Genomic DNA, 288,358 nt, shown 5'->3' on the forward strand with positions numbered 1-288,358 from the left:
CGGTTTCTTTATCTATTAGACAATTGACTTTAATATGTGAAAGGAAAAAAGAATGCCAAAAGCGACCTTTCTGTGTTTGTAGTCTGACTAAAATTTAGCTTCACCGGTGCTTATGTGTTATATAATACACATTCGAGAAATTGTATCGCAAACATGAGACAATACCCAGTTTGTACAAGACAATTAGCTACGGCTTGATGGGAAACTAAATTATAGCTATATTTTATAAATTATATATTTTATGAACTATATTTTATAAATTATAGCTATAAATTATAGCTATATCTTTAAATAGTTGCTTTAATGTATTTTGTTTGAATGTACGTGGGATAAGAGATAAGTGGGATAGTCTGAAATCATATTTGTGGTCTGATAATTCTTGCCCTTTTGATGTAATTGGTTTAACAGAAACATGGTTATCTGATAGTAATAATTTAACAGCTTATGATATGCATGGTTATACTGCTATTCATGTCCCTGGAATGATAACAAAGTGCTCAGGGGGTATTTCTTTATTTATAAAATCTGATATTAAATTTAGTCGACGGTATGACCTTGAATCCTTGTTTACTTCAGTAGTGTCTAATAGTAGGACTGTTTATTCTCTTGTCATTGGTCTGAAAAGCCAGTTTGCATGTAACCACAGGATGTAAAACAGTAAAACACAGGATGATCTTTTGAAGTATAAACATTATAAAAATGTACTTACGACTTCAGCACGTGCAGCCAAAAAGCTCTATTTTTGCGTCGAATTGATGCGTGTAAGGGGAACTTGCGAAAGGTTTGGAATGTAGTTAATGAAGCTATTTCTCGCTAGAAACTCAAACATTCCCCCCCCAAGTCATTACAGGATTGCTGAGGGATCTATTGTGGATAAAAATTCTTCAGCAAACGCCTTCAATTCGTATTTCACCACTCTTCCTTCAGTTTCCATTCAACCCAAGAGTAGAGTAAGTAGTTTTCCCATAGCAGAAAAGTCATTTTTCCTTTCCCCGTGCAGTGATATTGAAATTTATAGTATTATTTCCCAGCTTCCAAGTAGCCGTTCAGTTGATGGTTTTGGTTTGAGTAATAATGTTCTTAAAAAAATTGGTCAGTTTGTTTCTAACCCCATCTTGCACATAACTAACCTCTCTCTTTCTTCTGGTGTTTTCCCTCATTTATTTAAAGTTGCTAATGTTTTACCTTTGCATAAGAAAGGTGATTCATCTCTGATTTGAAATTATAGACCCATTTCTCTTCTTCATGTCATCTCTAGGGTTGTTGAAAGAGTAGTGTATCGTAGACTCTCTTCATTTGTTTTTAGTACTAATACGACTGCAGGAAATTCTCTCATAACTAACCATCAGTATGGTTTTCATCCCACTTTCTCTACCTCGTATGCACTTTCAGATGCAACAGAGTTTTTTGCGTGTTAATCTGGACAAGGGCTTGTGTGTTTTGGGTCTATTTCTTGACTTTTCAAAGGCCTTTGATATGGTTGACCACTCTGTTCTTTTGTCTAAACTATCTTCATCTGGAGTACATGGAGTCCCACTACAATGGTTAAGGTCTTATCTGTTGGGAAGATCTCAGTATGTTTCAGTTAATGGTAATTCTTCCACTACTTTGCCTATATTGAAGGGTGTCCCACAGGGCTCTGTGCTTGGACCACTTTTGTTTTTAATTTACATTAATGATCTCGTTAATGGTCTTCATCCCCTTGTGCACCCTATTCTTTTTGCTGATGACAGTAACTTTTTCATTCCTGCAGTGAACTTGCCATCTGCCACTTCCCTAGCTCAAGGTCTTCTTGATAAAGTAAAAGATTGGTGCTGGTCAAATGGTATGACTCTCAACAGCCAAAAAATTGCCATTGTACACTTCAGGACCCCTTATCGTATGAGAGACGTAAGGGAGCCAATCATCCTGACTTATGGGAATGATGTTATACCGCAAGCTGCTATGATGAAATTTCTTGGTGTGTATCTTGACTGTTTTCTCTCTTTTAAGCCCCATATAACTCACACCCGTTCCCTCATCTTCCGCCAGTCTCCAATGTTGCACCGGGTTAACTCATTTCTTCCCCCAGATGTTATGCTTTCTCTTTATTATGCTTTTATTTTTCCTTACCTTTCTTATTGCTGCTCTGTCTGGGGTAATACTAATAAATCTCTTCTCTGTTCTCTTCAAAGAGCCCAAAATAGGGCAGTGAAGGCTACTTTTCTTCTCCCTCGGCATTATCCTTCCTCTGATCTTTATAATGATACTCGAATAGCTCCGCTGGATCGTATTATGGGTAAAAGTAATCTTTATTTAGCGCATTCTGCTTTTCTAGGTACACTTCCACCGCGTCTGCAGCAATTTTTTTCACGGACAGGCTCAGGTAGGTACTCTAGTTTTTTACGTAGTTCTTCTCGTAGGCTTATTTTGCCCAAACGTTCATCTACAGCAGCCCCGAGGTCTCCTGTTTATAAATCAATTTCGGTTATGGAATTCAATCCCACCAGATGTCCCGTTATTTCTGTCTGCAAAGGCAGTTGTTCGTCGTGTCTTTCCAGTTTAGTAATTTCTCTCTCCTTCGTTTATTTTCCCTGTTTTCTCTTTTCCTTGTGTTTCTCCTTTTTGTGTTTTTTCCCTTAAATATCGTTATTAGTATATTTTTTTTTCTTTCTTTACTGTAAGGTAGTGTTTATTTTCTTTAATCTTTATTTCATATATATTGTTTGATTTAGAGGAATATTTATGGTTATTTTAGTGCTTCATTTTGTTGTAAGGCCCACAACAAGCCAAGCTTCTTGGGCCGATTAATTTTTCTTTATGTTTGTAATAGAGTTTAGTATTAACAAAATGATTGATTGATTGATTGATTGATTTTAATTAAATATTTAGTTAGTATTTTGGTTAGGTTAGTTTAGCTTACGTATTTAATATAATACGCTCTGGGCGGCCGACTTCCATAATTCTTTGTTGTAGTTTTCATAATTTTGTTAGTAAAATATTGTATTTTCATGATATTTTGTTTTATTTCATTAGCATTCACCAAACTTCACTTCTCAAGTGTGTTTTATAAAACACATTAGTATTGCTTCACCTCTAATTTGTTGACGGTATGCCAATTTAAGCAATTTGATCAATTGATAAAGAACCCTCGCCGAGAAAGAAAGAACCTGAACATTTGAAATTTAGATTAAGCAGTGTTCAATGTATTTGATCCAATTTATTCTTATGTTCAGTCATGGAACAAAGTAAGAACCAACAAAAAAAAAGAGAAGTTAGAAATGTTGGCGGGGCTTTTTTAAGCCTCAACATCAAAATTCTAGTATAATTATAAAGTAAGTACCAGTGATACTTGTTAGCTAGGGTAGCTAACAAGCTAGCTATTTGTTAGGTGACTATTAACTTTAAGCATTGCACATTAATCAAGATTTTGGGGAGTGGTGTTCTCTTTACTAGGCTAACATACCAAAACTTGAGATGACACTTCTAGTGAATATGCAGTTTTCAACATAAAATAGCTAGAGTGAAACTGAATACATCACTTGATGCTGCCTTTTATGCTCTTTTTTAACTTCAAAAATCCTTACTACTACTACTACTAACAACTCACTGCAGCACCAAGCCTCCTGAGGCCAACACAGCTACGCACGCTCCTCCTCCATCCCAATCTATTCAGAGCCTCCCTTTTTTACACTCTCCCACGAAGTTTCCATTTCCTTTAAACTTTCTTTATGACATCTTCCCACCCCAGACGAGGACGAGCTGCTTTCCGTTTGGCCCTAGACGGTTCGCCGAAAAGGACAATCTTTAGCAGTCTGTCATCCTTCATCCGCACAACGTATCCTAGCCACCTCAACCTATCTTTCATTATAGCCCTAGAGAGCGGTATTGAACCATATTTTTCGTACAGCCAATTGTTTGAAATACGGTCAGTCAGTCAGGTACCCAGAACAACCCGTAACCAATGTTTCTGGAAAACATCTAGCAAATCTTCATCCGCTTTTCGGAGCGTCCATGCTTCAGAGAAATATTTGACCGCTGTCATCACTGTAGCTTTTAATATTCTAATCTTGGTTTACAGACTTATCTTCCTCTCCTTCCAAACTTTTTTTTTACTGTAAAAAAACAGCCTGAGCCTTGGCTATTCTACTTTTAACATCTTCTCTGCTGCCACCATCTTTACTAATAATACTACCAAGGTAAGTGAAGCTGTCCATATGATCAATCTTTTCATTACCCAACGTCACCTTTTCATCTTCACTTATTCCTAGCCTTAGTGACTTAGTCTTCTTAACATTAATTTTCAGACCTATTCTAGCACCCAGACCATTTTTGGAGGAAATTAAAGTTTGAGCCCTTAAAGGGATTAAGAGGGTTCAGGATAGCTCATGGTAACCAGAATTCTAAAAAACGTTTCTAAAAAAAACTGGCTAGGGAGAAGAAATTGCCATTTTGGTAAATTTGCACTTTCCAAGATAGTCTATCAAGACTGAAAATGAATGCATCACTTGAAACCTTTTTTATCAAACAGTTCGTGATAACCAACTGTAAGTAAGGAGCAGTGTGGGTCAATAGTAGCCAAAGCTCTAAAAAAAGTAGTATATCAAAAGAATTGGCTCACTCTGCTGATTCCAAATGTGGCATTTAGGGCTGCGCCATTTGTGCTAATAAAGGCTGACCGCACCAAATGTAATGTTAGGAGTATTAATATGTAGTGTTAAGGGGCTTAATCTGTATACCGACCGCGCTAACTGCGCTGTCAAAGCTGTGAACCTTGAACCTTATCAGTCCTACGATCGCGTCACTTGTAACGCTAAAGATTGTGCCATCGAGGACTGCACCACAGCAATGGGGAGTAAGGTAAATGGGTGACCGCGCCACTCGCTAAACGCGAGAAAATATAATGCGTAACTATAGTACGTTAGAAATTCTCCAACTATTTATCCAGGAGTGCAACCTCGATTCCTCGAGTTATCTCCTTGTCAATTACCTCTAATGTTATGTAGAAATCAGACTCCTAGGAGTATTACCACTGGAGTACAATTGAACCAGTTATTCACTATGCGATGGAATACAGGCATATAATAAGAACAAACACAAATAGAAAAGTAATAATTTTATTGAGACTTACATTTTAGATGTACAACAGTGCTTCACTTCAATTGACGACAATAGAAGCAGAGATGATAATAAAAAAATATCTACAATAACCGCATAATGATAATTCTGACAAATGAATGCCCAATAATAGTTCTGACAAACGAATGCCCAATAATAGTTCTGACAAATGAATGCCCAATAATAGTTCGGACAAACGAATGCCTCGAAAAACACTTTTCTTCACTATATCAAACTTGTCCTGATTCTGCGCCCTAAGAGCTATTTTACGATTGGCTCAAGTCTTGTGAAGGGCCCGCTACCTTGTAATTATGTTTGCAAACTCACTTTATTATGCTAACTGTCCATCCAATAATTTGTTTTAAATACATTTGATGATTAGACATTCACACTGCTCTTATAACTTAAACTTCCTGTGAACTTTGTATCTAGTGATTTTCTTTAGTACCAAATATCATCATAAAATCCAAAACCGTCTCCCGTGATTAGCGCCGAGGTTTGGCTGAAATTAAAATGCAGTTTTCCTTTTTGCTGATTAAGAATTTATACTCTTGGAAACGGGATTTAAGCTTAATTTGGGGAAGTTTAATTTATGTCGGAATTATCCTTAGAAGAAAAGAATTTTATTTTTTTGTATTTTAAATATATCACATATTACTCACAGCACACAAACATATAAGGTTCATTAAGCTTATTGTTACCCATCGAATGCTACGGGCCTGAGAAAACTCGCCTGATTTTTGAAAATTGAAGGAAATACCCCCTAAGAGTCAAAGGACCTTAATGAAAACCACCCCACCAGATTCAGCATATCAGAGAACCCTAATGCAGAGGTTTTAAGCTCCTATTTGCAAAAATGTGGAATTTAGTAATTTTCGCAAGAAGAAAGATTACAGATGTTTGTTTTTTGTTGTTTTTTTTTCAAGGGTGATCGTATCAAACCAATTGGCCTATAACAAAGGGAATGGGATCATTTGAACAGAAATTAAAAGTACCTTTTTTAAGTGTTCAAAAAGGTTGAAGGGTAGCTACCCCTCCTCCCGTGCCCCTTCCCCAAATTTGTCTGATCAAAATTTTTAGACAGCTATTTTGTTCAGCATAATTGAAAGATCCAGAAATTATGCCTTTGGAGATAACATGACCCCCCAAGATCTGGTGGAAGGTCCTAAAGGTATAAAGTTTGTTCATTGTTTACGTATAGCCTAGTATTTTTATTGAGAAGTTTGTATACATTTGTCGGGTGGAGGAGGGGTGGTGAACTCTTTACTGAGGTGATTTTCTAAGGGGACAAAAGTTTCTGGGGGATGAACTTTTCAGGGGATACTTTACACTGGGGGAATATGCCAGAAAACCTATACGAAATTCTTTTTATTTGCCTTGCTTTCTCTTTGCCGACTTAATTTTGAGCGAGGAGATGTTAAGGGTAATTGTCCGGGGTAGGTTTTAACCGGGATTGAATTGTCTATAGAATATTTTTGTGGAGATGGGAGAGGAACTTTTCCATGGAAGTGGAGCCGGATTTATCTGTATTATTTAAAAAACCATCAAAAATTAAATTGAAACAAAACAAGTTTTTTTCGACTGAAAGTAAGGTGAAACATTAAACCTTAAAAGAAAAGAAATTATTAGGTGTATGAAGGTGATTACTCCCTCCTCAACACCTCACTCTTTACGTTAATGCCTCAATTTTGTAATGATTCCTTATTAACGACTCCTGGAACACAAGAGTCGTTTAATTAGAACAATAAGAAGATTTTTTAAAGTACTAAAAAACTTCAGTCTGAAGAGCAAGGCGTTGAGGAGAGGATAACCCCCTTCACATACCGGACAGGGCTTTAAGTTTTGAAATTTACCATGTTGTTTACCCATAGTATTTGTTATTGAAATGTAGCGTACTGCAGATAGAGATATCACCGGTTCAAACATGGTTATCCCCTGATTTTAGTCATAGGTGAACTGAAGAGCAATGACTATGAAATTGAATTTTAACATAAAATAATTAAGATTTTTATCAAAAAGTTATAAAAACAATTTGTCAAACAGTTACATGTATTTCTGCATTATTTGAAAAACGATCAGAAATTAAATAAAAAAAAACTTTTTTACTGCAAGTAAGAAGCGACTTTAAAACTTAAAATGAACAGAACCATATATATGATAATGGCTATCTCCTCCACCACGCCTTGGTCTTTACGGGGCTAGTCACCCTCCTATTACTTTTGATCTTTAAAGAGGACACTAGGAGTTATGATTTGCAATTGAATGTACCGCATCCAAAGTTTATATGATTGATATACGACCATCTTCTCTAGAAAAACCTTAAATGTTAATAATGGACAACTACTATAGCTTATAGCCCTTGCCCTGAGGGCCGTGGGGGGTTGTCATCCCCGAAAACATGGTTATTGGACCTTTCTAATATACTTAGTAAAATGGCTATCTGAGAATTTTGATTGGATGTGTTTGGGAAAATAATGGGCGTAAAGGGGGGCCCCGTTGCCCTCAATTCACTTTTGATTAAGATAAGATATGAGATAAGATAGTATTTATTTTCCAAAGGCTATCACAAGCTCTAATAGAGCCGAATTCAATTCATATGTCAAAAAGAAATAGACAAAGCAAAACGAAGAAAAAAATAATACAACAAGAAAAGAAACACCAATCAAGTATAAAAATGGATAATAAGAATTTAACAAATGACTAGAATAGAAACCGTAGAATAGAAGAAGAAGGGAAGGGGGATAAAAGAAAATTACAGTCAAGAAGAAAATCATTGCTGAAATTGTACTCAAGGTCAAATACATAAAATTAAAAAAACACTTAAAATCAAGCCAAATTAGTTGTCAAAAGAAATATTTACAATTAAAGAAAGGAATACAATTAAAGAAAAAAAATTTAAAATTAAAGGTCAGAAATTTTTTTTTTTACATAAACAAGTATCAACAAAAGGGAAAATAAAAGGGACAAAAATAAAGAGAAAAATAATGACGCATGATTATTGTGAACATACACAACAACTAAAATAAGGGACGGAAAAGTTAATTCTGGTACAGAGCATAGTTCAGGGATTATTTAGGTGCGCCAAAAAAAAGGGGATAAAACTTTTCCAGAACCTCTCATTAACGGTATGGATAGGTGAATATGTTGGAATTGCTAAGGAAGCTAAGCGGGGGAGACGGGGTCTAATGGGGTCACGTAAATCAGGAAAGATGTCCTCAGTACGAGGATTAGATATTGCGGATTTAGCAGAACGCAAACAAATTTGTACTCTGCTTTCTTTTAACGTGGTAATACCTGTGGATTTAAGGAGGAAGGAGTATGGAATTTTGCTCTCTTTGTAGATGATCCTGAGCGAACGCTTTTGGACCGACTCAATTTTGTCACTAAGGTCGGTTGAAAGATGTGAATGCCAGATTGGAACTGCATATTCTAGTAGCGGCCATATAAATGATAAATAAACACAGAGGGACTGCATCTTAAAGCAATTAAATTTGTTTAAAATTTTTAACATAGATAATGAAACGTTTGCTTGTTTAACGATATTAGAAACATGCATGTCCCATTTAAGATTATTTGAAATTGTGACACCAAGGAGTTTAACATGTTTCACAAGCATTTCGGGTGGGATAGGGTCAAGGAAAGCGGGAGTGGATTTCAAAAAATTTATCGTCATTATATTTGATTTGGTGGAATTTACTTTCATATTTAGGTTCTTAGCTTCATCCGAAATGTGGGTTAGTATTTTGAGGGTGTCACTTTTAGCATTCCTGTGACATACTTCAAGGGTCGACAAGTCATCCACGTATTTCCACCTTTGGGGAAAATCCCAACCAATATCGTTAATCATGACTAGAAATAAAAGTGGTCCCAATAAGGTTCCTTTAGGAATTCCACAATATATAGGGAGGGGTTAGAGAAAATATTTTTGTATTTAACAACTTGAAATCTATTCGAAAGAAACGATATTATAACAATATTTACTAACAGAGGATCAAGTTCAAAGTTAACCAGTAGTGAACGAATTAAGACAAAATGGTCAACCAGGTCAAAAGATTTTTGGAAATCAACTAAGACAAGGTTCAGCCAAACATTTGGTTTATCAAGGCTACTTACGATGGTTTGCATTCAGTGCACAAGGTAATGGGTGGTGGAAGTTTTGCTTAAGTTACCAAACTGCCGGGTGTCAATACGCGGACAAACTATATTCCTAAGCCATAAAAAGGGCACTAGAACTTCTGATTTGCAATCCAATGAGGCACCTCCGAAATTTTTAGGACCACCATTCCCATAAAAAACCTTATATGTCCCCGGGGCATAGCTTATGGCCCTTTCCCTGAGGGCTGTGTGGGGGGGGGGGTGTCATTTTCAATGACAAAACTACCGAATCTTTCAACTAAGATGAACAAAATGGCTATCTCAAAATTTTGACAAGATATATTTGAGGAAATGATGAAAATTGGGTGGAGGGGGCTGGTTGCCCTCAAATCACTTTAAACTATAAAAAGTGAACTAGAACTTGCAAAATCCAATAGAATAAATATGTTTAGAAGTTAGAGCCCCCCCCCCCAAAAAAAAAAAAAATTAAATAAATTGTGTTCACATGGCTTTTTACATAGCCAGCTCTATTGCGCTCCTATGATCAAAAAAAGAACCTTTTCTGTAGCCAGGAATCAAAGATCTTATCAGAGAAGAAGAAAAGGTAATTTTCCCTTCGTTTTGTTTGAACTAATGATTTTACTAATCTGCTTAGTATATGATATGTTTAATATATGGAATAATATATGATGTGATTTTAATAACTGGTTTCCAAAAACTCTGGTCAAAGAAATCAGTGATCAGGCTCGCACTTCTGTTTGAAAAAAACCCGTTTTGTCACAGTTTTGGATAGAAAAAGCACTTTTTTGTCTCTATTTGTCGCATGTTGACAACTCTGTTGGCATCCCTGTTTGCACTCTCTCTTCATGTACTCAATTTGGCGCCTGGGGAAAATTTCCGCGGGAAATAGAGACCTTACAACCCTTGCCCTGAGGGCATTTGGGGGGGGGGGGGGTTGCCATCTTTAAAAACATAACCTTCAGAAATTTTAAATATGTTGAAAAAATGGCCATCTAAAAATTTTGGGTGTATGTGTTTGGGTAAATGGTGGGCGTGAGAGGAGGGTTAGTTGCCCTCCAATTACTTTCTACTATTAAAAAGGGCCCTAGTCATTTGAATTTCCAACCGAATGAGCCCTTTTTGAAGTTTCTTTTACAATGCTTTCAATAGAAACTTATAATATAAGTTATGCCAAAAGGACTTATTATGCCCCTAGGGCACAAATTACAACTCTTGCCCTGAGGGCTGTGGAGTGGGGGATTGTTATCCTTAAAGACCTAATTTCCAAAACTTTTCAACTACGTTGAACAAAATGGCAATCTAAAAATTTTGATTGGATATGTTTGGGGAAAAGGGAGGTGTGAGAGGGGGGGTTAGTTGCCCCCGAATCACTTTCGAATATTAAAAAGGGCACTAGCCATTTGGATTTCCGATCAAATGAGCCCTGTTCACATTAGATTATTAAAAAAGGCACTAAAATTTCTGATTTCCAAGCCAATGAGCCATCTCCGAAGTTCTTATGACCACCCTTCCCATAAAAAACCTTATTTGCCCCCCGGGGCATAACTTATAGCCCTTACACTGAGGGCTGTGGGGGGTTGTCAGTTTCAAGGACATAGCTACCGAATCGAATATTTCAACTAAGCTGAACAGAATGGCTATCTCAAAATTTTGATAAGATGTATTTGAGGGAATGATGAAAGTTGGGTGGGGGGCTGGTTGCCCTCCAATCACTTTCGACTATTAAAAGGGAACAATAACTTGCAATTTCCAGTCAAATGAGTCTCTTTCGAAGTTTCTACGACAGCTCTTTCTTCCCCGGTCTACCCCCCCCCCCCCCTTCCCAAAAAAAACAAAAACAAATAAATTGTGTTCACATCGCTCTTTACACAGGCAGCGCTATTGCGCTCCTATGATCGAAACAAGAAGCTGTTTTGAAACCAGGATTCAAAGATCTTATCAGAGAAGAAGAAAAGGTAATTTTTCCTTCGTTTTGTTTAAACTAATGATTTTACTAATCTGCTTTGTACATGATATGTTTAATATATGGTATAATATATAATGTGATTTTAATCACTGGTTTCCAATAACTCTGGTCACAGAAATCAGTGAAAAGGCTCGCACTCTTGTTTGACAAAAACCCGTTTTGTCACACTTTTTGGATAGAAAAAGCACTTTTTCGTCTCTATTTGTCGCATATTGACAACTCTGTTGGCATCCCTGTAATATAAGTTATGCCCTAAGGGCATATTGTACTTAATTTTTCGTCTTGGGATAATTTCCGCGGGCAATAGAGAATTTTCGTATTCGGTGTTGTAAATGTAAGGAAGCTACTTGTATCTCAGTCAGTCAGGAATACAGCATTTTTCTCTCTTCTAAAAGATTTCAGTTTCATTTAACATGGTAGTCATTCAAAATGAATTATGACTAAATCAAGCCAAACTAAAATTTTGATCTCTATCCAGCCCCTGTTTTAAGACATCTGGTCCAGTTTTTGATATCTGGTCCAATTGCTACCCCTTGAGACATTTTGAGATACCTATTTTGTACTTTCTCTTTGGTTGCTCAATTTGCATGCGGGAGAATTTTCCATTGAAGCAATTTTCCGCTGTTTTTTTTTCCATAGGGGTCAATTTTCTCCGGCGGGGGGGGAGTTCGGGGAGAAATTTTCGTGGGGTTAAATGCCCAAGCCCACGCTATAGACAGATAAAATGCAATTACATGATTTGACTCACATCAAAACATATGCATCAGTATTTTTATTCTTTTACATTGAAAAATATTAAAACAAAATAACATAAATACAAAGCTAAGTAGCCTGCGTTTAAACGGACCGTGAGCTTGTCAAGATGAAAGCTGTAATCCGAATAAAAAAGTTTTATTTGTAGCACCGAAAATCGGTGTGTAGCACACAAATTTAGGCGATTGTAGCACTCTACCAACTGACCTTGGTGGCAATCCTGTTTTTGGGTAGTATTTACAATTTCGGGTGTTTATCCCTTTTTGCAGGATTTAAAGGCATTAGGTGGTACTCTTTTTTCTAAAAGGGATTTCCCGGGGATAATTGACATATACCTGACTGAGAGGTTTGATATTTCTAAGATTCATTTTCTATTTTGTTCTCTTTTCCCCCTTTTTTCATCCACTGCTACCGGGACACTAGAACATCATACAGAGCTGTTTAAGGGCTGATTTGAAAGTAAGTTTCAATATCTAATGTATTTTGTAATTAGCTAAACATCATATTTAAATAGAATACAATTTCTCAAAAAACTCCATCTTTGTATGCAAGATTATGTTAAATTTGGTCTGATGTCATATTTCAGTAACTCTGCTGCCTGATTCTCTTGTGTCCATTCTTTACTATATCCAGCTAAGAAAAAGACGGAGCTTTTTCCTGTGTTTGATACATGAAGTAAATTGTTAAACTGGAGATAAGACACTGAATGCAGAAATTAAGCTGATGTTACTGGAAATTTAACATTCACTAAGAGGATTCCTCGGGGCTTATTGTGATAATATTTACAAATCCAACTGCTACTTTTCCTTCTAATCAAACACTCCCTTTGCCTCACTCTTTGAGAATGACAACTAACTATATTTCTTGAGCACCTTACCAATTCATTTTATAGTCAAGAATTTATGCCTTTGTATTGGCTCAAGCCCCCCTGCCCCTCACATAATTAATACAAGCAGTGAATACTTGTTTGTGATCTTTTTTTTGAAAACATGAATAAATCCTGCAATGAAAATACTCTTTTGAATATATAAATACTGAAATATACAAAAATCAAGTAATAACTAAGTATCAAACAGTTCGTGATAACAAAGTGTAAGAAAGGAATAACTTGGCTCAAAAGTAACCGAAACCATAAAAAAACCAAGATTTTCATAACAATACATACATAAAAAAATTGACTTTTTATACTGAGCACATTAAATTTAACGTTACAAATCAAAATAACGATCCTGAGAAAATTTGCTTGAGTTTCTAGAAAGGGAGGAAACACCCCCAAAAAGCCAAATAATCTTAATTAAAATTGTACCTTCTGATTCAACATATTAGAGGACGCTGAAGTTTCAAGCTCATATCTACATAAATGTGGAATTTCGCGTGTTTTTGGCCAGAAAAAAAATCACGGATGCGTGTTTTTTTGTTTGTTTCCCAGGGGTGATAGTATTGAGCAAATGATCGTAGAAGATTGGGAGAGGACTCATTTCATCTGAAATTCAAAGTTATACCGCCGTTTTCAAATGACCAAAATGATTAGAAGGCAGCCAACCCCCATTCCTTACTAATTTTGCCCCAAAGTCATCTGATAAAAATTTAGTGATAGTCTTTTGATTCAGTATAATTGAAAGGTCCAATATTTACCTCTTTGGGGATGACATAACCCCCGTACTGCCCTGGCAAAAGGATGAAAGTTCTGAAATATGTGCGTTGTTCATATATAAAACTTTTTACTTGAAAATATACGGATTCTTGGGGATGTATATTCGACGGGGGGGGGAAGGGTCCAAGGAGATAAAATTCCATAGGGAGGGAAGATTCCGAGGGAATTTTTCAGGCGAAATTTTACACGGGAGAGAGAATTTTCTGACATGTTCAGAAAAACCGTCAGAAATAAAATATATAAAAAATAAGTTTTTCAAAGAAAAGTAAGGAGAAACATTGAACTGAAAACGAACAGAGATTATTCCATTAATAAGGGGGCAGTCCCTTTCTCAATCTTCACTCTTTACGCTAAAGTTTGACTTTCTATTAATTTATTTCTAAGAAAGACTAAATTCAAATAAAAAGTACTTTTAAAGAACTTCAAAACTTTAGTGTAAAGACCAAGAAATGAGGAAGGGGCCCCTCTTAAGTATGAAATAATCTCTGTTCGCTTTAAGTGTCAATTTTACTCCTTGTCTTCAGTTGAAAAACTTGTTTCTTTTATTTAATGACTTTAATAAATGAAGATTAATTTACATGATTTGTAGTGGTTTGGAACTTAAAGCGACAGAAAAGAATCAAATAAAAGCAATACTTTGTAACATAACACTTTTCTAGAACAGTGGATTGATGCTCTGCTTGGCAACACGGGGCCCCAGGTTCAATCCCCACCGCAGCCAGTTTGGGCGACATACTTGCTACTTGTCCCTGTAAAAAAGGCCCAGCTACTGAAACGTTGATTCGAAACCGTGTGCGCCAGCAATGGCTCTTAAGAAAATTTATCCTATCCTTTGTAATATGATCTTGACGATGCGATACTAAAATATTTTAGATGGAAAAATACTAACTATTTCAATTATATGAAGATCTTTCAATATCTCTTGATTGAAGTCTTCACATTCCAAACAACAGACCACAGGACGATAGGGCATTTCCAGGGAGTGTTTATTTTGACAGATAACATCCCTGGATAAATTTACGTATTCTATTTGGTTATTTAATGGTTTTGTTACTTGATATATGACAATAGAAATCCGTGGGGTAAATCAAACTATATCTGTATTTTCTTTGTTTTAATGTAAATTAATTGACACAATGTTTATCAGGTATGCATTACTAGCACATTGTACATCTATCAGAAGGAAACACGAACAATTGGCAAAAATTTACAAAAAAAAATCCTAATGCTGTTCCAACTCTTATCTAGTCTCTAACTTAAAATTAGAAACAAAATTACAAGAAACTGAATGTTTTCGTAATGACAACCTTTGTCTTTTTCATATGTAATGTGGAAAATAAATATGAACGTCACTGTATTGTTATCAGGAGTCAAAGAGAATAGGAAACTGTAACAGGGTGGTGAATGTGGTCCACAGATATCATTATCATTTTAAAATAGGAACACATAAGAATAGCTAATTTAGAGCACAAGTAGCCGAGAAATGGTCCAAGATCCATCAAAACTGGACCAGAAGTGTCAAATTTGAGCCACACGGATCATGAAATTTCTATTTTCTTAGGAAAAACACGCAGTTTTCTTACTATTTTCATCAAGTTCCTTACATGTTTTTGTACTGTGAAGATGTCGGATAGAATGAGAGCGTGAATTTCCGTAGACATAATAATTTTGGCTATGGGTTTAGCCATTTCTGTCCTTTAAAGCTCTAAATAAGCAGGCAGAGGCATATGTTTCCAGAAGGTGGAACATCTACATAAAACTCTTCTATTAAATATGCTGTCAAATCTGTAGGCGTATATTGTCGATATCAAGGGTGCAATCCCAGGTTAATGTTGCTTATAGAACAGAAATCATATAGAAAATAGAAAAAAATAGATGACCACTATCCAAATATAATGCCCATTACCTTTGTAATTATGCCTCAGCCCCGTCATCTATTTCAGTTTATTTAGTTTTTTTTGCTTGTTTCTCACAAACACTTGGTTCAAAATAAAAAAATTAATTTCAAAACAAAACAATTACAAAATCAGTAATCTTTTGCTTATAGCTTAGGGTTATATCTGAAGTTGTTTTTTTCAGACAAAATTCACAAATTTGAAAACTCTTTTCTTATAGCTTGTTGTTATATTTTAACTCCATCAATGGCGGGGGGAAAATGACCAGGATACATTGAGAATGTAATCGGTATGTGGTATTTTTCTTTCTAAGTAAATTTTTTTCCTAGACTCTAGATTAAACAAATCTAGCTTATCCCCTCTTCTGAAGTAAATATAAGGAAGTAAATTATCTTTAATGGATTTTTCGTAGGATTAATTAAAAAAAACCTTTTTACATAAAAGTAGTTTTTCAAAGAAAAGTAAAGAACTCCATTAAACCAAAAATGATCAAAAATGAAATCAAGTAATCTACCAAGCGTAAAACCACCGCAAATCAGCATCGATAAATAAATGAAACCGAAAATGAACAGAATTACAATAAATAACCAAGTCAAACTCAAAACGAGCAGAAATTAACATGAGTAGGGCTCAAAACCCCCATGCCTTCCCAAAGCCAGAATATAATTTGCACTTTACTGAAAAAATATAAATGTTTTTACTTTTATATCTCTAATAAATAAAATAATATTAACATTTTGATTACTAAATATCAGTATATGTATATTAAACTAACAATGCGCATTCATTTGTATATTTTTAAGTAAAAAATACTGGTATGTTAAGTAGTCAGTTGATTGTAAGATGGTAGGCATGCTGGGGACATAATTATGCTTTCTTTGCCCTACTCTATATTTTAAAGTGCTTGAAAAGGCAAATGGGTAGCAGTTTTGGGTTAAATAAAGTCATCAAACGCCAGCTGGCTTTGATGATTTTTCTTTTTGACATTTAGCGACAGCTCAAACATTAAAAATATCCTAAGCTCTTTGGTCAGGTAAACATATTCACGTTCAGGGTTGCCATTCCGCAAGACTAAAACTTTTTTTCATTAGAGATAAGTGCTATAAATGGAGCTATTAATAAATATAATTTTTCTTATGTTCTGCCCAAACCGGGCCACAAAGATCAACACAGAACAACACGAACACAGACCACATGGCGATAGGGCATTTCCAGGGAGTGTTTATTTTGAAACATAACATCTCAGATTAATTTTACATCTTCTATTTGGTTGTCTAATGTGTTTGTTACTTCATATATGACAATAGAAATCCCTGGAGTTTGTCAAACATTATATTTAATGTTTATTTTTTGTTTTTATGTAAATGAATTGATTCATAAAGTTTACCCGGTACGCATGAATTGACACATCATATATCTATCACTCGACAATACAAAACCCAAGGAAGCTATTGCCAAAAACGTATTCTATTGCCAAAAACGTATTGCCAAAAACGTATTGCCAAAAACGTATCAAAGAACATATAAAACAAAGAACATATTCACAAAGGACATTAAACAAAGGACATCAAAGAACATATTCTTCTCATGCTATTAGACAACAAAAATTATGCAAGAACCAAGGATGTGCCTAAAATTTTTGCTCGCAAGGAGGTACACAAAAACTTAAAACGCATCAAAAATTGGTGATATGCATTTTTGTTACTTTTTTACTAGTCGGGAAAAAACTCTGGGAGGGGGGCGGGTTCAAAACTCACAACCCCACCTTCTGGATACGGCCTTGGGTGGAACCTTAAATATTTTGTTGTTTTTAGAGGCTAAAAACCAAAATAAAATGTATTGAGAGAAACTTCTTTTATCAGAGTAATTTCAGGCGCTTCAAAAACGTAAAAAATTAATGTGAATGTAATATAATGTTACACTGCAAGTAATGGAACGTAAAAAAAAATGGACTAAGCTTAAAACGTAGGTGTCAATTCATATGTTACAAACTTTTTTGTAATAACACTCAAAAGCTTAGAGGGGCATTTCAAGATACCAATTTACTTCTTTTTAGAGTAATTTCATTTGTATTAATTTGTGAAAAATCTCAAGGAACTAACTTTTTTCTTGCTAGTTTGTTTTGTTTATTTTACTATAGAATATATGTATTATAGTTACAATATTATTGTCAATATATGATGTGCAAACTTATTTATACTGCCATTCTAAGCCTGAATTATATGCCTCGAGAAACTAACTTTGATTATAAAATTTTAACTAAGTCGTAAATTATCAATTTTATTATTTCCTAAATCAAACGTAGGCTTTTAACAATTAGCTATAAAAATAACAAATATTATATCAAACTAGTTATTGCAGTTTTCCTCTCTACCAGCAGTTCAGGGAAAGTCAAAAATAGTGTGGTAATGTTTTGTCTAGCAATTATTTAATTGAGGCTGGCTCTTTGTCTAGGTGAGATCGTTCTTTCAGCAAGATGATAAAAATTCAAGTTGAGGGAAAAATTAAAGAGAAGGGAAGGGGGCTGTGGTCCTCATCGTAGTTTTATTCGGCTTAAGCTTTAACGTCACTCTTTACTGTGTTTAAAACATTTTGCTTCTGATAACTTTTTTTTATATTTTATTAGGGTTGTCTTAAATATCTTAGCACCTCCCATTAATCCCACACGCTTTACTCATTAAATTTAAAAGTTTAGATCTTATTAAAATAAGGTACGTAAACAGGACTGTTTTAGAAAACAGACTGCTTTGGTTAGTCAAATAAGAAGTGCAGAGAAACTCTGGAAAATTTAAGGTTTCGATGGGGGGTCGAATCCACCCCCCTCCCCCAAGCCCCAGGTTACAATACTTTGCAAGTGAAACACAGTTTCATCGTAATTTCTCTAAACTAATAATTAGGTTATTCTGAATATGAGGGAGGGTGCTACCCATGACAACACCCCACTCTCTATGAAAAACCCAGATTTTTTATCAAAATCCTGTTATTTAGAACAAAAACTATTTTTCTTTAAAAGATGCCCATAAAAATTAATACTTTATAAAAAAAAAACTTTTAAAAAACCATGTTTTACGAATGGACTAACAAGGGGAATTTTTTTTCGGTTCTAAAGAATACTTTTGATATACATACTTCAATTTGCTGAATATTTTGAATGTTGTGAACTCTTTTACTCAAATTTGTAAAAAAAAAAATATAAAATTTAACCTTGGTGCGCATTTTCAGTCAACTACCTATCGATATCTAAATGTTTATCATACAAGCATACTTTATGAAAGCAGTGAATGACAAATTTACAGTTCTTTATTTAAGTAAATCATCAGGAAATTTTAATAAATTATTATTAAATTATCAGTTGATATTACACAATTATCCCCTATCCCGCTGTAATTTTATTGTTTTTATGTTATTAACGTTAATTATCGTTTGTCTTTTCTCTTCATAACCAAAGACATAATTAAATTTATGTACTAAGTACTAAATTTAGCATTTAACACTTGTTATCAAATTAAAGTGTTAATGATAAAACACGGTTCTTATGACTTGTCGTTTGTGTTTAATTAGCAAGTCTGGTTTGTTTATTACTAACAATAATTCGATATGCCTTATGAATTGGTGATAGAAAAGTTCCAGCTGCTATTTTGTGTTTTTGCTCATTGAAAGCAGAAGAAATGTATTAATATACACACATTATAAAAAATGAAGTAACCCCGTTGTTTAATGTAGCATGACATATAAGATAATAACAAAGAATAATATGGAATATAATTAATTCGAAAGATTAGCTGCATAAAAATATAGTTTAGAAGCTATTAAATAATTTAAAAGCTTCGGATTCAACTAAAAACTGTTAAACTATTTTCAAATATAAAAATAAAACATCTTCCAATACGGTTGTCAAAGGGCGGCAAAGGGTTAAAGGGGGACAAAACAACTTAAAACATAAATGCTAAAAAAAAAAGAAAAAATACATTAATAAAACACAAAGGGTGTCATTCGTTTTTTTGTTCTTTTTATTGTCGGATCGCCTTAAAAAAAATAGGCGCAAAAAACATCCGTATACTGAGTTTTGATCAAGACAGTGGTGGATGTATTGACTCAAAAGGTGATGCGGCATTCTTCCCGGATATTGTGACACTCTCCTAAGAAAATTCTTTCTAAATAAAACGGATCGGTCTGATCTGCCTTAGTTCCAATTCACTGATTTTCAATTTGGTATAAATGAAAAAAACTGTGACAGTAGAATCACTAATGTGGAAAATGAGAAAGCTTATAGGAAACTCAAAGCAGAGAATCAATTTTAGATAGTTCCCAATTTATCTTTAAATAGGCTACTCAAAACGTTCTATAAGATGTCTTTTTCAAAGTAAGGATAACATCCCCCCTCCATCATTCGAACCCATCTGATGGATCTATTTTGTTCCAAATTTAATCCTTGGCTCTCCATTATCGCTATAAAAGGAAAACTGTGACAGTAGATTCACCTGTACTGGAAATTTAGAAAGCCTCGTAGAAACCTCAAAGGAGAGAATTGGTTTTGGATTTGATCCAGTTTTATCTTTCAGCACTAGTTGAAGAGACAGAAGAACGAGGGTATTGATTAACAGTAAAAAACAAAGAGGAAGGGGGAATAGGAGAATCTTTTTTTAATTGGATGCGACTATATACCTTGCAGAAAAAATCCGAAAAAGCTTCATCGACACTATTTGTTTTCTTTTCCTGTCAGAATGTTCTTGCATTTATTTTGTCAGTAGTATGTGTCGTCTGGATTTGATTGCACCCTAGGAATTTCTATATTATTCTATAGAAGCTCTACACCTTTTCAAAGATAGTCTGGTTTGGTGGGTATACTCTGGTTTTGTGGGTATAGTCTGGTTTGGTGTGTATAATCTGGTTTGGTGGGTATAGTCTGGTTTGGTGGGTATAGTCTGGTTTAGTTTTTCAAAGAGAGTGAGTATTTGACATTTTTGCAAAAAGGGATAAGGAATTCGCAAATTGGACACTATGAAGGATAGTAATTAATGTTTTGAATAATAGGAGTGTGAATGATTCTAATTAGTGATTGGATTGTATGAAGGTGGAGAAAAAAAGATTAAACTGATTAACAGTTAAGGTAACCCCGAAGGGGTTGTTAACTCAGGTAATTTGTTATAAATTTGAAACAACACCAGTCTATGAAAATGGCTAACGATGATAGAATGACATTGTGAGTTGACCTAGCTTTACCTCTCCGATGTGTCAATTTTGGAGGGAAAATCAAAAATACTCAGAATCGAAAATAAATGGGATCTGCCTCAAGGGGAAGGCTCAGAGCCCCTTCGTTCCCCGATTTCTCAGGGCAGTGGTGGGGGGAGGGTCAATTTTGGAGGTAAAACCAAAACTGCTCAGAATCGAAAATAAATGAGATCTGCCTCAAGGGGAAGGCTCAGAGGCCATTTGTTCCCCCATTTCTGCGGGCCGAGGAGGGGGGGGGTCAATTTTTTAGGGAAAAACGAAAATGCTCAGAAACGAAAATAAATGGGATCTGCCTCAAGGGCAAGGCTCAGAGGCCCCTCGTTCACCCATTTCTGAGGGCAGGGGAGGGGGGGGGGGGGTAAATTTTGGACTGAAAACCAAAAATACTCAGAATCGAAAATAAATGGGATCTGCCTCAAGGGGAAGGCTCAGAGGCCCATCCTTCCTCCATTTCTGATGGCAGGGGGGCGGGGGAGTCAATTTTGGAGGGAAAACCAAAAATACTCAGAATCGAAAATAAACGGGATCTGCCTCAAGGGGAAGGCTCAGAGGACCTTCGTTCACACATTTCTGAGGGCAGGGGAGGGGGGAGGGTCAATTTTGGAAGAGAAAACCAAAATTACTCAGAAAGTTCATTTTGAATTTACTTCATTGAAATGCAAGAGTTGGAATATTTCAGTAGTGTTTTGTTGTGCTTTACCTTGTCACAGTTACATTCTCTTAATTTTTCAAAGTTCATTTTGTATTTCTTTCGTTTAAATGAAAGAGTTGGAATATTTCAGTAGTGACTTGTTCTGATTTACCTTGTCACAGTTACATTCTCTTGATTTTTTGAAGTTCATTTTGAATTTCTGTCGTGAAATGCAAGAGTTGGATTATTTCAGTAGTGTTTTGTGGTGCTTTACCTTGTCACAGTTACATTCTGTTGATTTTCATAGTTCATTTTGAATTTCTTTCATTGAAATGCAAGAGTTGGAATATTTCAGTAGTGTTTTATTGTGCTTTACCTTGTCACAGTTACATTCTCTTAATTTTTCAAAGTTCATTTTGAATTTCGTTCGTGAAATGCAAGAATTGGAATATTTCAGTACTGTCTTGTCGTGGTTTACCTTGTCACAGCTACATTCTCATGATTTTTCAAAGTTCATTTTGAATTTCTGTCGTGAAATGCAAGAGTTGGAATATTTCGGTAGTGACTTGTTGTGCTTTACCTTGTCACAGTTACATTCTCTTGATTTTTCTAAGTTCATTTTTAATTTCTGTCGTAAAATGCAAGAGTTGAAATATTTCAGTAGTGACTTGTTGTGCTTTACCTTGTCACAGTTACATTCTCTTAATTTTTCGAAGTTCATTTTGAATTTCTGTCGTAAAATGCAAGAGTTGGAATATTTCAGTAGTGTTTTGTTGTGCTTTACCTTGTCACGGTTACATTCTTTTGATTTTCATATTTCATTTTGAATTTTTTTCATTGAAATGCAAGAGTTGGAATATTTCAGTAGTGTTTTGCTGAGCTTTACCTTGTCACGGTTACATTCTCTTAATTTTTCAAAGTTCATTTTGAATTTCTTTCGCGAAGTGCAAGAATTGGAATATTTCAGTAGTGTCTTGTCGTGGTTTACCTTGTCCCAGCTACATTCTCATGATTTTTCAAAGTTCATTTTGGATTTCTTTCGTTGAAATGCAAGAGTTGGAATATTTCAGTAGTGACTTGTTGTGCTTTACCTTGTCACAGTTACATTCTCTTGATTTTTCGAAGTTCATTTTGAATTTCTGTCGTGAAATGCAAGAGTTGGAATATTTCAGTAGTATTTTGTTGTGCTTTACCTTGTCAGAGTTACATTCTGTTGATTTTCATAGTTCATTTTGAATTTTTTCATTGAAATGCAAGAGTTGGAATATTTCAGTAGTGTTTTGTTGTGTTTTACCTTGTCACAGTTACATTCTCTTAATTTTTCAAAGTTCATTTTGAATTTCTTTCGTGAAATGCAAGAATCGGAATATTTCAGTAATGTCTTGTCGTGGTTTACCTTGTCACAGCTACATTCTCATGATTTTTCAAAGTTCATTTTGAATTTCTGTCGTGAAACGCAAGAGTTGGAATATTTCAGTAGTGACGTGTTGTGCTTTACCTCGTCACAGTTACATTCTCTTGATTTTTTGAAGTTCATTTTGAATTTCTGTAGCGAAATGCAAGAATTGGAATATTTCAGTAGTGTTTTGTTGTGTTCTACCTTGTCACAGTTACATTCTGTTGATTTTCATAGTTCATTTTGAATTTCTTTCATTGAAATGCAAGAGTTGGAATATTTCAGTAGTGTTTTGTTGTGCTTTACCTTGTCACAGTTTAATTCTCTTAATTTTTCAAAGTTCATTTTGAATTTCTTTCGTGAAATGCAAGAATTGGAATATTTCAGTAGTGCCTTGTCGTGGTTTACCTTGTCACAGCTACATTCTCATGATTTTTCAAAGTTCATTTTGAATTTCTGTAGTGAAATGCAAGAGTTGGAATATTTCAGTAGTGTTTTGTTGTGTTCTACCTTGTCACAGTTACATTCTGTTGATTTTCATAGTTCATTTTGAATTTCTTTCATTGAAATGCAAGAGTTGTTATATTTCAGTAGCGTTTTGTTGTGCTTTACCTTGTCCCAGTTAAATTCTCTTAATTTTTCAAAGTTCATTTTGAATTTCTTTCGTGAAATGCAAGAATTGGAATATTTCAGTAGTGTCTTGTCGTGGTTTACCTTGTCACAGCTACATTCTCATGATTTTTCAAAGTTCATTATGGATTTCTTTCGTAAAATGCAAGAGTTGGAATATTTCAGTAGTGACGTGTTGTGCGTTACCTTGTCACAGTTACATTCTCTTAATTTTTCAAAGTTCATTTTGAATTTCTTTCGAGAAGTGCAAGACTTGGAATATTTCAGTAGTGTATTGTCGTGGTTTACCTTGTCACAGCTACAGTCTCATGATTTTTCAAAGTTTATTTTGGATTTCTTTCGTTGAAATGCAAGAGTTGGAATATTTCAGTAGTGAATTGTTGTGCTTTACCTTGTTACAGTTACATTCTCTTGATTTTTCAAAGTTCATTTTGAATTTCTGTCGTGAAATGCAAGAGTTGGAATATTTCAGTAGTGTTTTGTTGTGCTTTACCTTGTCACAGTTACATTCTGTTGATTTTCATAGTTCATTTTGAATTTCTTTCATTGAAATGCAAGAGTTGGAATATTCCAGTAGTGTTTTGTTGTGCTTTACATTGTCACAGTTACATTCTCTTAATTTTTCAAAGTTCATTTTGAATTTCTTTCGTGAAATGCAAGAATTGGAATATTTCAGTAGTGTCTTGTCGTTGTTTACCTTGTCACAGCTACATTCTCATGATTTTTTAAAGTTCATCTTGAATTTCTGTCGTGAAATGCAAGAGTTGGAATATTTCAGTAGTGACTTGTTGTGCTTTACCTTGTCTCAGTTACATTCTCTTGATTTTTCGAAGTTCATTTTGAATTTCTGTCGTAAAATGTAAGAGTAGGAATATTTCAGTAGTGACTTGTTGTGCTTTACCATGTCACAGTTACATTCTCTTGATTTTTCGAAGTTCATTTTGAATTTCTCTCGTAAAATGCAAGAGTTGGAATATTTCAGTAGTGTTTTGTTGTGCTTTACCTTGTCACAGTTACATTCCGTTGATTTTCATAGTTCATTTTGAATTTCTTTCATTGAAATGCAAGAGTTGGAATTTTTCAGTAGTGTTTTGTTGTGCTTTACCTTGTCACAGTTACATTCTCTTAATTTTTCAAAGTTCATTATGAATTTCTTTCTCGAAATGCAAGAATTGGAATATTTCAGTAGTGTCTTGTCGTGGTTTACCTTGTCACAGCTACATTCTCATGATTTTTCAAAATTCATTTTGGATTTCTTTCGTTGAAATGCAAGAGTTGGAATATTTCAGTAGTGACTTGTTGTGCTTTACCTTGTCACAGTTACATTCTCTTGATTTTTCGAAGTTCATTTTGAATTTCTGTCGTAAAATGCAAGAGTTGGAATATTTCAGTAGTGTATTGTTGTGGTTTACCTTGTCACAGTTACATTCTATTGATTTTTATATTTCAATTTTTATTTAATTCATTGAAATGCAAGAGTTGGAATATTTCAGTAGTGTTTTGTTGTGCTTTACCTTGTCACAGTTACATTCTCTTAATTTTTCAAAGTTCATTTTGAATTTCTTTCGTGAAATGCAAGAATTGGAATATTTCAGTAGTGTCTTGTCGTGGTTTACCTTGTCACAGCTACATTCTCATGATTTTTTAATGTTCATTTGGGATTTCTTTCATTGAAATGCAAGAGTTGGAAAGAAAGTGATTGTTACTTACAATTTCTTCACAATTTAATGAAAAGAATAGACTTATTTTAAAGAATAAAGACGAGTTAAGATTAAATATATTTATTGATTAAACTTATAAACAGATTTTTTTTTGAGAAAAAAAACACAAGAAAACATGTTTACATAAAAAATAGTACTTAGAGTTCACTCTTAAACATCCACTGACGATGGTCCCATGATATAGAATAGTTTTTAACATATCTTATGGATTTATCACCATCAGGTATCTTCTTAGGTATCCACTGTGCGAAGAACCTAACCTCGTCTTCAGGACGGTGATAACCCCCCTTCAAATTTAGGACACTCAAACTCTTCTAGATTGAAAAATGGAATCCTAGGATCACACTTTTGAATTAAAACTTTATCTGTAGGTACATTGCCCTTTACGTAGAGTGCTTCAACCCCGAAAAAGCTACAAATTTCACTGACTTCCTCCTTAACATTTCTCAGTTCCTGACCAGCATTATTAAGTGGTGTAATCACTCTATCGTAGAATCCCAGTCTGTTTATATTACGTAATGTAGTACTCCACAAGCTTTTATCATACTCAAACATGTTATAGTTCACTATCCAATGATAACTGTCAATTTCTTCGAGTTCCATAGACAATAATAAAAATGCACATTCAAATATAACACCACAAGATGATTTTTTCAAACTGATAAATTCTGTGTCATACAATCCTATCATCTTGGAAGTTATTAATGTAGTTGTTAAGTAGAAAAATACGTCATCAAACTTTTATACCTTCGCTCAAGGTTGAATGGAGTTATGGCTAGGGGGATGAGTCCTAAAACCATCTGGATTCATTGTGGGGAGGAGTCATAAAACCCTTGGAAGTCATTGCGGGGAGGAGACATTGAACTCTCGGTATCTATTGCATGTACATGAAGTCTGGAAATTTTAATAACAGAACAATTCTTTTTTTTCTCTTTATCACTACTTTTTTTTTATCTTTATCTTTATCACTTTTTTTCTCTTTTTCTCTTTATAGCTACGTTTTGAAACTACATACTATTTGCTTGCCTTTCCTTGGTACCTTTCCAAACGAGCGGGGATTCCCCACTGGTTCCTACACATTGCAAAAAAGTGAGCAGTACGAAAACTCCACGTTTTCAACCAGACTGTTTTTTTTTCTCTTTATCACAAACAATTTTCACTTAGCTAAACGATGTAGAAATTTAATTCAAGAAATTGTGAAAAAATTATCAGTAAGTAACAATTTCTTTCTTGAAGTCAACTCTTGGAAACACAATACGGAAATTTCATTCAGGAAACTATAAAAATATTTGTCAGTAAGTAACAAGCTCTTTATTGATTTCACGTCTTGAATATACAGTACAGATACTTCATTCAAGAAACGTGATTAAACACGTTTTGAAACTACATACTATTTACATGCCTTTCCTTGGCACCTTTCCATACGAGCAGGGATTCCCCACTGGTTCCTACACATTGCGAAAAAGTGAGCAGTACGAAAACTCCACGTTTTCAACCAGACTGGTTTTTTAGACAACACCCATTTTTTTAGGGACCAATCAGAGACAGCGGAGGTTGCTCATTATACAATAACTTGATTGGTGATTGGTTACACACCGCGACGGCGCATAACTAGTGAGAGAGACATGCAAAGTCGACATAGCTTTATTTCATTTTTTTAAGGTTAATTTAGACGAGGTTACTGCTCACTTTTTTGCAATGTGTAGGAACCAGTGGGGAATCCCTGCTCGTTTGGAAAGGTGCCAAGAAAAGGCAAGCAAATAGCATATAGTTTCAAAACGTGTTTAATCACGTTTCTTGAATGAAGTATCTGTACTGTATATTCAAGAGGTGAAATCAATAAAGAGCTTGTTACTTACTTTCAAATATTTTCATAATTTCTTGAATGAAATTTCCGTATTGTGTATCCAAGAGTTGACTTCAAGAAAGAAATTGTTACTTACTGAGAATTTTTTCATAATTTCTTGAATTAAATTTCAACATCGTGTAGCCAAGTGAAAATTGTTTGTGATAAAGAGAAAAAACAGTCCGGTTGAAAACGTGGAGTTTTCGTACTGCTCACTTTTTTGCAATGTGTAGGAACTAGTAGGGAATCCCCGCTCGTTTGGAAAGGTGCCAAGGAAAGGCAAGCAAATAGTAGGTAGTTTCAAAATGTGTTTAATCACGTTTCTTGAATGAAGTATCTGTACTGTATATTCAAGAGGTGAAATCAATAAAGAGCTTGTTACTTACTTACAAATATTTTCATAATTTCTTGAATGAAATTTCCGTATTGTGTATCGAAGAGTTGGCTTCAAGAAAGAAATTGCTACTTGCTGAGAATTTTTTCATAATTTCTTGAACTAAACTTTCTACATCGTGTAGCTAAGTGAAAATTGTTTGTGATAAAGAGAAAAAAAGAATTGTTCTGTTATTAAAATTTCCAGACTTCATGTACATGCAATAGATACCGAGAGTTCAATGACTCCTCCCCGCAATGACTTCCAAGGGTTTTATGATTCCTCCCCACAATGAATTCAGATGGTTTTAGGACTCATCCCCCTAGCCATAACTCCATTCAACCTTGAGTGAAGGTATAAAAGTTTGATGAAGTATTTTTCTACTTAACAACTACATTAATAACTTCCAAGATGATAGGAGTGTATGACACAGAATTTATCAGTTTGAAAAAATCATGTTGTGGTGTTACATTTGAATGTGCATTTTTATTATTGTCTATGGAACTCGAAGAAATTGACTGTTATCATTGGATAGGGAACTATAACATGTTTGAGTATGATAAGAGCTTGTGGAGTACTACATTACGTCATATAAATAGACTGGGATTCTACGATAGAGTGACTACACCGCTTAATAATGCTGGTCAGGAACTGAGAAATGTTCAGGAGGAAGTCAGTGAAATTTGTAGCTTTTTCGGGGTTGAAGCACTCTACGTAAAGGGCAATGTACCTACAGATAAAGTTTTAATTCAAAAGTGTGATCCTAGGATTCCACTTTTCAATCTAGAAGAGTTTAAGTGTCCTAAATCTGAAGGGGAGTTATCACCGTCCTGAAGACGAGGTTAGGTTCTTCGCACAGTGGATACCTAAGAACATACCTGATCGTGATAAATCCATAAGACCTGGTAAAAACTATTCTATATCATGGGACCATCGTTTGTGGATGTTTAAGAGTGAACTGTAAGTACTATTTTTATGTAAACATTTATTGTTGTGTTTTTTTTTTCTCTAAAAAAAAATCTGTTAATATGTTTAATCAATAAGTAAATTTAAGCTTAACCCGTCTTTATTCTTTAGAATAGTTCTATTATTTTCATTAAATTGTGATGAAATTGTAAGTAACAATCGCTTTCTTTCAAACTCTTGCATTTCAATGAAAGAAATCCAAAATGAACATTGAAAAATCATGAGAATGTAGCTGTGACAAGGTAAACCACGACAAGACACTACTGAAATATTCCAACTCTTGCATTTCACGACAGAAATTCAAAATGAACTTAGAAAAATCAACAGAATGTAACTGTGACAAGGTAAAGCACAACAACACACTACTTAAATATTCCAACTCTTGCATTTCAATGAAAGAAATTCAAAATGAACTATGACAATCAATAGAATGTAACTGTGACAAGGTAAAGCACAACAAAACACTACTGAAATAATCCAACTCTTTCATTTCACGACAGAAATTCAAAATGAACTTCGAAAAATCAAGAGAATGTAACTGTGACAAGGTAAAGCACAACAAGTCACTACTGAGATATTCCAACTCTTGCATTTCAACGAAAGAAATTCAAAATGAACTTTGAAAAATTAAGAGAATGTAACTATGACAAGGTAAAGCACAAGAAAACACTACTGAAATATTCCAGCTCTTGCATTTCAATTAAGGAAATTCAAAATGAGCTTTCTGAGTATTTTTGGTTTTCCCTTCCAAAATTGACCCTCCCCCTCCCCTGCCCTCAGAAATGGGTGAACGAAGGGCCTCTGAGCCTTCTCCTTGAGCCAGATCCCGTTTATTTTCGATTCTGAGTATTTTTGGTTTTCCCTCCAAAATTGACTCCCCCGCTCTCCTGCCCTCAGAAATGGATGAAGGAGGTGCCTCTGAGCCTTTCCCTTGAGGCAGATCCCGTTTATTTTCAATTCTGAGTATTTTTGGTTTTCCCTCCAAAATTGACTCCCCCTCTCCCCTGCCCTCAGAAATGGAGGAAGGAGGGGCCTCTGAGCCTTACCCTTGAGGTATATACCATTTATTTTCGATTCTGAGCATTTTTGGTTTTCCCTCCAAAATTGACCCTCCCCCCCCGCTCCGCCCCTCAGAAATGGGGGAACGTAGGGCCTCTGAGCCTTGCCCTTGAGGCAGATCCCATTTATTTTCGATTCTGAGTATTTTTGTGTTTCCCTCCAAAATTGACCCTCCCCCTCCCCTGTCCTCAGAAATTGGGGAACGAAGGGCCTCTGAGCCTTGCCCTTGAGGCAGATCCCATTTATTTTTGATTCTGAGCATTTTTGGTTTTCCCTCCAAAATTGACGCTCCCCCCTCCCCGGCCCTCAGAAATTGGGGAAAGAAGGGGCTCTGAGCCTTCCCCGTGAGGCAGATCCCGTTTATTTTCGATTCTGAGTATTTTTGATTTTCCCTCCAAAATTGACACATCGGAGAGGTAAGGCTAGGTCAACTCACAATGTCATTCTATCATCGTTAGCCATTTTCATAGACTGATATTGTTTCAAATTTATAACCAGTTACCTGAGTTAACAACCCCTTCGGGGTTACCTTAACTGTTAATCAGTTTAAACCTTTTTTTCTCAACCTTCGTACAATCCAATCACCAATTAGAATCATTCATACTTCTATTATTCAATACATTAATTACTATTCTTCATAGCGTCCAATTTGTAAATTCCTTATCCCTTTTTGCAAAAATGTCAAATACTCACTCTTTGAAAAACTAAACCAGACTATGCCCACCAAACCAGAATATACCCACCAAACCAGATTATACCCACCAAACCAGACTATACCCACCAAACCAGAGTATACCCACCAAACCAGACTATCTTTGAAAAGGTGTAGAGCTTCTATAGAATAATATAGAAATTCCTAGGGGCGTAAGCAAATCCAGACGACACATACTACTTTTGTCGTTTGGATTCCATGCTCTTGGAATCAATGGTGGATCAAACATTATGAAAAGGAGGGTGCACCGTTGGCTAGAATCTTCAAGGCCAGTTTTTATTTTGGTAAAATCATAAAACTTTAAATAAAAGACAACAAATATGAAACTAACTATACCCGATCCGAATTCGTGTCAATTTTACTCTTAAAAATGGATATGTATTTATAAATATTAGTATGATCCAACAAATTTTTCTACAGTTGTGTTATCGTTTTTGGGGGAAACCTCTAGCCTGGGGAGCTAACGGTTAAACAAATTTCAATGTAACATAAATTTCAGATGCCACGTAAGGTGGAAAGCGCTTGGTTCGACCGCAAGATCAAGAGAGGTCAAGAAACGAGTAATCGGATTTTTTTTTTAACTTAAGCTGACAGAATCATATAACCATAAATAAAAGAAAATAAATATGAAATTAAACTATATCCGATCCAAATTGGTGTAAATTGTACTCTTGAAAATAGATATATTTGTCTAAGTATTAATATAATCCAACTCCATTTTCTGCAGTTGTGTTGTCATTTTTGAGGGAAACCTCTAGACTTAAGGAGCTAACCGTTAAAAAAATTCCAACGTAAAATCGGAATTTCAGATAGAATGTGAGGAGGAAAGGACCTGGTGCTGCTGCAAGATCAGAAGAGATCAAGAAATGTGTATTTTTTGTGTTTTTCCCCTTTTTTTTAACTTAAGCCAATGGGTCGCTCTTTATTAGGCTGTCACTACGGTAAAGAAGATGATCTGACTTTTATGTTAAACAGGCAATGGGAAAAAAATTAAATTTTTCTTTCCTTCCACCCTTTTTCTTTTTCAAAGTGACTAGTAATTTCTATTAGAACAATAACTTGGACTTTTACCATTCAGTCGTTACACGAACCAAACAAAATGTAATCAGGAGGGATCTGTTCCAGGTTTCTAAAACAAAAAGCTTTTTGGAAAGAATTTTAACATAAATCTAATAAAGATAGAATTAATTTGTAGATGGTAGTCGACTTTACTCTGTAATTAGGCTTAAAATCTGATTCTGTGTCATACTCTGATACTCACCTGATAGGGGTTGATGTCATTTTCTATTTAGATGCTGTAGTCTTTTGTAGATCCGGTGATTACTTTTTATGAAGGGGCAGATAAACAAATATCTATATTTTTAACCTTCGATATTCCAAAGTGTATGGTTGCAATTGATGATTGAAAGCAGCGCCCGAGTCTTACCTACAGCAAAACGCAATGTTCCTCCCATGTATTAATACATTTTTTCACCCGGTCACTTTACATGAAAGGGATGATCAAAGATAGCTGGGAGGGAGCTTGTTCAATTGAATACTGAAAGTTCTAATACTTTTTTTACGAGTTGAAAGTGATTTTGAGCTTAGAGGACCCTCTTCCATGCTATTTTTTGGTACATGCCTAAATATCCTCCCATTACTTCTAATAAAATATTTTAGACAGCTAGTTTGTTCTGAACAGTCAAAAATTCCAATAAGTATGGCTCTGGGCAGGCACGCACACAGGAATTTGTTTCGGGAGTGGGTCCCAAATCATTCCAATCTCTTATTCTGTGAGAAGTATCGGAAAATCATGGGGAAATAAAAAAAAATCGTGAATTTATGGGGGGTGGGTCCAGAGGCGTCCCTTTGTACGTGTCAGCCTCTGGGGATGACATGAGCCCAACAGCGAGCCCCCACTCATATGGTAAAGGTTGTATATTATGGTAATTTTTAGTAACTAAGATAGGATAAATAGGTGAAAAAGGGATACATTTGATTTTGGGTGTCCGACTGGCTCAAGACTTTCAGAGATCATTATCTTGGTCAGGGAGTGGTAATGTTGCATGTATAATAAATTCAGGTAAGGAGATCCTAATGCGCAGTGACAGACTGCAGGGGGAGAGACATTGGTTCACCTGAAAACGGGTCTCGAAAAAGGGCCAAGAGCTAAGTTTGTCTGAACGGGCTGAAAGTCCCTGGACCAACAGGACCCGGATATACAAAAACAATGTTAGTTTTGGGACAAAAGTCTCAGGGGAAACGAAACCCCAAATGGAGTCAAAATTTGTCCAGTTGACTTGAAACTTGTATGATCAAGCCCTGATGTACAAACGTGTGCCTTGGGGCCCTCCTCCTCCTCACCAAAATTCCAAATCTTCACAAACTTCTGGTCACTTTATTTTTTTTTCAAATTATTCCTTGCCTTTTCTCTTTTATTATTCCCCCCCCCCCCCCACCATCCAAGGGCGGATCCAGGATTGTTTTTAAGGGGAGGGGCAAAATAGGTTGATCCGATCAACTTGCGTTAGTTGCAAGTTTAATTAACACAAACTTCCGTTAATTAAGTAAATTATACTATTTAGGACTACACTAGGAGGGGGGCTCTGCCCCCTCATCCCCCCTCTGGATCCGCCACTGCCCCCATCAAAAAACACAATGCTGTGTAAGTACCTGTCCTCAAGTCATTGAACCACGGAGACTCCGATGCAAGAGAAAAACTGAAAAATATTGGTTATCCTGGAGATGGAGCCTGAAAATCACCCATTTTTTCAATTTTACTATTGCCCCCCCCCCCCCCCCCCAAAAAAAATTGGCCCACAAATAGCCCAAAAGATTTTTCCCAATTGGCTTGAAACTTCCACAGATTGTTGCCTGGGCTAAGACGGCCACACATTTTTGTTTGAAGGTGATACAATGTTAGGGGTTTTGATATTGGTCAGAATCATTCTTCTCCTTGAACGATTTTAAACTTGGAGCCTTAAGTCCTCGGGTTAAGGAGAACTTAATACCAATGAAGTAGTTTGAGGGCATAGTCCCCCAAAAGATGAGGTTAAAAAATAGTTACATATTTTTTTTTATAATCTGTCCGAAACTTATATTCTTAAATCCTTGGACCGCAAAGACCTAAACACGGAAGGAAGAGATAAAATATGTTGGTTCTGTGATGAAAGGGCCTAACTTTTTCACCGAACAGCTTTAAAGTTACATTCATAAGTTTCCTAACTTACCGGTTCATCCGTATGATGAAACCTAAAACGAACAGAAAATAAAACGAAGAAAAGAAATCAGAACTGAAGAGAAATTGACACAATTAAGAGTTTGGCTACCCCCTCCCAACTAGAACCACTAAGGGCCTGAACATGATTTTGCTTTACTGATAATAAGTACTTTCAGGAAATTATTAGCGTTATAAATATAAAAATAAACAATTGATCTAGCGTCATTAGTCTCGTATAAAATAAATTTTATCGACATTTTTTCCTTAAAATATACTCCTTTCAGATGTACTGAAAACCAGTTTTCATAAATTTTATTGGTTTGTCAAATCAAAATATTGTTTAAACAGAAATTGTTTTAAAAATTTCTCAGGTTAGTTTCAAAACTTTTACTTAAGCATCAACTTTCAAAATGTTTGAGCGGAATTGAATCCAAGCTAAAAGAAAATGAGTTTTAAAATATTCTTTTCTTTTGTGCAATCTTGATTATTTTTGATGTTAGAAAAATAAAACCCCCAATGTTTGAAGTATATATTGTTTTTAGTTAAGCATGTATGACCCTCATACCTATTAGAAGGCACGAGTGGGATATTTGCCCCATTCTTATTTACGGTAGCCAAGGCCGTATCCAGGGGGACTACGGGGTTTGAATACCCCTCCCCCCATTTGTGTCCGGCTGTCCATTTGTGTTCGGTATGTTTCAAACAGAGCTTTGTGCGAAGATTTTCTTGGGTTTGATCCCGTATCAAATTTAACCAGACAATGTCTCTCCACCACAATATTAGATAAATTGAAAAACCATGTTTGGGATTTGAGCAAGCTTGTGGGACAGGGATAAGACGGAGCAGTTGCTGTGAGTGGGTGCCTGAGAGGCACTCAAGCTTGGACTAGACAGCAGTATCCACGAGCAATTTATGCCAACTGTGGAGCATATACACTCAACTTGGTGATCACTTCAGCTTGCTCAATTCCAGTCATTAAAACGTGTTTTGGGACAATATCTCTGATCTGCAACTTTTTTGGCTTATCCCCTCCCGTACCCAGGTACTCAAAGACAGAATTCGACAATGTATGCCAGAATCTAGAAAAAACTACTCTCATTACCCTTTGTGAAACACGGTGGGTGGAGGGGCACGATGCCGTTAACCGCCCTGTGGAGCTCTATAATCCAATTTTAGAAGCACTGGAAGAGCTTCAAGATTTGAGCTTCAATTTGTACTTTACTGAAAAAAATCCAAATGAATTTACTGAAAAGAATGTGCATTGTCAGTTTAATATACATATGCTGATATTTATTCCTTAAATCTTAATTAACTTTTGTTTTCTCAAAGTTATAACCAAAAACATTTAAAAGAATTTTTTTTCAGTAAAGTACAATTTATATTCTGGCTTTTAGAAAGCATAGGGTTTAGAACCCTACTCAGATTTATTTCTGCTCGTTTTGAGTTTGACTTATTTTAATTTCTGTTTGTTTTGGTGTTTCATTTATCAATAAAGATACTGAATTGTGGTAGTTGTATGGTTGGTAGATTATTTGATTTCTATTTTTGTTCATTTTTGGTTTAATGGAGTTCTTTACTTTTTTTGAAAAACTTATTTTGTGCAAAAAGGTTTTTTTGATTAATTTCTGTTCGTTTTATATTGACATGGTCTTTTTCAGGGAGAAAGACTGAGCCTCTTCTGAGGTTAAACAGCCATCCCTTCCATAAATACCTTTAAAACCCCCTGGACATAACTTACAACCCTTGCCCTTAATCTCTGGGGTTTGTTTCAACCCCAAAAGCCTAGTTATATGATATTTAGACTATTTTGAACAGAATAGCTATCTCAAAATTTTATTACACGCATTTCGGGACAATCCGACGTGTGCTTAGGGGTGAGAGGGTAGCTGCCCTCAGATCATTTTGACTCTTAAAAACAGCACTAGAGCGTCTGATTACCAATCCAATGAGTCCCCTTTGAAGTTAAATAACCACACTTTCTATAAAAACTCTATACGTCCCCAGGGCAAAACTTACAACCCTTGCCCTGAGGGCTGGGAGGATTTGTTATACTCAAAGACATAATTTCCAGACCGTTGTGATAGGCTTTAAAATGGCTATATCAAAATTTTGATTGGAAGTATTTGGGGAAATGATAGGCGTAGAGGGAGATATTTGTCCTCTGATCATTTTTGACTAATAAAAAAAGGCACTGGTCTTCCAAATCTCCAATCGAATGAGCCCTTTTTAAAACTTTCATCGAATGAAAGTTTTACGACAAAGCTTTCTATAAAAACATTATATGCCCCAAGGGCATAACTTACGACCCTTGTCATGAGGGCTATGGGGGGAGGGTTGACATAATTTCCATAATTTCCTCAAAGACATAATTTCCAGACCTTTCAACTACGTTGAACAAAATGACCATATCAAAATGCTGATAAAATCTTTTTGGGGAAATGATGGGCATTTGGGGAAAGGGGGGGAGCGATTCTCCCTCTGATTACTTTCGACTATGAACTATGGAAATAGCCATCTCAATTTCATCAAAAGAGCCCTTTTTGAAGTTTTTACGACAACACTTTCTATATGACATTATATGCCCCCAGGGTATAACTTACAACCTTACCCCTGAGGGATGTTCGGAATTATCATACTCAAAAACATAATTCCCGGACCCCTCAACTACGTTCAACACAAATGCTATATCAAAATGTTGATCGTAAGTGTTCGAGGAAATTATGGGTATAGGGGGGGAGGGGCATTCGCCCTCCGATCACTTTTGACTATTAATAAGGGTACTAGCCCTCTCAATTCCCAATTGAATGAGTCCTTTTGAAGTTTCTACGACAACACTGGCAAAGACCTAATTTCCATAACTTTCGACTACGTTGAACAAAATGTCTATCACAAAATTTTGATTGGATGTATTTGGGAAATGATAGGCTTGAGAAGGACCTTAGTTACCTTCCAATCACCTTTGAATGTTAATAAGGGCAATAGCACTTTCAATTTTCAAATGAATAAGACCTTTCTGAAGTTTCTACAACACTACTTTGTATAAAACCTTAAATACCCCCAGAGGACAACTTACAGCCCTTGCACTGAGGACTGTAGGGGGGGGGGGAGTTTCCTCCTCAAATACATAATTGCCGGACTTTTCAACTACATTGAATAAAATGTTTATCTCAAAATTTTTATTGGATGTTTTTGAGGAAATAAAGGGCGTGGGAGGGTTGTTAGTTTTCCTCCAATCCCTTTTGACCATTAAAAAGGCCACTAGCCCTTTCAATTTTCAATCCAATCATCCCTTTCTGAAGTCTCTACGACAACGCTTTCTATAAAAGCCTTGTATGCCCCCAGGGCTTTACTGACAACCCTGAACCCTGAGGGGTTTGGGGGGATTTTCATGCTCAAAATCCTAATTTCCAGGACTTTTAACTACGTTGAACAAAATGGCTATCTCAAAATTTTAACTGAATGTGTTTGGGGAAATGGCGGGTGTGAGAAGGGGGTTAGTTGCTCTCAATTCACTTTCGACTATTAAAAAGCGCACTAGCCTTTTCAATTTCCAATTGAATGAGCCTCTTTTGAAGTTTCTACGACAACCCTTTCTATTAAAACCTTATATGCCCCCGGGTATAACCTACAACCCTTTCCCAGAGGGCTCTGAAGGGGCTGTCATCCTAAAAGACCTAATTTCCCAGGACTTTCAACTACGTGGAAAAAAAATGGTAATCTCAATATTTTGATTGGATGTGTTTGGATAAGTGGGGGAGTGGGAGGGGTGTTAGTTGCCTTTCAAAAAATGTCAACTATTAAAAAGGACACTAGCCATTTCAATTTTCAATCGAATGAGCCCCTTTTGAATTTTCTGCGAAAACGCTTTCTATGAAAACTTTATATACCCCCAGGGCATAACTTATAACCCTTGCCATAAGGACTGTTGGGGGGGGGGGAGGGGTTATCCTTAAAGACTGAATTTTCAGGACATTCAACTACTTTGAACAAAATCGCTATCTAAAAATTTTGATTGGATGTGTTTGGGGAAAAGGTGGGCGTGAGAGGGGGGTTAGTTGCCCTCCAATCACTTTCGAATATTAAAAAGGACACTAACCCTTTGAAATTCCAATCGAGTAAGCCTTTTTGTGAAGTTTCTACGACAACGCTTTCTATAAAAATTTAAATGTCCCCAGGGCATAACTTACATTCCTTGCTCTGAGGGCTGTGGGGGAGTGTCCTCCTCAAAACTATAATTTCTTTTTTGAAATCAACTACACTGAACAAAATAGTTATCTCAAAATTTTGATTGGATGTGTTTGGGTAAATGGTGGGCGTGAAAGGGGTTTTAGTTGCATTCCAATCGCTTTCGACTATTAAAAAAGGCACTAGCCATTCCGATTTCCAATCGAATGGGCCCTTTTCGAAATTTATACGACAACTCCTTCGATACGAATTGTCCTGGCCTGGAACCAAAAATAAATAGGACATTATACGCCAACATCGTTCTTTACTTAGGCAGCTCGATTGCGCTGCCTATGATAAGAAAAACCTAAGTATCGCATATTTTCGAAGATTATATTAAAAATTATACTTTTGTTTCATCCGCATTATACTTTTGTTTCATCCGCACTATACTTTTGTTTCATCCGCATTATACTTTTGTTTCATACTTTTGTTTTAATTTTATACCAGCTTAGCTGGTATAAATTAAAACCCTCCGGCAATGGATATGATACACACATTTAACGGATTTGAAGATGATACACACATTTTCAAATACGTTAGAAGATCTGTTTCGTGGATAAAAAACTAAGAAGTTGTTGTAAACAATGCTTAAGAAATTGTAACATTTTAATTATAAAAATATAAATAACATACAATTTCACAAGTAAAATTTGACTAGCCAATACATACATTATTATGTAACACATTAATGCAAATTATGTAAAATAAAAATCATAAATATTTGTCTATACGCTAATTGTAATTTCTACGTAGCAAATAATTATCACAACACTATCCTAAGTTATAGGCTGAGACAGCAAAAATACAAACAATTTCTTATATTACTAATTTGCACAGTAAAGGAAAGAAGTTGTTGCAGCACAAATGCCCAATGAAGAAGTAGTCCTTAATATAAAACCATAAAATTGCTTCTTTTAACTAATCAGTAAGATCCATTGGTAAAGCTTCAAAGTACCAAGGACATCAAAATAAAAACCTTTTTGCCCCCCCCCCTGGACCAATTTTAGGACCAATTCATACTAAAAAGCTATGATTTTCTAAAATTTTCTTTTGATTCTTCCGACATTTTTAGGGCAGTATCATATTTTCATCAGTGTTGCCATGTTTAACCGTTAAATTTAATAAGCATTATTTATTAGTTAGGTTTGACAACATCTTTCGTTGGTAATTCAAACGTTAGTAATTTGTTGATGCAAAAATAAAATACACCTTCAATAGAAAGCTATACCTTATTAGGCTGTTTGTTACCATTTGTTTTTGGTTATTTTTGCTAACGCTTCGCATACATTTGTTTTCTTTAAATTTGACAACAGTTAACACAAAAAACTGTGTTAACGAGAAAATTATACCTTCTTAAGCTGTTTGTTACCATTTGTTTTTGGTTATTTTTGCTAACGCTTCGCATACATTTGTTTTCTTTAAATTTGACAACCGTTAACACAAAAAACTATATAACTCAATACAGAGGTTTTTTAAAATAAACTAAATTCCTGATTTTTTAAAAGATAAATGGTTGAGTAAACTGCCACTTATCGAACCGAATCCAATCTGATAATTTTCACTGTCCTTGTTAGCCTAGTTTAAAGTATTGTTACTGCCACTTAACGAACCTAAATTGTCATTTAATGAGCCCAAAACAATCTGATCAATTTCACTGCCCTTGGTAGCCTAGTAAAAAGTATTTTTACTGCCACTTTACGAGCCCAAACTGCCACTTGACGAACCCAAAACATTCTGATGAATTTCACTGTTCTTGGTAACCTAGTATAAAGTATTGATACTGCCACTTAACGAACCAACAATTTCACTTAACTAACCCAAAACAAGCTGATTTGATTTTCACTGCCCTTGGTAGCCTAGCAACATTTCTGATAAATTATTAAATGCTAGTCAAACCTGGACATGTAAAAACCCATCACCATTTTTTCGATCAGCATGAGTTACTGATAAAACGTCAAGGCAAAGTGTAAAGTATTGGTATTGGTAAAATGTAAAGTATTGGTGGGGGCAAAGTGTAAAATATTGGTACTGCCACTTAACAAACCCGAACTGTCACTTCACGAACCCAAAACAAGCTGTTCCCATTTATACTGTTTTTGGTAGCCTAGTATAAAGTATAGATACTGCCACTTAACGAACCAACAATTTCACTTAACTAACCCATAACAAACACATTTAATTTTCACTGCCCTTGGTAGCCTAGCAACATTTTTCATAAATTATTAAGAGCTAGTGAAACGTGGACATATAAAAAATCCATCAAGTCCTTTTTTTCGATCAGCATGAGCTACTGATAAAACGTCAGGGCAAAGTGTAAAGTATTGGTATTGGCAAAGTGTGAAGTATTGGTGGGGGCAAAGTGCAAAGTATTGATACTGCCACTTCACAAACTCGAACTGTCACTTCACGAACCCAAAACAAGCTAATCCCATTTATACTGTATTTGGTGGCCTAGTATAAAATATTGGTACTGCCACTGAACGAACCCAAACTGCCACTTAAAAAACCCAAAATAAGCTGATTTAATTTACACTGTCCTTGGTAACACAGCAACAATTTTGATAAATCAATAAGAGCTAGTGAAAACTGGGCATATGAAAACCCATCAAGTCGTTTGTATTTTTGTTAATACAACGACTTGTAACAACGACCATTAAGAATCTGAACATGAAAAAAGTTAAAGGATACTGAAAATAGAGTAATATAAGCTTTAATATTTAATACATTTTATGATATATTAAATTAATACATTTTAGTATATAACGATAAGATTGTAAAAGATTATTATCAATAAATAATAGCCATTAGCAAAGTACACATTATTAATCAAAAAAAAACTATTTGAATAAGTTGATCCGTTAAGAGGTCAGGTCGACTAAGCCCTTAAAACAAACAGAGTGAGAATAAAAATAAAAAAAGTAAATAATAAAATAAAAAGTATATAAAAATATAAATATAAATAATATAAATAATAAATAATAAAAATATAAATAATAAATAAAAGTAAGATTTAGTTCTGGTTTTGATTTCAATACATAAATAGCATATTTAATTTAAATATGTGGTCTGATTGGTGTTTTCTTATGTAACTGACCAGAGAAAATGTTCTGAAGTGTTTTTTAAGGCTTGATTTGGTTAAATTAGTGTTTAAAAAACTATTTTGCTTTCTATAGCAAAATCAATTGTCACTATTAAACTTTAGATCCTTTTAGTGATTTGGCACTAAAGCTTTTGGAACGGATTTATATAAAAAAAAACCTGGACATTTTTAATATTAAAAAGTTTATCTGCAAAAAATTTATTAGAATAAACTGGACTAGAGGACATCTGGCTTCTCCTTTATTGACCATTAATTTTGATATTTATTACCGCGAAAAAATAAATAATATTCTTACAAAAATTATTTTCTCTGATTGGTTCAGGAACTTGGATTTCATACTTAAAATTACTGGCTGACTGATTTAATGAATGACTGATCATTTTTACCCTATCTTGCACTTTTACCAGCCAGAATTTTATAGATTCAACTTCTTTACAGCTTCCAGCCCTTAGCATCTTCTTCTTACATTTGAACCTCAGACTAGATTACTTTTTATGTCCATTTACTCTTTAAAGAAGACCTATTATATTATAATTTTTAAGAATTTCTAATGTTTCAATAACTAAAAACCAATGCATTAATTAGACATTAACCGAAATATTAAATATTTAAAAATATTTACTACAAATATTTAATAAAATTATATTTTAAAATACTAAAAAAATTTATAGAAATAATATTAAACAAAATTAAAAATAAATTGAACTAAATTAAATAGAAAAAAAGATATGAAATGAAAATGTTTAACCATAATACTTGAACGAAGGAATATAAAAATGCAAAAAAATCGTCTGCAGTTTTACTTATTTTATCGGTTCGCCCAGCAACAGCAGGAGACAGTCAAGGTTACAGGCACTGGGAATCAATTTCTCCAGAAGGGAGGCTCAAGCTCCAGAAAAAAAAAAACTGTGTTTTATCTAGCATTTAAATGCTAGAAAACGTGGGTAAACAAGGTGATTTATACCCTTCATATTTAACCAATGTGGTCTTACAAATTATTTGCTTTTGCTGAATATTCACTGTCTTTAATTCTATTAAGCTACTCTTTACTCTTTAATCTGTCAGTTTTGGACTTGTTTTCCTCCAAGGCTCAACCAAAGGCTAAATAAACTATAAGGTCGTTACAATTTAAACAAGGAAATCATCGAAATCTTAACGAGATATTGAATGTCGACATTCCAGGCTATCACATCCAGTGTCAACAGTAGTGATGATGGCATTTAATTTTTCAACGTTAAATCTATAAAGAGATTTAATCACTTCACTAATACAGCCTCTGAAACGCACAAAAGTCTCATTACTTTTGAAATAGGGAAATCATCAACGTTTAAAACTGTTTTAGGCCATCAATGAATCTGATACTTTAAAGGCTGAGTATTTTAGAGATTTTACTACTCTGCTACTTTTAGGATATAACCTGATGCATCAATGTGAGAGTGTTGGGGCTTATAGTATGTAAGATAGCAAAGTCATCAATACTTTAAGGACGTCAGGACACTGATAATGCTGACAGTTTTAAAGGCTTAATTATTAAGAATTCCGTTTTCCTGTGCCTTTGTTTACCACTGAAAGAGTGTTGTGGTTCATATTGTTTACAACAGGAAAGTCAACAATGCTTTGAACGATATCAAGACGCCGATGTTACTAACACTTTAAAGATGAAATCTTAAAGACTTTTGCTGTTCCATGCCCAGATATATCACTGAGACAGCCCTGGGACTTCTAAAATAGGTAAGTCATTAATGTTTCAAACAATATCAGGGCATCGACGATGCTGACACTTAATATATCCCGTAGAAGTAGAAGTATTCTGACTTAAGTGACCGAACGACTTATAACTATTTCCACCAGGTAGTATATAAGTTGGTGTATTCCTACCCCCATAATTGTCTCTAAGCAAAGGATAAGACCCAGTGTAAGGAACTTGAACGGGTTCAAGATACCCATTTTGATCACTTGCTGGGTATCTTGAGTCTCTGTAAGTCACTTGAGGATAAACTACCCTTTTTTCACGTTGATGAATACAACTGTCAATCGGTACTGCATAATGTCCCTCTGCTAGATTGGAGGAAGGTGTGGGTAGGCATGGGGTTGTCTGTTCGTTAGGCAGCTGAAATTGATGTATAGGTGTTTTTGGTTGGAATCTACTTCTGATGATGCAATATACACAAAAAGCAACTACTCCTATTAGTGCTATGCTTGCTATAGGCAGGACAATTATTGATGTTGAATCAAGACCTGAAGTCTGTCCTGGAATGAGTAGCCCTGGAAGAAAATAGCTGTTATTTAACAACAATTACATTTTGTTTATGTCTACTAGTAAGTTCGATTTTTGCTGTATTGTTCTTGTTTTAGTTATATTACTCCACTGGTGTTGTTATATAGTGGGCCAAAAATAAAATATTATTATTACATATAACATATATAAAAGACCATTTTAAGGAGGGGGCAGGAGGCTTAGACCCAACCCAAAATGTTTGTCCGACTCGTAAAAACGTAACAAATTTTTTAAAAATTTGAAAAGTTTTAAAAAAATTTATGTAAAAAAAAAAAAAAAAAAAAAAACAAATGACCGTGGATTGTCAGTTTAATTTACATATAGTGATATTTATTCCTTAAACTTTTGATAATTATTTATTTATTAAAGTTTAGGAAAAACGAAAACATTTAAAATGTATTTTGTTTTCAGTAAAGCGCAAATTGTGTTCTGGTCTTGAAAAAGCATGGGATAAGCCCTACTCATGTTAATTTTTGCTTGTTTTGAGTTTGACCTCGGCTATTTATTTTAATTTCTGCTCTTAATGAGTTTCTTTTATTCATTGATAGTGGTTTGTGGTAGTTTTACGCTTGGGAGTTTATTTGACTTTTTTTTTGCTCCTTCTTGGCCTAATGGAGCCCTTTACTTTTCTTTATCAAAATTGTTTGATGGAAAAAGTTTTTTAAATAAATTTCAGTTAGTTTTTTATTGACACAGTCTATTTCATAGAAAAAATCATACTTTATATCTCTTCAGTTTTCAAACATTTCGTGGTAAAGAACTGTGTAAGGAGCGACCCGGCTCAATATTAACCAAAACTCTAAATAACAAAATTTCGATATCAATAGATATATAAAAGAAATTGCCTTTATATGCTGATTTCAAATATGTAAATTTCGTTTAGTTTAGTCTTGCTCATCATAGTTTACGAGCCTGAGAAAATTTGCCTGAATTTTAAAAAAGGGAGAAAACACCACCTAAAAGTCAAGTGATCTTAATGAAAATCACACCACCAGATTCAACGTATCAAAGAACCCTACTGTATAGATTTCAAGCTCCTATCTCACAAAAATGTGTAATTTTGTATTTTTTGCCAGAAGAAAGATCACGGATGCATGTTAATTATTTTTTTTTTCCAGGAGTGATCGTATCGATCCAGCGGTCCTAGTACATCGGGAGAGGGCTCATTCGAATGGAAATTTAAAGCTCTAGTGCCCTCTGCAAATGATTGAAAAATTGGAATGCCACTAGGCCTCTTCCCCCGCCCCCTTTTGCCCCAAAATCGTCTGATCCAAATTTAGAGATAGCCATTTTGTTCATCATAGTTGAAAAGCCCAATAACTATGCTTCTGGGTATAATATGAACCCCTCCCACTGCCCCAAGAGAAAGGTCCTTAAGTTATAAAATTTGCCCATTATTCGTGCATAGTATTTGTTATTGGGATGTATGCCTACATTTCCGGGTGAGGGTGGGGTAAAATTCTCTGCTGGGGTTTTTTCCATGGGGGAAGTTTCCCAGGGAGTGAAATTGTCAGGGGAATTAAACACTGGGGGAATTTGCCAGAATTCTTACTCTTTTTATATGTCTTGCTTTCTCGTTTCCGTCGTAGCTTTACGCGCGGAGTGGTTAAGAGTAATTGTCCGGGGTAAATTTTCACCATAATTGAATTGTCTAGGGATATTTCCGTGGGGAGGGGGCTCTTCCGTGGAGATGGAGCCAGATTTCCTGGCATTGTTTAAAAAACAATCAGAAATCAAATTAAAAAATAATTTTTTTCAACTTAAAGTAAGAAGCAACATTAAAACTTAAAACGAACAGAACTTATTACGTATATAAGGAGGGTTGCCCCCCCTCCTCAGTATCTCACTCTTTACGCTAAAGTTTGAATTTCAAACTGAAGTTTAATAATTTCTGTTAGTTTTAAGTTATAATGTTGCTCCTTACTTTCAGTTGAAAAAACGTTTTTTATTATTTAATTTTCTATAAGCATCCTTAGTATGGGAGGCTATTTGTATGTTGGAGAAACTTTTTCAACAAGTTTTAATCCTGACAAAAACAGTATTTTTTAATTTAATTTTATAGCTTCTGAAGTTGACCTGAAAAATAAAACTTAATACCGTTCCCAAAAGATTCTATCTATGCTCTTTGATAACATTGATAAACATACACTCTTTTCATTTATTTAAATTGTAAAGAGCAGAAGCAGTAATTGTTGTATCCCCAAAAGTTTCAACTTAATACGCCCAGTTATTCTCGATATATTGCTGAGGTGTCTTATTGGCAATCATAAACACAGTGCCTTTTGATTTACTTTAAAAAAACATTTAGTTTTAAAGCATAAGGGACCAATTGCATAACTATGGGGGGGGGGGGGAAGTTGACACGCCTAATAGCCCTAAAGACATAGTTGCTGGACCATTGTACTATGCTGAATAAAATGGTTGCTCAAAACTTTGACTTGATTGCGTTTGGAAAATGACTGGGCCTCCAATCTCTTGTTACTCTTAAAAAGGGCACCAGAATTTTGAATTGAATTAGCTCCTTTAAAAGTTTCAATGACAATTCTAGCTATTAGAGATTGGTGCTGCCTATGATATTGCTTTTATGCCCTTTTGAAAACCTAAATGCATACATTCTTTTCCTTTAATTGAAACTCCTAAACGTCCCCTCAAAATTTCATCTTAATACCTTTAGCATCATTAGTTATATTAATTGTAGTGGTAGCATTAAAAGTATACGTATAGTGCCTTCTGGCTATTTCAAAATCCCCGACAACTCACCCTTAATGGTCTAAATTTGTAATATAAGCTGTTCTTCAGATTTTACTTTGTCACCTTTTTGAAAGTCCCCATACTCATACTTTTTTTTATGTACTTCAACATCCGCCTAAATATTCCTTAAAAACTTCACCTGAATACACTAAATACATAATTACAGAAACTTCTAAATCTGTTTGGCCACTAATCAAGTTTTTTGCCACGAATTATGTATTTAGTAAGGTTGTGCAATAAGTTCTCTTATATTTTTCAATTCAGAAGGGAATTTTTCAAACAAGTAAATGGTTTACCCATGGGGGCCCCTTTATCCCCATTATTCTCTAATATTTTTGTGGAGAATATTGAAACAATTGCGTTAGATTCATATTTTTTTAAACATATTTTTTTTGCGGCCGGTTTTATGGATTATATAATTTCAGCATAGGATTATGGGGAGGAGGAATTAAAATGATTTTTGGAGCCTCTTAATTGTTTGGAGGGGGCATTTAAAGTTTACTGTTGTATTAGAAGAGAATGGGAAACTTCATTTTCTTGATGTTCTTCTTTAAAAAAATGAAAATAGTCTGGATTTTAAAATTTACAGAAAACCGACAAATAAGAATAGATTTTTGTCTTATAGTTCCGGTCACGCTCGCCAAGTAAAAATTGGTTTGATTGTTTCTTTAACTGACTGGATCTTTAGTATTTGCTCTCCAAAAGTTTTTAAGGAGGAGTTGTCTTTTCTAAGAAAAATACCAATGAGTAACATGTATCCAGAGTGGTTAATTAACCCGACTTTTTCAAAAAGAAGGAAAAGGTTTCTAGAGATTTCTAAGGAAGTCTTGGAGACAACACGGGAGAAGAATACTATTTGTTCATTGTCATATGTACCCGGACTAAGTGAAAAACTGAAAAGAATTTTACAGAGTAATGGTCTAAAGGTAGCTTTAAAGAGTAATAATGCTTTGGGTATTTTTTTAAAGTCAGGGAAGGATCTAACTTCATTGGGGCAACAAAGTGGGGTCTATCAGATCCCATGTACTTGCGGAAGCTCATATGTGGGACGTACTAACCAGAATTTGGAAATTATATTATTACAGCGTAAGGATTCTATTTCATCGGCTTTAAAACAAGGCTCTAAGTCTTAAGATTTTACTTTAGCCCTCTTGGAACATATCTTCAATTTTCCAGACCATTTTATTTCGTTCGATAATGTCTCTTTGATTTCTAGGGATCGGGGTTTAAAGCAAAATTTTCGTGAAATGCTTGAAATAGAGAAAATCTTATTCAAGAATATTGCTTTGAATCGGGATACAGGTGAATATGGGCTGAACTCTATCCATGATAATTTATTAATATCTGACAGAGTAAAGTTCAATTCACCCAATGTAGTTAACCTCTGTCCAAATGTTATTTCATTGAATGCTAATGAGTCGGATCCAAGAAGGTCAAAGAGGCTAGCTTCCGCTTTTGCTTTGAAAACAATTGGAGTATTAAACACTATGTATTTTTATTGTATTTCGTATATAAACTTTTGTTTTTAATTGTTTTAGTTATGTTTAACTACTGATGACGGCCACTGCATGTGACCAAAATATCTGGTATTTTTTGTGAGTTTCAATTACTGTTTGTGAAACACTGTCTATTAAGAGGATTTCATCCCTATTTGAACATGTATTTATCGTCATGGAAAGGCAGTGTGGTCTCCAAAATTATCTACTTGGGAGGATCTTTCCATGGGGGAAGAGAATTTTCCATGAAGGATTTCCCAGCATTATTTAAAAAACGATCAGAAATTAAATAAAAAAACAAGTTTTTCAACTGAAAGTAAGGAGCAACATTAAGAATTAAAATGAAGAGAAATGATTATATATATGAGAGGGTTCACCCCCTCGTCAATACCTAGCTCTTTACGCTAAAGTTTTTTTTTTAGTACTTTCAAAAGGGCTATTTATTCTAATTAGACTGCCTTTGTGATTCAGGGGTCATTCTAAAAGAAATGGAACAAAATTTGAACTTTACCGTAATCAGCTAGGTATAAAGTAGGGGGCGAACCCCTTCATATACGTAATAGTGTCTGTTCGTTTTAAGTTTTAATACTGCTCCTTACTTTCAGTAGAAAAAACTTTTTTATTTCATTTTCAAAAAATCCTATTGAAAAAATGGTGATCAAGAATGCGTTATTTAAAGACAACGAGAATACTAGACGCAAAACAAATGTTCAAAGCAAAACAAATATTGGTTTGTTTCGTCCAGTATTTTAGTTCACCTTAAAAAACCACATTCTCACTCTTTATTTTATAAATTTTATTTTTCAGGCCAAAATTGGTTTCAGACTTATCTATGTTGATTTTCATGCTAAAACTCAAAAGCGGAATTTAAAACTAAACGAGCTCTTTATAGGAATGGCACCCTCCTTCATAAGAGCTCTTTTATTAAAAGAATTATTGTTATAATCCAGAAAATCCAGGACCAGATACTTTGAGAAAGGGAATCCTTCTTTTAGTCTCTGGTCATTTAGGGCAATCGTTATGGCAATCAAGCAGGTGCACGCCCAAGGTCCCTTAATCCAGTACCCTTTGCCAATATATAGTAAAAAGCAAAAATCCAAAGCACAAGTTCTCTGTGAGTGAAGTAGGCCTAATGTATGATATTGATCAATAGTAAAAACAAATTCTGAATTTTTACGAATGTTTTTTTTTTTTTTTTTAGAAAAACTGACTAAAAGACTTAAAGCTTGGAGCAAAATATGCAAATAAAGCTGGGACTTACATCAGGTTCCATTTTAGGACGAAGAAGGGCAATTAAAAATAGACAAAAATGAGTGAGCCATTTAGTTAATATAGAACATTATGGGATGAATCGTAAAAAATGTGACATTTTGGAGGGGCGATTGGGTTTGAAAGCCCTCTCCCCGATAGTCCATCCTAGAACAATGAATATAGTTATATTTTTAAAGTAGTATCATCAAAATTGGAAAGTACTACAAATTATCTTGAATCGTCCCAGAGAAAGAGCAGTTTTAGCTATTTTTAGCCCGAAAGTTTTAGCCCGAAAAACACTACCTGTGCCAGCCGGGCTAGAATATTATTCTACCAAACAAAAACAAGTATATTTAGAAAATATTATTCTCACAATACACAATTGAGCCACTTTCTAAGAAATTCTGGATTTCAGCATAATTCGAAGGTTAGCTAGGGAGTTCTATCAGAGGAAGGAGAGAAATAATTTTTTGTGTCAAAGCTTAGCTCAACTCTTGTTCTCAAGCAGTGTTTATAGGAGGGTTGTGTTTGCTATAAATTGGTTAACACCCAGCATTAGAGTTCCTACCTAACTCTAACCCCCACCCCGTGACTTGACATATATGAAATCTACCACGGACATTGCCATTTCAAGGTTTCGGATCAATGCAAAAGAGTGTGATCCTTTAGTAGAATATAGCATCTAACTTTATTAGCTATGAAAAGATTATGGTTTTTGTCAAAACACAATTCATTACTCATCGATAAAGACAAGATTGGGAAGTATATATATATACATCACTCCATGATAAAATCGTTAGCATTTCTACAGACTGCCGAAAGAATAAAAAGCAAGATTCTATATGCAAAGACAAACAGACGGAAATAAGTTTGTTTCTCCAAAATTTCGACAAATCATCGCCAAAAGAAGAGAAATTGTGAAAATACATGGCGAACAAAATTTCTGATGATACAACAAGTAACAACTACCATTTGATGGGTGCCTTCCTACAAGCCAACTGAAAACCCTAAAACTAACTTCTAACCGAGTTAGCATATGATGTATACCGAAAAGCGCTCCTACTATCGACGAGTTAATCTTTACTCAGAAGCCAAATACTTATCTAGGCTCTTTTGTCTTGATTAAATATAATCAGTTTTTCAAAAGAAAGTAAATAGCGACAGAGAGTGGATATTTTTACTTCAGAGAAACTTACAGTTCATGATATTTTAACAAAAATCATGTCCCTAAAAGTTACTACCGCTTCTGTTTTTATTAACATCTTTAGTGTTTTAATTCAATCAATAATCACATATTTTTCTAGTAGGTAGAGCCGATAGTTTGTTAGATATTTAGTTACTAGGGTAGATCCATCAACCAGAGCAGATATTTTATTTCATAGAAACATAAAGTTCATGACACTATAGCGAAAGTCATGTCCCTAAAAGTTACTATTGCTTCTGTTTTCTTAACATTCCTTAGTACTTAAATTAAGTAACAAAATTACTTTCCACGAGATCACGCTATCCTTGCTCGCGTCTAATATATTCGTGAATGCTTAGACAGAGGTGAAATTTCGGCAAAAATATATTTAAATTTTAAAAAAAGCATTCGATACAATATCACACTGTATTCTTTTTTGTAAATTGGATAATTGAGGAGTGCGTGGACCGGCGTTGGATCTAGTTAAATCTTATTTTGATAAGAGAAAGCAACAAATAGACGAAGAAAATTTCCTTTCTCTGCCTGTTCCTCAGTCTTCAAAGGTTGGGGTACCTCAAGGCTCTGTCCTAGGTCCTCTGTTTTTTCTAATTTATATAAATGACCTTCACCACCATCATATATTTCAGTAACGTTCCAGCAACAATATATTTAGATTTTTAAAAAGAATTTGATACAATATCCCATTGTATCATACGCTATCCTTGCTCTCCTTCAAAATATTCATGAATGCTTAGATAGAAGTAAAATTCCAGCAACGATATATTTAGATTAAAAAAAAAAAACAACATTCGATTCAATATCCCACTGTTTTCTTTTTTGTAAATTGGATAATTGTGGAGTGCGTGGACCGGCGTTGGATCTAGTTAAATATTAAATAAAAAAACAAGTTTTTTAAACTGAAAGTAAGGAGCGATATTAAAACTTAAAACGAACAGAAATTATTCCGTATATGAAAGGGACTGTCCCCTCCTCAACGCCTCCTTTATTGTTTTAAAAAATAAAGTTGTGAGGCAGAGTCAAACTTTAGCGTAAAGAGCGAGGCGTTGAGAAGGGGACAGTCCATTTAATATACGGAATAATTTCTGTTCGTTTTAAGTTTTAATGTCGCTCCTTACTTTCAGTTTAAAAAACTTGCTTTTTTTATTTAATTTTTGAACGTTTTTGAATAAATGCAGGTTTTGATCTTGGCTCACCGTACATGAATAATTAAAACAAAATTTTCATATTAATTTACTTTTATTTAGTTAAATGGCTTTCTCGAAACTTATTTAATTTTATTTACGAACGCTTTTATTAGTAATAAATATACGTAACTTACGAATTAACTTACGTAACGAACTTCTATATTCAAATATTTTTAATACGTTTATTATACCTTGCTCTTTAAGCGAAGGTTTGAATTGTGTTCCAATTCTTTAAAAATTAACGCTTAATAAAAAAGGCCGTTAATTATAATAAATAGGTCTTATTAAAGTACTAAAAAATCTTTGGCTTAAAGAGCGAGGTATTGACTAGACCCAATTATATATGTAATATTTTCTGTTCGTTTAAAGTTTCGATGTTGCTGCTATTGCAGTTGAAATACTTGTTTTTTTATATTAAATTTCTGATCTTTTTTTAAATAATGCTGGGAAGTCCGGTGTCCTCTTCATAGCAATGACCCTTCCCCCATGAAAACTTCCTTCATGGAAAGATCCTCCCACATAACCCACCCACACCCCTACTACCAGGAAAAATCTCCCCTGAAAACGTCTGTGTACTTACAAATAACCAATACTATATGTTAACATTGGGTAAAGTTAATAACTTTCAGCCCTCCCCCCGGGAGCTTCGGGGGATTAAGTCATCCTAAAAGACATACTTATAATATTTTCGAACATGCTGAACAAAATGGCTATCTCAAAATTTTGATCGGGTTACTTTGGGAAAAAATGAGCGTGGGAGGGGGCCTAGTTGCCCTCCATTTTTTTTGGTCACTTAAAAAGGGCACTAGAAATTTTTATTTTAGTTCCAATGAGCCCTCCCACGATATTCTAGGACAACTGGGTCGATACGATCACCCCTGAGGAAAAGAAAAAAACCCAAAAAAACAAACAAATAAACACGCACCCGTGATCTTTCTTCTGGCAAAAAATGCAAAATTCCACATTTTTGTAGATGGGATTTTGAACCCTCTACAGTACGGTTCTCTGATACGCGGAATATGATGGTGTGATTTTCATTAAGGTTCTATAACTTTTAGGGGGTCTTTCCTCCTTTTTTCGAAAATCAGCCAAATATTCTCAGGGGCCTAACTTTTGATTGGTAGGATTAAACTTGATGAAACTTATATATTTGAAATCAGCATTAAAATTTGATTCTTTTGATGTATCAATTTGTATCAAAATACCGTTTTCTAGAGTTTCGGTTACCATTGAGCCGGGTCGCTCCTTACTTACAGTTCGTTACCACGAACTGTTTGATAAAGCAGGGGCATTGGATCAATTTGCGGGTGGACAGGAAGATACCTGAATGAGTTATTTCTAATGCCAAAATATCCTAACTCTTATTGAGCCTCCAGATAAATATGGAATGAAATCTTGGGAGGGGGGAATTGGTATTTAATCCCTCTTGTTTCCTCGGAATATAACTGGCCTATGCCTCTATTATTTGTGCTAAGGACGGGTAAAAGCGTCCCTCCATCGTGACATTCTTTTTCTACGTAGCAAAAGATATTACATTCACATGCCTAGTGGCAAAGAGGTTGAAAAAATAGGAAAGATATCATGTGCCTCACATGGATATATCTTGCGAGGTAGAGGTCACGATGACTTAAGCTGCGTCGAAATTTGAAGATCGCAGAAGATCTGCTTCGAAGTCATGCAGAATTTCCATCCATACGAAGATTAATATCCCTTTCCATCCACCGAAATTCCGTATTAGAATTATTACTAATAACCTATTCAACGAAGCTACTGTTCATAGAACATTTAAAATAAATATTAAAATTTTGCTCAAAATGGTAATTAAAATCTAACATTTTCATTCCTAGGCAGAACAACCGTAAAAGCGGGACGCTACAAATAACTTTAAATTATTGATATATTTAATTTAATAGCAAGAAAGTGGTTTCATTGGAATCGGTAATCTACATCATGTCTTGGTTAGGCCTGGGCATGATTTGAAAAACTACCAGGCATTAAATAAAAAAAGTTTTTTCAACTGAAAGTAGGGAGAACATTAAAACTTAAAACGAAGAGAAATTAATTCCGTATTTCAGGGGGGCTACTCCCTTTTTAATCCCTTGCTCTTTACACAAATTTTGACTTTGTCTCAGTTCTTCAAGAAAGACTGCTCATTTACAAGAGCCGTTGGATCTAAATGAAAAGTATTTTTAAAGAACTTTAAGACTCTAGCGTAAAGATTTAGGGATTAAGAAGCACCCCCCCCCCTCATATTCAAAATACTAAATGTTTGTTTTAAGTTTTAATGTTGCTCTTTACCAAGGTTGTATCCAGGGGGAGGAGTAATGGGGTTTTTAACTGCTGAAAGACAAGGGCCTTTGAATTGAAATAAGAAGCTTTTTAGTGTACTAAAAACTTTAGCGCAACAAGTTAGGGATTAAGGATGGGGGCAACCCCATTTATATTCGGAATAGCTCCTGTTCGTTTTGAATTTTAATGTTTCTTCAAACTTTTAGTTTTAAAAAGCTTGTTTTTTTAATACCCTTGAGGAATAAAGTGATTGGACAACGAAAATACGTCACTGACTTAAACCAATGAAATTAAAGCGTTCTTTTACCATGGAATTACAGAAAAGTATCCTCTTTTGTTCTCTTTGATCATACTAACGAGATTGTACAAATCAGGAATAAAAAATTAAAAATGAAAATTACCACCGTCATAGCTCGGTTGTGGAAGGACTCGCACACTTGCTTCTCGAAAGCTATATCCCACGCTATTAGTTGCCACACATACATAAGTCCCACTGTCGTCTTTTGAAACGTGTTCGAAGACCAATCGATCTATGTATGCACCATCGTCGGTTCGTGCGGATACTCGGCCAGCTCGCACAACTCGGTATCTCCATTGTCCAAACTGAAAATAAAAAACATCTTGTGAGGTTCTCGATATGAAATAATTGTTTAATGATCTGACACTCACAAAGAATGTTACTAGCTCCTCATTCCTTTTTTATATGCAAATAAGTTCCCATAAATAAAATTTAATGTATCACTTAAATAAAATAACATAATATGGGAAATTTTTTTTTTTTTTTGTGGAAACCGAGTAACTTCAAAAAAATGTTTCTTAGAAACTAAATTTGGTATAAACACTCATGAATCAATTTGCCCGTTTTCTTTCGAAAGTAAATATTCTCTTCTTTATTAGAACAATAAACTTCACAAACTAACATTATTAATACGATGTCACATATGCTTACTTTTTTCTGCTTTCTTTTTTTTGTTAGAGCCTGCTTGTATTTTTTATTAAACATAGTTAACCAGTATTCTGTGATACATAATCGCTATAACGAAGCATAATATTATTTCGTTCGTTATTTTAACTTCTTTACGAAGACCTGACATTTGGTTCCGGTTATTCTAAGGGTCTTGTTTTTTTTTGTTTCTTTTTTTTTGCATTTTGTATGCTAAGCAGCCAGGGAAGGGTACAGCCTTAATATCGCATTCAATTACATTTTTTATAATATTAATAAAGGAAGCAATTATTCCCATTTTCGAATTCTCTTTGTGCAATTGAAATGTCACATTCTTCTAATAATATTTGTCATTTTCTAACGTAATCTTTCTTTTTGTCACATTTTAACACTTACCTGTTGCTGTTATTAAAATAAGACAGGTACATTTTCTCTTTCGAAGTACCTCTTTCGTATGGCCTCATATTCAATAAAGTAAGACATATTATGGGAATCTAGACAAGCATTATGCCACCCAAAAAAAGAAAACATATCAACTCGCTTCCATCAGTTTTACAGATGCCACACCCTTGAACGCTCTATATACGAGCAGAACTTCCATACAAAACTGCATACAAAACTTCCATACAAAAGATTTTCATCACTTCCCTGTAATTTTCTATTTTGATTCAATTAGTTTGTTTTTTCAATCCCCCCCCTTACCAAATAGAAGTCTTAAAACTAGTATAGAGCTATTTCAAATCTGTGTAGGGTTTTGAACCCTATAATTTGAACCCTATAAAAGCCAGAATATAATTTGTACTTTACCGAAAATACTCAAATGAATTTACCGAAAAAAATATGCATTGTCAGTTTAATATACATATGCTGATATTTATTCCTTAAAATGTTAATTAATTTTTTTTCTTAAAGTTATAAGTAAAAACATCAAAAAAAGAGATTTTTTCAGTAAAGTACCATTCTGGCTTTTAGAAACCATAGGGTTCAGAACCCTACTCAGATTAATTTCTGCTCGTTTTGAGTTGGACTTATTTTAATTTCTGTTTCTTATCTCAAAATTTCTATTAGTTTTACGACAACACTTTCTATATGACATTATATGCCCCCAGGGCATAACTTACAACCTTAGCCCTGAGGGCTGTTGGGGGTTGTCATGATCAAAAACATAATTTCCGGACCATTCAACTACGTTCAATAAAATTGCTATATCAAAATGTCGATCATAAGTGTCTGCGGAGATGATGGGTCTGGGGGGGGGGGAAATTTGCCCGCCGATCGCTTTTTAACTATTAATAAGGGCACTAGCAATCTCAATATCCAATTGAATAAGTCATTTTTGAAGTTTATACGACAACGCTGGCAAAGGCCTAATTCCCAGAACTTTCAACTACGTTGAGCAAAATGTCTATCTTGTCTGTCTTGATTGGATGTGTTTGGGGATATGGTAGGCTTGAGAGGGGTGTCAGTTGCCCTCCAATCATTTTCGAATATTAAATAGGGCATTAGCCCTTTGAATTTCCAATCGAATGAGTCCTTTTTGAAGTTTTTACGACAACGCTTTCTATAAAACCTTTTATGCCCCTAGGGAATAACTTACAACCCTTGTGCTGAGGATTGTGGGAGGAGTGTCATCCTCAAAGACATAATTTCCGGACTTTTCAACTACGTTGAACAAAATGGCTATCTAAAAATTTTAAATGGACGTCTTTGGGGAAAAGGTGGGCGTGAGAGGGGGGTTAGTTGCCCTCAAATCACTTTCGACTATTAAAAAGGGCAGTAGCACTTTTGAATTTCCAATCGAATGAGCACTTTTTCAAGTTTCTGTTACAAAGCTTTCAACAAAAACCTTATATGACCCCAGGGCATAACTTAAAACCCTTACCATGAGGGCTATGGGGGAGGAGAAATGGTAGGCGTGAGAGGAGGTTAGTTGCCCTCCAATCATTTTTTACTAGCCTATTAAAAAGGGCACTAGCCCTTTCAACTTCCATTTGAATGAGCCTTTTTTGAAATTTCTACGACAACACTTTCTATAAAAAACCTTAAATGGCCCCAGGGCATAAGTTACAAACTTAGCCCTAAGGGCTCTGGGGGGAGTGTCATTCTCAAAGACCTAATTTCCAGAACTTTCATCTACGTTGAACAAAATGGCTATCTCAAAATTTTGAGTTGATGTGTTTGGGGCAATCTTGGGCTTGAGAGGGGGGCTAGTTGCCCTCCCATTACTTTTGACTATTAAAAAGGTCACTAGCCCTTTCATTTCCAATCGAATGAGTCCTTTTTGCAGTCTCTACGAAAACGCTTTTTATAAGAACCTTATATGACCCCAGGCCATAACATACAACCTTTGCCCTGAGGGGTTTGTCATCGTTAAAATCATAATTTCCAGAACTTTCAACTACGTTGAACAAAATGGCTATCTCAAAATTTTAATTGAATTTATTTGGGGAAATGGAGAGCGTGAGAGGGGGGTTAGTCGCTCTCCATTCACTCTCGACTATTAAAAAGGGTACTAACCATTTCGATTTTCAATCAAATGAGCCCTTTTTGAAGTTTCTACGACATCACTTTCTATAAAAACATTATATACTCCCAGGGTATAACTTACAACCCTTGCCCTGAGGGCTCTGAGCGGGTTTCCATCCTAAAAGACCTAATTTCCAGAACTTTTAACTACGTTTAACAAAATGAATATTTAAAAATTTTGATTGGATGTCAATTATTTCAACTACTAAAAAGGGCACTAGTCCTTTAGATGTTCAATCGAATGAGCTCATTTTGAAGTTTTACGACAACGCTTGCTATAAAACGTCATATGCCCCCAGAGGATAACTTAAAACCCTTGCCCTGAGGGCTGTGGGGAATTTCCAGAACTTTCAACTACGTTGAAAAAAATGTCTATCTCAAAATTTTGATTGTATGTGTTTGGGAAAATGGTGGGCGTGAGAGGGGGGTTAGTTGCCCTCTAAACACTTTCGACTATAAAAAAAGACACTGGCCATTTCAATTTTCAATGGAATGAGCCCTTTTTGAAGTGTCTATGACGACGCTTTTTATAAAAACCTTATATGCCCCCAGGGAATAACTTGCACCCCTTGTCCGGCGGGCGGGGGGGGGGGGGGTTGTCATCCTTAAATACCTAATTTCCAAAACTTTCAACTACGTTGAAAAAAATGGCTATCTAAAAATTTTGATTGTATGTGTTTGGGGAAAAGGTGGATGTGAGAGGGGGTTAGTTGCCCTCCAAATACTTTCGACTATTGAAAAGGGCATCAGCCCTTTGAATTTCCAATCGAATGTGCCCTTTTTCGAGTTTCTAAGAAAAAACTTTCAATAAAAACCTTATATGCCCCCAGATTTTGTGGCCAGTACCCGTTCTTTCGAAGATTTCCTCCAAAAATTAAAGAACGAAGAAGCGTTCATCTGGTATTGGCCAAGTTAGTGCTTTTCATTTGAAATACGGGGGAAAACTTCTTACGGCTCATCTGTCTCTACTTATGCAGATGATTTTCACTCAGGTTATCGTTCCTTCTTCTTTTTGCATCGGAGATTTGACTCCTATCTCTAAAAAGGGAAAATCTGAAGTCCATTGTAAATCATTCTGCTTTATTACCGTAGCTATATCCCTTTGCAAGCTCTTTGAGCTACTATTTATTAGGGAAAAAATATTAGAAACTTGAAAGTTTGCTATACACCTCCACACCAGTTCAGATTCAAGCGAGGTACCGGGTGTGCCGACGGTTTAACCACTGTTGCAAATGCCCTGATTGATGCGGAGTCGTCTGGAAAAAAGCCTTGTTTTGGGAGGACATAATGCCACCCGTGCATTCGACTCTGCTATCCACGCAGAGATGCTTCTGAAAGCCGGTAGACGTGGATTGAATCTGGCCTTTATTCGTTCTCTTTGTGATTTATATTCAAGACTTTGTATCTGCCTGAAACTACCCCCAGATAAAGGGATGCCCCCGATTCCGCGTAGTCAACTTATCCCAGTCAAGAAAGGGGCCCGTCAAGGAGCCATCACCTCTCCCAACCTCTTTAATAACAATGCTCTGGAAGCACAAAGTTTGTGCTCTCCTTTACTGATTTTTTCTTCTGTAAACATTTCTTTGATATGCTATGCTAACGACATCCCAAACTTTAGTCGAACTCTTTAACATATCACCGAAATTTTTGAAATCCTTGAGGCGGAATATCAGAAAATTGGGCTTGAATTCAACTCCTTCAAATCTGATAGTTGTCGTGTTTAACTGGGAAACAAATTTGTGTGCCCCTTCCATCACGCTTGGATCTAGCTCTGTTCAACCTGTAGATCACCTTATGTATTTAGGTCTGCCCATTGCTTCTTCTATCAGATATACCCGAAAACTTTTTCTTGAAAAAATTAGACGTAGAATCTCAGTAGCTTACGCTTCCATTGTATCTTGTAAACTTCGATTCAACCGACATCTTCTAGCAAGTCTATATAATACTGTTGTCCTTCCCCATATCCTCTATACTGCACCCTTCTGGAAACTCCTAACTAAAACTGACAAGAGTAACATCCGATCCATGTTCTTTCGTTTCCCCAAGTATCTGTTTCATCTGCCTCCGTGGTATAAAAATTCGCTCACTATTGCGAAATTCAAGGTGGCTGACCCAGAAGTTGCCGTTGCTAGAAGGATAGCGAAACATAATCGAAAAATTGATGGGAATTTAAATGATTAGTCCCATATTCTTAAGCAGGTATTGTTTTTTTTTTCCTATGCTCCGTCGTGTTGTGTTTTTAATTGTGACAGATTTTTCAGTAATTTTTAATAATAATAACAATTTAATTCTTGTATGATTGTTTAATGTTACTGTTCTGCAGCATATATGGTAGGTCGTGCTCTGTGTAACATTTTTTTTTCACACTTATATTATAAAAATTAGATGGTGCTATTATCGTTTATGAAACTATCGCCTTCGGCTCCCACCCTGAACCTGAAAATAGTTTGCGTTTATTTGTTTTAGTATAATTGATTCATGTATTGCCGTTTTAACAAGTATTGTGAATTTTAACGATTTATTTGTCACACGACTGGAGCCATATCTTGCAGTGGTAAGATAATGGGGACATTAGAAAGTAAATGTTTGTGTTTATACTCATTCGCTTAGAAGTCTATTTCTTTTTTATTCTGGTTTCTTTCGTATATTTGCTTGTGTTGTATTTTGCGAAGTGCCTAATTGCTATCTTTATTGTTTTATTATTTTGTTTTCTCTTACTGCTCCATATTCTTGCTTTTGTATGACGGGTTTTGAAATAAATAAATAAATAAATATATATATATATATATATATATATATATATATATATATATATATATATATATATATATATATATATATATATATATATATATATATATATATATATATATATATATATATATATATATATATATATATATATATATATATATATATATATATATATATATATATATATATATATATATAAATATACGAAAACAGGTATCTATTCTATATAAGTATATATATATTTTATATAATAATCTATTATATTTTATAAGAAAAATATAAATTCTCGAAAATGGCTCCATATTTTTTGGGGAAAATTGGCATCCTGGAATATTCTGGCCTAAAAAAAAAACATCTAGATAGGTCAGAAGTTTGAGAAAATCCGTTAAGAGCCTTAATTTTATAGAAAAAAATTATGTGAATGAAGTTATTTTTATATAGATCAGTATTGCAATGACGTATATTGAAGATTTTTTCGTTGAAGATTTTCATGTATGGAGAAGTTGAAATTAAATTGCTTAAAGAGCAAAAAACTGGTAATTGCAAAAATATTTGCATATATTTTGACAAAGGATTACAACAATTAAAAAACCTTAAAAAAGAAAACAAAAAGTTTGAAGCTAAGTAGAAATTGTTGTTAGAAATTGGACCTTCGGTAATAATCAAATATCTTTGAATATCCTCAATATGAAAAGACACGTAATTGCGTAAAGAGCAAAAAATGGTAATTACAAAAATATTTGTATATATTTTAACAAAGTATTAAACCAGTTACGAAATATTAGAATATAAAACGATAAATTTGAAGCTTAGTAGAAATCTGTGTTAGAAAAACATCATTGCCGAATTTTTTTTCTTATAAGTATAAACAATAATAGTAATGGCATTTTTTCCTTGATTGCGTAGTCAGCAAAATTCACGGATGGTAACTGCGTGAAAAAAGGGTAATAAAACTTATTCATTTGGTAATCGGTAATCGGTCGTAATCGGTAACGGTTTGGATTGGCTGGAAAAAGCGTTGCTGCCGGGAAGAATCCACCCGCAGATTATACGCGGCTATGCGTTCTAGGGAATAGATTTATGTTTTATCAGTTTTTGTACAGTTGGAAGAGTGAATACAGTAGGAACTCTTTTCTTTATAATCTTTGACTTTTTGATTAGCCTCGGTGAAGTTTGGAAGCCTACAGAGAGGGTGAGATTACATAGGAAAAGAATCCTATACACAGCGAGGGAAGGAAAGGAATTGGGGAGGGTTAATCTTTATGTTGACTTGGGCCAAATAGTGTGACACTTTTGTATCCCAAGGAAGGTACACTTGTCAGAGAACCCTGACGGTTTTGTAAACCGCCAGAGACGACAAGTAGAAATCCCGCCAGGTTTCTCTAATAGAATTAGATATTTCACAAATATATGAGGGAATCCTCAAAAACTTCAAACCCCTCCCCCCAAAAAATATATATTTGGTGAAACAACCACGGCAAATTAAGGCGTCGATGATAACGGCGCTTGGCGATGTCAAGGCACTGAAAAGCTAAAAAAAAATATTAGAAAATCTGGGTTTTCAGGTTCAAAGAGATATAAAATTAGCCAGAAAGCAGAAAGAGTTTTGTCGCTAGTCCCAAACGTTCAATTGAATGGTTCTACATGCTTTAGTACACCAGATTTGGCTCTCTAGGTAATAAGAACATTCTATCTTATTCCAGAAAACCGTATACCTTGTGCTTGAAATTTAGAGCTTTTGACATTAGATCACTGTTTCTCTTATCTTGAAGACCAGACAAAAAAGCTGTTCGTCAATAGTAATCGAAAAACTAAAATTTTTGTTTAGTTTTTTTTTAATTTCCTTTAAATTTATCTTGCGAATCTTATCCCGTTTTGCATTACAGCAGCTGATGGCGTGGCGTTTCATCCTGCCCCCTCCCCTAAGACCCTCCACTAAATCACTAATACAAGTAGAAAGTCAAAGTGAAGGTGAAACACACAATGCCTGCGAAGACTAATTACAATATAGTTAAAAACTCAAACTGCTGTCTTCATTAAGGGCTCTTCAATCACAAAATGCAAGGACAGAGTGCAGACAATAACTAAAAAAGGCCAAGAAAGCTACGTCTATTGACACAAACTCAAAGCATCAGTCCTGACAGGGGATAAACACGGATTACTTCTACTAGTAAAAACTCATTGCAGCACAAAGCCGACTAAGGCCAACGCAGCTACGCACACTCCTCCGCCATCCCAATCTATTCAAACCTTCCCCTTTACATCCTCCCAAGAAGTTGTTATTTCCCTTAAATTTTCCCTTACGACATCTCTCACCCCATTCTGGCACTACCTGCTTTTCGTTTGCTCCTAGACTGATGGCCGACAAGGATAATCTTGGCAGTCTGTCTAGTTTACGAAACATCATTTAACAGGGATTAATTCACGATAAACCATGATAGAGACCGACAAGAAAATAAATTACTTTGACAAGTTTTTGATAGTCAATATATCTTATATCCACTAGATCTTAGCTCTCCGTTCTCTGTTTTACCTTGTTTCTTGTTTTAAGTCAACCAAAAACTAAGAGATGAGTGATTTTGCTCAAGCAGAGACAAGACAGATCTCACTTCTTTGCTGAAAAGCTGAAAAGCAATGACGAAAAAGTGGTCAGAAATCAGTTCAGTCTCTCTTTCAAGTGAAAAAAGTTGAGTCACTCAGATTGACAAGTTTTTTTTTACTTTCCACGCTATAACTGATTTCAAAATTAGTTGCTAAGGGTTGTTTTAGAAGACCATGAGATTCAGAAATGGTAGTGTGAAGTCGCTTGACGTCCTTTGGAGTTTATTAGCAATAGAAGAAGTATTTCTTGAAAACAATGTGAATTCAATATATGTGAATGGCTCTTTTGTTTTTGTAATGGCTTCCAAAAATCATCAGATGAACTTGTAATTCATCTCAGGCCAATAGAACTAAAGCACACTTTAAACCATAAAGTTACAAAAAAGCAATCCATCTGATTCTTGGAAATAATGTTGAATATGTGTGAACGGCTCTTTTGTTTTTGTTGCTTTTAGTAGCCATGGCCTGTGTAGCTTTAAAGTATTGCATATTTGTTGATCTTATTACGAAATATTGCATTTTTCTCATAGTTTTACTATTTAGCTTTTTCAATAATTTGTATTGATCGACATTATTTTTTTCTTTGTGAAGTTTGCCTATTTCTTATGCTTATTGTTGTATTATTATTGTTTTTATGTTAGTCCTTTATTTGACAAGATATGCAGTTGTGAAGGTCATGTGAATGCCTGTGTATGCTTGTATAGGTCATACCGTAAATAAAACTTCAGTATATTGCATTTTTACTTTCGTGTCTTAACCTGATTTAGCCAGATTTTACAATAATGACATAGATGAACGACCTGTAATATTTGTGAACAATAGTGTGAAGAACTGTAAGTAAGGAGCGTCCCGGCTCAATATTAACCGAAACTCTAAAAAACGGAATTTTGATACCAATAGAAACATCAAAGAATTGCATTTTTATGCTGATTTCTAATATATAAGTTTCATCGAGTTTAGTCTTACCAATCAAAAGTTACGCGCCTGAGAAAATTTGCCTTATTTTAGAAAAAAGGGGAAAACACACCCTAAGTCATAGAATCTTAATGAAAAAGTTTATTTAGTACTTTCAAAAGAGCTGTTTATTCTAACAAACGACTTTTGTGATTCAGGGGTCATTCTTATTAAATTGAAACAAACTTCAAATTTTAGCATAAAGAGCGAGGCATTGATTAGGGGGCATATCCACTCATGTACGTAATAATTTCTGTTCGTTTTAATTTTTAATGTGTCTCCTTGGCGCAACATATGTACGAGAGTCCACACCATTTCATTTTGTTTGACGAGGCCTCCATCGTTGCCCCCGTTAAAGGTCTCACGCAAGTTTTCAGGGAGGCAGTTGAAATAAAAAAGCACATTCACCGAAAGGTAGCTCTCAATAGGAACGGTAGAGAAATTTTTCTAAATCCTATTTAGGACAAAATTATTAATTCTGATCGTTTTTACATACATCCACAAAGTTATATTGTGCAATCGAATAGATTCTCCGATAACAATCAAACTGGAAAGCGATCAGCCTTTAAAAGTGCTTTACGCAAAATGAAATTCTGAAATGCCATTTAGACTTGTTTTTTATTCAGTTACCCTTTCACCGTTACTAGGAAAGGGTCGTCCAATTTTAGTTTGGTGTTTTTATTTTAAGGTTTGGTTTTTTATATATTTTTATCAGTTTTATTCTGCACTGAGGACGGTCAAGCGGAGGTCATGACCGAAATATTTGCATAATTTTTCAATTTTTTCACTGGCTGTTAATTGTCCTCGTTTTCTTCCTTTCTTCGCGATTTTTTGTTATATATATATATATATATATATATATATATATATATATATATATATATATATATATATATATATATATATATATATATATGCTGATACACCCTATTGATAACATGCAGGCAGATAATAAGTTTGGCCCAACGTATTATGTGCCTGCTTTAGCCCAACGTTCCCCTCAACAATCCCTAATAGTTCCACGTTAATACCAATTTGCCTTAGTAATATTAGCACTAACAGCAATAGAAGTACTACTAGCAGTAGTATTATGCAAACAGTGCAATGTTAAATCATTCAGTACCCCTCAACATGCCCTGAAAGTTTAAATTTAATGTTCTAAGCCATTCAGTGAAATTTTTCTTCCGGAAGGGATAAAAATACCCTCTGGTCCCATTAATTGAAAATTCGATGGTCAAGTAAATCAAACACCCAGTTTTGATACTTTTTTACTTAAAAATGTTAAATATAATATTTTATAATAAAGGAGATGATCATATATAAAATAGAACATTGTCATATATATATATATATATATATATATATATATATATATATATATATATATATATATATATATATATATATATATATATATATATATATATATATATATATATATATATATATATATATATATATATATATATATATATATATATATATATATATATATATATATATATATATATATATATATATATATATATATATATATATATATATATATATATATATATATATATATATATATATATTATTAGGTTGCTACATTAAAAAATAACTTCTTGGGACTATTTTTTTCACAGCTTATGCCCATATTAATCTTTAACCATTAAACCTCACGGTGGCTTTGATGTTGCATATTGGGTCTGATGTTGTATTTGGTTTGGTATGCACCATTCTGGTTTGGATTACGAAAAATTCAACCCACTTTTAGCTCATTCAGCTGCTCTCCATTAAAAAACAGTTGCCGTTGAAGTTCTTGTTTTCCTGTCGAATCAAGTCAGGGTAAATCCACACAAAATAAAAGAAACTTTTGTTTTTTCGATACCCAGAACAGAAGTGCTGGGGTCTTAAAATTTACAAAAGGTTTTTCCAAATGGTTTATAAATTCAAGCATCCACAGAAACGTATCAGTTTTTTTTAGTATGCCTTTTCCTTTATGGTACTATACGGTTCATTTTTCATTTGACTTGGTAAAATCGGCTCCAACTTTGCTCAAACCCATCCCCCCGGGATTGGGAAAAATTATACCACTCCTTATAACAGCCTACATTTTTTAATTTGCTTGAGACTAGGCTATTATTGTCGCTAATTACAGTTTCCAAACACTCCAGCTATTTTCGTGTGTAGGACATAGCTAAATTCGTATGTCTAACACAGCTGGACGAAAACCCTACCAGTAGAAACGACAACACTGCTTTTCTAATAATTGTCTAACCCATTAAAATAAGGAGCTGTTTGATAAGTTTTCTCTGTCTATCTTTAAGTGTTTGACAAAGAAAAACATAGCTACTGACCATGTTGGGAAAACAATGCTTTATCTTGCTTGACAATCAATATATTTAATTAAAACTTTATGATCTAGTAAGAGATATACTGTCAAAATAAATAACTGGATGGGCTCTCCCAAACATTTTCACGAACAAAACGTAGCGTGGAAGATACAACAATATTTTACAAATAATCAAGATGTTCTCAATTCAATTTATGAAGTTTGATTAACAAGATAAATGAATTATAATAAATCTTAAGTTTTAGCCTAAATCTTATATGTTTCTAAATCTCTTTATGATCTAAATGGTGCAACCAGTTCTAAAAACGTGAGTTATTACTTGAAGGTTGAAGGTTTTAATGTTTTCATTTTCCCAAATATTCATCGCCACTCCTTCAAAATAAAAGTATGTAAACATAATTTAGTTATAGTCTTAATGGTTTTTGTGATATTTGTATTCAAATTTTACTGGATTCAACCAAGTTGATTCACTTTATTTGTAATGAAAATAGGCTATGTTCTGCGATCTGTAATTGCGTGTCAGCTATAATGAGGGGGTGAGTCATTCTTTAGGTGGGAGTAGGATAGATTCCTAAAAAAGTATATTTTATTTAAACTGCGTACTCTTCATGAGGCTTCAGATAAATGTTGAAAGAGGTAGGAGGGAGTAGGAATTAATTAAATTGTTTCTTTATTCAGCTAAAATGTTACAATCCCATGTCTACCAGCACAGAGTTGGAAAATGCAAGGTAGGTTATCATCAGCCTCGCCAGGAAATTTCTTTGGGATGGCAAAAACTGCTAGAAACTTAGGTTTCAGCAAGTTTAAATGGTGTTATTTTATTTTCTATCTATATGAAGCACTTTAATGTATTCTAACAAATATATGTAATGCATTTATCGATAAGAAATCTTGTTGTAGAGGTTGTGATGGCTTCATGCAAACAATAATACTCCTTTTTCATCCAACCGAATTTTTTTAGTAATAATACTAACAAGGATTTTTTACCAGAATCAGTATTTATCGCTAATTTTTGAAGTACATTAAAATTCTATCCAAAATTGATATTGCAAATTTAAACGTAGGATGATACTAATGGACGTACAATTTTTGATATACACATTTTAAAAGTGATTACTCAGGGATTTAAGGGACTGATACCTCCAATTATGTCTTGGTTAGGATTGGGTATGATTTGGGAAACAATCAGAAACTAAATAAAAAAAAGAGCTTTTCAAATGAAAGTAAGGAACAAATTTGAAATCTATTGGAACAAATTACTTTTTATGTGAAGGGGGCTATGTTCTCCTTAGTTCCTTACTCTTTACTGTGAAGTTTGGCTTTTTTCAAATTTTGCAAGAAATTTTGCACTGATTGCACTGATTTTTCAAAGCACTAAATAATTTTTGTTTAATGAGCAAGGTGTTGAGAACGGGGCAGCCCGCTTATATACAGAGCAATTTATATTTGTTTTACGTTTTAAACTAGCTCCTTACTTTAGTTGAAAAAACATTTTTGTTCGTCCAGTTACAGTTCATAAAACCGTAAAGTTTTATGAGTACAGTACTTTTGGTAATACATAAAAAACGATGAACATTTTAATGATCTCTGTTTGGATTTTGAATGGTAATCAAACAGTTCGTGGCAACAAACTGTAAGTACGGAGCGCCAAGGCTCAACAGTAACCAAAACTAAAAAAACAGATTTTTATACCAATAGATATATCAAAAAATTGGCATATTATGCAGATTCCAAATATATAAGTTTCATTAAGTTTAGTTTTACCCATCCAAAGCTACGAGCCTGAGAAAATTTTTCTGATTTTCGACAAACGGGAGTAAGGCCCCCTGGAGGTCATATAATTCTAACAAAAACTACACTATTAGATTCGGTATATAAAAAAGACACATTTTAAATGTGTCAAGCTCATATCTGCAAAAATATGGAATTTTCTATTTTTTGCCAGAAAAAAGATCACGAATGCGTGTTTTTTTGTTTCTTTGTTGTTTTTTCTTTTGTTGTTGTTTTTTTTATGGGTGATCGTATCGATCCAGTGGGCCTGAAACTTCGAGAGAGGGCTTATTCTAACAGAAAAGAGAAGTTTTAGTACACTTTTTAAGTGACCAAAAAATAGGAGGGCGACTAGACCCCCTCCCACGCCTCTTTTTTCCCGAAATCGTCCGATCAAAATTTTGAGATAGCTTTTTTCTTCAGCATAGTTGAAAGGCCCAATAACTATGTCTTTGGAGATAAAATAACCCCCTACAGCCCCTGGGGAAAGGTTTTAACATTATAAAGTTTACCTGTTGTTTTATTTGTTATTGGGAAGTATGCATACATTTTTCGGGTGGGGAGGGGAGAACGAATTTTCTGTTGGAAAGACTCTGCACGGGGAGAATTTTCCATGGAGAGGGAAGTTTCCAGGGGTTGAAATTTTCAGGCGAAATTTTACAGTGGGTGAATTTGCCAGACTTCCTATATGAAATTTCTTTATACGTCTTGCTTTTTTTTACCGATACAATTTTGGCCGTGGTGATGCTAAGGGTAATTGTCCGGGGTAAATTTTTCGCAAGGATTGAATTGCCAAGCGAATATTTCTATGGGAAAGGGGATTTTTCCGTGGAGGAAGAGCCAGGTATCCTGGCGTTATTTAAAAAACGGTCGGAAATTAAATAAAAAAAAAGTTTTCAACTGAAAGTAAGAGCAGCATTAAAACTTAAAACGAACAGAAATTATTAAGTATATGAGGGGATGTGCCCCTCCTGAGCATCTTGCCCTTTATGCTAAAATTTAAATTATGTCCCAATTCTTTAAAAACAACTTCTGAAACACAAGGGTCGTATGATTAGAACGATAAGTAACTCTTTTTTAAAGGACCGAAAAACTCTAGCGCGAAGAGCGAGGTGTTGAGGAGGGGGACAATCCCCCTAACATACGTAATATTTTATGGTCGTTATAAGTTTCAATGTTGCTCCTTACTTTCAGTTGAAAAAAAAACTTTTTTTTTATTTCATGAAGCTTAGAGACAAACATTTTTCTAAAGGCAATGGGAAAAATATGTCAACTGAAGTAAAAGTATATAAAAATGAAAAAAGTAATTAATTACAAAAAAATACACAAAACAATTGCCTACTTACAAAAACTAAGATATAAACTCCCAGCAATCAGTTCGGCTGAGCAATGCCCAAGCGTTGGACGGATATTTTTTAACAATATCGACAGTTTTGAACTAGGTTATCAGACACCAAAATATTTAATGCCTTTAGACTCAATTGTTTTATAAAAAGTAACACATTATCAATAGCAGTTTGTTCCAAGTAAAACACTAAAACTAAAATTAAGAAAATCAAATAAAAACATTTAATTCAATATTTTTAGAATACCAAACTCCAATATATTTGACACCTTTATGCTTCAGAAGTGTAAAAAATTAAATGTTTTTCAATGTGACAACTAGATAAATACCATTACTTTTGGAAAAAAATAAATGATAATAAAACACAAAAAAACGCATCGGTTCAGTGGGAAAATACAAAATTTCCCAGCATTCCGTTCAGGGGAAACATTTCTGATTATAGTGGCTTCATGTATCAGCTCATGGGTACTCTGGCAATGCAAGGAAAAGTGGACAGCATAATTTAACCGAAATTTCTCTTATTAAGTTATTTTCCTTGTGTTTTCTATAGTTAAACAAACTTTCTTGTGTACTAATAGCTCCACTAATTACTAATAACAAATATATATTTAGGATCCCCATAAAACTACTACTACTACTAACAACTCATCGCAGCACCAAGCCGCCTGAGGCTAAAACAGCTGCGCACAATCTTCCTCCACCCCAATCTATTCAAAGCCTCCCATTTTACATCCACCCACGAAATTCCAATTTCCTTTAAGTCTTTCTTTATGGCATCCTCCCGCCCCAAACGGGGACGACCTGCTTTCCGTTTAGCCCTTGATGGCTGGCCGAAAAGAACAATCTTCGGCAATCTGTCATCCTTCATTCGCGCAGCGTGCCCTAGCCACCTCAATCTTTCTTTTATTATAGACCTAGAAAGTGGTATTGAACCACATTTTTCGTATAGCCTATTGTTTGAAATACGGTCAGTCAGACGGGTACCCAGAACAATCCTTAAGCAATTTCTCTGGAAAACATCTAGCAAATCTTCATCCGCTTTTCGGAGCGTCCATGCTTCAGGGCCATATTTGACCACTGTCATCACTGTAGCTTCTAAGATTCTAATCTTGGTTAGCAGACTTATCTTCCTATTCTTCCAGACTTTTTTTAACTGTGAAAAAACACCCTGAGCCTTGGCTATTCTATGTTTAACATCTTCACTGCTCCCACCATCTTTACTAATAATATTACCAAGGTAAGTGAAGCTGCCCACCTGATCAATCTTTTCATTACCCAACGTCACCTTTTCATCTTCACTTATTCCTAGCCTTTGTGACTTAGTCTTCCTAACATTAATTTTCGAACCAATACTAGCACCCTGAACTCGCAAAACCTCTAAAACTTCATTCATTTTGCTCACACTTTCATCTAGGATGCTTAAATCATCAGCATAATCCAGGTCCAGGAGACTTTTTCCTCCCCATTTGATTCCGTGGTCTCCCATTGCCTTTCCTGTGCTCCTTAAAACAAAGTCCATCAAAATAATCCATATAAAGGGGGATAGAACACAACCCTGCTTAACTCCTGATTTAATACAAAACCAGCTGCTAACCTCATTTCCTACCTTAACCGCAGCAGTGTTATTCTCGTACATAGCACTAATCACTTTAATGTATTTGTCTGGTATACCATACAAGGATAAAACCTTTACTAAAGCTCCTCTATCAACAGAATCGAACGCTTGCTCATAATCTATAAAACTGAGGACCAAAGGTGTTTGAAAACTTAGGCACTTCTCAATTGTTAACCTAAGAGTGAAAATTTGGTCGACACATCCTCTACCTTTTCTAAAACCGCACTGCTCTTCTCTTATAATTTTGTCTACGGCATCTCTCAGTCTTAAAAGTATTATATTACTAAGCAATTTGCTAACTACAGAGACCAGACTAATGCCTCGATAACTACTACACTCACTTTTATAACCTTTCTTATAAAGTGGCTTAATTAAGGTTTTTCTAAAATCATTAGGTGCTTCCCCTTTTTTAAAAATCATATCCAAAATCTTCAGTAAGTTATTTTTAGTCTCAGAGCCACCATATTTAAGAAACTCATTTACCACCTTATCAGCACCTGGAGCCTTATTATTCTTTAATCCCTTTAGTACTGTTGCTAATTCCTCTTCATAAAACAAATCTTCCTTCACATTCAAGGTATCACAAACTTTTTCATTTTCCTCTATATTTTTTCCTGCAACTCTATCTCGGTTAAGCAAGTTCTCAAAATGTTCGGCCCATCTCGCTTCAGCTTTTTCCTTATCGCTAATTGCCACCCCATTCCTATCTTTCACTGGGACAAGTCCGGATTGACTACTACCTCTCAATTTGTTAACGTGCCAGTACAATATTTTACTGTTATGCCGTCTAGCTGCATCTTCTAAATCCTCGGCAATTTTATCCATGGCCTCCACTTCACACCTCCTTAGCTCATATTTCAATGCTTTCTCCACTTTCTTTACATTTATTTTGTTTTCATACAATCTATCACTCGGATAATTCTTGTACAAGTCATTTCTACTTTCTATTAAACATAAAGCTTTTTCACTAATATTCTTAGATGCAGTTCTAGCTTTCTTCCCTAATGCACCTTCAGCAACTTCACAAATTATTTTCCTAAAATTATTCCAACCATCTTTCACATTATCAAATTTTAAACTCAAGTTTAATATTCAACTGTTCCTGGAAATTTTCTCTCAAATTCTCATCCTGGAGTCTACTAACATCATAACTTCCCGGGAGGTAATTACCCTTCCGATATTTCAGCTTTAAATTAACATCAATAACAGCACTCTTATATACCCTAGTATCTTGTATTGATCCTGCCAGTCTTCGGTTTACTATAACATAATCAATAAGGTTTGCTGTCTTACCATCACGTGAATACCATAAGGATCATTATTTACTTACCATTCATTACTATGAAGAATTTGATTTTTTTTCTTTTTTTTTTTACTCCAACCATATCATATAGAAAAAATGTTTGTGGAAAACTGGAAGCGGGTCACTCAGTCACAAATTAGAACTTATATTTTCCTTATCAAGGGTCAAGATCTATTGGCAGCCAACAATGGAGCAACACATTTTTTTCCCATATTTTATCCCTATTCTGCTCTTTTTCCTTTGGTTTCCTTACAATTACTTTATAGTCCCAAATTGCCAGAGGGCCATCCCCCCCCCCGCCCCGCCCCCCTTGCCGGTGCCCATGACTAGTGTTAGTTCCAACTATTGGAAGTTACTTATACTCTTCGGGTAGAAGTGCAATTTTTTTCGTACACCACACAAACCTGCTCTGCCAGCTGGAAAGCATGCAGAAAAAAAAAAATGACAGTTAGAGTGTTAAATAACAGGATGACAGCGACAAGAGGCGAACAAAAAAAGCGTATTATGTTCCGAACAGTTTTTGTTGGTATCTTAAGAAGAACGAGGTAGGAAACTATTTAATAATAGGATCCCTTTTTTAAGAATTTGTGCTATAATTTTAAAATCCATCTCTTATGTAAATATTTTACTTTTTTCTGCACAAAGAGTCAATAGAATAGTGTTTTTAGGTAATCATTCAATTACTGTACAGTAAAAGTTGGAAAGCTTTTGAAAAGAGTTAGAGGTAAATGATAGCAAGATGATATATGACAGAGAAGGCTTGCAAAACATCTTAAGATAAGACGTTTTTAAATCAGTGATACATCTGAGTGAAGAGTAAACAGAACATTGCTTTAAGGTAATAAGTCAAGTTCTGTATGGTCAAAATTGCAGGTTTTCAACAAGGGTTACAAAAAAAATAGCAGCAAGAGGGTAAGTAACAGACATTGGGTACTTCACCAAGAAAACATGTTTTATTTTTAAATAGTGATATATCTGCACAAAAAGGCAACAGGATGAGGTCTACTGTTTGTTGGTAATGGATCAAGATCTGCATGGTAAAATTGGATGTTTTATAATAAGGGTTATAAGGAAATGGCTGCAAGGCGGGAAACAACGAAGAAGGCGTGCAATAAGAAAAGATGATTTTTAAACAATGATACATGTATTCGCAAAGACACAATAGAATACAATTTTTAGGAAAATAAAACATTACGTTTGGTAAAATTGAATTTTTTATAAAAAGGGTTACAAGGAAATGGCTGCAAGACGGGAAATAAAAAAATCGCTTGCAATAACAAAAGATGATGTTTAAATAATGATATATAGATTCGGAAAGACACAATAGAATACTATTTTTAGGTAAACATAATATTACGTTTACCTAGATAATTTTACAGGTATTTGAGCTCTATGTCATTGAAGTTGGAGGGGTTTTAAAAAATGGTTACAAAGAATTAGCAGCGGGAAGATAAGCAGCAGAGATGGCCACTCTCGTATAGAAAAGCTTTTTTTTAAAGTGATATATCTGCACAAAAAAGTCAGCTGTAATACTGTCTTCAGGTAACCGTTCAATTTCTGGATGGTAAGAGCTTGATGGTGTATAAGAAAAAAGTTAAAAGGAAATGCCTGCAAGAAGGAAAAGAAGAGTAATGGCTTGCAACAAGAGAAGCTGAAGGGGGGCAAGGGTGGGGGAATGTCCTCCCTAAAAATTTGGGACTATAAAGTAATTATAAGGAAAATGAAAGTTCTTTTCGGTTCCTTTCATAATTAGAACTTGAAAGTTCTAGTTCAGTGTTTTAGAATCAAAAGAGATTGGAGGGCAACTGCCCCCCCCCCACGCCTCTTTTCCCCAAATAAATCCAAAAAAAAATTATGAGATAGCCATTAAGTTAAAATTGCTCAAAAGTCGGATAACAAAAACTCAGGTGTCGTCACAAGCCATCCATGGCCCGGGGGCAGACATTGTAAGTTATGCCCTGGACATAACTGGGCATAACTGAAAATAGAAAATAGACTTAAAAATTCAAGTAATTAGCTGTCAGACCTGAACCTCCTGAAGATAAACCCTCAGCCTTTGCTACTAATTTCGACTATAATTAAATAAAATCCAATAAACGGGGATGAGCAAAATGTTGGCCTTCCGACACAGAGCCCGGATTAAACATGAATATCTGACACAATGACATTAACTGCTGAACAGGTATGTTTTACCATGCTGTCTATTATTTTTCTGTCATATGCGAGGAAATGGACTTAGGATGCTGTCATAAGGACTTAGGATGCTATCTTGGAGGACCAATTAGGATACGGCTGCCGCAGCATAAAGTGAGCAGCTATGTTTGTTAACTTGTTTATTGCACTGCGTACATAGAAAGTTAATAGATATAGATAGAATAAGGCTTTGGATAAAAAAAAAATACTGTCAGCTTTCTAGTTTGTTTTCTAGAAGGTTCATCAACTCTCTAGGCGGCTTCGTCTTAAAGATGAAATAGAGACGTCCGTGGGGAAATTCTAGCTGAGAGATCAAGCTGTTCATCAAAGTGTCATATCAGTTCTTAAATACCAGTCCGCTTAAAGGGATGTGGAAGAATCATAGTGGAAGAATCTTTGTTCTTTCAGACAGCAACAGGGGGTTTTACCATGCTGTCTATTATTTTTCTGCTATACGCGAGGAAATGACCAGGACATGGGATGCTACAGTACCGTAGCCGTCACTGTTTACAGGAAGTGTAACAGTTAAGAAAAGCCACCATTGAAGCCAGTATCTAAAAAACACAAGACACCAAAGCAAACTCATTCATTGGATTCTGCAGATTAATAACCAGCAAAATAAAGTACTAACATGAATTTCTCCTTTTAATGAAAAGTTTTCTTATATTTTCCTGAATTTTTTTCCCTGCTACACACTAAACAATGAGGAATCTATAAAATAGCCTTAAAAAAAAGAACCGAGGCAGTTTCATGTCAATCAAGATAGCCTCCTCTCCCCTCCCCACCCAAAATTTTGAATGCTATAAGTCAATGTATCTTCCATTATAATAGAATTCAAGATATGTTAATGCGAGAAGTGAGGTCTAAATCAAACAATTCGTGGTAACGAACCGTAAGCTAGGAGCAACTCAACTCAATAGTAACCGAAACGCTAAAAAACTAAATGTTGATATTGACAGACACATCGAAAGAACTGGTTGTCTTATGTTTATTCCACATAATTAAGATTCATTCAGTTTAATGTTACTCATCAAAAGCTAAGAGCCTGAGAAAAATTGCCTGATTTTCGAAAAAGCGGAGAAACAGACCTAAAAAGTCGAAGAATCTTAATGACATTGAACCATCATATTCAACGTATCAGAGAACCCAACTGTAAAGGTTTTAAGCTTCCATCAGCAAAAATATGTAATTTTGCATTTTTTGACAGAAGAAAGATCCGGATGACTGTTTATTTTTTCCCCAGGGGCAAACGTATCGAACCAATCGTCCTAGAAGATCGGGAAAGGGCGCATTCGGACGGAATTAAAAGTTCTGGAGACTTTTCAAGCGACCAAAAAGACTGGAGAGGTCCTATCCCCCAAGCCTTTTTCCCCCGAAAGTCATCCGATCAAAATTTGAGATAGCTATTTTGTTCAGTATAGTTGAAAGATCCAATAAATACGTCATTGGGGGTAACATTGCCCCCTTACAACCCCTGGGGAAAGTCTGTAAGTCATGAAAATTTCACATTGTTTACGTACAGTATTTTTTATGGGGAAGCATATAGATGTTTTGGAGGAGGGATTTTCTACTGGTGGTGAGTTTCCATTGGGAGAATTTTTCCTAGAGAGGGAAGTTTCCGGGGTTGAACTTCACAGGGAACATTCTACGCTGGGGGATTTGACAAAATTCCTATACGAAATTATTTTTATTTGTCTTACTTTCTTTTTGCCGACCCAATTTTGTATGTGGAGATGTTTTGCGAGAAATTTTCCTTGGGCTTGGAATTGTCTGGGAAAATTTCAATGGTGGGGGAGAGGATTTTACACGGAATGAATTCTCCATGGGAGAATTTTTTGCAGAAGAAATTCTCCGTGGGGGAATTTTCTGCGGATGTAACTTCCTACTGGGGGGGGGGGGTCCCGGGAAAAAATTTCCGAAGAAGGAGGATTTCCGGAATGACTGAAAAAACGATAAGAAATAAATTCTTTTTCAAATGAAAGTATCATAAGGAAAATTTTTCAGGCGGAATCGTCCGCAAGAAATCTTGCACGGGAGGAATTTTCAGCGAGGACGGAATTGTCTGGTAGGAATTTTACGGGGGGAGAGTGTTTTACGTGGGAGAAAATTTCTATGGATGATTCTCCCGTGAGGGAAGAAATTTTTCATGGAGCGAGCCACATATACCAGCATTGTTTGGAAAACGATCTGAAATTAAATATTAAAAAAATAAGTTTTTTCAACTGAAAGTAAAAAAAAACAAAAAAAAACTTTTTTGCATGCTGACTAAAGGTCTGCTTTGCACAGGTACCGATCTCCTGATTCAATATCTTTGGCCGGAAGTGCAATGCGTGGTTGGGGGCAAATCATCCGACGCTTCCCGTGTTGTCCCCTCATATGTCTCCAGGTACCCATTTAGTGGGTCGACTCTGGCTGAGCTGACAGGGTCACACCATTGACCCTTGTTTCAAACCAAATACCCAGCGACACCAGGACTCGATCCCCTGACCTCAGAATTTCAAGTCCGGAGCGCTAACCACTCGGCTAGGACGGCTCGAAGGAACAACATTAAAACTCAAAACGAAGAGAAACTATTCTGTATATGAGAGGGTTACCCCCTCCTCGACACCTTTCTCTTTATGCTAAAGTTTGACTGCTTGTCCCAGTTTTTTCAGAAAGACTCCTGAAACAAAAGTGCCGTTTAATTAGAATAAGAAGCTTATTTTAAAAGTGCAAAAAACTTTAGCGCGAAGAGCAAGTTATAGAGAAGGGGGGCATCCCCCTCATACATGGAATAATTTCTGTTCGTTTTGGATTGTAATGTTGTTCCTTACTTTCAGTTGAAGAAACTTGTTTTTTTATTCATAAATTTTATCAAAACTTAGATTTAAAGTTTATTCCATAAAATTAAATAAGCTATATCAATAGCTTCAAGGTGTATTCTAATATCTTGTTTGATTTTCAAGACATACAAAATTTATTTACTTTTTTTTCAAAACGTGTTTCATTTTGTTTTCTCAAGCAAAGACATAGTTAGAAAACGGAGCATTTGAAATCAACATAGTTTTGCCGTATATTATGCACCTGGAACCTTCCTTATACCAACTACATTTCCTAATTATAATAATCTAACGTGAAACCCATTTTTCTCTTTTGTGATATTTTCAAATTTCACTCAAATTGACAATGTCTAAATTTTAAAAAAAGTGTCGACGCTCCCAAGAGAATTTTTCATGAAAAACTCATTTTGACTTCTTTTTGTATTGTTTCAATATTAACTTCTTCTTTTAATCGATTTTCTTTTGCTTTTGGTGTGCGTGTTAATTATAAATCTCAATTAGTGCTGCAGATAATCTGGTATTTGGCATTTGCACAACATAAATATGACGGTGCTAAGCTTTGATTTAAATAAACCCTTCTTTTTATGTCTTATGTCAGACTTTTGAATTGTCACATATGATTTTAACTCCCCACCTCTACAGAATGAGCGATATTGAAGAATCTGTTGATGAGAAAACGTGTCTAATCCGTCCCATCTTTCTTTTCTTGAGACTATATGGAACCTTACAAACTCTTTATCCTTCCTTTTGGCATTCAAATTTTTGCCTTTTTAATCGTCAAATTTCAGTTAAAACCCCCCACCTCTACAGAATAAGCGAAACTGAAGATGATGGGAAAATGCGTCTAATCCACTCAATCTTTCTTCTCTTGAGCTCACAATCATATGAATACACCTCATAAACTCTAATTCTTCCTTTTGGTATTCAAGATCTTTAAAAATCCTGCTTTTACATGCTATCACACGTTTTCTTACCTATAAGTTGCTTTGAACTCTGTTTTGTATAGAATTGTATGAAGCAATCCCTTTCGCTGATCCTTATTTACAGCTCCAACCGTCAAAATTATATTCTTAATCCTCCTTTGCATACATTGAATTCTTTTATGCTGCATTTGGCTAGGAACCTCAGCTTTTGTTGCATATTTTTTTTTCTCTTTTTGCTTCCTCTTCAAAACAAAATTGACTGAAAAAAGTGATTTGTCGCATTTGTAAGATCATCTTTGGATCAAAACTGATAGCCATAACAAAATTTTGAAAAAGGGTAGCAGATAGGGGCAGACTCGTAAAGGGGGATTACCCGGTTTGACCCTCTTCCTGATTTTTTGGATTCATACCCACGTGAGAAAATTAGATGTAAACAAATTTTTGTTGCGTTCTGCCCCCAAAAAAAATCTCCTGGGTTGGAGTACACAGGGGGTTATTGTTCAGGTTGTATTTTGGATGGAGGATGGGAAGGCGAGAATTAGTCAAAAGGCAAAAAAAATAAAATCGAAAAATAAAATTCACCACTATTGAGATATGTTTTAAGGTGACGTAAAAATTACGCAGAAGTGATAGGGAGATTTTTTGGGGGGGGGGGGGCAGTTAGGGAGAGGAAGGGGGAAATGTAGTAACATAAAAACATTTTATTTGATAATATTGAATAAGAATTACTCAGAAATTTGGAAAAAATACGATTCTAGAGGGGAGCTCCTACCCGACTCCCCCAAACCAACTTTCTGTGTCAGGCCCTGAAGGCTTCCCTTATTACTAGAAAACCAAATTTTAAGATTTTAAGAGGTTTCTACAGATTTTTTTCTAGGAAAACACAATTTTAAAACAAATGTTTCCCGACTATCCACAACATGCAACTTGATATAATACAAGAGTGAAATTCCGAATCACACCAAAACAGAGAACTCTGAATTTATAAGCAACATAAAATCTTTACTGCCTTAGCGTTCAGCTTTTCCAAATAGATAAATTTTAAAATCATAACTTACTGTTATGGGTGCATCTGATATTGGGAAGAACTGTGTATTAGACGTATCACTTTCAACTCTTTTTAGCCATTGAATAAATGGTTCATCATCTGATTTCACTTTGCATTGAAGTTTCACCGTGGTCCCTTCTACTGCACTTTGGCTGGACACCAATTCTTCACTAAACTCTGGCTGACGAGGTTCTCGATCTGTAAGGATGGTTTGGTATAATTGCTTTACCTTTATTTTGAAACCAGGCAAATAAACTGTCGGATCACGAGAATAAGAGTGAAAAAAACGTTTCGTATACTCTTCTGTGAGGATCGGAATTGTTGTTTCCTCTTCCCTGGGGACATAAAAATCAATGTCTCCTTACCCTCTTGCCCTCCCCCAAAAACAAAATCATTATCTTTTGATGATCCCCTCGCAAGATCTCAATACTATTTTTTTGAACGTGTTAATATCTTCATTGGTTGCAAGTCCCGATTCATGGAGTAGCCTGGAATACTAAAATAGTAAATATTACACCAACTCAACCAAAATAAGATAAAATACCTTTAAAATACAGTTTTATAGGATTGTTAAAACACAAAAAGCCTATGTTGCAAATATTCAAAACTTCTTCTGGCCTAAGTTTTGTGTAGGTTGTGTTCCGTGCTTCTGACTAGTACGTAAAAATGGTTTGGTATAGCCGTTTTTCCCTTATGTGAAATATAATAACTATAATAAGCAAAACGTACACTCTTTTGTGAGGATCGGAGAAAAATGCTTTACTCCCTTTCACCAAAACACAAAGTTTAATGTCTCCTTACCCACACCCAGCAAAATAGTTATATTTTACTGAAACCAGACTATAAACAACCTCTAATAGAAGGAATAAATGCTTGTCTTTAAATGACCGTTGAAAAGCATCGAAAATTTTTTTCAGATTAGTGACTGGTTGGGAGTTACCTACAATACCAATCATATATGCAGGGGTACAGCGCTAGACGTATCTATATATTCTTCTAAACACCACTTCAGTGGATACTTAACTTCTATGATCTGTGCTCCTTTCACCTAACTTCCTTTTTACAGCTAAATTCCATTTGTTCATGAAATGCATGACCCATTTGAGCAGTGGGAGGTACCATCATCCTTTACTCTAAAATTACCATAGTGGCAATTTTGGAAAATTTTCTTTCCCTCCTTAACTAAAGTTGATGTAAATGAACGCTGGAAAGACTTTAAACGATATGAACTACCTTCCGATCAGTAGAGATGCCTTATTGACTCCGATCGCCCACCCCTGCTGCCACCTACAACTTTTTTTTACATAATTTATGTCTGTTTGTTGTCAGTGGGAATGAAAAAACAGGAATTTTGTCACATTTATGGATGTTTTCTTGGATGGTTATGTGTGTGGGTCGATTTATTTGATGTTTTTCATGGATGTTTTATGGTTTTTGTCAGTGAGAATTTGAAAAACAGGAACTTTCTCACATTTATGTCTGTTTTTATGGTTTTTGTCAGTGAGAATGAAAAAACAGGAACTTTGTCACATTTATGTCTGTTTTCTTGGATGGTTATGTGTGTTGGTCAATTTATTTGATGTTTTTCATGGATGTCAACAGCAATTTATGGTTTTTGTCAGTGAGAATGGAAAAACAGGAACTTTCTCACTTTCATGGATTATTGAGTCATTAATCAAATTGTTTCCGGGCAAGGTTAATTAATGTCTGACAGATGACGTCAAGTTAATTAATGTCTTTGATGTATTTCCAAAGAGAATGTTTCCGAGGCAAAGTTTAGATCACACATGACAGATGATGTCATGATTGATTGATTGACATGAAAGGGGAATTAGTTTGTTGTTTCTAAAGAGAATTGATTCACGAAAGGGGAATTAATTTGTTGTTTCTAAAGAGAACTGTCTCCGAGCGAATGTTTAGATCTTAGCGATGAAGAGATTGATTCACGAAATGGTTTCCAAATAATTTGAAATGTGACAGCGCAGAGATGCCAAACAAAAGGAACACGCTGAAATTACGTTTAGGGATTATTTGGGCGAAGCCGTTTTAGCCATTTTATGGAATTATTTCGGCGAAACAGTTAGAGACATTTTAAAAGATGATTTAAAAGATGATTTTAGAAGAGAATTTAAGAGTGAAACTCTGTGGTCGTTATAATACACAAGTTGTATTTTAACAGTGTCGTGAGGTCCCCTACCCCAACCCCAAAGGGTTTCGATCCCCCTACCCCAACCCCAAAGGGTTCCAATCCCCCTACCCCAACCCCAAAGGAAGCCCCCGGTACTCAAAGGTCCCCTAAGCTCCCAAAGGGCCCCCAGACCCCCAAAGGCCCTCCCCAGACCCCCAAAGGCCCTCCCCGGGCCCCCAAAGGCCCACCGGGCTCCCAAAACAACACCGAGCTCCCAAAGGACCCCTCGGACCCCCAAAGGCCCTCACCCGGTCCCCAAAGGTCCACCGGGCTCCCAAAGGACCAATCGGCCCTCAAGTGCCCTCCAGACCCCCAAAGGCCCGCCCCAGACCCCCAAAGGCCCTCCCCGGGCCCCCAAAGGCCCTCCCACCGCCCCCAAAGGGCCACAGGGCTCCCAAAGGGCCACCCGGCCCTAAAAGGCCCCCAGACCCCAAAGGGCCCCCGGCGCCCCAAAAACCCCTGAGCCCCCATTTTTTAATATTTTTTAAGGCTTTATTATATCTTTTCAGAACAAGTTATTTTCTTAATGTCCATCCTAAACCCATTTTACAAGTTGAAGTTCCCATCCTTTTCACCCACAACTTTACTATACTGATTTTTGAATGCTCCAACACCAAGCAATACTTTTCAAAGGCATTTCAGAACAAGTTCTTTTCTTAATATCCCTCCTAAACCCATTTTACAAATTGAAGTTCCCATCCTTTACACCCACAACTTTACTTGATAGCTTTTTAAATGCTCCAACACCAAGCAATACTTTTCAAAGGGCATTTAAGAACAAGTTCTTTTCATAATGTCCATCCTAAACCCATTTTACAAGTTGAAGTTCCCATTCTTTTCACCCACAACTTTACTTTACAGCTTTTTGAATGCCCAACACCAAGCAATACTTTTCAAAAGGTATTTCAAAAAAAGTCCTTTTCTTAGTGACCGTTCTAAACCCATTTTACAAATTGAAGTACCCATCCTTTTCACCCACAACTTAGTTATAGGTAAGAGTTTGAAGTTTTACCTTAGAGACTTAGCTTAGAGTTTTAGTTTGGTTTAGTTTTAGTTAAAAGTTTAGAGGTTTTTTTTAGCTTAGACTCTTAGCTTAGAGTTTTTGTTAGAGTTCTAGTTTAGTTTAGTTTTAGTTAAGAGTTTAGAGTTTTTAGCTTAGAGTCTTAGCTTAAAGTTTTAGTTTGGTTTAGTTTTAGTTCAGAATTTAGAGTTTTAGCTTAGAGTCATAGCTTAGAGTTTTTGTTAGAGTTATAGTTTACTTTAGTTTTAGTTAAGAGTTTAGAGTTTTTAGCTTAGAGTCGTAGCTTAGAGTTTTATTCAGAGTTCTAATTTAGTTTAGTTTTGTTACAGTTCAGAATTTAGAGTTTTAGCTTAGAGTCATAGCTTATAATTTTACTTAAAGTTATAGTTTGGTTAAGTTTTAGTTAAGAGTTTAGAGTTTTAGCTTAGAATCTTAGCTTAGAGTTTTTGTTAGAGTTGAAGTTTAGTTTCATTTTAGTTAAGAATTTGATGTTTTACCTTTGAGTTTCAGTTAGAGGTCTAGTTTAGTTTAATTTTAGTTAAGAGTTTAGGGTTTTTTGCTGAGATTATTATCTTAAAGTTTTTTTTTGGTTTATTTTTATTTAAAATTTTAGATTTTTTTTTTAGCATAGATTCTTAGCTTATATTTTTTGTTAGATTTGTAGTTTAGTTTATTTTTATTTAAGAGTTTATAGTTTTTAGATTATATTATTAGCTTAGAGTTTTATTAAGAGTTCTAGTCTAGTTTAGTTTAGTTACAGTTCAGAATTTAGAGTTTTAGCTTAGAGTCATAGCTTATAATTTTACTTAAAGTTATAGTTTGGTTGAGTTTTAGTTAAGAGTTTAGAGTTTTAGCTTTGAGTCTTAACTTAGACTTTTTGTTGGAGTTCTACTTTAGTTTAGTTTTAGTTAAGAGTTTAGAGTTTTAGCTTAGAGTCATAGCTTAGAGTTTTAATCACAGTTAAAGTTTACTTTAGTTACAGTTAAGATTTTAGAGTTTTAGCTTAGAATCTTAGCTTAGAGTTTTTGTTAGAGTTGAAGTTTAGTTTCATTTTAGTTAAGAATTCGATGTTATACCTTTGAGTTTCAGTTAGAGTTCTAGTTTAGTTTACTTTTAGTTAAGAGTTTAGGGTTTTTAGCTTAGAGTCTTAGCTTAAATTTTTAGTTTGGTTTAGTTTTAGTTAAAAGTTTAGAGTTTTTTTTTTTGTTAGAGTCTTAGCTTAGAGTTTTTTTTAGAGTTCTAGTTTAGTTTAGTTTTTGTTAAGAGTTTAGAGTTTTTATATTATAGTCTTAGCTTAGATTTTTATTCAGAGTTCTAGTTTAGTTTAGTTCATTTAAAGTTAAGAATTTATAGCTTTAGATTAGAGTAATAGATTATAATTTTACTTTCAGTTATAGTTTGGTTCAGTTTTATTTAAGAGTTTCGAGTTTTAGCTTATAGTCTTAGCTAAGAGTTTTTGTTATAGTTCTAGTTTATTTTAGTTTTAGTTAAGAGTTTAGTGTTTTTAGCTTAGAGTGTTAGCTTAGAGTTTATGTTGAAGTTCTAGTATAGTTTAGTTTTAGTTTAGAGTTTTAGCTTAGAGTCTTAGCTTAGAGTTTTTGTTAGAGTTGAAGTTTATTTTAGTTTTAGTTAATAGTTTAGATTTTTTTTGGTTAGAGTTCTAGTTTAGTTTAATTTTAGTTAAGATTTTGATTTTTTACCTTTGAGTTTCAGTTAGAGTTCTAGTTTAGTTTAGTTTTAGTTAAGAGTTTAGAGTTTACCATAGAGTCTTAGCTTAGAGTTTTGGTTAGAGTTCTAGTTTAGTTTAGTTTTAGTTAAGAGTTTAGAGTTTACCATAGAGTCTTAGCTTAGAGTTTTAGTTAGAGTTCTTGTTTAGTTTAGTTTTAGTTACAGTTAAGAGTTTAGAGTTTCAGCTTAGAGTCATAGCTTAGAGTTTTACTTAAAGTTATAGTTTGGTTAAGTTTTAGTTAAGAGTTTAGAGTTTTTAGCTTAGAGTTTTTGTTGAAGTTCTAGTTTAGTTTAGTTTTAGTTAATAGTTTAGAGTTTTAGCTTAGAGTCTTAGCTTAGAGTTTTTGTTAGAGTTGAAGTTTAGTTTAATTTTAGTTAAAAATTTGATGTTTTACCATTGAGTTTCAGTTAGAGTTCTAGTCTAGTTTAATTTTAGTTTAGAGTTTAGAGTTTTTTAGCTTATAGTCTTTGCTTAGATTTTTTGTTAGAGTTATAGTTTAGTTTAGTTTTATTTAAGAGTTTAGATTTTTAGCTTAGAGTCTTAGCTTAGAGTTTTTGTTAGAGTTCTAGTTTATTTTAGTTTTTAGTTCTAGTTTAGTTTACATATAGTTAAGAGTTTGGAGTTTTACCTTAGAGACTTAGCATAGAGTTTTAGTTTAGTTTAGTTTTAGTTTAGAGTTTAGAGTTTTTGATGTTAGAGTCTTATTTTAGAGTTTATTTTTTAGATCTAGTTTAGTTTTAGTTGAGAATTCCTATTTTTTTTCTTAGAGCATTAGTTTATAGTTTTATTTATAGTTATTGAGTATTTAATTTTTTTTTAAGATTTTGTATTTTTGTCTTATAGTCTTATATTAGATTTTTTGTTAGAGTTATAGTTTATTTTAGTTTTAGTTAAGAGTTTAGAGTTTTAGCTTAGAGTCTTAGCTTAGAGTTTTTGTTGAAATTTTAGTTTATTTTAGTTTTAGTAAATAGTTTAGAGTTTTAGCTTAGAGTCTTAGCTTATAGTTTTTGTTAGAGTTGAAGTTTAGTTTAGTAATAGTTAGGAGTTTAGAATTTTAGCTTATAGTCTTAGATTAGAGTTTTTGTTAGAGTTCTAGTTTAGTTTAGATATAGTTAAGAGTTTGGAGTTTTACCTTAGAGACTTAGCTTAGAGTTTTAGTTTAGTTTAGTTTTAATTAAGAGTCTAGAGGTTTTAGCAAAGAGTCTTAACTTAGAGTTTTTGTTATATTTCTAGTTTAGTTATAGTTAAGAGTTTGGTGTTTTACCTTAGAGTCATAGCTTAGACATTTAGTTAGAGTTCCAGTTTAGTTTAGTTTTAGTTATGAATTTAGAATTTTAGCCTCGAGTCTTAGCATAGAGTTTTTGTCGAAGTTCTAGTTTATTTTAGTAATAGTTAAGAGTTTAGAGTTTTACCTTAGAGTCTTAGCTTAGAGTTTTTGTTGTAGTTGTAGTTTAGTTTAGTAATACTTAAGAGTTTAGAGTTCTAGATTAGAGTCTTAGCTCAGAGTTTTTGTTAAAGTTGAAGTTTATTTTAGTAATAGTTAAGAGTTTATAGTTTTATATTATATTCTTAGCTTAGAGTTTTAGTTTAGTCTAGTTTTAGTTAAGAGTTTAAAGTTTTTTAGCATAGAGTCTTAGCTTAGAGTTTTTGTTAAGAGTTCTAGTTTAGTTTAGTTATAGTTAAGAGTTTAGAGTTTTTAGCTTAGATTCTTAGCTTAGATTTTTAGTTTAGTTTAATTTTATTTAAGAGTTTAGAGTTTTACCATAGAGTCTTATCTTAGGGTTTTTTTTTAAGTTCTAGTTTAGTTTAGTTTTAGTTAAGAGTTTAGAGTTTTTAGATTAGAGTCTTAGTTTAGTTTTTTGTTGCAGTTCTAGTTTAGTTTAGAGTTTTAACTTAGAGTTTTAGTTAGAGTTCGAGTTCTAGTTTAGTTAAGAGTTTAGAGTTTTAGCCTAGAGTCTTAGCTTAGGGATTTTGTTAGAGTTGTAGTTTATTTTAGTTTAGTTTTAATGTATCGTTTATAGTATTAGATTATAGTCAAAGATTAGAGTTTTAGTTAGAGTCCTAGTTAAGTTTAGTTATAGTTAAGAGTTTGAAGTTTTACCTTAGAGACTTAGCTTAGAGTTTTAGTTAAGTTTAGTTTTACTTAAGAGTATAGAATTTTAGCTTAGAGTCTCAGCTTAGAGTTTTTGTTAGAGTTCTAGTTTAGTTTTAGTTAAGAGTTAAGTGTTTTTAGCTTAGAGTCTTAGTTTAGTTTTATTTAGAGTTCTAGTTTAGTTTAGTTTTACTTAAGAGTTTAGAGTTTTAGCTTAGTTATAGTTTATTTTAGTTTTAGTTTATATTTTTATATTATAAATCTAATTTTTATTATATTTTTTGTTTATTTTTATTTAATAGTTTATATTTCTTAGATTATAGTCTTTGCTTAGTTTTATTTATAGTTCAAGTTTAATTTAGTTTTAGTAAAGAGTTTAGAGTTTTACCATAGAGTCTTAGCTTGGAGTTTTAGTTAGAGTTAAAGTTTAGTTTAGTTACAGTTAAGAATTTAGATTTTTAACTTAGAGTCATAGCTTAGAGTTTTACTTAAAGTTATAGCTTGGTTAAGATTTAGTTAAGAGTTTCGAGTTTTAGCTGAGTCTTAGCTTACAGTTTTTGTTATAGTTCTAGTTTAGCTTAGTTTTACTTAAGAGTTTAGAGTCTTAGCTTAGAGTTTTTGTTAGAGTTCTAGTTTAGTTTAACTTTAGTTTATAATTTGATGTTTCACCTTTGAGTTTCAGTTAGAGTTCTAGTTTAGTTTACTTTTAGTTAAGAGTTTAGCGTTTTACCTTAGAGTCTTAGCATAGAGTTTTAGTTAGAGTTCTAGTTTAGTTTAGTTTTAGTTAAGAGTCTAGAATTTTAGCTTAGAGTCTTAGCTTAGAGTTTTTGGTAGAGTTCTAGTTTAGTTTAATTTTAGTTAAGAATTTGATGTTTTACCTTTGAGTTTCAGTTAGAGTTCTATTTTAGTTTACTTTTAGTTAAGAGTTTAGTGTTTTACCTTAGAGTCTTAGCTTAGAGTTTTAGTTAGAGTTCTCGTTTGGTTTAGTTTTAGTTAAGAGTTTAGAGTTTTTAGCTTACAGTCTTAGCTTAGAGTTTTTGTTAGAGTTCTAGTTTAGTTTAGTTTTAGTTAAGAGTTTATAGTTTTAGCTTAGAGTTATAGTTAGAGTTGAAGTTTAGTTTAGTTATAGTTAAGAGTTTAGAGTTTTTAGCTTAGAGTCGTAGTTTAGAGTTTTTGTTAGAGTTCTAATTTAGTTTAGTTAAGAGTTAAGTGTTTTTAGCTTAGTGTCTAAGTTTAGAGTTTTTGTTGAAGTTCTAGTTTAGTTTAGTTTTAGTTTAGAGTTTTAGCTTAGACTTAGAGTTTTAATTAGAGTTCTTGTTTAGTTTAGTTTTAGTTCAGAGTTTAGTGTTTTTAGATTAGAGTCTTAGCTTAGTTTTATTTAGAGTTCTATTTTAATTTAGTTTTAGTTAAGATTTTAGAGTTTTACCATAGAGTCTTAGCTTAGAGTTTTAGTTAGAGTTAAAGTTTAGTTTAGTTACAGTTAAGAATTTAGATTTTTAACTTAGAGTCATAGCTTAGAGTTTTACTTTAAGTTATAGCTTGGTTAAGATTTAGTTAAGAGTTTCGAGTTTTAGCTGAGTCTTAGCTTACAGTTTTTGTTATAGTTCTAGTTTAGCTTAGTTTTACTTAAGAGTTTAGAGTCTTAGCTTAGAGTTTTTGTTAGAGTTCTAGTTTAGTTTAAATTTAGTTAAGAATTTGATGTTTCACCTTTGAGTTTCAGTTAGAGTTCTAGTTTAGTTTACTTTTAGTTAAGAGTTTAGTGTTTTACCTTTGAGTCTTAGCATAGAGTTTTAGTTAGAGTTCTAGTTTAGTTTAGTTTTAGTTAAGAGTTTAGAATGTTAGCTTAGAGTCTTAGCTTAGAGTTTTTGTTAGAGTTCTAGTTTAGTTTAATTTTAGTTAAGAATTTGATGTTTTAACTTTTAGTTTCAGTTAGAGTTCTAGTTTATTTTAATTTTAGTTAATAGTTTAGTGTTTTACCTTAGAGTTTTAGCTTAGAGTTTTAGTTAGAGTTCTCGTTTAGTTTAGTTTTAGTTAAGAGTTTAGAGTTTTAGCTTAGAGTCTTAGCTTAGAGTTTTTGTTAGAGTTCTATTTTAGTTTAGATATAGTTAAGAGTCTGGAGTTTTACCTTAGAGACTTAGCTTGGAGTTTTAGTTTAGTTTAGTTTTAGTTAAGAGTTTAGAGTTTTAGCTTAGAGTTATAGTTAGAGTTGAAGTTTAGTTTAGTTATAGTTAAGAGTTTAGAGTTTTTAGCTTAGAATCGTAGTTTAGAGTATTTGTTAGGGTTTTAGTTTATTTTAATTAAGAGTTTAGAGTTTTATCATAGAATCATAGCTTAGAGTTTTTGTTGAAGTTTTAGTTTAGTTTAGTTTTATTTAAGAATTTAGAGTTTTTTTTATCTTATAGTACTATCTTAAATTTTTTGATATACTTATAGTTTAGTTTAGTTTTAGTTAAGAGTTTTTTGTTTTAAATTAGAGTTATAGCTTAGAGTTTTAGTTAGAGTTCTAGTTAGAGTTTCTCCACGTTTAAGTTAGGTTAGATTAGGCTAGATTATCATGACCGCTCATGATAAGCTAACCTAATCTAACCTAACTTAAACGTGGAGAAACCTAACCTCTAACCTAACCTAACCTAATCTAACCTATGGTTTTGGTATTTCTATGCAATATTGTGTAATTTTGTGGTTATGCTAGTTTGGACTAAACTACAACTCTAACTAAATCTCTAAGCTAAGATTCTAGGCTAAACCTCTAAGCTATAACTCTTAAGTAAAACTAAAATAAACAATAACTCTAACTAAAACTCTAAGCTAAGACTCAAAGCTAAAACTATAAACTCTTAACTATAACTAAACTAAACGAAACTTCAACCCTAACTAAAACTCTAATCTAAGACTTTAAGGTAAAACTCAAAACTCTTAAATAAAACTAAACTAAACTAAAACTCCAACAAAAACACTAAGATAATACTCTAAGCTAAAACAATAAACTCTTAACTAAAACTAAACAAAACTAGATCTTCAACAAAAACTCTAATCTAAGTCTCTAAGCTAAAACTATAAACTCTTAACTAAAACTAAGCTAAACTAGAACTCTAACAAAAACTCTAAGCTAACACTCTAAGCTAAAATTCTAAACTCTTAACTAAAACTAAACTAAACTAGAACTCTAACTAAAACTCTAAGCTATAACTATAATGTAAAACACAAAACTATTAAATAAAACTAAAATAAACTATAACTATAACAAAAACTCTAATATAGTACTCTAAGCTAAAAAAACTCTAAACTCTTAACTAAAACTAAACTAAACTAAAACTTCAACAAAAACTCTAAGCTATGATTCTATGATAAAACTCTAAACTCTTAAGTAAACTAAACTAGAACTCTAACAAAGACTCTAAACTACTAATCTAATCTAAAAACTCTAAACTCTTAACTATAACTAAACTAAACTTCAACTCTAACTATAACTCTAAGCTAAAACTCTAAACTCTTAACTAAAACTAAACTAAACTAGAACTCTAAGCTAAGTCTCGAAGGTAAAACTCCAGACGCTTAACTATATCTAAACTAAACTAGAACTCTAACAAAAACTCTAAGGTACGACTCTAAGCTAAAATTCTAAACTATTAACTAAACCTAAACTAAACTAGAGCTTCAACAACAACTCTAAGCAAAAGACTCTAAGCCAAAAAATCTAAACTCTTAACTAAAACTAAAATAAACTAGAACTCTAACAAAAACTCTAATCTAAGACTATAAACTAAAATTATAAACTCTTAACTAAAACTAAACTAAACGATAACTCTAACTAAAAATCTAAGATAAAACTCTAAGGTAAAACACTAAACTCTTAACTAAAAGTAAACTAAACTAGAACTATAACTGAAACTCAAAGGTAAAACCTCAAATTCTTAACTAAAATTAAACTAAAATAGAACTCTAACAAAAACTCTAAGCTAAGACTCTAAGCTAAAATTCTAAACTCTTAACTAAAACTAAACTAAACTAGAGCTCTAACTAAAACTCTAAGCTAAGACATTAAGGTAAAACACTAAACTCTTAACTAAAAGTAAACTAAACTAGAACTCTAACTGAAACTCAAAGGTGAAACATCAAATTCTTAACTAAAGTTAAACTAAACTAGAACTCTAACAAAAACTCTAAGCTAAGACTCTAAACTCTTAAGTAAAACTAAGCTAAACTAGAACTATAACAATAACTGTAAGCTAAGACTCAGCTAAAACTCGAAACTCTTAACTAAATCTTAACCAAGCTATAACTTTAAGTAAAACTCTAAGCTATGACTCTAAGCTAAAAATCTAAATTCTTAACTGTAACTAAACTAAACTTTAACTCTAACTAAAACTCCAAGCTAAGACTCTATGGTAAAACTCTAAACTCTTAACTAAAACTAAATTAAACTAGAACTCTAAATAAAACTAAGCTAAGACTCTAAGCTAAAAACTCTAAACTCTTAACTAAAACTAAACTAAACTAGAACTCTAATTAAAACTCTAAGTCTAAGCTAAAACTCTCAACTAAAACTAAACTAAACTAGAACTTCAAAGAAAACTCTAAACTAAGACTCTAAGATAAAAACACTTAACTCTTAACTAAAAGTAAACTAAAACTCTAACAAAAACTCTAAGCTGAGACTCTAATCTAAAATTCTATGCTCTTAAGTAAAACTAAACTTAACTAAAACTCTAATCTAAGTCTCTAAGGTAAAACTTCAAACTCTTAACTATAACTAAACTTAACTAGGACTCTAACAAAAACTCTAAGCTTTTACTCTAAGCTAAAACTCTAAACTCTTAACTAAAACTAAACTAAACTAGAACTCTAACAAAAACTGTAAGCTAAGACTCTAAGCTAAAACTCTAAACTCTTAACTAAAACTAAACTAAACTAGAACTCTAATTAAAACTCCAAGTCTAGGCTAAAACTCTAAACTAAACTAGAACTGCAACAAAAAACTCTAAACTAAGACTCTAAGCTAAAAACTCTAAACTATTAACTATAACTAAAATAAACTAGAGCTCTAAAAAAAACTTTAATCTAAGACTATTCTAAAAAACTATAAACTCTTAACTAAAAATAGACTAAACTAAACCTCTAATATAATAAACTAAGCTCAAACTCAAAACTCATAAATATTACTTAAATATACTTAAACTTTAAAAAAAACTATGAGCTAAGACTATAAGCTATAACTCTAAACTCTTAACTATTAATAAACTAAACTTCAACTTTAACAAAAACTCTAAGCTAAGACTATAAGATAAAACTCTAGACTAATAAATATACATAAAATAAAATAGAAATTAGAAAAAAAATAATATAATAATATTATATAAAAAATCTAAACTCTTAAATAAAAATAAACTAAAATATAACTATAAAAAAAACTATAAGATAATAATATAAGATAAAACTCTAAACTCATAACTAAAACTAAACTAAACTAGAACTCTAACTAAATGTCTAAGCTATTACTCTAAGGTAAAACATCAAACTCTTAACTAAAACTAAACTAAACTAGAACTCTAACAAAAACTCTAAGCTAAAACTCTAAGCTAAAAACTCCAAACTCTTAACTAAAACTAAACTAAACTAAAAAACTAAGCTAGGTCTCTAAGGTAAAACTCCAAACTCTTAACTATATCTAAACTAAACTAGAACTCTAACAAAAACTCTAATCTAAGACTATAAGCTAAAACTCTAAACTCATAACTATTATTAAACTAAACTTCAAGTATAACAAAAACTATAAGCTAAGACTATAAGCTAAAACTCTAAACTATTTACTAAAAATAAACTAAAATATAACTAAAACAAAAACTCTAAGCTAAGACTCTAAGCTAAAACTCTAAACTCTTAACTAAAAATAAAATAAACTAGAACTCTAACAAAAACTATAAGCTAAGACTCTATGCTAAAACTCCAAACTATTTACTAAAACTAAACTAAACTAGAACTCTAACTAAAACTCTGAACTAAGGCTCTAAGCTAAAAACTCTAAACTCTTAACTGAAACTAAACTAAACTAAAACTCTAACATAAACTCTAAGCTAAGACTCTAAGCTAAAAAAATCTAAACTCTTAAGTAAAACTAAACTAAACTAAAACTCTAAGCTAAGTCTCTAAGGTAAAACTCCAAACTCTTAACTATACTTAAACTAAACTACAACACAAAACTAAAATAAACTAGTAATCGATCCCAAAATTAAATCAAATACTCTATTATGGAAAAATCAGCTCTTAGACACAGATAACATAAAATGGAAGTCTAACAAAAAAACTAAGCTATGAATATAAGCTAAAAAACCGAAAGTTATAAAAAAGGAGAAAAATATAATAAAGAACAAACTGAAAATCAACGTTCAGACATAAAATTTACAACTAAAATTAAACTAAACTTCAACTCTAACAAAAACTCTAAGCTAAAACTCTAAGCTAAAACTCTAAACTATTAACTAAAAATAAACTAAACTAGAACTTCAACAAAAACTCTAAGCTAAAAACTCTAAACTCTTAATTAAAACTTAACCAAACTATAACTTTAAGTAAAACTCTAAGCTATGACTCTAAGCTAAAACTCTAAATTCTAAACTATAACTAAAACTAAACTAAACTAGAACTCTAAATAAAACTCTAAGCTAAGACTCTATGGTAAACTTCTAAACTCTTAACTAAAACTAAACTAAACTATAACTCTAACTAAAACTCTAAGCTAAGACTCTATGGTAAACTCTAAACTCTTAACTAAAACTAAACTAAACTAGAACTCTAACTGAAACTGAAAGGTTAAAAATCAAACTCTTAACTAAAATTAAACTAAACTTCAACTCTAACAAAAACTCTAAGCTAAGACTCTAAGCTAAAACTCTAAACCAAAACTAAACTATACTAGAACTTCAACATAAGCTCTAAGATAACACTCTAAGCTAAAAACACTAAACTCTTAACTAAAACTAAAATAAACTAGAACTCTAACAAAAACTCTAAGCTTAGACTCTAAGCTAAAACTCTAAACTCTTAACTAAAACTTAACCAAACTACAACTTTAAGTAAAATTATAAGCTATGACTCTAAGCTAAAACTCTAAATTCTGAACTGTAACTAAACTAAACTAGAACTCTGAATAAAACTCTAAGCTAAGACTCTAAGCAAAAAAAAAACTCTAAACTTTTAACTAAAACTAAACCAAACTAAAAATTTAAGCTAAGACTCTAAGCTAAAAACCCTAAACTCTTAACTAAAAGTAAACTAAACTAGACCTCTAACTGAAACTCAAAGGTAAAACATCAAATTCTTAACTAAAATGAAACTAAACTTCAACTCTAACAAAAACTGTAAGCTAAGATTCTAAGCTAAAACTCGAAACTCTTAACTGTAACTAAACTAAACTTCAAGTCTAACTAAAACTCTAAGCTAAGACTCTAAGGTAAAACTCTAAACTCTTAACTAAAACAAAACTAAACTAGAACTCTAACAAAAACTCTAAGCTAAGACTCTAAGCTAAAATTCTAAACTCTTAACTAAAACTTAACCAAACTACAACTTTAAGTAAAATTATAAGCTATGACTCTAAGCTAAAACTCTAAATTCCGAACTGTAGCTAAAATAACATAACAGATAAATAATTATAAAAATCTATGAAATTAAAATAATATAAAAACAATAACATATTAAAAAAAAAAAATCTCACATCGAAATCTAACAAAAACTATAAGACGGGACAATAAGCAAAAAAAAAAACTAAAGGAATTTGTATTAAGAAACCCAAATAAAAAAAATTTATAAAATAATAACATCTAAAAACTCTAAACTCTAAAATAAAAGTAAACTAAACTAGACCTCTAACTGAAACTCAAAGGTATAACATCGAATTCTTAACTAAAATTAAACTAAACTTCAACTCTAACAAAAACTCTAAGCTAAGATTCTAAGCTAAAACTCATAACTCTTAACTAAAACTTAACCAAACTACAACTTTAAGTCAAATTATAAGCTATGACTCTAATCTAAAACTCTAAATTCTGAACTGTAACTAAACTAAACTAAATTAGAACTCTGAATAAAACTCTAAGCTACGACTCTAAGCTAAAAACTCTAAACTCTTAACTAAAACTAAAGTAAACTAGAACTCTAACAAAAACTCTAAGCTATGACTCTAAGCTAAAACTCTAAATTCTGAACTAAAACTAAACCAAACTAAAACTTTAAGCTAAGACTCTAAGCTAAAAACTCTAAACTCTTAACTAAAACTAAACTAAACTAGAACTCTAACAAAAACTCTAAGCTAAGAGTCTATGATAAAAAAAAACCTCTAAACTTTTAACTAAAACTAAACCAAACTAAAACTCTAAGCTAAGTCTCTAAGGTAAAACTTCAAATTCTTACCTATATCTAAGTTGTGGTTGTAAAGGATGGGTACTTCAATTTATAAAATGGGTTTAGAACGGTCACTAAGAAAAGAGCTTGCTCTGAAATGCCTTTTGAAAAGTATTGCTTGGTCTTGGGCATTCAAAAAGCTGTAAAGTAAAGTTGTGGGTGAAAAGAATGGGAACTTCAACTTGTAAAATGGGTTTAGGATGGACATTATGAAAAGAACTTGTTCTGAAATGCCCTTTGAAAAGTATTGCTTGGTGTTGGAGCATTCAAAAAGCTGTAAAATAAAGTTATGGGTGTAAAGTATGGGTACTTCAACTTGTAAAATGGGTTTAGGAGGGACATTAAGAAAAGAACTTGTTCTGAAATGCCATTGAAAAGTATTGCTTGGTGTTGGAGCATTCAAAAATCAGTATAGTAAAGTTGTGGGTGAAAAGGATGGGAAATTCAACTTGTAAAATGGGTTTAGGATGGACATTAAGAAAATAACTTGTTCTGAAAAGATATAATAAAGCCATAAAAAAGTATTAAAAAATGGGGGCTCAGGGGCCTTTGGGGCGGCGGGGTCCTTTGGGGGTCTGGGGGGCCCTTTAGGGCCGGGTGGCCCTTTGAGAGCCCTGTGGACCTTTGGGGACTGGGGGAGGGTCTTTGGGGGTCCGGGGAGGGCCTTTGGGGGTCTGGGGGGGGCCTGTAGGGGTCTGGGGGCCCTGGAGGACCGTTGGGTCCTTGGGTCGGCCAGGGGACCTGGCAGGCCCATGGGAGGGCCTGGGGAGGTCGGGGGGACCGTTTGTGAGCCCAGTGGTCGGTGTGGTGCCGGAGGGGCTTTTGGGGGCCCGGTGTGGGTCTGGGGGGGTCTGGGGAGGCCCTGTGGGAGTCTGGGGGCCCTTTGGGAGCTTGGGGGACCTTTGAGTACCGGGGGCTTCCTTTGGGGTTGGGGTAGGGGGATTGGAACCCTTTGGGGTTGGGGTAGGGGGATCGGAACCCTTTGGGGTTGAGGTAGGGGACCTCACGACGCTGTTAAAATACAACTTGTGTATTATAACGACCACAGAGTTTCACCCTTAAATTCTCTTCTAAAATCATCTTTTAAATCATCTTTTAAAATGTCTCTAACTGTTTCACCGAAATAATTCCATAAAATGGCTAAAACGGCTTCGCCCAAATAATCCCTAAACGTAATTTCAGCGTGTTCCTTTTGTTTGGCATCTCTGCGCTGTCACATTTCAAATTATTTGGAAACCCTTTCGTGAATCAATCTCTTCATCGCTAAGATCTAAACATTCGCTCGGAGACAGTTCTCTTTAGAAACAACAAATTAATTCCCCTTTCGTGAATCAATTCTCTTTAGAAACAACAAATTAATTCCCCTTTCGTGAATCAATTCTCTTTAGAAACAACAAATTAATTCCCCTTCCATGTCAATCAATCAATCATGACATCATCTGTCATGTGTGATCTAAACTTTGCCCCGGAAACATTCTCTTTGGAAATACATGAAAGACATTAATTAACTTGACGTCATCTGTCAGACATTAATTAACCTTGCCCAGAAACAATTTGATTAATGACTCAATAATCCATGAAAGTGAGAAAGTTCCTGTTTTTCCATTCTCACCTGACAAAAGCCATAAATTGCTGTTGACATCCATGAAAAACATCAAATAAATTGACCCACACACATAACCATTCAAGAAAACAGACAAATGTGACAAAGTTCCTGTTTTGTCATTCTCACTGACAAAAACCATAAAAACAGACAAAAATGTGAAAAAGTTCCTGTTTTTCAAATTCTCACTGACAAAAACCATAAAACATCCATGAAAAACATCAAATAAATCGAGCAACACACATAACCATCCAAGAAAACATCCATAAATGTGACAAAATTCCTGTTTTTTCATTCTCACTGACAACAAACAGACATAAATTATGTAAAAAAAAGTTGTAGGTGGCAGCAGGGGTGGGCGATCGGAGTCAATAAGGCATCTCTACTCCGATCCCGCAAAAAAGGTATCGGTACCCCAAATAGCTACTTTTATCTAAACTATCCAATATCTAGATAAACTAGGAGCGAAATCTAAATCCCTAGCCCCTTACCTACGAAAGATTTCAAACACCCTCTTTTTCCATCAGTACTAAAACTAGCCTGGTTGAACTACAACTACAACTAAACTAAACAGGGTGTTAAAAAGCGTTAGAAGGTTTTGAATGTCACTTTTTATAGAATTAAACCAGATGATGCTATAGCTAAGGCTGCGAAATACGCTCATTTATTTTTTGTGAATTGCTCCTTTCAACATCATTTTTGATGCTCCAATTACTCCTTTTACCAAAAAAGATATTACATGAGCTCAACCAAAATAAGGTAAAAATACAGTCTTAAAGGATTGTAGGTAACTTACGGAAAAATTCACGGAGTAGCTCAGAATACCAAAAAAAAGATAAAATATAAAAAATTCCTAAAGGATTATTAAAACCCAATAAGCCTTTGTTGCAAATAATCAAAATTTCTGTTGGCCAAAGTTTTGTGTAGGCTGTTTTAGTACTTCCACTTTGCAGGATTTATCCTAACATTCAGGAATTTCGGGCTTGGATAGGATTTTCGAGAATCCAGGATTTCTTGAGGTTTTTGGAATTTTTACGGTTTGTTTATGACTTTACTGCTGACTTCATCAAAGATTTGAGATTTAGAAACGAATAAACATGGTGGAAAACCATAATATCAGTTGCATTCTTTGGGCCCGGTCCACATCTCTTCTCTTAACATCTTGTGACGTTTGAGCTCCAAAAACTGCCGAAACTTTAAGTTAAAAACATGATTTATACCTACCGACAAAAATCTCGCTAGCCATGGTAATTTTTAAATGAATATGTATGCCCTTCAATGATGAAACAAATAATTGTTCTCTCAAAGAGTTTAAAAGAACCTTGTTGTAATTTCAAAGCAAACATGTACAATTTCTAGAGACACCCTTTCAGTTCGGTATTCAGCGATATCAGTATGAAAAATGCAAGTAATACAAAGTATCGCAAGAGGGAAGAGATGCAAAAGTGGAATATTAAGAGGTGCAAAGAATGCAGCAACTAGAAGTGTGGCGAGAGTGAAATTTTAAAAGGTGCTATTTAGTGCTTGTTAAGAGTTCTTGAGAGAACTTCTATTCCTTTTCAGAAGGGCAGAACCCTGGTGGTAGCTATCCCCTCAGGTAGTTTGTTTATTAACATTATATGTACAGCAACAACAATAAAAATAGCCATCCCCCAGTGGACTCCATTGACTGAAAACAGGGAACGAAAAATAAAAAATAAATCAAACAATAAAAAGAAAAAGAGCAACCTCATACCATTTGTCAGATGATATTAATCAATTAATCAACTTAGACGATGGTGGGCTCCAAGCACCAGAACAGCAAATCACAAATAAAAGATTGGAAGGTGACCCCAGGCTCTTACAATCAATCCAAAAAGCATGCAAAACCAGCCTTATACCACCAACTCAAAAAAATGGAACTAATAAAGTAGACATAGAGTTCCAACAGGATTTTGTTTTGCGGGATTTTTAAATCCTTCGGGCAAAATTTTTCAGAATTATTAGAATTTAACACAGGAATTCTGAGGGGATTCAAGAGTGGGGACTGAATGTATTTGCTCGCACGTGTTTTACTGGGTATAATTTTAATAAGTTTAGGTTTGTGTGGGTTGATTGTGCATAGGTTGAGTTTTACTGGGTTTCATGAAGGGGTAGGCAAGTTTGGCGTCCATTGATTCCTGTTATGTTGGCTTAGATGGACTGAATTATATTTGAGTTGAATCTTGTAAATCAATCTTTCAGCGTTGAAGTCTTTTTGTTTAAGATCGATGAGAGATCGACAAGACAACAACGACAAGAAATCGATGTCAAATGATTTTCTCTAGAGTTAAATCGATGTCTGGGTTTCTACTTTGAAATTATGAGTTGAATCTTGTAAATCAATCTTTCAGCGTTGAAGTCTTTCAAACAGTTCGTGGTAACGAACTGTAAGTAAGGAGCGACCCGGCTCAATGGTAACCGAAACTCTAGAAAACGGTATTTTGATAAAAATATATACATCAAAAGAATTATATTTTAATGCTAATTTCAAATATATAAGTTTCATCAAGTTTAATCCTACCCGACAAAAGTTATGCGCCGGAGAAAATTTGTCTGATTTTAAAAAAAAGGGGAAAGTACCTCCTGAAATCTACAAAACTTAAATAAAAATCACACCATCATATTCCAAGTATCAGAGAACCCCACTGTAGAGGTTTCAAGCTCCTATATACAAAAATGTGGAATTTTGCATTTTTTGCCAGAAGAAACATCACGGGTGCGTGTTCATTTGTTTTTTTTTTTTTTGTTTTTTTTTCCCAGACGTGATCGTATCGACCCAGTGGTCCTAGAATATAGTTGGAGGGCTCATTGGAATTGAAATTACAAGTTCTAATTCCCTTTTCAAGTGACCAAACAAATGGAGGGCAACTAGGCCCCCTCCCACGCTCATTTTTTTCCCAAAGTCACCCGATAAAAATTTTGAGATGGCCATTTTGTTGAGCATGTTCGAAAATATGATAAGTATGTCTTTTAGGATGACTTAATCCCCCAAAGTTCCCGGGGGGAGGGCTGAAAGTTATGAACTTTACCCAATATTGACATATCATATTGATTTTTGGGACGTATACAGCCGTTTTCAGGGGAGATTTTGCCGGGGAGGGGGGGGGTCGGGGGTTATGTGGGAGGATCTTCCCATGAAGGAAGTTTTCATGGGGGAAGGGGCATTGCTACGAAGGGGACGCCGGACTTCCCAGCATTATTTAAAAAAAGATCAGAAATTAAATATAAAATAAACAAGTTTTTCAACTGCAACAGCAGCAACAACAAAACTTTAAACGAACAGAAAATATTACATATATGATTGAGTTCACCCCCTAGTCAATAACTCGCTCTTTAAGCCAAAGATTTGTTAGTACTTTCATAAGAGCTATTTATTCTAATTAACGGCCTTTGTGATAAAGCGGTCATTTTTAAAGAATTCAAACAAAATTCAAAGTTTAGCTTAAAGAGCAAGATATTGACTAGGGGGCGAACCCCCTAATATATGTATTAAAAATATATGAATATAGAAGTTCGTTACGTAAGTTAATTCGTAAGTTACAAATATTTATTACTAATAAAAACGTTCGTAGATAAAATTAAACAAGTTTCGAGAAAGCCATTTAATATGAAAATTTTGTTTTAATTATTCATGTACGGTGAGCCAAGATCAAAACCTGCATTTATTCAAAAAAGTTCAAAAATTAAATAAAAAAAAACAAGTTTTTTTAACTGAAAGTAAGGAGCGACATTAAAACTTTAAACGAACAGAAATTATTCCTTGTATGAAAGGGGCTGTCCCCTCCTCAACGTCTCGCTCTTTACGCTAAAGTTTGACTTTGTCACAGCTCTTTGTTTAAAACAATGAAAAACTTTAGCTTAAAGAGCGCGGCGTTGAGGAGGGCACAGCCCCTTTTATATAAAGACTAATTTCTGTTCGTTTTAAGTTTTAATGTCGCTCCTTACTTTCAGTTAAAAAAACTTGTTTTTTTTTTCTTTAATTTGTTTAAGATCGATGAGAGATTGTGTTTCTCGTCTCAAGTTAAAAGTATACTTGTATAACCTTCTCTCAGTTGTTTCCAAGTGTAAAAATGCTTTCACTAGTTCTCTTTTCACCATTGAAGAATTGATGGCTAATTTTTCTTATAGATTCTTAGAGATTGCACTCCAGAGAGCAAACTGATAACTTTATTTTCCTGACCCTTCCAGAAAATGAAACTGTTTATTATTTTTTCAAATTTTCAAATTAGAAAGATTTTTCAGATTTTTCTTTATAATTTTCAATTTGCTCGACTCTTTACCCTGTCGTATTGTTCAAATCTATGAAAAAAAAATTCAAACTTCAATAAAATTAGGATGTGTTAGTAACAAAAAATTGGCAAAAATTTATCCTTTCAAAGACTAAAGCCCCTTTTTTTAACGTTAGCAGGCTCAAAATAAGTGGTTTCACACTACGTACGTAATTTAATATACCAATTAGTTAAGCTGTGTTCCATTAAGTATAACGTTTCACATATAAACAGTTCCTTTTAAAGTAAATTAATGTAAAACCATAAAAGCATCATATTTTCTGTCTAAAATCATAGAAATCATCATAAGAAAATTATTAAGAATATGGAATGGAGATGGAGAGTCATGCTCTGATCAAGCATGAAACACAAATTATACACAAATTATAATTTTTTGATACTATGTTGACTTTTCAATAACGTGAAATAAACCAACATACGGCAAAATTCTGTAAAGAGCTATAGTCTAGGAGCTGCTTACGTTATGAACAATATCCGCTCCGTAAACTCAATACATCTTACGTATTAGGAATAACAATAAAAACTAAATTCTTCTTAAAACTATATAGTTTCCGAACTTCATTTTTATGCAGTTTCAATTACTATTGACAATGGTAGCTCTTTACTTAGCCTATCACCAAGGAGGGTTCAATATAAAGAGATTTTTCTTTTTTTTTTTTTTTTTTTGTACTACTAAAAAGACCTGATTTTGGTCATAAGACACTAGAGGGGCTTAGTCAAGTGATTCCATTCCTACTACTTAAAATTCATTCATTGCTCAAATTTGCTAAATTCAAGTTTTACTCAATTTACTCAATTCATTTAATTTAGCTCAAAAAATTCAGTTCATTTACTAAATTTTTTAAAAGAATTGATATTTCTAATATAAAAGAAAAATTGAAAAAAGTTCAAATTTTCGAAATGGGTACAGGACTAGTCCAAAAGCTCTAAAAAAGCTACTAGAAATGTTAAAGGCGAAGAAATGTCCTTAATTCAAGAGGCACGTGGTAAGGGCGAAAGGGCGTCTTAGCACGGGCTCATCAAAATTTTATGGTTGCTACAAATGCTTTTTATGTCAAATAAAATGACTTCATTTATATCTTACTTTTTAGTTTTTAAACCCTATCTCCTCTTCTCTTAGTGGCATAGCATTTCAAACTTTTAAAACAGATACATAAAATATTATTTTAAATTCCACCTACTCTTTTTCTACTTAAAATACTGTTATTTATTTAAAATATTACTTCTGATTTAAGATCATAGGCAGCGTGATAGCGTTGCCTAAGTAAAGAACGATGTGGGCACAATGTTTTATTTATTTTTCCTCCATACCCGGGCACTTCGTATCGAAGGAGTTGTCGCAGAAACTTAGAAAAGGGCTCATTTGATTGGAAATTGGAGTGGCTAGTGCCCTTTTTAATAGTTGAAAGTGATTGGAGGGCAACTAGCCCCCTCCCCACAACCATCATTCCCCAACACAACTACTCAAAATTTAGAGATTTCCCTTTTGTTCATCATAGTTGATTTTCACATAGAAAATATGTTTTTGAGGAAGACACTCCCCCACAACCCTCGGGGCAAAGGTTTCGAGTTATGCCCTGAAGGCGTGTAGTACTAGTGTTCGTATTATTTATCATTTATTATTTTTTTCCTTCAGAGCTGGGCTACTCGTATCAAAAAAGTTGTTATAGAAGCTTTGAAATGGACCGATCCAAATTGAAATTGGAGTGGTTTGCCCCCTTTTTCTTAGTCAAAAGTAATTGGAGGCAACTAGCCCCCCCCCCTCCACGCCCATCATTCCTCCACACGAATCCATTCAAAATTTTGAGATAAGAATTTTGTTCAGCGTAGCTGATTTCCAGATAGAAAATATATTTTTGAGGAAGACACTCCCCCACAACCCTCCGGGAAAGGGTTTTAAGCTATGCCCCGGGGGCATATAAGGTTCTTATAGAAGGCGTTGTCGTAGAAACTTCAAAAAAAGCTCATTCGATTGGAAATTCAAAGGGCTGGTGCCCTTTTTAATAGTCGAAAGTGATCGGAGGGCAACTAGCCCCCCCCCCCCGCCCATCATTCCCCCAAACACATCCAATCAAAATTCTGAGATAGCCATTTTGTTCAGCGTAGCTGATTTCCACATAGAAAATATGTTTTTGAGGAGGACACTCCCCCACAACCCTCTGGGAAAGGGTTTTAAGTTATGCCCAGAAGGCATATAAGAACGATGTTGGCACAATGTATCATTGATTATTTTTTTCCTTTAGAGCAGGGCACTTCGTATCGAAGAAGTTGTCGCAGAAACTTTGAAAAGGCCTCATTCAATTGGAAATGGCAGTGACTTGTGCCCTTTTTAATAGTCGAAAGTGATTGGAAGGTAACTAACGCCCCTTCCACACCCACCTTTTCCCGAAACACATCCTATCAAAATTTTGAGATAGCCATTTTGTTCAGCTTAGTTGATATCCACATAGAAATTATGTTTTGAAGAGGACACTCCCCCAAAGCCTTCAGGGTAAGGGTTGTAAGTTATGCCATGGGGGCATATCAGGTTTTTATAGAAGTTGTTGTCGTAGAAACTACAAAAAGGCTCACTCGATTGGATATCCAAAGGGCTAGTGCCCTTCTTTAATAGTAAAAAGTGATTGGAAGGCAACTAGCCTTCCCCCCTACACCCATCATTCCCCCAAACACATCCAATCAAAATTTCAAGATAGCCATTTTATTTAGCGTAGTTGATTTCCAGATATAAAATATTTTTTTTAAGGAGGACACTCCCCCACAACCCTCAGAGCAAGGGTTTTAAGTTATGCCCTGGGGGCATATAAGGTTTTTATAGAAATCGTTGTCTTAGAAACTTCAAAAAAGGCTCATTCGATTGGAAATTCAAAGGGCTAGTGCCCTTTTTAACAATCGACAGTTATTAGAGGGCAACTAACCCCCCTCTCACGCCCACCTTTTCTCCAAACACATCCAATCAAAATTCTGAGATAGCCATTTTATTCAACGTAGTTTTAAGTTCTGTAAATTAGGTCTTTGAGGATGACAACCCCCTCACAGCCCTCAGGAAAAGGGTTTTAGGTTATGCCTTGAGGGCATGGGCGCCCATATCGGGGGGGGGGGGGCCGCCCGCCCCTCCCCTGGTTGAATGATGCTGACTTATTTATATATTTTTGTTCTGAGATTTCTATTATATAGCATTAAAAGTGCCAATTAGACGAGGTTTGCCCCCCCTCTGGAATTCAGCTTATGGGCACCCATGCCTGAGGGCATATAAGAAAGATGTTGGCACAATTTATCATTTATTATTTTTTTCCTTTAGAGCAGGGCACTTCGTATCGAAGAAGTTGTCGCAGAAACTTCGAAAAGGGTTCACTCAATTTAAAATGGAAGTGACTTATGCCCTTTTTAATAGTCGAAAGTGATTTGAAGGTAACTTACACCCCTTCCATGCCCACCATTTCCCGAAACACATCCAATCAAAATTTTGAGATAGCCATTTTTTCAGCGTAGTTGATTACCAGATAGAAATTATGTTTTGAGGAGGACACTCCCCCACAGCCTTCAGGGCAAGGTTTGTAAGTTATGCCCTGGGGGCATATAAGGTTTTTATAGAAGTTGTTGTCGTAGAAACTAAAAAAAGGCTCATTCGATTGGATATCCAAAAGGTTAGTGCCATTTTTAATAATAAAAAGTGATTGGAAGGCAACTAGCCCCCCCCCCCTACACCCATCATTCCCCCAAACACATCCAATCAAAATTTTGAAATAGCCATTTTGTTCAGCGTAGTTGATTTCCACATAGAAAATATTTTTTTGAGGTGGACACTCCCGCAGAGCCTTCAGGGCAAGGGTTGTAAGGTATGCCCTGGGGGCATATAAGGTTTTTATAGAAGGCGTTGTCGTAAAAGCTTCAAAAAAGGCTCATTCGATTGGAAATTCAAAGGTCTAGTGCCCTTTTTAATAAAAGGGCACACGCCCCTCTCACGCCCACCTTTTCCCCAAACACATCCAATCAAAATATTGAGTTAGCCATTTTATTCAACGTAGTTTTAAGTTCTGTAAATTAGGTCTTTGAGGATGGCAACCCCTTCACAGCCCTCAGGACAACGGTTGTAAGATATGCCCTGGGGGCATATAAAGTTTTTATAGAACGGGCTGTCGTAGAAACTTTAAAAAGGGCTCATTCGATTAGAAATTGAAATAGCTAGTGCCCTTTTTAATAGTCGAAAGTAACTGGAAGGCAACTAACACCCCTTCCACGCCCACCATTTCCCCAAACACATCCAATCAAAATTTTGAGATAGCCATTTTGTTCAGCTTAGTTGATTTCCAGATAGAAATTATGTTTTGAGGAGGACACTCCCCCACAGCCTTCAGGGCAAGGGTTGTAAGTTATGCCATGGGGGCATTTAGTGCCCTTTTTAATAATAAAAAGTGATTGGAAGGCAAATAGCCCCCCCCCCCCTACACGCATCATTCCCCCAAACACATCCAATCAAAACTTTGAGATAGCCATTTTGTTCAGCGTAGTTGATTTCCACATAGAAAATATTTTTTTGAGGCGGAAACTCCCGCACAGCCTTCAGAGCAAGGGTTGTAAGTTATGCCCTGGAGGGCATATATGGTTTTCATAGAAAGCGCTGCCTTAGAAACTTCAACAAAGGCTCATTCGATTAGGAATTCAAAGGTCTAGTGGCCTTTTCAATAGTTGAAAGTGATAGGAAGGTACCTAAATCCCTTTTCACGCCCACCTTCTTCCTAAACACATGCAATCAAAATTTTCAGATAGCCATTTTATTCAACGCAGTTTTAAGTTCTGTAAATTAGGTCTTTGAGGATGGCAACCCCCTCAGAGCCCTCAGGACAACGGTTGTAAGTTATACCCTGGGGGCATATAAAGTTTTTATAGAATGCGTTGTCGTACAAACTTCAAAAAGGGCGCATTCGATAAGAAATTGAAATAGCTAGTGCCCTTTTTAATAGTCGAAAGTAACTGGAAGGCAACTAACACCCCTTCCACGCCCACCATTTCCCCAAACACATCCAATCAAAATTTTGAGATAGCCATTTTGTCCCAAGCAGTTAAAGCTCAGGAAATTATACCTTTGAGCAGGACATACCCCCCACAGTCTTCAGGGCACGGGTCATAAGTTATACCCTAGGGCATATAAGTTTTTATTGAAATCTTTGTCGTAGAAACTTGAAAAAGGGCTCAATCGATTAGAAATTGAAAGGTCTAGTGCCCTTTTTAATAGTCGAAAGTGATTTGAGGGCAACTAGCTCTCTCGCCCACATTTTCCCCAAACACATCCAATCAAAGTTTTTATATTGCCATTTTGTTCAGTGCTGTGGATTTTCAGACAGAAATTATGTTTTTGAGGAGGACACTCCCCCAGAGCCCTCAGGGCAAGGGTTGTAAGTTATGCCCTGAGGGCATATAGGGTTTTAATAGAACGCGTCGTCGTATAAACTTCAAAAAGGGCTCCTTCGATTGGAAATTGAAATGGCTACTGCCCTTTTTAATAGTCGAAAGTTATTGGAAGGCAACTAAAATCCCTTCCACGCCCACCATTTTCCCAACCATATCCAATCAAAATTTTTAGATAGCCGTTTTGTTCCACGCAGTTTAAAGTTCAGGAAATCATACCTTTGAGCAGGACATTCCCCCCACAGTCTTCAGGGCAAGGGTTATAAGTTATGCCCTAGAGGCATATAAGGTTTTTGTCGAAATCTTTGTCGTAGAAACTTGAAAAAGGGCTCATTCAATTGGAAATTCAAAGGGCTAGTGCGCTTTTAAGTCGAAAGTAATTTGAGGGCAACTAACCCCCCTCTCACACCCACCTTTCCCCAAACACATCCAATCAAAATTTTTAGATAGCCATTTTATTCAACGTTGTTGAAAGTTTTGGACATTAGGTCTTTAAGGATGACAACCCATGCCCCCCCCCCCCAAACCCTCAGGGCAAGGGTTGTAAGTTAAGCCCTGGGAGCATGTAAAATTTTTGTAGAAAGCGATGTTGTAAAAACATCAAAAAGGGCTTATTCAATTGAAAATTGAAAGGGCTAGTGCCCTTTTAATAGTCGAAAATGATTGAAGGGCAATTAACTCCCCTCACACGCCCACCAGTTCCCCAAACACATCCAATCAAAATTTTGAGATATCCATTTTGTTTAAAGTAGTCGGAAGTTCTGGAAATTAGGTCTTTTAGGATGATAACCCCATCAAAACCCTCAGTGAAAGGGTTATAAGTTATGGCCTGGGGGCATATAAGGCTTATATAGAAAGTTGTTGCAGAAATTTCAAAAGGGGCTCATTTGATTGGAAATTGAAATTGCCCTTTTTAATAGTCGAAAGTGAGTAGAGAGTGATTAACCCCCCTCTCATGCCCACCATTTCCCCAAACACATTCAATCACAGTATAGAGACAGCCATTTTTTACAACGTAGTTGAAAGTTCTGGAAATTATTTATTTGACAATGACAAACCCTCGCGAACATCCAGGGCAAAGGTTGTAAGTTATACCCTGGGGGCATACAAGGTTCTTAATGATAGAGTTGTCGTAAAAACTTCAAAAGCGGATCACTCCATTGGAAATGGAGAGGGATAGTGCCCTTTTCAATAGCTGAAAGTGATTGGAGGGTAACTAAACCCCCTCTCACGCCCACCATTCCCCCGAACACATCCAATCAAAATTTTCAGATAGCCATTTTGTTCAACGTAGTAGAAAGTTCGGGAAATTAGGTCTTTGAGTATGACAACCCCCCCCCCCCAGCCCTCAGAACGAGGGTTGTAAGCTATCCCCTGGGGGCATATAAGGTTTTTATTGAAAGTGCTGTCGTAGAAACTTCAAAAGGGCTCATTTGATTGGAAATTGAAAGGGCTAGTGTCTTTTTTAATAGTTGAAAGTGAAAGAAGAAAGACTAACGCCCCTCTCACGTCCACCATTTCCCAGACACATTCAATCAAAATTTTGAGATAGCCATATTGTTTAACGTATTTGAAATTTCTGGAAATTAGGTCTTAGATAATGACAACCACCCTCAGAGACCTTAGGGTAAGGGTTGTAATTTATGCCCAGAGGGCATATAAGGTGTTTATAGGAAGTATTGTCGTAGAAACTCAAAAGGGGCTCATTCGATTGGAAATCGAAAGGCCTAGTGCCCTTTTTAATTTTCTTGGAACTTAGAATTATTTTGGAACCAATAAATTTAGGACTTTGAATTTTGGTTTGCAAAAAAGGAACGCAGTCACGTGTATCGCCACAAAGGTCCTAACCTCCAGTTAAACCAGAAGGTTTCACTGGAATGTTTCCCACATCAACTCCTTGAACAAAAGGTCATGGTTCGAAGTGTTTCATGTGTTCATCTATAGGCAAATCCCCCTTTTCACAATTTCCAACCACACCTGCACAAAAAGCACACTGAACCTGGTCACTGTGGCCAACAAAAAAAGATCCAACTTTTGCAAGTTCTCTGGTATCAAGGAAATCTTTTGACCGCCTTCCATTAAACGTTCTTAGTCAAACATCCTCTCACTTAAGAGTACTAACTTCTTCTTGTGAAAGTAAAGATCGGTGGGCATACCCTGGTGGTTGCAGACAAAAATTAATATAGTTTTGACTATATCTTCTTGATTCAATGTATCGCTCACAAATGTCATTGCCTCCAGTTAAAGCAGGAGATTTCAATGGAATGTTCCCAACGTCATCTCTTGAACAAAAGGGCATGCTTCAAAGTGTCTTCTATATTAATCTATAGGCACATCACCCTCTACCCAGTTTCCAACCAAACCTGCACAAAAAGCACACTGAGCCTGGTCACTGTGACCAACAAAAAAAAATCCAGCTTCTGCAAGTTCTTTGATATCGAAATGATTCTTTGACCACTTTCCATTAAATATCCTTAGTCTAACATCTTCTCGTTTAAGAGAACTACCTTCTTCTTGTAAAAGTAAAGGTCGGGAGACATACCCTCGTGTTTGCAGATGAAAATTAATATAGTTTTGACTACAGCCTCTTCATCCTATGTATTACTTACAAATGTCATAGCCTCCAGTAAAAGCAGGGGGTTTCACTGGAAATTTTCCCTCATCAACTCCTTGAACAAAAGAACATGATCCATAGTGTCTTCTATATTCATCTATAGGCATATCGCCCTCTCCCCATTTTCCAACTACGCCTGCACAGAAAGCACACTGAACCTGGTCACTGTCACCAACAAAAAAGAATCCAGCATTTGCGAGATCTTTATTGTCGATGAAATTCTTCGACCAAATTCCATCAAATGTCCTTAGTCTCAACCCTCTCGTTTAAGAGCATTGCATTTTTCCTGGCCAATATTTTTTAGATGATAAATTTTAGAACTTGTTTATCAAGATACGTGCAAATATATGATACCTAGTCAGTGATTATGGTTTCTTATATCATTCCAAAGCGTAATTAATATTGATTGAAAACGTAAAATAAACCAACTATGGTCAATTACAAAGCACAGGGTACAAATAAAACGGCCGTATAACAAAAAAAAAAATCCAAAAACCATGTTCACCAAAGATGCGTTTTAGTTGCTGGCTGAGTACCAAAAATTAATAAAAGCACCTTTGAGTACAACAAACCCAGCTATCTGGTAAATTCCGAGTGTTTTAGTTACCGACTATGTGTAAAAAAAATAATTAATAAAGGCACTTTTGAGCACAACAAACTCAGCTAGTTTGTAAATTCCGAATGTTTTAGTTGCTGATGAGTAACAAAAATTTAATTAAACTGCTGACTCAGCTAGTAGACAGTTTCCGCGTGTTTTAGATGCAGGCTGAGTACCAAAAATTTAATAGCCGAAATTTGGGACCGAGTATCAAACCATTGTTGAAAGCACTTTTGAGTTCAGCCAACTCAACTAGTTGGTAAATTCTGAGTGTCCTATTTACTGACTGAGCATAAAAAATTTAATAAAAGCGCTAACTCAACTAGCAGATAAATTCCGTGTGTTTTAGTTGCAGGCTGAGTACCAAAATTTTAATAAAATCACTTTTGTTTACAACAAGCTCAGTTAGTTGATAAAATCCGTGTGTTTTACTTGCAGACAAAGTTCCTAAAATTTAATGAAAGCACTTTTGGATACAAAAACTAAGCTTGTTGATAAATTCCAAGTGTTTTAGTTACTGGCTGAGTACCAAAAAAATTAATGAAGGTACATTTAAGTGCAAAAAACTAAACAGGCTGGTAAATTCCGAGTGTTTTAGTTGCTAATTGAATATTAAATATTTAATAAAAGCAATTTGAGTACAACAAAAGCTACTAATTGGTAATTTCCGAGTGTTTTAGTTGCTGAGTGAATATCAAAAATTTAATAAAAGCGCTGACTCAGCTAGTAGATAAAGTCCGTGTGTTTTAGTTGCCGGCTGAGTACCAAAAATTTTATAGCCAAAATTTAGGACCGAGTATAAAAAATAATTGAAAGCACTTTTGAGTTCAGCAAACTCAACTAGTTGGTAAATTCTGAGTGTTTTAGTTACTGACTGACTATCAAAAATTTAATAAAAGCGCTAACTCAGCTTGTTGATAAATTCTGTATGTTTTATTTACAGGTTGAGTACCCAAATATTAATATAATCAACTTTTGTCTACAACAAACTCAGCTAGTTGATAAAATCCGCGCGTTTCACTTGCAGACAAAGTTCCTAAAATTTAATGAAAGCACTTTTAGGTGCAAAAACTAAGCTTTATGATAAATTCCGAGTGTTTTAGTTGCTGGTTGAGTACCAAAAAGTTTAATGAAAGCACATTTGAGTACAACAAACTCAACTGGCTGGTAAATTCCGAGTGTTTTAGTTGCTAACTGAATATCAAATTTTTAATAAAAGCAATTTGAGTACAACAAAATCTACTAGTTGGTAATTCCCGAGTGTTTTAGTTGCTGACTGAATATCGAAAATTTAATAAGAGTGCTAACTCAGCTTGTTGATAAATTCTGTGTGTTTTAGTTGCAGGCTGAGTACCAAAAAATATAATAGCTGTAATTTAGGACCAAATATCAAAAAATCATTGAAAGCAATTTTGAGTTCATCAAACTCAACTAGTTGGTAAATTCTGAGGGTTTTAGTTGCTGACTGAACATCAAAATTTAATAAAAGTGATAACTCAGCTAGTAGATAAATTCTGTGTGTTTTAGTTGCAGGCTGAGTACCAAAAATTGAATAAAAGCACTTTTGTTTACAACAAACTCAGCTATTTGTTAAAATCTAAGTGTTTTACTTGCAGACAAAGTACCTAAAATTTAATAAAATCACATTTAAGGGCAAAAAACTCAACTGGCTGGTAAATTCTGAGTGTTTTAGTTGCTATTTGAATATTAAATATTTAATACAAGCAATTTGAGTACAACAAAATCTACTAGTTGGTAATTCCCGAGTGTTTTAGTTGCTGAATGAATATAAAAAGTTTAATAAAAGTACTTTTGAGCATAACAAACTCATCTAGTTGATAAAATCCGAGTGTTTTAGTTGCTGACTGATTATGAAAATTTAATAAAAGCACGTTTAAGTAAAAGAAATTCAGCTTGTTGATAAATTTCGAGTCTTATAGTTACTCACTGACTACCAAAAATTAAATAAAAATCCCTTTTGAGTACAAAAAACTGAACTAATTGATAAATTTGGAACATTTTACTTAGCAAGTGCTATCAAAATTTAATAAAGTACTTTTGAGAAAAACAAACTCAGCTAGCTGGTAAATTCTGAGCGTTTTAGCTGCTTACTGAGTAACAAAAATTTAATGAAATCACTTTTGAGTACTAAGAAATTTAGCTAATTGATAAATTTCGCATGCTTTTGTTGCGGGCTAAGTACCAAAAAATTTAATGAAAGCACTTTTGGGTACAAAAAACTCAGTTAGATGATAAAATCCGAAATTGTTTAGTAGCTGGCAAAGTACCAAAAATTTCATGAAAGAACTTTTCAGCACAACAAAATCAACTAGTTGGTGAATTCCGAGTGTTTTAGTTGCTGATTGAACATCAAAAATTTAATAAAAGCACTGTTGAGCACAACAAATTCAGCTATTTGATAAATTCCGTGTGCTTAGTTGCTGACTGAATATAAACATTTAATAAAAACATTTTAGTTTACAACAAAAACAGCTAGTTGATAATTTCCGTATATTTTACTTACATACACAGTACCAAAAATTCAAAGAAAGTACTTTTGAGTACAAAGAACTCAGCTAGGTGATAAATTCCGAGTGTTTTAGTTGCTTGATGAGTGACAAAAAATTTAATGAAAGCACGTTTGAGTACAACAAACCCATCTGGATGGTAAATTCTGAGTGTTTTTCTGGCTAACTGAATATCAAATAAATAATAAAAGTACGTTTGAGCACAACAAAATCAACTAGTTGATAATGTTCGAGTGTTTTAGCTGCTGACTGAATAAAAAAAAATTAATAAGAGCACTTTTCAGTACAACAAACCCAACTAGTTGATAAAATCCGAGTGTTCTAGTTGCTGACTGAATATCAAAATTTGATAAAGTCATTTTTGAATACAACAAATTCCGCTGCTTGATAAACGCTGAGTGTTTTAGTTACTGAATGAGTACCAAAATTTTAATAAAAGCACTTTTGAGTAGAACATACTCAGCAAGTTGATAAATTCTGAATGTTTCATTTAATGACTGGCTATCAAAAATTTAATAAAAGTCCTTTTGAGTTCAAGAAACTCAGCTAGTTAAAAAAATCCAAATGTTTTACTTACTGATTGGCTATATAAAAAAAATTAATAAAGCACTTTTGAGTACAACAAACTCAGCTAGCTGGTAAATTCAGAGTGCTTTAGTTGCTGAATGAGTAACAAAAAGTTAATGAAAGCACTTTTGAGTACCACAAATTTAGCTAATTTAAAAATTCCGTTTGTTTTAGTTGGAGGCTGAGTACCAAAAATTTAATTAAAGCACTTTTCGGTACAAAATAATCAGCTACTTGATAAATTCTGAATGTTTTTAGTTGCTGGCTAAGTACCAAAAAAATTTCATGAAAGCAATTTTGAGTACAGCAAACTCAACTACTTGGTGAATTTCGATTGTTTTCGTTGCTGACTGAATATCAAAGAAATAATAAAAGTACCTTTTAGCACAACAAACTCGGCTAGCGTGTTCGGAAACGCTAACCTAACCTAAATGAACCTAACGTAAAAGCAGTTAACGTAATGTAACATAAACTAACCAAAAAATTTAAAGTAGCGAGACTTGTCAAAATCTAAAGTAATCTAAAATAGAAAAAATCTAAAGTGGCGAAGATTTTTTGATTTTTTTCACTTTATTCATTTTCAATTGACTCTCACACTGCTGATTACAAACAAACTAACACACACAAATAATCTTTTAATCTTTAAAAAAAGAAAAAAATTAATGACCAGCATAAATTTAACACTTTAATTTCTCATTCCGAAAAAAAAACATACGGAATTTGTCAATTAGCTGAATTTTTTGTATTCATTGGGGCTTTCATTAAGTTTTGTTACTCAGTCAGCAACTAAAACACTCGAAGTTTACCAACTAGCTGAATTTGTTATGCTCAAAAGTACTTTTTTTTAAATTTTTGATACCAAATCGGTAAGTAAAACATTCGGAATTTATAAAGTAGCTGAGTTTTTTGCACTCAAAAGTGCTATTATTAAATGTTTGGTTCTCAATGAGCAACTAAAACACTCGGGATTTACCAACTAACTGAGTTTGTTGTACTCAAATGTGCTTTTATTAAGTTTTTGATATTCAGTTACCATCTAAAGCATTCGGAGTTTACCAACCAGTATTAACTTTTGAATATTTAGTCAGCATCTAAAACATTCAGAAATTATCAATTCGTTGATTTTGTTGCACTCAAAAGTGCTTTTATTAAATATTTGATATTCAGTAAGCAAGTAAATCATTCGGAATTTACGATTCATATGGTTTTATTATACTCGAGCATGATTTCATTAATTTTTTTGTTACTCAGCCAGCAACTAAAAGAATCAGATTTTATCAACTAGCTGAATTTTTTAGTACTCAAAGGCGCTGTCATTAAATTTTTTGTACTCCGCATGCAAGCCAAACACACGGAATTTATCAACTAGCTGAGTTTTTTGTACACTAAAGTGCTTTTATTAGATTTTGTATCTTCAGTCAGCAACTAAAACACGCGGAATTTATCAACTAGCTGATTTTGTTGTGCTCAAAAGTGCTTTTATTAAATTTTTGATATTTAAGTCAGATAAGTTTCAGTGACGTCATTTCATGGAAATATGTTATTTTTAGAAGGATATAAGTAAAACATACTTTTTAAAATTCCGGTGAAGTTTTTTTTATAATCTTCTATGAAAACGCCAAAAACGAGTATTTCTAATCTAGTTTGGGAAAAAATTATCTCGCCATCGCAGTTAACCCCCTGATTTTATATCTTGGGGTTTTGTTTCTACCCTTGGTATTTTTGCAAGTGGATCATTGGATACTATCAAATTATAAATGGTAGCTCTGCTTTACGTCCGTCAAAATGGAGTTGATAATATTGGGGTAGTCGATAATACGTATAAAATTACAGTAGAACTTACAGTTCATTAGAAACGAGGTAACAGGCTTTATCAGTGGCCATGGATGGAATTTGTACCAAACCATAATTTTGAATAACCCTTCTTTCCTTATCTTGGGATGGTGTCATAATCCTCGTTTTTTCACCTTTTTTTATTTTATTGTTCAGTTTGTTTTTTTCTTTCCTCTCTGAGTTTCATTTGTCTTGATCTCATACGTTTGCTCCCTTCTTATAAGGTGGCTCTTTTCTTTGACTTTTTTTAAACAGTTTGTGGTAACGAACTGTAAGTAAGGAGTGACTCGGCTCAATAGTAACCAAAACTCTAAAAACCGAATTTCGACACCGATAGATAAATAAAAAGAATCGACTTATTATGATGATCCCAAATATGTAAGCTTCCTTAAGTTTAGTTTTGCATATAAAAAGCTAAGACCCTGTTAATATTTTCCTGATTTTCCAAAAAGGGGAAAACACCCCTTATCAATCAATCACGGTTTATTTTCAAAAGAAAACGAAATACAATAACATAAAAGACGCTGCTCTGTCACACATTGAACGTTGAAATCTATAAATATTTATCTCTATCATGCAGAACGGCTCCCACTTCACTCCCAAGACAACCACACGCCTCCTCCGAAATTACTTATTATTTTCTTAACTATTGGGTTCCCCCTCCCCCCCCCCCAGATGCACAATAACCTAACCGAAAATACTATAAAATAATAAAAATAATCTTAAATACTAAACTTGTTTTAATCCAAATTAACTTGTAATTAATTGACCTTTCACTAAATATTTCGTTAAATTATTTTTGAAGGACCCAGATGAGCTCTTACATCTCAGCTCTACGGAATCATGTACCACTCTATAGCGCAAGTCACATCTGGGGAAGAATCCGAACGTACCATTGGTGTTCGTCTCACCCAGATGCCAAAAGCAGATCGGGGGTTTTGATTATGTTGTTCAGATGTACTCATAAGGAGATAGCGGAAAGGAGATGGAAGTGACCCAGAAAATAACCTAAAAACATAAGCTGAGCATGACAGACAGTAGAGTGAACCAAGAGAGAGACAGTCATCTATACTTCCAATTATTTTCAGTGCACGCCTATGGATTGAATCAAGTCTCTTCAAGTGTGATTTGAACGTTGACTGTCAAATTGTTGCACAATATTGGAGATGAGGTTTCAGAAATCTGTTGTAAAGGAAAAGAATGGTTTTTTGTGGAAATGTGTACCTTAGTTTTCTGATAATGCCAAGATTTCGGGAGAGCTTCAGTTCCACAGTCTGGATATGGTGGAAAAAGGAGAGGTTTTTGTCCAAATGTACACCTAGATACCTGGCAAAATCCATTTCTGGTCTCTGAATCGTTCCTCGAGAAGTCGTAATTCCAGTTATTTCTGGATGAAGAGTTCCGATCCTCAAAAAGAATACACGATTTATCAACATTAATTACAAATCGATTCGCGTCCATCCACGTGCAAGTTTCCTCCAAGATGACTTGTAGTTTACTCTGGATTGCTGACATGTTAGTACAACAGGAGGCCATGGTAGTGTCATCTGCGAAAGCCACTACTTCATCAGAGTCACTGTCATAATTGGAAGTGTTTTCACCACAGCTTAGTTTGCAGCACCTTGAAGCTCTGAAATATGGGTCTAGGAGACTACTTAGGTCATTTACATAAACCAGAAATAATAGCGGACCTTGGATTGATCCCTGCGGTACTCCGAAGTTAACCATGATATCATTCAACGGATCTTCTCCTATTGTAAATGCACCCGTTGCTAAGGTAAGACTAGAACCATTCCTGTGTCTCTCCTCTAACTCCAATGTAACTTAATTTACTTAGTGAAATTTGATGATCCATAATATCAAATGCTTTTTTAATTTCAAGCAAGATAGCAGCTGGCACAAGTCCCAGGTAAAGTGCTTTGTTCATAAATAAGCTCAGTGACCTCAGCACATCTTCTGTTGAATGTCCTGGTCTGAATCCGAATTGCTGTTGATTCAGGAATCCCTTCGCTTCGAGAAAAGAGTACAGTTGGTTCTTCATAGGCTTTTCAAAGACTTTAGGAAACACTGAGAGAATTGAGATGGATCGAAAGTAGGACAGGTCATCTTGAGCGCCCCCTTTATGGAGTGGGACAATTCGTGTTTTCTTAAGGAGGGATGGAAATACCCCCCTCTGTAAAAAGAAGGTTTATCAAGTGTGACAACGGTTTCAACACGGCTGGAAACACTGCTTTCAACACTTTTGTATGAATGCGGTCGAAAGCAGATGCACATTCACCTTTCAAAGTTTTAATTATCATTGAGACCTCCATGAAAGCTACAGAAAGAATTGCCATTGACTTGGCACACGCTGGGCCCAGGAAATCCTTGTAGGATTTGCCTGGGATTGTTGCAGTCTTCGCTGTTTCCTTTCCCATCAATACTAATTTTTGTTGGTAGTTCCGGTTCCTGGTCGTTGGGTCACAGCACTGTATCGATGGTCTTCCAAACTTTCCTTCCATCCTTACCACTTTCAACTAGTTTTTTATTAAAGTAGTCTCTTTTGGCTTTTCTTAAAATTAATTGAAAAAACTTTTTCCACAAAATAAGCTTTTCAAAGAAAAGTAAATAACTCCATTTTTTTTTTTAGGGCTAGTGGCCCTCCAATCACTTTCGACTATTAAAAAGGGTACTAGAACTCTCAATTTCCAATCGAATGAGTCCCTTTTAAAGTTTCTACGACGACCCCTTCCATATGAAGTGCCCTTTGAATTTCCAGTCGAATGAGCCTTTTTTGAAGTTTCTATGACAACGCCTTCTATAAAAATCTTATATGCCCCCAGAGGATAACTTAAAACCCTTGCCCTGCGGGTTGTGGGGGAGTGTCCTCCTCAAAAACATGTTTTCTATCTGAAAATCAACTACACTGAACAAAATGGCTATCTCAAAATTTTGATTGGATGTGTAAGGGGGAATGATGGGCGTGGGGGGGGGGGGCTAGTTGCCCTCCAATCACTTTTGACTATTAAAAAGGGCACTAGAACTCTCAATTTCAAATCGAATGAGTCTCTTTTGAAGTTTTTACGACGACCCCTTCCATATGAAGTGCCCTGCTCTAAGGGAAAAAATAATAAATTGTACATTGTGCCAACATCGTTCTTATATACCGTCAGGGCATAACTTAAAACCCTTGCCCCAAGGGTTTTGGGGGAGTCTCCTCCTCAAAAACATATTTTCTCTCTTGAAATCAGCTACGCTGAACAAAATGGCTATCTCAAAATTTTGATTGGATGTGTTTGGGGGAATGATGGGCGTGGGGGGGGGGGGGGCTAGTTGCCCGCCAATAACTTTCGACTATTAAAAAGGGCACTAGCCGCTCTAATTTCCAATCGAACAATCCCTTTTCAAAGTTTCTGTGACAACTCCTTCGATACGAAGTGCCCAGGTATGGAGGAAAAAAAACAAACACATTATGCCCAAATCGTTAATCATAGGCAGCGCTAGCGCGCTGCCTATGATTAACTGTAGGCACTTTTGTAAGATTCATAGATTTCCAGGCTATAGCTATACTCAGCCCCTTACGGTATGGGGTCCATAGATTTTGCTTGTTGTTGATGCATCTCAGTAAGCTTTCAGTAAACCACGGGCTTTTTGGTGCATTTTTTCTTCCACGCTTAGCTTGTTTTTCTTTAAGACAATGCTTCTTAAGACAATGCTTCTTAAAAGTTGAACAATCTTCATGAGAGCCACACCATGGAATTCAGCTTATCAGAGAACCTTATTTCAGAGGTTTCAACCTCCTATCTGAAAAAAATGTGGAATGCGTGTTTGTTTGTTTTTTTCCAGGGATGATCGTATCGACCCGGCGGTCCTGAAATATCAGGAGAGGGTTCATTCGAATGGAAATTATAAGTTCTAGTCCCTTTTTAAGTGACCAAAATATTGGAGGGCAACTAACCCCCCTTCCCCAAACCTTTTTCCCAAAACCTTCCGATCAAAATTTTTAGAATGCCATTTTGTTCATCATAGTTGAAAAGCCCTTATGCCTTTGAATACAACATAACCCCCCCACAGCCCCGGGGGAAGACCTTTAAGTTATAACATTTACCCTTTGTTTACGCATAGTTTTGTTATTAGGAAGTATGCATAAAACTTCGGGTAGAGAAACTTTCTGCTGGGGGTTTTGCCAAAGGGGAATTTTCTATGGGGAGGGAAGTTTCCAGGGACTGTACTTGTCAGGGAAAATTTTACACTGGTAAAATTTGCCAGAATTCCTAAACAAAATTCTTTTCATGTCTTGATTTCTATTTTTAGTCTCAATTTTACGCGTGGAGTTATTAAGGGTAATTGTCCGGGGTAAATTTTCACCGGGATTGAATTGTCTAAGGGATATTTCCGTGGGGAGGGGGATTTCTCCATGGTGGTGGAGCCAGATTTCCTGGCATCATTTAAAAAACAATCAGAAAATAAAAATAAAACAAGTTTTTTCTACCAAAAGTACGGAGCAATATTCAAACTTAAAACGAACAGAAATTCTAATGTATATGAAGGGCATTTCTCCTTCCTCGACCCTTCGCTTTTTACGTTGAAATTTGAATTTTATACCAATTCTTTAAGAACAACTCTTGAGACACAAGGATCGTTTAATTAGAACAACAAAAAGCTTTTTTAAAAGTACTAAAAGCTTTAGCGTAAAGAGCGAGGTTTCGAGGAGGGGGCAACCCCCTTGACATTCGTGATAATTTCTGCTCGTTTTAAATTTTAATGTTGCTCCTTACTTTCAGTTGAAAAAAAAACTTGTTTTTTTTTATTTATTTTTTTTAAGGGAAACTGTTTAGTTTATCTCTTGAGTGGTTCCAAAAGCTGCCATTCCCATCTTTTTTTTAGAGCTGAAAACAGCTTGACGGAAATTCGTGCCGAAATATCTAATTTTATCCTCATTTCTCAGTCACTGGCTAAAAATGACCCTTGTTACTGCTTGACTTTTTCTTTCTTTTTTTCTTCGTTTTTCATTCATAATGCTACAGTTTCTGCGACTGATATAATTTCAATAAAATAATTATGTTATTTTGGGTAATGTAATGATAATTTCTTGCATTGGGAACTTATTACTGCATTTTTTCCTTTTTATCTTTTCTCTTCGTTCTCATCTTCTTCGTTTTATCTTTTTGTTTTATCTTTTCTCTTTATTTTTTCTCTCCAAAATCCCTACAGAGTAATCCCTCTTGGGGAAAATAGAAAACACGAAGCAATGAATGAAAGGATTTGCTCAAACCATTCCCAATTTTATAAGTTTAAGTGCAAGAAAACAAGAGGCATAAATAAGGAAAACTAAATAGTAGCACGTTGATTGGTCCCCGAAATGAGAAGGATCTGACTTAGATCGTATTTCCTGATTAAATTTAATCATGATTAAATTAAATTTAATAATGACTCCTTAATCACAAAGGCCGTTAATTACAATAAATAGCTCTTATGAAATGACAAAAAAAAATTAGCGTAAAAAGCGAGGTATTGACTAGGGGCCAACCGAATCATATACGTAATGATATCTGTTCGTTTTAAGTTTTGATTTTGCTCCTTACTTTCAATTGAATTTTTTTTTTAATTTAATCTCTGATCGTTTATTTAAATAATGCTGGGAAATTTAGTGCCCGCTTTATAGCAATGTCCCTTCCCCCATGAACCATTTTCAGTTTCTTAAACAATTTTTTACAGCTTAACAAAATTTTGATGAATTTTCAGCAGATTTGCGAACTATTTAGTTTGATTAAAATAATATCCAGCAAACTATCAAAGCTGTATTTAAAATTTTAAAGCTATATTTAAACTAACACCTATTTCTGGCACGTATAAATGTAATCATTTTAGAGGGTACCATAGGTATTTGGGAGAAGAAAAAACGGTAAAATGGCTAATTATAAATTATGGAAATCAGAAGAAAGTTGAAATAATCTTAATATCTCATGAGAAGGGGGGAAGAAAAATTATCAGTAAAATATTCTTAAGCATGTGCCTGGCTGTTCAGTACGTTTTTTGGAAAATTACTATAACTTGAAGTTTTTAAAACAAAATTAAAACTGCGAGTAGATATTATTAGCAATATATTACTAACTTCGACTTTCTGATACCCAAGAGCATTAGGGTTCTACCCCCTCACTGGCACCCTCTTTGTAGCCCTGGGTAAGACTAACACGGACATATGTTTATGTTTACGATTCATTTTCTTACCTAGACAGGGCTCGTGTAACAAAACCATTAATCTCTGCAATTTGTTTAACGTAGAATCATACACAACAGTAATAGATTCAAGAAGAATGTGTGTCGTCTTTAGCATTTTGCAAGATATAATTCGTAAACAGTCCTATATTTCAGGCCGAACTTTCTTGGTCTTGATCTACACAGGCTATTTACTATTATAGCCTATAATGTAGACTATTATATATACAAATGCAAAGAGCTCACATGGCTCGTCAAGGGGATAAATGCTAGTCTGGGGCTTTCATCAAATAGTTTTCACCAATTTTTCAGGAGAAAAATTGAAGGTTCACTAATTTAGTTTAATAAATCAAAAGGTTGACATTCACTAACATAGGGCACATTCCAGGCTCGACAAAAAGTTAAAAGTATTTAACAATAATTAAAGGTTAGGCTCCAAGTGAGAGCAAATTAACAGATGGAACGATCGAAAATTAACTTCTTATTAAATTGTGAATTTAAGATTTGTCATCATGGTTAACTACCATCCTTATTGTATTAACTTCTGCAAAATCATTATCAAATTGGGAAAAACGGAAGCAAATGACCAATCTAATTAAAATTAATTATAAAAATAAAATCTAATAAATACTCATTTATTTCATATTTTACCCATTACTCATTGAAATTGCTCATATTTTAATAATCTTTATAATGCATATAAAGTAAATAAACGGTTACAGGTTCACAGTTAATTTGCGTCAAATTTGAAAAAAATACAAATTAAACTGAAATTTCCACCGACAGTCATTAGCTCGATTTCTCTGGCCCTTAAATATGGAAAAAGGCACCATTACGGTGATTAAAACACAGAAAAACAAGTTAAGCTTACTCGTACAAATCTTGTGACTCAAAACCTTTTCGCTATTTCCACTGGTTCGACATTTCACGCAGGGAATGCACGTCAGATGAAATATGAGTTTTGTTCTTTCCATTGGCTTAAAATTTCACACAAAAACATAGAAGAACGAATCAGATTTTTTATTTAACCCCGTTATCTGACTTCTTGTTCAGATATAAGCTTAAAGAACAATGTAACGGGCTTACGAAAATATGATATAGATGTAAACCTAGGAAACCAAAGCACAATTCATATCACATAGGAAATTATATCACTTTTTTTTTCTTTTTTCGACCCTCTTTCTTTGGTTGCAACCTCTTTGCAACCTGTAGTTTACTTTTTTACCAGTGGAAATAGTTCAATTTAGTTGCACGAACGGTTAGTTTACCTTTGTATCAACATCACTGTTTAATGAAAAGTTTACCTGTGATTTCTACGAGAAAAGTAGCACTGGAAGAACCCAGGGCGTTTTTAGCCACACATAAATACTCTCCCGAGTCCTCGATTTGGACTTTGTTAATCTGCAATGTCCAACGATTTGACCCTTTATCTTCATGAAGAAGTCGCCCATCCTGAAACATAAATATTTTCTAAGACCTTACTGTCTATAATTTCTAAGAATACACTGGCTAAGTTTGACACAACGATAAAAGGGATTGCTTTTTCACCGCTGTTTGGTGAAGGGCCTCTTCTATTTTATATCTGGTTTTTTAAGGTGTATCTTCTTATTTCGTTCTGTGAATTTCTAACTATTTTTTTTTGTTCTTCTTCTGGCACTGAGGAAGGTAGAGCAGATATTTTGACAAAAATATTCACATATCACTCCTTTTTCACTCTCTCTTTCATTTTCTCATTTCTCTCGCTTTGATTTTTTTTTTTTTTTTTTTGCTGCCCTCGGTTTTCTTGTCCTGAAATATCACATACATATGACAACCCAAGTAATTGTCTCTTTTTTCAATTTTTTCCCTTTTTTTCACTTTTCCGCAAATTTCTCTACTTTTTACACTCTCTTTCATTTTCACTTTCTCTCTTTTTGATTTACGCCATTTTCTTTTTCGCTTTCCTCGATTTTCTTGCTCTGAAATATCACATATGACAATTCAACTCATTCTATTTTCATTTTCAAAGCAAGACCGCTTTAGAAATGAACAAATTTGATGCTCCTGGTTATTTTGGGCCCCAATTCGGGAAGGGGGCTATTCTCTTTGTATATACTTTTTTACTTTATAATTCCCTAATTTATTGTAGAGAAACTCTAGTTAATTCTTATACAGCACGCCTTTGCAGGGTTCTCTGCTGCAATAGAGATCACAATTTTTTATTTCACTTGCAAAATTTCAATTTAATTGTGAAATCAATAACCTTGTTTTTTTTATCAATCTTGATAATTATCATTATGGGATTTTACTATTTTAAAACAAAAATTCAGAATAAAAAAAAATGAACAAATACACTTTTGTTTAATTTGATATGATGGTTTTCAATTTATGTATATTCTGATAAATTTAAAGCTAGTTTTCATTGCATTTTTTTTTGTAGGGTCTAAAAAGGCGAAAATTATGAACAAAAAACAATTTAGAAACAATTAATAATTAACAAAATAACTATAACAAAATAAGAAAAATTACTCTGTTACAACACAAAGTTGTAAGGGGTTTTTCACACCTTACAGAGTCATTAAGGTGTTTTTAACAGTTACAACACAGGTTTGGCTGCAACAACAAATAAATATAAACGTCTCTGTAAAACAAGAGATAAAAAAAATACAACAATATAAATAATCGCCAATACCAACTCATCGCATTCAACTGATAGCTCCAGGTACATCCTTAGCTTTTAATGTTCACAATACATTGTTTCCTAACCATATAAATCTCTCAAAGACCTGTAAAAATCGCATCCCTAAATAATCTATTTCACGAATCATGCTTTACACCGGCAGATGAAATGAAAGATATCTCCTCCATCATCCCCACACACATAGGATAAAAGCTGATACCATTCCTAGCCCGGTTAACACCAAATCATTCGTTCTGGACTCAAGTGAAAAGTGATATTTCAAGCATAAAAAAGTCATTTTTAATGATATTTAGGCAGTGCTGCTGGTACCAACAAACAAGATTTTGGCAGCAATTTATCCCAAGAAGCAAGGTCCTCAAAAGTAATAGGTTTTCATACATTTTTCTGTGATAAGTGAAGAATTTTTGTCATTTTTCTCGGGAAACCTTAAAAACAAATAGGTATTGAAAGAAAATTCACCAAAATCTGTTTTGTTTTTATCGACATTTTCATCTTCAGAAATTTTATAAATTTAATTTGGTTATTTTGATTTATATCGTAATAAACTATAATTCATGTATTTGAATTATTTGTTTTATTTGTAAATTTTAATTTATTCCATTTGTTTTATTACTAATCGAGATTTAGTCCTCCTTCTTTGAGCGTTATCCACCATACAAAATCAAAACACACTATGTAAATGTGGTATCATGCATATAAGACGAATTTTCTATAGCAATAAGTTCAATCGAAATTGCGTCTTTGCTTTTTTAATACTTATAATGTTTTTCTCTTATTTGTTTTTAGGAGAATGAGCAGGGAAGTAATATGAGGGCTATTCCTAGGAGACTGCAAGTGGAAACTGCAAAGGAACCACAGCAGAGTTTTCAGGCACCTACCGCCCAACATATTCCTGGCTCTGCTTCCATGGAATGACTAGAAGTACGTATGGTTCTTCAAAGAGATTCTAGAAAGGTACTGAACATGTGTAGCAAAGGTTATAAATAGTGTGTAAAATTTATCAAAAAAATAATGTAAAATTTATAATTTAATAAAAAGATACATAATACAAATCAGGGACGTAAGCAGGGGTTCTTCGTGGACCAACACCTTCTCTAAACTCCAAATCATGGTTGCAGCGGTAGCTGCAACCTAGTAAGGAGCGAACAACAGCCCATAATAACCAAGAGTTAAAAAATACGTTTAGAAAAAAACTGCCTACTGAAAAAAATTTTCATCTGACACTGATTCAAGATTGGTAACTATTATTTCAGTTCGTCTTAAACATAAAAGTTTATTGTGAAAAGAAATTTATCGTGATTTCGCAAAAAAGGCCTGAAAACCCCTCGCGAACGGCGTCAGGTCATAATGAATAGTTTACCATTTGAATCAGCATAGTCGAAGACCGTATAAAGGAAAATTACAGCCCCCCCTCCCCAAAAAAAACCCACTTGTGGGAAAAATCAGTATTAGATTATTTTACGGTTAAAGAATTCGGTTGAAGGGGAGGGTATCTTTTCTTTGTGTAAATAAATATTTTCTAAGTGATAGTTTTTGCAATTCAACTCTGTTTCATCTCACTGCTGGGGGACCTACTACAAACTTTCAGGGACATTTCTGTTGGAAGAGAGGTGGGGCCGAGACGGCTATAAATTTTGTCTTGGGGAGAGAGAGATGATTTTATTCCGATCCTTACAAAAGAGTATGCAATTTAGTTCATTTTCCTCCTTATGACTGTTGTTCGATAAGGCTTTGCTTATATACCAAGTCTCTACAGCATGAAACCAGTTTGCATAACTGAACTGCCATTAAGAGGAAAATACATGGTCGTTTGCCAAGATCTTCCCTCATACTTTTAGGCTTTCATAATTTCCAAAAGCCCTAAGTTTAACTTTAAAAAGAAAATGAAGATCAAACTGATCTCAACATGAGCTTCTTTTTAAGCAAGGGGAAGTTTCTAAAGCTGTAAAGCTTCTAATTAAAATAGCTCAGTTGTTAGCAAAAATCATACTTAATAAATTCATTTTTTTTGTCCTGAACTTTTCAGTATGAAAGCTTTCGAAGAGGATCAGTGGAAAAAAAACCCAGAAAGTTTTGCTCCAAAAACTAAATGGAAATAAAAAAAATGGATTTTTCTCGAGCGAATCGGATATCATAAAGCTAGACGTAGAGGAGGAGAGTGCACAGTTTGTTTGTAGCATTAGTACTCTAAGAAATATCAGTAAGGAACGTCGATTAAATGAAACTGAAGTAAATTTAATAGTGATTTTGTAGGGCAAGATTTAGAACATATTTATTGGATTTTAGTATTAATTCGAACCAAGTCTAGAATATAAATGTTAAAATTTCAGCTTCTGAAGTTAAAACCTGACTTAAAACTACGCCTAAATGGTTATTATGGTCTGCAATTATGTATTTATCATTGTAACTTAATATGGCTAAAAATTGATGGATATATTTGTTTTTATTTTTATTTTTACATATACTTCCTAGGTGACACTACACAAGGGGACGCCATAAATTACTATGGCAGGCATGCCACTTGCTAGGGTAAGGAATTTAATGCGCCGAAACCCATATTGGCAAGTGTGTATTCCTCTGAGAGTCCTCATGTGAGGTGATCCACTGAGAATATTTTAGACTTAAGGTGCTTTTGCATGTAGTTGTATAACAACTTATACAACTTTGCACGAATTAGGACATGTTTATTTGGTTGATGGATTCGTTATACTGTTTTTTCCTAGGTGAATGCATGGATAAGTAATGTCAAGACCTTGTCATAAAGAAAGAAAAACGAGCAAAAATGGGGCTTTTAAAGGCCAAATGAAAATACTGTAAAAACACAAAAAAAGCGAATATTTCGACAGGAAAAACGCCTCTCTTCTTCAGAGCAAAACGAAATAATGTATCCAAGGTAAGTGCCGAAGAAAAAAACAACAAAAACAAATGCGGAAAGTCAATGTGAAAAGAAACAAAAAAAAACAAAGAAAAAACCAAAAACTTAAAGATGAATAAAATTCAATAAAAGCCAAAAATTATAAGAATTAAAACCAAATTCCTAACAACCATAAAAGCGAGTTATTCGCCAATATCCGTGATTTGCATAAAACCCAAGAAATTCTGAATTGCCATCGACGAATACTGGCAAACAACTGAAGAATAAAAGAAAAGAAAACAATTCATTCACTCAAAAGCAAAACGAACCAGCAATTAAATAAGTTGGAGAACTATGTCATCTGATATCAGATTTTAATTATTACATTTCTTGCAGACACCCTTCGAGACCTAGGGGGTTGTTCACGTGTTTGATTATATGACTGGGAAAGTGGTTCAAGGTTTATTTCAAGGATTATTAAAGTATCTGCTTCTCTTTTGAGAAAACCGAAATATGACTCGTTTATTCTTATATCACCGGAATCTCTGTTTAAAGCTAGACCTAAATGTTGGTATTTATAATTTCAACAGCTTCTCTGTAGTTCTGGACAATACCTTTGTCATGCAAAATTAGGCTAGCTTGATTAAATAAAATAGTATGGTCTGGGTTTTCAAAACGTGCTCTGCAACGGCAGAGTCAAAATTTTCTGGTTTCTTCCGCTTTTTAAGTGTATTATTAATTGAACTAGACTGCTGAGTTAATCTATTCGTGAGTCGCTGATCGGTTCTTCCGATATACCAAAGACCATACGAACGATGAATTCTGTGGACACCAGTTTTCACCTATTGGAATATGGTCTTTACCTTGATAAATTTGGGAACTGATAGTTTTTCTGGATCTATAGTAAGTGTAAATGTTATTTTTTCTTAGATTGTTTGAAATGTGGTCTGAAACCCCTTTAACGTATGAGAGACCAAGATAAACTGAATTTTCCGTTCGATTTATGTTTTCTGTGTATCTATCTGATAATCTTTTAATGCGTTTTGCAATTGCAAAATTTATTAAACTAATTGGATAACCATTCCCAAATAAAATATCTCTAAGGTGGTTGAGCTCTAAATCGAAGAAGCGTGTTGAACAAACTTTCAATGCTCAATCAACTAGATAAGTGACAACTCCTCTTTTCACAGCAGGAGATTGATTGGAGGAATAATTTAAGTAACAGTAATTATGTGTGGGTTTTCTATAGACACCAAACTCCAAACATGTATGATTTCGGTGCACCAGAACATCTAAGAAAGGAAGACGCCTCTCTACCTCTGATTCCTGAGTAAATTTAAGTTATGGATGCAAGGATTTGAGTAAGTGAAGTTGAGCAAGGAACCTGGTGACGAGTCTCTGGTTTCTTTTCTTCGCTTGCTCAACTTCTTGGATCCAAAACTTAAATTTACTCAGGAATCAGAGATAGAGAGGCGTCTTCAAGAATTTTAGCAACGTGTCATTTCTTTAGGAATTTTAAAACAGAGGAACAGAAAAAAGGAAGGCTCTGAAGGATAGAGCATAGGGTCTAAGGTACTAAGTTATCTAAACTGTAGCGATGTACTCTGCGTGAGATATATAATGTTTTATATGTTTTAATAGAAAATATCTTTAATGGAAGATACTCAACCTCTTTTTAGCTACTCCAAACGTCAACTTTCATTGCTGTCTTTTAGAATACATATTATAAATTAAAATAACATTCAAATTCAGATGCAGGTTATCATTTTATAAACCTCTATAAAAGAGTTTCATATTAGAAGGATCTACACCCAATTGTCAAGACAAGCCAGAATATACTGTTCCTGTGTAAGAGACAGGGGAGAAATAAAAGAGATGAGATTTGAAATGGAACAGGAATAACTTTCATTCTGTGATAAGTGTTCCTCTCATAGAAACGGAAAATTGGACTAGGCAAGAGATTGGACTATTATTTCAAGCTGTAATATTTTCCTCCCAGAGATAATAACAAAAAGGGAAAATTATGAAAGTTTTAAATATTACACAAGTAAACCAATTAAGACATGGGGAGGTGCAATTATCCCCTTTAGATTTTGAAAAATGGTTTTTTTATCTTCATTAAAAAAGATTGAATAGTCAGAAATGTTCCCTTCTCTAGATTTTTAAAATAAATTTTTTGGGCATCTTCATTTAAAAAATTGAAAAATCCATGTCTTTCCTAAATTTTCGCGAGTTAGGCACCTGACAATACATCAGGGAAGTCCAATGATTTCATGGTGGACTTTAGGTCACGTTCGTGAGCTCTCCTGCATACAACGACGGGGCTGTACTTGCCAGGGTTGCTAACTACTGCGTTTTGAGCGAGTGAAAATTGAGGCCGAAGTAAAGTGATACTCGCTCGTAAAGAATGAAGTCAAAAATTTTACCATAGCGTGATTTAGGAATTACTATAGATTATCCTAAGACCATTAAAATATTGCCATATCTGCTAAAACTCAACTAAAATTTGGATTTTTCACCGTCAACTGGATTCGATAGCAGATCTACTCTGTCTTCTTTCTCTACAAGTAGAAACGATTTAGCAACGTGTTTACACCGGTCAGCCCTAATTCTTCTACACTATAACTTAGATATTCTCTGTAACGACAGAAACTGGTTACCACCAAAACAGTAGAATGATCAATGATAAAAATCTAGAGCCACAGATTATCATGTGGATTCCATAGAAATAACAGCATGCTTAATAAATTGCTGGATGCCCTGCGTGGCACCAAGTCAACCGGGTCAAGGGGACGAAGCTTCTCACATTCTTGCTGTTATACCTGAAGGTCGTATCTGACATCTTAACACTTCCGAGATAATTGTAAATAAACCTTTGTCAAGCTGTTCTCAACAGGAAAACCAGTGGGGTGATGTCGAATAGGAAGATTGAATTATGACTTAACATAAATCACCCTGCTGATCCTCCCTTCAAATGCAGCTCATACATTGCCCTTAAGGGCAATGTATGCCGGGTAATACAGAGTAACATACATTGCCCTGCTGATCCTTCTTTTGAATAAAAGAGGTAAAGAATACGTCATTGGATTTTTACAATCCGTACCGGCGATGCTGCTTGCCATTTCATGTCCCTTCAGTCAGGAAGTGTAATGAGCTGTTGGAGACCAGCCATCCTCTGCTTTCACCCACCCTTCCTCTTTACCTTTCTTAGATTTCTTTAGGTAAGAAAATAGCAGGTGAGGCTGAAAGAGCAGCCAGTCGGGATGATAGTAAAACCGTCTATATTATTACTAAGAAGCTTTCCGGCGCGCAAACAAACCCTTGCCCCTTCATAGAAGATAAAATAGGACAGCTGCTTACCAATCAGGTAGATGTCCAGAACCGTTGGAGTGAATATTTCTCGGATGTTCTGAACCAGCCGATACCAAATGAGCCACTATTGGTCCCTGACTTGTCACTATTTAGCTTGGATATCTATTCGGACCCCATCTTCTTTCAGGAAGTTGTAATAGCCCTCAAGTCGCTAAAAAATTGGAAAGTAGCTGGATGTGACAGAGTTCCTCCGGAGCTGTAGAAATATGGGAAAAAATCTCTCGCCGGCCCACTATTTAAGTTGCTTGGCAGGGTGTGGGGCGACAAGGTTGTCCTTCCTGACTGTAATAAAAGCATTATCGTGAAACTCTTCAAAAAAGGTCAAAAGACATCATGTGATAACTGGAGAGGTATCACACTCCAGACAGTCGGAAGTAAAGTTCTATGTCAGATTATACTCAGTAGAATTCAGACTCAAGTTGATTTAATTTTAAGGGATTAGCAACATGGTTTCCGCCCAAATCGTTCTTGCTGCAACCTGATATTTAGCTTACATGTTCTACTGCAGGATTCAAACGAATAGCAAGTGTACCTTATTTTAAAGTTTAAAGGCTTTTTGAAAAAGCATTTGACTCTGTGCATTGAGAGGCAATGTGGAAAATTCTCCTAGCGTATGGAATGCCTCCGAAAATTGTGAATATGATTAAAGCTATGTATGCGACGCAGATTTTTGCAGTCCAGAAGGAGAGTGGGCTGTCAGAATGGTTCCCTGTCGAGTTCGGTGTAAGTCAAGGATGTTTACTATCTCCGATTTATTTGCAATACTTATAGATTTTGTGCTTCGAGCCTGCCACTTTAGAGGAGGCATACAACTAAGCCCCGAGCGTCAAACATACGACTGTGATTTTGCTGACGATATCACACTCGCAGCTCACTGCCAAGAGGACATTCAATATAATATAAATGAGCTAGCAGCGAAAGCTGCCCCCATAGGCCTGAAGACTAATGTTGATAAAACGAAAAGTATGTCAAACGGAGTTGTGACGACCATTGCAGCTGGAAGTAGATTCAAGGGCACTGATATAGAAGAGGTCAGAGAATTTAACTACTTCGGTAGTACAATTACCCAATATGAGAATTGTGACAGAGAAGTGTTGCTACGCATAGCATATGCATCTGGAGCATTTTCTCAGCTGAAGAATATTTGGAGATGTAAATACTACTCTCAGATGTTGAAATTGCGATTGTTTAGGACTAATGTACTCTCTGTCCTTTATATGGATGTGAGTCCTGGAGCCTTTCAAAGAATGCTGAGAAAAGACTACTTGGCTTCGAGAATAATTGCCTGCGTAGAATCCTTGCAGTACATTGGACCGATAGAGTAACGAACGCCCAGATAAGGGCTGATACCGAACAACCACTGGTGACTGATGAGGTCATAATGAGGGAGATAGAATTACTGGGGGCATATGACCCGCATGAGCGAAGGACGCCTCCTACTCCACTTATCGTGTTGGACCATCTGGCTTTCGAAGGATTGGAAGACAACGCAACACACTTGGTCGATCCCTGTAGACAGAGGCGACAAGATTTTGAACCACTCTGAAAGAATTTTGGTCTTTGGCACAAGATTGGTCAAGTTGGAGGTCAATAGTCGCTGCCCTATGCGCCCCCAGGCGTAGGAGGATCTAAGTCTAAGTAAGTAAGAAGCCCGTGTGATTTCCAGCAAAACCGAATATCAGGGATTAAAATTCAATAAATATTTCCACAAATTCGAGTTTATAAATGAAGTTGGCGGAATATTATACAAGAAGCAGAAGCATATTGGCATTTTAGAAGAAGCCGAACATTATACTAAAGAGAAGTGAATGTTAAAATTGAACTTCAGCTAACGAAGTAGTCTGACAATAAAGATTAAACAGTATTATACTGAACATACATAGTATGCACACCTGTAATGCATGCACAATCTAAGTATGCACACTATGCATTGGGTATGCACAATCTTAGTATGCAAGGCTACTGTACTTTTCTGAAAAAAATACTAGCCATAAGAAGAGTCTGTAAAAAATTTAGCTACAATGAAGAACTTTTTTTGCAAGAACCCATATTGAAGGTATTTCATAATTTTCTCTTACTAATTGACGAAGCAATAAGCCAGTGAGGCCCAACCCTCGAACCATGGGCTAATAGATCTGCCCTGCCACAAAGATTGCAAATTTCTATCTAAACTTCAAGTATAGGTTACCATGAATATTTTTTACCAAAAAGGGTACATCGGACAAAAGCCAAAGTAATCATAGCATCCTTTTTCCTACAGTATTCTGATGAGAGAATTATCTAACAACCTAAGGTGTATCTAAGGGCTCGAGCTTAAAAACTTAAATTTCCATGGTGCTTAATTAAAACTCAAAATTCTGTGTAACTAATCTCAGCATTCTGTAATACTTCATGGTTCTATATTATAAATTACTTACACGGTACCAAGTCAGAGTAGGCTCCGGGAATCCCTCAGCACCACATTTCAATTTCAAAGTGCTACCGGTCTTAATCTGTACAGGTGAATCTGGTGCTTTGAAGAACTCCGTAATTGACGGCGGTATAAATTCTGAAGGTGACACATTACCATATTTTGGATCTAAAATTGCATTCATATTACTAAGACTACAGCTCTATTTTTGTGCTCTTTCCTCTGTGTACTATTGCTCTTATTTATCAAAATTGCAGAAATCACTGGTTCAAAATCACAGTCTATTTTAATTGGCTGATCGTGTTCTCGAACTACTCTACTACCATTTCTACAAGAAGATTAAAGAAAAAAAACAAGTTTTTTAAACTGAAAGTAAGAAGCGACATTAAAACTTAAAACGTACAGAAATTATACCGTATATGAAAGGGGCTATCCCCTCCTCAACGCCCCGCTCTTTACGCTCAAGTTTGACTCTGTCTCACAACTTTATTTTTTTAAACAATAAAAAACTTTAGCGTAAAGAGCGAGGCGTTGAGGAGGGGACAGTCCCTTTCATATAGGGAATAATTTCTGTTCATTTTAAGTTTCAATGTCGCTCCTTACTTTCAGTTTAAAAAACTTGTTTTTTTTTTAATTTATGATAGTTTTTTAGTTAATGCAGCTTTTATTTTGGTTAAACGTCATTGAATAAGTAAACAAATTTTTGTTCCAATTCTTTAAAAATGACCCCTTAATCCCAAAGGCCGTTAATTAGAATAAATAGCTCTTATGAAAGTACTAAAAAATCTTTGGCTTAAAGAGCGAGGCATTGACTAGAAGGTGAAAACAATCATATAGCTAATATTTTTTGGTTCGTTTTAAGTTTTGATGTTGCTCCTTACTGTCAGTGGAAAAACTTGTCTTTTATATTTAATTTCTGATTTTTTAAAATAATGATGGGAAATCCGGCGCCCCCTTCATAGCAATGTCCCTTCCCCCATGAAAACTTCCTTCGTGAAAAGATCCTCCCATATAACCGCCGACCCACCCCTCACTACCAGAAAAAAATCCCCCTGAAAATGTCTGTATACTTCCCAATAACCAATACTATATGTTAACATTTGGTAAAGTTCATAACTTTCAGCCCTCCCCCTGGGGGCTTTGAGGGATTAAGTCATCCTAAAAGACATAGTTATAATATTTTCGACCATGCTGAACAAAATGGCTATTTCAAAATTTTGATCAGGTGACTTTGGGAAAAAAATGAGCGTGAGAGGGGGCCTAGTTACCCTCCATTTTTTTTGTCACTTAAAAAGGGCACTAGAACTTTTTATTTCCATTCCAATGAGCCCTCCCACGATATTCTAGGACCCCTGGGTCAATACGATCACCCCTGGGAAAAAAAAAACAAAAAAAAAAAAACAAATAAACACGCATCCGTGATCTTTCTTCTGGCAAAAAATGCAAAATTCCACATTTTTGTAGATAAGAGCTTGAAACCTCTACAGTAAGGTTCTCTGATACACTGAATACAATGGTGTGGTATTCATTAAATTTATATAGCTCTTATGGGGTATTTCCCCATCTTTTCAAAAATCAGCCAAATATTCTCAGGCGCGTAACTTTTGATAGGTAGAACTAAAAGTGATGAAACTTATATATTTGAAATCAGCATTAAAATCTAATTCTTTTGATGTATCTATTTCTATCAAAATTCCGTTTTCTACAGTTTCAGATACCATTGAGCCGGGTCGCTCCTTACTTACAGTTCGTTACCATGATCTGTTTGAAATATACTCGTTTTGTTATTTTTGCTTCGCAGCTTCCCAGAGGTTTATTTTGAGCCAAAAAATCAAATCTTTTGGGGTGTTTTTCTTCTACCTTGTAATCGTCGTTGCGACGCCCATCTCCTAAATGTACAAGTTTTCAAGTTCAAATTCTAATTTTTAACAATCACAAAAGAATAAATAAAAAACATCACTTTTGCGCTGGAGAAAAACCTATGAGAGTTTGTGATTTCACAAAAGTCTATATAACATTTATTAAATATTTAACTTACAGCAAAAAATTAAATTTATAATACATATTTAAATACATTTTTATTAATTAATATATTTATTACATAAATTATATATATATATATATATATATATATATATATATATATATATATATATATATATATATATATATATATATATATATATATATATATATATATATATATATATATAGATTGCTATGCTCAACTAAGAATAAATTATTATAAAGCCAAAGAAGAGACCATGAATGACCATGAGAAGAGGCAGTTCCTGTTACAATAAAAGATAAAGCACTAAACAAATAAAACATTAAAGTCAGTTTTAACCTGAATTCTTAGCGTGAAACACTAACTTTGTCTGCCCTTGCACGCCTATATATCGCATCTTATATTTTCACTCTTCAGAGATAATTTTCAAATACTATTTTCTAAGCCGTTCTCAAATGGAAGGTCAGCAGGGTATAGTTTGTTCATACTTTGATTTTCCTGGTCTACATTGACCTGTTGATCCTCCCTTTGATAACAGCTCAGCGAATAATTTTTGGCAACAGTTCTAGTGGCGTAAAAATTGGAGATACAAGCTTCAGGCGTGAAAGAAATGTTTTATAATATGGTCCTTATTTAACCAAAATTTAATTTGTAGATGGGAATGTGAGATTTGGAACCTAAAGGACTGAAGTGAGCATTCAAGTCTTCGTATTCTAAAAGTGACTAAAAATACGATGTTACAACGAACATATATTCTTACAATAACTGAGGTTTCATAAGCCCCAGTCTTCTTTGGTTATACCTGGACTTGAACTACGTTTACACTGCAAAACGTAGATTACCGAATCTTCTACCGAACAAAAACGATCAAACTTTTTTTTTTACTTTTCCTATCTAGTTTTTCTAGAATTATTATCAGAAATCAACAACTGAAAGCTACTGAATAAATTAAGAGTTTTAATTCTAAGACGACACATCGCTAGAAAGACAGCTCAGACAGTTATCATTTTATAATAGTACATTCAAAATTTGTTAAGCCTTCGAAATTTAAGTCTTTGTTTCGACTTTGTTTTCTCTGTAAAGAAGAAGCAATCTATACCAAGATATATTCTTAAGTCTCCATTATTACTGCTCTTCTTTACCTTTCCTTCAAACAATTTTTCTTAGAGACAACGAATCCCTTTCCATCTGTGAGGGAGGGCTTGCCTTGCCCTCCCTAGATTTTGGAAAATACTTTTGTTTGTACATTTATTGAAACATGCGTTTTTGGGTGTTCATTGGAAAAAAAACGAAATTGCCTGGGAGTTCAAAAAAAAATCGCCTCCCTTCCCCTACATTATCTTGAAGTGAAGTCATTTCATTCCATAACATTTCTCTAACGCACCAAATACATTGAAATAAAAATATTTTTAGGTCCTAGACGCACCTTTGCTCTGTTCATGCCCCAAAACCGTGATTTTCTAATTTTTTTTGCTTTTGGCTATTTAAAAGTTTAGGGAAGCAACCCATTTTTTTCAGTGTTGCCAGGCTTAATCGTGAAAATAATAAACAAAATTAATTAGTTAAGTTCGGCAATGCTTATCGCTCGTAGAAATTCAGTTATTAACGATCTGTTTTTTTCCAAAAGACAACTAACCTTCAAAAGAAAGCTACACCATCTAAATCTGTTTGGTGCTATGTGTTTTCAGATTGTTTTTTTTTTCTTTTGCTGATTGTTCACCACAATTTTTTCCCCGTTTTTTTTTATAACTTGGCGTGGACTACCAAAAAGTGCATAGCTGCATGTGGACGTCTTATTCATTAAAAATTTGTTGCCGGATTTTTCTCCATTTTTAATGATTTGTATGGTTCTGTGAGATGCCACTTAACCAATTCAAACAGTAAGATTTCATTTTGGTTGTCCTCGGTATTTCGATTGTCTAGACGCCAAATGCCACAGAACAACTCTAAATATTTGAACTTTGATTTCTTTTTTTTCCAGATATTTACGACAACACGTGTTTACACTACGTAATAATTTGACAATAACACGGTCAGATTCCCTAGTTCTGCAGCGCCACAATATTCTCAATGAAACGAACTGCCGGGCATCATAAATTTCCCAAGACCCGGTGTTTCATTGCCGCAAGTCATTAAGGTGTTTATAGCTCCAACTGGAAAATTGACACGGATTTTTTTTATTATTTAGGCTAGGAAAACAGCTTTTTTTTATTGGGGCAATAAGATGGAAAAATCAACAGTAGCTCCCGTATAGAATGGACGATATTAACGTTGACAGAAATTAGCTGGGGATTTGAAAAGTTGGCTCTTGGGCTGACATTATATGACAATAAAAATTGGTATTTTTCTCGTCTGTTCATATTTCAGTGTATTAGAAAACTGTTTGGGTTCTAAGTGGTAAATATCTAGGAAAATATATTTATTTTATTTTTCACATAATCCCAAAGTTCACTTAATTATGAGGACAATTAAAAACATTTAAACATGGATATGTTAAAATCAACTATTACTTGTTTAAAATTTGGGATAATAAAGTTGATTTTATCTCGAAGCGGAGTTTCCCAAATTGTTTGCTAAAGTGCTTGCTAAAAACGAGAACAGAGTGGGTCAAAGTCATCTAGAGTGAAAATTAAGGGGTGTCTAGCCCTTCTCCTTGACGAATATGGAAAATGTATGAAAATTGCTGGAACAGAAATCCTGGATACACCCTTGAAAGTTTCTATAATGAAAACAAATATTTTCGCACCATAGCCTGGAAATATTTTTTCCACTTTCACTCCCTTTCCTTTGCAAGAAGAATTTATATTCACTTACGATCATCAGAGTTGTTTTTACTTAAACGTGGAGATCATGGTTTGGTTACAACCATGATACTGTAAATGCAAAACTGCAATAGAAGTAATTACACTCCGTATAAAGCTTACTAAAGTAAATAAATTCATATACCCTTATTAACCCCATTAATGTTAAAAAATGGCACTGCAATTCTGAGCAGAACTTCTGAAGGTGAATACAGAAATGTGGTTTAAAACACAGGAAGAAACGGTATTAAAAGTAGCTATATACTCATTAAGTTCACAGGCTCTTCTAGTGTATGGTTACACACACTTCTAGTGTATTGTTCATTTTCAAATGTAAAAGAGTGCTCGCCTTTTTGTTTACTTTTTACACAACTTCAAAATAAAAATTGGAAAAAAATAAAAAATAATCGGAACTTTTGTTTCGAAATCAAGACTTCTGGTAATATTTCCTAATAATTTAGGAGACATACGGAAATCGCTTAAGTTGTCGAAACAAATAATGTAGAGTTCTATCAATGCTCAGAGGTATTTGATTTCTAAAAAGTTAAGCTTCGAAACAGGGTCATTTTACTTAAGACAAAATGTAAGGTATTCGTTGAATCATAGCTTCAAGATAGAAATAGTCATAGAAGGAATTTTATTTCTGGAAAACCAATGCAAGTTCCAGTCCTCAGAAGATCAAGATTTGTTCATCCGCCATGGAAAAAAAATTATAACTTGTTGTATAAAAAAAAAAAATACCTCTAGGATGTCAAGGAAATTGATATGCGATGACAACTTTCGAAATTATTTCTTTGTGTACAGTTTATTTTGGAATATAGAGGAGTGCATGTCTTCTTGCTTACCTTTTGTTGTATTAAGCGCTTAAAATATGGTAAATATCAAAATCCAAAAACAAAATCGGAACTTTTGTTTCAAAATTAGAATTTTTAGCATTGTTTTCTAAAAATTTATGATGGAAGTCATTACCCCCCCCCTGCCGGTGTCATATCTATGTATATAGTTTTAGTTTTACCATGAGCAGTTTGCCCCTTTACAGGAGGTAACGTATAACAAGATAAGATAATCCATGAATGGAAGAATTTAGGAGCTGTAAGACTAGCTATAATGCAAATTTGTTACCACCTTAGCTTCTCACTAGTCATTCATAACCACATTTTTAAAAACAAACTAATAAATTAAAGGTAATTATTAATACCTACAAACCGTAATTTCAGTCTGTGGTTTGGAGATCTAACGAGGTATAACCCCATCTAGCTGAGGTTTGCAATTGTGTAAATGGTATTTACCAAGTTTCAACAACTGGTAATTAAAGATGCTATCACAACACAAATCCCAAATTTGGTACATAATTTTGGAAGGATTTTCAGTACTGATAGCTTTTTCTAAACAAATACTTATTATCTAATCTCTAAAAAATTTGCAAATTGACGCTTGTTTTAAAATTCTAAAAGCGTATTTGATACATGGTTTTATAAATCCAGTTTTACATTGCACAACGTTTAAGTACCAAAAGCAGTGAAAATGAAATTTGACAGTTTGAATAGGTTAGTTGGATATCTTCAAAAATAAGGAAAAATTGGAAAATCAAATTATAATGAAAAATACAGTGGCCAGCGTTTAACCCCCCTCCCCCGTGGAAAATACCCCACCAAATAATACCCCCACGGAAAATACCCCCCGCGGAAAATACTCCCCGGAAAATAACTCCCCGCAGGAAAATACCCCCGGAATATACCCCCTGGAAAATATCCCCCCTGAAAATACCCACCACGGAAAACACTCCCCCACACTCCGCCGAAAATATCCCCCGGAAAATACGCACCCCCCCCCCTCCCGGAAAATACCCTCGTGGAAAATAAGGATGTCCAAATTTGAGAATTTTATTTGAGTTTTGTTTTTTAATTTCCGTAGGGGAAAGGAATTTTGGTACTTGTGTGTTACGCGCCACTCACTCAAGTTTACACTGCGTAAAATTCGAGAACACACCGGGTTTTTTGTTAGTTTCTTCGTTACTTTAGGAATCAATTTGGGGTATAGATTTGCACATTAGGAGGGGGGGGGGGTAAAGTAAAGCGGGTCTGCATGCAAAATGTGTTTGGTACAATTATTTGGCATATTAGATAGATAAATAAATAAGTGTATTTTAAAGCCAAATATACGGCCATGAACGCAGTAAAATAACACAAATGAAAGGCATAAATAACATAAGTGCAAATCTGAAAAAACCAACAAAGAAATCGGTTTTGTTCTTGAGTTTTACACAGCGTAAACTTCAGTGAGTTGTCCATAATACACAAGTAACAAAACTCCTTCCCCCTACGGAAATTAAAAAAATAAAACTAAAAAAATCTTAAATTTGGAAAGCCTTCTTTTCCTAGGGGGGGGGGGGGTATTTTTTTTGGGGGGGGGGGGTATTTACCGAGGGGTAAAGTATTTGGACATTTTTAAGTCAGAAAACAATTCTTTCTAGGTATATAGCCACTTAAAAATTATAGAAGAATAGCGAGGTTTCTGGAAATTTTGTAAAAAAAAAATATATATATATATATATATATATATATATATATATATATATATATATATATATATATATATATATATATATATATATATATATATATATATATATATATATATATATTTCGGAGACCACACTGCCTTTCCATGACGATAAATAAAAGTTCAAATAGGGATAAAATCCTTTTAATAGACAGTGATGATAGAAATTCACAAAAATACCAGATACTGTCACTATACAAATACGGTCACTGTATATGTGACCGAAATATCTGGTATTTTTGTGAATTTCTATCATCACTGTCTATTAAAAGGATTTTTTCCCTATTTGAACTTTTATTTATTATATATATATATATATATATATATATATATATATATATATATATATATATATATATTTTAACAAAATTTCCAGATATATATTTTTTTTAACAAAATTTCCAGGTATGACAACATAAAACAGTCCATTAATGAAAGAAGTTAGGAGCTGTAAGAATAGCTATAATAAAAATTTGTTACCACCTTTGTCTCTCACTATTCATTCATAACCACGTCTTTAAAAACAAACTCATAAACTAAAGGTAGTTATTAATGCCTACAACCCGTAATTTTGGTCTGCGGTTTGGAGATCCAACGAGGCATAACCCCATCTTGTTGAGGTTCACAATTGTGTAAATGGTATTTACCAAGTTTCAACAACGGGTAATTAACGATGCTATCACAAATACAATTCCAAATTTGGTTTGAAACTTTGGAATGATTTTCAGTTCTGATAGTGTTTTCTAGACAAACACTTATTAAACTTATCTCTGAAAAAATTTGCAAATTGATTCTTGTTTTAAAATTCTAAAAGCGTATTTGATGCAAGGTCCTATAAACCCAGTTTTACTTTGCACAACATTTAAGTATAAAAAGCAGTGAAAATGAACTTTGGCAGTTTGAACAGGTTAAGTGGATTACTTCAAAAATAAGGAAAATATTAAGAACTCAATTTATAAGGAAAAAGACTCACATATGCACTTATGCAATTCTTGGCGAGTGCTGTGAATATCCTCCCTATAAAACATGCGACATTAAAAATGTATAAAATAGGAAAAATACGAAATATCCTCCTTTAAATTTTTGTAAAAACAAAGCTGATTGTAGCGTTTGGCTTCCCAGCAAATCCCCTGATGGTACTAATGTATATATCCAAAGATTGAATAGAAACAAGTTTTTTCAACTAAAAGTAAGGAGCAGCATTAAAACTTATAAAAAGCAGAAATTATTCCGTATATAAGGGATGGTGCTCCTCAATCCCTAGTTCATTTCACTAAAGTCTGACTTTTTGTAATAATTTTTGTCTGTCTTTACAAGTAAGGAAAAATATCTTCAGAAATAAGGAAAAATTGGGAACTCAATTTATAATGTAAAAGACTTTTATATGCACTTATGTCATCCTTGGTAGTAGCGGGTGCTGTGAATATCCTCCCTGTGAAACACGAAGACATTTAAAAATGTACAGAATTAGGAAAAATGAGAAATATTCTCCTTGAAGTCTTTTTAAAAACAAAACTGATTGTAGCGCTTGGCTCCCCAAGATATCCCCTGATGGCACCAATATATATATAAGGAAAACGTTATAATATCGTTATAAACGTAATATCGTCATAAACGTTATAATATCGTTATAAACGTTATAATATATAAGGAAAAACGTTATATAATAGCAAGTCGAATGAAAAGACTACATATTCTCAAACCTTGGCTTGCTTTACTAACTATTTCTGCGGGTGTTTCAGCTGCGTATGCAAAGGGACTTCTAAGCCCGTTCACCACAGAAATTTTGAGGTATTTTTTTCACACAATTTCTGATATATTGTAGGCCTATATAATTTCCATACTAAAGCTTTTTTCTACCTCCTCTCCCACATTATAAGTACTTGCACATGTACCTGATTTCATTCAGTTGCATCTGCAATAAATTGAAAAAAAAATCAGAGTTTAATTACTTGTCAAAAAGTGTTGACAATACAGAAAATAGCTTATTATCTGAGTAAAGAAAATTTGGATACATTTCAAGTTTCAGGCTTTCAAACTATATCTCTAATGTGTGGAATGATTTCTATGCGTTTTAAGTTTTAATTTTGTTCCTTACTTTCAGTTGAAATACTTGTTTTTATTTAATTTTTGATCGTTTTTGAAACAATACCGGGAAATCACCCCCCCCCCCTCTGTGAAAAACTTTTCCAGGCAAATTTTCTCAGTGGAAAGTCCTCAACACCTCGAAAAAAAATTCAAAAAAATTCTGTATATTTCCCAATAAGCCAAACTAGCATAAACAATTGGAAAAATTCCCTAACTTACATCCCTTACCCTAGGGTCTGTGAGGGGAGGGGGGAGGCGAGGTTCATGTCATCCCCTGTGGCATAGTTACTGGACTTTTTAACTATGCTGAACCAGATGCTAATGTCGGGATTTTAATCGAATGTATTTTGGGGGGAAAGGACGTGGGAAAGGGGGCTTGTTGCCCTCCAATCTTTTTGGTCACTTAAAAAGGCACCAGAACTTATAATTTTCGATTGAGTCAGTCCTCTCCTGATCTTTTAGGGTCAATGGTTTGATAGGATCAACCCTGGAAAAAACAAAAAAACAAACAAAATATAAATAAACACGCACCTGTGATCTTTCTTCTAGCAAAAAAAAAAAGTGCAAAATTCGACATTTTTGTAAGTAGAAACTTGAAACCCCTACAGTAAGGTTTTCTGGTATGCTGATTCTGGTGGTGTTTTGCCCTTTTTAAGAAATCGGACAAATTTTCTCAGGCTCGTAGCATTTGATGAGCAACATTAAACTGAATGAATTTTATATATTTGGTATTAGCATAAAAAGCAAATTTATTTGATCAATTAGTTATAATTAAAATTCCTTTGTTTTAGAGCGCTGGTAGAATGGAGGAGAGTCATTCCTTAACTACAGTTTGTTACTACGAATTGTTTGATTGTCACTGTTTTACCGTAAATTGGGCTTTAATCACTGAAGTTAAAGCTTAGAACCAAACAATTAGGTTTGAAAATAATTTTTCCAAGATTATAAAAAACTTATGTCAAAATTAAGATAAGCCTGGATAGTTCAAGTATCCAGAGAAACAGGTTAGTTTTCTTTAGTATATCTTTGTCTTTATCTTTGGCTCATTTTTCATTTTTCACTCTCATTTTCACCTGATTTGGGAAAATTGGCTCAAATTAAAATTACGTCAAATTAATTACGTCATTATAAGTTAAAAACTTATAAAAAATATATCCAATACTGGAAAACTTCACCGAAGGCGAAGAGTCTTAATTCCTGAGCCATCTTCCTTATCATTCTACTTGCCTAAGCCCAAAAGATGGTTTATGTGTTTATAACTACTTCTGGGCTACTAACAGTGGCTTCGTTTGGAGGGGGAGCAAAGGGAAGGGGGTACAGTTCCCCCTAATAGTTTGCAGGAACAAGTTAGTACATTCCCCTTGCCCCTTGACTCTTCGGATGTGGACCCCTCTTGCCCCCTCACAATAAAAATGCTGGAGCTACTCCCCTAGCTACTGCAGTAGCTTGTAGCTATTTTCCACGTCGGCAAGACTGCATTAATTATTCAAAAAGGTAAGAGGGTTTAAATGACATTTGTTGCAAAAATTTCGTAATTTCTCAAATATTACAAATATTACCGTTTTCTGTGTTTTTGGCGTTTCAGCAGCAGAAGAGGCAAATAACTCGTGGTTCCCACTTCCCCCTCCTTCGGGCATATATGGTAGGAAGATAATACATCAATGATTTGCAGTTCATTTGGTGGAGTCTGGAGTTTTTGAGACAGCTTTTGAATAGATTTTCGAAAAGTACATCTGTCAGTACAAGTAGGCTGTTGAAAGTAACATTACGGAGATTGTAAAATGATTCAGCAATTTTAAATGCTTTGAAAAGTTCATAATTGTATGTATGACGTAGCAAAATATAATCTCAAAGATGATAAGTGAGGAATAGACATATTTCTGCTTATCACGGAGATTTTGTTAAGAGTGAAAAGCATATTCCCGTAGGCATGCAAAATATACTGAATAAAATGAGTCGAAATACAAATTACGCTCGTACAGCTAAATTAACATAAAAGTTATAAGGGAGAAGATGAAATTTCAATTTGTGCCCTAAAAGATGCAAAAATTTCAATGGCTGAATTATAAAAATACTTCTTCTGAAAATTTGGACTGCGATCCTTACAATTGACGATAAGTTGGCTCCTTAACTAGGAACTTGCTAACACCTTAGGTACCATGCATAAGCAGTCTTTCACAACTGTAAATAAGCATAAATTATGTAGCTGTTATTGTATTTGTTATAACTATAATTAATTAACAAAAATTGTTTTTTATCAATTTGTTTTTAATGAAAAGGTCTCAATGTCTCAATACCGTTACATCTGTAGCATCGTACTACGGTGTATCAGTACCTAATAGTTTATATTAACAAACTGTAAGTAAGGAGTAACTCTTACTAATAGTAACCGTGACTTTAAAAGGAACTTTGATAAAATAAACATAAAAAGAATTGAGTTGTTGTAGACTGTTATCCAATAAAAGAACATAGCCAGAACATCACATGAGTTGCACATCGTCTATTGGAGTGCTATATAGTACCGGGAGCCCAGGCTTTGACAAGGTCCTGGTTCTCGGCACGTGACAGGCTTGTATATCGTTGGTCAGGTATCAAAAGGTCGTATCTACTTAATTGTAAAGTTTCAGAAGAAATGAAAAAAAAACCTCACGACTTTTTTTTACTTCCCCTCCGATAAACGTAATACAGAAACAGATTGATACGTCAAAAAAATACGTATCAATCCGTTTTGTGTTACGGTTATCAGAGGGGAAATATAAAGTTGTGAGATATTTTTGCTCTTCTGAAAATTTCAAACTATGGAGATACGACCTTTTCTCTTATTGCGGAGACGAAGGTTTATTTTGGAAAATTATGCTTTATTTTTTAAGCAAATACACTAAATAGGCTATTTTTCTCAAAGCATTGTTTTCCCGAAATAAGCTTTGATGAGAAGACTGGGACTGAGAGGGTTGTAGCCCTCCTTATACTTGTGGTAAACCTATTCAAGGTCTATCCGAAGACAAATGCTTTTTACAGGAGCTCCTGAAACCCACCTGGCACTAGTTCAGAGGTACCAATTGGATAGGTCACTGCTTAAGGCCCTATCCAAAATACGGCTTTAATAGTGAAGTGTAGTGACAATTGGGTAAATTTGCAACCTCTCAATGAGAGATATGATGTGGCTCCAATATCTGTTTTCTGTAATAACACTAAACGAAGAGATATTAAATTAAAAAAAAAAGTTTTGTCATCCTCAAAGACATTATTTCCGGACCTTTCAACTACGTCGAACAAAGTGGCTATCTCAGAATTTTGATTGGATGTGTTTGGGGAAATGGTGAGAGGGTAAAGAACGAAAGTAAAGTAAAGAACGAAATTAAAGAAAGAAAGTAAAGAAAAGAACGGAAAGAACGAAATTAAAGAATGAAAGTAAAGAACGAAATTAAGGTTTAAAACTAATAAAACTACGTCATATATTGTGGGGACTGCTAACCCCACCATGCTTCACACTAAAGTTTGACTCTTTGCCCCCATACTTTAAGATCGATTACTCAAATCCAAGGCTAAAATGAATAGGATAAAAAGTATCTTTCACATTGTTTCAATCATGGAAGAGTTTGCTGATACTCATTTGCTTTAAACAATCAAAGCTTCAGTTATAATTCTTTTAAAGGCAATAAGTAAATAGCTCACTTACAATTGTCCAATAAACAGATTAGTAGCGGTCATAAATGATCTCAGTAAATGGCAATAAAACTTTAGCGCATAGGACGGTAGGTTGAAGAGGGAACAGCTCCTTTATTTACGGACTATAATTTTTAGTTTTCAGGATTAATTTTGTTTTTTATTTTCTTCAAAAAAACATTTTCTTAAATTTATTTGCAGTTAGGAATGATAGTGTTCAGGGTGGATTTCTATTTCTCACCTTCTAAAACCTATCTAAATCAATCCTATCAAAGGTGTTTAATTAATTACCATAGAAATGATCTAAATATAATTTGACAGTCTAAGATTTAACGTCTTGTGGTCCATTTATAAACCAAAATCAACGCACTAGCGTTTACTTAGTAAAGAGCAAAGTTCTTCCCACAATTTTATTTTTTTCGGCTACTACATGTAGAAGGGGCATTCATAAAAATTTAGGAGGGGGCTAGTTCTAGTGCCCTTCTTAGCCATCGAAATTAACCGGAGTTCTCCCATTTCTATTTGTGGCGATTCCTGTTCGCTTTAGGTTCGGCTTATTATTTGGTTTAATTATGTTTGTTTTAGATTTTATTATTGCTCTTTACTTTTCTTACTCTTTTGGAAAACTTTATAAGAACCTACGTTAAAGTTAAATTTTGATCAGATAAGCCCACATAAAGGTATATTATAGCTGTTGCAATTAATTAATTTTAATTAAAAATGAAAATAATATTTTAGGAGTGAAATAAAACCTAGATACAGTTTTGATATTTTAACAAATATTTATGCAGATCAATCTAAAAGAGCTTAAATTGTTACATTGTGATCTTTCATGTATTCCTCCTTGCCATTCTGTGGCACCACTCCGTGTCAACAAAAAAAGTTGCTGTGTAGACCGGGCCATCATTTATCCCAACCTTGGCTACACTAGCGGTGAGAATACATAAAGTGGGTTGTTAGTGTTCCGAGAAATAGAGGTTTTTTAAGGGGATTTGATGACTCAAAACATTTTGCGAGCCTCAGGTTCGGCTGAACATCTCAAGGAAAAGGGTCCATTAGGAATTTCACCCTGAGGACTAGCCACCACCGAGAGCTATTGAGAGTCTGGGGTTGGACAATGAAACTTGATTGAATAGATGTGAAATTTTATGTCCTCTGTGACCGGAGCGTTTTTAATTCAAAGCAGATAGCACCACAAAAAACTCCCAAAGCCGCCAAACTACTCAAATAGTATTTCCTTTTATCTGATTTTTAGTGTTTTCCTAGCAGGTATGATAGAACCATTCTAGGGACTGCCCTTTCCTGAACTTTAAAGAAAAAAAATGATATTCCTTTTAATCGAAAAACAAGTCACACTTTCTAATAATATAAGTTTCATTAAAACTGAAGATCTCGGGCACAAAATGGAAGAAGTTAATTGGTTTTTCTAAGATTTCTGGGAAAGTAGGTGTCGACGTTTAGTCTTCTGCTATTATAAAAATAAAGCATTTTCACTTGCTGTGGAAGGCTTTAAAACAATTTTTTTTGGCAGTAACGCAGAGTGGAAGTTCACGTTTTTAGCACTCAATAGTGGTAGATCCTGATTGCACTGTTTGCAGCGGCTCTACTTTTCAGTCTTTTTTGGCCATTGATCAAGTCCATCGGCCTGAGCAGATGTTGTTGGTCGGATTCGATTGCGACTTCAAATGGGGCTAGGGCTTTCTTCGACATCTGCAGATTGCCTACCACATCTACATTGGGGTATCACAGGGGCTGAGGCATACAACCCTGCTGCAACTTCATAACTGAAGTCTCTCAAGATCATCGGTTCGTCTGTCCTTGAAGTGAGCGCTTTGACGTCTGACTTGAAAAAAAGTCAACTTTTGCAGACTGTTGTGTCAATAAGGCACCAGAAGATTCTCATATACCATTTTTGTTTCCGAAGATGAGTTCGGCCCATCTCCACTAGAATGTTTGCTAAATCTACGCCACCAATATGACGGTTGTACTCATAAACACTGGCTGGCCTTGAAACTTCAACTCTGGATTTATCCTTAACTTTCTAGCGTCTACACGTTTCCTGTGGCGTTATTCATCTATACGTCGAAGCCAAACAGACCGTGTTGTTATCTAACCGTTTCACTACAACTACACCAGAATGAATTTCATTCCTGTAAGCGGAGGTTCCTCTCTCTTGTTTTTTCAGTTCACCATCTATGAGGAGCGGGCAGCCCTTCTGCCGCACTTTGTTCATCGTACCGATACATGGGATCCTTTAATTTTGAGTACTCATTAGTTTCAATCTCGAAAATCAGTTTTCAAAGTTAGTTTTATAGTTCATTTTCACTGGTAAGGTATTCACAAGACGTAAAACTATGTTGTCTCCAACTCCAAGGTCTGGCTCTATATCATCCTCAGCAAGAGTGCCCTTACCTTTATAAACTTCAAAACCATGAACAAAACCTGACACACCAGCTCTTGTGAACACTTTTATTCCCCACTTAGTCGGCTTTTTTGGTAGATATTGTCTCAAGTTGTTTCGCCCCTTGAAAGAAATCATTTGCTCGTCAATTGAATGGTGTTCTTTGGGGCTGACTTCGCATAACTTGGAAGGGATATGACCCAGGACGAGTCAAATCGTGTAGAGCTTGTCAAATCCTTGTTCTCCAGATTTAATAGCTTTTTTGTTGTCGTTGAAATGAAGAAAACGTTTGATCTTGTCAAACCTTTGTTGGCCCATCTTGTTGGCAATGGCAGGGTATCTGGTAGCTGTTTCTCAATGCATTCGATAATAGGGAACTTTTATCAGCCCCAATAACAGAATAATGTTCACGAAAACTTTTAGCTCTTCGTCAGTGAGGCAGAGGTTGCATCCCTCAGCTTGAAGAGCAAAGACGTTACTTTGTTCAACTATCAACTTAAGAATTACATTGTCAAAGAATTTTTGGAAGTATTTCAGTGGAGTCTCCAAGATGCTTGGAACTTGGCGAGGCCTTCCTTTCCAAGACAGATCACCTTTTTATATCTCTACTTTTCTCCAGCCGAATTATTCTTAGACTTTCTATTTCTCCTTTGATTTTTCAGTACTTGGTACTACCAGTTGCTGGAGCTCACTAGAGGGTAGTTTCCCCCCAGTCATCGTCAATGGGTTCATTGCTGTTCTCCACCTCATCCTTTTCTAAAAAAAAAGTAGCGATTGTCGAGTAGAGACAAAAAGTCCGCATCAGGTTCATTAATAAAATCTTCTGGAGACATGAAGTCTGGATTATCGTCATCATCATCATCCGAAAAGTCCGACAACATATCTTCTGGAATGGAACATCTCTATACTTGGCTGCCTCTTCTGCGTCAATTTGAGGATTTTGAGCTCGTTTTCGTAGTCTGTCGTATGATTCCACCATCTAGAAAGAAAACGAAAATTAGGCATATGACACACCCTGCTTACTCAATGATCCACCGTCCCGGGGGGGGGGGGGGCGTGAGCTATTATGTAGGAGGGACCCCACCTAAATAATAGCCGATGCAAAATTATACTGTTTTCTTTATCCTTTTTTATTTTTCTTATTTTGTTGTTCGTTTCACAATTTTGAGCCATGATCGTCCGATGTTGTATTTTTACAACACAAGGAAATGTATCTTACTACTGATCCCAATTCTGGCACACATCGTGAATTTCATCTACAGTAGTTGAAGATAGTACATACTTTATACACATAAGATATGCAAAGCATCTCCCACCTTTTCGTCTTATTTCCAGTTTCTAGCTTAGAAAATGCCTACCTTTTCATTCGTTTTTCTTGTCCCTTGGCTTGGTTACTCACTGCTTAGGCAACATGTCTCACGGCAGCTCCCAGATCGACAGCCATCTTTCTGTACCATCAAAAGATGCTGCTAAAAGCAATATTTTTTAAGCTCGAAAAGTACAGTGTTATTTTTTTTACAACAATTGCCTCTATAGGCTTAATTCGGGTCTCTTATCCAAGCTTAACAAGTTATGACAAGATCCCTCCATCAATTCTAAATAATTTTGTCAAGAACTAAAAAAAAAAAAAAAAATATAAAACACGTGATAGGATTATCGTTTAAGGTATAAAATCCCCTTAACAGATATTGTTGTAAAATTGACTTTATGCATGTATTGACATTACGTGCATTGACGTAATGTTTGACATTATGCATGTGTTGGCATTATATATGTATTGACATAACGCGTGACTTTATTCAAAATCCTATGCATAACTGCAAGCTTGAAATCCCCAAAACATACACAGAAAAAGAACATCTTTTGTCTGACATCCCCACAAACAGCAACTAGACAAAACATAATACATTTTTCCCGAATTTCTTCTACTCTTCTGAATGAACTATTAAAATGCGGAGAGAACAAGCGAAAAATCAGTAATAACACCGGGAAAACTCACTACTTTCATTCAAGTTTCCATTCTTTACTTTTATTCAAACGATATTCATTTATTCATCAAGGGTATCTCTAAATGGAATAATGTACCACAAATCTCACGAAACAAGGAAATAAATCTTTATTTGCATTCGTAAAAAAAATCATACAATGATATAATACGCGCTAAAATCTTGTCTAGTTTAAAATTTTACGTTGGATCATAATTTTACTCTTTCTAATTAGCTGGCGCATACATTGAAAATAAAAATTTCTGAAACATGGCCAGTTTTCATCTCGGCATTTAATATGTTGACACATGTTTTGCATATTTTTGTACAAACGCATTTTAATAGATAATTCAGTACTTTATTAAGGATATTGTAATTGAACTGAATATTCGCTCACGTGTGCCAAAAAGTAGCTTAATTTCGTACAGATTTTTTCAAACAGTTCGTGGTAACAAACTATTACTATTAAGTGACCCGGCTTAATAGTAACCGAAACTCTAAAAAACGGAACTTTGAAACCAACAGATATATCAAAAGAATCAGATTTTTATGCTGATTTGAAATGTGTAAGTTTCATTAAGTCTAACTATACCCATTAAAGGTTACGAGCCTGAGAAAATTTGTCCTATTTTCGAAAAAAGTGGAAAACACTCCTTAAAATAAATAGAATCTTAAAGAAAATCACACCGTTAGATTCAGCGAATCAGAGAATCTTAATGTAGGGGTTTCAAGCTTTTATCTGCAAAAATGTGGAATTTTGTATTTTTTGCCTGAAAAAAGATCACGGATGAGTGTTTATTTTTTTGTTTTTTTTCAGGGCTGATCGTATCTACCCAATGGTCCTAGAATATCGTGAGAGGGCTCATTCGAACGGAAATTAAAAGTTCTAGTGCCATTTTTAAGTGATTAAAACGATTGTAGGGCAACTAGGCCCCCTCCCCCTCTCCTTTTCCCCCCAAAATTGTCCGATTAAAATATTGAGATAGCCATTTTGTTCATCAAAGTAGAAATGCCTAATAGCTTCGCCATTGGACATAACATGACTCCCCCCAACAGCCCATGGGGAAAGGATGTAAATGATAAAAATTGTTCATTGTTTACGCATAGTATTTTTTATTAGGAAGCATTCACACATTTTAGGGTAGGAAGACAAATTTTCTGCTGGGGGTTTTTCACGGGAGAATTTTTTATGAGCAGGGAAGTTTCCAGATGGTGATCTTATCAGAGGAAATTATACACTGGGGGAATTTGCCAGAATTCCAATAAAAAATTTTTGTCTTTCTCGCTTTCTCTTTTCCGTCTCAATTTTACGCGTTGAGTTGTTAAGGGTAATTGTCCTGGGTAAATCTTCACTTGGATCAAATTCTCTAGAGGATATATCCACGGCAAGGGTATTTCTACGGGGAGGTGGGGCTGGATTTCCTAGGATTATTTGAAAAACGATCAGAAATTAAATAAATAAACAAGTCTTTTAAACTGAAAGTAAGCAGCAACATTAAAACTTAAAACGAACAGAAACTATTACGTATATGAGGAGGACTGCCCCCTCCTCAACACCTCGCTCTTTACGCTAAAGTTTGAATTTTGTCCCAATTCCTTAAGAACGACTCCTGAAACACAAGGGTCGTTTAAATGGAACAAGCATTGGAAGAAGCTTTTTTCAAAAGTACTAATAAACTACCGCAAGCGTAAAACTACCATAAATAACTATCAATAAATGAATAAAACTGAATAAGAACAGAAATTACAATAAACACCCGAGTCAAAGTCGAAACAAGCAAAAATTAACATGAGTAGGGCTAATAACCCCATGCCTTCTCAAGACCAGAACATAATTTGCGCTTTACTGAAAACAAAATACATTTTAAATGTTTTCACTTTTCTTACTTTCATAAATGAAAAATTATCAAGACTTTGAGGAATAAATATCAGTGTAAGTCAATTAAACTGACAATCCACGGTCATTTGTTTTTTTGTTGTGTTTTTTTTTTTTCAGTAAAGCGCATATTGTGTTCTGACCTCGAGAAGGCTTAGGGGCTATCAGCCCTACTCATGTTAATCTTTGCTTGTTTTGAGTTTGACTCGGCTATTTATTGTAATTTCTGTTCGTCTTGGGTTTCATTTTTTCATTGATAGTGATTTGTGGTAGTTTTATGCTTGGAAGATTATTTGACTCTATTTCTGCTCTTTCTTGGCTTAATGGAGCTCCTTACTTTAAAAAAAAAAACTTGTTGTGCGGAATTTTTCTTTAATTAGTCTTCTCATAAGAGCAGGGTATTGAGAAGGGGACAACTCCCCTCATATACGTAACAATTTCTGTTCGTTTTAAGTTTTAACGTTGCTCCTTACTTCAGTTGAAAAAACTTATTATTTTTTTTTATAGATAGTATTGTGTATCCTCCAAAGAACGGCATGGGTACAAAACTTTTCAGGGGCACAAAACCCCTTACATGGGTACAAAACTTTTCTTTTTCAGGCACCAGAGAGGGGGCAGCTTATCTATGACATTTGATTAAATTATAGTATACTAACGGTCTGTTTTAATGATTAGGCTCCTCATGGGATATTTTTATCACTCCCCCCGGTTTTTACTTGTGTTTGCTGCTATTGTTGAAATTCTCCGATAATATTTTAAAGTATAGTCTTTAATTTCTTTTTTCTAAAGTTTAGATTATGTGTGGATTGCAGCTTAACTGTTTCAACTCGGGCTATTTGTAAGTATTAATTTTAAAAACTTTTTCCACAAAATAAGCTTTTCAAAGAAAAGTAAAGAACTCCATTGAACAAAAAATGAGCAAAAATAAAATCAAATAATCTACCAAGCGTGAAACTACCATACATCAGCATCGATACATCAACGAAACCCTCAACGAACAGAAATTACAATAAGTAATCGAGTCAAAATCAAAACGATTACAAATTAACATAAGTTGGACGCAAAACCCCTATGCCTTCCCAAGGCCAGAACAAAATTTGCACTTTACTGAAAAAAATATAAGTGTTTTTTACTTTTATAACTTTAATAAATCAAATAATATTAAAATTTTGATTATTAGATATCAGTAAATGTATATTAAACTGACAATGCACATTCATTTGTATTTTTAAATACAAATGAATTTATATATATTTAGAATCAGCATTATAAGGCCATTCTTTTGATATATTTATGGACATCAAAATTCCGTTTTTTAAAGTTTCGATTACAATTGAGCCATATCGCTTGTTTTGTTTATCGCTTTTTTAATAAAAATATATTATTACGTATATGAGAGGGTTCGCCCCCTAGTCAATACCTCGCTCTTTACGCTAAAGTTCAAATTTTGTTCGAATCACAAACCCCTGAGTCACAAAGGCCGTAAACAGATAGCTCTTTTGAATGTACTATAAAAAAAAACTTTAGCGTAAAGAGCGAGGTATTTACTAGGGAGCAAACCGCCTAACATACGTAATAATTTCTGTTCGTTTTAAATCTTAATGTTGCTACTTACCTTCAGTTGAAAAAACTTGTTTTTTCTTACTTAATTTCTGATCGTTTTTTAAATAATGCTGGGAAATCCGGCACCCCCTTCACAGAAATGTCCTTTCCCCCATGAAAGCATACTCCATGGAAAAATCCTCCACGTAACCCCCCTCCACACCAGAAAAAATCTCTCCTGAAAACGTGTGTATACTTCCCAATAACCAATACTAATTGTAAACAATGGGCAAAGTTCATAACTTACAGCCCTTCCCCCGGGAACTGTGGGGGATTAAGTCATCCTCAAAGACATATTTATTAAATTTTTGGCTATGCTGAACAAATGTCTATCTTAAAATTTTGATCGGGTGACTTCGGGAAAAAAAAATGAACGTGGCAGGGGGCCTAGTTGCCCTCCAATTTTTTTGTCACTTAAAAAGGGCATGAACTTTTAATTTACGTTAGAATGAGCCCTCTCACGATATTGTAGGACCACTGGATCGATACGATCACCCCTGGAAAAAAAACAACAAATAAACGAATCCGTGATCTTTCTTCTGGCAAAAAATACAAAATTCCACATTTTTGCAGAAAGAAGCATGAAACTTCTACAATAGGGTTTTATCATAGATTGAATCTGATGGTTTGATTTTCATTAAGATTCTTTAACTTTTAGGGTGTGTTTCCCTTTTTTTCAAAAATAACGGAATTTTTTTCAGGCTCCTAACTTTTGATGGGTAAGACTAAACTTTATAAAACTTATATATTTGAAATCAGCATAAAAATTTAATTATGTTGATATATCTATTGGTATCAAAATTCCGTCTTTTAAAGTTTCAGTTACTATTGAGCCGGGTCGCTCCTTACTTACAGTTCGTTACCACGAACTGTTTGACAATCAAATTAAACTAGAATGTACTTTTCAAATTACCCAGAACACTCATCTTCACTAGAAACTTATTATAATCATTCCAAGTAGAACAATCCCAATTTTTCAGGAAAAAAAACTATAAGGCCGTTTTCGAGAAAAAAAAATTACAGATAAGAAAATAAATGTACCCTACATAAATACAGTTACCGTTCGTATAATAAGATAGGATACATAGTTTTTTCTTTTGTTTTCTTTTTTCTGGTTTCTTTTGTTTCTTTTTTTCTAATATTAGAGCTATTGAGTTCATTCATTTTTCTTGCTGTTTTTTTTTCCTTTTTTTCTAATAATAGCACTATTGAGTTCATTCAGTGAATTTATTCATTGGCATGCACCCTTCGGAACAATAAGGTTATGCATGTTTAAACTTACCTAGGACTATAACATTGAAGTTTACAGTCTCACTACCAAATCCGTTAACTCCAATGCATTCAAACAGTCCCGAATCCTCTTGAGAAGCTTCTTTGATCCTTAGAATTTGATTAGAGGTACGATAACGGTCCCATCCAATCGTAATTGACTCCCCATCCTAGAAAATAATTACGATGATACGGATAGTTAATCTCTGTCCCTACTATGAGGCATAAAGTTATCAAATGCCAATTATCAGACTTCCCAAAGGACATTAACATCCTACTACTAAAACTGTCTCAGGGAAAAATACGTTTTTTTTTTCTTTTATAGCTCTATTTCTATTAGTTGTAGATGTGTGCAGATCGTGGTTCTCGAAATTCAAGATGACAGTACCAATGAGCAGGAACACACACAGAGGAGAAGGAGGGGGAGGGGTTCAGGCCAGTTATGTTTGATATACATTTCTTATAAATCAGTCTTCCTAAAAATCAAACACCATTTGTAAGATATACGTTTATTTTGTTTTAATTTAGGATAGGCATACTCCGATGTGGAAGTAAGGATACTGAACTATGTTAAATACTAAAGGGGAGTCCATATTTGGAGGGTATCCCACCCAAATTTTTAATTCTACTGATTTCTTTCGCTACTGTTCTAAAAATCCGGAACACATGCGAGAAGTGAAGTTTGGTTAATGCTAATGAAATAAACAAAATAAGATGAAAAAATAATAGTTTATGAACAAATTTGGGCTATATATTTGCACATTAGGGGTGTGGGTGGGGGTAAAGCATAACATATATTAAATACGGAACACGCTGAATAACGCGCGAAGTGAGGTTTCTAAAGATATAAAACAAAATAGGACAAAAATATAATAGTTCAAAGAGAATAATTTCAAAAACTGCGCCTAGAAGGCAGAAATTTCCTTCAGAATCGTCCTTGGCAAATCCCAAGTGGTAATTTTAGCATCCATGTTCATTCAATCACTTATCCATTGCAGACTATCAGGTTTTAATTTGATGTTAGCATTTTCACTTCTCGCATTTGTCCTGGATTTTAGCGCAATACCTTACTTTCTAAATATTTCAATTAATCTAAAGTTTTTTTTTATCCCCCCTACCTATGAGGTATATGATTTATCTCCCTACATTAAATTATTAAACCCTGAATAAATGTGTTTGACTTCTGGCGCTACTCCATGACTCTGGTGTTAAACTTTTAATATCTTTTACTTTATTTGCTATACATATTCAGTGAAAACGAGAAAATAGTTATTAACAAGAAAGTTGGAAACATGGATAAACTATTCAGGCGCGTAAGGACGAGTCTTTTCGGGGAGAACGTCAACAATAAAAACACAAATTTTATTCGATAATCTGAACAATAAAGATAACCAAAAATTTTGGAAAATTTAAAAGTTCCGGAGCCTGGGCTCCAGGACTCACTGTCTATGTCCCTGATAGTATTAACGTTTAATTGTCTTTAATCTTTGGCTTTCTGTAGTTACATCATTCTATATTTGAATATATTACAAAACTGTTTAAAAAAAATTTAACCTTAAACTAACCCTTTTTATAAATTGTTGACAAATACAATGAAAGAACTCCTTGTTCTTTCTTCCTTATTTTCTTCACAGCAAAAATTTGATTTGACACAGAGCTGTAAGCTTTGTTGTTTCTTTATATCCTACCTATTTTCAACATAACATCTTAATTTAAAACAAGAAATTCTTGCTCTTTTTTTGCATGCCACCTAAAGTCTTTCAGTTTCCCTGAAAACTAATTGGTTTACTCAACAAAAAACGGTAAATTGTCAACAACAAGGGTTATCAATCAAACAAACTGTCACCTCGTTTTAACCTCCTAAGCTAAGAAAAAACAATAAACTCATCAGAAACCAAACAGTAGCAAAAAAAAACAGCCCGAGACTTATAAAAAATTAAAAAGTTGATTGCTTTCACAGAAGGATTAGCCCGAGAAGAAGGAGAGAAACTAATAATAACGTGCCAAACAAAGATAACTTAAAACCCAATACTTTTTCTTATTAATATCATTTCATTTTTTAATTAAATTTTTTGTCATGACAAGATTTTATATTGCTAAAATTATAATCATAAAAAAGACAAATGTCGGGATATGGTTCCTCAACTAATCTAGCCAAGACCAAATTTTTGAATTTTTATGGAGCGGGAAGCCATTTATACTGGAATCGTCATTTTTATAATTTCCAACTAAAAAACAACGGAGTGGGCATATTATGCGATTTCTCACATTACGGGGAGATGTCAACCCCCCTGGTTATGAAACGCCTGAAAGATGTAATTGTCAACAACCAGAGTTTTCAACCACACAAAATATCACCTTGTTTCAACCTCCAAAGCTTAGAATATCAGTCGAATCACTAGAAACTAAGAAAGAAGTAAACAAAGAGACTTAAAGACTAGAGGCTAAGAGACTTAGAGCCTTGAAAGAAAAATAAACAGAAGGTTGATTGATTTAACAAAAGGAATAACCAGAGAAGAAGGAAAATACAAACAAACTAAAATGTGAAACCTTCAAAACAATTAGTACTTATAACATAATAGATCATTTTACTTTTTACTAGTGTCATTTTATTCTCTGGAGGTAACATTTATCATGAAATGGCTTTATATTGCCAAATTCGAATCATAAAAAAATACAGAATGTTGTGACAATGCAACAAACTTTTCAAACTAGTACGAAACTTCCGAATTTTGAGAGGATGAGGGAATTAAGCAGAAGCACATCCGGGATTTTTGTTCGGGGGGGGTGGGGGGTTGGAGGGGGGTTACTAAATTTTTTTAGGGGGGTTACACAAAAAACCTCAAAAAACGTATACAAAATTTGTTTATGTCCATTTTTGTTACGTTTTACGAGTCAAAACAAACATTTCGGGGGGGGGGGTCCAAACCGGGTAAACCCCCCCCCCTCTCCCCTTGGATAAGGCCTTGGAATTAAGCTTTTTTCGATGAAGCTTCCAATGAAAACCGACATTCTTAACCCGAAAAAAAGTTTTTCAAAGAAAAATGAAGACCATTTTATACTTAAGATCAGCAGATACAAATATCTCCTAAAATTCAAACTCAAAACGACTAGAAATTACTATTAAAGATTAAATGAAACCCAAAACGAAAAGAAATTAAATAAACAATCATAGCAAAAAATACCAAAAGTAATTACATAAATGAATAAATAAATCTTAAAGCGAGTAATGCTTAAATTGAATAGGCAAATCAAGCTCAAAACGAAAAAAAATATTTTGCTATTAAAGTATAAACGAAACCCAAAACGAACAGAAATTAAATAAACAATCAAAGCAAAACATGCAATAGATAGTAACGTAAATGAATAAATAAATCTTAAAACAAGTGAATCTTAAATTGAATATGCAAATCAAGCTTGTAACGAACAAAAATCACTACAAACAAGATTTTGGGTATCGCCTCCTTCTCTCACTGTAAAAGTCTAAGACCTACTGTGTCATTGGTGCTTTGCTAATAACGAATTGTTTTACAAATATTTTCTTTTTTACTTAATATTGAAAATGAACATTACAGTAAAGTTTTAGTAAAATTTTGAAGTGATGAGCTTTCAGCAATTAATATCATTACGCATCAAATATATGGTTTAATTTTATTAGATCTTTCCAAGACTGCTAAAGACAAATATAGCTTCAATACAAATAATATTTTGGATACTGCCCCCTTCCTTAACTGTAAAAACCTAAAGCCTACTGCGTCATTGGCGCTTCACTGAAAACGAATTATATTACAAATGTGTTCTTTTCCAGTTATTACAGCATTGAAAATAAGAACAAAAATACGGTGAAATAAAATCTTGAACTGATAAATCTTTCAACAATTAATATCATTATATACAAAATATTCAATTTGATTTTGTTTATACTATCCAAGACTGTCCAAGACACATATGGTTTTCAGTGAATGGCCAATGACGCAGTAGGTTTTTGACTTTCATAGTGAGAGAAGGAGGCGATACCCAAACTCTTGTTTGTAGTGATTTTTGTTCGTTTCATGCTTTATTTGCATATTCAATTGAACTTTCACCAGTTTTAAGATTTATTTATTCATTTACATTAGTATCAATTGTATGTTTGATTGCATTGATTGTTTATTTGATTTCTGTTCGTTTTGGGTTTCATTTATGCTTCAATAGCAAAATATTTTTTTTTACTTGATTTGCATATTCAATATAAGCATTACTCACTTTAAGATTTATTTATTCATTTATATTATTACTTGTTAATGTTTTTTCGCTATGATTGTTTATTTAGTTTCTGTTCGTTTTGGGTTTCATTTATTCCTTAATAGTAATTTCTGGTCATTTTGAGTTTGAGTTTTAACAGGTATCTCTGCTGATCTTAAGTCTAAAATGGCCTTAACTTTTCTTGAAAAAACTTCTTTTTTGGAAAGTTTTTTTTAATTAATTTTTGTTTGTTTTTGATTGCAAAAAGTTTTAAGTTTGTGAAAATTCCTTATCTCAAAATCAAACGGTTTTTCTTTTTTTTTAATCAAATTTTCATCAAAGTATCAAGACTAGTATCAAAGTAATAATATCAAAGTAAAAAAATGGTTTTGTGTCAACCTCGGAGTTTTAATTATCTGTTGTTTGAACTATTTTTGATAAAATGGCTATCTCAAATTTTTATCGGATGGGTTTGGGGAAAAAAGGGCGTGGTGGAGGGGAGGGGGCTAAATGCCCTTCGATCACTTTTGACTCTTTAAAAGTGAACTAGACCTTTCCATTTTCAATCAAATAAACCCTCTCTGAAGTTTATACGAGGATCCTTTTCATAAGAACCATTTATGGCCCCAGGAAATAACAGGAAATAACTAACAACGCCTGTCCCCGGGCCCTCGGGGGTTGTGTCGACACCGGAGTTCTTTTTATCTGACCTTTGAACTATTTAAAAAATGGCTATCTCAAAATTTGTATCGGATTGGTTTGGGAAAAAAGGGCGTGGGGGAGAATTAGTTGCCCTCTGATCTCTTTTGATTCTTACAAATTGAAGAGAATTTTCAATTTCCATTCAAATGAGCCCTCTCTGAAGTTTATACGAGCATCCTTTCCATAAGAACCATATATGCCTCTGGGGCATAACTTGCAGCGCCTGCCCCCAGGCTCTAGGGGGTAGTTTATATACCGAAGTTTTTTTTTATCTGAATTTTCTATTGAATGCATTTTGAGGGAAAGGGGCGTGAGGGGATAGTTGCCCTCTCATCTCTTTTGACTCTTAAAAACTGAACTAGAACTTCCAATTCCCAATCAAATGAGCTCTATCTAAAGTTTATACGAGCACCCCTTTCATAGAGACCATATATTCCCCCAGGGCATAACTTACAACGCCTGCCCCTGGGCCCTGGGGAATTGTGTCGACCCCTGAGTTTTTGCTATCTGACTTTTTAACTATTTTTAACAAAATGGCTTTCTAAAAATTTTTATCGTATGTATTTGGGGAAAAAAGAGCTTATGGGGGCTATTTGCCCTTCAATCACTTTTGACTCTTAAAAAGAGCACTAGAACTCTCCATGTAAATTGAATGACCCCCCCCCCCCCGTAGTTTATGTGACCACCCCTTCCATATGAAGTGCCTCTGGAAAAAAATAATAAAACATTTGAGCCATATGGCCTCTGATTAAAGATATTTCAACTATTTTTAATATATTTAAACTATTAAACAACAAAGACTGTGTATTTTTTTTTTTGTAATTTCTCGCGTTCCAGGAAGGGTAAAAAAAAGTATAAGCACGGTTATCAACCACATGAAATTAAACCCTATTTTAACCTCAACTCTAATGTTGCAGAACTATTCAAACCAGGGTCTTGATGGGAGGGGGACCATTTTAAGAGGAATTATACTATAGAAGGCTTCATTTTTAGGTATTTGAACTGTTAAATAGCAAAAATTTGTATACTTTATATGCTTTTTCACGTTTCGGGGGATATCAAGCCTAGACTGCCCATCTTTTTAAAAATCTAACAACTTTTAGCTATCCACGTCTAGGGCTATCAATCACGGAAACAGTTATCTTATTCTAGCCTCTTAGCTTAAAAAGTCAAATGAATTCATTAGAAATTAAAGAATAGCAAAAAAAGATCAGAGACTTATATAAGGAAGCGTAATAGCGCTGCCTAAGTAAACATCCATGATTTCAATGCATAATTTATTACTATTTTCTTCACTAGGCCACTTTGCATGGAAGGAGCTGTCGTAGAAACTTCGGAGGTGTCTCATTTGATTTGAAATCGAAAGTTCTAGTGCCCTTTTTAAGATTCACAGTGATTCGATGGTAAAAAAAAACCATTTCCTTTATTTCCTTTTGCTTTCCTATCCCGAAAGACATCAGATCAAAATTCTGAGATACAACTATACGTCTGATGATACGACCCCCACAGCACTTAAGGCAAGGGCTGTAAGTTATGCAAGCTGCTCATCGCGGTTCTAGTTGCTTACCCTCCCTGACGATTACCCCCCGCAAAATATCCCACATGTGGACAATCCCCCCGCGGAAAACACCCCCCCCCCTTTGAAAATAAGGCTTTCCAAATTTAAGAATTTTATTTGAGTTTTTTTTTTTTTATTTACGCAGGGGGAAGGAATTTTGGTACTTGTGTATTATGTGCCACTCACTCAAGCTTACGCTGTGTAAAACTCGAGAACTAACCGGTTTCTTCGTTAGTTTTTTTTTCAGCTTAACACGAATAAAGACAAAGGCAAGTGACAGAATAAAGGGGAAATATATATTTTGGGCTATATATTTACCCCCCCCCCTAAAGAGGGGGGGGGTTTAGTATTTGGACCGTTTGAAGTCAGAAAACAATTCTTTCTTATATGACCACTAAAAAATTAAAAAAGAATAGCGAGATATCTGGAAATTTTCTTAACGAAAAAAAAAAAAAATTCCAAATATAAAGTAAATATAATGTCATTCAATGACTGTTTTCCAAAACTACTACTACTACTTCTGCTGATACCATTCAGTCAAATCAAAAAAGTTTAAGTGCATCCAGGTTGTCAAAAAAGCAAAGCTGTAATATCTCAGGAAGAGGCAAGGCATAAAGTTGAAACTTTCAGGGAAAGCCTACGGTTATAATAAAACTAAATCAACCGGCACTTTGTGCATGAAAGATGGCAAAAAGGCGTATCAATAATATCTCAGGATCGGCTGAGGGTTTTAAACTGAAATTCTCAGGGCTACTATGACTACTGCTGCCACTACTACTACTATATACTACTCTTAGTACTACTATTATTATTATTATTGAATTAGGTGAAAAGAGTCCAAATGCATAGGCCTACAGGTTGTCAAAATGCAATACCCAATATATCAGGAACAGAATAGGGTATTAAATTCAAGGTTTCAGGGAAAGCTGCAACGGAAGTAAAACTTAAACAAAAGGCACGATGAGCATTAAAGTTGTAAAAAGAAGGTGTCAGCAAAATCTAAGGAACAACTGAGGGTACCGGGTTCAAACTTTCAGGGCACCTGCTACTACTTCTACTCCTAGTACTACTACTGCTAGTGCTACAACTACTATTAATACTACTATGGGACTAAATAAAAAAAAGTTAGGTGTATCCAGGTTATCAAACCGGCATTGATGCAATGTCACAGGAACAGAGTAGAAAATGAAGTTGAAACTCTCAGGGAAAGTCAAATAGGGATGTAATACTAAATCAACAGGAACTATTTGTATGCAGGCTGCCAAAAGGGCGAATCAGCAAAATCTTGGGATATCACTAAGTATTAAACTGTCAATCTACATTCATTTGTGCCTTTCAGTCATTTTACTTTTCGAAATTTTTTTATAAATACATTCTATGACCACACTGGCTATGCATGACGTATCAAAACAAAGAAAAGAAAGGATATAATAAATTAAAAAATAAAATACGTGAGAAAAGAATGAGGATCTCGTCAGCCAATAGCAAAACACAAAGACGACGGATAAGCAAATATGTCAGACAAGCAAATATAGAAAAGAGGGGAATATACAGTTGAAAGAGTCAAATGGATTAAAACGGACATAGAAAATCAAAAGCAGGAACATTAAAAGAAGACATCCTGAAAATCCTGAAAAATTACATTAAAAATTTTTTTTAAACAAAATGGATTCCTATTTTGCCCCCTTCCTCTACTTGCCTGGTATATCCAATGACCAATTTAATTCTTCTTCCAAAATAATTAGATATCACTTAAGATCAGATAAAAATAAATTTGGATTATCGATATAGCTATCACGAGCAAAATAATGTCGGAAGTGTTTTCCTTGTTAAAAGAAAAGAAACAATAATAATGCACTAGAAACAAGAAGTGCAAAAATACACAAACTCAGAAGAGAATAACAATCAATGTGTGTCAATTAAACACCAATATGAATAAAAATCTACGAAAAATTAGTCAAAGATAAAAAATAAAAATTAAGAAATTGATATAATATAAACCAATATTCCAAAAGAACAGTACAACTTACCTTTTTCCAGTTTATGATAGGCGTGGGATATCCTTTGACAGGACAGTCAAGCTTTATTTGATCGCCATACTTGAAAATTTGGCGCTTTTCATATGAGCTGACAATGTGAGGAGGCCCTGAATTAAAAAAAAGGCTAAAAAAGTAGAAAAAAAAGTAATAAAACCAATCAAAGTCTTCGCTGATTGAAAAATTACCATAATTATGACTTATGACTTTATTATGACTTTTTCTTATGCTTAAGTGGGCATTAAAATAAAAAAGTTCAATAATGAATTATTATAAGATTTATCTACTGGGCTATTGTAAAAAAAAAATAAATAAAAATGTGGATAATATCCTATTCATCAGAAAAATATCCTGCTCAAAAGTCTAAAACAGACTCTAACTTGATGAGGGAAACGAATTTTAGAACAGCAGGGGCGGATCAAGGGGATGATTTAAGGACACAGCCTCCCCCCCCCAGAAGATCAAAAGTTATACTATTTACAAGGATGTGGGGCGAATAACGCCAAAAAAGGAAGTCAAGTACTGTTGATACACCTCCAAGTATTAATTTTTTATCCACCCATGCAGGAGAGGGTCTGTTTTCAATTCAAGGAGAATGTCTAGTTCAGACTAGAAAGACGTTACAGGAAACTCTTTACGTACAATGCAAAACCTCGTTGGTTTTCAACAAGTTTTAATGGAAATTTTAAATTGAGTTTTTGTTGCCTTTAACGTCGTAACTATCTGTCCCATTTTGTTTTAAGACAAAAGAAAATGTAAACCCTAAACATTGATTAAGAGCAAAAAACCGAATTGCTGAAAAGTGTGGACCACAGATTTGCACTTCGAAGAAGGGTTAATTTCTTTTACTTTATATCATTTAATTGAGCTTCGTCTCGTGTGGCTTGCAAAAAAAACAGTAGTAATTTGAATTCCAAATACAAATATTTCTCTTGAGCATTGATTATCAGCTCTAGAACTCTGCGCAAGCAAATATAATATTAGTAGTATCCTATATTGCTATATCAACCCTACAAGGAACCCTACGCCTGAGGCATGAATATACAGTGCAGTTTGAAAGGTACATTGTAAAAAGCGACCAATCGACCTATAAAGCGATCAAACATGTTTTAAAACTATGGTTGAGATTGTATAATGCAATCAGACTGGTTTAGACGATACATGCTTTACCAAGTTCGTTCATCCATCATCATAACGTGTTTATTTTCTTTCCTGGTTCAATATTCGAAATTCCTTATATTGCGTATTCAAAGGATGGTCTCATTCTAGAAATACTGGTTGAAAGCTGGAGGGCTTATACTCGTGTTTTTTCGGTATAAATTAAGATTGTTGGGGTTCCACCCCTGTTTCTTTTCCTTTCAGATAAATGACCTGTTTTCGTTTTCTTAATTACATTTGCTTATAGTATAATTTCAAAAGACAGGTTAAATTCCGTTACTAAGCGATAGTGGTTTTGCAATAGGTAAGCTTTGAACCAAGGTTATTTTTATACTTCCTGGTTGGGAGTCATTGAAAGATAAATCTAAGAGTTAGAATTGGGTTTGAAAGGGGATGTAGCTGATTGGCTGGGCCAAGCGCAGGTCCACCCATATGAACAGTGGTGTGTAAAATATTATTCTTTTTTAGTCTATGTTTTGACCCCGTTTGGGGAAAGAGTCTGCGTTTTGACCCCGTGTGGGGAAGGATATTTCTGTTGTTATATGTGACCCTTTTGGAAGAATACAAGTAAGGTATTTTCTACAAACTGTGTACTATTTTCCGTAACCCAGGCAGGGTAGGAATAGAGCTACAAGGTACCATCATTATTATATTGACAGGGAGGTTTGTTACCTCCAAGGAGAGAGTTAAGAGATTTTCTAGCCGTAACCCAAGGCGGGTATATTTGGCTTTAGAAAGTGGCTATTTGACCACTCGATCGCGTTACAATACCCTGAAACAAGGTATACTGTAAATAGGGTAGTACCAAACCTGATATTTGCAGATCCAGTGTGGTACACACGGGCATAGAATGATAATTTGCGGCCAGGGCTTTCTCCTTCAATAAGTGGTGGCACCCGTATATTACCTCGTCAGTGACGGTTTGGCCTACCAGTATAATGCTGGTGGCAAAACACCAAGAAGAGTGGTGCCAGCAGTAGCTAGCACTACGAACAAAGATGCAATTAGTTTTTCTAGATCAGTTGAAAAAAGAACTTGAAAAGATAATCCTTTATTGTTAAATTTTTTTCGTTTTTGTAATGGAGAACAACAAAAGAATTATGACGGTAAGTAAATACACCTTATTCTTGATTTATCATAAGAACATAATCCTTTTTTTTCCTATAGTTACCAATTCACTATCTATCATCTGGGTTTCGCACAGAAAGCGAACTCCTGTAATTACATGACGCAAACCCTCGAAGTAAACAATCATAATTACATATCTACGATAAAATTCGCATGCTCTATAACAGCTGTTTAGATATTTTGACTAAAAGGGTACTTTGTCACTTCTCGTGAAATTACAATCATATTTCACTGCAGTCTTAATTAGGCAAACTCGATGAAAGGAACATCGCCTACTGAGCTAATAATCAGGGTAAATTATTGTAGAGAAAATAGAGGAGTTGGGGAAGGGGTGCAATCCCCACCATTAATATTCTGAATAAATTTCAAACGTAGCTAATGGTTGATTTTTTTTTCTTTTATCACATGTTGGGACTAAATAATAAAAAATTGTGTTATTTTTTCTTTTATCGTATGTAGGGTTATGCTAGGAGGGGGTGAACAGCTCCCATCGTTAATATTCTGAATAAATAAAAAAAAACGGACTAAATAATAAAAAATTGTGTTATATTTTCTTTTATCGTATGTAGGGTTATAATAGGAGGGGGAAAACAGCGCCCACGTTAATATTCTGAATAAATAACAAAAAAAGGACTAAATAATAAAAAATTGTCTTATTTTTTCTTTCATCGTATGTAGGGTTATGCTAGGTGGGGGTGAACAGCGCCCCTCGGTAATATTCTGAATAAATAACAAAAAACGGACTAAATAATAAAAATAGTGTTATTTTTTCTTTTATTGTATGTAGGGTTATGCTAGGGGGGAAATTAAGTTTTGAGGGGGGTAAAAATGGTACTTCTTTATTAGCTGGTAAAACATGTGACTAGAAAAAACTGAAAATGATTTTTATTCAAGGGGATTGATGATCAAAGTCTTCCTGAACAAAAGCGACCAAAGCTCGTTGGCGAGTCTGGCACCAATGACACGGAAGAGTTCAATTTTGAATCTATTTTAGAGGAAGGAGGCCCAAAGCTCGGTGGTGAGACTGGCACTACTGACACGGACACAATCAGAAGCATGAAGTTGAGGAGAGATAGTGTGATTCACTTCGCACCTCGAACTGGTTATACCGAGCTACCTATAACTTCCACGGTAAACACCATTTATCAGATAGCTTACAACTTTATAGCGCAATCACAATTTCGATTTGCAAATTCCCTTTTTAAACATATTGCTTATCGTTTAACTTTTACATTCGGCTCAGAGATAGCATCCATGTAGCAAAGTTAAAATTGATCAAGCTCTATTTTGGGTACTTTATATGGGTGAGGAGTGGATGGCGAGTATTTACTCAATATAATGCTAGGAGGGGGAATTAAGTTTTGAGGGTGGGGTGACAAATTGGTAATCTTTTAACTTTATAAAGGGGTGTTGTAGAAAAGTGGGGTGGGGAAGAAAACCATAACTTTGCTACATGACTTTTGGTACTTATTTAGTACCCGGTAAACACACGAGTGGTACTATGTTCATTGGAAAAATAGGTTACCACTTTTTACTGAGCAAATGCAAACCCCTCGACAGATATTTTTTTGTTGCTACTAGCCAAACGTTGTGTTGTGTTGTGTGTGTCATAGCAACTAGTGAATATGTATCGGACTTTTTTCTGCTAAAATATTTACAGTTAAAATAATATCATAAAATTTGGTGAAATACAAAATTGATCAAGCTACATTTGACTACTTTATTTTGGGTGAGGGGGGTGGGGCGGGGCCAGTATTTTCTCAATATAATACTGGGAGGGGAATGTAGTTTTGAGGGTGGGGTGAAAAATCGAAATAGTCTTTTAACTTTATAAAATAATTGATATTTCACATGAAAAATAAAAACTTTTTTCTATAGATTAATGAATTAGCTCCACCATCACCATCAAGTCATGAAGCATCCAGTTTTAGTGGACCTGAACCAATCATTTTACCACCACCAATGGAGTTTGGGGATGAGGCTTCACTAGTTGTTGGTAATATGGAGTAGCATAGGGGTTTTCTAAATGATTGTTTTGGGGACATGGCCAGCCTAGATGATCTAACTTGTGACACAGACATGGTGGAGGACCCGGAATGTAAAGATAGATTTATGAGAGAGTATTTAAGTGATAGTGGTAGTAGTACTAATGCATCTAAACCAGGTCCCCGTAGAGAAATTCGGTCAAATAACAATACAGGCTGGCTTGATTAGCTTTCCCCAGAAACCCATGAAGACATGCTAGGTAACCTGGGCGATTTCACACCACGTCCAACCAATGCAATTGAACAGACTAGGGGTGGTGCTATTGATGATTCTATGCCACCCCCACCATTCTTGTTAATGATATCAGTAGTAGTAGTACTAGTAATGATACAACATCACCACAATTAGCCCCACTTCCAGATTTTTTTCTTTCCAACTCTGCCATGCACCATATAAAAGTCTACAGCGCCAAATTCGGTGACCCTTTAACTCTTTAGTGTCAGGGGATATAATAACACATCCCGTGAACATTACCCATTTATATGTTAACAAGATTCGATCCCTTCTTGAACAGAAGATGGGGGTGTGGGGTGGAAGGGAGAGCTTAAAAGCATCAATAGCACTAAAAATATTTTTTTTAATTAAAATGCGAGCGGGCTGTATTCAAAATACTTGTACACAGAGATATTGGCAATTCGCCCGCATTTATCAAATTATGAGGTTTTTTTTATTGGGTTAATAGCATTCAAACTAAAGTGGATGATTATAACAAGGGGGGGGTAGCGGGTCGGTGGTTGTATTTATTGAGATTTTAAACGTTAATATTTGAAGATTTAAAAAGGATTTATTTTCAGAAATGGGGCTGGGGGAGGGAGGGCAAGTGAATTAAAATATCATTCAGATTTAGAGGGATTTAGGGGGATACAACGAATCTGTTTCGATGCGAGGCTACAGTGTTTCAAGTATGCATTTTTGATTGCTACCTACAGACCCCTTCAAAAATATGCTTCTAAGAAAAAGTTGGACAAATTAGCAGTTAATGGGATGGAGGGTTCAAAGTTTCCAATAGTAGATTTTAATTGTTTAAATGGTTAATTTCCCGTGACATTAAAAGGAATAGATATTTTCGAGGGGGCTAATGCACATTTAGAGATTGGTGTCACGGTGTTGCAGTATGAAACAAAATTTGAGGAGGGCGAGCGTTCCGATGAGAAGGTGTATTATTTCCAGTGAGGGCTCCGTCAATTGAATCAGTTGAGCATTGGGTGTGGCTTCTATACACGCCACCCACAGAGCCTGATTCAATTGGACATTTTAATCCAATTACCGATATTAGTAGGGTTTTATGTGAGGTTAAAAATCATGGGGGTACTTTATTACTGTCCGACATGCCTTTCCCGATTTTGGACGGACTTAAAGTTTAAGTATCACATGAGACACTGTAAACGTCATGGATACCAGGCTGTGGAAACGATAAGCGGAGATACAGGGATCTTACGTTTTATAAATTCCCAAAACACACTCCTACAGAGCAATAAGATTGCTTTAGACTGTGATGCAAGACTCACAGACGTGTACGATTCGTCAAATCCAAATCGTGTTAAAATACATGAAGCCATAGTAAGGCTTTTCTCTTACGCTCATGCGCAACGAGATTCCAATAATACCATGCAAGTGCTGGATGTACTTGAGTCATTGGGCGGCGAAGACTGCATGCGCTCGGCATTGGTCAGTCTAATCAAAACAGTCAACAGTGCAATTTCGCGCCTTCGTTACACAAACTATCCTATGCTCCTATCACCAGATGACAGATTGTCCATTAAAAACCGCAAAATGTGTTGGGTTTGCAAGGGAGAATTTGATGATGGTGTTGGGAATGGGGGGAGGAGAAAGGTGATCGACCATGATCATTTGTGGCAGTAAATTAGATCCGGAGGGAGTAACTTTAGAGGGGTTGCATCAGTCGTGCAATTTAAACGTTAGTCAGCAATATTTCGTACCGGTTTTTATACACAATTCCAATTACGACTTAACGTTTGTTTTACCGGCGTTGACCCGCATTGCCAAGGGTAAAGTTGTAGATAACGCATGGATAGATGGTTCTTTTTCATATAATATCATACCCAAATCATCGGAGAAGCTACTGCTGCTAGAATTCATGTGGAAAACAGTTGACAAGGGTAAAACGTGCTTGAATAAAATCCATTTTTTAGACTCTTTCAGCTTCTTCCCCAAATCTTTAAGTCAATTGATTCAGGTAGAGAAAAGTGACAATTTTGATAGCTTCCCCCTCCTTAAACAGCGCTTCCCCGATGATGAAATGTATGATTTATTAACGTGTAAGGGCATATATGCATATGATTATTACAACTCTGCCTCGAGGCTAGATGAGGTGTCATTACCGCCCATTGAAGCTTTTTACAATTCTCTTACTGAGAGTGAGTGCACCACAAGCGACTATGAATTTGCTAAGAGGGTTAGGGCAAAGGGCGGATGCAAAAATGGGTGGGATTATTGTAAACTATACTTGGCCAGTGACTTACTCACTCTTCTGGACATTGTGTGCAAAAATACGGATAAAATCTATGGGGAATTTGGGTGGGATTTAGGGTATTATTTTTCCACTCCTCATCTGGTTCTCACTTGATACTTAAAACCAGCAAAGAAGAAATAGGTCTGATCACCGATGTGGATCAGCATCTGTTTGTAGAGAGATCAATGAGGGGTGGGTACGTTTTTCGCGGGGACCGTATCATGAAAACTGATCTGACCGGACAGCACACCGATGAAAAGTCAGATGTAGTTTTTTTGGATATGAATTCCCTTTACACGTTGGCAATGTCTCACTACTGTTTGCCCTGTGGCAATTATAAATGGCTTAACAATCCACGTGCTTCGAATTTCCCCGACATTGCTAGCGTTGAGGAGAATGGGGCACAGGGATGGTTTTTTGAAATTGACGGTGAAATACACATGGAAATCCATGACTCGATAAAAAACTTTATTTTTCCGTGCATAAATAGACCGGTGGGTAGGGACTCTCTGAGCCCCAACAATTTATCTTTAGTAGAGGATGGGAGTATGCACTGGGTACCTTCAAAACAAAAACTTGCCGACCTCAACCCGAAACACAATATCGTTGCTCATAACTTGGTATTGAAATGGATGGTGTCCAATGGTTTTAATGTCACAAAGATTCATAGAGCCCTCCAATTTGATCAAAAGCCTTATATGAAAACGTTTATTGACACCTTTGTCAGTAAACGTTCACAAGCGAAAACGAAGGTCAAAAAAGAAATCTATAAACTCATTTTGAACTCAGCCTTCGGTAAAATGTGCGAAAGCGTACGAAACAGAACTCGATGTGACATTGTAACCAATCCCAAAGATTGTGCTCAAATCATTGCGGATTCAAACTTCACATCGTTCACAATCATAGACTCTGATATGATACTCCTACATAGTAAGAAAAGAAACATTGTTGAAAATAAAAATATTGCAGAAGGGATTTCAATAATGGAAACATCTAAAAAACTCATGTTGTCATTTTATTATAATGAATGCAAGGTACAATGACTGATTGAGGGACAAGTTCAAGTGTATTACTGGGACACTGACTCACTCCTGTTAAAAGTTAAAAATAAAAATTTATTGAATAATTTGGAAAATGGCGAGCACATTAGCTCACGAATAGACTACACCTATCGGAATGAATCCCTCTACCCCTAGCTAGTGAAACACCAGGCCCCAAATCAATTGTTAATGTTACAATCTGAAACGGGTAGCGATCTGATATTCAGTGGTGTTTCCTGGGCTGAAGGCATGCTGTTTGGAAACGCACAACAAGGACATCAAACAAGTTTGCAAGGGGGTACCTACACACTTTGTAAAAAATAATTTCGACATGAGTGAGTATAGAAACTGTGTGGAACGTAGTTTAGTGGCGATGGCGATTCACTCTTTACAATTTCAAAACTATACAGTTAGAGTTGAGAAAAAAGCCATGTCAGCCATATCGAACAAAGTCTATGTACTTGAGCATGGTGTGAAGGTACTACCACACGGTCATTATTTAATCTCAGACTGAGTTGAATGTTTAGAGTACAGAAAATAACTCGGTCTACAAAAATTAACTTAAATTCTTTAATAGTACAAGGTGGGTGGGTGGTGGTGGGTGTTTTAAATTCTTTTTTCTCTTTTTATCACAAACAATTTTCAATGTGTGCGTGCCAGGCAGAGCAATTTCTTCTACATATATTCCACTATTTAATGCCCCCCTCCGCCCTGGCCCACCACTGCGGGCCCAGTGGCGCTTGCCGGCCGCCCCGCGGTGCTTGCCGGCTGCCGCAGTGGCCACCTTCGGCCTTCGGCTACCGCAGCGGCCGCCCCCCCCCCCAGGAGGACCGCATTTCAAATTTAAAATGTAAATAAATTTAAGTGTGATATTATTTCAAGTTCGTGTATATTTTTATAAAAGTTGTATTTTATATAAATAAATTTAAAAAATGTGTATTTATTAAAGTGTTTTTTCTAGTGCTGACGTAAAATAAATATTGTATTTCTTATTATAAATAAATTTAAAAAAAGGGTATTTCTCTTGTTTAATGTGCTTTTTTCATGTTCAATGCATTATTTATAAAGTGCTATTACTTTTATGTATAAAAAAAAATATGATTCTTTATTGATTTTGTTCTTCTTCTCATTATTCTTGAATGGACTAGTAGTGCTAATAGGGAAATTATCTAGTCATTAGACACCTATAGTACACAATCATTTGTAGATTAACCGTTGAACAGAGAATGTGGCAGTTAAAGAGACATTTATGTCGTTTCTGATCCGATAGCAGGTGTTAAAAAAAATGGAACTATCCATTAAAACATTTTAAAACTATAGTTTTGCGTTTGTGGAAAAGCCGAAAAAATTAGCTACTACTATAGTATTTGGATGTATTCATACAATAAAATAAAAGCTATTGGCATATCGGGTTGGTGCAGATACAATTCATACAGGGAATTGATTTTTTCAGCATTATTGAACCAAACTCTTGGCTCATTATTGACGATTTAGCAGAATCTATTGAACAATGGTCCCAGGAAATGCTACAACTGTTCACTGTTTGCTCTCATCATGAACAGATTTCTGTTACTCAGGTTCTACATAACCTCTTTCATCAGAGGTTCTCAGCATTTCACATTTCAGCAAATGTATGCAAACACTTGCATTGAACTGCACCTACTATATCATCTACAGAGTTGTTCGTGATTCTAGCTCGCTAATAACTTAAAAAACAAATATACCCCGGCGCCCCTAAATTTCTTCTCTCAGCATAAAATCAGGCAACTAATAAACCCTACGGCTTTATCCTATTGGATCTTAATCAAAACACACCCGAGGGTCTGCGTGTAGTCACAGATATTTTCGACAATGAAATTACAGTATATCTCCCCGTGAACAGTAAAAAAGCCTATTAATTCCCGTCGTGACACTGAAGAAACTACATGAAAATAGACATTTATTTTCCGTTCTAAGCACCTAAAAACCCCCACTTAGGAAAGCCATACTCATACATGGTATTAACAATGATTTCGTTAATCTAATATCAGAACTTTGATTAAATTTGACCGAGGGTAATGTTCATCCACCAGAAGTTCTTTAGAAACAGGTTAAGCAACAACGCTCCATTGTACGTACATTGGCCTGTAAAAAGAATTGAAAGGGTTTTAAAAGTAAACATCCTCTTCAAGACTGCGGAGGCTTCTTACAATTCTACTATTGGTAATGGCAGGACTTGTAAATCGTTTTATCTAGATGACTGAACGCTATAAATTGACTCCGATAGAACTCGTTATCTCACCCGTGGAACACTTTAAGAACAATCTGAGTAAATTCATTGACAACGAGAATATTGAGGATGATAAAAAACTGCTTTTACTTCAAGATGCACTTCGCCGAATTGACAAGCATAAGCCCTATCGTGCGAAGGCCAGTGGTATTGATCACAAAAACGAATCATCTCAGGATTCTTCTGCTATCGCTGCTGCTGGAACACAATTAAAGAAGGAGAATTGGATTCAATTGTGTCGAGCATTGGAAATCTAATGCCGCAATCATATCCTGAACAAAGTAAACGACTCGTAACATATCTCATGGAAAGTGGTCAAGATCATATTCAAGTGGATAGCAATAGGAAAGGGATTATAATTAGGGCAAGAGCTATAATCTACTTGATTTAATATGCGATATGATTACAAATCGTAAAGGTCTATTATCATTTAACGCTCATCTATACAACTTTCTAAATACATTAAACTTCCCCAAAATCCTTATTAGCAAAAGGTAAATTCGAAAAAAATTAAATGAACATGTACCATCGTCAATATTATTAAAATATGAACATTCAGAAGAAGAAGATCTTAAACCAGACTCGGAAAATAGTAGCACAGTTACTAGAAACACGGACACTGAGGAGGAGCACACCAATGATATATAGACAAAAGCGAAGACGTATCAAGTCAACGTCATCACCACCACCGCCAACCACTAGCATACAAAAGGGTAGCGGACATTACACTACATGTTTACGTTCAAAATGGTTGAAGTTCTTAAACGTGTTTATGAAAATATTGGTGAAGCGGGAAGTTTAAGCTCCCCCACCACTCTTTTCAAAGTCACTGGTGTTCACAATAAAAGTGCACAAGACTATCTACAAAATGAAACAAGTTACACTCTGCATAGAAATCATAGGCTTCGTGCTAATCATTATCGAAAAACTAAAGCCTTTTCCCCCTTGAATATTATGCAAGCAGATCTCTTAACTCTAGATGAGATTCAAAAACGTCACCATACACCGTACAAGTACATTATACTTGCAATCAGTGTTTAGAGTCGTTATGCATATGCAATTCCATTGCGGTCAAAGAGAGGTGTTAAAGTTGCTCAGGCTATTGAAAGTATTCTCAAACAGGATTCCTATAAAAAATTCAAACAGATCACGGTAGTGAATTTATTAATCCCCATGTTGCAAAAGTACTAGCAAAATATAATACACTGCTCTATCATGGTCATAGTCCTATAAAAGCTGCATTGGCCGAACGATTGATAAGAACTATTCGACTTTTAATTTCAAGATATTGTACATTGAAAAATACATCTGCTTTTATTCATAATTTAGATAAATTCATGTTGATTTATGATCAACGACCTCATCGATCATTGTCCAACTCAACCCCAACGGAAGTTTATGAATCTGATCATGATACAATTGATACTCTTCTTAAGCAATATTCCAATGAAACGATTGTCAAGAAAAAATTCAATGTTGGTGATACTGTTCGAATTAATAGAACAACTAATGTTTTTGAAAAGAGCAATTACTTGTGGTCCACAGAACTTTTTGAAGTGGCAAAAATCCTAGACACTAAACCCATAACTTATCGTCTGCGCAATACCAAAGATGAAGAGATTCTCGGCGGGTTTTATGACTATGAAATACAAAAAGTTAAAAATAATAGTGAAATCTATCAAATTGAAAAGATATTAAGGACTGGTACTCGCAGGGGAAAGAAACAGTTACTTGTTCGGTGGCTAGGATGCAACTCTGATTTTGATTCTTGGATTAGTGTTGAAGATATTGACAATGCCCAATGATTTCTATGTAACATTTATGTCCAACGTTTCCGATCCTCTCTAAAATGATTTGAATAAAACAAGTTATTTTTAGAAAAAACCCTCCCCCGCTATTAAATTCGATGATGGAAAGTATTAAGTGACTTTTGTCAACTGTATTCTCAAAAATACCTACGACATCCTGAGAAAGGATCGTGTGTATGATATAAAAATTATACCATTTGACCGGTCGCTCTTTGTCGAGTATGAATGGGTTGAAGCATTTAAATCTAGTGACTATCCAGATGTTACATTGATATATAAGGAATATGGTACTATGACAGATTTATGTCGTGCATTCAATAGAAAAATCTCATGTCGTAGGAAAGGTACATTCTATTTTAATTAATCAATGGAACACGATATGATTTACATTAACTAACCTGTTGTAAATGAAATGATTCATCTCAATGATAATCTGAGAGATGTTCTTGGCTTTAAACAGAATATGATCAATGGGAAAAACGCAGGCACTTTTAGCGGGGTGGATCAGGTTATTTTTGATGATTATCCACCCGGTTTCGCCTCGGACTCTTGTGTATTTCTATATGCATCCTTTGTGGAAACATCGAGAGTTGGTAATTCACATGTCCCCCTCTGGTATGTTCTTCACAAAAAAACAGCCAATGAGCATGTCCAGTACTATCGTATAAAGCATCGTCAGTATGTTTCTTTCAATACTTCATATATCTAACTCTTTGAGTTAAAGGTAAGAATTGACTTGGGTGATGCTCTAGCAATAACAAAAGGCTTAGCTGTGACTAAATGTCATTTTCGACCCATTGTCGGTAACAGCACCACCTAAAAGTAACAGTAGAAGAATTCCATTTGTACGACCCGATATCGATTACTTTGTCCGTTCCCTCAGTCCACGTCAAGTAGTTCATGGTCTAGACAATTAAAAGGGGCGCATTACAATGTTTGGCTATGGTTTTGGTAGCTGGTTTGCTAAGCTATTTCGTTCTGCACTACCCCTAGCCAGAAAATATCTTGTACCTGCTGCATCAAATTTTGCTGCCTCAACACTACAGGACTGGGGGTTGGGTAAGAATTTCAACAAGAGCGTTAAGGAAAATATTAGATCTTCAGCAAGAGCCGTTGGTGAGGAATTAAAATCTCAGAAAAATGGGAAGGGATTAAAAAGGATGCGTGCGTGTCATTCAGTCATCAGTCTCTACCCAGGTGGGAAGCGAAGGACATCAACAAGGACTTTGAGAAATAAAACAAGGAAGACCAATAAGAAGAAGAAAAAGAAAAATATTGTTAGATCAAAGAAGGATTTCTTCTCTTAAGTTGACTTATCTCCCCCACAAGGAATCACATTCATTAATCAATTCCTCATTGAATCTGTTCAATGTTGAAAATGTTTATGTCAGTGTAAAGTATGGCTACTATGAACAATTTTACCCCCAGCAACCCCTCTCGGAAAATATACACTTTCAAATATTTTCCAATGAAGACTATTTTATTGATTTGTCATCAATATTTATTGATTCAAATGTTGCGATGAAGAAAAAGTCATATTATACAACTCCAACTGCTGCCGATGGTCTACCCTATGAAAACTGTATTCTACACAACCTGTTCAAACAAATTAATGTATTTATTAATGGAACAATGGTGAGCACTAGCAATAATTTATCCAACTATGCAAGCTACATACAATTTATGATGATGACACCACAGGCATAAAAGGAGTTGAGAGGGCAGTCATTGGGCTATGAATATTGATCAGGTGTTGATACTGACGGTGAGGTGACTACTGCAGTGACCCAGGAGTATCATTTAATTGGAAAATTAAATCATGAGGTATTTGATATATCTATTGATATATCTATTCCCATCAAATTTCATTTTGAGAAAAACACTTCCTGCAGCACCCGATGCAAATGTCATTATCACATCGGTAATTCTTCATGTCCGAAAGCAACAGGTTATGAGCTCTGTTGCATCGGTAGTGGAAAAGCTAAGAGCCAATGGCAACAACATTAAACTTCTTGTCCCCCATACGATCACCAATCAACGTCTAATTGCCACTGGCTCTCACAATTATACCGATTCATCATTTATGAATGTAGAATTCCCATCAAAACTCGCTTTCGCTTTTGTGAAGAGTGGGAGTGCTGTTGGATCCTGGACTGCAACCCCCCCATGATCTTAATTTTTTCGGTCTATCTAGCCTTGTGTGCAAAGTGAATGGTATTCCACTGTACACTCTTTCATTTGATAAAAAATCCTATAAAACTCTGTATGAGTTGACCATGCAATCCCTAGATCATGACTCCCAACTGTTTGAAAATGGAATAACCGATTCAATGTTTTCAAAAAATCATGCTGTAATTGTTTTGGACCTGTTGGGGACCCAGGATATGAGTATAGTACGAACAGGGAATGTACGTTTAGAGTGTACATTTGCCGATGCTTTGACTGAGAGTATCACGCTAATATCATTGAATCAATTTGATACCTATTGGGAAATCACACCCGACGGCAGTGATCTACTAGACCTAGCACCATGAACACAAACCAAAAAATCAATGTATTTAGTATGAATCCATACATATCCCAGCACAACTCCGATTGCATACCATCGGACTTCATTGAAAAAATTCCGAGTGTTAACAATACCCTAATCATTGTTAATAGCAGTCCATCGACTTTGAAGACAGGCCATTGGCTATGCATCTTTCAAACAGCGAAGAATATTGAATTTTTTGATCCTCTTGGCCTATCATATAAATTTTACACTCCATGCATCAGCAGGTTTATTGAGAGCAGCGGGAAAACTATTATTCAAAATCAACAAAGAGTACAGGATTTAACGACTAAGTCATGCGGCTTTCATGCAATATTCTTTTTCATATTCAGATGTCGTGGCTATACCTAAAAGCAGTTTCTCAACATTTACCTCGACTTTCCTCGATTGAACGACTTTCTAGTGGAAAATATACTTACAAGCATGTTTAATATTGATTTTAGTGCCCTACCCTACGAATAAAATGTTCTAAAAATGTATGTGAAATTGTTTATTAATAAAAATAATGTATATACATGATAAAAACGACTTTTCCACTCTTTAGATTTCATCTTCTACTACGTATAGGTATTTGTTGAGAACAACTAATGCAGGTAGATTATCTGAATTCACAGTATACTGATCCTGATGTGCTGCAATGTCAGGGTCACATTTTCTACAGTAGAGTGTAACTTCACTCTTGTCATATCTCTTGGTATAGTCAATGATACTATTCTCATTCATTTTGTAGAATTCGCATGTTTCAATTTTCTTATTTGAAGCAATGTCACAAACAGTGTCCTCAAGTGGCGAATCACATTCCGTCACAGCCAAATAAAAATCAGTGCGCTTATAATCATAGTAGCCATTGTTCTCACAACGATGACGTAGACACCAAATTTTTTTGTTGCTCCAACAGTTGAATGGCTGACCTGGCTCCTCCTCCCAGAACAATCTAAAGCCACGACGATACCAATCTCTTAGCAATAAACTAAAATCAAGCTTAGGACTCTTTCCAATCATACCAGGATATGTATTCTCCCACTGATTACATTTATCATAGTGACAATTTGAGCATAGGTGCCCTCTAGTATGAGGGTCACACACCCATTCAAGACAGGAATTACAACCTTTAATTTGTACAGCGTATCCTCTATGCAATTTACACGGGTTGCATAATCTGCACTTTTCATCATACTCATCAATCATTGTACAGTTCTCACATAATGACCAGCTGCCCAGTGTATACATGCATAGTGGACATGTATGGAACGTTTTTTCATGTGTTGACACTCTCACCGCCAAAATGAAACTGAGCTACTATCAACAAATTGAGTGGGATAGAGAGAGAGGAGTAAATCATCCTTGAACAGCATCTTTCTCATGAAAAAAGTTTTAAATTTCTAAGCTAGTGTTTAAAAGCATATCCACAATATCATTTTGCTGTGTCGTGATTAATATGTCAATAAATTGTGTAAATGCCGTTGGTCCACGACGTAAAAGCTTCATGCAATAGTCTAAAGACGGAGAATCATTTTTCACTATATTAAAAATAATCCCTGTGAAACCTTCCTCCTTTGAATATATAGCTCTATAGAATCATCATCTAAAATAAAATGCTTTTCATAAGCACGAGATTCCTCATGATTGACTCATTCTTAACTCTGTCCATTTTTTATAGTCCAAGCACTCTCACAGTCAACTTTAGACTGACCAGGATTCTTTTTTCTACTCTAAAAAAATATACGCTAACCTACTATAGAAAGAAAAATATCTTTGATTTAGAAACAGTTTTATTGATCATAATTACAACAATAATAATCACTGTTTCAATTTGTTTTCATCAATATATTTCACTAGTGCATCTAATGCCGCCTGAAGTCTATTTATATGCACAATGCTCAGTTTCGCAGCAAAGCATAATTGCTCCTTCAATTTAAATTTACTCAATGATATCACGTATCTAGCATAAATAACGTGTCATTCAAGGCTTAGTCTTCATCCTCGTGTTATTTCCACAGCCGTGTTTGGCACCCTTGTATCATTGCTGCTACCTGCTCCACCTTCAAACTCCAATAGTGTAAATGTTCCACTCAATTTCTCTACTAATATCGTCTCAAATAAACTATTCTCTCCGAATTCATTTCTCTTACTAATATGAACTACAATGAAAATCACTCCTTTTATTTGAATTCAATTACTAATCAAGTTATCGTATATTGAGTACCGTTAGTAGAAACATCTCTGATTGGCCCCAAAAAATGGTTGTTACCTTAGAAACCCGTCTGGTAACTCATGTATCGTTCGTAGTAATAGGTGACTGTCCTTGGTAAGCCAATATACCGGTTAGACTGCACTGTATATTCATGCCTCAGGCGTAGGGTTCCTTGTAGGGTTGATATAGCAATATAGGATACTACTAATGTTGTATTTAACAGCCTAAACGTTTCCACGTAAAGAGGGGAACTGCCATCCACTCAGTGCCCGAATTGTAATCTAAGTTTAAACATCTTCATCCAAGCAAACGGTGGTTAGAGGGTAAGTCCCCCCCCACGAAGTTATGCGGGCTCTTGAGAGTTACAGAATATTCGTCGAAAATGCAGTATATGAAATATATCAAATGCGAACAGTAATAAATTAAAATTAACTTGTGCTCTTGGGTATTAGTTTGAAACTTACAAGGAATGCAAAACTCCTAAACCATCCCATTAACTGAAATGAGTAGGACAAAGATCATGTCGGGCTCCAATGGTGACTAAGTAAAATCTGCAAGGCATAGGCTACACACACTAAGCATAAGAATATAGAGGTGCTTCTAACATATAGAAATTGAATCCTTATTAGAATTAAATATCTAATTGCATGCGATACCATAAAATCATTTCGCAAGGCTCAGTGTCGGCTAGCCGTCACAAAGACAAACGGTTCATTAAAAAAAATCAAGGGGACTAGATACAATTGAAAGTTGACAAAAGTTTGTGGTTTGATTGTGAAATTTGACTGAAGAGGTAGTGGGGGTTTACGTCTCTTTCGTCAGAGGGTTTGTAAATAAAAACGGGTAAAACCATACGGAACTCCTAAAGCGGCCCAATTGCTCCCATGATGATTCTTTTGAACTGATCTTTAGGACTTTCCGAACAGCCATGTTAGAACATTTTTGTGGACTGCCCTTTACTGAACTTTAACAAGAAAACTGTGTTTCATTTGATCCAAAAAAAAGTCACACTTTCTGACGATGCAAGTTTCATTAAAACATGAATATTTCCATCTCCGGCACAAACCGCGATAAGTTAACTCTCGAAAACGTAACAAAAATGAACATAAACAAATTTTGTATGTGCTTTTTTAGGTATGTTTTGTGTAGACCCTCCCCCGAAAAAAATCCTTCTGTAAAGCCCTCCCCCCCCCTCAAAAACAAATTATGGATACGGCCCTGTCCATAAGTTATGGGAAGATCGTCCAATCAAGTAGTTTGGCCACAAAAACTAAAAGATGATCATTTAAGGCATCATATCACCTTAACTGCTCTTTAATTTATCAACGATGCACGTCCTAATTTCAACACATAGCCAACGAGAAACCGATACTTACCTTGTAAAAAATGTTGTGAACAGAAATTGTTTGTGCTCTTTTAAATTTAAAATCGTTTGTGCTCAAAATTTAACAACGTTTAAAAAGGCGGCGTTATTTGGCTTCTTCTGAAATGTGCTTAAGATATGCTGCAATTGGCCATAAAATGCAATTATCGACGTCACAAAAGTAAAGCAATGCAATTAAAGCATATAAAATTTAACAGCTAACTAAAGAACAGTACCCCTCCCTTTGTCTTTGACGCCATCTCTTAGTGTTGCCATTCCCAGAGGTCAGCTTGGTAACTGTGTCTTAGAAAAAAAACGTCAATTCTTTCATCAAAGTGCTACTTTCTGGAAACGCTACACATTTTTCATTTTCTACTCTTTCTGTAAAGAGCGTCTCTGTTATTTTGACGTAAATTTTTTCTAGATGAAAGAGTCGTTTTGGGTGAGATAAAACAATTAAAATGTTACAGAGTCTGAAGGGAGGTGATAATTTATGGGCTTTTTTAATTATGAGGATGTTCTTAATGGTCTGGAAACGACAAAATTAATTTGACAGATTAAATCTGTTTTAACTTTTGCTCCAATTTCCTTAATTTTCGCCTCTAACGGTTCAAGTTACCAATGTGCTTTTCTTCAAGATGAACTCAAAAATTTCAAGATCAATGTAATACTTAGAACAATAAATAAAAGTTCAAATAGGGATAAAATCCTTTTAATAGACAGTGATGATAGAAATTCACAAAAATACCAGATATTTCGGTCACATATACAGTGACCGTCATCAGTAGTAAAACTACTGATGTAAAAGTTTCCGAAATTATCTACGTCATACTTAGAACAATCAATTATGCCTCTAAATGTGATGTGGTAACTACAGACCCAGTGTTTGATGGAAGAGTCCAGAGCAACGTAATGCCGTTTGTTCCGGTCCACGATTTTTCTTTCGACAAAAACAGAGTTAGCATATGTGACGAAAAAAACACTAATTACGGACGTATCAAGCCTTATTGGAATCAAAGAGAACTTAGGGCTTTCAGTATGCGTAATTAGAGGGCAGGTATCTATGTCTTTTCCAAAATACACAACCCACTTTTTCGCAGAAATAGCCATCTATGTATGTCTTTCAACTCGATGCTTTTATTCAGGGCCGTATCCAGGATTTTTGTTCAGGGGGGTTTTACTAATTTTTGACTTTTTTGGGGGGGGTTTTACTAATTTTTGACTCAGTTTTCGACTAATTTTACTGATTTTTACCTAGGTTTTACTAATTTTTGACTTATTTTCGAGTCGGTCCAAAAATTTCGGGGCGGGGGGGGTCAAACCGGGTAACCCCCCCCCCCTGGATACGGCCTTGCTTTTATACCTGATTATGTTACTGATTAAAAATACATAAAAATTAAACTAAAAAAAAACAATAAAACAGTCATTTTGTTGTACTTTATTGAATGTATTCTTCATTTTTATGTATAGATATTAGATCGTATAGATACAGAGATGATATAGATAGTATAGAAATGGCTCTTAGATCCAGAGATGGTATAGATGGTATAGAGACAGCTCTTAGATACAGAGATGATTTAGTTTCGTCCTTAATGAGGAAATCTAGTTGCCAAAAATCCTCCAGATCACACTGTAACTGTTCCAAATCAAAACAGTACTCTTCTGAAATATAGGACACATGCAAGATGTGAAGTTTGGTTAATGCTAATAAAATAAAACAAAATAGGATGAAAATATAATAGCTTATGAACAAATTTGGGCTATATATTTGCACATTAGGGGGGATTGGGGTAAAGTATAGCATATATTAAACACGTAACCTAACCTAATCTACATACCTTTTAGTCCCCCTAAATCCCAAAAAACTAACGTTTAAATCTTTGTCATGGAGTGGGCAATAGCTTACTACAGTGGCGTATCCAGGATTCTGTTTCGGGGGGGGGGGTAGGGGCCCGTCAGTCTAACTTTTTATAGCAGTCATGTGAGCAAGAAACTTATCTATCATAGTGCAAGATTTCAGGCGGGGGGTAGGGGGGGTAGCTAGGTAAAGAAATTAAAAGTACACACTTGTCATGAGTATTTCTAGTTGTAGACTTTTTTTGTTTGAGAATGGATGACAATATTTTGCCAATAAAGTCAGAATTAAAACAAAGTTAGAAGCAGTGAGAGTTTTTATTTTGGGCGAGTAGTTGTTTTGGAACTGCCACGAAGCGGCAGAATTTAGAAAATATAAAACAAAGAGTGCATTATTCCTTATATTTGTCTTTGGGACCCTTGTTTTAGAGAACCAAATAAATAAAAAATAATATTATATCAAAGACAATTGCCCAGAATTGGGTTTCGGAGGGGTGTGGCCTCAGTCTACCTATTATCACAGCCATGAAAGCAAGAAATGTATTGATATTAACATTGCTTACAGAGGATAAAGCACAATTAAAATTTAAAAAACAGAATCAACTGCACATAGAGAAACGAGCAACGAAAGACGACCTAACCTCTCACAGTAATAGCCGCCGGTCTTTTTTGGCTGCAAATCGATAAAAAATTTGGTCAGCATCGACCTGGATATCGTGGTTCAGGGTCATGTGAGCTAGTCCGTTCAGACGCTCCTCACCCGTGGAGCTCCGCAGATAGGTTTTTAATCGCTTAAGACAGCTAAAGTTCCTCTCAGCAGAAGCGGTAGTCACTGGTAATGTCTGAAATCGTCAAAAGCCTTCGAATGCATGGGAAAAAACTTGCATCGCATGACGCAAGAGTCGAAGCAACAGTTGGTTTCTCAGACTTTCCGAGCCACTCCTGTTTCCAAAGGACTAATTCACATTCGAGCTCACGTCTACCCCTGTGAAATCCCTCGTAAACAGCAACAGCGTTCACAAATTCATTAATATTTAATGACTCGTTGTTAGCTGGCAAAAGCCTTCCGATTTTTAAAGATGCCTCCTGATGGCGCAAAAATCTTTGATCTAGTTCTTCAATAAGTGAAGCAAAGTAAGCTTCGAACAATGACTCGCGATAAAAAACCTTGATGGCCTCATTATCGTTGATGGACGTTCGGCGGATAGACCTTGGAACAGCCGGAGCCAAATTTACCTCTTGTACAAGCTCATAGGCTTTCTGAAAAATTGTTTCAAAATCATTTTGTTTTGACTGCAGTAAAGTATCAGAACATAGCTTAATATGCCGACAGCACTCAACTAAGTCTAAATCTTCGGCTTGCAGCGCCTTAGAGACAGAGAGCATTATGGCACTAACAAACTTTAGCATAGCCAACGTGAACATAAAACTAAATTCGGTTGCTGCTGAAACCAACGCATTCGCTTTTGAAATAACTTCCGTATCGCACCGTATGCTACCAACTATTTCCTCAAGAACGGAAATAATCGCATAATACAAAGACATAAAAACTGAAGCCACAAAGAAAGCCACAACAGCGTGGTCTTTTTATTGGTGTTATGGAGCCGTCAGAAGTCTTGACAAGACAAAACCTAGAATTCTTCATGTTCGTCACAGGCTCACTAACCCAATTTTTCTCAACTTGGTGTTTCACAAAGTGAGCAATCACTGGCAAATCTTCAAAGATGCCGTCACTTTCCGAGCCCGATTCAGTGTCAGTCGCAGAAGCCTTTTCCTGCTTATCGGACAGAGCATTTTCCTCTGAGACATCGTCTGAGTCACTGTTGTGAAGTACAGAAAGACGAACATTCGGTACTTGGTGACCGAAAGCAGAACTATTAATAATCCCATTTTGGGCTCTAGAAAAAGATTAATTTTCAAAAAAGTTTGATCCCACCCAAATAATGATCATTTTTACTGTTTACTTTAATTGATCATAGCTTAGAAAAATTCTTACCAGAAGATTCCCAAATTTAGATTTGGTCGTCTTCAATCTAAATTGGGAATTGCATTTCATTACAAGTGACACATGCGTGCTTCAAAACCCACTAAATACAAACTATTGTCAGAATAGTAGTAAACTCCTTACCGTCATTGCTGGTTTTTGCAAGCTTTAAGAAATGCTTAATGCTGGGCTTGCGTCACTTCATTTTCTTTCTTTCCTCTCACGCGACCTTTCCGTTTCAATGCTTAGTTTACACTGGAATTATACAACCGTTTGAATGAACTATCGCCTTTTAGTCAGATTCCTTATCGCAATTCTTTCATTGCAGAGAAGCTAGTGCTTATAGCTGTGAGGGTTCAATAGTGAGAACAACTTCTTGACTTCTTGTTTGATTACATGAGGCGATTTCACGTTTGATGATAAAATAATGATATAAGTTTGCCGGAGAAATGGATAGCCATTTAACAAGAAATGAAAAAAGGAATGGGTGTTGCAAATAACTTAAAAGCGTGAATATTTCGGAACTTACTATATTGGCACTTTAAAAAAAGAAGAACAGAAATTTCGGGGGGGGGGGGGCGGGCCCCTCCGGCCTCCTGGATACGCTACTGTCTCACTATGCCGCGGAAACCTGTTCATCAATACCGGCTTTGAAGTTTCGATGCGGTCTTTTTTTCATGTGTTCTGTATTTCAGAAGAGTACCATCAAAACACATATTTTGCAAACAGTGTTTGATTTCCAGTAAGATTGATTAATAATTATTTTTAAAGTTGGTGGTTACAAACTTGAAGCTAATATTGAGAATCTGAGTCACGTAAGGATTTACAATGTGTGATATGGATCGATGCCCCGGACAGACTAACCCCTCCAACTTTGCATACATACACAGACATGTTGTACAATTTGCAACCGATGATCATAATTAGGGATTATTTGGGGAATAGTCAGAACGATTTAATTTTAATTATTCAAAATAATACTAAAATTTTGAGTGAAGTATGAATGTCCTAAATAAATAAATAGATAAAAAACCAACAAACTATTGATTTCGCATCATTGGCAAAGTACAACTCTTTCGCTTGGGTGGATATGTAACCTAGTCTCTACTTTCAAAACATAAGTTTTGTGTACTGTAATTTTCCCTAATCTAAGCATGCAATACATATTACAGATAATTTACCTTTGATACCGTCACAGTGAGCAAGTCCAAATAAGAGAAGAAGGCGAAGAACCACGTTGATACTCCTATATCCATCCACACTCCACCTAGAAAATTGTTATCAGTCAGTCTCTTGCCAGAACTTGAAAATACAGTGAATGTGAATGGTTGTTTTTTTTTTCAAAACTGATGCTCTTGTACATAAACTGCACACAGGGCAATGGGATGGAAGGGGGATTCACCCCTGTAAGATGGGTCTAATGACTTTTTCTTTTTCAATCATCTTCGCTCCAAGAAAATGTCCCGATCCTCCTCCTTAAAAGTCAGACCAGTCTGCACCAGGGAGGTTTTATTTCCCAAGACTATCCTATTAGGATAGTCCATAGCACAAACATAAAAAATATCTACTCTAGATGTCAGATATATTTTGTATCAAATTTTTTACCACTGGCTGAACAAACTTTTTCCGCAAAAAATTAGCAAAATTTCTACACAAGAAAATTCGAAACAAAAATTTGCTCAAAATAAATACAAAAATTAACACATCAAAACTACCTTTTAAAGAAGTGAAGATAGTGAAAAAGCACAAAATCATAACATCAATATAGGAAAACAAACCTTTTGATCCGCAACAATTCCCCCCCCCCCCCCGCCCACAAAAAAATATTAAAGTTCGTACAAATTTACCATTTCTTACCATTTTAGAGCCCCCACCCCACCAAAAAATTATTCCTGCATACTTTTGTGATTTTCAGCACGTAGCCTAGCTGCAAATTCACGGGCCATGAGTTTTTGACACCTTTGAAGGGAGTAACAAGAAAATAAATATAAATCAGCACTTGCAAAAGTAATTTTATTGTCATTAATTCAATTTATTACAATAACAATCGGAGGTCAGTTGTAAATTTAGAGTACAAAAGACAGGGACAATGAATTTAAATTCATTCAATAAAATCTAGCACAATCACATATATCTTTTAAATTAGGGCAAACCGTGAATTTAATTTCTGATGAAAAAAAAACCTCCATATGTAGTTGTGAAGTTTTTGGTAATAGCGAGCACCAAATTTAAGAAAAGAAGTAAAAATGAACGAAAAATCAGCATAAATAAACTAAGCACATAACAGCAAATGGCTTAAGAAAGCTTAGCTTTCCTTGGAAGGTTTAGTTGTCTTGGGGAATTAACAAAATGTCAATGTTTCTATTTTCATGGACACATAATCTTTGAAACTAACTAATTGGTTTTGCTAACTCAGTTTGAGATTCAATCTGGCAACACTGACGCGAATCTGGTACCGTCATAAAAATTTTATAGTTTGGAAATATCCAAAGAAAAAACTGTAGAAAATCACAGTTTTCAACATCTAAACAGATCTAAGATGTATCAAGTTTTAATGGAGCAAAGGCGGTTTTGTTTTGATGTCCATGGTACTTTAAAGTTTTAACCAGATTACTAAAATTATAAATGGTGTGATCTTTATTACTTGTTTTTAAAATTTTGTCCACAGGATAATTTGTTTCAGACCCGAATTGGCCGCCAACAGCAGTCATTCTATTTACATCAGTTTAACAGTTTTCTCAAACTAAACATGTATATATTTACGAAACCTTATCAAGTCACAGCAAGATCTAGGGGAGGGGCTTTGGGGTATAACACCCCCCCCCCACCAAAAAATGTCCGACTCGTAAAAACGTAACAAAAATACATATAAACAAATTTTTGAGTGTTGTTAAAGTTATTCTTTGTAAACTCCCTACAAAAATACCCCCTCCCCCGTGTAAAAATCCTGGATACACCCTTGAGCCACGTGTGATTTCGGTCTGATTTCTTTGGTATTCAGACTTCGTATGCACAAATCTATGTCGTTCATACAGCTAATGATAAGGATGGATAAACGAATTCACCCATGAGAAAACCTCATCCATGCTTCACTATTAGAAAAAAAAAGTTATTGGGAATGTTCTCCAAAAGCAAGCCCAAATCAAACTCCAAAATAATGACTACATTTACTGGTCAGTAGCGCAAAGATAAAAATTTCGAGTTATTTCGACAATATTCATGATCGTGATGGAGCCGTTTCTACGGCTAAATCTAATTTTGCTTGAAATTTAATTCTCGGATTTAAGCATTTTTTGTTCTGCTTAAAGCTACTTTGAATAGTCAACAGTGTCAGTTCACTAAAACTCAACTGAATTGCCCTTTTTCTTGAAAATGGAATTGTATTGGTAAAGAGAAAAACGATGCAGCTTAACCTGGAACAAAGGTACCTAAGATCCAGTGGGTTCAATTTGGGAGGAGAGCAGGAGTAGAACCCCCCTAATATCTCCCACGATGACACCACTGTTGCCATCTATAATTAAGTCTAATGCTGACAGTACATAATTTATGCTTTTTGTTTTGGTTTTTGTCACTGAGAATGAAAAAACAGTATTTTTCTCACTTTTATGTATTTTCATGGTCGATTTATTTGTTGTTGTTCGTCCAGGTGTAATGACACTGGGGGTGATTTACATAATCGATGGGGGAATGTATTGATTCAGAACTTGACTAGGACAAGTACAAACAGTACATAATTTATGCATGTTTTTATAGTTTTTGTCACTGAGAATAAAAACAGGATTTTTCTCACTTTGATGTATTTTCATGGTTTATTAATGTCTAATGGATGAAGTCAAGGTAGATTTATTTGTTGTTGTTGTTTGGCCAGGTGTAATGCCACGAGGGGTGATTTACATAATCACTAGGGGGAATGTTTTGATCTAGGGGAGAGAATTTCCGGGAACTTGATTTACATAATCGGTGGGGTCCGGAACGTACATAATTTATGCATGCTTTTATGGTTTTTGTCACTGAGACTGAAAAAACAGGATTTTTCTCACTTTGATGTATTTTCATGGTTTATTAATGTCTAATGGGGTCAAGGTCGATTTATTTGATGTTGTTTGGCCAGGTGTAATGACTCCTGGGGGGATGTTTGCAAATGCACATTGACGGTGGGAAGATATGTATTGATCTAGGACTCGAGGGGGAAGTGAATTTTCGAGAACTTATTTTACATAATCGATGGGGGAATGTTTTGATCCAGGAATCGACTAGGACAAGTACAAACAGTACATAATTCATGCATGTTTTTATGGTTTTTGTCACTGAGAATAAAAAAACAGGATTTTTCTCACTTTGATGTATTTTCATGGTTTATTAATGTCTAATGGGGTCAAGGTCGATTGATTTGTTGTTGTTTGGCCAGGTGTAATGACAATGGGGTGATTTACATAATCGCTAGGGGAATATATTGATCTATGGGAGAGAATTTCCGAGAACTTGATTTACATAATCGGTGGGGAAAAGATTTTGATCCGATAACGGGAAACAGGATAACATTTCTCCTTCTAAACCAATCAGAGAACCGGAAATATTCGTCGGAGAGGATTGCAGAGAATATAAGGAAAGGATTTTTGCTATAGTTTTTATTAGTGTGTGAATAAAATTCAAGGAATGAGAACAGTTTGACTTTACTCATTAGGATATATTTGTGCTGATGATAAGTGGAATGTTTACACTATTAGAAGTTGATAGTGGTGTTGGTAGCAATGACACAAGAGCCCCAAACATTGCGGTGGAAATCACAAGCGGCTCACGGCTCTGTCTGGAGTGGGATGAAGTATATACAAGTTATGTGATATCCTTGAGCAAATTTAAAATGGAGGATCAATTAAGCTTCGCTGCAAAAGTAGATATAGCGCATGTGAATAGACTTCAAAGTGCTTTAAGTGCATTAGTGAAGCATATCGAAGACAATAATCTATATCGCTAATAGTACAGTTGTGGTATTATTGTTGTAATTATAAATGATTTTTCAACAATTCTACATTCCATACAGTCTCAACTTGAATATTTAACTAGGAAAAAAGTGAATTGTATCCAATTAGTTGTTATAGCATTTCATAAAATTTATTTCGATGCCATTTTTTTTCCTTAAAAATTTATATGGGATACTTGAAATGTCCTTGGGAGATGGGGGATTCGACTTCTCCTCTATAAGTAGCTATCACTACCTTATATCTTTCGAATACCCATAAAATCATAAGGTATTAGAACTTTGTTAGCGAGAAATCTAAAGAGGTAAAAGGAAAATATAACCTAGAACTACGTTTTCTATACAATTACATCTCCACTAACAAGGGGAATCCTAAACTCGTCTTTTTTCTAACCAAAGTTTCATATTTGAGTCAAAGAAATTTATTTTCCATAATTCTCTTACAAAAACAAGAATTTACGGTCAAACACATTTATTAGTTCAGATTTTACGGAAATAGTTTATTATCGAACCAAAACTGGACTTTTTTTCTAACCAAAGTTTCACATTTGAGTGAAACAAATGTATTTTTAATAATTTTCTTCCTAGAGTTTACGGTCAAAAACTTTTATTAGTTCAGATTTTACGGAAATAGTTTATTTTTGAACCAAAACTAGACTTTTTTCTAACCAAAGTTTCACATTAGAGCCAGAGAAATGTATTTTCCATAATTTTCTTACAAAAAACTAGAGTTTACTGTCAAAAACATCTTACCGTAACATAATTTGTCCTCTAAAGTCGATTCTGATGTGATTTTGAGTTTGGGGGAACGGGGATTTCAAAAACATCTTCCCGTAACATAATTTGTCTTCTGAAGTCGATTCTGATGTTTATAGCACAATGTCAAAAACATGACAACTTATGTTATGGAAAGATGTTGTTGAAATCCCCCTTCCTACCAAACTCAAAATTTTCCAAAATGTTACTTTAGAAGCTTTTTTAAATATTTCTAAAGCGCTAAGACATAGAGCGTTAAAAACATCGGAATCAACTTTAGAGGGAAAATTATGTTATGGGACGATGTTTTTGAAATACCCCTTCCCCCCAAACTCAAAATTTTCCAATATTTTACTTTAGAAGCTTTTTAAATATTTCTAAAGCACTAATAGATAGAGCGCTACAAATATCAGAATGGACTTTACAGCACAATTTATGTCATGGGAAGATGTTTTTGAATTCCCCCCTTCCCCCCAAACTCAAAATTTTCCAAAATTTTACTTTAGAAGCTTTTTTAAATATTTCTAAGGCGCTAAGACATAGAGCGTTACAAACATCAGAATCAACTTTAAAGGACAAATTATGTCATGGTAAGATGTTCTTGAAATCCCCCTTCCCCCAAACTCAAAAATTTTCCAATATTTTACTTTACAAGCTTTTTTAAATATTTCTAAAGCGCTATGACATAGAGAGTGATGAAATATGTCTATTTCTGCTCGAAAACTCTCACAAGGGGGTTAAATGATGAATGGGGCAGTGACTCTTCTAGATTCCTCTTCCTTATGATTTTCGTTTGATTAACGAAAGGTAATATGCCGTTATTACTGTTTATTATTAGATGTTTGAAGGTTTTAATTCCAGTGCAGAATGAAATAAAGATAGAAAAAGTGATGAATACCTCAAATGAAGTCGTCGATTCTTCAATGGCTGATGTAAGTTTAAATAGCTTTTTAAGACATGATAGAATTTTTGAGAATTTCAGTGGAAATCTTCAGGGAAAATTTCAGTGGGTTTAGATTTTCGGTAAATTTACAAAAAAAAATCCTGAAACTGTACTTTAGAAGCTTTTTTAAATATTTCTAAAGTGCTAAGAGATAGAGTGCTATAGACACCAGAATCGACTTCAGAGGACAAATTATATTATGGAAAGATGTTTTTGGAATCCCCCTTCCCCCAAACTCAAAATTTTCCAAAATTTTACTTTAGAAGCTTTTTTAAATATTTCCAAAGCGCTAAAACATAAAGCGCTACAAACATCAGAATCGTCTTTAGAGGACAATTTATGTCATGGGAAGATGTTTTGAAATCCCCCTTCCCCCGAACTCAAAATTTTCAAATATTTTACTTTAGAAGCTTTTTAAATATTTCTAAAGCGTTAATAGATAGAGTGCTATAAACATCAGAATCGATTTCAGAGGACAAATTATATTATGGGAAGATGTTTTTGAAATCCCCCCTCCCCCCAAACTAAAAATTTTCCAAAATTTTACTTTAGAAACTTTTTTAAATATTTTTAAAGGGCTAAGACATAGAGCGCTACAAACATCAGAATCGACTTTAGAGGACAATTCATGTCATGGAAAGATGTTTTTGAAATCCCCTTTCCCCCCAAGCTCAAAATTTTCCAAAATTTCACTTTAGAAGCATTTTAAATATTTCTAAAGCGTTAATAGATAGAGTGCTATAAACACCAGAATCGACTTTAGAGGACAATTTATGTCATGGGCAGATGTTTTTGAAATCCCCCTTCCCCCCAAACTCAAATTTTTCCAATATTTTACTTTAGAAGCTTTTTAAATATTTTTAAAGCGCTAAGACATAGAGCGCAACAAACATCAGAATCAACTTTAGAGGACAAATTACGTCATGGGAAGATGTTTTTGAAATCCTCCTTCCCCCCAAACTCAAAATTTTCAAATATTTTACTTTAGAAGCTTTTTTAAATATTTCTAAAGCGTTAATAGATAGAACGCTACAAACATCAGAATCGACTAAAAAGAACAAATTATGTCATGGGAAGATGTTTTTGGAATCCCCCTTCCCCCCAAACTGAAAATTTTCCAAAATTTTACTTTAGAAGCTTTTTTAAATATTTCTAAAGCGATAATACATAGAGCGCTACAAACATCAAAATCGACTTTAGAGGACAATTTATGTCATGGGAAGATGTTTTTGAAATCCCCCTTCCCCCAAACTCAAAAATTTTTCAATATTTTACTTTAGAAGCTTTTTAAATATTTCTAAAGCGTTAATAGATAGAGTGCTATAAACATCAGAATCGGCTTCAGAGGACAAATTATATTATGGGAAGATGTTTTTGAAATCCCCCTTCCCCCCAAACTCAAAATTTTCTAAAATTTTTAGTTTAGAAGCTTTTTAAATATTTCTAAAGCGCTAAAACATAGAGCGCTACAAACATCAGAATCGACTTTAGAGGACAATATATTTTACGGGAAGATGTTTTTGAAATCCCCGTTCCCCCCAAACTCAAAATTTTCCAATATTTTTCTTTAGAAGCTTTTTAAATATTTCTAAAGCGTTAATAGATAGAGTGCTATAAACATCAGAATCGACTTTAGAGGACAAATTATGTCATGGGAAAATGTTTTTGAAATCCTCCTTCCCCCCAAACTCAAAATTTTCCAAAATTTTACTTTAGAAGCTTTTTAAATATTTCTAAAGCACTAATAGATAGAGTGCTACAAATATCAGAATCGACTTCAGAGGACAAATTATGTTATGGGAAGATGTTTTTGAAATCCCATTTCCCCCAAACTCAAAATCACATCAGAATCGACTTTAGAGGACAAATTATGTTATGGTAAGATGTTTTTAACCGTAAACTCTAGTTTTTTGTAAGAAAATTATGGAAAATATATTTCTCTGACTCAAATGTGAAACTTTGGTTAAAAAAAAGTCTAGTTTTGAATCGAAAATAAACTATTTCCGTAAAATCTGAAATAATAAAGGTTTTTGACCGTAAACTCTAGTTTTTTTGTAAGAAAATTATGGAAAATACATTTCACTGACTCAAATGTGGAACTTTGGTTAAAAAAAAGTCTAGCTTTGATTCGAAAATAAACTATTTCCTTAAAATCTGAACTAATAAAAGTTTTTGACCGTAAACTCTAGTTTTTTGTAAGAAAATTATTGAAAATACATTTCTTTGACTCAAATGTGAAACTTTGTTTAGAAAAAAAGTCCAGTTTTGGTCCGATAATAAACTATTTCCGTAAAATCTGAACTAATAAATGTGTTTGACCGTAAACTCTTGTTTTTTGTAAGAGAATTATGGAAAATACATTTCTTTGATTCAAATGTGAAACTTTGGTTAGACTAAAAGTCCAGTTTAGGATTCCCCTGTTAGTGGAGATGTAATTGTATAGAAAACGTAGTTCTAGGTTATATTTTTCTTTTACCTCTTTATATTTCTTGCTAACAAAGTTTTAAAAACTTATGATTTTATAGGTATTCGAAAGAGATACGGTAATAATAGCTACTTATAGAGGAGAAGTCGAATCCCCCATCTCCCAAGGACATTTCAAGTATCCCATATAAATTTTTAAGGAAAAAAAATGATATCGAAACAAATTTTATGGAATGCTATAACAAACTAATTGGATACCATTGGCTTTTGTCCCAGTTAAATATTCAAGTCTATACTGTATTGAATGTAAAATTGTTGAAAAATCAGATTATATCACGATAAATTTTGTATAATACTGTAGCGTTCAAATTGCATCATATTTCAATTCCGCAACCGAAATGATTTATCATCGGTAAGGAAAAATGAAATAATTAAAACACTAAGTTAAGCAGCATTTAAGAAGTTTTCACAAGAATGAGAAAAGACCTTTAAAATTGTTTATAAAGGAGTGAGGCAACTATTTTGTATCTTTTTTCAATCCTCGACAATATCAAATTTGAAATGAAAGCGAGAAAATTTTCGTACACAATATTCTTTTTTGTAATTTAAGTTTGTTTGAGATTCCAATTATTTAACATACGATTTGTGAATTGTTTTTTTTTTTATCAAATATTATTTCTTTGAATTCATTGACTTATCCATAATCCTTAATTTAAGAGTAAAGAACTGCTTATTGTCACCTTGGCTGATATCCCAGCTATTCGACGTGGCTTGAAATCACGCTTGGACCCAATAGAGTCGGAGAGGACTGTTGTGTTAAGAACCCCGGCAATTCAAGAAGAAAAGAAGACCAACAGTGTACCTGTCGAGATGGATTGAGTCGTAACTTTTACCGAAGATATTCATCAAGATGTTATTTTCGTGAAGGAATTGAAATAGATTAACCTAACAAGAGCATAATTTTTGAAACTTATATTTAATATTAAAATTCAATAGTATATCAAATCTGTATTGTCCCATCTTATGTATATGTAATTAATAAGTTTTCCCTCCCCCTCACATTTAAAGAATAAAAAATCTACTTTAGGAAACTTTGAGCTAATCCCATTCAAGGTACTGCTAATGGAGTGAAAAAACTGACAGCAGACATTTATTTTAGCCAAAAAGAGTGTGTCTGTGTAGTACATGGGGTTTTCAAGTGAATTTCGGCAAAAGAGTATCAACAATATAAGTAAGTTTACAGAAAATTTACGCTTGAACAGTTATCCGACTTTATTTCTGCTCATCTTTGATTTAATGTAGGAGCTCTTTACTTTCACTTGAAAAATATCAATCGTGGAAAAAAGTTTCTACCACCCTATCAAATGTAAAAATAGAAGTAAGTTTACTGAAAATTTACGCTTAAACAGTTATCCGACTTTATGTTTGTTCATCTTTGATTTAATGTAGTAGCTCTTTACTTTCACCTGAAAAAATTCTTTGTGGAAGAAATGTTTCTGTCACTCTAACAAATATAACAATAGAAGTAAGTTTACAGAAATTTACGTTTAAACAATTATTCAACTTTTTTTCTGCTCATCATTGATTTAATGTAGCAGCTCTTTACTTTCACCTAAAAAATATCCATTGTGGAAAAAATTTTCTGCCACTCTAACAAATATAACAATAGAAGCAAGTTTACATAAATTTACGTTTGAACAGTTATTCGATTTTTTTTTCTAACCTAACCTAACCTGACCATGATTCGTTCTACTTAATCTAACAAAAAGAAAGGGAACATTTTAGTTTTCGAAACAATTTTATTGTATAGTTACAACAATAATACTAAACATGTACAATTAGCGATATAGCTTATTGGCTTCGATATGCTTCACTAATGCACTTAAAGCACTTTGTTGTCTATTTACATGCGCTATATCTACTTTTGCAGCGAAGCATAATTGATCCTTCATTTTAAATTTGCTCAAGGATATCATATAACTTGCATATACTTCATCCCACTCCAGACAAAGCCGTGATCCTCTTGTGATTTCCACCGCAATGTTTGGGGCTCTTTTGTCATTGCTACCAACTCCACTATCAACTTCTAATAGGGTAAACATTCCACTTATCATCAGCACAAATATATCCTAATGAGTAAAGTCAATCTGTTCTCACTCCTTGAATTTTATTCACGCACTAATAAAAACTATAGCAAAAATCCTTTCCTTATATTCTCTGCAATCCTCTCCCGCTAATATTTCCGGCTCCCTGATTGGCCTAGAAGGAGACACGTGATCCTGTTTCCCGTTATCGGATCAAAACATTCTCCCCACTGATTATGTAAGTCAAGTTCTCGGAAATTCTCTCACCTGGACGAACAACAACAAATAAATCGACCATGAAAATACATCAAAGTGAGAAAAATCCTGTTTTTTCTTTCTCAGTGACAAAAACCATAAAAATATGCATAAATTATGTACTGTCAGCGTTAGACTTGATTGTAGATGGCAGCAGTGATGTCATCGTGGGAGATATTAGGGGGGTTCTACTAGCAGGGGGCATTTTCTTCCCAATGGTTTTGTCCCTCTGCCCCTCTTTCTAGATTCTAAAATGTAGGGCCTACCTTCTTATGGCATTTTCGCTGAAAAACGGCTTTTTTGTATTTTCATTTCAAATACAACAGAATTGTCCCACCTCTTTGACTGAAAAACAGATTTTCGACCCTCCCCATATATTTATTGGAATTGACGCCACTGTCTACAATCAGCTAGTCTCCTGTGACTTCGACACATCTGCAAGCAGGTTACTTGAAAAATAAGGGCAATTATTCGTTAGGTAAACGATTCAAACAATAAAACGTTGTCAAAGTGCAGTTTTATTCTTGAATGCAGGAATGAATCCAAAAACGGCACAAGGGTCATATTTCAAAGATAAATGTGATAATTTGTCGATAATTTTATTATGACAACTATATATTGGAAAATGTTTGCATTTCCAAGTTCTTTTTCTTACTTTTCGCTGGCATTACAAACGCTGAGATTTCCAAGAAGTTGCAATTCATGATTGCACACAGATATACATACAGGGAAGCGGCACATGATATAGCCCACAGTCCCGAATAATCATGATTGTTGTAAAATGCATGTTCCAATAGATAATGCATTATCATCCCATGATTCTCGTTTTCATCTCTTTTGTAATATTCTTATACTCCTCAAATATACTCCCTCTGTAACAGTCACTTTCTACGGGGTAGAGGAAGCCCAGTGAGCATTTTTTTTATATGTGTTATGTAGCCTACTAATGTGTACCCAGTTTTTAAAAATATCGTCATATATATTTGTTACCCCTCCCCTAGACGTTAAAAAATACTTTTTTTTCTTATTTTCATTGATTTTATAATAAAATACTTTCAGTAAGATGGCTTCAGGTACCCGTTGTTTAGTGTTATCTATTTGATTTTAGATCTGAAAGTTAGGAAAAAATTATACATATTGCGAACTGATTTTACGAGCCCTCAGATCAATACAATCATATGTGTATATCAAGTCCACCACAAGTAAGTAAACCCATATTAATATACAACTGATACTTATTATAATAATATTCATACATATTAACACATAAATTAATCGAACAGTTTGTGGCAAATAGCTGTAAGTGAGGAACTACTCGGCCCCAATAGTAACCAAAATTCTAAGAAAAGAAATTTTGATAATAATCAATAAGTCAAAAGAATTGGCTTTTATGGCGCCCAAACATAAATAATTCATTAAGTTTAATGTCACTTATCAAAAGTCACTAATAATGTCACTTATCATTAAAAATTTGCCTGATTTTCGAAAAATAACCCAAAAAACATCAACCGATGTAAGTCAAAATTCTAAAAAAATTTCTGCAAGAGGGGGTATCTGCCCTCCCCTGAATTTACCACTGTAGGCGGTAGAACACGCCACTGATTAATTCACACACCATCTGCATAATACCCTTTTCATTTCCACATGTACCTTCTTATTGTCGGGGTATCAGGTATCACCCTACACCTTCAGCTAAGGGGTTTCTTTAGGCTAACCAATGGAGTTTGGGATAAAGTTTCACTGAAATCGGAGAAGCTCATCGAGGCTTTAATCGAACTTAGGCAGATTATAACGTCTGGAGTGTATGTGAAATTTTTATCGCCCTCCAATAATGTTATTTTGGTTTCTTTGATGTGCCAAAGTGATATCGGAACACGGCTGGTTTGGTTGAGTTTATGGGATGATGAATTTGAATAAATAAACTATTTGCTGAATAGGCACTCATATAGAGATAATAAGACAGGGTTGAATTTTCAAGCAGCTGAACAGGCATTCATAGTTGTGCCATTTTCAACCAAAATTGGCATATAATTACATCCACGCAGCGACGTAGCCTTCTTATTGGCGGATACAGAAATAATGTTTTGGGGTGGGAGCAGCAATGAAACTTGGGCTCCTCTTTCGTATTTATACCCCTGCACCTCAATAATTAGTGAATCTTTCTAATTTATGGGAAGCCTGTTCCCCAAAACCATTCCCGCAGACCCACCACTACATTCGTATTAATATTATATAACCAAAAGCTACATACTTTGTATGGTGTCCCACATCTTTGAGGATAAGGCGTTTGAGCCCTCCAAATTTCTTAGTGTTCTTGAAACTTTATTCCTGAAAATTTTTCTCAGAGGATGTGTAATTGTTTCTTCTTTACGGTGTAAAGAAAAGTGGAAAAACACTTTATTTAGTATTTTGTATGGTCTGGAATTAGAGGCAGAGTATCCTGTTCCTATTCCAATTATGTCAATTGATGAGGTTTAAAGAATCGCGTTTGCAATTTACCAAATTGAAAACGTAAGATTATGTCTTCAGACCTAACCTATTAACTCCTATCGGATTTGTCGTCCAAATCAAAATACATTCTGGAGGGGCTGTCACTCTTCGCCAATTAGTATACGTCTTGCAATGCCACCGGTTCACCATCCAGAGTGTGCCACGTCATACCTCCTTTCACCATGCATCTATGCTTGAGCCACGTACGACATATGCCATATTGTGTAAATGATTTTTGAAAGGGGGCAACTCTTTGCGCCTTCCTTGGAATAAACAAGTTCTGGGCCATAGCAATTCAAGGCTACTAGGTTCCATCGGATAAAGGATAATAATTGTTGTGTTTAAAGTACGAATAGATGATAATGAAATATCAACCGATTTTAAGACGTCATTAATCGATTATGTATGGCTAAAAATTACATAACATGCATCTATTCAAGATCAGTTTTCCAGGAATTTTAAAATTTCGACAATCATGCGATGTGTAATTGCTCGTAACACATCTTTTCACGAAAAGAACTTTCTCTACTTATGATGTCAAAAGTCATGATGATGTCATAAAGTTACTATCTTACGATGTCTTTTATGATGTCATAAAATAGCTCTTTACTCCAAGCTCGTGATCAATTTATTTCCCATTTAATACGAAAAACCAGAGGATTCGCTTAAGGGGAGAGAGTATCTACCTCAACCCCTTCAAAGGTTACTGATCTTCGTTTAGGTTACATAAACTTTATTTTGTTAAAGAAACTCTTTCAGAAATAGATATATAGCACACCCAAGACACAAGAAAACGTTTTTGAGCCTCATAACTTGGCAAATTCTTAATTTATAAGGTTTCTAAGAACTAGGAAAAATGTGTCTTAAATTGGAAAAAAAACGTAATATGGCTTTAATCATGAGAAGAAAAATAGAGTCAAAGAAAGGCAAACTTAACCAAATTAAAGGAAAACAAGAACTTTTTCAAAAATAGGACAGGAAAGAGACCTGTCTTCTATTTAATTTTCTAAGCTTTGAAGTTGAGATAGGTTCTTGAACAGATCTTCCCAGGGCATAATTTAGGCTCTGAATTCATTCTATTAAGTTTCATTCTCCTAATGTCACTATTTGCAATACGGAAAAAAGCTTCTGATCTAAAATTTTACTGAAGTTACACCAGCATAGTTTCCAATTTTATCCTTAGTTCTTCCAGAAGCACACAGGGCGTCAATGAACAACGTCCAATCTTCCCTCAAGTGGGCCGCTGCGTAGATGTCCTCCTACTCTGTGATGAGACTCGTCTGGAGGGCATCAAAATAGCAAAAGCCAATTTAATTACAGAATCACTTTCGCGAATCAACAAACCTCTGCGCGCGCACTCTTCTTATCAAACTTGTCCTCGAAATTTTAAGCATAAACCGCGAGTCCAAAGTAACAATATACAATTCTCACAGGCATTCTTACCCCACTGTGTTCCCGCATTTAGTTCCGGTTCTTAAAACATTTAAAATATAGTTTTTGTGTGTCAAATTGTTAATAAAGATTAGCGAAACAAAACTAACTCGAGTGATTATTATTATGCACGAGTAATCATCTGGAAAGATTTCTCGGTCAACTTAGTATCAACTGGAATCATACACGTATTTTTTCTCTGATGGTGGGAAATTTAAATAAAAGATGGTTGTGAGATTAGAATTAAGTACAAAAAAAAATATTTTACCAGAAATATGGGATTCCCGGCAAAAGTTACAAAATATTTCACTTTTTTTATATTTTAAACCCTTAAACGGGAGAGGCTGAGACCCACCCCATCCTTTCTGTGTGGCCAAGCTTAGCGAAGTAGCTTATTACTTACGCAATTGTGATTCATAATTTATTAGTATCTATTTGAGCATTTGTATTTCAACTTAGCAAATCCTTCATTGATGCGAGGGATCGCCCATTTTCACCATCCGGTGTACATCTAGGAGCACCACGCGCACAACGGTCCCCGAAACGTTTCGCACAGTCCTGCTACGTTTGGCACAATTTCGCCACTCTTCGTAAGCGCCGCTTCGTATATGAAAGACACTGATGTGCCTAAGACGATTTCATTGATACATGAGGCTACCAAGGCCTTATCCAGGGGGGGGGTTACCCAGTTTGAGCCCCCCCCCCCCGAAATGTTTGTTTGACTCGTAAAAACGTAACAAAAATGGACATAAACAAATTTAGTGTGCGTTTTTTTAGGTATTTTATGTAACCCCCCCTAAAAAAAATTAGTACCCCCCCCCAAAAAAAAAAAAATCCTGGATGCGCTTCTGGAGGCTACAGTTTTGAAATCAAACCTCGTACTCCAACAAAACTTCTGTAGCTCACGTCATTTTGACGATGCTGATAAAGAACAGCGTGGAACACTTTGAGTTAAGAAAATTGAACTTTTTTCAGATACGTTAATTCTAACGTTGCTATTTTAGTAGAGTTTATTTTTGACATTTAACGTTATTTTCAACATATGGTGTTTTGATGTAGGAAAATTTCATTATCGCCTTCATAGTATCCTTCCATATGTGATTTTTCTCTTTCAGCGAGCAATCCGAATAAAAGCAAGTGCAACTCTTTTTTAAACAACGAGTTCAATAACGATTTTTCTAATGATGAATCCAATTAAAAGAAAGTTCCTTTTTCAATGAGGCAGAAGCCAAGTGACTTAACTTAGCTTGCCTTTAAATCGGACTTAAGAAAGATTCCCCCTTCTGAGAACGCTTCAAGTGGTGAAGCCCTTCCTGAAGGGGAGCTTTACACTGGGAATTATGCATATTTATTAAGAGTGCAATAACCATGTTCCGTTCACTCATTTAGCTTAGGAAGGATTGGTCTTTTGAGTGGAAGGCATATTTAGGAGAGCTATTTCGTCAGAAATAAGCCTTATCAAAGAGTTCGTGGCAATGGAATATAACTAAGGAGCGAAACGGCTTAATAGTAACCGAAACTGTAAAAAAAGGCTTGATTTCCGTGAGGAGAAGAGTTTCGGGGGGTGATTCTTTAGGGGAAATTTTACACGGGGGAGTATAGGAGATTTCCTGGTATGATTTGAAAACGGCCAGAAATTGAATAGGAAGCAAGATTTTTATACTGAGAGTAAGGAACAAAACTAAAACTTAAAACAAACAGAAATCATTCCGTTTACCAGGGGATAAACATCCTCAAACCTCGCTCTTTAAGCTAATGTTTGACTTTTAGTCACAATCCTTTATAAAAGACTACTCAGAGACAAGGGCCGTCTAATTTGAATGAAATTTATTTTTAAAGAGTTTTAAGACTTTAGCGTAAAGAGTGATGAGCGATTATTTGAATGAAATTTATTTTTAAAGAACTTTAAGACTTTAGCATAAAGAGCGAGGGTCGAGGAAGGAGTAGTCTTCTCATATACGGAACAGTATCTGCTTGTTTAATTTTCAATGTTACTCCTTACTTTCAGTTGAAAAAAAACTTTTTTTTTTGTTTAATTACATGTAGAGCTGCCTCAAGTTGTTCAGAAATACACTAATTTGTTACTTCTTGTTCTTTCAAACTTCGTGTCAATATTTGTGTGCAGCCAGTAGTTTCTTTTAGCCCCTTCCAACTTTTTATTCCCTTCCAATTTCCTTTATCACCTTCCGACTTGACAAAATCAGAAAAAATGATCACAATCACATACAACGTATAAGAAATTATAAGGCATTGTCTCAAAGGTTCTCTGCATTGTCTCAAAGGTTCTCCCTTCCGCATGCGCCTGAGTTACTTCTTTCCCTAGGTGGCCTAACTTACCCACCCATTTTAAATCGTTAATTCAGCTCCGTTAAGTCGCATCTAATCTTAGAAAGATGCACTAACCTGCCTCAAATTAACATCCAAAGTTTCATTTGAATGTTTTAGCAATTAAAATTTTCTAGAAATCACCTAGCTGTGACATAAAACTGCGCCTTCAGCTGATCCTATTAAAGTTCTGTCAATAATTTTTATTATTTTTTAATTTTTTATTAAATTTTATTATCTGTCAATAATCGATGATTAAAAGAGGAAGATTCAACAGATCCTAAAGGTAAGTTCCAGGCAGGTAGTCTTAGAAACTTTCAGCTGATGAATGAAGAAGAACGATAAGAGACAGAACAGTGGGTAGGTAATACCTGTCCTGTCAACCCAAAAATATTAAAAGGGTAGTCCCACAACAGGTTTTTGAATTCACAGTTAGGATAAAATCAATTTAGCAAACAAACAATGCACCCCTCCAACTATAAAATATATTTTGAAAGAATTATTTATGAACTGATGTGTCTCAGATACCAATGAAAGAACAATTATTTTTAGCTAGTGTCAAAATGCTAGAATCTATGAAGGATCTTGAATGAGTGGATGCAAATAAAAGAATGTTTCCCACCGAGAGGTGTTGAAAACCAAAGAAGCTTTTGGTTGCAATTTTTTTTCAATTTATCCGCAGTGAGTGGAAGATGGTATTTTTCAATTTGATTAGGTAGGTCGATAAAGCCTATATTTGACATGTAAATACTTTATCGCTTATGAAGAAACTAGTGAGATTGGACTATTGACGTGACTATGAACTTGTGTATCAAACACCGATGAAAAAAGGAGTATTATTAGCTAGTTTGAGATAATAGACTTATGATGGACCTTGGATGAAAGGTGTAAGGATTAAAGATATATCCCATGGAGATTAGTTGAAAACTGAAGAACCTCACTATTACGTATATTTTCTTCAATTTCTCCACAGTGACTAGAAGAGAAATTTTCCAAATGTGAACAGATAGGGTTTATAGGGTTCACATTTAATATTTAAATACTTTATCGCTTTTGAAGAAACTAGTGACATTCATGAATTCTACGTATTATAAACGTTTTAGGAATACAATGAATATCCACAGAGGAAACACATCGGGAAATGCTCCACCCCCTCTCTATCGCCACGAGGAAACAACCAATTCGGAAGCTTCGAATCATTTGCTGGTTAAAAACCGTCAAATCAAACGGCGAACGAAAAACACACAGAGAAGACACACACACAGAAACGACAAGCCATTTACTCAGCCTTTATCCCTTCAATTGAATACATTTTTGCAGGGTCATCCCCCCTCCTTCTCTTCTTTTGTTATTTTTGTGGGTAGCTGTGACCACCACTGTTTTTATAACATTTCCTTAATTTTGTTTTTATGTATGGAAAATGAAAAACGTTGTATGAATACCAAGAATATTCACAGAGGACTCAGACCGAGAATTGCCCCCGCCTCTCTCTCTCTCTCTATCATCCTGAATTGACAACAAAATCGAAAACTTCGCATCATTTGCTAGTCGAAACCTGTCAAATCCAACGGCAAATGACTTTTACTTAGCGTTACTCCCTCCCGCTGGATAAATTTTAGAGACTTTTCACCCCTCCTCCTCTTCATTAGGGTACTTTCCCATTATGTGGACATCTCTAAAAAGTCAAGTTTGGTTAATGCTAATGAAATAAAACAAAATAGGATGAATATATAATAGTTTATAAACAAATTTGGGCTATAAATTGGTATATTAGGGGGGGGGGGGGGGGGTAAAGCATTGCATATATTAAATACATAACCTAACCTAGGTACCTTTCCCCCCTCTAAATTCCAAAAAACCACAGTTTAATATCGTATATGCATTGAAAACCATTCTGTCATTGCCCATTCTATAGGATTTAACACGTCAAAAACGGGTTTTATTATTGCCTACTCTATAGTGGTTAAACCGAGGTGTTCGCATAACGGGAAAGTACCTTCGTTTGTAATATTTTCGCAGACGGCTGTGACTACCACCGTTCTCATAACAAGTCCCTAATTCCATTTTTAAGTGTGAAAAATGAAAAACGTTGTAGCCTATGAATACCATAAATAACCACAGGGGATTCAGACTGAGAATTTACCGCCCCCCCTCCTCTCTCTATTACCCTGAGATGACAACAAAATCAGAAACTTCCCCTTATTTGCTGATCGAACACCGTCAAATCAAACGTCAAAATCTGTTTCCTCAGCCTTGGCTATCCTTTTCCCCTTCATTTGTAATATTTTCGCCGGAGTTTGTGCTTATAATAAGTCCTTGACCCCGTTCTTAAGAGTGAAAAATGAAAATTGCACATTGTAAAAATATATGCTACATTAAATTCTACAATAGTTGCTTGTTATAACTGCAATACTGTTACTTCCGAATATTTTAGGCCAAAAATTCAAAACTTATAAATTCAAATTAGTTACAAATTCAAAACTTTATGGATGCGAAACTAAGAGAAGTAAGAGCGATATAATATAAGCTTCTCCCCCTCCTTCATCTGTTCAAGCTGATCCTCACATCGGCAAAAGCTAGCTGCAGCAAAATAGACAAGAAATGTTTTTTTTTAGAATAATCGGACATAGCGGAAGTATACTAGACCCTCGGTCGTCTTACTTTACGTGACCAACGACCCAAATACATTCATCAGTTCCTCAGAGAAAAATTTGCCACAAAAGAGAATTTTGACCCTAAAAGGCCATTATGAAATTAACTTTAATTTTTTAAAAGATATCCGTTTCCAGACAGTTTCTGTCCAACAAATGCTAAAATATGAAAGTCCCTACCCCCTCCCCCCCCCCAAAAAAATACTTTTAATATTCTCTTGAATTGAAAAAAACTCTTGAGATAGTTAAGGATAAGTTTAGTCACGAATAATATACATAATTGAAAAACGAATATCTGACCTCCCTCGTCCCTATTTTGCCTCCGATCTTCCCATTTCTTCTTCATCTTCTTCTTCTAGGAAAGAATAACACGTGCTATAGACGCAGGATATATTAGAAATCTTCTTCCTCCCACCCCCAGACATGGCCAGACCCATAGCTACAACTCAAGATATTCTACTACCAAAGAAGGTTGCACATGATAAGTTTCAGCCATTTGTCTATTCGTAATACGAGATATTCTACTATCTCGTAGAATACATGGGGAATAGACAAACAAAGGAAGTGCAGCTTTATACTGCAGACTAGACGGATCAGCAACTCAACTCCATCAAGTTTGCTTAGAAATTTTCTCTATCTGGCTCAGAAAATACAAGATGAGATCAGCTTTGGACTTGTCCAGGGCGGCTAGATTTCAGTCTTGACCTTGAAGTCTTGGAAAAGGCATATATGTCAATGATTACCCTCATAAGTAAGTTAAGTACATATTTATTATTATTTAATATCTTAAAATTTCGATGTTCTATGCAAAGGAATCTTGAAGTACTGTTAAATGCTCAGTGGCAGCCCTGGACTGGTCGAGGATTTTAAACGTTATATGCTTGTCAAACCCAACGCGTGCCATGTCAGTGAATGCAACGAAGTCAAAGAAACCTTGCCCTTTGAAATGAACAAATTCACAAAAATGTAGGGGGGTAAGGGTTGTGTCTATAATTTAATGATGATACAAGAAAATATATTCTTTAAAACATGGAAGGGAGGGATTTTTTCAAATACCAAAATGAAATATCAAATGAAAATACCGAGAAATCTGTATTTTCCAAGGATAAGGAGGCAATTGCGTTCCCGCCCTTTCCCTCAATTGGTGTCCCAAGGCCCTTTTATCCCAAACTTAGTAAAGCAACTTAAGTAACAATAATTGTTCAATGCGCAAATTATAAAAGATAGGCCACACCGGCCCTGAGCCCCATATAGGTCCACTTTTTTGAACTGGCCTCCCCTTTCTGAAACTGCATTTAGCGTAAGCTTCTTTAACTTCAGTGTTTTAGGGTCAAACTAAGTTCAAAAGATATCTTTAAGGCATCGTTTTTTTAGAATAATAACGTTGCTTTACAATTAAACATCCAAATATACAGGGACGGTACTAGAAGTAGCACTAAGGTCGTCAAAAGGGGGGGGTGACCCCAGGGGCCCTGTGGCGAGGGTTACCGTGACCAAAATTTTTTAAAGGTGATTGTGTTAATTTGATAGATTGTATAATATTTTTCGGTGGGAACGCCAAGTTTAATTGCACCCCTAACACAACTATCCCTAGGAACGGCCCTGAGTGACATCATACTTCTTAGGGATAGACAATTACAAAATATGTACCCAAAAAGGGAAACTTTTCCTGAAAGGGGGACAAATAGATCTTTTTCAGTCCTGCACCACCCTTTAGAAAAATTCTTGGCTTGCCCAGCAAAAAATATATTGACTTCCCTACATGTGTGTTCGCAAAGCACCATGTTATATACTGAACCCGAAGATATGGACCATAAAACGTGTGAAAATATTTCAATAGCCGTTATTTTACGGTCTGCCTCTCATGGTTATCTCTTTGTAAATGCTAGGAGCCATCAAGACGACAAGAAAGAATAATAAAAAGTAAATTAAATCACTTAAATGACAAGATAAGCATGTATCATTTCTTAAGCATGAAAAGCTGTCAAAATGTCAGTGAAAGAAAATCATTTCTAGAGCAATAAGGTCACAACCAAAACAGGTAAGAGATAATTCGATATGGCAGCAAGACATGCACATTTGCAACTTATTGCAAAGTTGAAATTGGCACTTATATTGTATTATAAGAGTCTAATTGTCCCTGTATTTTATTAGCAAAATTGTTGTAGACAATAACCCCATCTATTCAGGGATAGGGGAGAGTGAACTTACACCGAAAGCGTACATCATTGAGCCTGGTGCTATTATTGCAGAACAAGTAATATATAAAGACTTGAACACTTGATAGTATTCCGTGTTGCCGACCCGAGGGGTCACCGATTTCACGTGGCGCTCCGAGATGTACGTCAGGTGGTTTAAAGAGGGTGACACTACGGTTAAACATGACAGATTATATAAAAAAATTTCATAATTTAACTAGAGAATGAAAATATACTAACCTCCATGGAAACACTTTTCGGGCTCAAGGATTTAAATAAACATTTAGTTTGTAAAATAAAGATTAACAATAAAACTTAAAAAACGAGTTCATCTCGAAATGCACTAAAAATATGAAAATATATCATGACTGCAACACCAAGGCTGTATCCAGGATTTTTGTTATGGGGGGAGCGAAAAACATTGAAAGATGCATAAAAAATGTGTTTTTATTTATTTTTATGCATCAGACAAACATTTCGGGGAGGGGGGGGGGGGCTCAAAACCATTAGTCCCCCTGGATACTGCCTTGTGCAACACACTTTCATTTGATAACATAATACAATTTCAGTTTTTTCGGGTAGCAGATAAAAGCTCATTTCACTTTTTAGTGTGTTTGGAGATAAAAGGTTTTTTTTCTAAATTTATTCTAATCTTTTTATTTGATTGTTTTTTGTTTAACATTCTACTGAAAATAAAATTAATTTTACCACGTTTTATGCTGACGCATGCCTAACGATTACTATTTTATAGCAACAATTCTTGCTTGCAAGAGTCGAAGTCGCGACCACGCCTCGCTCTCCACAAAATAGACATTGTTACTTGTATGTGAGGAAGGCCGTACTATAAACAAGTTTTGAGTTCCTAAATAATTCATCTTAAAAGATCTGATCGTCTAACAGACAAAGTTAAGTAAAGGCGATTAAGAATGAAAAACATTTTGTAATCTAATGTGTGTAAGTTAAATATTATTCATGTACAGTACATCATTTAAAAATATGGCCTCAGCTGGGTGTAAATACTAAACAAAATTATGTTAGGTACTCTGTGACCTAAGAGATGTAAAAAAACGTCCTTTTTAGCGTGGCTGGTCTCCGTCCACCCATTTTCATATGAAGTAAATATGTGACTTTGAATACAAGCAGTAAATATAAACTTACTAGACTTACAGTATCGTTTCTTTATTTGGATGGGAGGAGGGGGGCAGCACCCTGGGATTATGATTCCGTAGATAAAGGGGCGCAGTCGGACAGAAAAACGAACGCCGATTTGAAGAACCTTTTATGTATTAACTAGCATAGTTCGATTAAATGTGTATACAAATGCAAAATTAAATTTAGAACAGTGTAGAATCATATATTAGCCAGTAATTGATGAAAAAATAGGTACTACAGATAAAAAATAGATAATTAGGATTAAATTACCAATCATAATAACGGGGGTCTTTGGTAAACTTAAAACATCAAAAAGGATGACAAACAATATATTAAATGATAACGCCACGGTTTATAGTTTATTTTCGGTAAAAGCGTGAATCTCTTGTTTTTGGTACTATGATATGAACTAATTCGGTTTCTTAGTCCGTTTTTTCATTTTTTTATTTTTCAATATTCAATTGATTTTTTATTTTTTCATATACTATTTTGTATTTATCTCTTTATATTTATATCAAGTTTTTAATAGGAAAATACCGTTAAAATAACTTCTAAATTGATTTATAAATATATGTTTTCTGAATAAACTGATGAGTTATTTACACCCATGACTAATAAAAAGTAATTAAATAAGTTATTCCGCCCTTCAGAGAACTCCCAGGTAATGGGGTTCTCAGCATAAGCCCAGAGAGCAGTTAAGCAGGAGCAGGGGGATTGGAAGCCACTTATCCTCAAAGTTACCCTTTTTTATATTGCCCTATAGTTTTGACGCTTCAAGATTCAGTTGTGCATATCTGACTGGCGGAAGTTTTTTTCCTTATTAGTTGTAAGTAGATTTTACCTGATGTCCAGGATTGCAAATCCTGATGACAGTTATGCAGCTTCTGGTAGTGATAAAATAAAGACATTTTTTTAACTGAAAGTAAGGAACGACGTTAAAACTTAAAACGAACAGAAATTATTCCGTTATGAAAGGGGCTGTCCCCTCCTCAACGCCTCGCTCTTTACGCTAAAGTTTCTTATTGTTTTAAAAAATAGAGTTGTGAGAAAGCCAAACTTTAGCGTAAAGAGCGAGGCGTTGAGAAGGGGACAGGCCCTTTCATATACGGAATAATTTCTATTCGTTTTAAGTTTTAACGTCGTTCCTTACTTTCAGTTAAAAAAAACTTACTTAATTTTTATTTAATTTTTGAACGTTTTTGAATTAATACAGGTATTGATTTTGGCTCACCGGACATGAATAATTGAAACAAAATTTGTATATTAATTTTACTTTTATTTGGTTAAATGGCTTTCTCGAAACTTGTTTAATTTTATTTACGAACATTTTTATTAGTAATAAATATACGTAACTTACGAATTAACTTACGTAACGAACTGCTATATTCATATATCTTTAATACGTATATTAAGAGGTTCTCCCCCTAGTCAATACCTTGCTCTTTAAGCTAAAGTTTGAATTTTGTTCCAGTTCTTTAAAAATAACCAATTAATCACAAAGGCCTTTAATTAGAATAAATAGCTCTTATGAAAGTAATAAAACATTTTTGGGTTAAAGAGCAAGGTGTTGACTAGGGGGTGAACCCAATCATATACGTAATATTTTTTGTTCGTTTTAAGTTTTGATGTTGCTCCTTACTTTCAGTTGAAAAACTTGTTTTTTTTAAATATTTAATTTCTTATCTTGTTTTTAAAATAATGCTGGGAAATCCGGCGCCCCTTCTTAGCAATGTCCCTTCCCCCATGAAAACTTCCTTCATGGAAAGATTCTCCCACATATTCTAGGACCCTCCCATATTCTAAGAGCCCTCCCACGATATTCTAGGACCACTGGGTCGATACGATCACCCCTGGATAGAAAAAAACAACAAACAAACACCCATCCCTGACCTTTCTTCTGGCAAAAAATGCAAAATTCCAAATTTTTGAAGATAGGAGCTTGGAACCTCTAAAGTAGGGTTCTTTGATACGCTGAATATGATCGTGTGATTTTCATTAAGGTTCTATAAATTTTAGGGGGTCTTTCCCCAAGGGCGGATCCAGGATTTTTTTCAGGGGGGGGGGGTTACTAATTTTTGACTCAGTTTTCAACTAATTTTACTGATTTTTACCTAGGTTGTACTAAATTTCGACTTATTTTCGACTCGGTCAATAATTTCGGGGGGGGGTTCAAACCGGGTAACCCCCCCCCCCTGGATACGGCCCCTTTTTCAAAAATCAGCCAAGTTCGTTACCACGAACTGTTCGATAAGAGCCAAATTAAAATAAAAGGAATATTATAATTAAAATAAAAATTAAATACAAATAATGAAAAAAGGAAAAAATTACATAAAACGTAATTAAAATAAAAGGAACGTGTGTAAAAAATCAACAAAAATAAGCTAAAAAATGGCAATAAACAGTTTAAGAAGGTATAGCTTAACTATGAAGGAATAGGGCTAGTTGTTTCCGGGAATCAGAAGATAGTTAATGTCTGAATTTTTTTGGACGAAAAGTATTGTCAAATCTCACTTATTAGTTTGGTTATTTGTTTTCACGGTTCAACGTGGCGACACTGATGAAAATGTGATACTGCCCAAAAACTTTATACTTTGAAACAATCCAAAGAGAATTCTTAGAAAACTGCTATTTTAGGATATGAAAAGACCTAAGATGGGTTCATGGATGGCAATTTTGAAAATTTAAGTGGTGTTGATGAAGCCGTTATTTTACGGAAAGGAGTGGACTTTTTTAAAGATTTGGAAACTGTTAAGTCAGAGAAAGTAAAGCTATAGAGTTTTGTGAATGAAAATGATCCCCCTGTCAGAAGGGGCGCTAATGCAATTCTCAGTCACCTGCAAGATATTATAGACTTTATGAAGAAATGTGATGCCGATGGAAAACAGCTCCCTTGTTTTGTCATCAAAAGACCAACAGAAGTCCCTGTTATCTCTGCAACAGCGTTTACACACGTCACAGCCAAGCTTACCAGCCTTGAGCAAGCGATTTTGCTAATTCCTTCTAAGATTGATTCGCACAATCTGAACTTTCCTCAAATACCTTTTATTAACCAACCTGCTGCGTGTTATACACATACTACAAATTTGACCTCCGATCCCTCGGCTGAGCTTGGTGACCCGCTAAAGCTAAAATCAATAATAGACTCAATTTCTGGACATCAGCTGATGTCCAGAGTGCAAGCGACTAAAAAGCGGTGGACAGTGAATATGGAGAAATCTGCAGCTAAAGATTTTTGCAAATCAGCAAAGGAAGCTCTACCTGGTTCTAGTGTGAAAGTTTTATCTAAAAAAGACACTGGTTTTATTCGAGAAGTCTTGTCTGATTTTAACCTTGAAATTCTACGAAACCAGTTTGATATAATCAGGTCGAGTCGATTTTGAGGAGGAAAATCGGTTAAGCCTGAATATACAGACACTATTACGATAGTGTCATTTCTGCAAAACAGCGTGAAGAGTGGATATTCAAACTTCCGTTTTTATGAGTTCAAGCTCTTGCCAAAGTGTTGATTCAAGTGTCGTTCCCCTGGGCACTGGGAAAGTGCATGTACTAGTAGCGCTCCCAAGTGCGCTCGTTGCGCTGGACCTCATTTATCTACGAACAGTGACCGTTGTACGAAATCTCTAAAATGTGCCAATTGTGGAGGATCTCATCCTTCTTACAGCCTATGATGCCCTGTGATTAAGAAGATTAGTGATAAGGTCTATTCTCAGAAATTGAATCCGGACATAAGTATATTCTCATTTAATTTTAATGGTACGAGAGGTAAGGACTTTTTGATTGATGATCTGTATGTTAATTACGACGTTGTGTGTCTCCAAGAACATTTACTGACTGCCTTTAGCGAAAATTTTCTGAGACGAAGCAGTGATCACGTTGTTTTTGTGCGTCCAGCTAAAATTACGCGTGGCCGCCCTTCTGGCGGCTTAGCATGTGTTTTTAAGAAAAATATTTCTGGTGCGAGTCCTGTGCTTTTCCAATCAGATGACACTTTTCTTGCGGTGTGTCTTGGTAATGTTGTATTAATCAATGTGTATCTGCCATATAATGATCGTTCAATTCGTTCACTTTAGAATTTATCTTGTGCTTGTAATGCACTTAAGACTTTAATTCAAAAAATATTGGATCATGGGTTGCATTTTGTTAATGCTGGTGATTTTAATACTGATCTGGCTTCTGATAATGTTAGGAATGGTCAGCTTTTTCATTCTCTCCCGGCTTATAAAATTGTTCGGAAGTCCCATGATTATACGTATATTCACAATTCTGGTAGTAAATCAGACATTGACCACGTTATTTGTTCTGCAGCTCTTGTCTGCTCGCCCGTTACGGCTCATTTTGACGAGAATGATCTTGATCACCTTCCGCTGTCTTTTTGTTTATCAAAGCCTGTTGTTTGTTCTGGGAGTATGTCTAAGAGTCGTGGTGTACGTTCTAAATGGTTTCATAAGCCTGATTGGAATGATGTGAATGTTTCTGTTTATCTTATAACTTTGGCTTCACTTCTAAGTACGATTTATGTTCCTTATCAGCTTTTGCAGTGTAGTCAGAATTTTATTTATGCTAAATATGAAATAGACCGATATTATCATTCTATCCTCTCTGCTATGAAAGAAGCTGAAAAAATTTCTGTCCCAGTTAAGCGAATCCGAAAACATACTCAAAAGCCTCTTTGGTCACTTGACCCTAACCTTAAGGCCTGTAAAAATAAAGCTAAATTTTGGCTAAAAATTTGGACAGATTGTGGTCGGCCTAGGTCCAGTAATGTTTTTCTTATTAAACAGAAAACTAAATTAGAACTTAAGAAGTATCTAAAAAGTGTCCGATACCGAAGGCTTGATTTTCCATCTTCGCCTAAGGATTGGAGGAATGTAATTAATTCAAGTAAAACAAACGATTCTGATGTAAGTAGTATTGATATTCCACCAAGTTCTTGGCATGCACATTATTCGAAGATTTTTTCCGTTTTGAGTTATTCTGTTCATAAAAAGTTTGGTGAAGCGTTTGTTAAAATTGTCCCTAGATTTCTAAGTCAGCGCTTTGTTTTGCCTATATCGCGTTGTGAAGTTTTGAATGCTTTGAATCATCTTAAGTCGAAATCTATTGATGCTGATGGTATCTCTAAAAATGCATCTAACTCCCCAATCTGCTGAACTTGTGTCACATCTTGCGCTCTTGTTTCAAATGTGCTTGGTTTCTTCTGTCTTCCCGGAAAGCTTTTTGTGTGGCAGCGTGACTTCAATTTTAAAAAGAGGTAAACCACCAACAGATTGCTCTTCTTACCGTCCAGTTTCTGTTTCTTGTAATATAAGCAAGGTCTTCGAGTATATTCTTTTACCTAATTTAACTCGAAATATTTCTTTCTTTGGTGAAAATTAACTTGGTTTCAGACCTGGTGTGGGGTGCCAACATGCTCATCGTGTCCTTTCTTCTATTCTACTTTCTAATTCTTATAAGGGTAAAGGCGTATATCTCTGTACACTTGATCTTCCAAAGGCTTTTGATTCTGTTGCTCATAACCAGCTTTTCTTTTCTTTGGCTTCTTCTGGTGTTAATTTTTCGGTTATTTACCTTCTACGGTTTTGGTATTCTAATTCTTACCTCCGCCTGAAATCTTCTCCAGAAACAACTATTAAACTGCTTCGTGGTGTTAGGCAGGGAGGTGTTTTATCACCAACCCTGTTAAAAATTTGTATTTCTAGTGTTCTGGAAAAGATCTAAGGCACTTATTTTTCTGGTTCTACTGATGTTTCTTACATTGCCTATGCTGATGACATTCTGTTGATTAGTCGTACTAAGTCTGCTCTTTCTGCAATGGTTTCCTTAGTTTCTAAGTCTTTCCTAAATATTGGTCTATCCCTGAATCTTGACAAGTGTGAATTCTTATCTTATAATCTGTCTTTGTCTACTCCTCTGGTATGTAATGAATTTTCTGTACTTTCTGTCTCTTCCTTTCGGTGGCTTGCTATTACTGTTTCTAATTCTCTAGCTCTCTTTCGTAAACAGATTGTTGCTGAATCAGAAAGTAAAATTCAGTTCAGTTATTAAAAAATTGTATCAAACCGTGGAAAACATAACAGAAGAGCTCTTGGGTGCTTATTCTCAAACTTTTCTGATCATTCTGTGCTTTATTTTTGGGTGCTAATTCTATTCTTAAGCTTAAGGATTTAAAAAAAATTAAAGTTACTTATTTCAAATTTTGCAAATTTCTTCTTTCTCTGCCGCCATGGACTAGAAATCGGTATCTAGTTAATAATTTTTATGTTACGGATGTAACTCAAAAGCTCGGTGTCCTACACAAAAAGCTTTCTGCAGATGCATTTTGTAAATTTGTCCCTGACCACGGTCTTTTACAGTTCTTTTCGTAGTTTAATTTAATTGCTAGTGTTTTTTGATTTTTTTTTTTTCTTTTTTATTATTATATACTCCACTTGTACTACTTTTTGTTAGTTGTGGGTAATAAATGATTGATTGAAAGGATGTTTTTATTTTGTTGTACTTAGTACTTTAAAACTTTATTGTATTTTCCTAATTTTGTGTCTGTTTTGATGAATGCACTTCTTTAATGTAAATTAGGGTACTTGTTAAGAATCCAATAAACACGCGATAAGTGAAATTTCGTTAATGCTAATGAAATAAAACAAAATAGGATGAAAATATAATACTTTAGAAACAAATTTAGGCAATATATTTGCACATTAGGGGGGGGGGATACAGCATAGAATATATTAAATACGTAACCTAACTTAAACTAACCTAACCTTGCCTAGGTACCTTTTTGCCCCTTTAACCTAAAAGGACTAGAGTTTAAATCTTTTTCGCAGAGTGAGCAATACCTCACTATGCAGCGGAAACCTGTTTTTCATATAGCATCTTTGAGATTTCGATGCGGTTCTTCTCGCGTGTTTACTGGATTCTTAAAAGGTACCTAAATTAGTGTATGTGTGTCTGACAGGGAGTCAACAGTGTGTTTGTCGGATGACACTGCCTGAGTCCCAATCTAATTTTTTTTTTTTTTTTTTTTTTTTTTTTTTTTTTACAGGTTTTGGGCTCTGTTGATGACTCCATGTCGCCTTCGACATAAACCTATGGCACCTAGCAGAGAATTAAAAATGAGGGTACGGCGGTGGCGGTGTTTTATATATTTTCATTTTTCCTAATTTTCTAATCTATTTTACATTTTATGCATCCTTATCGATTCTTTTTAAGCAAGGACACGCCCCCGCAATTAGGTTTTTCGCTTATGAATATATTAACAATTTATAAGTTAATTAATTGAGAGAAATGGAATATCTTGTGTGCAAAAGTCTATCTATGTTGATTTGCTGTGAATTTTGAAATAAATTTGATTAGAGGTTGTTAGGTTAAGGTTGAGTTAGAAGCTTTAAAAACGTAGACACGTCTAATTTCTGTATTCGAAGTTCCGTTGCAGCTCCGTCAAAGCTAAAGGGGTTCTCGGGGAACACTTAAAACCTTCTCTATTATTAACATCACCACTTAAAAATGATTATCATGCTCTCATTTATTTTTATAAAAAATCATTTAATTGGTGAAAGGGGGTGAATTCTAAAACACACTAAATACGAGAAATACACGAAAAAGTTTTGAAATTATGGACCAAGTTGTAAATAACTGAAATTTGGGGAGAAGGAAGAATCCGACCTCACCTTCATAAAATATAAGTTTTATTATATGTGAATTAGCAGGGACACGTCCAAAAACCTTAGAAGGTGTCCACACCACTTCCTAAATAATATAAAATAATTCTGTACATCCCAAAACAATTTTTCACCTTTTCGCTCTCCTGTGACATTCACTTACTGCCTTTGGAATCACCGCGGCTGGCTATATAGGACATCAGGTTTTTGTAAAATCTAATTTCCTTGAAACTTATTTTGACTATGTTATTGATTTTATTAGTTTATTGATCAGTTTTATTTATTGTTACGATTTGTTAACTAATTTTTCCTATTGGTTTTATTTAGTTTAATTTTTTTTATTAGATTAATGAGTTTTATTTATTGGACTACTAGTCAATTTTTATGTTTTCACCATAGGCCCTATCCCAATGGGGCTATGAGGTTCGAACCCCCGTCCCCCGAATTGTTTGTCGGACTCGTAAAAATGTAACAAAGATAGATATAAACAAGTTTTTGATGCGTTTTTTTTTTGGTTGTAGACCAACGATCTTTGACCTAACACCTTGGGTGGGGGTTAGCGGATTTGATATCCCCCGAAATTTTTGTCCAATTCTTAAAAACATAACAAGAAGCATATAAACAAATTTTGAATGCGCTTTTTAAGTAATTTTTCGTAAAACCCCCTTCAAAAATATTACCCCCTTTACGAACCAAAATACTGGATAGACTCTTGAAATTGGTACACTTCTTTCGATAAATGTCTGGTGTTAAAACCATACACTCAACAGGGGAGTAGCTGGGACAGAGAAAACAAATACTTGTATGGGGAGAGCTGTGCACTGTGGTACTTTAAAGATCTGTTAGTAATTTTGCAACAAAGAAACATTGTCACCATGGTCATTTCCAGGGGGCTAGGAGGTCTACCTCCCCCCTCAAATATAATATAATATTTTGTCAAATATAACAAAATTGCATGTAACCAAATCTTTTATGCATTTAAAAAAATGTAAACCCCTCCAACCTCCAACAGAAAATCCTAGATACGGCCAGAAGTGTCACCCTGATAATATAACCAGTTACAAATTTTATAAATAGCTTTGTAACATATAAGAGCAGCTTCCAATTCTAAGCCATTTGTTTATTCGACGTGGACAGTTTAAAACCCAGCTTAGTCCAATGGTGACTAGGTAAAACCAACTAGGCATATTAACAAATGAAATGAATATCGGTAAATATTGACCGATATTTACGGTGACTGATTGATTACAAGGACTACGCAAATTGGATCATTTTTGTATAATCTCATTCAACCCTGGCAAAAGAAAGTAAAGACATTCAAAAAACAACATTCTGTCAAAAGAGTGAAACCACTTGTCAAGTCCTGAAGTCATCACAAATGCTCCTATACCTGTATCGTTTTTTAATTAGTGCCAGGAAATCTTGCCTCACCTCTACGGGGATATCCCCCTCCCCACGAAATTATCCTCTAGACAATTCAATTCCGGTGAAAATTTACCCCTGACAATTACCTTTAACAACTCCACGCGTAAAATTAAGCCGGAAAAGAGACATTTAGGAATTCTGGAAAATTCCCCCAGTGCATAATTTCTCTTGATAAGTTTACCCACTGGAAAATTGCCCCTGGAAAAACCCTCAGCACAAAATTCACCCTCCCATACCAAAATGTATAGCTTAGCCTACATACTTCCCAACAACAAATACTATGCGTAAACAATGGAAAAATTTTATAGCTTAAGGACCTTTCCCCTGGGGCTGGGGGGGGGGGGGGTCATGTTGTATCCAAAGGCATAGTTATTGGGTGTTTCAATTATGATGAACAAAATGGTTATCTCAAAATTTTGATTGGATAATTTTGGGAAAAAAGGGGGCGGGGAGAGGGCTTACTTGCCCTTCAATCTTTTCGATCAATTAAAAGGGCACTAGAACTTCTAATTTCCGTTTGATTGAGCCCCCTTACAATAGTCAAGGACCACTGGGTCAATACGATCACCCCTGGAAAAAAAAACACGCATCCGTGATCTTTCTTCTGGCAAAAATACAAAATTCAACATTTTTGCAGATGGAAGCTTGAAACCTCTACAGTGGGGATTTCTGATACGCTGAATCTGATGGTATGGCTTTGACTTTTAGGGACTGTTTCCACCTTTTTTCGAAAATCAGGCAAATTTTCTCAGGCTCGTAGCCTTTAATGGTTACTACTAAACTTAATGAAACTTATATATTTAAAATCAGCATAACAAGCTGATTCTTTTGATAAATCTATTGGTATCAAAAATATTGGTACCCAGTTTTTAGAGATTCGGTTAGTAGGTTAGTGATTAGGTTAGTGATTCGGTTAATGAGCCGGGTTGCTCCTTACTTACAGTTCATTACCAAGAACTGTTTGACTTAAAAAAAAGACATACATAGATATATAGAAAATCAGCGTTATGCAAGAAGGCTTTGATTGCTTAGCTAAAGCAAATATTTGTATCCGTGAATGGAGTAAACATTACTAATGCTTCTGTACCTTTGAAGTTTTTAATAGCTATGGTTCTCTGGCTAAAATTTATCTGTTTACTTTCATAATTTGAACGTATTTAACAAAAGTGATCCTTGGAATTTATTTTTCACCTTTTCAACTTGTAAACGAATCAACAAAAATTTGAATGAAGCAACTGTGGTGTTGCGTAGTGTAGTTTGCGTGCAAAAAATTGTATCGTATGACTTTTACATTTTTATGAATATTTAAAAATGGACTATTTTGTGTATGCTTATCGCAATTTATCTTTGGCATGCCCTAATTTTACATCACTGATAAACTGCAGTGTTGTGTAGTATTCCTGAGGTTTCAACTATAAGTTTGTGGCGCGCTGCAAAATTGCGAGAGAAGTCTAAAAAGATGTGTATTTTGGGAACTATTGGCTGGAACTTTTGTTCTGAGGCTATAGCGCCAACTACGCTGGACATGTTACTAACACATTGATAAATTAAAGAAATATAGTGACTTGCGTTAATTGCTGGGGCAATGGGTATATTCCAACCAGAATTCTTTCCCTCTAGATTAATAAAAAAAAAACTGGGAGAATTTTGAATGAAAATGCCTTTTTTGGAATTTTCATTGAACAAATTGACAAAACGAAAACTTTGATTCCCCGAATTTATGTAAAATAGTTCCCCCCCTCCATGTTTTTTTTTGAATTGAAGCTACTAAAGACAGGGTAGATTGCTTCTCCCCTATTATGCATTTTTGGTGAAACATTGTCATGTGAGCCTTATCTTCGATTGCCTCTAGATATTTTTGTTTATAGTGTGTATTCCTAGCGGATTTCACTTATTCATTATTGTACCTCATCTTGATTTGCCCCGCCCAATTCATCTAATCAAATGGGTTGGAAATTTACCACCTCCTGTGCGCAAAACTAACACCCTGGTGTTCCAATATCCCAAATTATCAATATCTTCCTTGCCATTTTTAAACCTGTTTGCCTTTTTCGAAACTTCACCCAGAATTCTGTACATAAGCTCTACTAACTTTTTTTTTTTTTGCTGTTTCGTAGGTTGGGATTCCTTTTTGTATTTATTTCTCATATGCTGTTGGTTCATAATGATAATTCATAGTTTTTGGCATAAATAATTTTAATATCCAAGTCAATCAATAGTTTTCGAAATAACAACCTTTTTGGGTTTTGAAAACTCTGTGGGAAAAACTAAGTCTTGAACTCAGACAGAATATTTGGGATGCTCTCGAATTCAACAGAGTTAAGCTTCGGAATGAGCTTGGCTTGCATCCTGAAACCATTCGGAGAAAAAATCGTCACCTCAGCTCGATCAAAGCGAAGAAAATCATATCAGACTAGTTAATCAAACAGTTCGTGGTAACGAACTGTAAGTAAGGAGCAGCCCGGCTCAATAGTAACAGAAACTACAAAAAATGGAATTTTGATACCAATAGATGCATCAAACCAATCGGATATTTATGCTGATTTTAAATATATGAGTTTCATCAAGTTTAGTTTTACCCATCAAAACATACACGACTGAGAAAATTTGCCTTATTTTCAAAAAAAGGGGGAAACTCCCCCTAAATATCATAGAACTTTAATCAAAATCACACCATCAGATGCAGTGTGTCAGAGAATCCTAATATAGAAGTTTCAAGCTCCTATCTGCAAAAATGTGGAATGTTGTATTTTTTGCTAGAAGAAAGATCACGGATGCGTGTTTATTTGTGATGCGAGTTTGTTACGTTTTGATAGTCCATGTAGGAAGTTTTCATGGGGGAAGGGACATGCTATGAAGGGGTTTCCGGATTTCCCAGCATTATTTAAAAAAAGATCAGAAATTAACTAATAAAAAAAGAGTTTTTTCAACTGAAAGTAAGGAGCAACATCAAAATTTAAAACGAACAGAAATTAATACGTATATGATTGGGTTCGCCTCCTACTCATTACCTCGCTCTTTACGCTGAAGTTTTTTTGTACTTTCATCAGAGCTATTTATTTTAATTAACAGCCTTTGTGATTAAGGGGTGATTCTTAAAGAATTGGAAAAAAAATTGAATTTAGCGTAAAGAGCGAGATATTGACTATTGGGCGAACCCCCTAATATACGAAATAAAAATATACGAATATAGCAGTTCGTTACGTAAGTTAATTTGTAAGTTATGTCAGAACAAAATTTCGAGAAAGCCATTTAGCCAAAAAAAAGTAAAATTAATATGCAAATTTCGTTTTGATTATTCATATACGGTGAACTAAAATAAAAGCTGCATTAACTCAAAAACGTTCGGAAATCAAATAAAAAACAAGTTTTTTAACTGAAAGTAAGAAGTGACATTAAAACTTAAAACGAACAGAAATTATTCCATATATGAAAGGGGCTGCCCCCTCCTCAATCCCCCGCTTTTAACGCAAATGTTTGACTCTGTCTCACAACGCTGTTTTTTAAAACAATAAAAAACTTTAGCGAAAAGAGCGAGGGGTTGAGGAGGGGGCAGCCCCTTTCATATACGGAATAATTTCTGTTCGTTTTAAGTTTTAATGCCGCTTTTTACTTTCAGTTAAAAAAAACTTATTTTTTCTAATTAATGAGAATTATGAAGCAAAACATACTAAATATTTGAAATTATGATAAAATTGAATTTATTTATTTTTACTAACTATTAGGAGCGTATTATACTAACTGTTAGGAATTATGATAAAACCAACTTATTTATTTTTACTGCAATAGACAATTTATTCATACGTCAGAAGTTACTGTTTGCCAGATTACAATGTTTACTAGTAAACAGCATTTTTGGCCTAGATGTGGCTACTATACTTTTAAAGCAAATATATCCACCGGTATTTGAGCAAACATTATTAACGCTTCCGTGACTTTGAAGTTTTGATAGTTTTGTTTCTCCGAATACAATTTATCTTTTTACCTCCGTGGCCAAAATATATTTAGTAAAAACAGGGCTTCTTCTCTGAAATTAGATATATCTTAGTTTACACTAGGTTAGCAGTTTTTAAGTTGTAAAGTTCAAATCCGTCGAGGCCAAAACGAAAGGTCATTTGTATATTTACATAAAATAACGAATTTTTCAGTTTCTACGGGAATAACCCCCCCCCCCTAGAAATTCGAAGATTGTACTAATTATAGCATCGGAAGGGCAAAAAAAAATCAACGTGGGAGCCAAATTGTTATCGGTGCCTCCCCGAACATAACTTCTGTCTCCGCCCCTGTATCCACCGCTAACTAAAGTAAATATCATTAACGCCACTACCTTAGAATCCTCTGTCATTTTTGCGTCTCTGAATATATTTTATGTGTTTACCTTCGGAGTCAAAATGTATTTAATGAAAACAGGACTTTTCCAAGAACTTGAATACATTTTAGTGTACGAAAAGTTAGCAATTTTGACGTTGTGAAGTTTAAATCTGTCGAGGCCAAAACGAAAAGTCATTTTCATAATTACAAAAAAGAGTGAAATTTTTAAGCATTATACTGGAATCGTTCTCATTTAAGTTACAAATGTGAGAAATTTGTGAAAAATCAGTGAATAAATAAAGATATTGTGCAACTGAGCAAAGTTGCTTCATGCTGGAGTTATGTATATACTATTAACTTGGCTAGCTTCGTGGTGTAGCCGACCTCTCCATCATCTCGTATACATACGGGACCGTCACAAATGATGTACTCATTCCTTAGTGGACACACTTTCACCATCCTACACCTCATCACACCAAAAATAATTAAACTTTAGTTTTTTGGGTTTGAAGGGCCAAAAAACGTTATCTCAGGTTAGGTTATTCAGGAGCTTAGGCCAGATTGTATAGGCCTATGTGAAACATTTATTACACAACAAACCGAAAGCCTTTTGGATATTCCAGGTTACACTATCCATTTTCTTCACAGAAAACAGATGAAAAGGGGTGGTATAGCAATATATATCCGCGACACACACACGGTTCAAACTAGGCAAGACCTTACACGAAATATTGAAGGAATTTTCGAGGTGTTGTTCCTAGAAGTATGGCTGTTCCCAAATAAAAAAGTTATTGTGGGTGAAATTTATCGATCTCCGTCAAGGTCAATGTCTCAGTTTATGGATCATATGGCTCAAGTTCTGGAGCTAGCAGAGTGTCGAAAAAATGAGCTTATTCTCATGGAAGATTTTAATATTAACCTCAGTATTCCGCTAACGGCCGAAACAGCAGATTTGCTAAATAATATGGCAGGTTCAGGCCTATACCCTGCTGTTACGATTCCGACACGGGTTACTGAGAGTACGCATTCACTCATCGGCAACATATTTAGCTCTCTGCTCCCAGAGTCGATGGCAGTCTTCGTCAGTGACACATCAGACCACTTCCCCATTCATGCAACACTCGCTCTTTCAGAACCAGCTAGGATAAGGTCACGAATCAACCCCATAATACCCATTATATGTTTAACAGAGGAAAACTTGAAGAATTTAAAACAGGTACTAGAACAATTAAACTGGGATAACGTAATGGAGATTCAAGATGTAAACGAAGCATTTGAGTCATTTCACTCGACGTTCTTGGATGTATACAGTAGATGTTGCGTGAGAACCCGAGAACTAATAAACGACAAAAAGAACAGCCAATTAGCCCCTGGATGACGGATGGTCTTCTGGCCTGTGTGAATAAGAACAATCACCTTTGGGGAGAGTATAGACGCTTTCCGAGCTTAGCGCGGCTAGAGGAGTATGAGCAATACAGGAAAGTCCTTCGGACTGGGTTGCGAAGAGCAAAGCGTGGCTACCTGCACCAAAAGCTGAGGGAAAGCGGGAAGGATGATCGAAAAGTGTGGCAAATTATCAAGTCGGTACTACGGCCAACCACTAAGTCTTCAACATTACCAGCGAAATTGGTCGTGAATGGTGAAGAAATTACCGAATCTGCACAGGTTGCCGCATTGCTGAGTACAGTTTTCGCAAACATCGGCCAGACCAGAGCAAATTCCATCGGGACAACAACTAAATAACACAAAGAATACCTTGGCCCGAAGTGCATGAAATCAATGGCAGTGAGTCCTGTAACACCAGGTGAGCTCGAATTACTTGTAAAAAATTTGAAGGGCTCTTCTGCTTCAGGTTTCGACCTGGTCCACACAAAGGCACTGAAAGCAGTAGTGACGACCATTGCTGAGCCTCTAACTTACCTTGTAAAACTTTCATTAGATAAAGGGGTCTTTCCTGAAATGTTAAAAAAGGCAAGGATAATACCTCAGTTTTATTGAAAGTCTTTGAAACGCCAATGAAAAACCAGCTTTACCAATATTTAGAGGCCAAAGGCTTTTTGAACAGCCGCCAATTTGGGTTTAGGGCTGGTCATTCAACCGAAGACGCCCTTACTTCACTAAGTTTATTCGTAAACAAAATACTAGATTCGAGTGCTTTACCTGCAGCTGTGCTTCTAGATATTAAGAAAGCGTTTGATAGCATCCACCAAGAAATAGTACTAGGATCATATTGGAGTTCGTGGCCAAGTTCTAGATTGGTTTAAGTCTTACCTGGAAAATCGTCGAATTTACATACACAGGAAATGACCATACAAATGATATCTTAGTTAACTACGGGGTGCCACTGGGCTCTAAATTAGGACCGGTATTGTTTCCTTGTTCACGTAAATGATCTTCAGCAAGTACTGACTCCTGCAAGTCGTATCCCTTATTGCTGCAAATTATGTCACCCACAAACGATGCAGGGATCTATAGTAGAAGCCGAGAACGAACTAGCGGCATTTGCGGTATGGCAAGCTCAGATTGGAACATCAAGTCTCTCAAAACGAAGCTACAAGACATTCTTGAAGAAACGTACCTGTAGATGGACGCAAATCGTCTGGTCATCAACATTGACAAATCGAGTGTTCCATTTTTTTCACGTATAGATTCGCTGGCTCCTGATGTGATTGACATTGAAACCTCTCGTGGACTTATCAAGAGACCAGAAAAAGGACACGTTCGATACCTAGAGGTTTTAATCGACGAAAACATCTCGTTCAGACACCACATAGCAAGTGTCGAGACGAAGCTTTCAAGGAACCTTGGAATCTTGAGAAAACTCAGTCATCAATTCCCTAAAAAAATACTGATCCTGATTTACAATGCAATTATTAAGCCTCACATTCAATATTATTCAGAAGTTTGGCAATCTAATTTCAAGACACATTTACAGAGACTAAACTTCACAACAAAGTACTTCAAATTTTAGGCCCAGCACCGAACAGACTATCAATGGCATCACTTTACAGACTATCTTGCACCGTTTTTGTTTTAAATATTTTGCAGGGACACTCCCATCACCATTGAAAGGGTTATTCACATTAGCATCACAAATCCATAGTTTAAATACACGATCTTCATCAGACATTTACATACCCCCGACACCGACAGCTAGGTCGGAATTTTCTCCTATAGTTCCGTGTGTTAGAGAGTGGAATGCACTTCCGCAAGAGCTGAAATCATACAGGTCTCTCGGATCCTTTAAAAAGAACGTAAAAAAATATCTAAAGGATTAAAAATTTATTTACTAGATTCATTTTATTATTATTATGTTTAGAATTTTTTGATATTATTATTATTTATTATATTTTAGTTTGATACTTCAAGGGGTGTGAGCGGGAGGAGAAGTTGTGGTAAATTTATTGTATATATATATATATATATATATATATATATATATATATATATATATATATATATATATATATATATATATATATATATATATATATATATATATATATATATATATATATATATATATATATATATATATATATATATATATATATATATATATATATATATATATATATATATATATATATATATATATATATATATATATATATATATATATATATATATACAGATTCCCCCTCCCACTTTTTTACATTAATGTTACTCTGCATGGGATTTTTCCTCGTTGAGGTTCTTGGTTCTTATCAATATATTTTTTATGTTTCTTCTCCATTATTTACTTTGTTTAATATATATGTGCAATAAATAAATTGTATGCTTATATTAGTTATTTCCTTTGACAAAGGTAAACTAAGATGTTTGCACCAAGTTTTCTGGTTTTCGAAGATTCAAATTCAAAATCTAGCATCTAGCAATATGACTGTGTCCAGGGGGAGGGGAAACCCGTTTTGACCCCACCCTTCTGATAATTTTTTCCTGACTTAAGCAAAATTAGGAAAAATACGGGTAATACAAGTTCAGGGAAGATTTTTTTGCAACCCCTCCCCCATCCTTGATCTGACCCTGTCTAGCAATATCACAGTCAAAAGCTATTTTCACAGAACAAAAATTTATGATTTGATTTTTGACTGATTACCATATTATTAATGAACAGAGCGAGTAAAGTGTAAAGAGTAGCGTAAAGAGCAAGGCGTCGAGGAGGGGACAACCGCTTTCATATACGGAATAATTTCTGTTAGTTTTTAGTTTTAATGTCGCTCCTTACTTTCAGTTAAAAAAAACTGTTTTTGTTTTGTTTAATCTGGTATAAAGACCATAAAAATCGGTAATTGTCTCATGTTCGCGATGCAAGATCTTAAGTGTGGTGGCTATAAGACAAAAGTACCAAAATTATTAACATATTGGAAAAGGAAAAACAACTAAACAAGCTAAAATATAACTAAGAGTATATTTTGCAAGATTTCTTGTTGAAAATGTTAATTATTTCGATTAACTAGGCCTTAAAAAAGCTCAAGGCGCGTTTCATTAGGTGATAGGAGGCATTCTATGAAAAAACCATTCTATGAAAAGGTTCAATTCTAGGTAAATTTTCGGCACTTTGTATTATTGTCTTACAAATAAAGTCAACATACTACTCGAAGCCTTTTTTATGCTCTTTACGAATACAATAATCATTTTTGTCAGAAATGAATTTTACCCCCACCCCTATATATACCAATTCAGGGTATATATTTGCACATTGGGAGGGGGTGGGGGTATAGTTTAAACTTGCCTCTCATTTGCATCAAAAATAAACTTTACCCCACCCCCCTAATGTGCAAATATATTCCCTGAATTTGTGGGTAAAATTCCTTTCCGACAAAAATGATTTTTATATTTGGAAAGAGCATAAAAAAGGCATCGAGTGGTATGTTTACTTTATTCGTAAGTCAATAATATGAGCTGCCGAAAATTTTCCCAAATCTATTTTGCTTGGATCCGATAATTTAGTGATTCTGGCTAGAGAAGAAACGGACAATATCGAGCGGGCGTTCACTTTCATAAATCTTGTGCATGAAGTGCCGTGTGCCAATCATGGCAGAAGTAAGCCAAGCGTGGTGGAACTATGTGACACATCTGGCGTTCTGAGATGTACACCAGGTAGTGGGAAGTACCCCCCTCCCCCGCAGAAGATATTATGTGCTAGTCTATTTCATGGGTATATTCAGAGGGTGCCTAGGGGCTAGAGCCCCTCCCAAACAATCCCAATTTCTTCACTATCTGCGCACTTCTTATTCAAATTATCAATTTTTTTGCTTTAATTCTTGCCTCCTACCATAAGTTATATTATTGGTCCCTTTTGATGATAAAATTCCTGCGTTCGTGACTAACCTACCTCATCGCATAGCCTCAGGTTATATGGGATCATTAGAGGGGGCTGCAGATGAATTATAAATAACGCGAGCCAGGCCATGGAAATAAGCAGAAAATAAGCTATCTACAGATGTGTCCATTTTTGTTCCAGCATGTCTCCTTCTGCAAGGGCCCAATTCAAGAACTTTACCTAATTCCATATCCACCCCTGCCCTTAAAGAGGCGGGGTGCATTGCCAGAAAATCAAAAAATTATATTTAGAAGGAATATAAAATAAAGAATCTAATGCAACTACTTGTATTTATTTGACATGTTTCCTTTAGATGTGATCAACCACTGCAGTGACACCAATATATATCCAAATCCTTACACGACGAATATGCAGTTAAATCCTAAATTACATTTCCAAATTGATTAGAAAATTTACTTTCTTCCGATGATAACTTCACTTTAAGAGTCAAGTTAATACTAATTTCCCTGAGAAGATTTTGGAACATTTTGTCTCATTTTGAAGCTGGAGTGCCGCCTTCGCACGCGCAATGTTTCCAGCCTTCCAGCCTACTTATCGCGGCTGCTGCGTGCACACCTCGTATCATGAAAAAAGCAAATTGTCGAGGAGGCAATGAAAGCTGATTTGAGGGTCCGATTTTTTGATAAAAATACTAAAAACTTCAACATGTCTCAGAAAAAAATCGTATATACGTTGATATAAATTTTAATTACCATAAACAACTTGAAATTGTATAAGCAGCTCATAGGAGGTTTATGCGACTCCAATTTTCTTTATACGAGGTGTGATAAGCAACTTTCTTCGAAAATGCAAAATATACGAGGTGAGCACAAATTCACCGCAGAAAAGAGAAACTGTTTCATGGTGTGTACAGGTTCTAAAGGGATGAAAATACAAGGTATGTCGGGTATAAAAACATTGTAGACTCTTGCAGAAAGAAAGAAAACGATCAAAAATTGTGTTTTTAAAGGCCAAACAAAAATACTGACAAAGGTAATGCCCAGTATTACAGAGAAGCTGTTGAAATTTATAAATACCAATATTTAGGTCTGGCTTTAAACAGAGATTCAGGAGATTTAGAATAAATGAGTCGTATTTCAGTTTTCCCAAAGGGAAGCTGATACTTTAACAATCCTTAAATAAACCTTGAACCATCTTCCCAATCAAATAATCAAACACGTCAACAACTCCTTAGGTCCCAAAGGTTATCTGCAAGAAATGCTATGCTTAAAATCAAAAATCAGGTGACCTAGTTCTCCAATTTATTTAATTGCTGGTTCGTTTGTTTGAGTGAATGAATTTTTCCTTTTATTTCTCAGTTTTTCCTTACTATCCGCCGATGGCAGTTCAGAATTTTTTGGATTTTGTGCAAATCGCAGATATTGGCGAATGACTCACTTTATGGTTGCTAGATATTTGATTTAAATTCTTACAATTTTCGGTCTTTTATTGAATTTCATTTATCTTTTAATTTTTTTGGCTGTTTTTTTTTTATTGGTTTTGTTGACTATCCGTGTTTTTTTTTTGGGGGGGGGGGTTTCTCTTCGGCATTTCCCTTGATTATATTATTTTGTTCGCGCTGAAAAAGAGAGGCGGTTGTTCTATCGAAATATTTACTTTGTGTGTTTCTTCAGTATTTTCTTTTGGACTTTAACAACCCCATTTTTGATCGTTTTCTTTCTTTCCGTTATGGCAAACCAATGTGGTTTAAGAAATTATCTTTCAGGCCATTGGCTACAGATTTCAGACCGGTTATCAAGGAGGCACACTTGTGCCTCTATAAAGAGGCGACCCACGACAATGTTAACCGATTTCAGGTCCTAGAGGTCGCAGAGAGACGGCGGTAATCGCATTTCGTAGCCCAAGCTCAAACTAAGAAACTTGCAAAATTTCATCCTCCTCCGACTTTATCTTCATGGGGTAAACTGGGCCGGAAGTTTGGACCCTCCCAACACAGCCCCCCTTTAAAAGTGTTCTATTGGACTGAAATTTAGAAGTTAAGTTGTCCTAGAACCCAGGAGCTTATTCGCAAGATTTCAGCTCAATCAGATCACTCTTTCCCTGTTTTCAGAAAACCAAATATAGCCCCTTAAAATTCATTTCTTTTTTTTTTCTTATCCACGCCCACGGGCCACCGTTGGCACCGGATCCGATTGAATGAGGACTCATTCAAAGCAGAATTCAACCTGTTAGGGCCATTTGTTATTTTCAGACCGAAAAAATTAACCCCCGGATTTAAATTTACGAAAAACCACGTTTTCCTATATTAGCCGATGTTATTATTTCCCACCACCACTGCCCCTGTACCATGGTCTTATAGGGCTGAAATTTGTAGGGTAAGTTTTCCTGAGGGCTGGGATCTTATCCTCAAAATTTCAGCTCAATCTGATAACTCCTTCCCGGTTTTCCAAAAACCACATATCAAGATTTTTGGGAATTTGCTTGCGTCGAAAATAGCTTCAATTTGCTAAACAACAATTACTATTGTGTTTGTATAGTCCAGCGGCTGATACCCCAGACTTTCAGGCGGAAAGCCCCGGTTCGATTCACCATCAGAGCAACTTTTTTATATACTTTGAAAAGAAACTCAGTTTCTTTTTTAAATTATTTGAAAAAAATTACGTTTTCTAAAGAGTTAAAGAGGCTGAGTTACAAGGTCGACCCTTAAAACGTACAGGGATTAGGAGGCACAGTTGGGGGGCTGTTAAAGAGGCTGAGTCACAAGTTCGAACCTTAAAACGTACAGGGATTAGGAGGCACCCTGTACGACGTGATTTGAGTATTCAGGAATTAAAAGCCTTAACACAAGAATGTTCAAGAGCGGGGGTTTGGGGGGCGGCAGCCCCCCAACTTTAACTCCTGACACGATCAGCTAACAGTTAGTCAAGCAATAATAAGTAATAAACTGTACAAAAACGTGCAGAAATTATTTGAAAAAAACTACGTTTTCTAAAGAGTTAAAGAGGCTGAGTTACAAGGTCGAACCTTAAAACGTACAGGGATTAGGAGGCACAGTTGGGGGGCTACCACCCCCAAACCCCCCGCTTTCGCAGCCTTTAAATATAAAAAAATTTCTTTAAACTGAAAGTAAGGAGCGACATTAAAACTTAAAACGAACAGAAGTTATTCCGTATATGAAAGAGGCTGTGCCCTCCTCAACGCCTCGCTCTTTACGCTAAAGTTTTTATTGTTTAAAAAAAGAGTTGTGAGAAAGTCAAACTTTAGCGTAAAGAGCGAGGCGTTGAGGAGGGCACAGCCTCTTTCATATACGGAATAATTTCTGTTCGTTTTAAGTTTTAATGTCGCTCCTTACTTTCAGTTTAAAGAAATTTTTTTTATATTTAAAGGCTGTGAAAGCGGGGGTTTGGGGGTGGTAGCCCCCAACTGTGCCTCCTAATCCCTGTACGTTTTAAGGTTCGACCTTGTAACTCAGCCTCTTTAACTCTTTAGAAAACGTAGTTTTTTTCAAATAATTTTTATTTAAAACGAAATCATTCTGGGCATGCTAAGGAAACAAAAACTGCTTATAATCAAGATGCATCACTTAACTTCAATACCCTTGTACGCTTTTGCAGCATTCATACCCTTAATAGGGTATGAATGCTGTTGTGTTGTGTTGTCACACACAACACTCGATGAATAAATGAATATCATTTGAACCTATGCATTTAAACTTATGCTTTCTAAAAGCTAGAATATAATTTGTACTTTGCTAGAAAAATTCAAATAAATTTACTGAAAAAATGTGCATTGTCATTTTAATATACATATGCTGATATTTCTTCCTTAAAATTTTAATTAATTTTTTGTTTCTTAAAGTTATAAAAGTGAAAACATTTAAAAGACTTTTTTTTCAGTAAAGTACAAATTGTATTCTACCTTTTAGAAAGCATAGGTTTAGAACACTACTCAGATTAATTTCTGCTCGTTTTGAGTTTGACTTATTTTAATTTTTGTTTTTTTTGGGTTTCATTTATTTATTGATACTGATTTGTGGTAGTTGTTCGTGGCTGAAGGGCCACGAAACGGAGATCAGCACCGCCGGTTTGGACCTTAAGGGTCTAGTGCCGCATCCTTTACCTTTACCTTTAGATTATTTGATCCTATCTTTTTTCATTTTGATTTATTGGAGTTTACTTTACTGTTTTTTGAAAATTTATTTTGTGCAAAAAGTTTTTTTGATTAATTTCTGTTCGTTTTATATTGACATGGTATTTTTCAGGGAGAAAGACTGAGCCTCGAGTTAAACAACCATCCCTTCCATAAGAACCTTAAATACCCGCTGGGCAAAACTTACAACCCTTGCCCCTAATCTCTGGGGTTTGTTTCAAGCCCTTGTTATATGATATTTATACTATTTTGAACAGAGTGGCTATCTCAAAATTTCTATTAGATGCAGTTCGGGACAATACGACAGGTGTCTAAGGTGGAGGGGGTAGCTGGCCTCTGATCGCTTTGGCTCTTAAAAAGGGCACTAGAGCGTCTGGTTACCAATTCAATGAGCCCCCTCCGAAGCTTTATATGACCACACTTTATATAAAAACCCAATTTGTTCCCAGGGTATAATTGACAATCCTTTCCCTTAGGGCTAGGTGGATTTGTTATCTTCAAAGACATAATTTCCAGACCTTGCTGATGAGCTGAACAAAATCGTTATATCAAAGTTTGCCCTCTGATCACGTTCGACTAATAAAAAGGCACTAGTCTCTCAATTTCCAATCGGATGAGCCCTGTTTGAAACAGTTACGACAAAACTTTCTATAAAAAAACTTATATTCCTCCAAGGAATAACATACAACCCTTGTCCTGAGGGCTATGGGGGGAGGGTTGTCATCCTCAAAGACATAATTTCCAGACCTTTCAAGTACGTTGAAAAAAATTGCAATATCAAAATTTTGATCGCAAATGTTTGTGGAAATGATGGGCATGGGGGGAAGCGATTCTCCTTCCGATTACTTCAGTTATTAAAAAGGGCAATGACCCTCTCGATTTCCAATTGAAAGAGCCCCTTTTGAATTCTTACGACTACACTTTCTATAAGAACATTGTATGCCCCCAGAGCATAACTTACAATCTTAGTGCTGAGGGCTGTGAGGGGGTTGTCATACTCGACTATTAAAAAGGTTCGAACACTGGAATGTTTTATTTTTGTTATGCTGACTGTGACGTGTTTTATTAAAATTATATTAAAAAATAAACATACTAAAAATAACCGTGAGAGTGGGTATAGTTGCCTCCAATCACTTTCGACTATTAAAAAAGATACTAGCCCTTTGAATTTCAAATCGAGTGAGTCTTTTTTCAAGTTTCCACGACAGAGATTTCAATAAAAACCTTAGGGTTTTTAAAACCTTTCAATAAAAACCCAGGGCTTAATCTAAAACCTTAGCCCCGAGGGCTCTGGGGGATTGTCATCCTCAAAGACCTAATTTTCGGAATTTTCAGCCACGTTGAATGAAATGGCTATCTGAAAATTTTGATTGGATGTGTTTGGGAAATGGTGGGCGTGAGAGGGGGGGTTAGTTACCCTTCAATCACTTTCGACCATTAAAAAGGACACTAACCCTCTCAATTTCCAATTAAATGAGTCTCTTTTGAAGTTTCTATGACAACACTAACTATAAAAACCTTATATGCCCCAAGGCATAACTTACAACCTTTGCCCTGTGGGCTCTGGGGGGTCTGCCATCCTCAAATACAATTCCTCTAGAACTTTCAACTACGTTGAACAACATAGCTATCACAAAACTTTGATTGAATGTGTTTGGGGAAATAATGGGCGTGATATCAGGGCTAGTTGCTCTCCATTCAGTTTAAACTATTAAAGAGGGTCATAGCTTTTTCAATTTCCAATCAAATGAGCCCTTTTTGAAGTTTCTATGACAAAACTTTCTATGAAACCTTATATTCCCCCAGGGCATAACTTACAACCCTTGCCCTAAGGGTTTTTTTGGGGGGAGGGAGAGTTGTCATCCTCTAAGACCTAATTTCCAGAACTTTCAACTTCGCTGAACAAAATGAATATCTCAAAAATTTGATTGAATGTGTTTGGTGAAACAGTGGACGTGAGAGGGGGGTTAGTTGCTCTCCATTCACTTTCGACTATTAAAAATGGCTCTAGCCCTTTCAATTTCCAATCGAGTGAGCCCTTTTTGAAGTTTCTACGACAACTCTTTCTATAAGAACCTCATATTCCCCCAAGGCATAACTTACAACCCTTGCCCTGAGGGCTGTAGGGGGGGGGGGATGTTATCCTCAAAGACCTAATTTCCAGAACTTTCAACCATGTTGAAAAAAATGGCCATCTCAAAATTTTGATTGTATGTGTTTGGGGAAACGGCGTGAGAGAGAGGAGGGTTAATTGCCTCCAATTACTTTCAACTATTAAAAAGGGCACTAGCCATTTCAATTTCCAATTGAATAAGTTCTTTTTAAAGTTTCTACAACAACGTTTTCTATAAAAAACCTTATACGCCCCCAGCGCATAACTTACAACCTTTTCCCTGAGAGCTATGGGGGGTTGTCATCTTTAAAGACCTAATTTTCAAAATTTTCAACTACGTTGAACAAAATGGTTATCTAAAAATTTTAATTGGATGTGTTTGGGGAAAAGTGGGCATGAGAGGGGGGTTAGTTGCCCTCCAATCACTTTCAACTATTGAAAAGAGCACAATCCCTTTGAATTGCCAATCGAATGCGCCCTTTTCCATGTTTTAACGACAAATCTTTTAATAAAACCTTCTTTGCCCCCAGAGCATAACTTACAACCCTTGGGCTGAAGGCTCTGAGGGGGTTATCATCCTGAAAGACCAATTCTCCAGAACTTTCAACTACTTTGAACAAAATAGCTATCTCAAAATTTTATTGGATGTGTTTGGATAAATGGTGGGCGAGAGAGAGGGGTTAGTTGCCCTCCAATAGCTTTCGACAATTAAAAAGGAAACTAGCCATTTCAATTTCCAATCCAATGAGCCCTTTTTGAAGTTTCTACGACAATACTTTCTATAAAAACATTATATGCCTCCAGGGTATATCTTATAACCCTTTCCCTGAGGGCTGGGGATGGGTTGTCACCCTTAAAGACCTAATTTGCGAAACTTTCAACTACTTTGAACAAAATGACTATCTAAAAATTTTGATTGTATGTGTTTGGGGGAAAGGCGGGCGTGAGAGGGGGGTTAATTATCCTCCCATCACTTTTAACAATGAAAAAGGGCAATACACATCTCAATTTTCAATCCAATGAACCCTTTTTGAAGTTTCTAAGACAACGCTTTCTATAAAAACCTTATATGCCCCCAGGATATAACTTATAACCCTTGCCCCGAGGGCTCTGAGGGGTTATCATCCTCAAACATCAACTTTCAACTACGCTGAATAGAATGGCTATCTCAAAATTTTGATTGGATGTGTATGGGGAAATAGTTGGCGTGGAATGGGTGCTAGTTGCCTTCTAATCTCCTTTCGACTATTAAAAAAGGGCACTAGCCATTCCATTTTCGAATCGAATGAGCCTTTTTTGAAGTTTCTACGACAACTCCTTCGATGCGAAGTGCCCTGGTCTAAAGGAAAAAAAATTCATTGTGCAAACTTCGTTCTTTACTTAGGCAGCGCTACTGCGCTGCCTATGATACTTCTGTATTACTGTAACTCCACGTATAATAGCAAAATTGACAAGTTCATTAAAAAGAGTTCCGTTCCTGTTCCGATATAGATCCTTCGGTAACATCCTTCGCTCCACATAATTATTGACTCAGCGTTTTAGTATGACCGTAGCAGGTGTTCTAACCTGTAAATAACACACGAGAACTGCCCCTCAGTCTCGTCCCATACTATGCAAATTCAAGCAGAGAACATTCTCCAAAAAACATTTTTCTTTTGATCCATTTGCTATCCCTGTTCATTATTTGTGTTCAAATTACATAAAATTAACAGTCAATTCGTTCAGCATTTACTAACTCTGATGACGCATTAAAGCTTTATTGGTTTGCTTTGGAAGCCAAAGATTAACATAGACTTCTGTAAGTGAGACACTGTATAATCGGATATCTGGAAGAACGATTGTAAGCAGGACAAAGACCAAAGATTCATATGCTGTATCCTGACTCTTGCTTTCTTCTTCCCTGAAGCCTACTCATTTCTGGCTGGCTCTGTCAGATCCCAACTGATTTTGCTTCGCGGTAATCTAACTGAAGGCACGAGTGGTACAGAACCTTCATATTGTTCCTGAACTGGAAATGTTTTCAATGGAGAGTTTGAAATCCATTTTGTCACTCTGCTGGAGTATTCTGTAGTAACCAACCCTGACATTTGATTAGAGCGTTTTGACGTTTCTTAAGTTCTCGCTTAAATGTTTCTCTTTTTACCCTGGTCAAAACAAAACAGTTTAATGGAATACCACTTTAAACAACAAATAGTCTACACATACTGAGACCCTGTCATTGGTAAATGTCATAGGCAGCGCGCTAGCGCTGCCTAAGTAAAGAACGATATGGGCAAAATGTGTTTTTGATTTTTTCTCCATACCCGGGCACTTCGTATCAAAGGAGTTGTCGTAGAAACTTCAAAAGGGCTCAATTGATTGGAAATTGGAGTGGCTAGTGCCCTTTTTAATAGTCGAAAGTAATTGGAGAGCAACTAGCCCCCCCCTAACCCTTCATTCCCCCAAACACATCCAATCAAATTTTGATATAGCCATTTTGTTCAGCGTAGTTGATTTCCAGAGAGAAAATATCTTTTTGAGGAGGATACTCCCCCAAAACCCTCGGGGTTAGGGTTTTAAGTTATGCCCTGAGGGCATATAAGATCAATGTTGACACAATGTACAGTTTATTATTTTTTTCTTTAAAGCAGGGCACTTCATATAGAAGGGGTCGTCGTAAAGACATAAAAAGGGGCTTATTCGATTAGAAATCGGGGGTTCTAGTGCCCTTTTTAATAGTCGAAAGTGATTGGAGGGCAACTAGCCCCCCCCGTCGTGCTAATAATTCCCCCAAACACATCTAATCGAAATTTTAAGATAGCCATTTTGTTCAGCGTAGTTGATTTCCAGATAGAAAATATGTTTTTGAGGAGGTCACTCCCCCACAACCCTCAGGGCAATGGTTTTAAGTTATGCCCTGGGGGCATATAAGGTTTTTATAGAAGACGTTGTCATAGAAACTTCAAACCAGGCTCATTCAATTGGAAATTCAAAGGGCTAGCGCCCTTTTTAATAGTCGAAAGTGATTAGAGGGCAACTAGCCCCCAGCCCATCATTCCTCCAAACACATCCAATAAAAATTGTGAGATAGCCATTGTCTTCAGTGTAGTTGATTTCCAGATAGAAAATATGTTTTTGAGGAGGACACTCCCCCGCAACCCTCAGGGCAAAGGTTTTAAGTTACGCCATGGGGGCATATAAGGTTTTCTTTATAGAAGGCGTTGTCGTAGAAACTTCAAAAAAGTCTCATTCGATTGAAAATTCAAAGGGCTAGTGCCCTTTTTAATATTCGAAAGGGATTGGAGGGCAACTAGCCCCCCCACGCCCTACTTTCTCCCAAACACATCCAAGCAAAATTGTGAGATAGCCATTTTGTTCAACGTAGTTGATTTCCAGATAGAAATTTGGTTTTTGAGGAGGAAAACCTCCCACAACCCTCTGGGCAAGGGTTTTAAGTTATGCCCTGGGGACATAAAAGGTTTTTATAGAAGGTGTTGTCGTAGAAACTCCAAAATAGGCTCATTCGATTGGAAATTCAAAAGGCGTTTGCCCTTTTTTAATAGTCGAAAGTGATTGGAGGGCAACTAGCCCCCACCCCACGCCCATCATTCCCCCAAACACATCCAATCAAAATTGTGAGATAGCCATTTTCTTCGGCGTAGTTGATTTCCAGATAGAAAATATGTTTTATAGGAGGACACTCCCCCGCAACCCTCAGGGCGAAGGTTTTAAGTTACGCCATGGGGGCATATAAGGTTTTTTTTTATAGAAGGCGTTGTCGTAGAAACTTCAAAACAGGCTCATTCGATTGGGAATTAAAAGGGCTAGTGCCATTTATAATAGTTGAAAGTGATTGGAGGGCAACTGGCCCCTTACGCCCATCATTCCCCCAAACGCATCCAATGAGAATTTTGAGATAGCCATTTTGTTCAGCGTAGGCTAGTTGATATCCAAATAGAAAATATGTATTTTAGGAGGACACTCCCCCACAGGACAGTCCCCCACAACCCTCAGGGCAAGGGTTTTTTGTTATGCCCTGGGGGCATATAAGGATTTATAAGAAGGCGTTGCCGTAGAATCTTCAAAACAGGCTCATTAAATTGGAAATTCAAAGGGTTAGTTCCCATCTTAATAGTCGAAAGTGATTGGATGGGAACTAGCCCCTCCCCCACACCCATCATTCCCCCAAACACATCCAATAGAAAATATTTTTTTGAGGAGGACACTCCCCAAAAACCCTCAGGGCAAGGGTTTTAAGTTATGTTCTGGGGTATATAAGGTTTTTATAGAAGGTGTTGTCATAGAAACTTCAAAAGGGGCTCATTTGATTGGAAAAACAAAGGGCTAGTGCCCTTTTTAATAGTCGAAACTGATTGGAGGGCAACTACCCCCCCCCCACGTCCCTCAGTCACCGACACACATCCAATCAAAATTTTGAGATAGCCATTTTGTTTAGCGTAGGCTAGTTGATTTCCAGATAGAAAATATGTTTTTGAGAAGGATACTCCCCCACAACTCCCCCACAGGGTTTTAAGTTACGCCCTGGGCGCATATAAGGTTTTTATAGAAGGCGTTGTCGTAAAAACTTCAAAATAGGTTAATTCGATTGCAAATTCAAAAACTAGTGCCCTTTTTAATAGTCAAAAGTGATTAGTAATATTTTTTGCTGTTATTGTTGTTTAATCCAGGACGTTATGGACTGAAGATGCTGTTGTGAGGGGTTTATCAAGGACTGATCCGGCAGGAAACAGAAAGGGCTGATGTTCGTCTTGATAGTCAAAAGTGGTAGGAGGGCTACAAATCCCCCTTCCACTCTAACCCACTTCTGTGTTTATTACGTTAATAAACTCAGTTTTGCCACAATACTAAATCGTAATGCACAATGTTAATGCTAATTTCCAATAAGGCATCTCAGCAGTATCCCAAGAACGACTGAGGGTATTATGGTCAAACTTTTGAGGCTTCTTCTGCTCTTAAAATTTAACCAAATCAAAATAGTGTAAGTGTATCAAAGCTATCAAAGAAAGTAAACAGACTGTTTTGCGAATGGTATCAAGTTTTCCATTTCAGGTCAACTAGAGGAGGTATGTAACTAAGTTAAACAGTAATATTTGTGTCCAGATTTTTAAAATTGTGTATATTGTTAAAATGGCGGAAAATTTTTCTCCAGCATACAAATAGCAGGCCAAACTATAAAGTCTCAAAAAACGAAAAGATTTAAAGTGTTTTTTTCTTTTTCCCTGAAAAGACTATGTCAATATAAAACAAACAGAAATTAATTAAAAAAACTTTTTCCACAAAATAAGTTTTTCAAAGAAAGGTAAAGAACTCCATTAAACAAAAAATAAGCAAAAATTAAATCAAATAATCTACCAAGCTCGAAACTACCACAAATCATTATCGATAAATAAATGAAACCCAAAACGAACAGAAATTACAATAATTAACCGAGTCAAACTCAAAACGAGCATAAATTAACATAAGTTGGGCTCAAAACCCCTATGCCTTCCCAAGTCCCGAACAAAAATTTCATTATACTGAAAAAAATACAAATTAATGTGTTGTAAGTTTAATATAAATATACTGATATTTAGTAATCAAAATGCTAAAATTATTTGATTTATTAAAGTTATAAAAGTAAAAACATTGATATTTTTTTCAGGAAAGTGCAAATTTTGTTCTGGCCTTGGGAAGGCACAGGGGTTTTGGGCCCAACTTCTGTTAATTTCTGCTCGTTTTGAGTTTGACTCGGTTATTTATTGTAATTTCTTTTCGTTTCGGGTTTCATTTATTTATCGATGCTGATTTGTGGTAGTTTCGAGCTTGGTAGATTATTTGATTTTATTTCTGCTCTTTTTTTGTTTAATGGAGTTCTTTACTTTTCTTTGAAAAACTTATTTTGTGGAAAAAGTTTTCTAAATTAATAACATACAAAATTCAAGGGTGTGACCTCTTTTCAAAAGGAAGCTGTCAGTGGATGTCAGTATCTGTAGAGGGGTAGCATAATATTAGCAAACTGGATATTGCACCCTAATATATACAGTACCCTAACATATGGGTAATGTAACCTTTGCTGGTCTTCAACCAGTGGGCCATGAAATGGATACAGTGTTCATGGCTTTAATCAAAAGTGTTCTTTCATCAGACAATATGGTACATAGATTGAACTACCAGGTGCTACTCTACCCTGAAAGGAAATGGTGTAGCTATAGTAAGGCATTATCTGCTAAGTGAAAACCTTCACATAAGAGATGGAGCCCATCAAAAGCGTAGTAATAAATTTTGCACAATCTAAAGATCGCTGCAAAGTCTGAGGTTCTTATTAAAAGGCTACATGTAAGTGAAACCGTTGCTAGATAGAACCACTAAGTGACTGTGATGTCAGTGACTGCAGAAAACGCAGAAACAGACGGTTGTCAGTGGTTAGAAAATGAAAGTCAGCAGTCAAAAGCGAACTTTGTCAAAAAGAGCGTGCTTTAGCTTCGTTGGACAAACCTCGTCGATGGAGCTGCTTCCTTCTCTCTAGTCCAGTAGGAGAAATTATGCAATCAAACCCGAACAATTTGGATAAACAACTGCTAGTATTAGGTCTCAATCAAAGCGTAGTTATAAATTTTGCACAATCTCAAGGTCACTGCAAAGTCTGAGGGTTTTATTAAAAGGCTACAAGTTAGTGAAACTGTTGCTCGATAGAATCACTAAGTGACTGTGATGTCAGTGACTGCAGAAAACACAGAAACAGATTGTTGCCAGTGGTTAGAAAACTAAAGTCAACCGTCAAAAGCATACTTTGACAAAACGAGCGTGCTTTATTTTCATTGGACAAACCTCATCAATGGAGCTGTTTCTTTCTCTCTTGTCCAGTAAGAGAGCTTATGCAATCAAACCCGAACTATTCAGACAAGCAACTACTAGTAATAGGTCTCAATTTAGCCTTCAGATTATAGTTTAAATACATAATGTGGCATTAGGATATTGAAAATTCCACGGTAGAGCTTCAATAATTGTTTGAAAGCTTGAATGATACAGGTCTTGGAAATAACTTGGATCAGAAGCTACTTCTGATCTCTTGCAATTACCTTAGATCTTAGCTCCTCGAGTGCCTCCAGAGGTACAAAGGGCACCAATCTTCTCTCAAGTGAGCCGCTCCGTAGATGCACTCCCAGTCTTAGAAGAGACTCGTCTGGATAACTCTTTTTTCGTGCTCGTAAGTATTACAGAGTGTGTTCTTTGGTCTTCCTCGGTGATGGATCCCCTCCAGTCGCGAATGGAGGAGTATTTTAGGATATGTATGAGCTGGTATACGGAGGATATGTCTGAAGTATCACCATCTTAGTTGGGTCACAAAGGAGGTGATGTCTGGTTGGTTTTGGTGAGAACAAACCTCGTCGTTGCTGATATGGTCTCTCCAGCTGATCCTGAGAATCTGACGAAGACATTTACTTTCAAAGGCAGTAAGACTTTTCTCCTATTCTGCAGTTCCCCTCCTGTAAGGCATTCCATACAGCAACTCACAAGAGACAAAATACTATTCGGGAATAGTCTAAGATTCAGCTTCTGTGAGCATACTTAAATTATGGACTTCATGCTTAAATCTTGCTGTTGAAAATCCTTTAAGGTAATACATTTGAAGAACCAGATCTTTGGCGAATTTTGATACGATTTTTGTTTGTGTACATTAAGAGCTAGCTCTTCTTTTGTCCTGAGATCCGAAATAGGGTGTGATCCAAACTGCATCCATCCAGCAACTGCACATTTTATACCACCCATACGGAGTTAAACACGTCCGAGATTTCGGAGGACATCTAAAGAATAGCCCCTTCTAAATATGTTTCGTGAACATTTAGCACCAAGGCAGAATAATTGTTCAATTTCTGACTACCCTTGTGAATTTTGCTTGAGTTTAGACATTCTTGTTGAGTGTTAGACTATTATTAGGAGACAGGGCTGGGCATACGAACGTCTAGCACCTAACCCATATGTTGACTCACTATGAAAGAAAACAGCTAGTGTGCTAGACTGCTTAAAAAGAGGGATTAGTCAATATACGAAGTTTTTCTTTAAACTGTACGAAAATGGGCAATTCAGAATGAGCTTTCTGTAACTTGCAAATTTATTATCGATACCAACCACAGCTTTAAATGCTTTTTCACCATCACACAAAGCTCCCTTCTTATTCTTTGTAAAATTAGAGTTTTTTCTGGCAAATGATGGTAATACTGATGAATTTACATAAAAAGATTGCCGGCACAATTCGTAATCTTGGCACAGGGAAAACTTGACCTGAAAAGGAACCACGTATAAGTTGAAGCGACCAGTTAGGACTATGTGCACAACCTATATAAATAAAAGCATATGGAGTCTGTCAGCCCAAAGTTTGTATTTACGGATTAAAATTATTAAACCTATTACGAGGTGTGTTTTTTTTCCCAAAAAGGTATTAAAGATGACTTTTTTCGTTTCCACCAGACGACGCGGTTTTAAAAACTACATCAAAAGCATGTAAAAGGAGATTTTTGGTAAAAATCGGTAATACGAGGTCTGCACGCAGTAGCCGCGTATGCTTGCTAGTTTGACAGGACCGAAAAGTGTTTATTTATTGTTTATTATGAAATATACGAACAGAACGTTAGTGTTATTTTCTGTCAGGGCCTTCGCTATCCCAAATTGTTTTGATTTAAGATTGAGTTTTGCCCAATATAAACATAAAATTAATATTCGTAAATTTGAACGAGAATGAAACCCAAAAATTGATTAAACTGCATAAAATTTGAAACTAACAGACATATTTTGTCACAAATTTTGGTAATTTTTTTAGTAATTTCGAAATATTTATATATTAAGAAAGCTTCCTTGGGACCAATCCGCTTTTGAAAGGCAAACATTTTTCCTTGTTCAAAGCCTTCTGTTTATATTGCTACATTTTGCTTTTATAGCAAGATACAGATTTTACAAACAATCCGGTAATCCAAAAAAGGTACAAGAAAGGAAAGAAAGAAAATTTGGGGATTGAGTGAAAAAATAGAAGCTCACCAACTACAATAGAAGGAGGCACAATGCCTCCTGACCCCAAATTCTATCCAACAGCTTCAATTCCTTTTTTGTAGATCATTCCCTATCCCAAATCCTATGGAGAAGCTACAATTTCTTTTTTCTGACTCAAAATCCTATAGAAAGCCTCCACTTTCTTTTTTTGAAGGTAGTTTATATTCGTTTTAGCTATCCACCGCCTCCATTCTCTTTTTGGGGATGTACTTATACGGAAAATCCTATATGGCTTACTGCGAACGTTTTTTTCCATATATGAAAAAATATGTGTTCCAAGGCAAAATCTTGGCGGAATATGACCTGGTTCTAAGCCCACCTACATATCATTCAAGCTTTTCATCTTTCTCACTAGATAGGCAATTTCTAAGCGTGTATGCTGGAGGCTAAGAATAAAGCGTTTTATAATAAACTTGTTTATTAGTAAAAAATGCACATATAAAGTCTTTTCACTTTCTTCAGATTCCTTCTTTTTAAAATTTATTCTCATAGAAAACAGCTAGCGGTGGTAGATCATTTACTCACTTTATATTCCTCTTGCAGTGAAAAGTCAGTGTTGCACTTTTATAACATAATGTAACTTCACCTTTCTTATATATCTTTGTAAAGTCAATAATGTTTCTCTCATTCCTGATATAAAATGAACGTGTTTCAATTTGCTTATCCACTGCAATATCATTCACTTCTTCATTTTCTGTGAAAGCCAAATAAAAATAGTTCTTCATCCCAAAACTATTTAAAACAACGATCATACTAGTCTCTTAGATATAAACTAAAATTTCACTACGTGTTTTTCGATGTCATACCAGGATAGGTATTTTCACACTGTTTACACTTATCATAGTAAAAGTTTGAGTATAGGAATCCCCTAATGTAAGAATACAAGATTTACAATCCTTTATTTGAACTGCATATCATTTATGTAGTTTACATGGAGTGCAAAGTATACCTGTTTCGTCATATTCATTTATAAGAGTGCAGTTCTCACAGAGCATCCAGCTGCTCAAGGTGTATAAACAGAGTGGGCATATGTGGTACATTTTCACTGGTGACTCTTGCACCTCTGAATTGATACTACGCGCTATCTAAAAAAATATTCCGTTACTCTTGCTACCCTGTGAAGCTGGTTTACTAGTGGCTTATTAATGAAAAGGGAGGAGTAATCGAAACTCTGGTTTGTCTTCAAACAAATTTGCAATATCATTTTGTTTTGTCTCTACTAACACATCGATAAATTGACTAAAGGCTTTGGGACCACAGCTGGAGACTCATTTTTCAAGATATCATCAATCATTCTTTTCCTGGAGGTTTTCTTTTGCACAGACTATATTTGGACATCATCATTTAGATTTAACCATTTTCCCAAAGAAAGGAGATTCTCTGTATTTTTTTTCTGTCCGCTTCCTTAATTTTTTCAAAGTTTACTCTCACACTTCTGGATAGAAATTTATCGAATTTTCCTTTACTCCTGGACAAGATTTTTGACTATTGGCTATTTAGAGAAACTGGAGGAGTAATTGCAACTCTGGTTCATCTTCAAACAAATTTGCAATATCATTTTGTTTTGTCTCTGTTGACACATCAATAAATTCACTAAATGCTTTAGACCACGACGCACAAGTCTCATACAATAGTCCAAAGCAGGAGACTCATTTTTTCATGATATTGTCAATCGTCTTATTATCAAAGTCTTGCATGATATTACCAAACCTTGTTAAATATTAAAAAATCTTGTCTTGCATAATCAAAGTCTTGTGAGAAATTATGAGAATCCTTTAAGGCATTATTTAATCTTGCAAGTTATTATCAAAATCTAGAATGGTTCTACTGAAAACGTGTATGTTACTATCACAATATTATGAAGTATTGCCAAAATCTTGCATGGTATCATTATAATCTTAAATAACATTAGCAACATATTTTCAGCTACATTCAAAACGTGCCTGCCATTACCAAAATCTAATATGGTGTTATTAAAATCATATTATCTATTAACAATACTTAACATAGTGATATCAAAATCGTGTCTGCTTTTATCAAGATTATCAAAATCTTGTCAAATATTATCAAAACTTAACATGATATTATCAAAGTTTTGCATGATATTACCGCAACTTTCTATTAATCATGTTTAAATATCATGTTAAAATATTACAAAATCTTGTCTTGCATTTTCACACTCTTGTGATATAATATGAGAATCCTTTCTGGCATTAAATAAATCCTGCAAGTTGTTATCAAAATCTAGAATGATGCTAGCAAAATCGTGTCTGGTACTATCAAAACATTATCAAGTATTACCAAAATCTTCTGTGAAATTAAAAAATTCTTGCCAGAAATTATCAAATATCTTGTACTAAATTATCAAAATCCCACATGGTATAACGAGAATCCTCTATGATATTATCAAAGCTTTACATACTATTATCAAAATCTTTCAAATTATTAACAAAATAATGCATTGTATTATAAAAATTCTACCTGATATTAACAAAAATATTTTTCTGGTAATATCTAAACGTGTCTGATATCGTCAAATCTGACATGATGTTATCGTGTCTGCTATTACAAAATTTAACAAAGAGCGATCAAATCGTGTCTATCATTATCAAGATTATCAAAATCTTGCCAAAAATTACCAAAGTCTTGTATGATACGATCAAAATCTTCCCTGATATTATGAAACATCTCTTACTACATTATCAAAATCTCAACTGGTTTAATTAGAATTCTGTATGAAAAAACAAAATTTTGCATGGTGTTACCATTTAATATCGCAAGTTATAAGCAAAATATTTTCAGCTGTAATCAAAACGTGTCTGCTATTACCAAAATTTAATGTGATAATATCAGAATCGTATTACCCATTAACGAAACTTAACATAGTGCTATCAAAATCATGTCTGCTATTATCATGATTATCAAAACCTTACGTGATATTATCAAAATCTTGCATGATATTACCAAATATTGTTAAATATTACAAAAACTTGTCTTCGATTATCAAAGTCTTGTGAGATATTATGAGAATCCTTTCTAGCATTATCTAACTCTTCCAAGTTGTTATAAAAAATTAGAATGGTTTTAGCAAAACAGTGTCTGGTACTATGAAAATATTATCAGTTGTTACCAAAATCTTGTATGGTATTGTCAAAATCTTGTCTGATTTTATCAACCATCTTGTGCTACATTATCGAAATTTCGTCTTATAGGTAAATACTAAAATTCCCGAGCATCATTAATGCATGTGAACTAGTTGTCTTAAAAAAAAACACCTGGAAATGTCTTGAAACTTCTGGAAAAACATCTTGAAGAAAAATGTCTTCAAAAACGTCTTGAAATGCCTGGAAGCGCCTTGAAAAACGTCTCGAAGAAAAAAGTCTTAAAAACGGCTTGAAACGTCTTGAAATGTTCAGAAGAACGTCTTAAAGAAAAATGTCTTAAAAACGTCTTGAAATGTCTTGAAACGCCTTTAAAAACTTCTTGAAAAAAAATGTCTTAAAAAACGTCTTGGAATATCTTGAAACGTCTTGAAAAACGTCTTGAAGTAAAATGTCTTAGAAATGTTTTGAAATTTTTTAAAAAGTCTTGAAAAATATCTTGAAGAAACTGTCTTAGAAACAGGTTTTGAAATGCTTTTAATCGTCTTGAGAAACATCTTGAAGAAAAATTTGTTAAATAATTTCTTGAAATGTCTTAAAACGTCTTGAAGAAAAATGTATTAATAACGTCTTGAAATGACTTGAAACGTCTTGACAAACGTCTCGAAGAAAAATGTCTTAAAAAACATCTTGAAATGTCTTGAAACGTCTTAAAAATATTTTGAATAATGTCTTGGAGAAAACACTTCCTATGACGTAACATACACCTATATCCATTTTCATGAGTAAACAAATCCTATTACGTAACAACAATCTGCATCTCCTAGAAAGTATCCCTTATTACGTAACAGGCACCTGCGTCTTGAAGTCAATCGTCTTGAGGGGAACGCTGTTAAACTTCTTCGCCATCTTAAATAGTTCAAGAATGGAAAGAGTAGTGGCTAAGGGCCGTAAAATCCCCCTGAAAACGTCTGTATACTTCCCAATAACCAATAATATATGTTAACATTGGGTAAAGTTAATAAGTTTCAGCCCTCCCCCCAGGGACTTCGGGGGATTAAATCATCCTAAAAGTAATAGTTATCATATTTTCGACCATGTTGAACAAAATGGATATCTCAAAATTTTGATCGGGGGACTATGAGAAAAAAATGAGCGTGGGAGGGGGCCTAGTTGCCCTCCATTTTTTTGGTCACTTAAAAAGGGCACTAGAACTTTTAATTTCTGTCTAATTAGCCCTCCCACGATATTCTAGGACCAATAGATCGATACGATCACCCCTGGGAGAAAAAAACGAATAACCACGTATCCGTGATCTTCCTTCTGTCTAAAAATATAAAATTCCACATTTTTGCAGATACGAGCTTGACACCTCTGCAGTAGGATTCTCTGATACGAGGAATATATTGGTTTGATTTTGATCAAGGTTCTATAATTTTTAGGGGGTCTTTCCCCCTTTTTCCGAAAATCAGCCAAATTTCCTCAGGCGTGTAACTTTTGATGGATAAGGTTAAACTTTATCAAACTTATATTTTGAAATCAGAATTAAAATTTGATTCTTTTGATGTATTTATTGGTATCAAAATTCCGTTTTTTAGAGTTTCGGTTACCATTGAGCCGGGTCGCTTCTTACTTACAGTTCGTTACCACGAACTGTTTGATACAAACTATTGAATCTATTTTTGTTTTGGTATTTCAGTTGGGTTACGATAAGTTGTTCAATTCTTGCAGTTCACTACCAGTAACTGCTTGAAATGCAGTCCCATTACAAGCCATTATTTCCTTTCTTCTCCAGCATATTTTATTGACTCTTTTTACAAATATTTACATTGATTTCTCCTCAAATAATCCCTTGTCTGCCAACTAAATATCAGTTTCTGAAATTATTATTATCTTTTCTTAAAGGGAGAAAATCTTTTTCCGTTGTTATTAAGGAAAACGTTGCTAGAATATAAAAAAACGACAACACTGTGAAACCAACAGGTTCATCTTACAAAGCAAAGAAAAGTAATAATTTCAACAATCAATCTGGCAAAATATCCAGTCTGGATAAGAAAAGTAAGGTTTAAACTGCATTCAGGTCTCAACGTAATATTAAAATGGGAGATTCTGAGAGGGGAAAAATATATAACGATCTCTAAGGCCCGCTGAATTGTTTTCGGACGTGATTGGATTCATCACATCCAATACCGACCAATTTAAAGACTCAATTTGTTATATTTTTGGAGGAAAACTTTCTCTCTATGGGGCAGTGCATTTCAAACGTGACTGCATTCACTAATTAAATCAAAAACAAAGTTTTTTTAAGTGAAAGTCAGGAGCGAAAATAACACTTAAAACGAACAGAAACTATTTCGCATATGATACGAGCTGTCTCCTCCTCAACGCCTCGCTCTTTACGCTAAAGTTTCATAACTAAACCTCCTCTCACGCCCACCATTTCCCCAAACAAATCCAATCAAATGGCTTTGAGATAGCCATTTTGTTTAGATTAGTTGAAAGGTCCGGAAATTATGTCTTTGAGGATGATAGACACCCGACAGCCCCCAGGGCAGAGGTTGTAAGCTGTGACCTGGGGGCATATAAGGTTCTTATAAAAACTGTTGTCGTAAAAACTTCAAAAAGGGCTCATTCAATTGAGAATTGAGAGGGCTAGCGCCCTTATTAATAGTCAAAAGGGATTAGAGAGCAAATGCCCTCCCCCTCAAGCCAATCAATTTCCCAAACACTTCTCATTAAAATTTTGATATAGCCATTTTGATGAACCTAGTTGGAGGACCTGGAAATTATGTTTTTGAGTATGACATCCCCCCATAGCCCTGAGGGCTAAGGTTATAAGTTATGTCCTGGGGTATATAAAGTTTTATAGAAAGTCTTGTAAAAAATTCAAAAAGGGTTCATTCGATTGTAAATTGAGAGGGCAATTGCCCTTTTAAATAGTTGAAAGTAATCGGAGGGAGAACCACCCCCCCCCCCATGTTCTTCAACATTTTTATAAAGCCCTTTTGTTCAAAGTAGATCGAAGATCTGAAAATTGTTTCTTCGAGGATGACAACCCTTCCCGCATAACCCTCAGGACAAGGGTCATAAGTTATACCCTTGGGGCATATAAGGTTCTTATAGAATTTTTTGTCGCAGGAGCTTCAAAAAGGGCTCATTCGATTGGAAATTGAGAGGACTAGTGCTTATTATTAGTCAAAAGTGATCAGAGGGTAAATTCCCCCCCCCCCCCACGCCTATCATTTCCCTAAATACTTCCAATAAAAATTTTGAGATAGTCATTTTGTTCTACGTATTTGCAGGGTCTGAAGATGGCAAGAGTTTTAAGTTATTCCCTGGGGGCATATAAGGTTGTTAAGGGATGGTTGTTTAACTTTAGAAGAGGATCAGTGTTTTCCTTGAAAAAGACTATGTCAATATAAAACAAACAGAAATTAATTTGAAAAAAAAAATCATTTTCCACAAAATTAGTTTTTCAAAAAAAGTAAGGGACTCAATTAAACCAAAAATTAACAAATATAGAATCAAATAATCTACCAAGAATACAACTACCACAAATCACTATCAATAAATAAAATAAACCCAAAACAAACAGAAATTAAAACAAATAACAGAGTAAGGTTTTATAGAAAGGGTGGTGGTATAATACTCGGAAGAGGCTCATTGGATTGGTAATTAGAAGCTTTAGTACCCTCTTTAAGATTCAAAGTAATCGGAGGGCGGATATTCCCCCACACCTCGTATTTTTCAAAATGTATCTGATAGAAACTTTGAGATGAGCAATTGTTGTTGTAGAAACTTCAAAAAAGGCTCATTTGATTGGGAATTGAAAGGGCCTTTTTTAATGGTCAAAAGTGATTGAAGGGCAACAAGCCGCCCACGTCCATGAATTTCCAAAACACATCTAATCGAAATTTGGAGATAGTCATTTTGTTCAGGGTAGTTAAAAAATCTGTAAATTATTTCATTGAGAATGACCCCCCCCCTTCTGCAAATCTCGTAGCGCAAGGGCTTTAAGTTATGCCCCGAGGGCATATAAGCTTTTATAAAGAGCGTGGTCCTATAAACTTCAGAGGGGGTTCATTGGATTGGAAATCAGATGTTCTAATTCCCTTTTTAAGAGTCAAAGTGATCGAGGGTAGGAACCCACCCCCCCTCCCCTACGTCGTATGTTCCACAAATGTATCCGATAAAAAATTCTTTGATAGTCATTTGTACAAAAAGAGTCTAAATATCATATATTAAGGACTTTGGGGTGGACAGAATCCCCCAGAGTCTGGGGTTAAGGGTTGTAAGTTGTGCCTCAGGGGCATATAAGGTTTTGATAGAAGGGGTGGTCGTGTAAACTTTAGAAGAGTCTCATGTGATTTCAAATGTTTAGTTCTAGTTTCCTTTTAAGTCAAACATGATAGAGAGAAATTAGCCCTCCTCCAAGACATTCTCTTTTCCCAGCGCAAATTATGTTCTGGTCTTGAGAAGACATGAGGGTTATCAGCCCTACTCACGTTAATTTTTGCTCGTTTTGTGTTTGACTCGGCTATTTATTGTAATTTCTGTTCATTTTGAGCTTTATTTATTTATTAGCAGTGACTTGTGGTAGTTTTACGCTTGGAAGATTATTTCACTTTTTTGCTTTTTTTTTGCTCATTCTTGCTCATTTTTTTGCTCATTCTTGGCTTCATGGAGCTCTTTCCTTTTCTTTGAAAAACATGTTTTTTGGAAAAAAGTTTTTTTTAAATTTATATCTTTAAACAAGCAACTGTGTGTGGATTCGTGTGTTAATTTATGTATAATTTTTTCTTGAAAATGGCTCCTTTTTTAAAACTGGCCGGGATTTGGGATTTAGTTGCCGGAAAAAGATGATCTAGATAAGTTATGAGTTCAAGAAAATCCGTATAGAATCTTATCTTTTGATAAAAAACATTTATGTGATTGTCATCATATTTATATACATTTAAAGAGCATAACCTATGTCATCCACTCCAGCAGTGGTGGTATTAATTTTAGTATCAATAGCACATACAAAGTTACACATGATAACAAGCAAATCTGAACAGCTAAAGGAAAAGGCATGGAACAAGACAAGAAACAATAATTTTGAATGACAATAAAAAATGTTGCAAAATGAAATTTGCGGTTGGACGTCAAAGCAAAATTACAATGAAATGAAGTAACGTGTTATTTGAGCGTGCGTGGACGTTCGCTTAATAATTTTATTTCGGCCCAGCTGAGCGAAGTCCCGTCTCAGTGATAGCAGAGCTCATAAGAAGATACTTCAAGAGCCTTCTGTGATTTTTTTTTAGTTGTAAAAGAAATAGTGGAGAACTTGCAAGCAAACTTGCGTCTTAATTCTGAACGTCGAAGAAGGGACCCAGGTAAGAAAATTTTAAAAAAATATTCTAGTACGTTTCTGGGGGATGCAAAAAGTCTGGCAAGTACAACTGAGACTAGGCGACTGCTCTAGGGCAAGAACACTGATAATGTTCACATGTAGTCCCATCTACTGGTCAGTGTTTTTGCCTGTTCAACCAACTGGACGTTCGATCTGAACGAAGAAGTTCAACCGGTTGGACTGTTTCGTGTTTATTTTGTTTTCAAGACGTTTGAGATTCCTGCTGATTGAAATGTAGGGCTGGAAGACCAAGGAAGGACCCTTAACATAGGTACCAACCTAGGATTGCAGTAGTCCTTCTTAGCTTACTGACAACCGCGTTTACGCCCGAAACTTTCAAATAAATTATTAACAGCAGCCAATCAGAGTCGACAGAGCTGGATGATGTATTTACTCCAAGCATGGGTGGGCGCATGCGCAAAAGTAGTTCCACGCCACCTTCAGAGATATATTTTTGGTGGCTTTTGTATGCTGACAGGGTGGATGTATGTAACTTAGCTGAACCAAGTTTTGTTCTTGCTGATAAGTAATCTGAATTCAGTTTTCTGTCGCCTAAATTCGTCTTTTTTTGCAGTTTTGGTTAAAGATGCACTGGAATTACTTGATGACAGACAGCAAAACTTCCGAACATTTACTTAAAGCATGGACGGGCACATGCGTAAAAGTAGTCCCAATTAAAACGCCACCTTTAGAGGCCTATTCTTCGCGGCTTTTGTATGTTGACAGGGTGTATATAAGTAACGCAGCTAGACAAGGTGTTTTTCTCTCTGTTCTTGCTAATAAGTAATCTGAATCCAGGTTTTTGTCGCCTAAACTTGCCTTTTTTTCAGTTTCATTTAAAGATGCACTGTCATTACTTGATGACAGTAACCTCAGTGACTTGGAAGACAGCGAAGACGATGAATCTAATCCTACGTGGAGTGTCCTGTTCGCTGCTGCGGAGGCTGAGAAGCAGACAGATACTGAAGACGAGCCAGTTCTTGAAAGTTCGTGCATCAGGAATTTTGATGTTCTTCTTGCTGATGAAGAGGAAGATCCTTCAGCTTCCAGTGTGAAAGACGAACCATGTGTTCCAAGTAGTGGTGAAGGAGAGACTTTGTCCGGCAAAGTACGTCGTCCACTTAGAAAATGGACACAATCGTTCTCCCTTGATCTCTTGACCTCTCCCGTTCTCCGTTCTCCCATGACCTTTTCTAGTATCTGCCAACGACTACCGATGATATTTTTCCAAGGACTGAATAGAAACCGCACCCATATTTCCTTGAGTACTTTCTGGATAGTCTGTTTGACAAAATGATATTCGCCGTGAACTACCACTTCCTGAAAGAAAATCCCGGCAAATACCTTTCGGTATCGTCTTCTGAACTGATGTTTTTATTGGTATGTCAGTTATTATGAGTGGCCAGAAGTTCCCGAGAATATGTATGTACAGGAGTCAGAAGTACAAAGTACCTGTTGTCTGCCAAAACATGTCTCGAGACAAATTTTTTCAAATGCGACAGAATTTAAAGTTCCTCAGTTGTGACGATACCGAACTGGAGACAAAGAAGACACATTATTTGTGGAAAGTCAGGCCTCTACTATAAGCAGTTCGCCAACAGTGTTTGAAACTGGAGCGAGAGCAATTTCTGAGTATAGATGAGCAGGTGATCCCGTTGCAGGAAGGTGCAATCTTAAAAAGTATGTTCCTAACAAACCTAATCCCCTTGGACTGAAGGATTTGATTTTGGCTGAATCCTCAGGCCTGGTGTGTGATTTTACGATTTACCAGGGAAAAACCACCTCCCCTCCCCCAAACTTACAAACTATGGGATTAGGAACTGCAGCTGTTTTTCACCTTTCGAAGGAGGTGAAAGAGGGCTCTTACCTCTATTTTAACAGGTATATCACCAGCATCCGGCTGCTAGAAGAGCTCACAGCTGCCAAAGTGAATGCAACTGGGACAGTTATGAAGAACAATTCAAAAGGTGCTCCAATAAAAAGTGAAAGGGATCAGTTTAAAAGCCGTACTGAAAAATGTACAGTCCGCGTCCTGCATTATTTTATTGATCTTGCACTGTCCAACGCTTGGCTCCTCTATCGGAAAGATGCAATAGTAGCCAAGGACAAGTACGAACAATTACTGTACTTCAGATTTCATGTTGGAGAATAGTTGATATTCAAAGCAGATCTTGGTTCGTCGAATAGCTTCGTGAAGCAAGACTACGAGAATGACCTTGAAGATGAGGAGGATGAAGGTTGATCCAGTAAGAGGAGAGGGCGATGTTCACTGCCATTACACCATAAAAGAACACTTGGTTCCAAGTATTTGCCAAGATTTAATGCTACCCTGAAAAACTCAGCAAAGTGTCACTTACCCGGCTGCTAAAAAAAACCATAGTTTTGTGTGATCAGTGCCAGCTATTCTTGTGCTTTCACTTTGAAAAAATGTATGTGAGTGTTTTACTCTGTTCCACAAGTAAAAAGAAGATAAAAGCCGAATATTTTTATTTTTTTCTATTATTTTGTAACCAACGATTTTGAAGTAAATCATGTAACTTTAACCCATTGTCCAACCGGTTGGACGAATCCCCCTCCCCCCTCGAACTGCGATTTCTTTTATTGGCATTACGAAAATTTACAATTTTGTTTTCGTCGGGAAAATTCAGATTTCGTGAAGATTGAACATTAGGAAGTACTTCAGGACTCAAAGGTTAATATTCATTCCTCGGGAGAATGGAGGGCTCTTTAGTGAATGCATGCAACGTGAAAGGGTCCCAATGTTGTAATTAACACTTGTGTAATTTGTGACGTTTTTTTTAGGTTTGTACTGGATTTTGCGCCACAGTTTGTTGGTGTCGAAAATTGGGATGGCGTTGTTCTTCTAACGTAATATTTCTTTCTTCTTTACCTTTATTTTTGATTCGTTCTAATTCTCCCTTTTGCTTGTCTTCTAACCGCGCATTCTTTGTTCTTAACTTTCATTTTAACATGTTCTGATACTCGCGTGCGCTTGTATTCTAACCACACAAATCATTGGTCTTCACTTTCATTATTGTCACTTTCTGATTCTTGCACTCGCTTGTCCTCTAACCGCACAATTCTTTGTTCTTCACTTTTATTTTGACATTTCATGATCTAACCCCATAGTTCACTGTTATTTAATTTCGCTTTTGATTCGTTCTGATACTTGCTGTCGCTTGTCTTGTAGATTTATATTGTTTATTCTTCACTTTCGCGGAAGGCTTATATATGCTTGATTTTCTAATTATGAATTAACATATTCTTTTCCATTATCTTTAATTTTGAGTCATTAGCTGTCACTTTCGTTTTTACTTTTTGTGATTGTCGTTGTTGCATAACTTCTAACCGCATATTATTTTGTTCTTCACTTTTGTTTTTTTATTTGTTCTCATTCTTGTTGTCGCACGTCATGTAACCGTTCATGTTTTTGTTTTTCCCTTTCGTTTTTGACCCTTTGTAATTACGCTGTCACTTGACTTCTTATCGCATATTTCTACCTTCTTTACTTTATTTTTTGACTCGTTGTTACTCTTGCTCTCGCATATCTTCTAACAGCACATTTCTTTGTTCTTCGATTTCATTTTTGATTTGTTCTGATTATCCTTGTTGCATATTTTGAAACCAAATATTAATTTGTTCTTTATTTTCATTTTTGACTCGTTGTAGTCCTCACCATCACTTATTTTTCAACCTCATATTTCTTTGTTCTTCACTTTCGTTTTTACACGTTGTGATTCTAGCTGTCACATATCATCTAACCGAATTTTATTTGTTCTTCATTTTGGTTTTAATTCGTCCTGATTCTCGTTGTCGCATGCCTTGTAACAATATGTTTCTTTTGTTCTTCGTCTGTTTCTTTTGTTCTTTTGTTCTATTTACGCCTTTCGTAAATAGACTCATTGCCCTTCGTATTTTTTGCTTAGCTGAGTTCTTTTTGTAAATTTTCATGCGTCATAGATACTAAAAACGATACTATCACTCCTGGGGGAAGTTTATGATTATTCTCTTGAAATGTGCTCATAAGTATGACGCATCTCAAATGATTTTTTTCCCAGATTTAAATCTATAAATGAATTTTCTAAATTTTTGGCTTATTAAGATTGTTTTTTTTTTTCAGACCAGAAAATCCTAATATGCCACTTTTTCAAAAAAAAAAAATATCGAGCCATTTTCAAAAAAGATTTTTTGCATAAATACACAAATTATTGCTCATATAATACATACGCTACAGAAAAATTGAGGGGAGCGATCTACAAAGGCTGGCAAATATAGGCTCTACACCTCAACATACACTAAACACTGCCCTAAAATTCCCTTCCCCAAACGGTTTAGAGAATAGCCAAAAACTGACTTAGCAAACAAAGTTGCTTTGATTCACCAGATTGTCTGACAAAAACTAAAGCATGAACTCGAACTAAAATCTTATCATGTAGTTGAATTAGCTCGAACTTAAATTGTTGGGAAAACATAAATATACAAACCATACAAATACAAAGCTCCTTTTACGGGTCATTCAGGGTAAAGGTGGATTGAATAGGCAAATATTAATTAATTAACTATCCTCTCTGAACACCAAATACTGGCACCGTGAGCTGATTGATGCAAAGTCGAGTTGTTTTCAATCTTAGATACAAGAAAAATCAATGCCTCTAAGGTACAGCTTAAAGTTCTTTCCATAAAGGAAACAAGGGACATTTATCTGATAATTAGGGCCAGAGACCCAACACGTCCTACCTAAAATAAATAGGCGCCACAACGACCCACTGTTAAAAACCTCCAAGGATAAAAAAACATAGAACACAAAACACCAACTTAAACCTCTAGATAAAACCTTCTAGTTTTCCATCTCCAACCAGTGTTCATACTACAGCTGCAGAACAGCTTGGTTATAGGGTCTACTGATGTCCAACGTGTCGCTATGTAGAAAACTGGGATATATAGCCGTTGCAACCAGGTTTGGGATTATAAAGAAGGGGTTTTTCAAAATAATGAAATAGTCTTGCAATATAGTGATGAAACTGTTTGGTTTGGCCCGAGAAAAATATAACATACCCAAAAAACCACCCGCAAAATGGAATAAAGACTCTAAAATGTCTCTGGGTTATCGCTGATCCGGCATTTGCTTAACGGTTAAACAAGAAAATTTGTGTCCTCTCGCATAAACATTTGAAAGAAATGATGAATGAGGCCCTAAAATACGGGACGATATCATATGTCACGAAGGATTGGCTCAACTAGTTTCTTAACGTCAAATGGCGAAAAAAAAATCCGACTCTGAATTAAATCAAAACTTGTTAACATCGTTTGAAATTGCCGGTAACAAAGATAGAACGTTTCACGAGCATGAGTGAGTGCAGGGGAATAGGGCCCAAATCTAAGGAAAATATATGCAAGTTTTTCTGGGTTCCAATCCCCGGAATAGTCACGGAGGAAATAAATGGAAATAAAAATACATAGTAAGAGGGGGGTACGTGACTACAAGGTAAAGTTAGGGTGGCTAGGTAATAATTGGTAATGGGAGAGATCATCTCCCAGAGACCACAGTTTGAAAAGGCTAGGCATCGGTAAATTAATCATAACTGGTGAATCAGTTGCGGTTTGAGAGAATTGACTAGCATCTACAACCTTCCGAAGAGACTCCCCCTCCATCAATGGCCCAATGAATGTGAATTAAAGTCTAACATTAGATTTTCCGTATTGAACTCTAATTTCTGAACTTTTTAAGAAAAAACAAGCACTTTAGATTTGTTTTTAATTTTGTCTGGCTCACTAAGGGCCTTATCTCTATGCCTGGTTTTCAGTTCCGCATCTTTCAAATGTAAGGTATACCATTTTCTGATAGAGTAAATAAAAAATCACGAAAATCAGAAACATTTTAAGTTGAAACTGGTATTTCGCGTGTCCAATTTTCTAGACAGGATGGCTTGGCCGATTTAACCTCCCTTACAAGTATAATTTTTACAATATTTGTTTTCTCTTTTAGGTCGGCCTGGAAATTTTAGTCTTCCCATTACATTAGTACATTAGTACATTAACCTTACATTAGTAAGGTCGGACTCTGCCTGTGGAACAGGGACCACATGAGCAGTTTTCCAGGCTTTCGGGAATAATCCCACTGCAAAGCATTTTCTATAGAGAGAGGCGAGAGGGCCAGCAAGTTCAGAGGCACTTCTTTTAAGAAGGAGATTGGGAATCTTGTCAGGTTCTGAAGCTTTGGTGACATCCAGCTGGCTTAGCGTTATGAGCAACTTCCTAGTAGTTATGTTAACGCTGGTAATTTTTCCATATGTTCGTGGCGGAAAGGGGGGGGGAGAGGGATGACTCCGTCCTCATCAAGTTGGGAGACCTTTGAAAAGGTTTGTGGAAGAACATCTGCCTTTTCTTGGCCTGACTGGATCATCGTCCCTTCAACATGAAGTGAGGTATTTGATGTTGAATTAGATGACGGTAGGACTTTTTTGACGACCGTCCACCATCACTTTGCAAGGGAAATTTTCAGTTGGTCTACAACCTTGTGCTTGTAATTGGCTCTAGCTTGACGTAGAGCCTTAACAGACTCGTTTCGAGCGCTAATAAAAGCAGCCCGGTCCTCGTCGGATTCAGTTGAACACCATTTCTTGTGAGCCTTCTATCTGGCCCTGATTGCCTTTCTGCAACCAGTATTGAACCTTAGCTTATCTCGAGATGAGACTCTTACTGTTTTTGATGGGACGAATTGCTCAATAGCCTCTTTAATCGCTTTTTTTGTAAAGTGCCGCTGCTTTATGTGGGGCTTCTTTTAAAAGTTTACTCCGCGAATTTGCCGATAAGAAGCTTCGCAGACCATCCCAGTCTGTGCGGTGATACTGCCTGATGATCCGCTAATGCTTTACAGGTGGAGGTATTTTGAGTTTCCACGAGCTATAACTGCCACATGGTTGCTGGCAAAAGGATAGCTTTCAACACTAAAGGAATCCAAATGATCAGTTAAGAAGAGATCAAACCTGGATAATTCATGAGGGCCGATGTAAGTGTCGAATTCAACAAGTTGTTCTAGGCCGTAAGCAAGACTCAGGTATAGCAGAGCTAAGCCCTCCATATCAGTCGTACGACTTTTCAGCCAGGGGCCATGATGAATGTTGAAGTCTGGTTGGATTATTATACCTGCTTTAGGGAACTTTTCCTTCACAAATTCCAAGCAATCTTCCAGATGCTCGGTGATTTTCATCTTTGGTGGGTTACACACTGCACCAATAGCAAACGATTTGTTTGATCGGTTTACTTTAACCCAAAGGACCTTGTTATCGCTAGGAATGAAAAGTGCCAAAAAAGGATGTTATTTTTAAGGTACATAGCAACAGAAACTCCACCAAAATTCGAGCTTTTCGGGTTTTCGCCATCCAGCCTGAGCAAAGTGTAACCAGGAATAATGATCTCACTATCAATGACGCTAGAATTTAGGTTGGTCTCGGATATACACATGACAGAAGGCGAGACCTCATTCATCATGTTCTGTAGGTGATTCAACTTGGATCGGAGACCACGTACACTGCAGTGGGTAACAGTAAACGTATCCGTAGGAATTGTTTCTGGGCGCGCATTTGGTCATCTACTGGAAGGAAGTCTGATCTGAGGCTGTTTTTCAGTTTGAAACCTTGGTAAATACCGGCTGGATGGGTACTTGACCCAAACAGTGGACAAAAGAACTTCTAAGATAGACTTTGCCTCATCAGATAAGGAGCGGTCATAAGACCTCATACCTAACCTCAGCAAAGGTGTGGTGACCCCAATAGGGGCAGGAGTTGGCACCTTGAGGTACCTACCACTCTCAAGCTCTGCGGGCAGGGATGCCAGCCCCGCAGTGGTTTTCTGGGCATACCACCGCATACCCAAAATGCAGAGGCCGTTGTCCGAATCTGGATCTTTCGCCCGTATTTAGCATTTGTCCTCCTGAAGAGGATACTCTCACGATGGTATCCTACAGTACCATATAATTTAACCCATTGCTGGAAGAAGGGTTGCAACTAACGGGACATGTCCATATTGGGACATCCTTCCAGAGTTTTCATAAGATCTTCGTGATTTTTTTTTATCAGACTCCCTACGAGCCAATCTTGCCCTTTCTTTTACCTCCACATCTTTTTTTGTTTTATTCAATAGTTCAAGGAAAGACTTTTCAAAACTAGATTTGAGGAAACTACGGTCCGAGCCTGAGCTACTACTCCTACAGTAATGTTCTCTCTGTGGATACAAAAATTAGATGTTTCCATGCTCAATCCGCTAGAAAATAAAATCAGAATCTCAAAAAAATACGAGAATATATACAATATTTGTCCGTGATGTGGCCAAATCAATAATTTTCAGCAATACACTAATTGCTTGACAGCAAGAATGACGATTTGCAATATATTATTGCAAACTATCAGCGATACACAATAAGATATTTAAACAATATCGTGAATTTCTAGGAATACAATGCAGTGTATACTATCATCCAATATGTCTCCAGTGTAGACCAACTAAGATACTAGAACAGCTGTAAAGCCGTCGCAACAAGGTTTTAGGTTTTGAAGGAAGGGAGTCTTCAGGATTAAACATAGATTAAAGCACGGGAAATCTAATGGTGACAGGTATAATAATAAAAAAGTTGGACATAAATACTAGCAGCAACGTTTTTATTCGACGAGAAAATTGCAGCAGCGATAGTGGGTGAAACACAGCGACTTGCCTCGTATAAATTTTTCACTATTAGCTACGTGATACGGGTCTTTCTTCCAGTTGTATATCATGTTCTGTACACAGTTTATAGAATTATCCAGTAGGTTTATCGCAGATCATTTCTGGTCTTCATTCTCGGTATGAACAAAAAGCTCCTCCCACTTCTTTCTGCATTAGCGGGTTAGTCTGTTTCCGTCAATCAATGAGAAATGGTTACAAAGTGCATTATTCGTAATAGCGGGTTTCCACTTGTTTCGTGTCCAAGAGAAATCTGTCTACCCGTGAAAAGATATAATGCCGCTTATGTTTCTATCTGCAAACACGTTCTCTGGAGCACTCGCACCTTGGTCCGGGTTTTTAAAATGGGTGAGATATGGTATGATCATACTGCTAATTCTATAAACTGTGGTTCTGTAGCACAAAATAGTTACGTCGTTATACAGATGAATACTTATCACATTGCTACCAACTTAAATAATAATTTATTATCGAAAAAAATTATTACCACGGACAAAAAAAAAGAAAAAACAAGATTTTTTGAGATATCCAAACGGAAAAGTACGGATTTATTGGAAATGATGACAAATTGACAGTTACTTCATGTAGAGATGTAATTAAATGCAAGAATTTAAAATATTGAGTGACACTTTTCTTCAAAACATAAACATGTGATTGAAACGAAAAATGATTAAAAACATACTTAAATGTCTATGAAATTTCAAAACAAAATAAATTGATAAGGAGTTTTGTCACCAGGTGCAGTCACGCCACATCTACCCGCTTTGCTGCTGCTGCTCTTAGCACTGATCCAAACGTGAAACCATCCCAGAGCTTGAGCTTTTGTCAAACGGATTGATAAATTTTTTCGGACACTAATCTATTTTAAAAAGGTAGTAACTGAAAGAATGAAAGATATATTGTTTTCAACTAAAATGGTTCAGCTCTGAGTTGTTGATATGGCCAGAAATATTGGCGAACATTTCAAAATGATTTGTTGTCTGGTGGCGTAATTAGCATTGAAGTTTGTGGAAATATTTTCACTAAAATTCACGAGAATGTCATTCTAAAATGGAAATATCACTAACTCATTCTTTCCTTTAATATTCATGCTTGGACAATTTTGAATGGAAGCCCGGAGAGGTTGCAATCCCTTGTTCTAAACTTATAAGAAAAATATCAATTAATAAACATTTTTTATAGCCAAAATATACTTTTCTAGTATCAAAGAATTAATACCTTTATTACCAAGAAAAACACACAAGTATTCATAAATGGAGTAAACAAACAAAAAAGAAAGGAAAACACACACATATAGAAAACAAACTATCTCGAATAACTTAATATTAAAGATAACACAAGTAAGATGGAGAATGAGACACTAATATTTTACTGGCACATACCAGGATGGACACTATTCATCTCGACTTGTCATTCTTAAAAAAAACGAACCCGACGCACCTCAGCAGCTAAGTAACTCATAAGCTGAGACTAGACGTATGTTTCTAACCCACAGGGGTGTAAATAAAAGAAACTTGGTGAAATGAAAAAATCAGAGCTCATAATTTTTTCATCTTTATTTTATTGATAAATTTTATTTTCATTTTGATTTACCTATTTTTTTCATTATTGGAAATAATCATTTTTTTAATCCGTTTTCTTTGTCTAACAGAGACTTTTTTTATATTTTTTTTACTGTCTAATAGATTTTTTGTATCTGTTTTCACCCTCTGATAAAAGGACTTCCCCATTGAAACTTTTATTAGGGTAACTTCATTACAACTTGTAACTTACCTGTGTAACTACCATTTATATTGCTTAGGTTGCTTGTTATTCTGGTACTTCAGTAGAAAGTAACAAATTTAAGAGCCAATCCATTTAATCAGTTAGGCGAGTGAGAAGACCATACCCAAACCCTTCATGGTGGTAATCGGCGGGCAACAAGCAACCATCGTCAATAGAAAATGAAAGCTTCAGAGATCAAGATTTACTATAATATTCATATCAAAAGGATATGCTGTAATGATGATTCCAAAATTACAAAATCTGTTAATTTCAAATTTAGCTACCGAAAGATTTTAGTATAAAAAAGATAAAGACCTAAGACAAGGTCAGGGATCTTGATGAAAATCCAACATCGTTAAAGCAGCAGCTGTCTAATATAGTTGATGAGTAATTCATAGTTGATATATGTGTTTTGTTCCCTTTTGGAAAAATACAACCAGTGGTGTAGCACCATTTCCGTTGCAATACTTGGTGGCAACCGTGGTTGCCAGTACAATATTCTGTGGCAGCGTTGGTGCCATTATAATATTCGGTGCCTGCATTGGTGTGAATACAATATGTGGTGCCAGCGGTAATTACACCATAATATTTGGTGGCAGTGTCCACTACATTATAATAATTAGTAGCAGCGGTGGGATCAATTATTTTACTCGCACCAACGCTGGCACCAAATATTATAATGGCACCAACGCTGGTACCAAATATTGTACTGGTAACCACTGTTGCCGCCAGATATTGGTGCAGAAATGGTACTGCACCATTTGTTTGGAGGGGAAAGCCTCACTAGCGCCAAATATTGAAGTGGAATGGCTCGAGGTCCCCACTAATGTACCGTAAATATAGAATATGTTAATACACTATTATGGTATATCATGCTCCAGGGTATGATAATGTGATCGAACTGTCAAACGGCCAAACAATATTTGGTACCAGCGGTGATTACACCATAGTTTTTGGTGGCAGTGTCCACTACATTATAATAAAGGGTATTACACTTGTTTAAAATTAAATTTTGAGCCTTTGTTTAAAAAAGTAGGGCGTAGATTAAGCGTTTATAATTTATCTTTGTCGGGGTAAATGCTTGAACTTGGCTCTGTTGAATTGTTTTAATTTAGAATTTAAAGAGCTTCTCGAAATTGTACATAGAATAATGAGGCTTTTAATTCTTAGCTATCCCAGGCATTGGGATTTCTATCATCTACTTTGAAGATTAATGCAGATGCAAGGGCAATATAGGACTCTCCGGAGAAATTTACCGTATTTGTCAACATACATGAAACATTCTTACATTTCTTAGTTTTAACACATGCTTTTTTTTTCATATTCCAAAGCTGAACTTTATGGTCATGATGCCTAAATTTTGTCCAGGAGACCGAGAGAGAAACCCAGGAGGAGGGGCTCATTGATATGATCTTACAACATACATCTAGTTTTAGCTAGAAAATATATATATATATATATATATATATATATATATATATATATATATATATATATATATATATATATATATATATATATATATATATATATATATATATATATATATATATATATATATATATATATATATATATATATATATATATATATATATATATATATATATATATATATATATATATATATATATATATATATATATATATATATATATATATATATATATATATATATATATATATATATATATATATATATATATATATATATATATATATATATATAATATATATATATATATATATATATGTATATATATATGTAGCTAAATTTGAAATTAACAGATTTTGTATTTTTGGAATCATCATTACAGCATATCCTTTTGATATGAATATTATAGTAAATCTTGATCTCTGAAGCTTTCATTTTCTATTGACGATGGTTGCTTTTTGCCCGCCGATTACCACCATGAAGGGTTTGGGTATGGTCTTCTCACTCGCCTAACTGATTAAATGGATTGGCTCTTAAATTTGTTACTTTCTACTGAAGTACCAGAATAACAAGCAACCTAAGCAATATAAATGGTAGTTACACAGGTAAGTTACAAGTTGTAATGAAGTTACCCTAATAAAAGTTTCAATGGGGAAGTCCTTTTATCAGAGGGTGAAAACAGATACAAAAAATCTATTAGACAGTAAAAAAAATATAAAAAAAAGTCTCTGTTAGACAAAGAAAACGGATTAAAAAAATGATTATTTCCAATAATGAAAAAAATAGGTAAATCACAATGAAAATAAAATTTATCAATAAAATAAAGATGAAAAAATTATGAGCTCTGATTTTTTCATTTCACCAAGTTTCTTTTATTTACACCCCTGTGGGTTAGAAACATACGTCTAGTCTCAGCTTATGAGTTACTTAGCTGCTGAGGTGCGTCGGGTTCGTTTTTTTTTAAGAATGACAAGTCGAGATGAATAGTGTCCATCCTGGTATGTGCCAGTAAAATATTAGTGTCTCATTCTCCATCTTACTTGTGTTATCTTTAATATTAAGTTATTCGAGATAGTTTGTTTTCTATATGTGTGTGTTTTCCTTTCTTTTTTGTTTGTTTACTCTATTTATGAATACTTGTGTGTTTTTCTTGGTAATAAAGGTATTAATTCTTTGATACTAGAAAAGTATATTTTGGCTATAAAAAATGTTTATTAATTGCTATTTTTCTTATAAGTTTAGAACAAGGGATTGCAACCTCTCCGGGCTTCCATTCAAAATTGTCCAAGCATGAATATTAAAGGAAAGAATGAGTTAGTGATATTTCCATTTTAGAATGACATTCTCGTGAATTTTAGTGAAAATATTTCCACAAACTTCAATGCTAATTACGCCACCAGACAACAAATCATTTTGAAATGTTCGCCAATATTTCTGGCCATATCAACAACTCAGAGCTGAACCATTTTAGTTGAAAACAATATATCTTTCATTCTTTCAGTTACTACCTTTTTAAAATAGATTAGTGTCCGAAAAAATTTATCAATCCGTTTGACAAAAGCTCAAGCTCTGGGATGGTTTCACGTTTGGATCAGTGCTAAGAGCAGCAGCAGCAAAGCGGGTAGATGTGGCGTGACTGCACCTGGTGACAAAACTCCTTATCAATTTATTTTGTTTTGAAATTTCATAGACATTTAAGTATGTTTTTAATCATTTTTCGTTTCAATCACATGTTTATGTTTTGAAGAAAAGTGTCACTCAATATTTTAAATTCTTGCATTTAATTACATCTCTACATGAAGTAACTGTCAATTTGTCATCATTTCCAATAAATCCGTACTTTTCCGTTTGGATATCTCAAAAAATCTTGTTTTTTCTTTTTTTTGTCCGTGGTAATAATTTTTTTCGATAATAAATTATTATTTAAGTTGGTAGCAATGTGATAAGTATTCATCTGTATAACGACGTAACTATTTTGTGCTACAGAACCACAGTTTATAGAATTAGCAGTATGATCATACCCTATCTCACCCATTATAAAAACCCGGACCAAGGTGCAAGTGCTCCAGAGAACGTTTTTGCAGATAGAAACATAAGCGGCATTAGATCTTTTCACGGGTAGACAGATTTCTCTTGGACACGAAACAAGTGGAAACCCGCTATTACGAATAATGCACTTTGTAACCATTTCTCATTGATTGACGGAAACAGACTAACCCGCTAATGCAGAAAGAAGTGGGAGGAGCTTTTTGTTCATACCGAGAATGAAGACCAGAAATGATCTGCGATAAACCTACTGGATAATTCTATAAACTGTGTACAGAACATGATATACAACTGGAAGAAAGACCCGTATCACGTAGCTAATAGTGAAAAATTTATACGAGGCAAGTCGCTGTGTTTCACCCACTATCGCTGCTGCAATTTTCTCGTCGAATAAAAACGTTGCTGCTAGTATTTATGTCCAACTTTTTTATTATTATATCACTAATTTTGTGTTTATGTCTTATAGTGTATTTTTATACATCACATATGTAGAACTAAAGTGGATCTCTTGAAACTAGTAAATAGGATACTCAAACCCACAGACCAGAGGCTTCCACCCCCGTACCTAGCAGTGGCGGTTCTGAGCTCTCTTGTGCCCGGGGCAAAATCTTGATTAGCGACAACAAGTCTTTCATAAAATTTTCAGTCCAAAGTTTGACAAAATTTTCATATATTAACCAAAATCTTTTCAACTTGTTAATTAAATAAAATTTTTTTACTAATTTTAAGCTATTATTTAAATTATTTAATTATTAATTATTTTTTTAATTTAATTATTACTTTATTTTGATTTTATTATTAGTTAATCTTTTATTAATAGATTTCGTTTATTAACTGTGCCCTCTACTTTATTTTAATAAAAATGAAATTTTAAAAATTACAAAGAGATTATAACTGTTAGATTATTTGTTTGAAATTGTGTGCCCCTTAAATTTCTGCGCCTTGGGCAGAAAAGTACCCCCTCTGCCCCCCTTAAAACTGCCTTTGACCCTTAGTAACCCATTTGACTAGGACCATTGTAAAAAAAAAAAAAACTGTACAGCCTATATTTTTCAAGATCAGACGCACAGGCCAGGCACGTACGCAATTTGTTTCGGGGGGGGGGCATTTTTTTTGGGGGGGGGGGGAGGCAAATCCTTCAAACCCATTATTCTGTGAGAAAAATCAGAAAATTATGGGAAAATGAAAAAAATCGTGAGATTTCGGGGGGCCGGGCCCGGAGGCCCCCTCCCTGCGTACGTCCCTGGCACAGGCAAACCTTAGCAACATTACCAAACAACCATGGGTATTTTACCAGTCAAATGTTTGAAAAAACAAAATTAAAGTACAAAATGGTAGATTCTATGGCCGTTTTTTCGAAGGGGGTTTTACTGAAAGATTCTTTTCCGGGGGTGGATTGCACAAAACCCTCAAAAACACATACAAAATTTGTTTGTATACAGTTTGGTTATATTTTTATGAGTCAAAAAAACATTTTGGGGGTGGGGGGGGGGGTTCAAACCCTCCTAACCCCCCTTGGACTTCTGCTTTGCTCTATGGTCGCAAAGCATAAGATTGCTTTGTTTTTCGGGCATAACAAAAAGCTCATAATACTAAGTATTATCTTGGAAAGTGTCAAAGAAAATATAAATTGAAGGGATTTCCCTAAGTTACTGGCATCAGTTTCCATGACACCAGTACCCTCAAAAGAATTAATCTCCCCTTATTTGAAATGTCGCCTCTTGTTAGGATTTCCAGCTCTTGGCAACGTGTATAGCGTAAAAATCACGTTGCTAAATGAAATTTCGTATGGAAATGGAATACTCTATGATCATGTGAAAGCTAAATGTCATTGATAAAGGTAATTAATTAATTTCTAAATTCTAGTTGTGACTGAAGCTGTTCGCAGTATAATAGTGATAAAAGAGCAACTGATGTCTATTCAAAATCAGAAATATTTTTTTAAAAAGTAAAGGTAAGTGAAAACACATTTTGAAAGAATCAAGTAAGCTATAGAACCTACGAAAATCTCAAAATATTTATGACATCGAGTATACTGGTAAAAATTGTTAGCAGAAAAAGGATGAATAATTGTTTCAAGGAGAGGAAACACCCAATTTTTGTGATATTATAAGAAAGAGAATAACCTTACCTTCCAATAACAATGGGTTCAACTAGTGGTTGAAAGCAAATTGAAATGAAGTTTGACGAGAATGTTCTACATTAGAATGCCCTGTGGCTGAATATCAGAAGTTGATCGAGCTTCTTGCTAAGGAATATTGCATAATGTACTTTAATTTTACTTATTCATGGCTCTCGATAGTGTTGGTATAAAAAAAAAAAAATCTTAAAGGTAAGAGAGCCTAGGGTTGACTCTGCGGGTGCGGCAGTTCTCGTTGGACGTTTGTAATCTAATCTGAAGTCCTTCCTTGACGGTAAGTCGCCCGCACTGACTGGCATATATGGCAACCAAGGCGTTTCTCTACGATGGTTTTTCGAGTTTTGTAGACCACATATTTTTGAAAGACAACCTGTTAAGTAAAGTGTCTTTTTCAGTGAAGTCATATTCTCTTTTGGCTGTGTCTTCTAACACAAGGGAGCGGGCTTATGTACAACAAATTCACATCCACACATTGACATTTATTGTTAAGTTTAAGGGCCTCAACGTTCGTTTTTGATTCGAGAAGTATTATTTATGTTTATTTATTTCTATTAATATTGATAAAACCCGATTGAATCTAATCTATTCTATCCATCTCGATGAGGTCTTCCTCACCCATCTAAACTGCATTGTCCTTAGAATATTATTGGTTGCTTGTAATTTTGCCAATCAAAAGTGGGTGTTCAGTCATCCTACCTAAAGCGGCGCTGGTGATATTGTCTCTCCAGTGACCATCAAGAGGGTCTCTAAGGTAGGCTATTCATTTAAAAAAACAAAGTTATTCTAACGGAAATAAAGAGTGAAATTGAAACTTAAAACAAACAAAAATTATCACTTCCCTAACATATATCAATAGCCTATCTAACATATATCAATAAAACTAGTGGAAATAAATCAACTAGTGATATTTCCCTATGTTTGTAGTATTACAGAAAACTAGCGCTTTACTGAAAACACAAAAGCCAAGTATGAAAACTGGCATATTAATTTAGGAGTCGAAAACAAATACGTAGCCTCACAACAACAAACTAATCTATAAATTTTCTCATAGTCTTACAGGAGCTGTGATATCAGTAACTTTCGGTATACAATTAAAACTATCTTAAAAATATAGGCATAAAAATAATATGCTTAAATTCATTAAACAGCATACAAAATAATGGATTTATTTAAAAGGTAACATTTTGGTTTCAACTAGTATTACTCGAAATGAAGAACATATCAACCATAATATGATCTCAGGAAATCCAATTATTTCTCTTTAAACAACGGAGAATTTCAAGGTATGATACAAATTCGAAAGCGAGTCTGTAGTCTTAATACTAATAAGATTGCTTCACTTTGAACTCTTGTCTACAAAAAAATTATGAAAGGTCCTTTTCAGATTCAAAACGATAGTCAATCATTGAACTGAGCTCATTATGCAGAAGTGATGCCAATTTAAACGAAAAAAATAAAGCAACAATCTAAAAATGATTTACTTTTATAATGTTAAACGTATCCTTTAATGGTTTACATTTACCGTGCCAAAACTCAAACGCTCTTTACTGCCCTCAGAAAACTTACTTTGTTTTTTAGAATTAATCTTTGCTCGTTTTTGATTAAAATTTACTTTAGAAACAACACTGCCATAATCTTTTTTATTTATACGGAACAATTTCTATTCGTTTTATGTTTTAATGTTGCTCCTTAGTTTCAGTTGATGACTTAGTCTTTTATATAATTTCTAATCTAGTATACCTTACTTCCAATTTCTAGTATATTACCTCTAATCTAGGGGAGATAAGACACCTCAACCCTTATTAAGGAGCGGAACGAAAAATCCCTACAAGAATTGAATGAAATAATAAGTTTAGAGTGGAAAGTAAAATTAAAAGTTGTGTTTCTTCTTTTTCCATTTTTTGGTAAAAAAAAAAACAAACAGAAGAAATAGATTTTTAATTCTTTGTTTCAAAACATTAAATTTAGTAGCACTTAAGAAAGTAGCTCTTGGCGAGTAGCTTTGACTAAAAAGGCTAACCAAGCGGACATGTTTACATGTCGCTTGTCACAAGCATATCGACATGCTTGTGGAAAAGTTTGCTCGCTCGACAGAAATGTGCCTTTAGTCTTAGGGAGTTATTTGACCTGTCCCTATGCGGAAAAGCCACTCATTGCTTAGGATTGAATCGAAATTTCAAAAAAAGATCATTTCTTGTGGAGGTACGATAAATGTTATTATAAACTAAGATTGTTTTCATTTCAAAAATTTTGGGAAGAATTACCCAAAATCTTCTACAGAACAGTTTTCATTTCTCTTTCTTCTTCTTTGGATGAACAATCTTACTTATGGAAAGAATATTGCTGTGGAATTGTCAAGTAAATAATTTAAATAAGTAAGTATAATAATAAGTAATCGTTCTTTTAATATACAACTTTTAGTAGTTCCACAAATACATGCCTAAACTTTTCCAACCACTAAGTGACATAGAGATGCGGTCTGGGTGTAATTGTGGCAGAAGGGGCAACTGCCCTTCCCAGACCTTAGTTTTTTCCCGGACTCCAGTTTCCTCCCCTGCTGAAATATAGTTTCTCCAAAAATGTTGTCAAAACTGAGATAAGCCTGCATTATTCAAGAATCCACTGAAAAATGTCAGTTTTCTTTAGTAAATCTTTACCTTTTTTATTACTATATGGCTCGTTTTTCAGTTTTCTCTGTCATTTTCACTTGATTTGGGCAAATTGACTCCAACTTTGACCCCCCCCCCCCCACAGGATTTTGACAGAATTACTCCATTCGTTTTTGTATGAATTTATTTGAATAGATTGGGATAGAGGAGGAGTGCGAGTAGGTGTGTTGGCATCCGGCTGTTTGGTGCTGCACTTAGTTGCTAGCAGCAGTAGCACTACTATTCAATGTCTATATATAGGTTTTATTTTTGGAATGGGGGGATTGTTTGATTTTGGGTGTCCTACAAATATAAAGGCATTAAGGTAAAACCTTCAGGGAATATTTAAAGGGGAATAGAACTAAATCAAACCTACTATTTGCCACCAGGTTATCAAAAGAGGTATCAGCAATGTCTCCTGAACGGCTAAGGACAAGTTAAAGATTCGAAGGCATGTTGAGAGGGATGTTTAACTAAATAAAAATAAAAATTCACCATTTGCATCCTGTTTGTGAAAAGGACGTTTCTCTAATATCTAAGGATTGGCTAAGGTATTAATTTGAAAAAATTCAAGTTCTATTTAGAGGAGGGGATACTGAACTTAATCAAAAGAAACTATGTGCATACAGACTTTCAAATCTGTATATCTGCAATATCTTAGGAGTGGTGTAATGTATTAAGTTGGAAATTTCTGGGCCTGTTGAGGGGTATGTTGACTAAATCAAAAGATACTGTGTCCATCCATATTGTCAAAACGGCTATATATAAAATTGCAGGAACGGCTAAGGAGATTGTGTTGAAACTTCAATGGCATGTTATTATGCATCAAGGTTGTCCAAAGGGTATATCTTCAATATCTTAGGTACCGTTATGTTTATTAAGTTGAAACTTTCAGGGACGGTTGTTCTTTTTTATTTTTTGTATCGAGGAGTCTGCCGGGAAGTGAACAAAACCTATGCATTCAGCTTGTCAAAAGTGCTTATCTCCAATGTCTTAGGAACGACTAAGGGACATTAAGTTGATCTAAATCAAAACACTCTATGATCATCCAAGTGGTCAAAAGACCGTATCTACAATATTTCAAGAACACTTAAGGGTTTTAAATGGATTTTTCTTAGCATTTTAAGGGAGATTTCGAACTAAGTAAAATTATAATTTGGGCATCCAGTTTGTAATAAGGGCGCATCTTCGTTATCAGAGGCAACGCTATAGCGTTCCCTATAGTAAAGGCCATACGGCTCCAATGTTTTATTGTTATTATTATTATTTTTTTTCCCAGAGGCACTTCATATGGAAGGGGTCGTCGTAGAAACTTTAAAGGGGGCTTATTCGAATGGAAATCGAAAGTTCTAGTGCCCTTTTTAATGGTCAAAAGTGATTGGAGGGCAACTATGAGATAGCCATTTTGTTCAGCGTAGTTGATTTTCAGATAGAAAATATGTTTTTGAGGAGGACACTCCCCCACAACCCTCAAGGCAAGGTTTTTAAGTTATACCCTGGGGGCATATAAGGTTTTTATAGAAGGCGTTGTCGTAGAAACTTCAAAAAAGTTCATTCGATTGGAAATTCAAAGGGCTAGTTCCCTTTTTAATAGTTAAAAGTGATTTGAAGGCAACTAACCCCCCTCTCACGCCCACCTTTTCCCCAAACACATCCAATCAAAATTTTGAGACAGCCATTTTATTCAACGTAGTTTGAAGTTCTGGAAATTAGGTCTTTGAGGATGACAAGTCCCCCACAGCCCTCAGGGCAAGGGTTGTAAGTTATGCCCTGGGGGAATATAAGGTTTTGTATAGACAAAGTTGTCGTAGAAACTTCCGAAAGGGCTCATTCGTTTGGAAATTTAAATGGCTAGTTCCCTTTTTAATATACAAAAGTGATTCTAAGACAACTGACACCCCTTCCACGCCCACCATTTCCCCAAACATATCCAATAAAAATTTTGATATAGCCATTTTGTCAAACGTAGTTGAAAATTCTGGAAATTATGTTTTTGAACAGGACACTCCCCCCAGAGTCTTCAGGGGCAAGGGTTATAAGTTATGCCCTGGGGGCATATATGGTTCTTATGGAAGGAATGCTCGTATAAACTTCAAAGAGGGCTCATTTAATTGGAAATTAAAAGTTATAGTTCACCTTTTAAGCTTAAAAAGAGATTGAAGGGTAACCAGCTCCCCCCAAAACCCTTTTTTCCCAAATGCATCCAACAAAATTTGAAGATAGCTATTTTGTTATAAATAGTTGAAAGGTCACATAACAAACATTCTGGTGTCAAGACAACACCCCAGGGCCCAGGAGCAGGCTTTGTAAGTTATGCACTGGGGGCATGTATGGGTCTTATGGAAGGGATGCTTGTGTTAACTTCAAAGAGGGATCATGTGATTGGAAATTGAAAGTTCTAGTTCACTTTTTATGAGTCAAAAGAGATTGGAGGGCACCTAGCGCCCCTTCCACGCCCTTTTTTCCTCAAACCCATCCGATAAGAACTTTGAGACAGCTTGTTTAAAATAGTTCAATGACCATATAACGAAAACTCAGGGGCCAACACAGCCCCCCATGGCCCGAGGGCAGGTGTTGAAAGTTATTCCCTGGGGGAATATATGGTTCTTATTGAAGGGATGCTCGTAAAAAATTCAGAGATGGCTCATTTGATTGGAAATTGAAAGTTCTAGTTAAGTTTTTAGAGTCAAAAGAGATTGGAGGGCAACTAACCCCCCACACCCCTTATTCCAAAAATACATCTAATAAAAATTTTGAGATGGCCATTAAGTTAAAAATTTCACAAAAGTCTGATAACAAAAACTCAGGTGTTGTCACAGCCCCCCAGGGCCCGGGGGCAGGCGTTGTAAGTTATGCCCTGGAGCATATATTGTTCATACGAAAGGGATGCTGGTATAAACTTCAGAGAGGGCTCATTTGATTTTATATTGAAAGTTCGAGCTCACTTTTTAACAGTCCAAAGAGATCCGAGGGCAGCTAGCCCCCCCCACGACTTCTTTTTCAACACCCATCTGATGAAAAATTTGAGATATATATCTTAGTTAAAAATAGTTCAAAGGTCGGATAAGAAAAAATCCGGTGTCAATAGAACACCCCAGGGCACAGGGGAAGACGTTCTAAGTTTTGCCCTAAGGGCATATATGGTTCTTATGAAAGGGAAGCTCGTATAAACTTCAGAGGGGGCTCATTTGATTCGAAATTGAAAGTTCTAGTTCAATTTTCAAAAGATATCCGAGGGCAACTAGCCCCCCCCCCCCACATACACCCTTTTCCCCCCAAACCCATCCGATAAATTTGTTATAATAGCCATTTCATTAAAAATAGTTCAAATGTCAGACAAGAAAAATTCCTGTGTCGACGGAACCCGCCGGGGGCCTGAAGCAGGCGTTAAGAGTAATGCTCTAGGGACATATATTTCTTACGGAAGGAATGCTCTCATAAACTTCGGAGAGGCCTCATTTGATTTGAAATTGAAAGCTCTTGTTCACTTTTTAAGAGTCAAAAGAGATCGTAAAGCAACTAGCTCCTCCCCCCCCCCCTCCTCCACGCCCTAAATGCATCAGAACAAAATTTTGAGAAAGGCCTAGTGCCCTTTTTAATAGTCGAAAGTGATTGGAAGGCTTGACACTTTTATAGTAAAGATCGACGTGGGTATAATGTATTATTTTGTTGTTGTTGTTGTTTTTTACACCAGGGCACTTTGTATCGACAGAGTTGTCGTAGGAACTTTGAACAGGGCTCATTCAATTGAAAATAGAAAGGGCTGATACCATTTTTAATAGTCAAAAATGATTGGAGTGCAATTAATCCCCCTCCCACGCTCACACTCCCATTTGACTTAATGTTTAAAAAATAAATGTTGCTACAAAACTAAATCAAAATGCACTGCATCAATGCTAATTCCCAATAAGGCATCTCAGGAGTATCCCAGGAACGACTGAGGGTATTATGTTCAAACTTTCGGGGCTGCGTCTGCTCTTAAAATTTAACCAAATCAAAATAGCGTAAAGTGTATCCAAGGTATCAACGAAAGTAAACATATTTTTTGCGCATGGTATCAAGTTTTCCATTTCAGGTCAACTAGAGGAGGTATGAAACTAAATTAAACACTATTATTTGTGTCCAGATTTTTAGGAGGGTGTATGTTGTTAAAAATTGCAGAAAATTTTTCTCCAGCATACAAATAGCAGGCCAAATTATAAATTCTTAAAAAAACGAACAGATTTAAAGTATTATTTTCTTTTTCTCTGAAAAGAATATGTCAATATAAAACGAACTGAAATTAATTAAAAACCTTTTTCCACAAAATAAGTATTTCAAAGAAAAGTAAAGAACTCCATTAAACCAAAATTGAGCAAAAATAAAATCAAATAATCTACCAAGCGTGAAACTACCACAAATCAGAATCGATAAATAAATGAAACCCAAAACGAACAGAATTAACAATAAATAACCGAGTCAAACCCAAAACGAGCAGAAATTAACATAAGTTGGGCTCAAAATCCCTATGCCCTCCCAGGGCCAGAACATAATTTGCACTTTACTGAAAAAAAATACAAATGAATTTGCATTTACAGTTTAACATACATATATTGATATTTAGTAATCAAAATGTTAATATTATTTGATTTATTAAAGTTATAAAAGTAAAAAAATTCATATTTTTTTCAGTAAAGTGTAAATTATGTTCTTGCCTTGGGAAGGCAAGTCCCTTTGTTTGGATAGGCACCACAGGAAAGGCTTGGGAAGGCACCACAAAGCCACTTTGTTTGAAAAGGATGGTAATGAATGCTTAGGTAGGGGTCAATTTTATTGAAAATTGAAAGTTCTAGGGTTCTTTTTAACAGTTGAAAGTGATATAAAGACATCTAGCCCCCTCTTGCACCATATTTCGCAACCCAAATCCTCATTAACCCCCTTCCTGATATCAGACACAATTTTCTAGATGACCAGGATTGTTATGATGACCAAAAATGGAAATCAAAAAATATTTCGTTCAAAATGCTTGAAAGTGATATAAATATACCTCTGGGGATATTTTGAGCCTCACCACATTTACCCCAGGACCCATGAAGAAAGGGTCATAAATCATACCAGTTGCCAACGGTTTAAAAATAGATTTTATGGTTAAAAAGGAGGAGGGGGTTGTTTAATCTTAGGTCTCTAGCTGGCTGAACATTCTCAGGAGTCATTCCTTGGCAAATACGAGTAGGAACACAAGTTTTGTTGAGAGGGAATACTTTCAGCGGTCCAGAAATATGCTAAAAAAAAAAAAAAAATTGTCAGTGATCAATTTGGAACTGAGATCCGTAAGTCCCCTGGCTCACCTATGTATAATCGAGTAATAATCGATAATAATCAATAAAAATCAAGATACCTATGTAATAGTAAGTATAAACTTAAGCAATTAATACAGATGTGGCCAGGGTGGTCTTAACTTGTTTAGAGGGAATGATGTAGTGGTTTCCTTTGTAGGTTATTTTAGTTAAATGTTTTTCCTTGTACTTCATTAAAAAAAAAACGTAAATTGTATCTCTTGCATTGTAATCAGAGGCAACGCTGTAGCGTTGCCTATAGTAAAGGCCATACGCCTCCAACGTTTTATTATTTATTTATTTTTTTCCCAGAGGCACTTTATATGGAAGGGGTCGTCGTAGAAACTTCAAAGGGGTCTCATTCGATTGGAAATCGAGAGTTCTAGTGCCCTTTCTAATAGTCGAAAGTGATTGGTGGGCAACTAGCCCCCCCCCCACGACCCGAATTCCCCAAACATATCCCATAAAAAGTTTGTGATTGCTATTTTGTTCAGCATTGTTGATTTCGAGAAAGAAAACATATTTTTGAGGAGGACAACCCTCAGGGCAAGGGTTTTAAGTTATGCCCTGGGGGCATATAAGGTTTTTATAGAAGGCGTTGCCATAGAGACTTCAAAAAATGCTCATTCGATTGGAAATTCAAAGAGCTAGTGCCCTTTTTAATAGTCGAAAGTGATTGGAGGGCAACGAGCCCCCCCCACGCCCATCATTCCTCCAAAAACACATCCAATCAAAATTTTGAGATAGGCATTTTGTTCAGCGTAGTTGATTTCCAAATAGAATATTTGTTTTTGAGGAGGACACTTCCCCACAACCTTCAGGGCAAGGGTTTTAAGATATGCCCCGGGGGAATATAAGGTTTTTATAGAAGGTGTTGTCGTAGAAACTTCAAAAAAGGCTCATTCGATTGGAGATTCAAAAGGATAGTGCCCTTTTTAATAGTTGAAAGAGGTTGGAGGACAACTACCCCCCCCCCACACCCATCATTCTCCAAAATACATCCAGTCAAAATTTTGAGATAGCCATTTTGTTAAGCTTAATTGATTTCCATATCGAAAATAAGTTTTTGAGGAGGACACTCCACCACAACCTTCAGGGCAAGGGTTTTAAGATATGGCCTGGGGGAATATAAGGTTTTTATAGAAGGCGTTGTCGTAGAAACTTCAGAAAAGGCTCATCCGATTGGAAATTCAAAGCGATAGTGCCCTTTTTAATAGTCGAAAGGGATTGGAGGGCAACTATCCCCCCACCCACGCCCATCATTCCCCCAAACACATCCAATCAAAATTTTAAGATAGCCATTTTGTTTAGCGTAGTTGACTTTCAGATAGAAAATATGTTTTTAAGGTGGACACTCCCCCACAACCCTTAGGACAAGGGTTTTAAGTTATGCCCTGGGGGCATATAAGGCTTTTATAGAAGGCGTTGTCGTAGAAACTTCAAAAAATTCTCATTCGATTGGAAATTCAAGGGGCTAGTTCCCTTTTTAATAGTCGAAAGTGATTTGAGGGCACCTAGCCCCCCCCCCCCCACGCCCATCATTCCCCCAAACACATCCAATCGAAATTTTGAGATAGCCATTTTGCTCATCATAGTTGATTTTCAGATAGAAAGTATGTTTTTGAGGAGGACACTCCCCCATAACCCTCAAGGCAAGGGTTTTAAGTTGTACCCTGGGGGCATATAAGGTTTTTTATAGAAGGCGGTGTCGTAGAAACTACAAAAAAGGCTCATTCGATTGGGAATTCAAAGGGCTTGTGCCCTTGTTAATAGTCGAAAGTGATGTGAGTGCAACTAACCCCCTCTCACGCCCACCTTTTCCCCAAAAAAATCCAATCAAAATTTTGAGACAGCCATTTTATTAAACGTAGTTTTAAGTCCTGGAAATTAGGTCTTTGAGGATGACAAATCTCCCACAGCCCTCAGGGCAAGGGTTGTAATTTAAGGATTCTCCGAATCCTTCATATTATTTTATGGAAGGGATACTCATATAAACTTTAGAGAGGGCTCATTTGATTGGAAATTCAAATTTATTGTTCACTTTTTAAGAGTCAAAAGAGATTGGAGGGCATTTTGTCCCCCCCCCTAAGAAATCCTGGATCCGCCCCGGGTGTAAGGGCACTATAAATTTTAATTTGCAATTCAATGAACCCCGTTTCAATGTTTATGTGACCACCTCTTCCTCATAAAGTGCCCCGGGAAAAATAAATAAGTATTAATTCATTGAACCCTTATGGCTCTTTACTTAGGTAACGCTATAGCATTGCTTCTGATCTAAAAAGTTGATTAGAAATTTCAATTCTTTAAAAATGACCGCTTAATCACAAAGGCCGTTAATTAGAATAAATAGCTCTTATGAAAGTACTAAAAATCTTTGGCTTAAAGAGCGAGGTATTGACTAGGGTGTGAACCCAATCATATGCGTAATATTTTCTGTTTGTTTAAAATTTGATGTTGCTGCTGTTGCAGTTGAAAAACTAGTTTTTTTTAATTTAATTTCTGATCTTTTTTTAAATACTGCTGGGAAGTCCGGCGTCCCCTTCATAGCAATGTCAGTATATACCTTCTTTTGAATTTGCGGCCTTTACGTTCCTTCTGGTTTTTCTGGTAGGTAAACAGGTCATTACACTCGGTCATTACACTCTTTGTCAAGAGGATTTGCGTAATTTCAAAGTTCAATGGCTTTTTTTTTAGTGGTAAACCAGAAAACCGATGTCTCTTTTTACCCGCCAATTATTTTTGTATATATTCAGATTTCATATTTGATTCTCCATCAGTTTTGAATAGTTTATATTCGAGATAGCATTACAGGCATTTTTTGTAAAAAGCATTTACATAGAAAAAATGGATAATTCTAAGCAATTTTTGGTGAGTAAAAAATATTCTCATTATTATATTAAAAAGAAATTGTCTTGTCATTAAGGAAGAAATTCTTTCCTTACACTAGAACTAAGGGTGCTTATCTACTTAGAAGCCTGTTGTTTTTAGGAGCTGAAAAAACCTCTAATTCTCTTATAGGTTGAAATTTACGGTGTGATTTTTTATCGAGATCAATGGGTCTTTTAGATTTTTTTTGAAAAAAGTGCTTAGCTTTCGATCGGTAATTTGGGATTAGAATAAAATGTTGATTTTTTAATGTATTGATTGTTACAAAAGCTTCCTTTTTATCAATATAAATGACACTTTTTTTTTGGGTGTTTTTGAAAATACTTCCAGGCCAGTCTGCAAAAAAAAAAAAAAAATTTTATTTTCATTAAGTTAAGGAAGAAATTCTTTCCTTAATCTTTGTGGTTACCTCTTTTAAAAATTTATTAATTTTTAAAAAAGCTTCCTTTTTTTTATCATGATCAGTGGCTTTTTTTTTTTTTATTTATTTTTTTTTAAAAAATTAAAGGCCCGGGTTTATTTAAGGTGTGATTTTTTATAAATATCATCGGCCGGTTTAGGGCATTTTTTTTTAAAATTTCTTAGCTTTAAATCAGTAATTTGGGATTAGAATAAAATGTTGATTCTTTGAATAAATTAATTGTTACAAAAGATTCTTTTTTATTACAGTGTGATTTTTTATATCAAGATCAGTTGTTTTTTTTTTTTGGATTTTTTGTTAAAATAATTCCTGGCCCGTATGCGTTGAATAATATCGTCCTTCAATTTAATTAGTTCAAAACCCTCACCCCCCCATTTCCTCAAAAATAAAATTTGTTACCTTATAACCCTATTTAATAAATAACATTGTTATCTTAGCTATACTTTTTATTTAACGGACATTATTATCTCATAGGGGGGAGGGGATTGACTGAGCAATGCTAATTAACTTTTCCACTTCTTAAATTTCTATTTATGTCTACATTTGATTGAAATCTGATAGTTTTACTTGACTGTCACATGCAATTCTTCTCCATATTGTTTAATAAGGAACTCAAATACTGCTTTTTATTTTTGAATTTACAAATACAGTCAGGGAAGCATGGCCTTAGGTGGGGGTTGGGGGTTGGGAGGCAGGAGCAGTTTATAAAAGGTCCTCCATCTCACTATCAAAACCCCTGATTTTGAAATCAAGATGTTTTTTACACTACTTTAGATGTCTAACATAAACTGAATTATTTTCCAAAAAACCAAAATGCATTTTTGCTACATGCTAAATTTTTGTCTTTTTTTTTAAAGGAAGAAGAGACGTGCAATAATCCCCCTTCTGAGAAGAAAGCGAGATATGGCGAACCTTCATTAATACAGACCGCAAGGGTGTCTGTTATCAAATTCGCTGGAAAAGTTACACGTAATCTGGACCATCCATCGAGCACCCAACTTATAGTGACAGAGCCCTCTGACCCCCGCGTTAGCTCCATGGCAACTGGAAGGAAGTTGAAAAGGGACTGTACTACTTTATACAAGGTCTCATCTCAGCCTACTCAGCTCGAACCCCTTCAAGTTTTGTAAAGGAGTTCAGACATAGAAGTCCAGTCAGAATTTGTAAGTATATACATAATTTTTTCTATCCCTATTTTTCAAAAATAAGACAACATTTTCTAAGGCACATATATTTTTTTTATTAAAAAAAAAATTAAAATTTGTTTATAATATATTTAATTTTATTTAATTAAAAAAATTAGCAATATATATATATAAAGGTGGGATTATACGCATTTCTATAAAAAAAAAAAAAAAAAACTTACATTGTAACTTATAAACAAGATACATTATAATGAAATAATCCCTTTTAAAAAAAAAAAAACGATTTGGTATTTCACGCCTGGCGAGTCACCCTTAAACTGATATTATTGCGCTAAAACCCTTTGCATTGTATCAGATCGTCCCATCGCTTTGAATTTTAAATGGGTTTCCTGTGACAGGAAGAAGGTTTTAGTAATCACCAATTATGGGTTTCACATACGAAGAAAATATTATTATTATTTTGAACCAACTCAGGCAATTATTTTCGTTTTTGAAAGGTTCAAGAAAAGAATTTGAGACTGTTCTATTTGAACAGTGTTGTGGAGTCCGATACCTCCTCAACTCGGAAAGGGTATCGATCCTCCTACCTCGAAGGAAGCTCCCGGTTCCCAAGGGTTCTCCCCGGGAGGGGTTAGGGGAGGGGCGGGGGTCTCTAAAAAGGAACATCCAACATTTCAATTGTTGATATGGATGGAGAAAAAAGTTCTTCCCTCTTACAAAACATTTATTTAGCCCAGGTTGAAAAAATCCGTTGGCAAAAGACAGAGGAAAATACGGATTATTGAGAAAGTAACAACACCACCAACCGTCGACATATAGAGTTCGTGTCCTTTAACTGAAACCGAGGAGCAAGTGTTCGTACAGCATACTGCGTCAGTCGAACAATGGTCAAGTTTCATTAACAGTTATAATGAAGAGGCTCAAACAATCGAATTGGACTCATATTTTGCGTTTTTATTTAAAAAAAAAAAAATTTTGTTATAAAACAATTAATTTTTTATATAATTCTCGTTGTATAAATTACCCTTATAAGAAAAATACTACATTGTCACCACAAAAAAAAAAAAATTTTTTTTTTAAAATTTTAATTTTAAATTATGAAAGACATAAGGCAATTTAACTTTTTTTTCTTATTATTTTAATTTTTCAGGTGGTGGGACAATTACTATGGGAAATAGACAAACTTTATTAACTATAAAAAAAAAAATGATTATTTTACATAAAAAATAAAACTTTTTTTTTCTAAAGATTAAAAAAATAGAACTCCCAGTGGCACCATCGAGCGGTAAAGCAGGTATATTTACAGTACCAATTCTGTCACCACCAGCAGAGTTCAGGGATGAACCTACACTGGTTCTAGAGAATATGAAGTGGCATGAGTGATTCATGAATGATTTTTTTGGTGAAATGGTAGGCCTGTAGGACTTAAGCTGCGATATTGATAGTCTTCTGGACCCCCAGCTGGTAGATAGTTTCTAGAAAGAATATTGAGATGCTGTGATAAGTAGATTTGAACCGGGTACCAAGCATGTATGTATATAAGAAGACAAGACAGTCTGTCCCGTCTCAGTGTCCCAGAGCTCTTTGGAATCTCTAATCGGGGATCTCATGACATTTCACTTACCTGTGATTGAACAGACTGGGAGAGTTGTTATTGATAATTACCTGTCACTTTCCTCCACCATTCCACTTAATGGTAGTAGTAATACAACATCAGCTCATTTTTCCGGGGACATTTTTAATCAGAACTTTACAATTAGTGAATTGAGTCCTGAACAAACAGGGTCGGGACATGAAAATAGTGCTAAGCCCCCGGAATTGCCTAATTTTTATCTGTTAGAATCTGCTGTAAACCATTTGAAAACATACAGGGTAGATTTTAGCCTTCCCGAGGAAAACTCGAGCATTATTTTAAATGACCCCGTGAAAAATCTCCATAGTTATATCGACAGAATTCGAACACTTATTGATATTCAGATCCAGAATTGGGGGGTCGGGGGGAATTAAAGCATCATTGAACCAAAAAGTTTATCTACAAAAGGGGACATCTGGGGACATTTTTTATTTTCATTTTTCGACAGGCAACCAGACTTTTAACCAAGGTGTAAACGATTTTGAAGACAATTTTTTCAACTGTGTGAATACCCTTATTTCTACGTGAGATACATTTAATGAGAGGTGGAGGGGTTCCATAATTTTAGACAGTGAATGCATGGATCTGAATCTCATGATATTTAAAAAAAACTTTAGTTTAAGGGGAGCGGGCAATCTAAAAATAAAATTCCACCCAGATTTGTCGGCTACAGGAGGAGTTCAGAGTTTGTATTTTGACACAGGGCTGCAATGCTTTAAGTATGCGTTTTTAGCAGCAGCCCATAAGACATTAAACAGAGAATCAACAATGAAACATCTTGATAAACTTGCACGTAACGGTGGGAAAATTGTCCCTAAAGTAAATTTGTTTGTTTAGTGGTAAAGTAGCTAGGGTCCTTTAAAGAAATAACCTTATTCGAGAACGAAATTGAAAAGCTGGGGGGGGGGGGATTTTGACTAAAGGTCGACCTTGTCGGGGGATCGGGGGGGGCAACAACGAATAACAAATGTGTTTTGTATTCAGTGAGGACACCGATAGTGGAGAATGATAAAAATTTGGTATTGTTTACTTACCGACACCCCAAAGAGATAAATTCTTATGGTCATTTTTTCCCTGTTACGGCGATAAGTCGACTCTTATCTCGAGGCCGAAAATTTCGAGAACGTTTCTATTGTCCCATGTGCCTTTCCTCATTTAGATCCGAGCGAACATTTTCAGATCACATGGGGCATTGCAAACTTCATGGAAATCAAAGAATAGACATGCCGGTAGAAGGCAAAGATATTTTACAATTTAAAAATTTTCAAAATTCTCTTCTGCAATCTGATAAAGTGTTTTTGGACTGTGAAACAAGACTGGTTGAGGTATCAGACCCATCAAGGCCAAAGATAGTCAAGGACCACAAACTAGTTGCGTGTTCCTATGCACACGCACGTAGCGACGTCAACAGTAAAATGCTATTGGAAGAGTTTTTTTTGACTATGGACAAGGAGGGTAGTATGGAAAAGTTATTGGTTTCTTTAATAAAAACGGCAAACAGGGCAATTTTACGATTACGTCATACTAATTATCCAATGACATTGTCGGATAAAAAGCAACTGGCGTTGGAAAAGGGAACAATTTGCTGGGTGTTTAGGGGTGCCCTAACCCCACAAGACGCGGTACAGGACAACAATCACCTTATTGACCCCAATTCAACGGGAAATAGTAACTTTCAGGGGTGGGCTCACAATTCGTGTAATTTATAAATTAAACAACAACTTTTTCTACCGGTTTTTATACATAACTCTAACTACGATCTAAAGTTTCTGCTACCTGCATTGGCACATCTTCAAAGAAATCGAACAGTGGACGATGATGATGATGATGCATGGGTGATAGACAGCTTTACGTACAAAATCATACCTGAATCCGCAGAAGTTGCTGGTTTTGGAATTTATGTGGAAATTTGTTGAAGCCGGTGTTGAGTACACGAATAAAATTCATTTTTTAGATTTATACAGTTTTTTCCCAAAATCATTGAGTGAATTAATTTAAGTGCAGAAAAATGATGACGGCAGCAATGCTTTCCCCCTTCTCAAGCAACAATTTCCAAATGATTTATATGATTTGTTAACGGTCAAGGGCATCTATCCTTATGACCATTATTGTTCCATGTCGAGATTCGCCGAGGAGGCTATTCCCTGTATTGAATCGTTTTACGACAGTCTTCACGGTCTTAGTTGCACCCCTAAGGAATACAGTTTTTCAAAAAAAGTTTGGGCAGAGTGGAGATGTAAAAATGGATTTGAATACCGCCGGCTGTATTTGTCGAGTGACGTGTTAACTTTTTTAGAAATTATACGTAAAAATATGGATAAAATCTATGAGGAGTTTCATCTGGATTTGAGGTATTATTAGTCTTCTCCTCAGATAGTGATTGACCTCATCATGAAAAGGAGCGGGGGAAAAATCGGGCGAATTACAGACAGTGATCAGCACCTAGTTATCGAGAAGTAAATGAGGGTGGGGTTTGTTTTTCATGGGGACAGTATCTTGGAAACTGATCCAACGGGGAGAAGACGGGGACAAAATCGAATGCAGATGTCCTCGATATGAAGCTTCTCGACCCCACAGCCCTAGCCAATTATTTACGACAGGATAGCGACTATAACTGGTCGAATCACCCTCAAGCTCTCCTGGTTCCCCACAAAGGTGACAGTTGGGACGAGACTGGACCGGGGGGATGATTTTTTGAAATTAATGGAGATATACCTGTAGAGATTCATGATACAGTAAAGGATATTGTTTTCCCGTGCATCAATAGACCTGTGACTAAGTACTCTATGAGTCCTCGCAATAGGCGTTTAGTCAAGGTGGACTGATTGAATTGGGCACCTTCAAAACAAAAACTTATTGCTGACCTTCTGCGGAAAAAAAACATAGTTGTAAACAAAGAAGAGTTAAAATTTATGTGCAACAAAGGTTTAAAAGTCACAAAGGTTCACCGAGCACACGAGTTTAGTCAAAAACCCTATCTGAAAACGTTTGTTGACACTTTTGTCGGCAAACGTTCTGCAGCACAGACAAAAGCCGAAAAAGAAATTTATAAACTCATTTTAAATTCGGCTTTCGGCAAAATGTGTGAGAGTGTTCGCAATATGAATCGTTGTGACGTTGCGACCGATCCAGAACAATGTGCTCGAATTATTGCCGATCCCAATTACACTTCCTTTACAATCATTGGCCCGGACATGGTACTTTTGAATAGGAAAAAAAGACGCATTGTCCTGAATAAAAATATTGCTGCAGGCAGTGCTATCTTGGAGATCTCAAAAAAGCTCATGTTGGAGTTCTACTACAATGTGGCTAGGGTACAGTGGCCGGAAAAGGGGCAAGTAGAGGTCTGCTACGGTGACACGGATTCTCTACTGCTCAAAGTAGAAACACCAAATCTATTTGATGATTTGGCGCACGGTGAAATTATCAGTTCACGGATGGACTACACCAATTGGAGTGGTGATCTTTACCCTGAGCTAGTAAAACATCGGGCGCCCAATCAGCTTTTATTTTTTAAATCTGAAACGGGTAGCGACTTGATTTCCCATGGTATGTTTGTCGGTCCGAAGGTGTACTTTATACAGACATACGACGAGGAAATCAAGAAACGTTGCAAAGAAGTACCCACGCGCTATGTGGACAAGAATTTCGACATGACCATTTATAGGAATTGTATTGTTGAAAATACAATTCCACGAGCCAAATTGTTGGCAATTTGTTCATTGAACTACAGGAACTATACTGTAAATGTAGAGAAAATAGCCATGAATACCATTTCCGACAAGGTCTATGTTTGTCAAGATGGTGTGACCACCCTCCCCCTTGGACACTATTTAACTTCAGACCGGACCGAATGTATTGCCCACCGTGAAAGTCTTGGTTTAAATAAAGTCCTCTAACTAATTTCCTAAAAACCTTTGGGGGGGCCTCGCGGCCTTTGGGGGGGGGGGGGCCTCGCAGCCCGGGGGGGGGGTGGCCGCCGCCAGCGCGGGAGGCGCACCGTCACCAAAGTTATCTTTTTTTTTTGGACTTAGAGCAGATTTTTTTTTTTTTTTCAAGTGCCATCTCTAATTTAATGTTTTTTTTTTCTATATAAAAAAAAAAAGTGTTTTCTCTCTCTCTCTCTGTACCTATGTAAATGTTGCTTTTGTATTTTTTTTATTTTAAATAAATTAAAAAAAAAAAGTGTATTTTTTCAATTGCTCTCTCTCTAATTTAATGTTTTTTTCTATCTATAAATAAACAAAAAAAAAGTGTTTTTTTTTTCTCCGCGTTTATAACTAGGTAAAGGTTGCTGTTGTATTTTTTATTATAAATAAATTTAAAAAAGAATAATTTAAATAAATTTTTTATTATACTTTTTTTATGTGCATATAATAAAAGAAAAAAAATATAATGCTTTGTCTTTGTCTTTGTCTTTTTCTTCTTCTTGAAGAACAAAGTAGTAGTAGTAGTAGTAGTAGTAGGGAAAAATTATTTAGTTATTAGAAACGTAGATTCTACAGTTAGTTGTCATGTTGAACTGTTGAAAGGAACATGTATCAATTTAAAACACCATTCAGATCGTCTCTGTGTGGGCTCTCAATGTCAGTCAAAACAACACTCTTAACTAAAATAATTAAAAATTGCGATAAAATGTTTGTGGAAAAGCCGAAAAAAATTTACTATTTATCTAGTATTTGGAAGGAGTCATACACTAAAACAAAGACAATTTCTCCCCACACCATGGGATCAGTACAGATACAATTCATACAGGGACTTGATGTTTTCAACATTATTGAACCAAACTCTTGGCTGATCTGTGACGATCCGGCTGAATCTATTGAACAATGGTCCCAGCAAGTGCTGCAATTGTTCACTGTTCGCTCTCATCATGAACAGATTTCCGTTACTCTGGTTCTACACAATCTCTTTCATAAGAGCACATGTATGTGAACACTTGCTTTCAACTGTACCTACTATATCATCTACAGAATTGTTCATGATTCTAGCTCGCCAATAACCCTCAATAAACACAACTATCCAGGAGTTCCTAAATTTCTGCTCTCGGCATACAATCAGGCAACTAATAAACCCCACGGTTATATCCTATTGGATCTTAATCAAAATACAGCCGAGGATCTACGTGTAGTCACAGATATTTTCGACAATGAAATTACAGTACATCTCCCGGTGAACACTAAAAAGACCTATTAGTCGCTATCATTACACTGAAGAAACTACATGAAAATAGACATTTGATTTCAGTTCTAAGCACTTCAAACCCTCAGCTGAGGAAAGCAATACTCAAACATGGTAATGACAATTATGTCATTAATCTAATATCTTAACTTTTTTTAAATTTGACCGAGGGTAAAGTTCAACTGCCAGAAGTAGTTAAGAAACAGGCACAGAAACATCGTTCCATTGTAGGTACATTGTCCTCTAAAAAGAAAGGAAAGAATTTTAAAAGGAAACGACTTCTTCAGGCGGGCGGTTGCTTTTTCACACTTTTACTGCCAATAATTGCAGGACTTGTAAACAGTTTTCTCTAGTGAGAATTGCAAAACACTATAAAGTTACTTCAATAGAACTCGCCCTCTCACCTGTCGAGCACTTTGAGGACAATCTGAGTAAGTTCCTCGACAATGAAACTATTGATGATTATAAAAAACTGATTTTACTTCAAGATGCACTTCATAGAGTGGACAAACACTATCGATCAAAGCCCACTGCTGCTGCTGCTGATCCCAAAAAAGAATCATTTTCTCAAGAGTCTCCTGCTGCTGCTGTAAAAAAATAAACTACGGTGTATTTTGATTAATTTTTTTTTAATTTTGTAAATATACTCCCCAATAAATATCGTTAACAAAGAAAACGACTCCTAATCTATCTCTTGGAAAGTGATCAAATTCAAGTTGAGAGCAATGGGGAAAGGATTATAATTCAAGGCAAGAGCTATAATCTACTTGATTTAATGTATGACATGGTTACAAATCGTAAAGGACCATTATCATTTGACACTCGTCTATACAACTTTCTAAATACAATAAACTTCCCCAAAAGTCTTATTGGCAATAGACAAATTCTAAAAAATCTAAATGAACGTGCATCATCATTATCATCAATATTAAAATATGAACTTGAAGAAGAATATTTTAAATCAATTTTGGAAAATAATAGCACACCGCTGATAGCTAGACAAAAGCGAAGACGTATCACGTCAACATCCCCAACACCAGCAGCAGCCCGTATACAAAAGGGTAGCGGACGTTACACAACGTGTTTACGTTCAAAATGGCTGAATTTCTGACAGGTGTTTATGAAAATATTGGCGAGGTGGGGAGTGTAAGTTCCCCCACAACTCTTTCCAAAGTCACGGGTGTTCTCACTAAAATTTTACAAGACTATCTACAAAATGAAACAAGTTACACTCTGCATATAAATCATAGACTTCGTGCCAATCAATATCGAAAAACTAAAGCCTTTTACCCATTGGATATAATGCAAGCATATCTCCTGACTATAGATGAGCTTCAAAGACGTCACAATACACCGTACAAGTACATTCTACTTGCAATCAGTGTTTTTAGTCGCTATGCATATGCAAGTCCAGTGCGATCAAAGAGAGGTGTTGAAGTTGCTCAGGCAATTGAAAGTATTCTTCAACAGGATTCATATAAAAAAATTCAAACGGATCACGGTAGTGAATTTGTTAATCCTCATGTTGCAAAAGTACTAGAGAAGTATAGTACACTGCTCTATCATACGCACAGTCCTATAAAGGCTGCATTGGCCGAACGATTGATAAGAACTATTCGACTTTTAATTTCAAGATATTGTACATTGAAAAATACGCCGGCTTTTATTCATGATCTAGATAAAATCATGTTGATTTATAATCAACGACCTCATCGATCATTGTCCAACTCTACACCAACGGAAGTTCATCATTCGGATCATAATACAATTGACACCTTTCTTAAACAATATTCCAATGAATCAAAAGTCAAGAAGAAGAAGAAAAATAAATTCAATGTTGGTTATACTGTTCGAATTAATAGAACAACTAATGTTTTTGAAAAGGAGAATTACTTGTGGTCCACTGAACTTTTTAAAGTGGCAAAAATCCTAGACACTAAACCCATCACTTATCGCCTGCGTGATACCAAAGATGAAGAGATTCCCGGCGGCTTTTATGACTATGAATTGCAAAAAGTTAAAAATGCTAGTGAAATCTATCAAATCGAAAAAATATTAAAGACACGTACTCGCGGGCGTAAGAAACAGTTACTTGTTCGCTGGCTAGGATACAACTCTGATTTTGATTCTTGGATTGGCGTTGAAGATATTGACAATGATTTCTATGTAACTTTCATGTCCATCGTTTCCGATACTCTTTACAACGACTTGAATAGGACAAGTGATTTTTGGAAAAAACTCTCCCCCACCATCAAATTTGACGGCGCATATGAAGTGGCTCTTGTCGACTGTATCATCAAAAATACCCAGGATATTCTGAGAAAAGATCGTAAATATGAAATAAAAATACGACCGTTTGAATTCGGTGATGAAGGTGCAATGGCAACTTTTGACTCTAATTAGTACCCTATTGCTAACATCCCCTACAGGGAAAACAATAACATGCATGAACTGTGTCGAGTTATCAACAAAAAATTGCAAGTCGAAAAAAAGGTAGTTTCCCTTTAACGTACTCAGAGTAGCGAAGTCTAATTTATGTGACAAATCCAAATGAAAGTGAAAGAATTTTACTCAATGAGAATTTACCTGAGGTTATTGGTTTTAAAAACCTTACTAGTAGTACAGATAATTTAAGAGATAGTGACCAAGTTATCTATGCAGACTATGCACCCAGCTTCTCCACGGACACTTGTATATTTCTCTACTATTCATTTGTGGAAATATCTCGTGTTTGTAATCAATCTGGCCACCGCCTAAGAAGTCCTTACCAAGAAACCACTGCTGAACATGGAAAACCCTACAAACTAAATAATTATATGTAAATCCCCGTGATTAAAACATCGCCGTAGATAGTCATTATACAAAACATACCCTAATGTTTTTTTCAAAATTAAATTACGAAAGGATTGGATTGTTTTACATGCAATGTTCGACCCTGTGACAACGACAACGACGGTCCAATAACCTAAAAAAATGAGAACTAGAAGAAGAATACCTTGTGTCTATTCTGATCCTTACTGTTATGGTGGTGCTTTTATTAAACGTCATATAGGCCCGGGCGATTAATATTACCCTTGGTGGATTACACTGTATGGCCATGGTCTTGGTAGCTGGTTTGCTAGGCTATTTCGTTCTGCACTACCCCTTGCCAGAAAATATCTTGTGCCTGCTGCCTCAAATTTTGCTGCCTCTACACTACTGGACTGGGGGTCGGGCAAGAATATCAAGGAGAGTGTTAAGGAAAATATTAGATCTTCAGCAAGAGCCGTTGGTGAACAATTAAAATCTAGACAAAATGTGGAGGGATTGAAAAGGATGCGTTTGCGTCATTCACTCATCAGTCTCCACCCAGGCAGGAAGCAAAGGACATCAACAAGGACTTTGAGAAATAAAACAACGAAGACCAATAAGCAGCAGCAGCAGAAGAAGAAAAAGAAAAAGATTGTTAGATCAAAGAAGGATTTCTTCTCTTAAGATGACTTATCTCCCCCACAAGGAATCATATCCATCAATCAGTTCCTCATTGAATCTATTTAATGCTGAAAATGTTGATGTCAGTGTCAAGTATGGCTACTATGAACAATTTCACCCTCAACAACCCCTCTCGGAAAATATACACTGTCAAATATTTTCCAATGAAGACTATTTCATTGATTTGTCATCAACATTTATGGAT

General features: G+C 35.1%; 1 protein-coding gene across 2 annotated transcripts; it reads right to left on the bottom strand.

The window, feature by feature from the left end:
• Nucleotides 1-38,061: 38,061 nt before the first annotated feature.
• On the bottom strand, nt 38,062-226,035 carry LOC148952781 (fibroblast growth factor receptor-like 1). 2 transcript variants are annotated; one of them, XM_089088086.1, is made up of 9 exons: nt 225,897-226,035; nt 184,389-184,474; nt 161,334-161,449; nt 152,833-152,989; nt 130,569-130,729; nt 120,550-120,697; nt 78,169-78,356; nt 53,431-53,629; nt 38,062-42,838 (listed from the first exon to the last, which is right to left on the bottom strand). In XM_089088086.1, the coding sequence occupies exons 1-9, from the start codon at nt 225,911-225,913 to the stop codon at nt 42,321-42,323; spliced, it is 1,590 nt and encodes a 529-aa protein (XP_088944212.1). In that variant the 5' UTR covers nt 225,914-226,035; the 3' UTR covers nt 38,062-42,320. The 2 variants fall into 2 exon arrangements, with proteins under 2 accessions (XP_088944212.1, XP_088944211.1); XM_089088085.1 differs by having other exon boundaries at nt 53,428-53,629.
• Between the last annotated feature and the right edge of the window lie 62,323 nt (nt 226,036-288,358).

This window comes from Artemia sp. Qi Xiang Cuo, chromosome 4 (genome assembly GCF_049724085.1).
Source record: "Artemia sp. Qi Xiang Cuo chromosome 4, ASM4972408v1, whole genome shotgun sequence".
Lineage (NCBI taxonomy): Eukaryota > Metazoa > Arthropoda > Branchiopoda > Anostraca > Artemiidae > Artemia > Artemia sp. Qi Xiang Cuo.

Excerpts from the sequence above, each read along its gene's own strand:
- LOC148952781 (XM_089088085.1), bottom strand. Across the intron at positions 120,698-130,568 it reads CTACTCTGACTTGGTACCGT|GATGGGCGACTTCTTCATGA; the intron begins GTAAGTAATTTA and ends TTTATGTTTCAG. Across the intron at positions 42,839-53,427 it reads ACAACCGAGCTATGACGGTG|GGCTACTCATTCCAGGACAG; the intron begins GTAATTTTCATT and ends ATTTTCTTCCAG.